Source organism: Mchenga conophoros, linkage group LG16, assembly GCF_057382185.1.
Source record: "Mchenga conophoros isolate Kocher_MC1m ecotype Shallow Benthic linkage group LG16, M_conophoros_male_GT1.1, whole genome shotgun sequence".
In the NCBI taxonomy this organism is placed as follows: Eukaryota; Metazoa; Chordata; class Actinopteri; order Cichliformes; family Cichlidae; genus Mchenga; species Mchenga conophoros.
In genome coordinates this window covers 35,419,057-35,682,449 of record NC_140541.1, presented here as the reverse complement: position 1 = coordinate 35,682,449, position 263,393 = coordinate 35,419,057, and the positions used below count along the sequence as shown (strand labels likewise).

General features: G+C 40.1%; 5 protein-coding genes and 2 long non-coding RNA genes across 16 annotated transcripts in view; 5 read left to right on the top strand and 2 right to left on the bottom strand.

The window, feature by feature from the left end:
• LOC146557227 (extended synaptotagmin-3-like) overlaps positions 1 to 4,028 on the top strand; it is a 15,087-nt gene extending 11,059 nt beyond the window's left edge. Inside the window, exons 17-23 of the mRNA XM_085249149.1 lie at positions 1 to 46; positions 171 to 526; positions 661 to 759; positions 854 to 985; positions 1,129 to 1,234; positions 2,461 to 2,510; positions 2,855 to 4,028. The exon at positions 1 to 46 is cut by the window's left edge and continues 104 nt beyond it. Coding sequence (XP_085105275.1) covers positions 1 to 46; positions 171 to 526; positions 661 to 759; positions 854 to 985; positions 1,129 to 1,234; positions 2,461 to 2,510; positions 2,855 to 2,888 — 823 coding nt within the window. The 3' untranslated portion in view covers positions 2,889 to 4,028. The remainder of the gene's footprint in view (positions 47 to 170; positions 527 to 660; positions 760 to 853; positions 986 to 1,128; positions 1,235 to 2,460; positions 2,511 to 2,854) is intronic.
• Positions 4,029 to 6,674: 2,646 nt separating this feature from the next.
• On the top strand, positions 6,675 to 15,720 carry LOC146557226 (extended synaptotagmin-3-like). The gene is made up of 21 exons (XM_085250550.1): positions 6,675 to 6,683; positions 7,295 to 7,429; positions 7,564 to 7,640; positions 8,050 to 8,119; positions 8,204 to 8,293; positions 8,348 to 8,418; positions 8,519 to 8,639; positions 8,831 to 9,007; positions 9,281 to 9,363; positions 10,254 to 10,302; positions 10,454 to 10,543; positions 10,681 to 10,747; positions 10,838 to 10,859; positions 12,955 to 13,063; positions 13,223 to 13,309; positions 13,598 to 13,747; positions 13,891 to 14,246; positions 14,398 to 14,496; positions 14,818 to 14,949; positions 15,074 to 15,199; positions 15,681 to 15,720. The coding sequence occupies exons 1-21, from the start codon at positions 6,675 to 6,677 to the stop codon at positions 15,718 to 15,720; spliced, it is 2,160 nt and encodes a 719-aa protein (XP_085106676.1).
• A 4,174-nt stretch (positions 15,721 to 19,894) lies between these two features.
• On the top strand, positions 19,895 to 36,371 carry LOC146557225 (extended synaptotagmin-3-like). Its single transcript, XM_085249150.1, has 24 exons — positions 19,895 to 20,069; positions 20,176 to 20,504; positions 20,790 to 20,831; positions 24,735 to 24,869; positions 26,051 to 26,127; positions 26,230 to 26,299; positions 26,384 to 26,473; positions 26,559 to 26,614; positions 26,707 to 26,827; positions 27,029 to 27,205; positions 27,410 to 27,492; positions 27,725 to 27,773; positions 28,832 to 28,921; positions 29,062 to 29,124; positions 29,206 to 29,250; positions 31,110 to 31,181; positions 31,813 to 31,899; positions 32,192 to 32,341; positions 32,471 to 32,817; positions 32,951 to 33,049; positions 33,154 to 33,285; positions 33,417 to 33,522; positions 34,086 to 34,135; positions 35,562 to 36,371. The coding sequence occupies exons 2-24, from the start codon at positions 20,199 to 20,201 to the stop codon at positions 35,599 to 35,601; spliced, it is 2,487 nt and encodes an 828-aa protein (XP_085105276.1). The 5' UTR covers positions 19,895 to 20,069; positions 20,176 to 20,198; the 3' UTR covers positions 35,602 to 36,371.
• A 595-nt stretch (positions 36,372 to 36,966) lies between these two features.
• Positions 36,967 to 122,106, top strand: dnah7 (dynein, axonemal, heavy chain 7). Of its 3 annotated transcripts, XM_085249784.1 has the most exons (66): positions 37,054 to 37,213; positions 38,105 to 38,201; positions 38,327 to 38,507; positions 39,270 to 39,342; positions 40,078 to 40,258; positions 40,536 to 40,608; positions 40,755 to 40,880; positions 41,186 to 41,305; positions 41,921 to 42,104; positions 42,211 to 42,390; positions 42,472 to 42,744; positions 43,020 to 43,147; positions 43,501 to 43,579; positions 43,867 to 44,091; positions 44,183 to 44,329; positions 44,537 to 44,716; positions 46,813 to 46,953; positions 47,047 to 47,414; positions 48,342 to 48,528; positions 53,697 to 53,890; positions 57,008 to 57,206; positions 57,480 to 57,620; positions 57,985 to 58,197; positions 58,295 to 58,404; positions 59,214 to 59,382; positions 60,108 to 60,210; positions 61,147 to 61,274; positions 61,497 to 61,709; positions 62,708 to 62,806; positions 64,677 to 64,925; positions 65,915 to 66,064; positions 68,905 to 69,087; positions 70,800 to 70,976; positions 71,235 to 71,366; positions 73,808 to 74,029; positions 74,721 to 74,918; positions 86,941 to 87,096; positions 87,279 to 87,447; positions 88,545 to 88,671; positions 89,198 to 89,417; positions 89,609 to 90,235; positions 90,337 to 90,582; positions 90,806 to 91,035; positions 91,209 to 91,539; positions 91,619 to 91,965; positions 92,620 to 92,800; positions 93,083 to 93,268; positions 93,972 to 94,135; positions 98,621 to 98,775; positions 101,089 to 101,279; positions 102,960 to 103,093; positions 103,227 to 103,562; positions 103,721 to 103,847; positions 104,144 to 104,338; positions 107,531 to 107,623; positions 107,707 to 107,883; positions 108,093 to 108,254; positions 108,342 to 108,542; positions 108,693 to 108,854; positions 109,872 to 110,057; positions 111,871 to 112,008; positions 113,847 to 114,077; positions 117,146 to 117,298; positions 119,073 to 119,250; positions 119,986 to 120,089; positions 121,829 to 122,106. In XM_085249784.1, exons 1-66 carry the CDS (start codon positions 37,145 to 37,147, stop codon positions 122,033 to 122,035), a joined length of 12,006 nt encoding a protein of 4,001 aa, XP_085105910.1. In that variant the 5' UTR covers positions 37,054 to 37,144; the 3' UTR covers positions 122,036 to 122,106. The 3 variants fall into 3 exon arrangements, 2 of the variants coding, with proteins under 2 accessions (XP_085105910.1, XP_085105911.1); XM_085249785.1 differs by lacking the exon at positions 74,721 to 74,918; XR_014888986.1 differs by lacking the exons at positions 107,707 to 107,883; positions 108,093 to 108,254; positions 108,342 to 108,542; ... (6 more) ...; positions 119,986 to 120,089; positions 121,829 to 122,106 and having other exon boundaries at positions 36,967 to 37,213; positions 104,119 to 104,338.
• Positions 75,229 to 83,616, bottom strand: LOC146557224 (uncharacterized). Its single transcript, XR_014888987.1, has 2 exons — positions 79,872 to 83,616; positions 75,229 to 79,570 (listed from the first exon to the last, which is right to left on the bottom strand). It is a non-coding gene; the product is annotated as an uncharacterized LOC146557224 (long non-coding RNA).
• A 1,353-nt stretch (positions 122,107 to 123,459) lies between the features above and the next one.
• Positions 123,460 to 159,224, bottom strand: slc39a10 (solute carrier family 39 member 10). Of its 8 annotated transcripts, none has more exons than XM_085248866.1 (11): positions 158,817 to 159,224; positions 145,850 to 145,928; positions 141,148 to 142,332; positions 140,074 to 140,251; positions 131,247 to 131,422; positions 130,183 to 130,347; positions 129,913 to 130,021; positions 129,534 to 129,827; positions 128,914 to 128,994; positions 126,550 to 126,740; positions 123,460 to 126,380 (listed from the first exon to the last, which is right to left on the bottom strand). In XM_085248866.1, the coding sequence occupies exons 1-11, from the start codon at positions 158,915 to 158,917 to the stop codon at positions 126,228 to 126,230; spliced, it is 2,712 nt and encodes a 903-aa protein (XP_085104992.1). In that variant the 5' UTR covers positions 158,918 to 159,224; the 3' UTR covers positions 123,460 to 126,227. The 8 variants fall into 8 exon arrangements, with proteins under 8 accessions (XP_085104992.1, XP_085104993.1, XP_085104994.1 ...); XM_085248867.1 differs by lacking the exon at positions 158,817 to 159,224 and adding an exon at positions 153,601 to 158,792; XM_085248868.1 differs by lacking the exon at positions 158,817 to 159,224 and adding an exon at positions 152,793 to 152,808.
• LOC146557222 (uncharacterized) lies at positions 147,001 to 147,787 on the top strand. The gene is made up of 2 exons (XR_014888902.1): positions 147,001 to 147,130; positions 147,625 to 147,787. It is a non-coding gene; the product is annotated as an uncharacterized LOC146557222 (long non-coding RNA).
• Positions 159,225 to 263,393: the final 104,169 nt, after the last annotated feature.

Below are 263,393 nucleotides of genomic sequence, written 5' to 3'. Positions count from 1 at the left end.
GCGCTCTGGAGCAACCAGCCAGATCAAACTGAAGGCCACTCTGAGGGTGGGCATGCAAACATACACCCAAAGCAAATTATCTCTGTTGGTTTCCCCATTGTGTTTTCCACCTCTCTCATAAGTGATGGTTTTAGCCACAGTAGCACTGCTCATGTCTTCAACTCACACAGATTCTTAAATTGGAAGAGCCTCCACCCAAGCCTATCGTCAATCCTCCTTCAGAAGTCAAACAGCAACAGACCAAACAAGCAGGGAATACCTCAGTCTCCAATCCCTCCAACGCTCCATCCTCTTCTAACGCAGTTTCCTCCAAAGAAATTCCTGTTGTCTCTACTCCGAAACAAGTGCCAACTTCACCAAATGAAGGTTATTTAGCTCAACGCCGTGGCTCCTTCCAGGCGCCTGAAAACAGGAAGGAATCATCGTCATCAGCAAACTTGCGTCGGTTCGACTCTCACAGCCTGCTATCGGAGAACTCTATTGCTTCATCACGATTCGACCTGTCAGATGGAGCCACCTATCCCGAGTGAGACTTTGTTCTCTGCATGTTCTGTTAATGTCGACATCTAACCTTTTTAGAAATATGGTGAACTGAGGCAGTTGCTGCATTTTTGAAAGAGTAGAAATAAAAGTGACCTTTGCATATTTGTTTCTCTTTAGGGCCATTAGGAATCATCAGGGTTCGTTTGGAGAGATTGAGCTGGTTATACGCTACGCAACCCTGAGACATAAGCTTGTTGTCGTTGTTAACAGTTGCAGGTATGTCCCAAAAATCTGTCTTCAATAGTATTTAAGGCAGTAAAAAATGTAATTAAATATTCAAAACTTAAATACCGTGGTCTGTACCACACAGGAACCTATTCCCCTGCAGCGAGAATGGCACAGACTCTTACGTCCGCCTGTATCTCCTCCCCGACCAAACCTGGAAGCATCGTAAGAAGACGCATGTCAAGAAGAGGACAACTAATCCTGTCTTCAATGAAAAGTACGCTTACCTGATTCATTAACCATCTTGTACTAATTTTTTCAAATAGGAAGAATTGATAATTTATAGTTTGCAGATTGTGTATCTTTAAAGCTCAGCCATTGACATGGTTTCCTTTTTGTCCCAACCTGCTTTCATCACAGGGTTGAGTTTGACGTCTTACTCGAGCAAGCACAAACTAGGAAGTTGGATGTATCTGTGAAAAATAACAAGATGTTGGTTTCCAGAGAGAGAAAGGACATTGGCTCGGTGGGTAATTATACTTATAGATCAGATGAGCTACTCATGTGGTAGTGATTCCCTGAAAATATAAATAATAAAATATGTAACTATGTACAATGGGGAGGAAAGCATTAGAGCCCCTGCTGAATTTGCAATTTTGCTAACTTAGAAAGAAATGAACACACTCTAATATTGATGCAGAAACACAGAATATGAACCGAAAGTCCAGAAAAGAAAGCATTACATCAAAGTGATAAATGATTTACATGTTGGTGGTATGTTTTAGGTCACTGTCATTTTGGAAGACCTATCCACGACCCACCTTCAGTGTTCTGTCTGAAGGAAGAAGGTTCTTTTATGGCCCTGTTCATCGACCCCTTAATGTGCTGAGATCGTCCTGTACCCTTGGCAAAAACAAGGGAAAAAAGTCTCAAAGTATTATGTTTCCAGCTCCGTCATACTCAGCATTTCCTTCCTTGTAAACATGGAGGAAACTGATCCTGTAGACAGGTGTGCTTTATAAATATAATGAATTGACATCAGTAGTATCTTGATTGATTAACTGTAATCACAGTAAATTTGTAGCAGCCAGAATAATGGCTTGGTTTTAGGCAAATACTTATTTCAGTCAATGACATGCAAATCAGTTTATAACTTTTATGATTTTTTTTCTGGATTTTTGATAAATATTATGTCTTTAAAATGAAACTACCATAAAAAAAATTCAGACTTTATTTCTTTGTGTGAAACTTACTTCCCTTTCTATATTTCTGTTCCTGACCTAAGCTTTAAAACTACTTGCAGCCGTCCAGTGCCACTCTTGGCCACCTAGTAGATGAACCTATGGTATAAATTTGAAATTCCTAGGTAACTTCCTTCTTGAGTTATCACATTAACAAGATTCTCAAAAAACTTGACTTTTGAAATGCACATTGAGGTTGAGGTCACTAAGATTCAAAATTCATACACGATTTTGAGGAGATGTAGTATCAACTTGAAATTCCTACATCGCCACTGGTGTCTGCCTGACGACAAGACCCCAGAAAGCCTTTTACAGCTGTGGGGTAAAAGGTTGTTAGTGAAACTGCTCGGTGCACTGCGATTTGTCGAACAAATATGCAACCTTTCATTTTCCAAACGGGCTCATAACAGTTTTCTTTTTTATTGATCCCTTTCATGTCAAACTGTCTTTGGCTGTCACTCTTTTGCAGCCTGTTCCAGATAATTAATGACACTTTTGCTTCTGTCCACAGATAATAATAGATCTATCAGAAATGGATCTAGTCAAAGGCATCACAGCGTGGTAAGGGGACACTTTTCTTTTTGCATGGTTTATGTGACACTAGCTACAAACAAAATGTTAGTAATTCCTGATGTGTCGCTCTGATTGCCCCTTTGCTGTGGGGCACTTTTTTCCTGTGTCTTTTTTTTATATAACTTCCTGGACTATTGCTGCCGTTATGGAAGTTTTATAGCAATGTAGCATAAACAGTTTTTGTACAAATTCCCAGATGAGTGTAATTGTGGAGGGCATAGAGCCTATCTGCCTGATGGCAGAAGGGAATTAAAACAATAGAAGATAACCTTTGCTAATTTTTATTTTATACTTATAATCACATAAACGTGTGATATTTCTTTTCTCTGAAGGTATGAGCTCACTCTACCCGGGCTGAAGAAGTGAGTGTAACATGTACAACTGAGAGAAACTTCAGCTTGAAAAGCTGCTGCTGCAACCGCTGCAGAGAAAATGACAGACGTTCATACTCCTTACTCATCCGAAACACAGCAAACCAAGATTTATTTGTGTGTGTGTGTGTGCTTTTTTTTTTTTTTTTTGTAACAAAAAGACCCTTAATAACAATGAAAAAAAGGTTTGTGCAAGCAAAGCAACGCCTATATTTTGGTTATTTCATCTGAACCAAAGTTCATCTTTAGTGTTATATTGTAAATAGATTTATTGACAGTTTTTATGTATATATATTGGGGCAAATCAGGTAAAAGCCAAATGTTTGTTACAGCAATGTAGATGAGTGAGTGCATGGTGAGGAAGGATTACAGACTTCGATAAACACTGAAATGCACGAAGTCCCACTAAGCAGATTTTACATCGAGGCAGCTGAGCTGTTCTGCAGCTCATTGGAAGTAAAACTGCATCCAAGAAGGGCACAAGCCAAGTTCTTTGGCCTCAGTTACTGACTCAATAGGATGTCATTCCTTTTAAAGCTAATCTTCTCAGACCATTCAAAATAACATCTCAGTACGCCGTCACTCTCTTTATGAGGGACTACAGTTCTGAGCTAAGTAGTTAATCAGAGGTTTGACATAAACACTTTAAAGAAAGATTATTTTTTTTTGTATTTATGTATTATTTAAAAAAAATCTCAATTGTAGTTGGTAAATTTGTTACAACAGGTGGCAGAATATTTTTAGTAGAACTGTCTTCAGACTACCAGAGATCTATAGTGGATGAAGACTTTGTCTTGGCTAATAGTTTGATGTTTTTCTGTTTTACATTAATTATTGAGCAGGGAAGCTGTTCCCAGTTGTTGTTTTTGAGCTGAAACTAAAAGGGACATTCATTTTCAATTCATATTCATGGCAAATAAATATCTTCAAACTAATACATGGTTGATTTGACATCATTTCAGTGTGAAAGTGTGATTGTGAAAAGAATAAATCTCTTCAGGCAGATTCCCAGATGACCAGCTGGGGGTATAGAGTCCCTATTCTCCCCACTGAACGCAGGGAGTATGTAATCAGTCACGTTTGTTAGTCTGTTTAGCGTCCAAAGCTTTCCAAGATATCCTTTTCAAATTTTGTGTGATGGTAGATAATATGCATATCCAAAAATAAAGATTGTAAGTGTCATGATCTTGGGTCTGGTGAATATTCTCTATTTTGTGGCTCTCGTGGCGTAGTCTTTTGTATTTGTAGCTCCCTAAGTTAGCTTTTGTATTTTGTCATTTCTAGGCTTTAGATTTTGTTACTGTGCCTCCCTGAATTCCTTGTGTTATGCCTGGTCGCCCTAGTTTCCATGTTCGTGAATTTCTTGTTTTACTTTGACAGTCCTGCGTTCGTCTATTCTGTTTCACTTTCTCCCTGTCTCATGTGTGTGATTAGTCCCAGCTGTGTTCCCTGTTCCTGTTTCCCTCGTTACCCTCTTGTGTATTTTGCCCTCTGTCTTCCTTTATCTGTTGTTGGTTTGTCTGATTGTGTCCCTCCATGTTTCCCGGTTCCAAGTATCATACAGTGTTTTGTAGTTAGTTTTTCCAGTAAAGAAAAAAAAACGTGCAAAATTGTGAACCGCGTTATAGCGAGGGACCACTGTATTGCTATTTTATTGCTTATTATATTCCTCGCACTGTTTGCAATTTCCACATGCTCTTATATGAGTGATAGAGTGCAGTACTACTTTTCAAGGCTGACTGTACTCTGGGAAAGAGTCGCTAGGGGGCAGTACCACCACATATACAGAGTCGGCTTGTTAATCTAAACAGGCGTTCCTGTTTAGGTGATTTGTGATCCTGTTTAGTTAAACATAACATAACACCGAAGAGGAAAAGCAGTTGAAGCGTACATGCGCGTGGGTCCTCTTGTTCACAGGCTTTAGGGCGAGTTAATTGGTTACCTAGCAACGGCGCTGAGTTTCTCTAAAGAGTTTATGATAACTATGAACCTTTACAGATAGTTTAACACATGTAAGTAAGTGTTAAACCAGGGTTAACACAGGTACGTTCAAAATACAACAGCTGTCTGTGTCTTCTGATACAGCATCATCGCTGTCAATTCACATATCAATTTATGTTGAACACTACCTGAACAATGACTCAGCAGGCCAAAACTGAGGGAAACTGAAGTGCCTTTAAAAACAATCCCTCCAACAGTATTGTACACAGCTCTTTCATATTATTCATGATATGCAAGCTTTGATATATAAGTGCTTGAAAAATTATTTGAAAGGACATTAAGGTTTGTATGCAGAGAAGTTGATCAGCGGTCCACTCCCCTCCCTGGACTTAATTGCCAGCTCAAGATGTCTCTCCAGAGCCAGGGCAAGTATACAGGACCACCTCCATCCTAACCACCACCTCTTCAACATCCCGCCCTCTGGAAAAAGGTTCAGATCCATCAGGTGCAAAAACAACAGACTAAAGAACACCTTCTTCCCGATGGCCGTCAGAACTCTTAATGCAAACTAAGAGTGAGTAAAGACTTGTCCAACACATCCACTCTGACACTGCTATTGATCATCCATGTGCAATATCTCAATCTTTCCATGTTCTGTGCAATATTTTTTGGGCTCATGTGCAGTATCTTTGGTATGTGCAATATTTTCCGGTCTTGTGCAGTACTTTGGTCTCAGTAGAATTACCATCTCCACCCTAAATGACCACAGCACCTCCACCCTTATTTATTTATTATATTTTATAATTGTCCTTGTATGCAGACCCACAATCAGAATCAGAATCAGAAACTTTATTGTCATTGTCACGAGAACAACGAAATGAAGAATGGTCCCCGATCATTGCAACATCCCTAGCAATATCAAAATATAAATAAAACAATAAAATTCAATAAATAAAATAGATAGAATACTTAAAATACTAATAAGATGTAACAGTAAAACATTCACATACATTCCCACACACATGCTTCAGGCCGTGCATAGATTAACACAAGAGTGGCGTGATGGACATTTTTTTTGTAGTATTCAGATGTGTTATTGCAGTTGGATAACAACTGTGTTTGAGTCTATTAGTCCTTGCTCTGATTGCCCTGTACCGTCTGCCTGAGGGCAACAGTTCGAACAGCGAGTGGCCAGGATGTGAGGTGTCTTTTATGATGTTTTGGGCCTTTTTAAAACAGTGGGCATTGTGTAGAACTTCCAGTGTGGGGAGAGGGCAGCCAGTGTTTCTTTTTCAATGTTTCTTCCTTGTCTTTATGTCAGTGGCTTCTATCTGCTCCTTTGGCCAGCTTATTATCCCAGCAGGATACCTGATCATGGGCAGGGCGTAGGTGTTCTTACCATTCAGCTGGCTCCTCAGGAATTGCCTGACCCTCTGCAGGTACTTGGTGGTTGCAGCTTTCCTAACGGCCTCTTCATGGTTCCCATTTGCCTGTGGGATCCCCAAGTACTTGTAACTGTCCCCAGTGTATGCAATGTTTCCTTCTGGTAGTTCGATCCCCTCAGTTCTGACTACTTTCCCTCTCTTTGTTGTTGTTGTTGTTATCATCCGACTACGTTTCTCCAGTCCGACTGACATTCCGATTTCATTGCTGTATATCCTGGTGGAATCGATGTTTCATTCACTCTTGGCATACAGCTTGATGTCATCAATGTACAGGAGGTGGCTGAAAACTGGCCCACTTTTCATCAGGGTGCCCTGGTTCCTCAACACCTGACGCGGACCTTGTTGATCTGGGTGACATCCGATCCGGCATCCCTTCATATTTATCTGTCTCGCTCATGTCTGCGGTAGGCTCACTTAGCATACAGTGGCTTGCAAAAGTATTCGGCCCCACATTTTGTCACATTTCAGCCACAAACATGAATCAATTTCATTGGAATTCCACGTGAAAGACCAATACAAAGTGGTGTACACGTGAGAAATGGAACGAAAATCATACATGATTCCAAACATTTTTTACAAATAAATAACTGCAAAGTGGGGTGTGCGTAATTATTCAGCCCCCTGAGTCAATACTTTGTAGAACCACCTTTTGCTGCAATTACAGCTGCCAGTCTTTTAGGGTCTGTCTCTACCAGCTTTGCACATCTAGAGACTGAAATCCTTGCCCATTCTTCTTTGCAAAACAGCTCCAGCTCAGTCAGATTAGATGGACAGCGTTTGTGAACAGCAGTTTTCAGATCTTGCCACAGATTCTCGAGAAATTTAAAGCAGGCTTAGGCTACAAAAATATTAAAATAAGTTGTCATTTTAAAAAGTTAAATAAGCCATTTGATACATTAAGCCTTTTTGTTTTCACCTCATATAAGAGAGCAAATAAAATTCTATGTACCATGTGATCTCATAGGTGCTGAATCAAGTTGTGCTAAAGTGGTGTGGTGTTTTTTTATGTGTTCAGGTGTTGGAGCAGGCGTGGCCATTCATTGGGATGTACATGGAGAAGCTACTTAGAGAAAAGATCCAGTCATCCATCAGGTCCTCCAATCCTGCACTCAAAGTGTTCACATTTACCAAGATTCATTTTGGATACAAAGTGTGTGGTTTTGATTTATGCACCATTTTTATTTGTTCTGCTTCAAAAATTCAGTAACATTCATCATTGGAAGTGCATCATAGGTGATGTATTGTGGCCGAGTGATTTTTTTTTTTTTTTTTTTTTTTTTTCAGCCTCTCAAGATCACTGGAATAAGAGCGTACACACATGAAGTGGAACATAGGGAAGTGATTCTAGACATGAATATAAGGTTGGTCAAACACATTTTTTCACCTTAGTTTACAAAGTAGTAATAATAATAATGGATTGGATTTATATAGCGCTTTTCAAGGCACACAAAGCGCTTTACAATACCACTATTCATTCACTCTCGCATTCACACACTGGTGGAGGCAGCTACGGTTGTAGCCACAGCTGCCCTGGGGCAGACTGACAGAAGCCAGGCTGCCATATCGCGCCATCGGCCCCTCTGGCCAACACCAGTAGGCAAGTAGGGTAAAGTGTCTTGCCCAGGGACACAACGACCAGGACAGAGAGCCCAGGGATCGAACCGGTGACCTTCCGGTTACAGATGCGATTCCCAACCCCCTGAGCCACACGGTAGTGTGATGTTTTCTCTTGTCATCATTTATGTCTGACCAGCTCAGTTTACTCTCCAGTTATGATGGTGATGTGGACATGAGCACTGATGTGAGCCTGGCAATCACAACTCGTGTGAAAGGACTTAAAGTGAGCATCTCATTTTTCTGTGTTCTCTCCATCGTCTATATCACATGCTTACTGTTCATGTAAAACTCGCTCTGAATCTTCCAGCTTCAGGGGATGCTGAGGGTCATTTTAGAGCCTCTTATTGGTCAAGTACCGCTGGTGGGAGGAGTGACTTTTTTCTTCCTTCGCCGCCCTGTAAGTGGCCAGAGACTTTCTCACAGCCTTATTATGACGAGTGGAGCCTTGTAGTTAGTAATGTTTAAAACTCTGCACATAAACTGGACTGGTACGCCAAACCTTTTGAGCATCCCTTCTTTAAGGTCTCAAATAATATTTTAAATATTTGAAATGAATGATTTTATTACTCGGTGTTTACTTGTTTGGTTGCTGTCCTCTCTCATCACATCTTTCACCTCACAGTTCACTGTCTGAGGAGACGATCTTGGATGCTATAGCTTCCATCATGGTGTTGCCCAACCGCATGTGCATTCCCCTCATAGACAAGGTCAAAGGGGACCAGATGAGGTTCCCACTTCCTCATGTTAAATATTTTTGGAGTTATTTTCATCTTATAACTTGCAGCTACAGTAAGCAGCAGTTCACATTAAAAAACAGAATCCTATCAAAATAAAAAAGTATAAAAATTTTGAATGTTGTTTTGACTATTGCTAGTTTTTTGCTCTTTCAGTTTACCTGACTGTTAATGTGAATACTTGTGCTTTTTCATCTCAGGGGGTGGTGAGGGTCCACTTGTTGGAGGCCAGAGATCTGGTGGCTAAGAACACACACGTGATGAATTTAATGAAAGCGAAATCAGACCGATATGCCACACTGAGAGTGGGCAGCACGCATTTCAAAAGCAAGACTGTCAAAGAGAATTTGTTCCCAAAATGGAATGAAGTGTATGAGGTACACAAACACACTGCACTTATCCACACTTTGATTCAGTAATCGATTACTGTTTGATTCTGACACTCTTTTTTCCCTTAACAAAAAAATGTGTCACTTAATTCTCATGGACAAACTTGAAAACACAATTACGTGGAGTTTGTTTGCATTTTTGCTCAGTATCTTATATCCACTTTTTCTTAATGTAACCCACTGAAATCCCATTCAGTGAAATTTAATCAAAATACTTGAAAGACAATTAAAACATTGTTGTTGTTGTTTTTGTGTGTGCAGTTTATTGTCCATGAGGCCCCGGGGCAGGAGCTAGAATTAGAGCTGTGCAATGAGGGCGCAGACAAAGATGATTGTCTTGGAAGGTAAATCGAATATTAAATGGATTTTGGCCAAATTCTTTAATGATAATAATAATGATGGATTGCATTTATATAGCGCTTTTCGGGGCCCTCAAAGCGCTTTACAATACCACTATTCATTCACTCTCACATTCACACACTGGTGGAGGCAGCTACAGGTGTAGCCACAGCTGCCCTGGGGCAGACTGACAGAAGCCAGGCTGCCATATCGCGCCATCGGCCCCTCTGGCCAACACCAGTAGGCGGTAGGTGAAGTGTCTTGCCCAAGGACACAACGGCCGGGGCTCGAACTGGCAACCTTCCGGTTACAAGACGAACTGCCAACTCTTTGAGCCACGATTGCCCCATCTTTAGGCAGCATCTGCCAATCAGTCATCAGTAGATTTCTCGTTGTAGTGCCTCCTGTAGTCACTGATGTCAACAGATCCAACTTAAAGACAGTTTTATCACTCAATATTCAACATATTTAATTTTTGTCCATAATATGTCATTTACTTGTATTTGTATAGCACTTTTCTGGTTTTACTGGCCATACATGACCAATCAAAGCTTTCACGCTTCTGGGTCGTTTGACCCAGCATTTTCTGTTTCTGGTGTTTTTGTATTATTCTGTATTATGATTTAGGTTCTGATTCCTTAGTTGTGCTGATTATTATTATTATTATTGTAATCTTCATGTTAGGGTAGGTTTAGTTCAGTGTCTTGTCTGTGCCTGCCGTGTTTCCTGTGTTAATTTGAAAGTCCGTGTCTCATGTCAGTGTGTGTAGTTTTACTTTCTTTTTAAATGTAGTGATATGATTATTGCTTTGGTATGCATTTCTGAGCCACGAAACTGATTAAAATAATGATCTGTCTGAGTTCTGATGTTATTCTACATTTCTTGTCTAATTTAGATATAACCTTGATTTTGGAGAAGTGAAGAGGGAGAAACAAATGGATCAGGTGAGCTTTTTTAACGCTAATAAACAACTAATAGCAGTATTTCTGTGCTAGAGGACATTGCAGGATTTATGTAGTGTTCAAGCTTCTGTTATAATTTCCTCTAGTTCTAGATTTGTATTTAATCCTTTTGAACATCCTTTTACTCATGCAGTGGTTTCCTGTGGACAGGGCACTGCATGGTGAAGTTCATCTTAAGCTCCAGTGGTTTTCCCTTCAGACTGACACCAGCCTGCTGAAGGAGGTACAGCAGCTTAGTGTTTCTTTGATGTCAATAACATCAGGATTTTATTATTCATCTTTTAACTGCCGCTGTAGGTAGCTCAGTGTCCAGCTGCTATGTAACTCATGTTCATTCTCTCTCCCAACTCTTCCTTCCAGTCCACGGACAATTTTGCCTGTGCTGTGCTTGCAGTGTACCTGCACAGTGCCGCAGATCTACCAGTAAGTATCTTCTAATAGGGAGTATTAGAAAATACTGACGTAAGTCAGTGATGCAAATGTGCTCAGCTGTATTTTTGTACTGCTCTACAAAAAGATGGCCGTGAGTCTCGAGAAAAGTAGTTTCACTTTATTATCTTCTAATTTTATAAGAATATTTGGCACCAAAGTACAGTATTAGAGCGCTTTATATTTAACTGAGTGTTGCGCCACTGAAAAACAGTAAAAGTGTGTTTATTTGAAATTAAAATTTGACATAGGTATATAAAAAATTCAAGCTTTGTTTTACTCATTAAAAATAACAGAGAGTGATATATTTTACTTCTCGGCAGCGAGCACATAAACATCTAACTTTCTGTGTGATTGCACATATTGTTGTTAAAACCAGCCCACTGGTCATAATGGAGATATTTTTTCATCTGATATCAGATAAAACTGGCGTCAGTTCTGAGAATGCATTTTGTAATTTAATTTCTGCTGCACTAAAAAAGAAAAATAAATCACATAAATTTGTCGTTAATGAAAAATTTAGATATTGGGGGGGGGGGTGTTAAATTTATTTTCTTTCTACTATAAAATTGTCCAAAAATGTAACTCTCTTGAACAATATTTCAACTTTGCTTTCGAGTTTGTGGCTCATAACAAAGGGCAGTCCTTATCTTTCATTGGTACTTAGCTTTTCTTTCATTTTTGTGTCCTAGAGTTGATGATGCTTTTGAATGTTGATGTCTCAGTTTGATCAGGAGCTTTGTGTTATCACTCCAAGTGCTCTTGTGTCTGTGAAAGCTGGCCTTTTTGTCTGGCAAATGCCTCTGATTTTACGTAGCTGTGTTACTGACAGCTGGTCTTCCTCCTGAGCAATGTTCAGGTTACGTTTGCTAGCATAAAGAAGAATGCAGAAAGTGAACATAGTCGGGAACTTTTGAGGAAATTAGAACTATTAAATCTTTTTTTAAATCAGACACACACTGACACATTACCAAGGTTGCTATACTCACAGATCTTTTTATAGTTACATGGTATTATGTGTGAATCCATTCATCTTGTTATTTAGGCACTGGCAGGCAAGGAGCATGTTTTCACAGAGACCAGCTAAACATTTCTCAGTTCTGTTGCCTTCAGAAGCATTGCCTCTGACTGCCCTCTGGTGGCCATAGTGTGACAACGCAATAACACAGTGAGGTGTGATGGAGCATTGTCCTGCATGAAAATCATGTTTTTCTTGAAGGATGCAGACTTCTTCCTGTACCACTGCTTGAAGAAGGTGTCTTCCAGAAACTGGCAGTAGGACTGGGAGTTGAGCTTGACTCCATCCTCAACCCAAAAAGGCCCCACAAGCTCATCGTTGATGATACCAGCCCAAACCAGTACTCCACCTCCACCTTGCTGGCGTCTGAGTCGGACTGGAGCTCTCTACCCTTTACCAATCCAGCCACGGGCCCATCCATCTGGCCCATCAAGACTCACTCTCATTTCATCAGTCCATAAAACCTTAGAAAAACCAGTCTTGAGATATTTCTTGGCCCAGTCTTGACGTTTCAGCTTGTGTGTCTTGTTCAGTGGTGGTCGTCTTTCAGCCTTTCTTACCTTGGCCATGTCTCTGAGTATTGCACACCTTGTGCTTTTGGGCACTCCAGTGATGTTGCAGCTCTGAAATATGGCCAAACTGGTGGCAAGTGGCATCTTGGCAGCTGCACGCTTGACTTTTCTCAGTTCATGGGCAGTTATTTTGCGCCTTGGTTTTTCCACACGCTTCTTGCGACCCTGTTGACTATTTTGAATGAAACGCTTGATTGGTCGATGATCACGCTTCAGAAGCTTTGCAATTTTGAGACTGCTGCATCCCTCTGCAAGATATCTCACTATTTTTGACTTTTCTGAGCCTGTCAAGTCCTTCTTTTGACCCATTTTGCCAAAGGAAAGGAAGTTGCCTAAAAATTATGCACACCTGATATAGGGTGTTGATGTCATTAGACCACACCCCTTCTCATTACAGAGATGCACATCACCTAATATGCTTAATTGGTAGTAGGCTTTCGAGCCTATACAGCTTGGAGTAAGACAACATGCATGAAGAGGATGATGTGGACAAAATACTCATTTGCCTAATAATTCTGCACTCCCTGTATGTGCAAGGGTTTATTTCTGGTTTAAATGTTGACAGTGGCTCACAGAAACACAGACTCAGCTAACAGTAGTTGTAAACTAGAACAGATGTTCTCACTGCCTCACTGGTTTGCTTTTATTTCAGCTCACAAAGAGAACCACCTGTCCCAACTCCTTTGTGGAAATGTCCATTGACGACGACGTTAAGAAAAGCGAGGTAGGTATTGCTAATACGCCATTTCCACCTTTAAGTGCATATGTCCTTTTTTCGATTATTTTTCTTCTGTAAAAATTTAAAACACTGGTCAGTTCATCTGCTTCAGAGATTGCAGTTACATCCACACATCACAGTGACCGTCTTGCTCTCTTTCCACAGGTTGCGTATGCATCTAAAGATCCAGTTTGGGAAAAGGGTTTCACCTTCTTTGTGCATAATGTCAGTGCACAGGAGCTCATTGTTCAGGTTTGTCATTTACTCCGTACTGTTTGTAAAATAATGTAAAATAAATAGTTTAAAACCTTTAATTTAATAACCTAATTAGAAAAGTGATAGCATGTTCTCACATTTTTTCCAGTTTTTAATCAGATATGTTCTTCATACAGTTTTTGTTTTGTATGCCTGTAAACCAATCATTCAAACCTTGATTTCTCCAGTGTGTTGCCAATGTTGTAACACCATATTCCATCTGATCTCTTCATAAGTTTAATCTAATCTTTGTTTTTTCATATTTTCTTTGTTCATGTGGTTCAGGTCAAAGAGCCTGAGAAGAAGAATCTAGTCGGTGTTCTCAGCTTGCCCCTCAGTCACCTGCTCAGAACCTCCAACCTGACTCTAGACCAGCGCTTCATGCTGGAGCGCTCTGGAGCAAACAGCCAGATCAAACTGAGGGCCACTCTCAGGGTGGGCATGCAAGGCTAAAGATCTCTTAGGTTTCCCTGTTTTATTTATTTTAGTTGTTGTTTTTGTTCCCCCCGCCCCCATTGTGTTATTCACTAGTACTGCCAATACAATTCCTCATCAGCTCTGATGTAAATCTCACACAGATTCTTAATTTGGAAGAGCCTCCATCCCAGACTATCTTCAGTCCTCCTCCACAAGGCAAACAACAACAGGCCAGAAAATCAGGGTACAGCTCAGTCTCCAATCCCTCCAATGCTCCACCCTCCTCTCACACAGCTTCCTCCAACAATATCCCTGCTGCCTCTACTCCGAACCTGGAGGGAGCATCACCAAGCAAAGGCTATTTGGCTCAAGGCTGTGGCTCCTCCCAGGCGCCTGAAAACAGGAAGCAATCATCTTCATCAATAAACTTGCGTCGGTTTGACTCCCACAGCCTGCTGTTAGAGAACGTCATCAATTCATCACGATTCGACCTGTCAGATGGAGCCTCCTATCCAGAGTGAGAATTGTTCTCTGTGTGTCCATTTCTGTCCTCTAACGCTGACTTTTAATATTTTTACAGATATAATGAACTAAGCGAGATGCTGCATTCTCAAAAGAACTGAAAGAAAGAAAAGGTGACATTCATATATTTATTTTTACCTCTAAAGGGCCATTAGGAATCATCTGGGTTCATTTGGAGAGATTGCGTTGTCTGTACAATATGCAGCCATGAGGAACAAACTCATGGTCTTTGTTAACAATTGCAGGTATGTCACAGCGATCAAGCAGCACCAGTTATGATTTGCATTTTTAGTGTGATGACATTAAACTCTTTTTCTAATAAGCACCATATGTTGAAATAATATATATATACACCTAGGTCCAGGATATTGAAAATATGTCATATAATATGTTTGCAGTAGCTGGTATAAGTCATAAACAGGCTTAATTTAAGAATATTAAGATATTCATTATTTTTGTTTTAAATTATCTGAACTCAACACATCAGATGAGAAAAAGGCAACAGTTAGAGATTGTAAATTGCACATATAATATACAGTTTTCTTTTAAAATCCTCTGTCACGCAGGAATTTATTCCCCTGCAGTGAGAACGGCACAGACTCTTACGTCCGCCTGTATCTCCTTCCTGTCCAAAGCTTGAAGCATCGCAAGAGGACCGGTGTCAAGAAGAGGGCGATCAATCCCATTTTCAAAGAAAAGTGAGCGTAATAAACTAATTCTACATATCCCGTTTGTTTTTTAAAAAACGAAGAGCTGGGAGTTTTAAAGTTTGTGCACAGTGTTACTTTCTTTTACTTTTCTGACAATCATCTTTTGTCACAGGTTTCAGTTCGATGTGACACTCAGGGAAGCACAAACTAGGAAGTTGTATGTGTCTGTGAAAAGTAACAAGATGTTGGTCTCCAGAGAGAAAAAGGGCATTGGCTTGGTATGTTATGCTACGTCAGGGTAAACGGCATTGATACCTTAAAAATAATAAAACTATACACTGAGGAATATTCCTATTTGTAAATAAACATTTTTATAGTAATTAGAGTGATATATGCTTCTGATAAAAATAATCTTAATTTTTAAAAACATATTAAGAAATAATCAGTATTGGTGTCATTAAAATTGAAACAAATATAATTACTATCTAATATAAACAACTCATTTTTTCTGATACAAGCTTTAAAAAGCAGTTTAATCTATTTGTTTTCTATCTATCTATACATACATATGAGTGTCAGTATGAAGCATCTTATAAGGGGCAATACTTGTTTCTGGGTTTTCACTAAAATAACCACTTTCAGCACCAAATACAAACTGGTGCTGGTTTCTTTGTTTCTTTGTTGATTGCAAGTCATGGACTCTAATGTAAAACCGTGTGTGGGTGATTATTTGTTTTTAGATATAGTCATGTGAATATTTCACACCTGTTTCTCTAAAGGTATGAGCTCACTCTGCTTGGGCTGAAGAAATCCATCTAGCAAGTGGATCTGAGAAAAGCTTTGCAACTTAAAAATCACCTCATCAGCCACTGCAGGGGAAACTGCCGACATGATGCTTGAAGAGTTTCATACTCCTTTATGGATTTTTTTTTCCGAAAGTAGCAGAAAAACTATCTTTGATCGTGTAAATAAGGAACACTCTGATCCCAGGCACAAAATTCATCTTCCAATCTAGTAACACTGGAGGTCTTACTTGAAACTGACACACTTAAACGTAAGATTAAAACAAGTTTGTGTCACTTTTTGTATGCAAGAAAAGACAATTTGTCAGAACTATAACTGATGAGATATACAAGCAAAAATCAGCTTGTTTTTCAATGCTAAATAATATTTTCACAGTTTCCATCAAACTGCAGTAAGTTGAGGACTTGACCATTAATGCTGATGGTTGATCAGACAGTACCACTAAGTTAATGAGTGTCATGTGCTCTTTGTTCAACATGTATCTGGTCCCACTATCCTCGCAAAAATGCAACTTGGACATAGCTTATGGTGTTAAGTTGGCAGTAAATGAAGTTGCTTTTGGTGACCATAAGTCACTCTTTTAATGTTCATTTTAACTAAGTATTAACAACGTGTTTGTATTAGGATCTGACATTCAATTGATGACTGTTATTTCAGAGATGAACGTTTGATCCTCTTCTTTATTTGAAAGATCCTCTCCACTATTATAATGAAGCAGTGAAAGGGACTGGATCTTTTTATTTCAGCCATCTCAATCTAATTGTGACAAGAATAATCCCAGGATGACTGTAATGTATTTCTCAATCATTTTGTAAATAAGGTGACCGAGTTACCATAAGATCCAAGTTCTCCTTATGTTCCTCAGCATGTGAAGATGGCTCTTAGTGAGCTGAGTCCTTTACGTCATTCTTTCCAGTTATTGTTAATGGCTTAGTTACAGTAATGGACTCGATAAAACCCTCTTCATACTTATTTGAGATTTTACCTCTTTCCTGTTTGGGACTTTTACAAGTATGGTTCTTCATTTCTAACTACCGTTAACAACTGTTTGAAGTAAGGTTGTGGCATTCCCCGTTTTAAGCATTCCGAGCCAGTTTTGTTACTTTAAAAAATGTAATCTTGATGCCAGTTCTGTTGGGAATTATCCATCTGTTTCAAAATTGCCATTTACTCTATCAGGAGATTATTAGAAACAGTTGTGGGGAGTCAATTGAGATCCTTTTTATACAAAAAACAGATTTCTGACCTGTTCCAGTTTGATTTTCCAAAGCAGCACTTCCTTGAGATTGAGAGTCTAAGATAAGATAAGATAACCTTTATTAGTCCCACACATGGGAAATTTGTTTTGTCACAGCAGGAAGTGGACAGTGCAAAAGTTATGACGCAAAAATTAGAATACAATAAGAATAAATACAGTACACAGCTGTACAGAATAGAATAAAATAATATACTATATACAGTAGAATAAAATAGAATAAAAATATACAATAAGATAAAAATAGAATACGAATGCTATATACAACTGAGTAAAAATACAACGATGCCAGAAAAGATTATTGCACTTAGTGTTATTGCACATGTGTGGATGTGTGTGTTTGTTCAGTTAAAGTCTTTGTTGTGGAGTCTGACAGCAGTGGGGAGGAAAGACCTGCGAAATCTCTCCGTCCCACACCGTGGGTGCCGCAGTCTCCCACTGAAGGAGCTGCTCAGTGCTGTCACAGTCTGCTGCATGGGGTGGGAGACGTTGTCCAACAGGGATGACAGCTTAGCCGCCGTTCTCCTGTCACTCACCACCTCCACTGGGTCCAGAGGGCATCCTAGAACAGAGCTGGCCCTATAATACGATTCTAATGGTATTTGATTCAGGAAATTGTTCTGTACTCATTTTAGTTGATCTCAATAGAGCCCTTCATACCATTGACTATGGTATGTTACTTAATAGGCTTGAGGTTTCGGCTGGTATCTCTGGCTTGGTGTTAGACTTGTTTTCCTCTGATTTTTCAGACAGGACTTTCTCTGTTTAGGGTAAACAACATTTCTTCTCTAACCTGTGAGGTTCCACAAGGTTCAGTCCCCGGTCTCTTACTACTATATCGCTACATCCTTCCTTTAGCTGCCATCGTTCAACCTTTCCATTTCTTATTTATTTATGCTGACATTCAGCTGTTTTTGTCTTTTAAGCCTTACCGGCTCGAGAGGCTATCCACCTAGTTCAATGTCTATCCCAGCAATTGATTTGTTTTGAATTTCAACAAGACTGAGGCCATGATTGTAGCTCCTCCTGAACTACACTGAAAAACCAGTCAAGTGATTGCTTCCTTTTGCTCGTCCAGCATTCATAATTTTGGTATAGTATTTGTTTCTTCTTTAGGCTTTAACTTTTATATAAAATCTATTTGACATTTCTGTTTCTTTCATTTAGGTGTATAGTCTCCTCGGCTGATTCATGCAAACCGTAAAGTCCTTTTTTACTGACTTAGTTAAATCATCTATTTTTCACATCCAAGATTTACAAAACGGTGCAGTCAGACTGCTGATGTGTTTTACGTGTTTTATGTGTGAAATTCACATTCTTGCACAGAGATCACTAAGTGAACAAGGTCTAGACTATTTATCTAAGCTTGTTTTTACTCCTTCGAGCCTTCGATCACAGACTCTGAATTTAATAACTGTTCCTTGTTAGCGACTGGGGGGGGGGGTATTGCTATTTATGTTAACTGATTTATTGCGACTTTTATTTTATTCTCTTTGAACTTGCTTTTGTATTATTGTTAACAGTGTTTTTTTAATCTTCTGATTTATTTTTATTGTAATTCTTCCTCATTTTCATTTATTTGAATGCACAGAACTTTGTGCCTATTTGTCTGTGAAAACAGGTGTATTAATAAACATTATTTAATCAAACAAAGCTCAGTTCCTTACTACTGAAGAAAGGTAATGAAATGTTAACAAGATGCTGTACAACTGGCTGGGTGAAAACCCTCACTCCCAGTCATTCCCATAACGGCATCCAGACCAGCTGTCTTTCCATTCTCCATCCTCTTCACAGCTGCCCTCACTTCCTCCTTACCAATCCTCTGCATTTCCTGATTCACTAACTGTCATCCCCTCTCTCTCCTTTTGTTCCTTAAAGTTCCTTTCATCTTATCAACACACTCGCACGCATATTAGTACATTACCATCTCTGCCCTTACACCATAACCTGCTGCACATCCTTTCCAGCTCAATCTTGATGTCTAGCTTAAGTGAAACTGGGACCGTTGTGGGGGGGCCACACAAACCACACGCAATTTGATTCTGCTCAATATATTTTCTCTTATAAACTGCTACTGGTAAGAGTAGATGTTTACAAGTGGGTAATAAAAATGTGAAACATGCATAGTGAAAATGCCAGAATTAATCAGCATTGCCAAAAACAACTATGAAGAAATTGTGCACTGACACGAACAAGAGACAAAGAATACATTGAAAAAGAGTAGAACACAAACAAACAAACAAACAAACAAACATTTGTACATATTTGTAGAGTTTGCATTCAATTAAAACTGGGTGTGAGTTTCATGTGGTTGAACCCAATGCGTGGATATGGGGATCTACATTATGTGGTTAGATGAGTCATCATTAAATAATAATAATATCAGTAATAATATTAAAAATATTGGTAATAATAACAATATAAGTAATAATACCACCGCCAGTACTATTTGTACCACTACTGATGGTAATGATAGTACTAAGAAAAAGACAACAAAAAAAAATCAAATGAAGCTAAATAAAGATATGAATGAAAACATGAATTGAAATAATGATAAAAGAAAGATGAGAATTGGTAACAAAAAATATATAAGTTTCCTTTTTGTTAATTACGTCATCTGCTATTTCTCCGTTCCTTTTTTCTTGTCCATGGAGAGAAATGCGGTCTGTTTGGGACTTAAACGAGCGCAATAAAGTCGGGTTCAGTAAGAGAGGATCTGTATCTGTATTTGTTAAACTTCATCACTGAGGAATTTTAAGATCCAAAGAGAACCGAGACCTTATAAGCACATCTCCGTGTGCGTGGAAAGTCCTGACTTGAAGCGCACTACTGACACAGTAGGTGCCAGTAAGGAATCAAAAGTGCAACAACGTGCGTGTGATTGTGCGCTCGTGCCCTGATGACGTTACTGTGTAGTTACAACATCAACAATATGGTTCGGGGTGTTTTGGCACTGACTTACACAGCACCTCCCGGTGCAGAATAGGCATACAGCGTGGAAATCTAAGTTCCAGGTCTGGATTTATTTCCGTCATTTTATCCTGCATATTTATTTTTGTTTAAAAAAAAAAAAAACACGGAGAAGGTGTAGGACTACTATGAGCGCGAGGTAAGTGGGGAGGACTGGTTTGTCTACTTTTCAAATGAAAATGAAATGAAATACACAGAAAGTTGTTCGCCCTCTGATCATACAATAAGTGCGTTTTCTGAACCAGGTCCTCAGACCGTGTCTGACCCGATGGCACAAAAACCGTCCGAAAGCATGCAGTGCACGGACAGGCTGAGCTCCTCGACTGTTAACCACGTAATAATAGAGTTCGTGATGTACTGCGGGAGAGCGGTGTTCATCTGCTACCCTGTGTATCTGTTAGGCTATCTGGGCATCAACATCAGCTGGGTATTGCTGTGCGTGTTTATGCTCACCTACTGGAAGAAAAATCGCCAATGGAAAGTCGCCCGGATCACATCAGCCATCGACTTAGTGGACAATGAAAAACGCGCGATCAAAACCGAGCTGAGAAGTGCCTTACCGATGGCATCCTGGGTATGTTCTGTTTTTCTGTTACAGCCTAAACTTCTGAGGGAGGTTTTTAATCACCACACCTCTTCGTCTTCCACCAACGCCGTCATGCAACTTTAATGTCCAAAAGTTGATTCTGTTCATCTGGACGAAGCGTTTTGTGGGAGAAACGTTTCACTTGGATGAGTGACGAAACGTTTCACCCACAAAACGCTTCGTCCAGATGAACAGAATCAACTTTTGGAGATTGACTTACCTGGATGATTGAGCATGCATCAAGATTTTAACTTTAATGCTTTTCCCCCAAAGGTGCAATTCTCTGATGTAGAGAAGGTTCACTGGCTTAACAAGGTACAGTATTCAAACATTTTTCACATGTTAAGAGTGATATTATCTATTAAGTCCTTTTTTTAAACAGGTTCTCTCGGTGAGATTGAAATCTCTTTTTCAAGAAAGATACCAAGACTAAAAACAGGTGCAAGAGTACGTTGCAGATGCACAAATACAACAATTTAAAATTTTCACATTATGCACTGTGATACACAGAATTTAATTCAAATTAATTCAATTCAATTTTATTTATACAGCGTCATATCACAACAACAGTCACCTCAAGGTGCTTTATATTGTTAATTAGACCCGACAATAATGCATACAGACAACATATGACTCACTGAGCAAGCACTTTGGAAACAGTGTGAAGGAAAAACTCCCATTAGAGACCTTAAGGTGGATATAGATGCACTCATAAAACAATAGCACCATAATCAAGTGGAGACAAAATTGTGGGTTGTGCAATGATCTTGCAGCTTATGAATGAGATTTAAAAAAAAAAAAAAAACTATATAAAAACCAGATCTTCATCTTTTTTCTTTTTTTTTTTTGTAGAAAAGTCTCTTTATCATCCAGCCAGAGTCTCAAGTATCTATAACAATCAACTGTTTCAGCTTTACAACCATAAAAGGTTTGAATATGGACTGTAGGGTGATTCAGTAAGAAGGACTAGATGCTACAATCCCTGATAATGCACTGCTTTAGATGGAGAGACTCTTCAGGGATGGCTGTTTTGAGGCAAGGCAGCCCAGAAACTTTGTCAGCAGCACGCATCGTTGTGTGACTTTTACCCAGGCTAATCTGACATTTTCCTTCCTTGGTTAGGTTTAAGGATTAGAGATCTGATCTAGCTTATGATTTTAAAATTTAGGACAAATTGGATTCATCGGGTATTTCGGCCATCATCACTAGACACCCTCATCCAAGGAGGCCCTGCCAGGGTTGATCAGGCCCTGGAGTGTGTCACTGGTTTATGTTAACTTGTTATTTCTCTTCTTCTTTCTTCTGTTTAGTTTCCCACAGTTTATTTTCTATCTATTCACTGCAACTGAGAAATAATACTTACCTCTTTAGCATTTATGGAGCCTAACTTCTTGAAAGGGATAGAAAAGGCGATAGAGAGAAGTAAGACAAAAACAGGGGGCGCCTGATCTGGCGTCCCACACCTCCCTGCCGGATCGGGCTGTACTGGATACCTTTAGGTGACCTCATTAAGATCAAGTAGAATCCCGCCCATGTTTGTAATGTTTCGTTCTTTTGATGCATTTTTAGGCTAATTTATGACAATTGTCATCTTTATTTTGACACAAACATTGGAAGAAAGATGGAAAATGTGGGAGAGAGAACATGTAGGCACACTGCAGCCATTCCAACAGTGGATCTGCTGCTTATGTCATATGGAACCTAACAACATGCACCAAATAATGATTTTTAACAGATTTAAAGAAAAATCTGTTAGTTTCATATAAATGCAAAATTATAGCATGTTAAAAATCAGTCAAAAAGAAAAAAAATGGAGTCATTGTTGATTAGTTTATTCAACAGTCTAGTTAGACCTAACCAGAACTTGGCACCACTTATTTTTAAAATGTACTGTGCTGCATGTAATGAGAGTCAGAACTACCTTACTTGTCCCATATTTGGGGGGTGTGAAGTGGTAGCACCATGACTCCTGGTTTGAACCTTTTGTCGTTCTATGTGGCGTTTACATGCTCACCCTGTTCCATGCATGTTCAGTTAATTGGTGATTTAATTGGCACTGAAAGTATGTCCAAATAAGCCCACATCAAATATCATAAAATCTGGTATCCAATACATCAGTTAGTCTGTAAATATTGAATCAGCTACACTTAGGTCCATTAAATCTTGGACAATGATAAGTTTTACTACTGTAACTTGCACTCTCCACTTTCTGCTGTGACACAACAAATTTCCTACGTATGGGACTAATAAAGGTTTCTCTTCTCTTCTTTTTTAAAAAATAATTTTTCGTCTGTATTTCGCAACAGTGGATTTGAAATCAAACAGTCAATATATGATAGAAGTGCTGACTTCCAGCTTTACTTTAAAGTATAGTATTTTCAGCTCACCTTGCAGATGAGTTTGTGCAGTGATGAGGTGTCTGTCATCTGTCCTTCCATCCACAATTCCCAGGAATCATTCCTACCAGATTACTGATCAGAGTTTATGGTCACCTAATGAACTTATGGGAGTTCCTAAAACATGCTGATGCATGTGAATAAGGACTTTATGAGACTAAAACAAAACAAAACAAAAACCTTTCAGAGAAAGAGAGAGACAGAAAGAGCAAAAACCTGCAGCCAAATTAACAATCTGGTATATTCTTACAAAGATTCAATGCCCTAGCCAGCTCAGCAACACCAAAAGCAAAGAAAGACCACAGAAGACAACTAAAGTGCATTATAACACAATTGTTTCCATGGTTAAGAAAAACTTCACTGCATCTAACCAGGCCAAGAACACTCTTAAAGAGGTAGATCTATCATTCACAGAGCAAAAAATCAAATGGACAATTACCCAAAGTATAGTGTAAGAGTTTCGCAGGGCAATAATGGATATTCTTCAATGGCCAAGTCAGTTACCTGTGCTCAACCCAACACAGCATTCTGAATGCAGTGACACAGACAAGCAGCAACTTGTTTTTTGGAATGTATGTGGTATTTGTTTTCAGGCAGAAACAAAACAAAAGTTCTCCTCATACAGGAAATGTTATAGATTTTAATTGTACCCAGGTCCCTATTCATGGACATAATTGACACAAAAAGAAAGAGTTCATAGAAAAAAATGATTTTCTTTGTACAACTCCTTTTTTACTTTGTTAAACAGAAAAAGCAAGCTCCTTATAGAAGAAAAAACAGGACAAAAATTGGAATGTGCTATTGAAGGAAAAGTAAAAAAAACTAACAGACAGACACATAACAAACCCAAGCCAACAACCATGGGGAGAATTACAGAATATTTTATGTAAGAACACAACCTAGAAATAACAATTTCAAAGAAAATAATAAATCAAGCAAATTCCTAGCAAATCAACTCCAGCGTAACAAAGGAAAGTCACTCACAGTCAGACATTCAGCTGGGCAATACACACAACAGGACATTAATAATACCTTTTATAGTCCAGCCATTCGCTTCCGCTTATCCTTTTCAGGGTTGCAGGCAGCACTGGAGCCTATCCCAGCTGTCATAGGGCGGGAGGCGTGGTACGCCCCTGGACAGGTCGTCAGTCTGTCGCAGGACTAACACACAGAGAGAGACAACCATTTGCATTCACACCTATGGGCAATATAGATTAATCAATTAACCTATCCCCACAAACTGCATGTCTTTGGACGATGGGAAGAAGCCAGAGTACCCGGAGGGAACCCACGCAAACATGGGGAGAACATGCCAACTCCACACAGAATGACCCCAGCCTGATGGAGGAACTGAACTCAGGACCTTCTTGCTGTGCGGCAACAGTGGTATCCACCCTGCCACCGTGCTGCCAGATAACTTTTATGCCTTTATATACCTTTTGTAGCTATTACTGTGATTTCTATTCTGCTGAAAATAAACACAATCCAGAAGATATTCGGTTATTCCTCTATAACACGAACTGGTTAAGGCCCTGCTGATCTAGAGTACACAAAACCTACACCTTGATGCAAAGCATGAGGACAGAAGGTCAAAGTCAGAGATAGATTAGCTGAAAGCAACACGGAGACTGCAGGAAGTGCAAACTATATTAAATAATTACTAACAAAAACATTTTACAACTAAGTTGTAATTTTAGAAAGCTAAACAAAGCATTTGATACATTAAGCCTTTTAGTGTTAATCTCAGTTAATGTTGTGAGTACATTTCAGTTTGCTATTCTGAATCAAGTGTTCACATGTTTTTTTGGTCATGTGTTGTCAGGTGTTGAAGCAGGCGTGGCCTTTTTTTGGGACGTACATGGAGAAGCTACTTAGAGAAAACATCCAGCAGTCCATCAGGTTCTCCAGTCCTTCACTGAAAACTTTTACTTTTACCAAAATCCACTTTGGGCGCATTGTGAGTGTCTTTGATTTGTGCAGTTCTGAAAACGAACTGGGTCTGTCATGGTCCTGTGGCTGCTACCCAGCATTTTGAGCTTTTTGCACTTTGAAGTTTTGTTTAGTTTAATTATTTATTTAATTCCTGGCTTATTTAGTGTTTACATTTACTTCATTCATTCTGTGTTCTGTGTGTTTTGTTTTGTTCCTAGTTCTCAGTTGCTTTAGAGTTTAGTTCTTCCCTCAATGTCACTTCCTGTTGCGTTGAGTCTCCTTCATTTTCATTTGTGTGTTTTCCCTGTTAAGGTTTGCTTTTCCTGCTTCATTTTGGGAGTTGGTTGCTTGTAGCGTGCTTCGTTCCACTGTGTGTGTATGTGTATATATATATATATATATATATATATATATATATATATATATAGTTTCTGTCTCCCCTTGTCAGCACTTCTGTTCACCTTTCTCAGTGTTCCATAGCCCTAGTATGTTTCCAAGTTTGTTGTTTTTCAGCAACTTTTCAGTTATACTGTGGTACCTTATTCTTTGCTTCTTTTCTGAAATCTGTCAACGATCTAATCAATGACTCGTGTTCAGTCTGCACTCGGGTCTTCATCTCCCTACACATTACAGGGTGACTGTAATGGAAATAAAAACAGAACGCAATGCAAATCTCATAAATCTGTATTTCATTCACAACAGAACACAAAATATGTCAAATATTTCAAGTGAGAAAATACATAATTTAAAGAAAAATGTTAGCTCATTTTGAATGTGATAGCAGCAACACGTCTCAGAAAAGTTGGGATGCAGTCACGTTTACCACTCTTCTTTCTGCTTCTGATGTTTTTAGTTGGTGAAAGTTCTTCTACTGCAGGCAATCCATGTTTTTGCAGTCCATCATTACTTCTTAGAAACTCTCTCTTTCTAAGATGCTCCAAACCTTTTTAAGACATGGAGTTCAAAATGAACTATGAGTATTTTTTTTCTTAAAATGGTCCATTTTCTCAGTTGTACTGTGAATAAATTATAGGTCTGTGGGATTTGCAAATTTTGCATTTTGCTTTTATTTACATTTTAAATCGAGTTTGTATTTGTTCTCCTGGAAATCCACCCTAATATCCAGTGACATTTATTCATTGGAAATGCGTTGGAGGTGATGTGTTGTGGCTGAATGGTTTTCTTTAAATGCTTCTTTATTTTCAGCCTCTCAAGATCACTGGAATAAGAGCATACACACATGAAGTGGAACATAGGGAAGTGATTCTGGACATGAACATAAGGTCGGTCAAATACATTTTTTTTTTTACTTTAAATTCTAAGTCGTGTGCAGGATGTTTTCTCTTGCCATCATTTATGTCTGACCAGCCCAGTTTACTCTGCAGTTATGACGGTGATGTGGACATTCGTGCTGACATGAACTCAGCAATGACAGCTGGTGTGAAAGGCGTTAAAGTGAGCATCTCATTTTCCTGTTTTCTCTCCATCATCTGTATCATATGTTTACTATTCTTGTAAAACTTTCACTGAATCTTCCAGCTCCAGGGGATGATGAGAGTTATTTTAGAGCCTCTTATTGGTCAAACACCGCTGGTGGGAGGAGTCACTTTTTTCTTCATTCGCCGCCCTGTAAGTGGCCACAGATTTTCTCAGTGTGGAGTTGTGAGAAGTGTAGTTGTGTGTTTAATATTATCGAAAGCGCTCTTTTTTTCAGACATTAAAAATAAACTGGACTGGCATGACAAACCTTTTGAGCAGCCCCGCCTTTAGGTCAGAGAATCTTTAAAAAAATAATCCTATTATTACCGATTCATCCAGAATTTTTGATGTTTGCTTGTCTCACTCCATCTTTCACTTTACAGTTCACTGTCAGAGGAGACCATCATGAACATCATTGCTTCTTTTATAGTGTTGCCCAACCGCATGTGTATTCCCCTCATAGACCAGGTCAAAATGGACCAAATGAGGTTTCCACTTCCTCGTGTAAGTACCATCACATTTCCAATTCACACATTTAGCTTCGCCTTATAACCAGCAGCTACTTGGATTTTTTTTATAAGCACAGTGAATTTTAAGATTAAAAAAATATGTTAACTATTTGCTCTTTAAACCTATTTTTACCTTTACTTGTTACCTATACAAAGACACTATCATTCATATGAATCTCGTGTTTTTTCCTCATAGGGGGTGGTGAGGGTCCACTTGCTGGAAGCCAGGGACCTGCTGGCTATGGACACATACGTGATGGGTTTAGTGAAAGGCAAATCAGACCCCTATGCCACACTCAGAGTGGGCAACATACACTTCAAAAGCAAGACTGTGAAAAAGAATCTACATCCAAGATGGAATGAAGTGTATGAGGTAGGCTAACACGAACTCCCCCACACAAAATTCAAACACATGACTGTATTTCATACCCTGTAATGCTGGGTGTGTCACTCATCTTCGGTTTTACTTGTTTCATTGTATTGTTGTACAGCATCAGTATCTAATATTCCATTTTCTGCATGTAACCTTGTCGTCTTAGTGCTTTTAAAAACTTCCTCGCTTTTTTTATCTGTGCAGTTTGTTGTCCACGAGGCTCCTGGCCAAGAGCTAGAAGTGGAGCTGTATGATGAAGATGTAGATAAAGATGATTTCCTTGGAAGGTATGTCGTACAGTTTTGAGTTATGATGATGTTTTTCTTGGCTTTTCCTTATCTCATCATGCAGGCTGCAGTCCTCGTGCAGAGTCAGTTATGCCTCAGTAAAATTCTAAGAAAAGCCCTTCTCAAAGTTCCTGGCATCAGTGGATTCTTACCTATGAAGAGCTTATAAAAAATCTAACTAATATTGACATTAACAATGTGATTTGTATTTTACATTGGCTGTCTGCTTTAGCTATAAGCTCGATTTGGGAGAAGTGAAGAGAGAGAAACAAATGGATCAGGTGAGATCTTTTACCCTGAAGAGCTGACAAATGAAAAATGTATCTAAAATCAGGGTTAATGGAATTGAAACTGAAAGAGTGTACGAAAATAAATTTCTTGGAGTGATAACTGATGATAAGCTTAGCTGGAAGTCTCATATAAACCACGTGAAAGCAAACATTTCAAAAACCATTGCTATTCTCTACAAAACAAAGCATGTCCTGAACAAGAAATCATTATACACACTTTATTGTTCTCTGTTGCTTCCATATGACTTATTGTCTTGAGACATGGGGTAATGCATATAAACAAATACTCTTCCTATTTCCGAGTTACAAAAAAGAGCTATAAGAATTATAAATCAATCAAACTATATAGAACTAACTAACATTTTGTTTATTAATCTGAATACCCTGAAATTTTATAATTTAGTTGAATATAAAATGGCACAGATAAAGCACAAAACAACTTGCTTTGCCACAGTACCCAGAAGCTGCTTAAAGTCAGAGAGAGTCAATATGACTTAAGGGGAACAGATTTCTTAAAAAAAACAAGATAAGGACGAACATAAAGCAGAGATGTGCTTCTGTTAGAGGAGTTAACCTGTGGAATAGTTATCACAGTGATTTAAAACGGTGGAGTTCATTTTCCTTGTTTAAAGACATGTTTAAAAATAGAGTATTAGAAAAATATATAAATCAAGAGTGAAAAGAGCAATAATAATAATACTGAAACTCTTGTTTTCTTTGTTTTGTTTTACTCTTTGCTTCGAGCCGTATGTACATGAGCTGCATGCTAAAAGATCTTCTGTTAAAAGGGTTGGCGTAATAAGCATGTGCTTCAGCCAATACCTTTTGATTAGCCTTGTCTCGTGCTTTCTTACTTTGTGGTAGATGTTTTTTCTGCATTCACTGAGATATTTGAATGCTAATCAATAAATCAATATTCAATAGATTAATCTTCATAACACAACATTTCTGTACCACAGTGCACTGTTTCATATAAAATGCATGTGCTACCATTTTTCCTGGTTTTCTATTTGCACTAAAGCCATTCAAACATCCTCTTACTCTTGCAGTGGTTTCCTTTGGAGGATGTGCCACACGGTGAAGTTCATCTTAAGCTCCAGTGGTTTTCCCTTCAGACTGACACCAGCCTACTGCAGGAGGTACAGCAGCCCACTATTTCTTCAAAATAACATTCGAATTTGTATATTTCACTTTGAACTAAAAGCAGCAGCTGTATGTGTGTCAGTGTCCAACTGCTGTGGAAATCACATTTCTTTCCTCTCACAACATTTTCTCCCAGTCCAATGACAACTTTGCCTGTGCCATACTTGCAGTGTATCTGGACAATGCCACAGATCTACCTGTAAGCACCTTCTGTTGATAAGTAGTATTGTTCTTGTTGTTGTCATGCAAATGTTCTCAGCTGTATTTTTGTCCTGCTCAGACCTCAGACCACCAGAGGCTCAGGAAGAACTCAAAAGAAGCGCAGGTAAGACGACAGCTTTTCTAGCATTAATGCATCAGGCTGTGTCCTTGTTTTTCTTGTTGCAATTTGTTTTAATGCCAAATTTATACAGATATTTGGATCAAATGTGCAATATTAGCTCTAATAATAGAGACAGCAAAGCAAGTCCTTCACTATCACTTGTTTTGATCACGTTGAGGACCCTTATGTCTTTCTGTCCTAAACATGTTTATAAAAATATCCGTGATTTTGGGGGTTATTGGGAGCCCAAAGCTTATTGAGTTTGCCAGTGAGAGTATGTTTTCTTTTACAATAATAGATGAGCATATTGAAACAAAAGCTTTGTTTTACTTTTATTTACTTCATTTCAATGTCCTGCAGCTGATGGTGCTTTTGTGTATTGATGCCAAAACACCATATCAGTCAGGTCATCTGCTTTCTGTAGCTGTTCTAGATGTGCCTGTGCGTGTTCAGAGGTGGTCTTTCCAGTTTGTCTGGCGCATGCCTGTAATTGTATATGCCTGTTATTGCCAGCTGCTCTTCATCTAACTCCTTGAACCGAGACATGTTCAGATTAAATTTCCCAGCCTTAAGAAACATGCAGGAAGGAAACTTAGAACATGGAGGAAACAAAAGGAAAAAAAAATTAAGGTTCTACTTTCACAGATTTCATAATTGATATGAATTCCATTCATCTGGTATTTTAGATAATTATAAACCAACTGGTAGAATTATTAAGGATTTTTTTTTTTTAAATAACAAAACTCTTTTACTCTTTTCTCAATTCAAGGTTTCCTAATTTCATTAGTACTGTCCTCTGCTGGTTATAATGTGAAAATGCAGGATAAAAATAAACTGAAAACTTAATTTCTTATCTTTATGCATCATTATTTGGAAGTGTAAAGACGGAGGTTGGCCATTAGTATTTTTTTTCTGCTTCAGTAATGATTGTCAGCATAAATGTTTTTCTTCTTCCTCGTCTTAGTTGGTGGTGTGGTTTATTACAGAGTTGAATAAAGAACGTTGCAGTTTATTGTTGGAAGACTCCCAATTTTGGTTTTGTACAAGCCAAATAATATTTTTATGAAAGGAGTGTCATAAGAATGCTACCAGAGAATCCAGGTGAAAAATGAAATAGTAAAGTAGTTGCAATTATATGTTTATATAATCCCACTCAAACTCATACATACATTTGATAAATGACATTTACAAATCCATAGAGACACCGTGAACCATTCTCCTAATGAGGACTTCATCCTGAGTGTTCGCAGGATTCCTCGGTCACTGTATTAATTAAACACTGCTTACAATTGGTTATGCAGCAATCACATTTACTATAATTATTCTTTGTTTCCTGTAAAAAAGCTGACTTGTTACCTCCCTTTTGTGCCTACCTTTAAGGATTTGTGGGTAAATATAATTACACAGTAATTTCAAATAAAATTCTGTGAAATTCCATTTAATTACATGGGACTTGGTCTTGGTCTTACCAAAAATTTGAACGTCGATTTCCTGCAGAATCAACTACATTTAAAATATGAGTATAAACAACCAGATAAACTAGTTCTTCAAAACACATTTAAAGTCAATATAAAAATCCAAAATATTCACCCGGTTATAGGAAAAAGGTCACGGAGATCTCACAAAGCACACAGAATTCATCACATAATTATGACAAAATTCACACAAAAAACAGGAAAAAAATATGGATCAGATGTAAACTGCTACCTAACCTGGTTTGCAGAGGTTTACAATTATAAGGCAGGTTATATGTTTTTTTATATTGACACTGACTGAAAGAAACAGATCCACTTGACCGTATTGGAATTGGAATAGAGCTCTACGGATGTTCTGACCAGGTCATTGTTTTGCTTTGTTTTCAGATCACAAAGAGAGCAGCCTTTCCCAACAGCTTTGTTGAATTTTCCATTGACAGCAATGTTCAGAAAAGCAAGGTATTGCTCTCACTTTACCATAAAAACACATAACTTTCCCCTATGATATCAAATATGATCATTAAAGCTGTTGTTATAGCTGTATGGGCACTTGCTTTAAATGGTAGTGCTTCACCTTTTTTCATTAAGTTACAATTTGTTATGAATGAAAAAGATCACTTTTATGATATTTACAGATTTTAGACCATTTCCGCTACCAGGAAGATCAAAACTGAGGTTAGAGTAGAGGTCTACAGATCAAATGGAGATATCAATTCATTTGAAATTTGATAAAAGCCTAAATTCAATAAAACTGAAGAATAGTTTGGGATGAGAACCCATCTGAAAATGAGCACCTACCTGCATTTTTGGCAAAATTCAAGTCTTAAATTCAATTTTTGTCATTTCTGGTTTCAAATAAGAACGTGTGTCACTTACCTACCAACAGTTTTAAGCAACATTTTTAGGTTTAGTGATCCAAAATAAATACATTTTGACTGCATTTTATCTGGAAGCATTTTGACTCTAGATCAGTGAAACTATTATAAAGTCCGTCGAAAAAAATACTGCAGTTACAAACGCAAAGCACAGTAACTGTGTCATCTTTTTGCAGTGAATAACTTGAATTACTACTGATGCACTGTTTCTCCAGGTTGTGTATGCTTCCAAAGACCCGGTGTGGGAGGAGGGCTTCACCTTCTTTGTGCGTGACGTCAACACGCAGCAGCTCTTTGTTCAGGTTTGTTTTTTAATCCAGAACAAATTGCTGTCAAAAACAACCATTTGGAAAGTATTGTTTTTAAAAACTTGACTATAATCACTGCTGCTAATAAAAAAAAAATATAGTGCTATATTTATCATGTTCCCATTTAATTGTCCAATTTTGACTCCGAATGAAACTTTTACTACAATTGACACAAATGATTCTGAAGCATATTCTGAACCCAGACCTCTTTCAGTCTATCTGATCTCTTCATGAGGTTAATGTAATTTGTGTTTTTTTAAATATTTTTTTTGTTCATGTGGTTCAGGTCAAAGAGCCTGAGAAGAAGAATCACCTCGGTGTTCTCAACCTGCCCCTTAGTCGCCTCCTCAACACCTCGGACCTGACTCTAGACCAGTACTTCCTGCTAGAGCACTCTGGCGCAAACAGCCAGATCAAACTCAAGGCCACGCTCAGGGTGGGCATGCACACACACACACACATCCATCTGTCTTCCTGTACAAAGCAAATGTTCTCTGTTGGTTTTCTCATTGTCTTATTCACCTCTGTCATAAGTAGCATTGCTCATGTCTTCTATCTCACACAGATTCTTAATTTGGAAGAGCCTCCACCCAAGACTTTCATCAATCCTTCTTCAGAAGTCAAACAGCAACAGGCCAGAAAAGCAGGGAATACCTCAGTCTCCAGTCCCTCCGATGCTCCATCTTCCCCTCACACAGTTTCCTCCAACAATACCCCTGGTCCCTCAACTCCGAACCAAGAGACAGCTTCACCAAATCAAGGTTATTTAGCTCAAGGCCGTGGCTCCTTCCAGGCATCTAAGAAAAGGAAATCATCTGCGATTGTGCGCCGGTTGACCTCTCACAGCCTGCTGTCACAGAACTCCATCACTTCATCCAGTTTTGACCCCTCGGATGAATTCTTATTTCCAGAGTGAGACTTTGTTCTCTGCATGTCCTTTAATGTCAACTTCTAACCTTTCCAAAGATATCCTGAACTGAGCTGGATGCTGCATTTTCAAAAAAGTATAAAAATGAAACTGACCTTTGCAATTTTTTCTCTTTAGAGCCATTAGGAATCATCAGGGTTCATTTGGAGAGATTGAGCTAAATGTACGCTATGCAACCCTGAAACATAAGCTTATAGTCTTTATAATCAGATGCAGGTATGTCACAAAAATCTGTCCTCATTACCATTTAAGTTATTAAAAGGCTTTAATTAAAATATACAGAAACAGTTCTCCTAAATACCGTGGCCTCTCCCACACAGGAACTTGTTGCCCTGCAGTGAGCACGGCACAGACTCTTATGTCCGCCTGTATCTCCTCCCCGACCAAACCTGGAAGCATCGTAAGAAGACGCATGTCAAGAAGAGGATGATCAATCCCGTCTTCAATGAAAAGTAAGTCTAATACGCTCATTCACCATTTGTTTGTTGTAAAGGAATAATTTATATTTTTATACTTTGTAGTTTGTGTGTCTTTAAAGCAGACACTGAGATGGTGTCACTTTCTTTACCTGCTTTCATCACAGGTTTGAGTTTGATGTGTTACTTCAAGAGGCACAAGCTAGGAAGTTGGATGTGTCTGTGAAAAACAACAGCATTTTGGTCACTCAAGAGAGAAAGGACATAGGTTCGGTATGTTAAGCTCATTTTGAAGCTGAACTACTCATTTGGTATTGATGTCTTAAAATATATAAAAAAAATATAAAACTATATATGGAACAATATTTATACATGTACATTTTTTTTCTTATACATATTTATGCTGAGATTTGCTTTTTATTAAAAAAATCCTAAACATATATTGCATGGTTTATGAAAATATAACTTGAAAACTATTTTTAAAATATTTTTAAATAACAAGTACTGCTATCATAACAATTGTAACAAAAATAAGCAATATTTTTTGTGCTAATAACACTCATGCTGCTCCTGGTAAATTCTGCATTTTTCTTCCTGTCACAAGCTTCAAAGCCTTAAAAGCTTAAATCTCTCTAACTCAGCTAAACTGCTTTATGTGTTTACTCATTCTTCAGACAAATATGCGACCTCTCATTTTCCTACTTTTCTTCATTGTGGTTTAAATATTTATTTTATTTTCTTCATATGTGGCATAAATTGAAATCCTAGCTGCTTTCACTATCACACTTTTGCAGCTTGTTCCAGACAACTGATGGCAGTTCTGCTTCTTTCTGCAGGTAATAATAGATTTATCAGAAATCGATCTAGTCAAAGGCGTCACAGCGTGGTAAGGGGGCCAGTTTTCTCTTATTACAATTAGATTTATGTGACACTGAATGTGAATGTGCTGACTTTAAGTATCAATACTTCCTTCTTTTATTGTCTTGCGGTCATCAGTTTGTAAAGAAAATCCTCCCTGACCAGCTTAATTAAAGGAACAGTTTGAGGAAAATTCACATATTGACTTTCTTGCTGAGAGTTAGATAAGATTGATGGTTCTCTATTCCTCTGTCTTATCTGGTGGTAAATGAAGCTCAAGCCTGCAGCTCATTGACTTAGCACAAATAATGGAAACAGCTACAGCGGCTTTGTCCAGCAGTAATAAAATCTGCCTGCACCTTTGTTGCTGGGCACTTTTTAACTGGTTTCCTTTTTTCTATATAACTTCCTGGAACTTCCTTGCTGCTTTTTTGGAAGTCTCACATTGTTTTTGTACCAATTACACAATTGTGAGGCATAAGAAGACAAATGTTTCTGTGTTTCTGTGTTTTAGTTCATTTAGCTGAAGTACAGATAAACTTGTGGTCAGATTACAGAGAACAATCACAATTCCAAAAATGTTAGGAAACTGTGTAAAACATAAATAAAAATTCAAAATGATTTGCAAATATATATAAACCCATAATAGAATATAGAATTTAAACATATGAAATGTTTAAACTGAGAAACCTTCAAGAAAGTATTACCTTATTTCAAATTTCATAGCTGTAACATGGTCCAGAAAAGTTGGGAGAGGGCAACAAAGGGATAGAAAAGTAAGTGAAACTGAAAAGAAACAATTTTTTTTGGCAAAGGTTATTAAAATATTCAAATATATAAAAAAAAAAAACAAGTAAAGACTTGCAATCTAAGGGCTTACACATCTGGAAAGTCACTGTCACTGCTTTAGAGGAACTTATGCTCTCGTCCAGGTGATGCCTTTTTCAAGGAAAGGCCTTGCATATTTCAGCAAAACAATAATAAACTACACCTGTTAAAACAGGATGATCTCTTCAAATGGCAAATGTTTGTGTGCTTTTAAAAGACGAGTGTTAAACATGATTTGGAAACAGTTATGCTATGGTTCTTACGTAATAATGGTTCCAACCTGAACTCCTGGTGAAGTTGCATATTTGTTATTTTATCTGCACTTCTCCATTTTGTCCATTTTCAAATTTCACAAGTCTGATTCCAGTGAAACAAGATCAATTTTTCATGACTGTGACTCTGCGAGCCTCCTTGACATCTCAGTGGAAATGAATTCTTATTACTTTGTGCAATAGAGCCACCCAGTAACAGGAAAACTCATTTAACTTGCAGCAACAAATACACGTTTTGTAAAGAACTGGTTGACCAAATCTGGTTGTAGGGCATGGACCCTAAAAAAGCAGAGTATGCATGCTTATTTGATGCTTAATGATCTTATGAACATTTCATGCTTCTTTTCTCTGAAGGTATGATCTCACTCTGCCTGGGCTGAGGAACTCCATGTAGGAAGTGGAACAGAGAAATACTTCTGTGTGCTGTGATCTGATATAAGAAGTCAGTCTGGTTTCCAGACAGTCCTACTGAAGATCTTACTCGGAATAGAATAAACCTGAGAGCATTCTGATTCTCTTGTTTCCACATGTTTTCTGGATAAAAACCAGTGGTTGTTAATAATATAATTTCTAGGCATTAGAAAATATTCGTTTCTCTACAGAAACAAGGCAGTGTCTGCATTTTTAATGTTTTATCCGAGCCAAAGCTACCTTTGTAATTTTGTGTAAATAGTTTTTACAGTTTTTATGCAATATACTGAGGGGAATAAAAGAAATGTGTAGATGAGTCAATACAGGGCAAAAAATGTTTACACACTTTGATAAACACTGAAATGCACAAACTCATACTTAAAATATTTTACATGTCAGTTACCGATATAGGGAGAAGTACAGTATGCATTTTAAACCTAAAGACCTCAGACCAGCTACATTAATCTATTTTAAAAACTCACTCATAGCCTTTATGAATAGCTTCAGTTGTCAGTTGAATAGTTCATAGCTCAGTTGGTATTTGGTAGATTGGTTTCAACATGCATCAGAATATCAGAGTGACTCTATTATTAGACTGTCAAACATTGATGGTGGGATGGTAAAGACGTTGTCTTGACTAAAAGTTTAATGTTTTGTATTAATTATTGAGCACAGAACCAGTTTCAGGTTGTTGTTTTTGAGTTGATGTTTAAAGTGACTTTTATTTTTACTAATATTTATGGCAAATAAACATCGTCCAGTAAACACATGGTGTATTTGAAATAATTTCAATAAGTGTATGATCATAACAGATTTCTTCATCTTGATCTATCTTTGTGTATCTTTATTTTATACAACATCATTCATTCTTTGAATGTATTGAGGAAATAAGAATAGGTATATGCAGGCACAGTGACTGTGCAGGAATGTTTTTTTTTTCTATATTCAGTTATTATAAGATAGAAATATCTCAAAGAATGCTGAAATGAAACCTATGAAGTATAATTACAAGGAGCGTAAGCTAAAAAAAAAGTTTATGGGAAAGTATACAGTATTATATAGAACATATGAAGTGCATCTTTATTAAACACGGTTTTGTTTTTATTGCTTTTCTTATTGCTCTTAGTTTCTCTGTTTTCCACTTCTCAGCGCTGTATCAGAAAGGGGGCAGTACCACCACGTGCCACACAATGAAAGGACTCGCTCACCTAAACATTGATGTTGCCAGGGGAGATTAAAGTCTAACAGACCCGCGAGGACTTTCACGACACAACGCGAAACACAGAAACAGTGTTCACGACAGACACAAAAACTCCAGAGAAAAACAAATAAAACGTCAATTATTTTAAATATGAAGCTTTAGATTTTTGTTGCTGTTCTACCCAAACGTCCACGCGCGCGGGTCTTCCTGTTGTCCACAGGTGTTTACGCGAGGTCACCGTTAATCACTTGGCAACTGCCCTAGCAACGGCACAGAGCTTCGGTAAAGAGTTTAGCGGTGGTTTTATGGTTGCTTTGGCACGATTATGAGTTCAGCGAAGAAAAGAAGAACTATCACAGGTAGTCGCTCACTTTTGCCACTGAGTCCAGCACAGGTAAGTTCAGAATACCTGAACTCGAATATCGTCTGTGTTTCTGTGCTGCTAACTGACCGCAACAAAAAAGTTAGGAAGCCGGTGTTAGCGCACTGCGGACGTGAAGTCCAGCCTATGTGTGTAAAGAAGACAAATGAAAGCTTAACCCTGGTTGTTATAGCAAATTATTAAAGTTAATTGTTTTATTTATTCACTTACTTATTTTCAGGTGTATGTGTATGCCTGCTTTCATTTAGGTTAGCTTAGTCTTATTTGTTTTCAGGGGAGGGCGGAGGGGGACTTACCTTGAACTCCTCTCTGTTGTACCATAATAGATTCCAGTATTCTGGAGTCAAATGTCAGAGGTCATTATTATTATTATTATTATTATTATTAACAGTTAAAGCTTGGCTGGTATTGGGTCTTACAACAGGACAGTGATCTGATGCACACCAGTAAACCTCTAACAGAGCGGCTGAAAAAAAAAGAATCCAGGCTCTGCAATGGCCCACTCAAAATTCAAACCTCAACCCACTGAAGTGCTTTTGTTGGATCTTTAAAAAGAGGTGTGCATAAATGACTGGTCTCAGACCTTGCTAAGCAGAACCAACTGTGAAAAGCTGAGTGGACCATAATTACTCCACAATGATGTGAGAGACTGAAAGCCATGCAGAAAACCCTTACTGTTACTTCACATTATTGCTGTTAAATGTGCTTCTGGGGTGTGCTTTTTTTTTTAAAGGGACTGCTTCGAGTCCTGAGGAGACTTTATTTCATATGGCTGTGTATTTAATTTTTTAGAGTTTGTTTTTATTTTTCTGAAGTCTTGTATTTCTGTTAACTCAGCAATTATCTCAATTTCTAATTTATTTTAGTTTTTGATAACTCCAATAACCTCTCTCCACTGCCCAGGTCCTCAGAAAGCAGCCCTGGATGGAAGCAAGACCGTCATTTTCGCTGTTTCCTCTAATCACACAGAAACCTGATGGGACTGAAACAGCTTCAAAACGTGGGTTCATTCCTCTAGGTTTTGAGTTGTTGCCTCTTTTTTTGGATGGTTTTATGCCAGCAGTTTTGTTTTTTTGTTTTTTGTAGCTTTACAGTTTACCTTCCTGAACTGTTTCTGTGCTGTAGGAGATGAGTTAAATGATGAGGCAGGCAGCAGGGCCTTTCAAAGCCATGGCAGACCTCAGAGTCAGTTTGAGGACAGAATGTGGATGCAGAGCCGTTGGACCGCCAAGCGTCGCAGCAGAATCCGCAAAAGCATCAATCGAAAAAACCTGAATCTCAGAAAAAACCTGGTTAAATTTATATGGTGAGTTCACTGTTTATTTCTGGTCCTTTATAAGTACTTATTTGTCTGTTATAGTACAGATATCAATCTGTTTAAAATATAAAGTAAAGCATGTTTATCTCCTCCCAGTGAATGGTGATTTCTTTCACAGTAATACACTAATTCAAACTAAAAAGCAGCTAAAATAAACATTAAATAAACTGCTAAATGGACGGATCTTTATGTCAGATTTCTTTTAACTTTTGCAGAAGCCTGAGAGCAGCCAGTCTGTCTCTTTCTAGCAGCAGTGAGGGTAGCCTGCAAGTGAAAGCACAGCTTTTACTCCACTGCATTATTTTAAAACCTTAGATGCTTTGTTTCTAATTGAAATATGATATCTAAATTATGCTAAGCTTCTAGCAGTATGTAAAGTAATTAAAGTTGCTTTTTTGTGGGCCTGAAAAAAAACATATTACTGGTTTGGTTGTCCAGCATGGAAAAAATGCTCTGCATGCTGACACCGGGCTTTGAGTTTGACATGTGCTGTATGCTTTGGCAGCATGGAAGGGATGTGACTAACCACTTCACCACACATTTATGGATGGTTTTTGCATTAATATTGAATATACATTTTATGTTCTTACTATAAAGTATAATCAGAAAACTTTTTCAAAGGCAATTTTTTACTACAAACCATAACTGAGATTAAAGTATTACGGCTTTAATGTGTTTAATATATGGAAATACTGTTTAATATGATAAAGTGGCATCTGTTTTTACTCTTATTTGCATTTTCTGACTTAGCCGGCAGGAAGAGGAAGAGGAGGAGGAGGAGGAGGAGGATGGCAAAACACCAGAAAGTAGAGACTGTGAAATGGTAAAATTGAACTGTGTGCTTCATGGTCGGTCACTTTTTTTTATTGTGTATATCCTCATTAACAAGATGTTGGACCTGAAGTGTAAAAATTCTGTAACAGAAACAAAAATCCCCATCCAAATGTTTGCAATATGGTGATGTAGTCCCAGCTTCCCCTACACTGACACCCATGCATAGATTTTAATGCACAGATAAAGGATTCAGGTTTAGAGATCATTTATGTAACAAGTTTACTGGAAACAAAATGGTAAACCAAATCCTACAGGGAATTTGTAAAGATGACTTTTTTCTTCAGTTTTTCTTGTTTACTTCGATATCATCTCGGTTGTAGTTTTGAGCAGTTCTTTTTGAAAATCTTTATATAATATAGTAATCATGTTTTCTCAGTTAAGTGCTTGCAGTTGGTAACTGCAGGATTTTTTATTTACTGTGAATGATTTCCTTTACTTAAACATGCATTTTGATTTGGTAGTATAGTAAATGCAAGAAGTAAAAACACATTAATTTGAACTTCCATAGTGGTGCACCTTAAATAAATGAAAACAAGTAATATACTAAGAATATATTGCAGGTCATTCAGAAAGCACGCACAAAGAAAAATGTGCGTGCCCAGTAAAAATGGGATATTCACATGTTGAATCATATCTTTGAGTTGCATATAGGTGCAGAGTGATTCACTGGATATAGATGGATAATTTTATCAACTATTTTTTGGCTTTTTTTTTGTCCTGTCAGAGATATAACTACTACATTGAGAATGGTATAGACCTGGACCATGTGTCACCTCTGGAGGAATCTTGGGTGGAGAGCATTATGAAAAGGGTCTCCCCAAACCTGAGGCGCCACAGCGCATCACTGGAACTGCTGGTTGATGAGATCAAGGAAGACTATTTGCACAGCATCAAGACAGCAATCTGTATTTATTCATATATACTTAATATATATATATACTTTTAATCCGCAAATCATTCTGAGAATTGTTTATGAAATCCAAAACTAATTTATAGTCTTTTTTTATTGGGTTAATATGTTGGGTTAACACAAAACCTGAAGAGTTTAGTAATAATAAGAATAAAGTGGTGTGTGTGTGTGTGTGTGTGTGTGTGTGTGTGTGTGTGTGTGTGTGTGTGTGTGTGTGTGTGTGTGTGTGTGTGTGTGTGTGTGTGTGTGTGTGTGTGTGTGTGTAATTGCAGTGAAATATACATTCAGAGAATCAAAGGAAAGTGACAAAGAGAAAGAAAAAGATCTGCCCCCTCACAGACTAGAGTAAGTCTGCAGGATATTTATTGCATTAAAAACCTCTGCTAATATTCATAAGCAGTAACTACAAGACTAAACAAAATGTTCTAATTGTGTAAAGGCTTGTGGAAAATAGTTTTTTTCCTTACTGGCCCTTTATTGTTTACTGTCAGAGTGGAAAAGGTGCCAAAACCATGGAACAAGTCTTTTGTCCATGCACGCAAGAGGATTGGTGAAAAGCTTTACTCTGTCAACCCCACTGTGCTGAAAATACTCTACCTTTGGCATTTCTCCTTCAAGTGAGTATGGTTGGAAACATGATAGCTTCAAATTAATTTGGTTAAAATGAAATATTTTCTAATTTAGAAACTTTTAAATTACAAATGAATATTTAATTTAGTCACAAGTCCAGTATGCTGAAAATAGACTGTTGTTACTGGTATTTGGAAGCTGTTATGTAATAATTGATGGTGTAAAATATAGATCTCTCTCTGCTTTTTGAAAATTTGTGGCATTGAAACATTGCACCATGTCACAAATGATCAAAAAACAAATGATCAATGTAGAAGAGTCTTGTTTGCCCTGCTTGGCTATCTGGTTACAGAAATCTCCGGCTGATAGATGTAGAGGAGTTCCACTGCAGAAACGAGTCCATAGAGCTTTCTGAGTTTCAGCAGATTGTCGCTCGACATGTTGACAGTGCCAGAGGAGTCCTCCTCCAAGAGTAAGTCTGCTTTGAAATTCCACTGTTTTCGGTTTGAAACGCATTTGGTTGTAAGATGTTTAATGACTTATTTCATGTACTGCCTGTTTCAAATCCACCCACCTCATTTCATTAGGATTTAAATCTGAGCTGACTCAGTATTTTAAAACCCTCCATTACTTATTTTTGAGTCATTTTTTGCAGACTTTATAAGTCACAGTTGAACCAATGGCTAGAAGGTTCCCCTCACAAAGGCCACAGCAGACTATCCCAAAAGTCCTTTGCCTATGCATTTAGGTATGGTGGTGGAGTCGTTGGCATGGTCACAGGAAAAGGTTTCCCTGTTCAAAGCTTGACTGAGGCCCGTCTGTGTGGAATTTTCATGTTCCCCCTATGGTCTGTAGGGGTCTTCACCTTCGTCTCACAGTCAGAAGACATACATGTTAGATTAACAGTTCATTCTAAATAGGCCAGGGTAGATAAAATGCTTAAAGTGAATAGAATAAAGTGCTGTATCAATGTGGCTTGTAGTTAAAGTGCTTTGAGTGGTCAGTTAGACTGTCGGGTATTGACATGTGTGGTTCTCATTAACGTAATGTAATCTTGAAGCTGATGTTGTGTTTCTTTTTGCCCTAGTTGGCTCCTTGAAGTACAGAACATTTACCACCAAGGGTGCAAGCGTGAACTGGTGCCTTTCAAAAGCAACATGACCAAACTAGAATCTTTTTTCAACTGTGTGGCTGCGCTGATGACTTCCCAACTGCAGAATCTTCTAACAGATTCAATCATCGACTATACACACTTAATTTCACAAGATCCGGTAAGAAGAAACTGAGTAAGCTAAAGGGATTTAAATATATTTTGCTTATATTTTATGAGAGGGTGAACACTTTTTTTTTTGGTATCATTTTAATTTGGACACCTAGCGTTCAGAACGAGCCAGTGAGCACTCAGGCTTTGTTCTGCATCTGATCTTGGAGGACAGGGAGATCAAGTTTGAGCCCAACCTCAAAATATATGAGGAGGCCTTCCTAAATGTGTACGAGTTCATGCTCAGATCTGTCAGTGTGATACCTCGTGTGGAAACCAAACTGTACTCTGACTGGGTAAGGAGACAACTCTATATATAGCCCTGTTTAATAGCACGCTTCCCCCTGATTTTTATACCTTACTTTGCTTTTCTCCAGCCAAGCTCACAGTTTGGAAGTACCCTGAAGCCCATCATCCTTCCAGAGGTCCTTCATGCCCACCAGGAGGAGGTAGGCAGGGTATTCTGGGCTGAGTGTGTCAGGCCCAAGGAGTACATCCACAAGTATGATAAATATGCCACACTGGTATCGAGGCAGGCGGAAAAAGATGTGGAGCAGGTCCTCCGTGACCAGCACTCTTTCCAGGAATTTATGGTGCAGGTGCTATACTACCAGAAGCTTATCGATGAGATCCGGTATATGCCTTCCAAGGTAAATGCATTAAAAAAAATCCTTAAACCAAGGTCCCATAACTTACTCTGTAACATTTCATGTTTCCTTCCAGTTATACTGATATATATTTTGCTGAAATAGTGTCAAATCAAAAAAACTAAACAGTGGGAAAGCTTAAAACTAATAATCTAATAATCTAATTCTTAAATCTGTGTTTCTTTGACTGGGCTTATTTAAAAGCTCTTGCATCATTTATCACTGGTCATTTCTTAAATTGTGTTAACTGTGTCACTTATTTATACCATGGATTTTAGGTGGTACGACTTGGCTTGTTTGAGGTCCAGTCCTATAAGCTCATCCAGTCTCTTGTCAAGCGTGCACGGGACATACAGCAGAAACTGGTTACACGGATGCTAGATGACCACCAGAAAGCCAACAAGAAGTTAGTTGGTTCTCTTTTTTTATACTCAGCAAGAGTGTTTTCTCTCTACATCAGCATAGTTCACCAATACATCTGAAGGAAGTTATCATTAAAAAAAAGCTGAGAGGGATTAAGCAGCTTCTGTTTGGCAGATACTACTGAAATATGCATAGGGAAGCTTAAGAGCTGGTCACTCTAAAAGAATACACTGTGTGAAAGTCATAAGGGATGTCGTTTAGTGCTCTTTGTGATTTTCGGCCCCATGTTAGCTGCTCTGTGGTGTTCTCTATTGCCAAGCGGTGCCATAATAAGATTGTAAATCTGTGAAATCCTCCGTATACAGCACTGAATTAATGCCATTCTTCCTCTCACAGGCTCTGTCATGAATTTGAGCAGATTTCAGAGATGGCACTGAGCACACCGCCAGATACTCAAAAGCTGATGGAACTTAAGGTGACTGCACCAAAAAATCACACATACCAGGCTTGTTGCATTATGCCATGCACAATTGTCCTTTACAGATTGTTCACAAAACAGTTATGGTGTGCACTTAACACCAGTCGGTAAGCTTTGTCTTTTATTTCTTTTCTTGTGGTTTTGAGTGTTTTTGGTAGTAGGCCCTCAGCTGAGGCTACAGAAAGCCTGGAAGGTCTTGCATTCCTTCACACTTATGAACTACCTTAGTATGGTTGCTGTACATTTTTTTTAAGATATAAATGACAATTTTTTTTCTTATCCAGGCTTATATTAAAAAGGTGGAGACCACAGAGATGCCTCTTTTGCAACAAAGACTAGCAGACTCTGCCACGCAGTTGTGTTTCCTGGTGGAGTTTGCCACCCTGTCAACACTGGATATGAAGCTCAATACAAAAACAATCCAGTGGTTTAAACGTATGCCATCCATCTTTGAGGAACACCAGCAGATAGTTAGCAAAATGACGGAACAATATCAGAGTGGGCTTAAGGTCTGTGTTTTTCTGTTTCAGTGTATTTTAATGTAGAGAAAACATACTGGTGGCTAAAATACAAGGACATCTTTCCTTACCCTCATTCCAGTTGTACCGTGAGCACTTGTTGCAAGAACTGGACAGCTACAGTAAACAAGTGGAGGAGTTTAAGGCCTTTCGTGAGACAGCCAATCTCAGCAAGTACCTGACAAAAGCTCAGGCCCTCAATACCAAACTGGAGTTAGCTGCTGAAAAGGTATATCACAACTTGTTACCTGTAAGCCTAGAGATATATATCTGTACATTAGTTCACAGGCATTATCTCAGGCTGTATTATGTGTTGATGTCTTATTTATAAATCAACTATGCATCTACTCATTATTTTATCTTTTCTTTCCATGTCTTTGTTTATTTCTGTATTTTACTTCTACTCTTACCTTTTGATCCTTACCTCTGTGGAAAGATTAATGATTTAAATCTAGACGAGGAGGCTTTCGGCTGGTCTGTTTCCCAATATCCAGAGCGGAAGAAGGCGCAGGAAAAGTTGACACTATTCCTGCGCCTCTATGAGACAGCTACTGATTTCATAAAACAGCGTGAGAAGTGGCTGCATGGACCTCTCACCAGTGTGAACCCAGACAAGGTAAAAGCAGTAGAAAAATTACTTTGTATTCAATGCAGGAGTGACTGGGGAGTTTAGGTGACAGATTGAGCTCAGTTCTAATTTTCTGATTTTCATTCATATAACAACGACATTCTCTGTCTTATTTACAGCCTCAGTGGTCCAACAGTAGTATAATAAGGGCATCCAGACCGTCATAAAGATTCAGATTTCTATTTTTTTGTTGAATGGTGCATTTTATCAAGTCCCTGGGAAAAAAAAACAAAAAAAAAACTGAACAAATATAAATGAATAAATAACACAGAGCTTATTTTGTAGTATTGTGAACATTCAAAACAGCTAACTTGGGTAGTTCAATAAGAAAGTGGTTGGTCAGAGTAAGAGTAGACCGAGTAAGAAAGCAATAAGATTAAATCATGAATATAATGTAAAAAAAAAAAATCAAATGAACTTAGTCAACTTTCTTTGTATAACTAAAGCCCTTGAAGGAGCTGATGGATTTTTTTGACTGCATTTTTATCTGTTTGTGCCTTCTTATTTACATAATGACATCACTGCATGTGGTACTTTTTATTATACTCTGATGGTATTAGTATTATTTGCACTGCCATTTCCCTTTTATATTACAGCCATTCTTCCACATACTATATATATATATATATATATGAAAGCAGCAAAGCACTCAGCATTTTTCACTTCACTGATGTTGAGCTCCACAGAGCAGAGCTCCACATGAAACAACGTTTTCTGCTTAAACTCCTTTCCTTTTTTCCTTTTAATGCTTATTTAAGTACTTCTTTCATTAACTACATTCTCAGCTATTATTACTATAAGTACCTCTGTAAGCATTGCTAACACTGCTGCTGCCTCTACTACAATCAATAATTGTACTATTAAAAACACATTGTTAAATCTAGCATTTAATACTTGCAAGCAAACACCCTAAATACTCATAGCAACCATCTACCTTTTCATCTTGTGTTGTGGAAGTTTTCCATTAAATAAAGCCTGCAGATGAGCGGTGAGCAGTAGCTAACATTCTTTAATCAAAACACAAAAGAACAGAAAACCCAAGCTTGTGGAGAGCCTGCATGATCGCGGGGCAGACGGTCAGCAGAGTCTCTTCTGAGTCTAACATGGCTCTCAGTTAAATACCTTCTCCAGGAACAAAAAGCAGTACACAGCTGTTTCACACTTTAAGGTTCACACTCCCTTGCTACCTCCCAGAGTCCTCGAAGAGACAAAAGACTCTTCCTGTGGAGTTGTCTGCTTCCCCCAACTTCCTTACTAGACCCCCACCATTTGTCTTACTGTATGAGTGTGAGACATGTTAGAATCCAGTGGCACCAAGGTATCATACAATGAAATGATGTGATTAGTACATAAGTAAAAGAAATTTCTATACATCTTGGCAACAACAACAGTACAAATCTTGGAATAACCTTTAGCTTTCTGCCTTTATGTCCGTTTGTTTAATGTCTGTGTTCTTTGATTTATAAAAAAATTAAAAAATACATTTTCTTTTTGTGTTATTATAAATCGTGCTGTAGAGTGGAGAGCTAAGTTATGATGTAATGCTAGCAAACATGATTCCTAAGGTCCACACACAGATAGCAAAATCCAAAACTGCAGTTCAGGCCTCCAAGATGGTCAGTCAGCTGACCACAGCTTCAGTCATTCATAATTTTAAACTATAATATGATTTTAAAGAGGGCGTCTATTTTTTAAACACCCTGTAACTGTAGTAATGGAGGAAACTCAAACCTTTTTTTTTTTTGGACTAGGTGGTACACATATGCATATTTCTATTATAAATTTGGGCATTTTAACAAGGGAGTCTAAAGAAATTGACCTTTGGAGCGAGGATGAGAAGACAACTTTATTATTCAGTTTAATGAGTCATTATGACGTAACTTAAGTAGAAAAAGTTATTTAAATTTTTGCTAAAAGTTATTTGAACTTTTGCTAGAAGTTATTATAGCTCTGATGAATAAACATTTGGTGGTACAAAAATATGACATAATAAATATTTTTATTGAATTACTTGATGTGAAATTTTTATAAATTCTATTTATGTCCTGTTGTTATGTAAAAAAATACCCCCATTCCCAAAATAGGTAGAAGGTGATGTTGGCAACTATTGGCGCGCTCTATACAAGCTGGAGAAATCCTTAAGTGAAGTACCCAATGCCCTTAATATAGCAAACACTATAAAGGCTATGGTGGAAGACTTCAAGGAGCACATTCCTATGGTGCAGGTGAGAAATCAAGAGTAAGATTTGGTATTTGACTTTAATACAATATCATTTGAAATTTTGGAAGTAATTTGGACTGGATGTACTTTTTCATAGGTACTGTGTAATCCCGGCCTGCGTAAACGTCACTGGGATGCCATGTCGGACTTGGCTGGCATCTACCTGGAGCCAGCTGATGATCAGGTGTCTGTGTCTAACTTCCTATCAATGCACCTGGAACAGCACTTGAGCAGCTTCGAAGGCATCAGTGAAGCAGCCAGCAAGGAGTACTCACTGGAGAAGGCCATGGAGAAAATGGCCAGTGAGTGGGATCACATGGAGTTTAATCTCCTTAGCTACCGAGAGACGGGCACCTCAATCCTGTCATCGGTGGAAGAAGTGCAGATGCTGTTAGATGATCACATTGTGAAGACACAAACCATGAAAGGCTCACCCTTCATTAAACCTTTTGAAGTGGAAATACGGTGAGAGTCAAGAGGAATTGCTTTTGAGTAATTTTACTTTGCTTGCTTGGAAAATACGTTTGGTGTAATGTTATTAAGGGGAAAATTCCATACACTCACTATTTAGCTGCAATCTGTTGGCAGTCTATGTATTGATTGCTGCAGGGCTCGGCTGAGATTGTGTGGCAAACAGACATCTGTGCCCCACCGCCCTTACTGCTAATGTGAACTTGTTGCATAATTTAGCTGCCAAAATTGACTGTTTCTGTGAGCATCTGTGCTGCCCAAAACACCAACAAAGAAGCCCAGAGATGTACGGCTTATTCATAGATGCTGTGGTGATAGTGAGCTAATGAGTTCTCTCCAGAAGGACTTCACATTTAAACAGATGCCACATGTGGATTAAAGTACCCACAACAATCCCTGCTGAGATCAGAAGAGCTTGAATCATTTTTTTAACCTCTACAGAGAGGTAAAAGGTCTGAAATGATGAACTGAAACAGTTTTATAGGGAAACATTGCATGTCATTGTACAAGTATAATAAGCAGCTATAGAAAATGTCTTATGGATGTTGTGTGAGTTTTCATCAAAGACATGGAAAGCACATGTGTGGTCTTAGTTTAGGCCTGGTCGTGTTTTTTTTTTCTTTTTTAAATAACTGTGATCAGGATGAAGATGACAAATATTATATGTAATCATTGAAAACAAAAACTTTAAAAATCAGTTGGAATTTTTTTTTTAAATGCACCAACCTTTTTTATTTTTGTGAACAATGAAATATTATATAGCAAAGATTGCAAAACAAAACAAAAAAGAATAATAGCATGTAAAGGAATCAGTTTGTCTTTTCCAAAGCTTGAATCTGACCCTCTGCATCTGAGTGCAACATTTTAACTGCAAAATGACTACACATCAGTAAGTAATGTTATTATAATTTTTATCATTAGGGAATGGGAGGGCAAGTTGCTGCTTCTCCAAGAAGTTCTGGACGAGTGGTTAAAGGTGCAGTCTACTTGGCTGTACCTGGAGCCCATATTCAGCTCCCCAGACATCATGGTTCAGATGCCTGAAGAGGGACGCCGATTCACAACTGTTGATAAAACATGGAGAGACATCATGAAACAGGTTTCACTGGTGAGTGTTTTTGATCTAACACTATTGCCTTTGAAAAGCAAAAAAAAAAAAAGACCTGTGTATTTGTACTTGTTCTGTGGTTTGAAATGCAAATATAGCTATAGCGCATCCAACTCAGGACATGTATTTATTACTAGACAGCATACACCTTAAAATTTCAAGTGTTCTACTGTAATCAGATTAAATTCAGCGCATTAACCTGAGCAGGTGGGTCAGCGTGCAGACACATAAACATAAACGCACACTGAGAGATTGTGAGAATATGTAGGAAAAGAACAATGTCAGCCAAATACACCGATACAGCCAAAGCAGAAGGGAGCATTCAGACAGAGGGAATGCGATAAGAGTGAATCAGTCCGAAGCGGATGGAGAACGAGGCAAAAACAACTGAGCGGGGATAGAAAGTGAGTGTTGCAAGAGCATCCTCAAAGAGTTTCCAAAGGGTAATTGGCGTCCTCAGTAGACCTGAAATGAGACACATCAATTTCAGGCAGTGTCCTCCGAAAGCCCAGCCTGACTGCACCATCAAATAAAAATTATGGATTTTGTCTGGAAGGGGCAGGGGTGTATGGAACCACAAAGAAAATGAGGTCACCGAGGGATGGGCAGCCTGCACACAAAGACGCTCATGTGTACACTCTAAGCTGCTTTGATATGTTACACTGTGTTATTGAGCATGCCAGCATAAATACTAAAGCAGTACAGTTTAAACTTAATTTTTTTCCTGTATAATGGAGCTCAGTTTCTAAAGGCTATATGTACTTTTTTCTTTTATTAAAGTAACATATGGCCAAAATGTTGTATCAATATAAGGATTAAAAATTTAATAGAAAATTCTGTAAATAGAAAGATTTGTTGGAGTGAGAGAAAAGGATAGATTATGAAGGCGTGATCAAAAAGTTTGGGGATTGGTTCATTAAAAATCAGAAATTTTACCTCAATAGATTTCAGTGTTTTTCTATTCAAGGTCATGTTTTCAAGACCATCCAGATTGCTTTCAGTGTGGTGGATATTTTTAGATATATTTAGAAATCCTGTTCTGACCACTTGGACTGTGTGTCTGGAATTTGGCTGTAGACCTTAAATTCGTCCAGAGAGCAGCCATCAACTTCAGTATCAAATTTAGCCAGATTTTATTTAAAGGATCATTAGAGCTGGGCCTCCAGCTTCCACCGAGCAGTTTTCAACAGCTTTCAGTTACCGAGCCTGAGTGCGGTGTATCAGATTCAGTTCTGCACCGCGAAATCATACTCCAAAGTAAACCTATGCTCTAAATTGACCTTTCTGCAGTGTCCTGAAGCGTTATGTTGGAAGGAGAGCGTTCATCGTTGCGTTGTATCATGCCACACATACACCACAGTAAAACAATCTGCGCTCAACAACTTGACTTCTTGCCAGATTTGGTTCATTGTAAGTTTGTCAAACAAAAATCAAACTATTTGGAAGCAGTGGAAGAGATGTATCGTCAATATATAGAGTATGAGGTTGGGGAAAAAAATTGGTATGGCATAGTATTATAATATTTTGCATGGGGGATATTGTATATATATTAGTGCATTGAACCAAAGAGAAAGTAGTTCAGCGTGGCACCAGAAAATGATCTTAAACAGATCCCTAAAATTAAATTATTTAAAAAAAAAAATTTTTTTGATAGGGTTTTGATAGGGAATTCCTCTAACTTTTTATAAATGTGAATGTATAGCGCTACCAGTAATGACAAAGGGAAAAAGTGATGAGTGATGAGCTCAAAATCTGTAACTGTCCTCTGCTGCTGTAATACAACCCCAAATCCAGGCAAGCTGCGATGCTGTGTGTAATGTAAATAAAAAAAAAATGCAATGATTCAATGCAAATCTCATAAACACACGTTTTTTTTTCACAGTGCAAGACTGAAAACATAACAAATTTTGTCAGTCTAAACATTTGATATGTTTCTATCTTCTCTTGTGTATAAAATACGTATTTATTTCGAGTCATTGCGTTCTCGTTTATAATTTAACAGTGTCCCAACTTCATTGTAACTGGGGTCATAAATCATTTCAAACAAGAGAGTTCCCCGACAAAATTGTAATTATGGCCATAAAAATTATGTTTTTCTGCTTTTTGTTCTCAAATTTTGTTCATTGCTTAAAGCTCATTTTAATTCACCACCACACGAGGGCCAGTTACAGAAAAATACCTCCTTGGCATGATCTTGTACTGCATCAAAATCTGACAAACAGTACATCCCTTCTCTTTGTCAATAAGACTGATCAGTGATGCATGAAATTAGAATCATCTCAACTACATGCTATGACACGAGTGTGAGCAAAGTCAGATCCTCTGTCCACATCAGGACGTCTTTGCCCAGGTTGTTGTCATCACATCAGCCACTGGGAGTTGCTCAAGATCCACTCATCTTCTAGCACCTTACAGCATCACCATCTTCACTTAATTTTCCTGGTCTTTTTTTATTTTTTTTATTTGCTGCTTGTATTAGTGTGTCACTTACTTTACTATTGCATGCTCAGTTGAAAGTACAAACAGGGTAAATCAATTTAAAAGATTTATTTCTATGAACCTGCTTCCTTTTAACTATGCAGCGCACCACACCCAAGTTCCTTTGAGTGAGTGAAGAAGGAGAGAAACAGCTTACCTATGAGCACAAAGAGAAGACGACTGGCATAGTGTTTATTAATATAACCACATATATAGATATACCTCTAATAAACCTGAGAATGAGCTAGTAAACTAGCCAAAGACTAGTTCACACTCATATTGTGTAATAAAGGACAACACAATTTTTGTCCTGGATGTGTGTTATTTTTTTAAGACCTGCTATATCAGCTGGGAACACTTCCCACCCTTTGTGGGTGCATAGGAATCTACATTACCTCACAGTACCTCCATAAAGCAATATTAGCATTTCAACATAAAATATAAAAATAGACCTGTTATTACAATGTACTCCTAAAGAATGGACCAAAATCACAAATGTGAAGATTCATAGTTCATCAATCAGGAACACTTTGTCAGAATAATTACATGCTGACAGAAATGCAATCAAATGTGCCTTGTCTTTGCAATTGAGCTTGAACGTCTGATTTAGGCTTTCATTTCTCGGTTACTGTATTTTAAAATTGTATCTTTTGGCCTGATTTAAGAAAGGAAAAAACACGATCTAGAACAGTTTAAACCTCTCATTGTTTAAATGTTACTTTCACTATATTTGTAGGAAACAAAACCTTGGGAAAACTGCCTATACTTAGCACATTTTACAAAGTCAAGAGCAACCACGTGTTAAGGATGACTAAATCATTGCAAATCAGCATAAGGTGATACCGTGTCTGCACCATTTTTACCTTCAAGGTATAATCAGTAATCGTTTTGGCTTTTTCTTTCTTCTACATCCAACATTTGTTTGGCTTCCAGACGTCTCTGTGTCAAACCTTTGATCAAGTTATCCAGCCAGTATATATACTAGATAGCCTTGATGCTTCCTTGTTTTACCTGATAGATTTTTCATGTGCATTACTGTATGGAGCCCCTTACCAGATTTGTTTTCTTTTGGTGCCTGTTTCTTCTTGTACATGACCAGCAATCGGGAGAAATGCCTTGTTCTTCTCTTACTCCATGTTTATGAAATTTTGCACAATTTTGAAAAATTCACAATCTAAGGAGACACAAACACGGGTCATCTGACCAGGAATCAGACCGCGGGCATTGTGATTATGTGTTGTAACCATTAGACCAAATGTTCATCCATGTTTTTTCATGTTGACTCCACACTGGCTCTGCTCCTTCCTGTCTGTTATTTCATTCCTAGAAGATGATATCAGACTTCATTTCAGAACTGCCAAAATCTTCATGTGAGCGGGTTAGAGGTTCACTGTCCAACCTTGGAAATTAGACAGACTTTTTATTTAGACGCTTCCTGGGGGTGACAGCTCCAGAGGATATTGAATTAGTGTACAGATGAGATGATACGAGAGCTGAAATATTTCAAAGGTGCTAGACATGCCTCAGGTGAAATCTCTATTGCTCTCTCCCACCATAGATTTTTCTCTAGACTCTGTGTGACAGGTGGACCTCAGTGTGGAGCATAAAGTGGATTTTGTTAAAGGAAGAAATTGCAGTGTTTTAGTGTCACCTTCAGAGCAGCATTGACAACACTTATGCAAAGCACAAACCTAAAAGGAATGTGAATTTCTCCTGAATGTTAATGTTTTATAAATAAATCAACTCACTCCGATCACTATTATTTAGTCATCGGAGTGGTCACTTTTGCATTTTTCTCACTTTTCCAACATGGTAACTTCATTCATTTGTAATTCTGGTATTTATGTTGTGCTTTAAGCTGTCCAGGGTGCACAGCCTGCCACTCAAAGCCAACTGGGCTAGACTTCAGGCTGTGTTTTACACTAATTTTCTGACATTTTTGGTTAATAGCTGTATACTCAACATTTCTGTTTCCAGGCTGACACACTGTTGAGCCAGTTGTAAAATAGCACATTGTTCCTCACCAAATGCTGCCGTGCATGTTATTTGTCTCATTATCCCTCAGAATTTTGCTCTTCTGATGGATTTGAATTTGCTCTCTCTGTCAGTGGGTCTCAGTGCTGTGTATTGATATGAGCTGAGTCCTGAATTTGCATCCAGGATGTTTTCAAACTCTTATGTATAATTGTCAGTGCAGCCTCACCAACTTGGATGCAGGAAAGATGTGAAAAAGAAACAAGTGCTGATTCATCCAGGACTAGTATTATCACAGGACTCTGTATGGTATTTCCTTTTAACTAGAGCTTTATCAGACATTTATCTGACTATGACTAAGACTAGTGCTACTTCTCATTGAACTAAGTCATGGTGCTGTACAAGATTGTGGCTATCTGGGAAGCTAATGTGATATAACGTTTGTATTCTAGTATTAATAGCTAACCCAGTGGAAAGCTTTATGTTACAAATAAGCCAACATAAAAAAAAACATTTTGGTAACACACCTGTGAAACTGAAGTGTGTAGTTGCCTGTTTACCACCCAAAAGAACATAAACTTAGAACTTAGAATAATCCATTTCAAACGTTTTGTACTAACTAGTTTTTTAAATGTGCTGAAGTGAGTTGACAATGAAGATCAAATTTCCCGCATTGACAGTGGACAAAGCATTAAAGGTGATTCTCTTCAATGCAGAACAAGCACGTGTTGGCTGTGATAGCCATCGACAAGATCCTGGAAAGACTGCAAATGTCCAATGAGTTTCTGGAAATGATCCTCAAAGGTCTTAATAACTACTTGGAGAAGAAACGTCTCTACTTTCCACGGTTCTTCTTCCTCTCAAACGAGGAGCTGCTGGAAATCCTCTCTGAGACCAAAGATCCTACAAGGTAAAGAACTATAAGTGTGCACACAGTTAGATTTATTTTTTATCATAACAACAGTAATAATAATTTTAATCAATTAGCTATGGATGTTATCGACAACCCTTAAAGAGAAAACCCCCCATCAAAACTAGCTTTGTACTAGAGATGGCACGATACCACTTTTTTATGTCCGATACCGATATCATAAATTTGGATATCTGCCGATACCGATATGAATCTGATATATAGTGTTTTTTAATCAATAAAACAGTTTTTTAAATATCTTGCTGCATTTTGTATAAGTTCATACTCAAGTTTAAATAAACAACACTAAAGCTATTCTGTTATACCTGTATGTAAAAAAAAACACAACTGCACCCAAAATATTTCATAGTTCAGCAACACTGATCAATCTAATAAACTTAGACCTACACCATCCTCCCTATTCTGGTATTTTAAAGAGTACTTAGGAGAAATATTAAGCAACCTAACTAATAGGGTTGCAAACTCCCAGCAAAAGAAAATAGGGAACCACCCCCCACCCTCCACCTCATGATGCTTAATCGATGTAATCAACTTTAATTTAATGCAGGGTGAAAAAAAAATGCACAGAAATAAATTATTTTTCAAGAATAATTAAATAGATTCAACATCTTTCTTCAACAGAATTGCAGACTGCACAGATGGTACCTTCCCAAAGGAAAAAGTACTATAGCTTACTAGGGTATATTAGACTTAATAGTTACTATATACAGTAATGGACTTCTATACATTTTACATGAGATTAAAACTTTGGGTGTAAGATTCAGATAATTATTAAATAATTAAAAGCTAGATATTTTAAATGAGAATAAGAAAGAAAAGTATGTCTTTGTGCCCCCTTTTCCCTGTTAATGCCCTATCGGTCCCCCTGGCTAAACTTTGCTAGATCCGCCCCTGCACAGTTACCAGCCGTCAGCTGCGTAGAAAAAGATCCTGGAGTAGAAAGTAATATTAAATAAATTCTAACAACAGCTTATCAAGCTTAAACGTGCTGCTGTTGTTCAGCCGCTGGTTTCCTCTTTCTGGTGCAAAGTGGGCCAAAAACAAAGAAGAGAGAAGGACTCGCGACAGAAAAGCCGATCAGCGGATCATTAAGCAGTTTCACGATTGAAGTAGCAGCAGGAGAGGGAGGGAGAGAGAAGAGGCAGTCGCTCCATATATCGGTTGTTAAGCTTAACATGGGAATTTTTTACAAACATTCAGAGATGAACTTACACACTTGCTTTACTTCTCTCTGGGATAACTTCCTCGGAGATGAAATGCTGGGAGGCTACAAATACACACAGCCGCTCTATCACGTGGTACATACTGCTCGGTTATAAGCAGAGTTACGCCATGTCGCAAGTTTTGTGAGGTGCTTTTTTGATATTTAATGGATCGATTACATTTTTTATTTCTCACCGATATCCGATCCAGTAATTTAGGTCCGTATCGGACCGATACCTATACGTAATATCGGATCGGTCCATCTCTACTTTGTACTACAATGTATAGTATATAAAAAGGTCTCAGAACATTTTCCAGTAAAAAGATTTGAAACTGAGATTAATGAAGTGAAAGAAGAAATGCAGAAAAGGAAATGGAAGACTATGATTGGGGGCTAGTTATAAATTAATCATAACAGCCCTTTGTTTTCTTGTGCTTACAGCAGCTACTTTACCTCCATAGTGGTTACCCAGAAATCCTCACTGATAACCAACACTTGTCTCATTTCACCCTGGGCGTTCAGTTAATAATAAATGTGATTTGAGGCAAGATGTTCAAGCCTCTTACTCTCCTCCTGTTATTTCTTTTTCTCATTTCATTTTCATTCTGCTCTCCCTCAATTCGCTCTCTGACTGCTGGGACTTAACAGTACATCTGTACAGATACACAGTCATCAGCTCTTCTGTAAAGAAGGGATTTCTGCAGCACTGATGTGGATGGTGGGTTTGTGTAGGCCACAGAGGGGTAATTAATGTTGGGGGAAATTTGCATTACTTGTCACTGAATGTAATGTCCTGAGAAAAATGCATACTTTAAATTCAGGGACTGTTTAGCAAATACCACAGACAAATGTGGCATTTACAACATAGCAAACCACAGGACATGAAGCGTTAAATTAGGATGCTTGACTGAGAGTTATCTCTTTGAGGTTTTATAGGTCCAAGTGTATGAAAATTCTCCAACTAACTAAATTCAGTGATTTAATACTCAAAGAAGTCATAATCATACACTTGTGTACCTTTGGAAAGTAACCTGATACTATTAAGACCTTAAAAAAAAATGCTTTTTTGCCTACCTATGGATAGAAAATCATGTAGCAGCTGGTGTCTTGTGGCAAACTGAAGAACACTGAAAGTATTGAGACTTGAGTGCATTTATCTTTTTTCATGTGTGCTCTCTTTTTCTTTTTAAGAATTTCCATTTTTAAACTCTTCTGTAATTGACAAATCCAAGTTTTATTATTCAGTACAACAAATGAGAGCTCAGCCAGTATAAATGCAGACCAATAAATCACCCTCATTGCTGGGGACATAAGCATCAAATAAAACCCCCTTTGTACAATTTTGTTTCAATATTCTTTGAAATGATTCTGTTTGCAAAAGTTTCTATTAGTAGAAAATTACACTGTTCAAATAATAATCCATTTTTTTGTTGCTTTGAATCAGTTTGCTCAATTTCCTCCGATGAAAGCGGGAGAGAAGATTTATTACGTATGTCTTTTTGAATACAGCAAAATCAGAAGTTTTCAAACTCTCCACATGGGGAATTTCGCACATAACGATATTGAAATTGTCTGGGTGATATTGATCCAGACACACAGACAATTTACTGCTTGTCTCACTGACAGTGCAGTAAAAGAGGGGCATCAGCAGCTCGCAGACAAAGCTGTAGTTTTGTCTAAAGTGGATTCATTTCAATCCAAATTAAGCTTCACAAAGCTAACAGGCTAACAGACAATTGTATATATGGCTGTGTGCAAGCTTGATACTGTGTGTTAAAGTGAGGGACAGTGTAAGTTTGCATATATTTTGGCCATTTGATCAGATTTACAGGCCTGTGGAACTTGAACTGTAACTTTGAGTGATTCGCTTTTCTTGCATTCCTTTCCACAAGGGTGCAGCCCCATCTGAAGAAGTGCTTTGAAGGCATTGCTAGTGTGTTGTTCACTGATGTGCTGGATATCACCCACATGAAGAGCAGTGAGGGTGAAATGGTGCAGCTCCTGGATGTTATTTCCACCTCCAAAGCCAGGGGACAGGTGGAGAAATGGCTTTTAGAACTGGAGAGTGGCATGACTGCCTCCCTGCATAAGGTGTTGTGTGGATTTTTATTGAACTATTTTTAAAGATTAATTCATTTATAGCATAGAGAAACGTTTGAAAACAACATATTTCATACCTCAGATGCTGTTTTTAGATTGCTTTATAAAAGTAGTAGGATTGAGAATTTGCTCTTATGTGTTATTTCTGTTTCCAGCCACAGTTGACCGCGTATGTTCCAGGTTGCACCAAAGCCTAAGGGTGCAGCCAAACCATCATGATACACAGTTGTTTGAGTGATTTGCTGCTATTGTGGTCAATTGCAGGTAATAGGGGAGGCTATCGAGGCATACCCCAATGAGCTGAGGATAAACTGGGTGCGTGCTTGGCCAGGCCAGACTGTATTGTGTGTTTCACAAGTCTACTGGACGAAGCATATCCACAAAGCTATCAAAACAGGACAGAAGGTAATCAGCTCAATATATATCTATTTTTATATATATATGTCATATACAGTATATCCTGAATATGGGCTAAAAAGTTGATTGCTAACAATATCACCAGATTGCTGTTGTAACCAGCTGCTGGATGGAAACATCTCACAGAATAAATATTTTTTTTAATATCCGTCAGAAATTCTTTACAATTTATTTCACAGGATTAAGGACATAGCCAGCCAATTAGAGCACTAAGAAAAATGCAATCTCTTGATTGTGGACTTTTTTTTTTTTTTTATTAGTAATTTCAAAGATTGAACTTGATGCTGTTATCTTTCTGTCGTGATGAACTCTGTCTTCCTCTTCTTTCTGTTTAATGACGTTTCTCCCTTAGGCTCTTGATGCTTACCTGGAGCAAAACAACAAACAGATTGATGACATTGTGGGTCTTGTGCGTGGAAAACTGTCCAAGCAGAACCGGGTCACCCTCGGAGCCCTTGTCGTGCTGGATGTCCACGCCAGGGATGTGTTAGCCACACTGGTGCAAAAGGGGATAAGTGATGAGAACGACTTTGAGTGGCTTAGCCAACTGCGCTATTACTGGGTGGTATGTGAAAGGAGTGATTGGGGATACTGGGCATTCATGGCAACTCATAATACCATTGCAGTCATTTACTTCAGACTCTGCATCACACGCTTTGCAGGAAAACCATCTCCAAACCAAGATGATCAATGCTGGTTTGCCATATGGCTACGAATACCTGGGCAACACTCCACGTCTGGTCATTACACCACTCACAGACCGCTGCTACCGGTAAAGCTACTGCAGTAACATACTCAACAGTTAACTACACTGTTAGTTAGTCTCCTGTCTTATTACTTTTAACACAAAGATACATTTTTTAGACTTTTCCTATCATCTTAAGGTGATATAATGTTACAGGTATAACAAGAACCAAACAAGGCTTTCACTTTCACTTTCAGTTTTTGTTACCCTTCAGCTATGCAGAGAAGGGTGAGGGAAATTCAGTGTAGAGGCTACATAGTGTAAACATTTGCATCTGGAAAGCCAAGAGCGAGTTGTCTGTCTAGGATACGCTACACATAGCTCAATGCTTACTAGTAAAAGAAAAAGTACTTTAAACAGGAAAGGGTCCAAGAGGACCAAGAAGTTGCTGCAGTTTAATTTTTTTGTAGTGAAGTTTCTTGCAAATTATTACAGCCTTATTCTCCCTGACAGGAAGAACGTTAAAGAGTATTTGACATTAATGTTAAAGGTTCTGTGCTGTAAGTCCACAGGTGAAGCAACGTTTTTCAGAAAGCTTGTTGCTGTCGTCTGTGGCAGTGTCCAAAACAGTTGGAAAAAGAGTTCATATTGTTGCAGTAATGTTAAAATACCATAAAAGCTGTGCACACTCCTTCAAAACATAAATGGTGATCAATCAATGATTTTGGAAAATAAATATACATACACATATAGAAAGTGTGATGTACCTCACTGAAACTTTAATCTCTAGATTTCAGATTAAAAAGCTTGTAAGCCATCAAACATTCAAAGTTATATTTTCATTTACCTGAGAACAATAAATTCATTTTACTTACTGGTCATTTTTCCTTTTTCAGCACGCTGTTTGGAGCACTCCACCTTCATCTGGGAGGTGCTCCTGAAGGCCCAGCTGGCACAGGAAAAACAGAGACAACCAAAGACTTGGCCAAAGCTGTGGCCAAGCAATGTGTGGTCTTCAACTGCTCTGATGGTCTGGACTACATTGCTTTGGGCAAATTCTTCAAAGTGAGTAAATTGTGTTAATGTGAGTCAGTCCCAGCAGACATAGGCTACAGAGTTTTAGACGTAAGTGAAACGTGGCACTCGAAAAGATGTTTTACTTCACATAGCTCATCAAAGGAACATATTCATACATGCTGTTTCCGTCTTCTTTGGATGGAAGTGCGGCAGAACACACACATCTACCTTGGAATGTCCCACTGGTGTAACTATTAGCACTTCAAAGATGTAGATAATAGAAGAAGACACAGGGGTAAGGTTTCATTCTTACAGTGTTTCCCCTTCCCCACATGGCACACAGCCCTTTAAATGTCAGCCTCTTCACAGCCTGTTCTGAAAAATAAAATGTGGCACAGTGGTGCATTTGTTTGTGGTATACAAATATATGAAGACTGCGCCCGCCATAATTTTCTGATGTAAATATTGTGAATATTTATCCTTATAACAATAGCACCACACTAATAGGCCAGCAAGGCCGCCTCAGTGACCCACAGCGCCTCTGCGGCGGATCAGTGTCATGTAATTAGAAATGATCAGAATAATATAACTCCTTACACACATTTTTTTCCACGCTGATCCAAAAAATAGTTTGGATAAGAAGTAATGCTTATTTATTTAAGTGTGTGTGTGTGTGTGTGTGTGTGTGTGTGTGTGTGTGTGTGTGTGTGTGTGTGTGTGTGTGTGTGTGTGTGTGTGTGTGTGTGTGTGTGTGCGCGCGCGCGCGCGATCAGGGCCTCTTGTCCTGTGGAGCTTGGGCCTGCTTTGATGAGTTTAACCGCATTGACTTGGAGGTGCTCTCTGTGGTGGCGCAACAGATTCTCACAATACAGAGAGGTTTGTGTTTGTGCCTTTCTCTCCCTTTGATCTTTAAGAAAGTTGGTAGCACACCTGAAACAAATTTGACATAATCTCAGCAGTGAAAAAGCAGGCTTTTCTACAAAGCACACTAACACTGGCGATGCCCAGAATTTCTCCCAGAAAAAAATTAAATGTTAGTAGGTTTTGGTTAATTAACAGATGTTAAGATGCTTGTTTTAACAGTCGTACATAAACATAGAGCTTTTCGTTGTTTCCTATTATGTCAGATTTTGGACCAAATAAAATTCCCTTGAACTTGTCTGGCCTACGCAGGATTTGTTTTAAACCATGGGAGTATTTTTTATTTTTTTATTTTTTTTACACAGATGCTATAACTTTAAGTTGGATAATCTGTAATGTTATTAGCCTGCTGTTGCCATTAACCATTTCACACACATAAAACCAGCTAAACAAACCTAAAATTCTAAAGAACCAAATTATAACTTTTACCTGTTTTACCTTTTACCATTTATTTATTACACATTAGAGTATACAGCATAGTCTATCTAAATAAACTGGTTTCTCTCTCTTTTTTGTCAACTACTGTACGTGCAGAGATGCAACTAAGGCCAACAGAGCTGTGCTGTTCTGTTCGTGCCTAAAAGCTACTGTTATAGCATACTGCTATCCCTATCTGTTTCCAAGTTGTCCTCCCCCGTCGCCCCCACTGGCACCTTAGTGCCAGTCGAAGTCAGTATTGTTAACTTTTATTACTGGAATCGTGCTAAGTTGACAGATTATTGAGTTTCTTAGCCTGCTGCCGCAAATGTTAGTACCGGTATATCAATTCATGTTTATATGTGCCACTTATGGAAATGTGCTGTTAGGAAATTCCCTAAATCAGCAGTTGGATTGAATCAAAAATCCATTTGTAGCTGACTATATTGTTTCTAACTGCACTCGTGCCCCCAGGAATTGCTGCCCACACCGAGATGTTGATGTTTGAAGGGACTGAGCTTAAACTGGATCCCTCTTGCGCTGTGTTCATCACTATGAATCCTGGCTATGCTGGACGGTCTGAGCTACCAGACAACCTTAAGGTACAGTATCAGGTCTTGTCACTGTTCCTGTTTTAATTGTTCAAAATCTGATTCTTTTTTTTCTGGTAATTTAGGAAATGGTGCTGTCTTCTAAAATTAGCTCAAATTAGATTCGATTGTTTTATGTTTCTCTCTTCTACTACTTCAGCTCAGAATCTTTTGAGCCTTAAATCATGTTTTCATTTAGTACATCTTTAACTAATTTTTTTGGTTTCATACCAGGCTCTGTTCAGGACTGTCGCCATGATGGTACCAGACTACGCAATGATTGCAGAGATTGTCCTCTACTCATGTGGTTTTGTTAGTGCGCGACCCTTGTCAGTGAAAATAGTGGCTACTTATCGACTCTGCTCTGAGCAGCTCTCCTCACAGCACCACTATGACTATGGTATGAGAGCTGTCAAGTCTGTGCTAACTGCTGCTGGAAACCTTAAGGTACGTGAAAACAGATTCACGCTCATATGAAGGGAGACTGTGTTCTTAATTAGAGGGGCAGGGGAGGGATCACCGATCCGGGACGAGCTTCGAGCAGCAGAGAGCAAAATGGTTTGAATGTAAGCAGGCAACGTTAGCTCTGTTCCTCAAGCTCACTTCTGTGTGCTTTTTATTAGGAGCAGCACACATGTTCAGTGTGTGTATCCTCAAAACTGCCCTATTCTCAAGGCAACAGTGTTTAGGGGACATCTGTTAATTGAGCTCCAAAAAATAACCAGATTTCACTGTCAGCTGTTAAACTGCTAGACTGCAGTGGTTGAACTAAAGGACCCAAAAGTAAGGAAAGCATAATTGGGGTGTGCAACATTTCTCAGCTCTTGCTCAGTCTTTCCTGATAAAAGTGGTGCTGAGCAACTTAAAAGGCAACCACTCACATAGCTGAGTGTAAGGAATTGCTTCACCCTAAAAGAGATTTACTTACATTTTTAATGCACCAGAAGTAAGTTTTAAGTCAGGTTGGGTTATAAGTTGGTGTTTCTGGGGTATTATTTTTTAATCTATTTTTCCCCAGGAGCAATCTTTTAAACACAAGAGTCTGAGGACTGGCTCATATCGGTGCATTTCAGAAAAACAACATGACAAACTGTTTTGCAGAGTACTGTAATTTGTGAAAGAGAGGGATGTGAGTCATAGTGACCTTATGCATACTGAGAATTTTATCATCGGGTTCTGTACAAGCATAGCAGAAAAATTAAGCCTGTCTTTTAAAATTTAGGTTTTTTTGTTTTGTTTTTTCATATGGAAATGTGTTTTGTGAGTTCCCTAGCAACAGCTGCTGATTTCTATTTTTGGCAAATATGGCAAATATTGTTTTTCTATGCATTACATATCTTCATCCTTTTCCACTGTTGTGGTGTTTAGCTCTTTACATTTATGCTCAGAATGGTGCCTTGTCTGATTCTCTTCTCTTCACCTCAGAGTTGTTTGTTTTACCACAGCTCACCTTTCCAGAGGAGAATGAAGACACCCTGTTGCTGAGATCCATTATTGATGTCAATCTGCCCAAATTCCTGGACCACGATCTGCAGCTATTTGAGGTGTGTGGAGCTCTGCTCGACTTGATAAATGGAGTCGTTCACATCAACTGATGTCAGCTCAAGTTAATTCCAGTCAGTTCATTTGAACCCATGATGCACAAGGACAATTTAAGCACCAGTCAGAACATCTGACTGGGTTATACGTGTGTTTGCATGAGTGAACGAATATTTATGTGTCTATCATTTGTCCTCAGTCCAAACATCAAAGTCAATGTGTGTTGCCGTTGTATGTTGTGGTTAGTATGTAAGGATCTGTACAGGGAGTGCAGAATTATTAGGCAAATTGTATTTTTGAGGAATAATTTTATTATTGAACAACAACCATGTTCTCAATGAACCCAAAAAACTCATTAATATCAAAGCTGAATGTTTTTGGAAGTAGTTTTTAGTTTGTTTTTAGTTTTAGCTATTTTAGGGGGATATCTGTGTGTGCAGCTGACTATTACTGTGCATAATTATTAGGCAACTTAACAAAAAACAAATATATACCCATTTCAATTATTTATTTTTACCAGTAACATCTCCACATTCACAAATATACATTTCTGACATTCAAAAACAAAACAAAAACAAATCAGCGACCAATATAGCCACCTTTCTTTGCAAGGACACTCAAAAGCCTGCCATCCATGGATTCTGTCAGTGTTTTGATCTGTTCACCATCAACATTGCGTGCAGCAGCAACCACAGCCTCCCAGACACTGTTCAGAGAGGTGTACTGTTTTCCCTCCTTGTAAATCTCACATTTGATGATGGACCACAGGTTCTCAATGGGGTTCAGATCAGGTGAACAAGGTGGCCATGTCATTTTTTCTTCTTTTATACCCTTTCTTGCCAGCCACGCTGTGGAGTACTTGGACGCGTGTGATGGAGCATTGTCCTGCATGAAAATCACGTTTTTCTTGAAGGATGCAGACTTCTTCCTGTACCACTGATTGAAGAAGGTGTCTTCCAGAAACTGGCAGTAGGACTGGGAGTTGAGCTTGACTCCATCCTCAACCCGAAAAGGCCCCACAAGCTCATCTTTGATGATACCAGCCCAAACCAGTACTCCACCTCCACCTTGCTGGCGTCTGAGTCGGACTGGAGCTCTCTGCCCTTTACCAATCCAGCCACGGGCCCATCCATCTGGCCCATCAAGACTCACTCTCATTTCATCAGTCCATAAAACCTTAGAAAAACCAGTCTTGAGATATTTCTTGGCCCAGTCTTGACGTTTCAGCTTGTGTGTCTTGTTCAGTGGTGGTCGTCTTTCAGCCTTTCTTACCTTGGCCATGTCTCTGAGTATTGCACACCTTGTGCTTTTGGGCACTCCAGTGATGTTGCAGCTCTGAAATATGGCCAAACTGGTGGCAAGTGGCATCTTGGCAGCTGCACGCTTGACTTTTCTCAGTTCATAGGCAGTTATTTTGCGCCTTGGTTTTTCCACACGCTTCTTGCGACCCTGTTGACTATTTTGAATGAAACGCTTGATTGGTCGATGATCACGCTTCAGAAGCTTTGCTATTTTGAGACTGCTGCATCCCTCTGCAAGATATCTCACTATTTTTGACTTTTCTGAGCCTGTCAAGTCCTTCTTTTGACCCATTTTGCCAAAGGAAAGGAAGTTGCCTAATAATTATGCACACCTGATATAGGGTGTTGATGTCATTAGACCACACCCCTTCTCATTACAGAGATGCACATCACCTAATATGCTTAATTGGTAGTAGGCTTTCGAGCCTATACAGCTTGGAGTAAGACAACATGCATGAAGAGGATGATGTGGACAAAATACTCATTTGCCTAATAATTCTGCACTCCCTGTATATACAGTATGTTCCATCATTCCACTCCAGTATTCTCTACCAATTCTCATTTTTCATATCAGGGTATCACCTCTGACCTCTTTCCGGGAGTCAAACTCCCAAAACGTGACTACAATGTTCTACTGGAGGCCATTGAGGATAACTGCCGGCAAATGAACCTTCAAGTCACAGAATTCTTTGCTGAGAAAATCCTGCAAATCTTTGAGATGATGATAGTGAGACATGGCTTCATGTTAGTGGGTGAACCGTTTGGTGGAAAGACCAGTGCTTACCGTGTGCTGGCAGCTGCCCTTCATGACGTTTTTAAGAAGGTGAGATGTTGTTTTAAATCTAAAAATCTAACCAGTGGATTGTAAAATAGAAAGTCCCAGCTCTATTTGCACTCTATTGACACTTGGACTTAACGGGGTGGTTTGAGTGGTTGAATAAGAGTCATGATAATGGCAACAACAGCATAAGTGGTTAAAAGTGGCACTTGGCCTTAGGTTGAATGGCATTTAATATGTTCACATATCATGTTCTGAAAGAAACGGAAAACAAAGCTTATTTTTAAGTGGCTGACAAAGCAGAGTTAGTAGTTTTTAATAGTGCTACCTGAGTCCTTAATACATAAATTTAATCTGTGAAAGAAAAAAACAAAACCTAGCCCTTTGTGTCAAGTAAAAATATGTCTTACATGCAATATTCAAGGCTTATCTGAGCTACATGATTGTCCCAAGTAAACACATCCATCCACTTTGTCAGAGCTGTAGTCTTTGTTTAGTAGTTATCGATCTCCCAGAAAGGACCAGAACTGGCTTGTTGTATTTACATGGCTGAGAGGGCTGAGAGGCATCCCACCAAGGAGACAGATGAAGGCTTGCTGATGGAGCGCCTGGGAATGCCACATTTATCATCGTCATCCTTGTCGCTGCACATCCACTGATCATGTCCAGCCTCCCTCCCCTCACGCTCCATTTTTGTTTTTTGTTTTTTTCCTCCAGCAGTTTTTAACTCAAACTGACATCCTATCTGAAGTGCCATTTGAAGCAGGTTTTGCTTCTCTTCTTCAGTTAGCACGAATCCTGTCATACTGGCAGTAATTTTGTAAGCAATTTATGTGTCAAGGCAAAGACAGGTTGGTCAAATGAGTGTCATAGAAACACATTTAGTCTGTTTTTGCCTCAACTACGGAGTGCAGTCATCTTATGTATAATCATGTGGCTCACGTTTGTCTGATTTGTATTTGTCTGGACACCTTTTGTTTTTCCCAGTAAGAATATCTCTTTGCACACATGGCTTTTTTGTGTTGTTATATCAGGGTCTGATGGATGAGAACCAGGTACAGATCACAGTAATCAATCCCAAATCCATTACCATGGGCCAGCTGTACGGCCAGTTTGACCCTGTCTCTCACGAGTGGTCTGATGGCATCCTTGCTGTCAGCTACAGATCCTTCGCTGCCTCCCAGGTAAGACTGCTGCCTATGAATGGTTTGCAAAAGCCTGCAGAGTACTAGCAGGAGATCATCAGAAATTTCAGGTCAGAAACAGTCAATGAGTCAAAAAGTTAAAGCAACTCTACTAGTACTTACTACTACTGCTATTACTACAGGTATCTGAGCACCAAAACATCAAAATCAGCTGACCCTTTGCTATGCTAACTGTGCTCTAAACAGGGTTATAGTGAATCCTTTTTTCTATTTTGCATCATATTTTTCCTCTCCCAGTGGTGGATGCTTGTTTCAGATATGAGATAAATAAGAATTATTTTTAACAGTTAGTCATGCACAGCTATTATATCAGGGTCCAACTATAAAAGTATGAAAATGGAACTGGGCAGAACAAGTGTACACTAAATCCTTTTTTTCTGTTGCTTTTCTTTTTGGACAAAATGCTTTTCTGTTGAGAATATAATTAGCAGTTTTATGCATGTGATTTTAGTGCTTGCAGTTTAAATATATTCTGCAGATAGTGCAGAACTGTGATTAAACTGTTAAAGGTCGAGTAAGCTTTTTGAAATTCATGAACTACTGGACTAGCTGTCTCTTTCTCGTCCCTGGATCCAAGCAACATCATCCTGCAAGGATGTTTTCTTTGTGGAGTAGAAATTGACTATACTTTATTGCCGCATAATTTTAGCATTTCTGTAACATTATTGCACTTATCTGTCAGCTCATAAAAATGTTTTTGGAACAACTTTGTATCAGTTAAAAGTAAAAAAAAAAAAAAAAAAATTATTTATTATTTGTTTGTCTTCGTGCAGATAAATAAAAATTTTGAATGGGAATGTTTGCCAGTGTAGATTATTCTGACTTTATTGCGAGGCAGGCGGCAATACAGCATATGCTTTGTTCGTAATGAGTAATTCAGAACTGAATCAGGAAAGCAGGAAACTGCTGTTGCACTCCCCCTGCAAGGTAAAACTTTAAAGCACATGGTAATTGTGGTACAGTTGGACCAAATGTCCTATGTGCATCCACCTACTGTTGGTAGCTGTGCAGGAATAAGATGAGATCGAGATACATTATTGTCTGCTCACCCTCAGTTAATGAGTTTTGACGGATCTTTATACAATAGGCATGACATTCCAATTAATTGCAAGCTAGTAGAAAGAAAGGCTTCAGTGGCAGGTAAACAAGAGAAACATTCGGCTGTCTTGTTAAAATTAGGTCTTTAATAACTCTCTTTCATTGTGACACACACACACACACACACACTAGACACACACAGGCAGACAATTTACAGGCTGCACTAGAGGCATGTCCTAATGGAAAATCATTTCTTCCCTTTATTCTCAGTGTTTCCAAATTAAGTTGTCATTTAAAAAAAGTGTTAGTATATAAAGCTGTCATATTACCAATTGTAAGGAGTAACATTATATACTGATGCAAACAAAACAGAAAACAAATCTAGCTTTTTTAAAGTCATTTTCTTCTGCAGACAGTGGTCTTCCGTTGTTTTTGCTCTCTTTTCCTGCAACACATTTTACTAAACTCATTTCATGTGCACTAATCTGGAGTAAACTGCGTTGTAGTGTATTAAATTTCTGCATACAAAATGCTTTTTTTTTTTCTTTTTTCCCCCCAGATCATTAAATTACTGCATGTTCACTTCCCTCACAAGCACCAGATGGCCCAGGCCCAGGCATCTCCATTTGTTTATATTATAACAAATCAATTTAAAGTACAGCTCTTGCCAGCCCATTTAACTGGAGAATTGACACTTGTTGTCAGCCCCCATTATGACAATGTGGGTGTTAATTTCATTTATTTAGCAGACATTCTTCACTTACATTGTAATTCACAGGAGTTCAGTTGTGACCTTGGACGTATGCACAATGATTTCAGTGTGCAGTATGTGGGCAATACTGGCACATAAAGTTGTAAGACATGCACTCTTTTCACAAACCTTTAAACACATTTTTTCTAACCCTGAACATCATAATTATCAACACTCGTGTTTTTCCTGGTTTCTCTGATATTTTCAGACCACGCCCACCTTCTTTGCATTTTCTTCTGGGAAAATTCCTTAATGTGCATGATCCTCAAACTTTATTTTGAATATTTGTTTTGTTGTTAAATTTGTTGATTACCAAAGTTTCCAGATCGCCATGCTTCATGCACGGCATACACGACATACAGGTAAAGCCCACACAACCTGTTGGTGCAACTGGGCAACATGCATTCGGACTGAAGGTGTATATGTGCTTGCTAATCTGTGCACAGGCAGGACAGACCGAATTACCTCGCTATCTTAGCTGTTATTTTGATACTTCAACTCTTCTCACAGACTAAAATAAATAACTGCAGGTTGAGTACATCTGCGACTCTTTGGATGCTGAGAGCTGTTGACTTTTTTTTTTCCAGCAACAGAGTGAGTAACAGCTATTTTCAAAATGAGCTGGACATTTCATACTGATCTCTGACTGTAGCTGGCTGTGAGATGAGTGTGCAGGGATCATCTATAAACTGCAAAAATGAAGATACTACAAAAATATAAAACTTACAGAGTCACCAGAATGATTTTACACATCACTAAACTTCTGTTGGTTGTACTAAACAGTCATTTTTAAAGGCTTTATATTTCACTGTACAACACTGCATAACTTCAGTGTTATACAGAGTCACTGCACTCATAAATGGTCTTCTGATGACTATATCAACATACTGCTGGCAAGCAAGCAGCTCATGATTGTGGTTAATAATCGTAACCTTACTTTATGTTTTGACCTCACAGCTTAACAATTTAGCTTCAGTTGTGTTGAAATGATTTCTTATGGTATGAATTTCATATTCCTTGTGTGTCTCAGAGCCCTGACAGAAAATGGCTCATCTTTGATGGTCCAGTGGATGCTGTGTGGATCGAGAACATGAACACAGTACTTGATGACAACAAGAAGTTGTGTCTGATGAGCGGTGAGATCATTCAAATGTCACCACAAATGAGCCTCATCTTTGAACCCATGGACCTGGAGGTGGCATCTCCAGCCACGGTGAGAGATTCCTTTAATTTAATCTGGCTATCAGGCAGGTTCTACTTGTGGCTCTGTATGATGTCAATGAGTGCAGATACCTCTATCATGGCACACAGCTGTGCCTTCAATCTGAAGAAAGCCTTGACGGTAAGGTGGTCTTAAGCTAAAACAGCTTATTTCAGGCAGAAGATGAACCGAGGTCCTGAACCAAAGCCAAGCACAAGATAAATAACGACAGAACTATAAATAGTGAGGCCACCTTGAAGTTCAGTCATTCATGAATACTCTGGTCAAAAGCCTGTTTTAGAGGACTCGACCTCTGCGGTCTCTGGGTTTGTTTATTGGGAATTTTTTTTTTTGTTCTATTGAAATTCTCTTTTTTTTAATGTTTCAATAATTAGAATGACAGATGTTTCTGTTTTGTTGTGGGACTGTGAAGAATTTTATTCTTGGGAATTCAGCCCCCTTTTCTGCCTTTTTCTGCCATTTTGAAATGTCATATTAACAACATCAGTGGGGGTTATTTGACTGGTTGATCTTCTCTGTTTGCAGAATTACTGAAAATCTGAACAGATATATGTATTCACCCATTCCATGTCCTGGTGAATACATTTATACAAATAAAAACGGTTCTCAGACGTAATTTTCAAGATAGACAAACACACTCTAAACGAGGTTCAGGCTCTCGGTTCATGCATGCTGTGGTATTTTGAGCCTTTGCAGAGGTATTCAGTCTTCGAATGCTACTTTTCTGTTTGCACTGTTGTTATTTATACGGCCACCTCTGCTATTGGCTTTGGGAGACTCTAGACAGCCATGCGCTAACATAAGCCACATTTCTTTACGAAGCCACAGTGACATTTATCAGGAGGGCATAACACTTGAGATAGCATCCTCCCCAACCTCCTCCTCACCGTTTCCACCCTCCACTGTGTAATTTCAAAGGTGCTAAAGGAAATGTGTGCTATAGGGTGCGTAATCTGTCAATCGTCAAAACAAGAGATCACAGGGGTGACACACCTCTCTCTTCCATTTGAAATAACCTGCAGTCCTTGTGTACCTGTAGTTTTCTTGCAGTATATATTCTTTGGTTATTTGTTGTGAGGCATAAACAAAGGATGTGCTTCAAATGCATAGATGTCTTGAGAGAATAGCTTCTGCCTCTGCTTTTTTTATTAAACAGACTTCTATTTTTGATTCTCTGTAGCCTGGCATCTGTTCCTTTCATTACGCTGAATGAAGAGGCATCAAACATTTTGTGATCACAGTGAACTCTTCCCAATTTGTGCATTTCCAACACTTTTGTGCACTATTGATCCCTCAGTTTTTATTTCTCTGTTTAAGAGTATGTTTATTAAAACCTTAACTTATTTACTGTTTTTGATAATATCTTCTAGCTTTATTAGTACTTCTTTGCCAAGCTATTAATGGGATGTTACAGAGAACTTCTGTCTTAAGGCAGCAACTCTTTCATTAGATAATAATTACAAATGATGTGATGAATGCACTGTGCATTAATTTGCACTATCAGTACATGTTTTTTGCTCCACTGCCATTTTTATATCACATCTACTTTCAGCATTGTATAGCTTTGTCTTCTGATAAGGAGTCTATCATAATTCTGCCTGACGGTTTATAGTTAATGTTATTTACGAACAATATTCTTGTGAGTGATGAAGGATAACTGTTTACATGTTTATTTTCTAATGTGATATAAATGATTGTGGCAGGTGTCTCGCTGTGGTATGATCTACATGGAGCCACATATGCTTGGCTGGCGGCCTCTCATGCTGTCCTGGCTCAGTACCCTGCCTCCTACAGTCAGTGCTACGCACAAAGACCTCATCACTGCCCTCTTTGACCGCCTACTGCCAGCCTGCCTACAGCTCATTCGAAAGGCCACCAAGGTGCTTTTTTTAAAACACTTTCAAGTTGCCAGTACTTCGATTTTAGAGCAGCAAGTGGTCCAGTCAGCCAGGAATTGAACAGAAACTGCCTGGGGCATTTGCATGATTTCTTTTGCAAATGAATTTTGTGTAATTTTAGTTTTATGCTTCTGTTACTTTCAGATGTTTATAGTTGCCTTCTATACTAACAAATTAATTTTTTCTGAGGCTGGTTGACTTTTTTTTAAAACATCATTCTTATTCCAAATTTGATTTTAGGAGCTGTCTTCAACGTCTGACACCAACCTAGTGAAGTCCCTCATGAATCTGATGGACTGTATGATGGATGAATTTCAGGATGAAGCAAAGATTAAGAATGTGGATGAAAAAAATATTTGCTCCTGGCTGGAGGTTTGTTTCCACACTACTGCTGCTAATGCTGCTACTTTCTATTGAAGTAATATAAAACATAGTAACATATGAAATAAGTAAAGGTCTTTATACCTTTTTAGCATTTTAGCCCAACCCTAAAAGATGGCTTTACAGAGCAGTCCACAATATACAGTTTTCACTTCCTACAGTCATTGCAGCTCTGTACCTCTTTGATATGCATAATTCGGCATACAGCATTTTGGCTAATTAGTTGATATGACACAGTACAAACAGAAAAAGTCAAACTCGCAAGAGCTTAGAATTACTGAACCAACATCCAAGACTCCCCATTGTGTCCGTTCTCATTTGATCACATTAAAAAATATGCGGTGTACTGCAAATCTGAGTCCTGTTATATGCACAGAATACAAATTGAGAATATGTCTCATAAAAAATTGGCACTGTCAGGTTCTGTTTTGTGTTGACGCTGTAAGTCTGGGATGTTGCTCTTGGAAGTGTAAGGAAATGCTTACATGAACGTAAATGAGAAAAAAAATACTGCTGTTACTTTGATACAAAAAAACCCCAGTTTGTTTCTAAAATCATACTTGAGTAATACAAATTAATACTGTAGTTTAAAGTATTAAAGTGTGGAAGCATTTATTTTCTGTAATCTGTAGCTCAGTGTTAACAATACAGATATAACACAGAAAAGAAAATATTCCTTTTGTCTTTCTAAATTTACTGCATTAATAGGGTCTGCCCCGACAAAAAACGGAAAAATTTTAGCAGATGAGCCCTTTCATCCCCCCCCCCCGTTCCAATTGATTTTTTGCCTCTGAATCATGTCTTTTGAAAGCACTGCTATTATCCCCCTGTGGCATACTGCACTGATGAATGCCTTTCAACCCTCGCTCCTATGTTTCTCAGCTAGTCATTATCAAAGTGTTGAATTAATCAGCTTTTTAACAGCAGGAGCTATCATGAGGCTGCTAAGCTTCATTTCCAATTCCTACAGTATCCCCTGCTGGGTTTTTGTTCTAACAAAGGTCCTCTCTTTTTGGATTTTGTTTTTTGTCTCATTTAATAACCTGGACAGTACTTGGAGCTGGGCTGGTGTGCCTGAATGCTTTAAATTAGTATAATAAACACAACCTATGACTCTTTAGTAAAATGTTTTAGAACAGATCCTATATGTCCATGGGATTTTTATTTTTATGCTAGACTGGTGGTATCTGTTTACCTTCTCACGCCCACCAGAATATGTAGTCTATTTAGTCGTCTAAGACTGCTCATTGGGTAAATATACTACGGTGTAGAAGTCTTTCACCAGGACATTCCAGGAGACAGGCGGGCCCTAAAACATGTCCTCCAGCAGGCGATTGGTGTGAATTTCACCTAACCAACCATCAAAAACATACTTCATGAAGGTGGCCTCAGAGCCTGACATCCTCTAGTGGGCCCTGTGCTCACTGCATGGAGCTCAATTGGCATTTGCCATAGAAGTGGCAGGTCCACCACTGGAATCCTGTGCTTTTCACAGATTAGAGCAGATTCATCATGAGCACATGTGACAGGCAGGATCTGGAGAAGGCATGTTCAGTTTGACCAGTTTGGTAGTGGGTCAGTGACAGTCTGCGGAGGCATATCCATGGTATTTGAATGAAATCCTTGGACCCATCGTCAGATGCTGTTGCAGAGGGGTCCTGGGCTTCTCCTGGCCTCAGGTAGTGAGATGATTCCTCGAGGATTAAGGAATTAATACTACTCAGTGGCTCCGCACAGTTTTTCTCATCAGACATTTTTAAATGTCTTGGAAAGTTGTCTTTTCAATGTATTTTAATGTTGTTTGTGGTGAGTGGGATGTGATTAGCTCATAAACAACCCCAGTTTCCTGAGTAGAGGAGTAATTATTATTTTTTGAACTTTGAGCTTTCGCCATTGATTTCATCAATCATATCCACAACATATATCCATACTGTAGGCGCCAGATGTCTGCTTTAGAATTTTATTTACATTTGAGTTCGTATTTGTTTTATAATTCATAGATTCATTACATAAGTCATCTTTTCAGGATTAATAAATATGAAAATATATGTTGTGTTTACATAAAGTAATGTTTGGGATTGGAATCTAAAAGGGGGTACCTCTTACTTTAAGTATGTAAGTGCAATAGTAGCATGAAACCCTGTGTGAGGGGGAAGGGGAGGAGCATGGACAGAGCGGTTAGGAGTCTCACGGTTTTCTGACCGTGTGCACAGGTAGTTCTGGATAACCTTTTTTTTTTTTTTAAACTTTCATGCTTATTTAGGAAGGAGTTCATTGTTACATCTTCAGTTTGTGATAAATAAACAGTCTTCAAATGATAATGGAAGCATTTCTTTTGGAAACCAGGACTTGGTTTATTGGCAATTACCCTACACATACTGATATGCTTGAGCAGTCAAAACCAGTAATGATGTTCCTTTTCTTTTACAAAGGGCATGTTTACGTTCTGCCTGATCTGGTCAGTGGGTGCTAGCTGTGACGATTTGGGCCGAGTAAAGTTTGATGCTCTGGTAAGAGAGGTGATGAATGGCCCCTTAAGTAAGGAGACAGCAGCCCGCCATGGCATTCTGGTCACTGTGGAGGCTCCACCGAATCAGCTGACACTCCCCTTACCCACTAAGGGAACCCTCTACGAGTACTGCTTCGTTAAAGAGGTAAGAGTGCAAGAGGTAAGATACTTTTGTGCATGATATTTATAAGATGCTGGTATATAAATTTCAAGTGTTTTAGGATTAGAATAAATCCTAACCCTGAATAAAATAGAATAAAAACAAGAAAACTGAAGATAGCAGTGATTTTGTTTTTGCCATAATCACAATATGTACAAAAAAGAACTTAACTCTGAGTTTTGTTATCTAGATGGAGTGACATACCAATAAATCTTTCCTCCCCTGAGATTGTTGGGGAAAAGGGACAGTAATTTATTGTCTGTCTGTGACCTTTATGGTTGCATACTGCAGTCTCTTTCACATCCCGCCATCTGGCTTTAATGTGCTGTAAATTTTAGTAATTTTTTATTTTTCATTCAAGGATTGTTTTCTTAGAAAAAGGTTAGTTCCATACCAGATGATGAAACAAACAAACACACACACACACACACACACACACACACACACACACACACACACAGGTTGTGATCCTTGTACCCTCTTATTCCTCGTGCTTGTGATCTGAGGAGAGCAATTCCTTCCTGCTTTAAGCAGCAGTTTAACTGTTGACAAGCCCGGTGGCCATTTCATCAAATAGTATTATCTGTGATTAGTAGTCTGGTACTGTATGTGTCCAGCACTCACTGAGCTTTATATCGTAAATGAAAGTTTCGTCTTTTCATTATTTCCATGTCAGGGCCCGGGCAGGTGGGAGCTTTGGACAGATAAGTTAAAGGCTGCTCCCCCCATAGGCAAAGACATGCAGTTCAATGAGATCATTGTTCCCACTGAGAACACAGTACGCTACATGGCACTGATGGAGCTACTCGTCACTCACCAGAAACCCACTATTTTCATCGGTCCCACTGGCACTGGCAAGAGTGTCTACATTACAGTGAGTCATGCAATACATCTACTTTACAGATCGAACCTTTCGAAAGCACTACAGTATTTTGTGTTAACGCAAACTGATTTGAGGTAATATACACAGTATAGCAAACTCTATGAAGCTCAAAGCTGTTAGTTCAAATGATGTCAGACAAGAACAGTCTTTTTACATTGCTGTAATAGAAGGATGTAATCATTACTTAGTGCCTAATTTGTAGTTACATTTAGAATAAAACCACTTTTGAATGTTGTTAAGATTCAATATTGAGGAAGGGTACAAGAGGTGATCGAAGAATAACCACACTGGTCCGGCCGGGTGAAGTCAAACGATGATTTTAATGAATACACGCGTGGGAAGACACTCTGTACGCAGACAGCCAGTAGTCCTCGACTTAATCAAAGCATGAACAGATATTTTATAGCATCAGGGTTTGTTTACTGACGCCCCTTCATACGTCACAGACACATTTTATACATAGATCAAATCAAAACCACAACGACTTTTGACACAGTTTAAAAGAACAATTGTCTCCTATCTTCACAACAGGTGCTTCCTGTCACTGCCGGATGCTCGCAGCAGTTCTGCGACAAACTGCTCTTTGCAACATCAGCAAAACATGATTAAACTTTCACCTATAAATGATTCTCTAACTGAGTGTGTGTGTGTGTGCGCGTCTGTGTGCTAACCACAATTGCACCCTGTTTCACCTCGCGACTAGCTCCTGACCCCTCACCAGACAGAGAGACAGAAACCACTCTCGTATATGTAATAATCGAACTGAAACTATGGATATGACTTTTACTAAATAAATGTTTTAATCAAGAACCTCTACTAAACATAATAACTGTGTGCATAAGCATCTTAAGGCCTTCTTAAAGCTATCTGTTACATTGTTAAAGCAATGATCATACTGTTGCTTAAAATAACTTCCTGCTTGTGCAAACTCTCTGCAAGCCTGTTTCCTGTCAGCCTGTGACTTTTAGCCTTTCTGAAAGACACACTGTTCAACCCCTGAATGCAATATCCATGCTGCAAATTATATTATTAATGCAACGACAATTATTTACCAATAGCAGTAAAATAATTTCCCTCCTCGACACTCCCCCTTTTGACCTCTGGAAAACCAGAGGTCACAATACATTGTGTCCTCACGCAGACCCTTCTCTGGTGGTCTCGAACCTCGAGATCTCCAGGATCCTCGCCCCTCCTGTGGTCGCCGAGATCTTCTGCAAAGGAAACAAAACACCTTTTCCTGCATCTCCCTAACTTATCCTATTTGGGACTCTTTAATCAAAAGCCTGATCCTAATTATCTTCTTAACTTATTGACTTGTATTTATGTATACTCTTCAACGTTACTCATCACTTTAAAATTCTTTTAAGCCCTGCTTTCACGTCCGGTTGCTCGCTCTATTTTCCCTTATCTGATCATCAACATCCTGTGCACAAATTGTCGCTGCTGCAAGTTCCTCTACTCTAAAAGAAAACAACCACTTTAATCAATTAAGTTTAAGCATATAAGCAATTACTCCTGTATACATTTCATCATAGGTAAATGCTGCCTTGAAACAACTCCTATGTGTTAACTTCATTTTAACCTCACATTTCCTATGTTATAACCCATTTTGGTATAGCCTTTTTATTTCATTTTGCTCCTTTTAATGTAACAATACCTTCTAATTCTAATTTATCAGACTTAACCAAAATATATGCTTTCCTTCCTCTTTGGTCCTTCTTTAAGTTCAGTTAAAAGCTAAATGAATTTAAGGCCTTTTGCCTGGAATCAATACTGTCATGTGTGTTTCTTAACTCTGTGTCTGTAAGCGTGTGCAATCCTTCATGAACTCATATTATCCTCACAGTAGATTGGCTAATCATAGCGCTAGCCAAAGGCTCGTGACCCTCCAGAGACAAATTTGAGCCACAACTCCTTTAAAAGCACAAAATGCAATATGTATAAAAATCATTTCTATTTATAAGCTCCCCCTTTTATCCTAAAAATACCTCCTATATAATATCTGTATGTGTAAGCCTACATTATAACCACTACTTCTAGAAATCAAAAAGAAATCAAAGCTGTTCTACTCCTTCAACCCTCACTAGTTTTCCCTTTAAGAATTATTCACAGCTTTGAAAAACCGGCATTGTATCTTCTAAACAGGATTCAGTTCTGTCATAGTCCTGGGCCATGTTGGCCCAGTATTCTTGGTTCCTTGTATTTTCGTTCCTTATTTAGGCCAGGTTTTCTCAGGTGTCCTATTGTGGTGTTCCCTAAGTGTTTTTTCCCTTTGTGACTCTTACCCCCTTGTGCCCCTCTGTCTATTTATGAGCTCTCGTCTCTCTTTGTGTTTATTCCATGTTTCCCCCAGCCTGTTATGTCTGTGTTCTCCCCGTACTTTCTCTCCTCCTGTCTGAACCTCTGTGTACTTCCTGTTTTACTTTGACAGTCTCTCGTCAGTATGCGTAATGTTGTGTTCACTCCTGCCCTATCTCGTTATGTTTATCAGTATCCCCTGTGTTCTCTGGGTGTATTTAAGTTGTGTCTTCTATTATGGTAATTGCTGGTTCGTCTGTGTTGTTTCCCCTCGGTCTCCCTGCGTCTCGTTTCTGGTTTGTGTTATTAGCTTACCCAGTTTAGGTTTCCGGTTTCTTGTTTTTCCACCAGTGCTGTTTTGTGCCCACCGTTGTAAATAAATATTCACCTGCACCAGAGCTGCCGCCTTTTGGGTCCTTTTCTACAACTCCACACGGCTTGCCTCGCAAACCGTGACAAGTTCACTTTTAATCCTTTAACCTTAACTTAAAATAACAGTTTCAGTTTTACCATATCCAAATGATCAAAAACCCAAAAGGTCCTAAAATGATCCTAAATTATTAAACAATTAAATTATTAAACCCTAAACCCCCCTTTATCTTGACACATTTCATGTGTCAAGATACTATACAAAACTTAAAACGCTCAGTTTTCCCCACTCATGATCCAATCTATGTCATAAAAATAAACTTAAAACAGAACAGTTATCAGTCATGTGTTTCTACAATTAATGGTGACTGAGTTACATCAAAAATATTTCCCCTTTAGCATTTGGCCTTCTCCCAACAATATACTATAATCCCATAATCTAACCCCAGTCAACAAAACAAAAATTTTTCTGGTAAAAGCAAATTGTTTATCCACATTAATTCATCCTTACTCACATACAGTCTCACATTCACTCACATGCAGTCACACCATATATTTGCTGATAGTGGAGCTTCCCGCACGATCAGATACTCCACCCTCAGCAAAATGAGCTCAGTCATTTTTTATTTTCCATAGGAAAATATTTCTTTATGCTTTTGGACTGGATTGACTCGCATAAAATCCTTTTTACAGGGACTTACGACCTTGATCAGTCCCCAGGTAGCTTTCTCCTCAGCCAATTGTAATCTGGGAAGCCCCCTTATATTTGCTCCTCCCGAGAATTTTCAGCGCCGTTATTCACTGTTGCAGGCCTGCTTAAAACAGAAATGAAAAATAGAGCTGATTGTTAGCTCATAAGAACAAAACAAAATCACCTGACAGGTTGTCTTTAAGTGCACTGTTACAAAATAATGGGCCCAATTTTAGACATGTCCATGTTTCCTAAAACTCCCTCTATTTAAAACAAAAACACCAACAACAACCTACCTGACAGAATCAACCCATCACCACAACAACCTTAAACACACAAATCTTGCCACCACATAATTTCACCTCCTCAATACACCAAAAGTCTCATTAAAACCACACAATTTGCAAACAAAAATCACCCCCTTATGCTCTATAACATACTTCAATTCAGCATAAAACCCCCTTACAACAACATATCACTAAACTATAAATTTCCTACCCCAATCTGCACTTCTCGTCTCTGCTATGCTTCCTCTTCCTGAAAGTCACAGTCACACACACACTCAGCAAGTTCTTTCGTCACCACACACTCCAACTAATTTGCATACTGAATCATCTCTCAAGAAGCTGTAACAACAGAAACATATGTTTAAACATTCCCAACTCATTAAATCATTTTATTTCTTCCAACAGTGATCACTAGTGTTGATCACTCAGTACGAGAGCACTCCTAAGTCACTCTTTTTTTTTTAAAACTACTTTAATCCCTTTTTCGTTTTCATAACTCCCTTTGTCATATGGCTTCTTCTATTCCTCAATTACAAACTCAAATGTATTTTATTAAACATTCACACCATTGTATCATTCATACAAAATAGCAAGCTGTTCTTCATTGCATATGTTTGTGTTCTTAGCCAGGTTTAATCTCTATCTCTGCATTAAACTCCATGAGCTTGTCTTGTCTTTATAAGGTTAATGCATTTTCTGTTTGTGTATGTGAATTTGCATATGGTGCTTTTGCAGTGTGTCAGACTCCTGCACAATTCTCCACTTAAGCCGTCAGTTTCTTTCCCAAATTTGCTAACCCAAATTTTAAGTTCCCACCTTATTCCTGCTCCTCAGCCACAAGCTAGGGCCCACTTGTCAGGTTTATGGAGACATGGCGCTGTAAACAATTCAACCAGAAACTTGCCTTGGCATGTCCAGTCAAGTTAACCTACAGGTCTCTTCCGACCGCTGCACGTGGAAAATTGATCCAGATCTGTTTCGCCCCTATAGAAACACAACTGAGACATTTTCATTATTATCATATGTACTTAAACTACCCTTTTCCCTCTCTCTGGTCAGAGGTCCCAACTTATGTTATGTATATACGTGTAAGCAGGTCTTCATTGCTTTTCCTATGTATTTTGTTAATGTTCAGTAAGTGTAAGCTGCTTTCTTCATTGCCTCTATATGTTATAGTCAAGTTTAATTCATGCATCTTTTCTCTGATTTCTTAATTCAAAACTATCTCACTTCTGATCCTTTCCAGAAATAATTTCACATGTAACACTTTGTCTATGTGTGTTTTCCATTCTTGTTTACCTCTTTGTTTGTGACGGTGGACATCTCTAAACCATCATGAGTTCAAGCTTCACTTTCAGTCCAATTACACCCTGTATTCTCACAGTCGAACTCGTCCTGCTTCACCTCTCACTGGTCACTGTCCTCTTCTCTCAGTGTCCTTTTGTTGTCTTGAATTCCAGCAAACACAGTCTGTTTCTTCTCTGTTTCTCTTCAGTATTTTCCTTTTGGATCAAGTCCCAGCCTGGCAAAATACCACATTCAGTGCCTTTAAACAGTCATGTCACACTGTTCTTACCAGCCTGCTGTCCACCGTGCATGTTTCATCACGTGGTTTCTTCTTGTCTGATGATCCTTTCACTCGTCCCTTTCAAGATTACTCCAAGCATGGCAAATCTGACAATCAGTGTCCAGTGCTTTACCACCGTTCATTATCCCACTGTTCAACTGCCCAGCCTGTAATTTACAGTACATGTTTCCACCTCGTGGTTCCTGTCATGCTGCTGCTGGTGTCGTCAGTGTGGTTTCAGTTGCACTGTCTTTTGGCTGCTGTCAATTCTTGAAGTCCACGATGTTCTGTCGGTCTTCATCAGGAGATTAACTGTCCTTTGAGCTTCTTCTCAGGATGGGGACAAGTGCGAGGTCAAGCTGTAAAATTTTAAGCCAAAATCTGGCCTGTTTTCTCCCAATTATGCTACTCTAGTAGTTTTGGCGCCGTACTCAAAATTCCAGGTTGAGAGAAGTCCACCTTCATTTATCTGTAATCTGTGTTGACACACTAAAACATACAATTAATATCCTTTTCATTTCTTTTCTCAAAACCTCCATTCGCTTTATCTGCCTAGAGTTTAACTCATCTGTTTCTCTCTCTGGGTGCTCACTCGTCACCTTATATGGGCATGCAAACTTCCTGTCACCCACACCATTTCCTGTTACACACACACAGCACGCAGCTGCTCAGAGCAGCTCAAGCTGCTTTGCTGTTTCTCCAGGCTAATCAAACTTATTTTGTATTTACAATCTACAAACCCTCTGTAATTCTACTAACTTTTGACCTAAAATGTAGCATCATTCACACAATGATTTCATAATCCTCTCACACACACCTTTTAAATAAACTAAACTCTTATAACATCACTCATGCATCTCTTAAATTAAAAACACTTTCAAACTTTAAAACATCCTACTTTACATCACCAAAGAAATACCTCTCACACCTTTATTCATCATTCAAAACCTTCTAGTCACCGCATTCACACTTAAACTGTGACTAGAGTTAAGGAATATAACTCAACACACTTTCCTAAGAGTATTTTAGACATGCTTGTCATAATCAAAAAGAGCAAGTAAAAAACAAACAAACAAAAATTGAAACCTCTATTAATTCTCACCGCACACACAAGAGATTGAAAAAATAAAACACACCAGCAACTAATGCTGGAGAAAAGTTACTACTGAAAGTCATGTGTTAGTCTTAAGTATATACAGTGCACTCAATATATTTATATATCTACATCCAAACTCAGTCAGTTACTATGCATCCACTACGGCAACTCAAAACTTTATTTATAGTCCTCTAATAAACATAAATGGCATTTTAAACACACACTCAACAATGTTTGCAGCAGTATTTGTAAAACCAACTGTGGCTTAAACAGTTCACTGCTTACTCATTTGCATTTTCACTCACACACACCGACCGTCTAAAAATAGCTCCAGCATTGCCTCAGACTCCTTTCACACAGAGATCTCTTATTACAAAGACGTCTTATATTTACAACTACTGTCAGATCTGTCAGCTTTAGCGCCTAACCAATTTAGACAAATTTAAAATAACCGCCCAGCGGATAAACTCCCTGAGTTTTTTGCGACCAATTAACCAGTATCAAGACTTTAACTGTTTCTGGCCTCATTTCTAAAATCCCTAACTCAATTTAAAAGCGTCAACCAACCCAAACTTTGCCTGAAGCTCTATTTTTGGCATTTCACAGCCAAGGCTTACCCCGAAGTGTTAAGTTAAAGTTACACGCCCGAAGACCAACTTCTCCTGTCCAAAAAAGCGCAGGTACCGTTGCAAACGGTAAGGAGACTCTAACTCCTAGCTTAATTCCGGGATGCCCTGTACCCCACAGCTAAGCCACACTGAACTAACCCTCTTCGCCGAGAGGTCAATGTCGCGCGTCCACGACAAGGAGGGAGCGTAACCTCCGGGCTCTGCGCTTCCTAGCAGACTCGAACTGCCGTTCTAGAATAATTTATAATACTTTGAAACAACAATCAACACCCAAAACAAGTGTATAACTGAAGTAGGTGCAACCTAGTGGTCAAATGGAGACTCCAACTCACAAAATGACCGCTCAGGTCCACTCTTATGACCAAATTTGGACTCTAACCAACACAATAACCAATTCCCTACCAAACTACTTGAGACTCTAACTCAATTTCTTTGGGACTTCAACCCAGTATTTAAACTTTTCCTGGCAGACTCTAACTGCTTTAGCAGACTTTACTGCTTTAGCAGACTTTACTGCTTTCATTTCTTCATTCTTCTTAGCAGAACTCTAACTGCTTCAACTCATGAGATTTTTCATCAAAATCAAAACAGACATCCACCAGTAACTTCAGTGAGTAGACTTAAATTTTGTCATGTCCAATTTGGCACACTTTGGAAATAATTCAACAGGTAGTGCCTTACCTTTTGGATAAGCCGGCTTATGTCCACTCACTTAGACCACTGGAAGTCATGTCTGCCCGTCAGACCACCCAAGACCACCAAATTTCTCCATCTAAACCTCCAATTCTCCCTCCTCAATAACCGGACGAAGCCCCCAAATGTTAAGATTCAATATTGAGGAAGGGTACAAGAGGTGATCGAAGAATAACCACACTGGTCCGGCCGGGTGAAGTCAAACGATGATTTTAATGAATACACGCGTGGGAAGACACTCTGTACGCAGACAGCCAGTAGTCCTCGACTTAATCAAAGCATGAACAGATATTTTATAGCATCAGGGTTTGTTTACTGACGCCCCTTCATACGTCACAGACACATTTTATACATAGATCAAATCAAAACCACAACGACTTTTGACACAGTTTAAAAGAACAATTGTCTCCTATCTTCACAACAGGTGCTTCCTGTCACTGCCGGATGCTCGCAGCAGTTCTGCGACAAACTGCTCTTTGCAACATCAGCAAAACATGATTAAACTTTCACCTATAAATGATTCTCTAACTGAGTGTGTGTGTGTGTGCGCGTCTGTGTGCTAACCACAATTGCACCCTGTTTCACCTCGCGACTAGCTCCTGACCCCTCACCAGACAGAGAGACAGAAACCACTCTCGTATATGTAATAATCGAACTGAAACTATGGATATGACTTTTACTAAATAAATGTTTTAATCAAGAACCTCTACTAAACATAATAACTGTGTGCATAAGCATCTTAAGGCCTTCTTAAAGCTATCTGTTACATTGTTAAAGCAATGATCATACTGTTGCTTAAAATAACTTCCTGCTTGTGCAAACTCTCTGCAAGCCTGTTTCCTGTCAGCCTGTGACTTTTAGCCTTTCTGAAAGACACACTGTTCAACCCCTGAATGCAATATCCATGCTGCAAATTATATTATTAATGCAACGACAATTATTTACCAATAGCAGTAAAATAATTTCCCTCCTCGACAATGTGAAATTGATCTAAGATGTTAATAGTCCACATTATTATAATAGCTGTCATTTAATACAACCTTTGTTAAGTCGTGCCTACCTACCCTGTCTCCCATCATGGTTGACGTGATCAGCAACTCTGTAGAACTCATATGGTAACAGCTGCTTTTTGCCTCTTTCTCTAAAAAACAAACAACAACAAAAACAACTGTGTCACCATATGGCGACCTTCCACTGATGCTCTATTGTATCTCAACTACAAGTTGTCCAATTAGCTCCCTCCTCTGGTTTTGTCGGTTGGTTGAATGACATCAGAATTTCAACCAGCTTTTTCAAAATAAAGTACAATAAAAATTAACTATTGGTTGTGGCTTTCAAAACTTTGCCCGCAAAAGTGGCTCATCTTCATCTTAATGTGGGTGGATGTTCCATTTCACACACATTTCTAGAAGTCTGCGAACTGGGTGTCAACCTGGACTCTGCTCTCTTGTTCCCATCACATGTCAAATCCATCTTTAAATCTGCCCTTTACCACCCAAAGAACTTCTCCAGACAATGGCCTTCATTCTCAGACTGAAACCCACACTCATATCTTCATCACCTCCCTCCTAGACTACTGCAACAGTGTACTGTTTGCCTAACAAAGCCCTTGGACAGTATATTCAGAACTTACTGTAGCTGCCAGTCTCTTACCCACACTAAGACCTGGCTCTGTTCAAGTTCTTCTCCTCACCTGCAAATACATACATGTCCTTGCTCTTACATGTCATCCTGAACTCTAATTTTTAAAATGAATGCCTTGATTATACTTTATTGCAAACACTGATACAGACAGCTGGCAACCTGATGGTCCAGTAGTCTTTCCTGATATACTTTAGGGCAGCTGATTTAAAATTGTCTAGTTTTCTTTTGTGAATGATCAGAAAACCAATCAAAGATCCAGGATTGCAATAATAGTGTTTCCTACTTTACTACAGTTCTGTGAAAAGCTATTTAATTTGCAATTGAAGGTGGTTAGTTGTGACATTTGGAGTGTAAATAAAATTAATTTGGTTGCATTTTTTTACATAGCTTAAATATTTCTTTCAGAACTCTAATGTTGCATTTTTCTATTTCCTGTACTTAAGAAGCTATGAATGCTCAGAAGACATTAACTTAGTGATGCAGTAGGTCACATGTCCACAAACAATGATGATAATATCCAGTCAGAACCACATCTTACATAGTACAAACAGTTAAATAAGTCATCTACGAGTAATACATATTGCTTTGGCAAAATGGCAATATGTATGTATTTTGATGGCCTGTAACTTTTAAAAATTGCATTGTAAAAAGGTAAAGATTATTCAAATTTTGATTAAATTCACTGAAAATCAGCTCACTCTGATGTGGTCTGTTAGGACATTTTTCACTTTGAGACAAAACTGGGACATTGCCCTGTTCTGCTATTATTATCTTGTCCACTTTAAAGCTGTTTTTTATTTACATAAATTGTTATCAGATACAGACAAACATTGCCTGTGCCACTGATAGCATCACTGACTCAGATGATTAAACTTATGTGTAGGACTTGCAGTCCCAGGCTAGAGTAAGTGCTGCGAGCACACCAATCATTTGGAGGCAGCTACAGAAGCCAGGTGTGAAATGACCACCTTGGAAGAATACAGAGTATCTCTCAGCAGTGCTTTGACTATTTATATCAAGGACTAATCCGTCCTCCGTTCCTTTGCTTCATTAGTTCATCCATTAGCAAGTTCAAACTTCAGACTCTGGGGTGAGTGGAGATCATCTCACTGGGGAGTCTGCCTTGTACTCCACTGTCTGTCTGTCTGCCTGCCTGCTGAAGTGGCTCTGTCCCATGTCATAACCAGCAGACCGTGGCAGAATCCCAAATCTGGCACAAGTGATAAACGCTCAGACTATGTGAATATGTATGGCACCGTGCCCGCACTTGTATCCTCGACCGACTACTTAAAGCAAATTCACCTGCACCACACTAATCTGGGGTGAGACTCAGACGAGTGGTGCTGCTGGTTTATAATTTAGGGAAGAGGGTGATGCACTTTGTCTGCATCTTGTGATCATTCACATCACACGCTCCCTTTGATTAAGCAGCTCATTATTCAAATAGTTTGACAACCTCCATATGACCGCTTAATATATGCTTATGCAGAAAGCAAGCTAAGGATGTGCTCTGAACCTAAAGATAAAATCCTAATAAAATGCATCAGCTCTCTATGTATGCTATGTTCCCTGTTCATATAAACACAGAAGGAGATTTGTTCAGTGGGTGCCCGTTATTTTGAGCTTTTAGTAAAATGTCCTTTCTGTAAACTCATGCAGTTTGAAAAAGTCACTGATTTTACCGTTTTAGCCTGTGCACCATTACTTTAGAGCTTCTCCTCAGGGAGACACCTCTTTTCACAATTTATTTTGGAGTCATTTTCAGGGATTAACTGAGAATTTTTTCTAATGAAATACATACTGACAGCCACTTTTAATTTTAATTAGATTAAAAAGCTTATCATAATCATTTGTCCAGATAAAATTGAAAATGATCCTTTTAAGGTGTATTTGTAACAGGTACTTTTGGTGTGTTAATTTAAAATGGGGTGAAAATGAGCACAGTGTTTTTTGTTTGTTTGTTTGTTTTTTCTGTGTGCGGCAATCAACAAGGTTATTAATTTTCTAGAAGTATTACTACTACTGACATACCTAGTTCTTTATAAATCACTTGTAGGATTTGAATAAACCAGAAAGAAAGCCTTTATGAGTATAAACCCTCCACTGAGTGCAAGAGCAAGATTTCTGTTTGTCTCATGTCTTGGAGTGTGATACCTTGTTGTCGAGGTCAAAAATATTAAGCCAATTTGATGTAAATATCCAGAGGAACTTTTACTTGGTGCCTCTGATATCGACTTTTTAGGTTAACAGAAGGTTTCAGTTAAGGCTGTGATATATACCTGGTTATAACATAGAGAAGATCAGCAGGAAAGGAGAGGAAGGTGATTTATTTTATATATAAGTTACACTAAAAGTAAATAAACTGAATAGCTGGAATACGTTGGTGTGACCATCACCCTTTCTACTAACGGAACACCAGATCTCTGATCAGTAACACATTTCTGTGTGATGTGTTATTAGTGTTTGTTCTTGCTTTATATCTGTGTATCTTTTTTATTACAAAGTATTATGTGACCTGCCCTGAAACTACAGATGTAAACTAGCAGGTTTGCTGTAATCTGCCATGTTTACAGTTTATATTTTTGATACACTGATGTCCATTAAGATGCATTACTCCTGGTAAATAAACAAATAATAAATAATGAACAAAGAAAGAAATGTAATATACTGTTTACCGTATGCTCCCATACCTTGAGATCTGATGATAACTTGTGTTCATATTTCAAATCTCTTGCCTAGGACTTCCTGTTGAATAAGATACAGAAGGATGTGTACACCCCATTGTTTATCAACTTCTCAGCCCAGACTACAGCTGCCCAGACACAAAACATTATTATTTCCAAGCTAGATAAGCGGCGCAAAGGAGTGTTTGGCCCTCCAGTGGGGAAAAAAATGGTAGCGCCTCTTTATCACCTACATTTTATTATTTTTGAACATCTTGTTTCTTTGCTGGTGTGCACTCGATCTATTGAGCATTAAACAGTGTGGCAGCGTACAGTTTTAAATACACCAGATAATTTGTTTTTCTCTAGTATATGCAGTTTAAGTTTAAGAATACTAATGTTACATTCTATTAGGTGGTATTTGTGGATGATGTAAACATGCCAGCGAGAGAGGTTTATGGTGCACAACCTCCTGTGGAGCTGCTTCGCCAGTGGCTTGATCACTGGAACTGGTATGACTTGAAGGACTGCGCCATGATTAATCTGACGGATATCCTGATCATATGTGCGATGGGACCACCTGGTAAGTAGCCGCACTGATACTTAAAGGTTAATTAGAAATGCCGTCAGCCAATGACAGAAATGTCAGTGCTTGATTAAAATGTTTGTAGAGTGAGTATTCTTGTTTTTCTGTTGCTCGAGCGACTGTTGAGTCAGTGTCACAAACCATTTCCTGCCGTTTTGTGAGCTTCTCATTGCCTTAAGGTTTTTACAAATGGAAAAAATGCTTACCACATCTGTCTCCAATACAACAACCAGTGTAAACATGAAGGCAGCCTCCTCCACTGAAGCAGCTGGCAGTGACAGCTGCAAAAGGAAGGGGATGGGAGCCACTCTCAGGTGGCCACAGTTTTGGTGATGCGTGAGCTGACAGTTTTTTAGTTTTTCTGAGGTCTGCGTATCTGGCAGCCACAGAAACTAAATGCTGTCCCAAGTGTTTACCAGCTGCCACGGTGATAGCTGGTCAAGATGACTCATCTCAAGAATTCAAATAAAAACAAAAAAATTTCACATGTTTAATTAAACCAATAGATTTTATTAATGTATAATTTTTATGTTAAGTTTAGATTTTTTCTTGCCATTGTTTGTCCCAATCGAAGAAGGTTGGAGGGATTGTCAATCTCAGGTAAAGGAGAGAGGAGAGGTACTGTGGCCTCAGTTGAGTTTTTCATTGATTTGACTGCTAGGTGCCCACCTTCTACACTTTGTTTCCCTGCATTAAACTATGACAGCAGGCCTCTTGTTCCTCTGGAAGCTGCTTGGTAGTCTGCCAAAACCACACTGGTTTTGCTGAGCTTCAGGTGATCGCAGTAACACCATGTGATCATGGCTTCTATTGATCTTCTGTACTCAACCGTAAAAACTGTCTCAAAGGGAAGCCAGTATGTTTCTCACTGGAATCATGCCCTTCATTATATTGATAAAATGTCAATATATTAATAAGTTGCATTTTGCAACAAAATGCGCTCAAAACCTTTGAACAAATTCCTTAAATTTTTACTACATATACTATACTGTGTAAGTATTTTACAGACAAGGATGTAAAATACTTGCTTTATCAGGCTTCAAACTGTGAGTTAGTAATTCCAGTTTGTATTTTTGTTGTCTGCTTTTTTTTAGGTGGGGGGCGTAACCCTGTCACTCCTCGGTTCCTGCGTCACTTCAACATGATCACCATTAATGACTTTGATGAGAAGACCATGTATACAATCTTCTCCAGGATCACAAATTGGCATTTTACCATATGGTAACACTAACAATTAGGATGTTGAGACAGTAATTTTATTCAAATTTACCAAATGTACCTGTGTAAATAACCATGCCTTGCATATACAGGATAATCATTTACTCAATACTGCAGAAGATCTTTTTGAGCAAAATATAGTAAATACCAGCTAGGATCCAATTATTCTGTACATCAGTGTCTGTGTCAGTCATTTGAGGATTAAAGGTGGTACTTTTGCTCCCCCCTTTTTGCTCTGCCACATTGTTTACTTCAGAGACTATAAGACCAAAAGCAATCAGATCTTTTGGACAGATTTCAGATCTCCACTAGCACTCATCCAGGCACATATGGCAGCTGCATTTTAAAAATATATATGTTTTAAAGATGTTTTTGCATTTTGAAAACAGTTATATTTGTTTGAAGATAGATTCTTGATAATACCATATATTTATGAGTTCAGTGTTTAGTTAAAACAACAATTACAGATTAATTTTTCTGACTAAACTCCAGGAACAGGATCTCACCAATGAATTCATTTGATTTGCAGCTTTTTATTCCCCAAGGCATTTGCTACTCTGACCTCTCAGATCGTCCATAGCACTTTGTCAGTTTACCAAGAGGCCACCAAGAACCTGCTACCAACCCCCACAAAGTCCCATTACTTGTTCAATTTACGTGATGTCTCCCGGGTTATCCAGGGCATCTGCCTGTCACGGCCAGAGACTGCAGAGGAACAGTCTGTCATCAAACGGCTCTGGGTCCATGAGGTAATGTCGTACATTACAAACAGTATGAGGTACATGAAAGCAGCATTACTAAAGTAACCTAACGTATTGCTGTGGAAAGTGGAAATCCATTATATAATAGCTTCAGTCAAGCCAACAAGATTTGGTGTTGAGATCTGTCCATATCTGTCTCTGCACATGTCTGTTTCTTTCCTTTTCTTGTTAATCCACAGGTCCTGAGGGTGTACTACGATCGACTGGTCCACGACACCGATCGATCCTGGCTTGTAAGTCATCTACAGGTTGTGTGTCAGACTCACATGAAGGAGAACTTCCATCAGCTTTTCCAGCATCTGGACCAGGACCAAGATGGAAAGGTGACTGAAGATGACCTGCGCAGCCTCATGTTTTGTGACTTCCATGACCCCAAAGGTGAGGACCGCAGCTACCGCGAAGTTCATGACTTAGATCGGCTACGACAGGTTGTGGAATCACACTTGGAGGAGTTCAACAACACCAGCAAAGCACCAATGAATCTGGTGCTCTTCCGTTTTGCCATCGAGCATGTGTGCCGGATTTCCCGCATCCTCAAGCAACCCAGTGGCCATGCCCTGCTGGTAGGGGTTGGTGGGAGTGGGCGTCAGTCTCTCACCCGTCTGGCTGCCTACATGGCAGAGGCAGAGCTTTTCCAGGTGGAAATATCCAAGACCTATGGAACCACTGAATGGCATGATGACCTGAAACAAATCCTGAGGAAGGCTACGGAAGGAGAGGCTCATGGAGTTTTCCTGTTTACAGACGCTCAGATCAAAATGGAGTCATTCTTGGAGGACATTGGCAACTTGCTCAACACTGGTGAGGTAAAGTGGATGGAAGAGAGAGACTGACTACTTCATTCAGGTGAACAGATGGTGACACATGGATAAAAGGTGCGAAATTGTAAATATTTTCTTATTTCCAGGTGCCTAACCTGTTTGCGGTGGATGAGAAGCAGGAAATTTGTGAGCGAATGCGTGTGCTGGACAGGCAGCGTGATAGAGAAAAACAAACAGATGGCAGTCCCTTGTCGCTTTTCAACATGTTCTTAGAGCGCTGTCGCACACAGCTGCATGTGGTGCTGGCCATGAGTCCCATTGGAGATGCTTTCAGGGACCGTTTGAGACGTTTCCCCGCACTCATTAACTGCTGTACTATTGACTGGTTTCAGGTGAGTGTATGTATGTTACATACATGTTTTGCTGTGTTTTTTGTCCCATCAGAGGTTTGCACTAATAGTTGACCAGTAAACACAGAGCATGTAGTGTATTTCATGCTCCATGCTTCATTAGTAACTGATAACATTACCAGTACCACATAGCAGAGGGTAAATAGAAATGTCTGGAAGCACACCTGTTAAAAACAGGAAAACAACCTATTTCCTTCCTTGTTAGACTTGGCCTGAAGATGCCCTGCAGGCAGTGGCCTGCCGCTTCCTGGAGGATGTTGAGATGACGGAAGAGGCCCGAGAAGGCTGCATCACTATGTGCAAGAGCTTCCACACCTCAACCGTTAATTTGTCTCACCGCTTTTTGACTGAGTTGCAGCGTCACAATTATGTCACTCCAACCTCATATCTGGAGCTCATTTCCACCTTCAAAGCTTTGCTGAAGACAAGAAGAGCGTAAGATCAAGATATATTTTATGTATCTCTATTCCTTTGTAACGTTTTTCATTCAAGTGCTGCTTTTAGGTTTTAGTTTAAATTGACTTCATCAGTTGATGTGAATCAAGCGGCACAAAAATCTAGTTTGCAGGTGTAAGCGTTTCCCTTTAATCCCTCTGTCCTTTGCTCAGTGAGGTGATGAAGATGAAAAGTCGCTATGAGGTCGGTCTGGAAAAGCTGGAATCAGCTGCAGAACAAGTGGCTACCATGCAAGTTGAGCTAGAGGCTCTACAGCCACAGCTGCTTGTAGCTAGCAAAGAGGTTGATGAGATGATGGTGGTGATTGAACATGAATCTGTGGAGGTGGCTGAGACAGAGAAGGTGGTGAAAATAGATGAAGCAGTGGCCAACGAACAAGCCATGGCTGCCAAAGCTATCAAGGATGAATGTGATGCTGACCTGGCTGAAGCTATGCCCATCCTGGAGTCGGCCCTGGCTGCGTTGAATACTCTGACCCCTCAGGTAAAAGCTGAATATTTTAATATGGCTCAAAGGCTAAATGTAGTGTACAGCAAATAGTGATTAATGATTCTGGCAACAGGATATCACAGTGGTGAAGTCCATGAAAAGCCCACCCACAGCAGTCAAGCTGGTTATGGAGGCAATTTGCATTCTTAAAGGCATCAAACCAGATCGTGTGCCGGACCCCTCAGGCTCTGGTAAAAAAGTGGAAGACTTTTGGGGCCCAGCCAAAAAGCTTCTGGGAGACCTAAGGTTTCTCCAGAGCCTCCATGAGTATGACAAAGATAACATTCCTCCAAATCTTATGGCCATCATCCGCACCAAGTACATTACCAACCCAGACTTTGTGCCAGAAAAGATTAGAACTGCATCCACTGCAGCTGAGGGTATGTGTAAGTGGGTTTGTGCCATGGACAAGTATGACAAGTAAGTAATATTCTCATCTTCTGTTCTTAGTTCTGAAAACTAATGTATATGCACCAAGCCTGGGAAAGCTTTTCATCCGTCTTAGTGATTAACATGAGGCTTAGTTAGCTTCAAAGTTTCTGGCTGTATACCATGAATATGCCAGGTCCCAAGTGATTCATCTGCAAGGCCAATTCCAAGATATGACTCATTGAAAAGGAAATGTTAGCATCATTATTGTTGTGACATTTTTAAATGCTACTTTTATTTATTGATGCAAAGTTTGTCATAAAATTAAATTTTCCTGTCTGCAGTGAAGTTCTTAATATTTCTCAACAACAGTATCCAGTTTCATTATAAGGATGGCATCGGGTGACACTTTCCATACACAGTAAAAGCCTTAATTTAAAAACAATAAGATGAGATATTATTTCATTCATATTTTCATGCTGCCACGTAGTATGAAGTATTTCATCTTTTATGTTCTGAAAGCAGTCAAGAAGTTGCAGAACTTTGATATCTGTTAATTTATATTTATGCAGTGTAGATGAGTAATTTTGTAAAAATAAACTAACTCATAATGGTTTGTTTCACCTGTACTTCACACATATCTAGTAAATTACTCTTATGTATTGCACATTTAGATTTATGAAGATAAGATTATATGTTTTTCAGAGTTGCTAAGGTGGTGGCTCCAAAGAAAGAGAAGCTGGCACAGGCTGAAGGGAAGCTAAAGGTGGCCATGGAGGGCTTGAGGAAAAAGCAGGCTGCTCTAAAAGAAGTCCAAGATAAACTTGCAAAGCTTCAGAAGACTTTGGATGCCAATAAAAACAAGAAAGCTGACCTAGAGAGTCAGGTTTGCTATCTCTGATGGAGAATCCAATTGATTTTAATAATTGCCATATTTGAAATTTTAAACAGATCTGATCACTGGAAATGATCATATCTATTACGTGTTCTGTAAATGTTAATGTTAATGTTATAACAGTCAGCAGTTTCTCCACTGAATGTAAACAAATGTATGCAGTTATTCATCAACACCAAAAAAACAACAAAGAAAAGAATATGACACAGACAGGAATCAAGTACACTGTTTTTGAACTGTTGTTCAGTTTCCTTTTGTAATGATATCTTCCAGGTCGATCTTTGCAGTAAGAAGCTGGAGCGAGCAGAGCAGCTCATTGGAGGTTTGGGTGGGGAGAAGACTCGCTGGAGTGAAATGGCCTTACAACTTGGAAACCTCTACAATAACCTGATTGGGGACATCCTCATCTCAGCAGGCATAGTAGCTTACCTGGGAGCATTCACGTCAAGCTACAGACAGGTACAGACCATAGATTGTATTGAAAATAGCTTAATGACTTTTTTTATGGCTCTGCCATAAAAAGCTGATGTTGTTGTCACTGTAGCTGGAAGGTGGCGAGAACACCTACATTTGTGAACGAAAATGTTTCAAGTTTTCTGAAAATCTTATGAATGTGATAACTTGAAAACGCGGTGAACACTCTGTATTATTGTAGGGTCTATACCTCAGAATGTAAAGTGCCTTGAGGCCACTTTTGTTGTGATTTGGTGCTATATAAATAAAACAGAAACTTTGTACCATAAGTGCATCTACTAAAAATCTCAGATGAGTTCAAATCTCAGTGATTTCCACTTCTCTGGGTAGAGTAAGTTTTCTGAAAAGCCTGTGAATGTGATAACTTAAGAACAAGACGATGTAGGATTTTGAAATTGATACTATAGGTGTATCTGCCTGGAGACTGAAGGGTAGCACTGGCAGTCACCAGTATTTTTATTGTTTGCTATTGAAAGTGAAATGCAAATTAGCATTTTAACCCAAAAGATGAATTTCAGCAGTGCTAACACACTAGCTAAACTAAGCTATCAGAAATTTAAAAAGAACACTGGGTACACCAGTGTCTTCAGGTAAAATGGGCAGGTGATGTATTTGGTAGCAGGTTAGTGTGTTTGTCTGCATCTAGGAAAATGAAGAAAGTCGTTACTAGTAATCTGCTGCTTTCCAGGATCAGACACAGGAGTGGATGAATCTTTGTAAGAGCAGAGAGATCCCATGCTCCCACAACATGTCTCTAATGAAATCGCTGGGTGATGCAGTAAAAATTCGCACGTGGACCATCGCTGGCTTGCCATCGGACAGCTTCTCCATAGATAACGCAATCATAATCTCGTAAGTACTGAAGTCCAACTTTCAAAGGCCCAAATATTACCGTAATGTTTAACATTGTATTCACTGTGACTTAAATGGACTTGACTTAAATGATCTTGTATGTGAATTCTTTACAGAAAACTGAATTAAATTGAAAGGAGAAAGACAGGATTTTGAGAATCTCTCAAAGGCAAAAATAGAAGGAGAAAAGAGAACTTGAAATAGACTTTTCACCAAAGCACTTTAGAGGTGCACTGCACCTTTGGATTGTTGCTGTAATAGAGACAAGGGTATTTTATTACTCTGCAGGAATGTGTTTAGATGCTGTGTTTGAGGTCACTGTACATGTGGATTAACAAAGAACCAGGATAAAATAGGTCAGTTTGTCTAAAATGAATGGTAAAAAAATAACACTGTTTGTGTAAACCAGGGGTAGGCAACCTTTCTGATGATGTGTGCTAGTCAATGTGCCATATAATTGCATTAGCAATAAATGTAATAATGCTCTATATTAACAGTTACACACTATATAGAACAACTTTATAGAATTATATTTATTCCCAGATGTTGGCAGCTATCAGCGAATAGTTATCAGCTATTTTGAAACAAAAAAAGACACTTTTGATCCATAACAGCAAATGAACTGTACAACAGAAAATGCAAATGCTATTTATGGCCTCCTCACAACAATGATAAGAAAAATAAACTGAGCGATATGGCATGTTTGTTAATACAGGGATACACATGTTAATCTGATCTCTGGTCTCCCACTCAGAGACACAGGTCTCCGAGTGTCCAGCGTTCAGACGGCTACCTGAGAGAAAATCTGCTCACACAGATATGTAGAGCCAAATATTGTCAATGATGCCTCTGCAATATTCTGAAAACAGTTAAACTTGACAGGTAGTGATGTCCAGCAGCTGAAAATGCAAGCTCCATGAATACACACAGCTATGGATTCCAGCTGCCTTCGTAGTTCTGCAAACTTTGACCCCCACATAGTCAAGCTTTTCAGTTCAATCAGCTGCATTTCGATGTCCTCTGTGTCCAGCCAGTTAATGCGAGACAAACCCAGCTGCTCATTAAACCTTTCTGGTTTGATCAGAAAAGAAAACATTGGTCCATACACCTGAAAGTCCTGAAAACACATAGTGAATTCTATCTCGAGTCTACGGATATATCCGTGTATTTCCGTGGGGCTGATGCTGCACTGAGTGGACAGCTCCTGAAGCATTTGAAGTGTCGGAATTTAGCCAATTACAAGTTGAATCTGGTAGTTGGGGGTGTTAGCTAAGATACCGTCATTAAGAAGCGGCACAACTAATGTGTCTATGCGAGCTAATTTGCGATGTGCACCGCGGGCCCGGCCATTTATTTTTTTAATGCACCTTCTCAGATTAAGTCACTGTCGTGCCCAGGGCTGGACTGGGACAAAAAACCGGCCCAGGCATTTTGACTAGAGACCGGCCCACCAGGTATTAAAGCCATAAAGCCTTTGAATAAAAATGAACATTGTTGTGACAGTGATGTACAGTCTTGTTGGTTTATGTATGATTTCTATACATTTTACATCAGATAAAAACTTTAGTTGTAAGATTCAGATAATTGTTTATTAAAAGCGAGACATTTTAAATGAGAATAAGAAAGAAAAGTATTTCTTTGTGCCCCCCTTTCCCTGTTAATGCCCTGCCTGGCCCCCTGACAAAACTTTGCTAGACCCGCCCCTGCACCGTTACCAGCTGTCAGCTACATAGAAAAGGATCCTGGTGTTAGTTGTCTCTCAGAAACAGTTCATGACTTCCCATCAACTCATTCATGTCACCTAAAAGGTAAACCTGTTTCTCCATCACCAGTTCAGCTCTGATGATTCAGTAAGGACTAGAGATGGACCGATCTGATATTACGTATCGGTATCGGTCCGATACTGACCTAAATTACTGGATCGGATATCGGAGAAAAATAAAAAATGTAATCCGATCCATTAAATATCACGAAAGCACCTCACAAAACTTGCAACACGCCGTAACTCACCTCAGAACGTTAGCACGTCGGAGCAGTATGCATCACGTGATAGAGCGGCTGTGGCATGCGGGACCTGTCGGTGGTCTGGATAGCATGTGGAGCTTCGCTAGCAACTCGGCATTTCATCTCCGACAAAGTTATCCCCGAGAGAAGTAAAGCAAGTGTGTAAGTCCATCTCTGAATGTTTGTAAAGCATTCCTGCGTTAAGCTTAACGAGCGACTGCCTCTCGCTCTCCGGCTGCTACTTCAATCATGAAACTGCTTAATGATCAGCTGATCGGCTTTTCTGTCGGGAGTCCGTCTCTCTTGTTTGTTTTTGGCCCACTTTGCACCAGAAAGAGGAAACCAGCGGCTGAACAACAGCAGAACGTTTAAGCTTGATAAGCTGTTGTTAGAATTTATTTAATATTACTTTCTACACCAGGATCCTTTTCTACGTAGCTGACGTGCAGGGGCGGATCTTGCAAAGTTTAGCCAGGGGGGCCGATAGGGCATGAACAGGGAAAAGGGGGCACAAAGACATACTTTTCTTTCTTATTCTCATTTAAAATGTCTAGCTTTTAATAAATAATTATCTGACACCCAAAGTTTTAATTTGATGTAAAATGAATAGAAGTCAATTACTGTATATAGTGACTATTAAGTCTAATATATATACCCTAGTAAGCTATAGTACTCTTTACTTTGGGAAGGTACCATCTGTGCAGTCTGCAATTTTGTTGAAGAAAGATGTTGAATCTATTTAATATTTCTTGAAAAATAATTGATTTCTGTGCATTTTTTTTCGCACTGCATCAAATTAAGGTTGATTACGTCGATTAAGCATCATGAGGTGGAGCGTGAGGGGTGGTTCCCTATTTTTTATTTATTTATTTTTGTTGTTGCTGGGAGTTGGAACCCTATTAGTTAGGTTGCTTAATATTTACGCTAAGTACTCTTTAAAATACCAGAATAGGGAGGATGGTGTAGGTTTAAGTTTATTAGATTGATCAGTATTGCTGAACTATGAAATATTTTTTTTGTATACAGGTATAACAGAATAGCTTTAGTGTAGTTGTTGTTTTAAACTTGAGTATGAACTTGCAGACTTGCAAAATGCAGCAAGATATTTTAAAAAACAGTTTTGTTGGTTAAAAAACACTATATCGGATTCATATCGGTATCGGCAGATATCCAAATTTATGATATCGGTATCGGTATCGGACATAAAAAAGTGGTATCGTGCCATCTCTAGTAAGGACATCTCCTGGTTTCATCTTCATGTTTCCCTCTCACCAGATAACCAAACTGACATCATGACCAGCAGCTTTACAGCTGTGGCTCCAGCAAACATCAGCTGATACTAGAAATTAATATTAAATAAATTCTAACAACAGCTGATCAAGCTTAAACGTTCTGCTGTTGTTTAATGCGACATCCGCTGGTTTCCTCTTTCTGGTGCAAAGTGGGCGATAAACAAACAAGAGAGAAAAGCCGATCAGCTGATCATTGAAATAGCAAAAAGAGAGGGAGTGGGAGAGAATGAGAGAAGAAGAGGCAGCTGACAGCATAACGACAGAATAACTCCAGCTTTGTGTCTTTTCCATTCTAGCTGAAGTCCGGGACAAACTGTGTTCCTTTTCAGCTCAATGCGAAACGCGTAATATTTTCTCTGAATGCGAGACGATTCAGTTTTTTACGGGATGGTTGGCAACTCTACTAAGTAATCTTATGAATAAAATAAAGTTTACTATCAGCAACATCAAAGCACCCACCCAGCTGTATAGAAACTCCGTCATGCTAGCTAGTACGCAGTACGAGTTATTGTAACTGACTGTAAAAAGTCAGCACAACGAAAATAAACTACTATTTGGTTCATATCTGACCCAGATAGACTGCAGGTCATAACTTCTTACCTGAAGTTCAGTTCATTGACAGTCAGACCGGTGGCCGCCTCGGGTCTCTCCTCCTCCTGCCTCCCCTTTCCCTCATCCACCTGCTGGCCTCATTGGAAGCTCCTCCATTGCCACCACCAAACAACTGAGTTATTTTTACACATCTGCCAGCATCTGGCCAATCCACCATCTTTCATTGTTTATACCGTAAAAAAACAACAACATAAAAACGAAAAATCACTATTGGGCATACCGCGCATGGCCAGTCCAGCTATGGTGGTGCCATCAGTTAACCCCTTGTGTGCCAGCTGTGGCATGCATGCCCAGGGTTGCCGACCCCTGGTGTAAACGAAGAACAAAATTGTGCTGTAGTCACAGTACTATTGCCACTGGGGTTCTATCCAGCTGTGAGCTGTCTAACTGCGTTTTCACCTCTCAGCTGCTCTCTGCATCGCAGTTGTTGTTCTTCAGCATTCCCCCCAACCCCGTATGTCTCACAGTTAAAAAGATCTTTCTCACTGACAAGGTGGCCTCATTTGATCACACACTGCTGTGTGTGTGTGTGTGTGTGTGTGTGTGTGTGTGTGTGTGTGTGTGTGTGTGTGTGTAGTAATGCCAGGCGGTGGCCATTGATGATCGATCCTCAAGGCCAGGCCAACAAGTGGGTGAAAAATATGGAGAAGGCCAATAACCTGCATGTTATTAAACTGAGCGATGCTGACTTTGTACGCACTCTGGAGAATTGTATCCAGTTTGGCACACCAGGTAAGTATAATAATTCTTCTAGTTCAATGCGACTGCCATGGCTGCCTCAACCACACTGTTGCACTCCCTGTTACTGCCTGCTGAGGTCTCTCTTTACCACAGAAACTAATTACTGCTGCCCCAAGACTGCAGCTCTCTTTTGTTCTCTGTTGTTCTGTAGTGGCAAAATTGAAATTAGCGATGTTTCTGAGTGAGACATTTCTGAGTGAGCCTTTATTCGCCCTAATGTACTGTTTATATGTCAGACTACTATAGATCACATAAAAGCTCAGGAGAAATCAATTATATGTTCTGCATTTATTTTTTTCTCCTGCCCGGTGTTAGGCTCAAGCTGCGATGTGTAGGCAGATGTGACGATGTTTTTGGACCGATTTTATGTGTCCAAGTGTGGTTGAGGCAGCCATGTGTCTGATTTTATTAATCTCTGTAGCCCCGAAGTGGAAAAGCATTCAATCCCCAGTGCTGCTGTGTAGATGTGACCTTTTGGTCCTCAAACTGGTTTCAGAAAAGAGCCCACCATGTCTCATAGAAAAGTATACAACGTTTTTTTAAAAGTTGTGGTATAATATTGTAGATAATTGCTTCTCATATTATTTTGAAGGGGCCACGGGGGGCAACTTCAAGAAGGAATTAAGACTCAGAAACACAGAAAGCTGCACCACCATTACAGATACATCTAAATAATGAGCTGACCCAGCCAGCCGCTAGGTCTTTGCTTACTGCAAGGCTAACAGCTCAGAGAGTAACTTGTCCTTTTACGGCGCAAAAGAGTCCCCTAAGGGTACAGTTTCATCCTTCACAGCCTGTTTTCTTATTTCACAGTTTTACAGTTTCTTGCTGTTTGTATTACCACTTATAATCCTGATGATGCACTACTATTCTTTCTTTTAGCACGGTTGGGCTGGTGCTTTCATGGCAAATCTCCTAGGATATGCATGTGTTTATTAAATTTAAAAACATGCTTTTTAATCTGGTAACATATATTAAATATTTATGCCTATAAAGGGTTGACCTGCTTTGGTAACTAACTTGTAAGAGAAAGTTCATCAGCTATCACTCCATCTGAAAACTGAAGAAAAAGTTAGTTACCACCTAAAGGCAAAATGTCAATTATAGATGGGCTGATGTTGGTAACATGAGAAGAGCATTATCATACTTAATGTGAAATCGTATTAATAATGATGTCATGGGAGTAAGGCGATTGCATTTTCATGTGCTTCACTGATTTCTTGATATTACTCATGTATGCAACTGCAGTGGAAGTTCACGGTTGAGTACTAATCACAGAAAGCTGAAAGACAGTTTGAGTTTAACTTTAATTCATCACACAACTTATAAAATATAGTTTATGCGAGCCAGGAATGCATCAGCACAACTATTACAAGTCTCTGTATGGAGTATAAACTTTCGTTGTTGGGAAGGGTCTCCCACTGCTCCTTAATATGATTTTAAAGATTTTTAAATTGAAAGAACATTTTCAAGCAAGATGCAGAGTACTTTCCAGAGGCAGGAACATGGCCACAATGACATGAAGTGAGAGTCCTGCATGAAATAAATGCACCATGAAATAAGTAAAATGACAAGCCGTGACACAATGCAGTACAGCGCATTTAAATCAAAACAACTGAATAAAACTAATATTAGAGAGAGATGTAAAATGAAACATGACAACAGTGAAATGATAATGGTGAAAAAAAGTTGTATTAGATAGTTAAATTGGGTAAAGAATTAAATATCAAAAGGAAAAGACCAGATTAAAGACCATTTATAGTGTATTTTTAACCAGAAAGTGAAACATTTGGCATGAAGAGTCTCTTTTTCACAGGTAGAGCAGGCGACCGTATGCAGGGTTTGAATGCGCGTTTCTCCCAGTTCTGCCAAAATGGCTAACTGGTGATCTATAAAATACTGGTAAAGGTGTTGTAGGTAAAATGCTTTGTCTTGGCTGAAGAGTTTGGAAATATTTGAAGCTTTGAAGCAGCTCAGCTGTTGAGGTAGTAGTACAACGCATCCACTTAACACACTGTTTGCTGCTACAGCTACACATGTTTCTTTTCCAACTATTTATTTATAAGTGACTTATGTATGTATGTATGTATATATATATATGTATATATTGTACTATTCTTAGTTAGCGTATTGTCTGTCTTGTCTTAATGTTGGTTTAAAATGGAGCACTGTAACAAAAAATAATTTCCCCCAGGGATCAATAAAGTATTCTGATTCTGATTCAACAGTTTGACAGCTTTTTATATTTATAAAGACGTCTCTCTCCTGATTAGAAAAAACATTGATTTGAACATTTTCTGTCAGTGCTGCTGGAGAATGTCGGTGAGGAGCTGGATCCCATACTGGAGCCTCTGCTGCTTCGACAGACCTTTAAACAGGGCGGTGCAATGTGCATCCGTCTGGGAGACTCTACCATTGAATATGTTCCTGACTTTCGCTTCTACATCACTACCAAGCTACGCAACCCTCACTACCTGCCTGAGACTTCTGTCAAGGTACTGTAGGGATACTGCTGTCACCACTGTTCTGTTTTTCTTCTCCCTACTATAGGATAATGTGCAGTAATTATAACTATGAAACCTTTTTTCATGTACTGAAGTCCATTTGGAAGGTGCAGTAGGATGCAGGACTGGTAGTGCAGGTTTGCAGCAGTTTCATTATAATGGCTTGCTGGGAGTTTCACTGGCCAGCTTGTTGGATCAAGTATCTGAGCATCCAGAAAGAACTTGAATGGATAAAATTCCCGGTGATTAGTTTTAATGTTTTAATTCTACGTTGTGGAGACACGCAGAGAAACCTTCTATTCAACATATTCCATCACTGAGACGTAAATCTGATACCACCTTTCGTTAAAGCAGAGGATAGCATTCATAGTCACCACACATAACAGTGCTGTTTACAGCAAGTTTCAGTGTTGCTGTAACGAGCCGTATGCAGTCCTCCATGCATTCTGTACTAACCTCTTCCACACAGATGGAGCTACAACCCTTTAATTGTGTCACAGCTAAGGATAGATGTATCTACCACAACAGAGCCAACAAAGAAGGGAATAATAAAACACAAGCACACACATAAACCAACAGAGTCATCTGCAGGCTTCTGCCCTAAAATATCAATAATAATAGTGATAAATAGCATCATTTAGAACTGAGGTTTGATTTTCGTTTTGTTTTTTTATTTAAAGTTTTCATTTGATATCAGATGAGATCTACTTTTCTTCTTTGGCTCTTAGTTATTGATACCACCCAAATGACATTTTTACCTCAATAACACAGTGAATCATTGTTCAGTGATATCACCTATATCACCTTCCCAATGGAACACAGCCCCCATCCACTCTGAAAAAAGGATTCCAAGAAAAGGAGCATTAAAGGAAAATTGCATTACTGAGAGGCAAGGGGTTGGAAAGCATTACAGAAGATCACATTTCAAGCATCTATTTGCAGGGGCTCTCCTCTTTATGGGCAGCCATTAGATTGATTCAACTCATTTTTCACAGCTGGCTCAATTCTTCCCTTTTTTTCCCCTCATTTTGCTTAAATCTTTTTTTTTTGTCTTCTCTACAGTACACTATGAGTTTCCATTATTCCCATTAAACCCTATTTGAAACGCAATAGCTCCAAATACAAGAGGGTAAGCATCTAGAAAAAAAGCCCTTAGGAGCGCAAGGGACGAGGCGAGGCAAAGAAGGAGGGTGTATGTGTGAAAAGGACAAACTGGAGATTTATACAGGCTCTGAGTCTTTACCACCAGCTGAGTGGGTCTCACGGCATCAATAGAAATGGAATTAAGCCCCGAAGAAGTGCACTCGTTTATTAGGGCAGAGAGTAGATAGCATATATAGGCTTTTAACCTCCGGGTAAGTGCAGCGCATGATGACTACGCCTGTGGTAAAAGACACTCCTTCAACTCCTGCAACACCTTTCCACAGAAAAGGAGAAAAAAGTAAATGCATCCTACCTGTACTTTGCCAAGGCTGAAGCAGTTACTGGAATTTATTGGGTAGGAGGTTTGGCCAGGAGAACAGCTCTAAAGCCGAGACGATCAACACTTCGCTTTAATGGCTGAGAAAAAGGGCGGACACCTTCCTCTGAAACATGCACACGTACATCACTTATTCTTCAACAATTATGTCTCCATAGTTGTACGTGAAGTGGATATTCTGTGTGATGTAGGTGACACTGCTAAACTTCATGATCACTCCAGAGGGCATTCAAGACCAGCTACTGGGCATTGTGGTAGCCCGGGAGAGGCCTGACCTGGAAGAAGAGAAACAGGCTCTCATTCTGCAGGGAGCAGAGAACAAAAGGTACAGAGGCATATGTTAGACCAAGGTCAAATCCATTCAACTAATTCAATAAAATCTCTACTTCCCCGAGTGAAAAATACTGTAGACTATTAATTCAGAGTTTCTTCCCTTTTTTTTTTTTTCTTTTTTTCAGACAACTGAAGGAGATCGAGGACAAAATCTTAGAGGTCCTGTCCTCCTCTCAGGGCAACATCCTGGAGGATGAGACTGCCGTCGAGATCCTCTCTGCTTCCAAGGTGCTTGCCAACGAAATCTCAGAGAAGCAGGCCGTGGCCGAGGTGACAGAGAAGAAGATTGATGAGACCCGCATGGGTTACACACCTATTGCCGTGCATTCGGCAATCTTGTTCTTCTCTATTGCTGACCTGGCTAACATTGAACCCATGTACCAATACTCCCTCACCTGGTTTATTAACCTCTTCATCAGCTCCATTGAGAGCTCAGACAAGAGTGATGACTTGGAGCAGAGGTAGGCAGGCCTGACTAATGTACTAGCAAAATACTAGTTCCTGCTGGTCACCAAAACAGTGTTTTAAAGGTCTCTGTTAAAAAATTAAATGCAATGCTGGTGATGGTGCATTAATGTGATTAAAGATTATTAAATGATGGCATGCGTCTCTTTTTCAGACTGCAGATCCTGAGAGACCACTTTACCTATACACTGTATGTGAATGTGTGTCGCTCTCTGTTTGAGAAGGATAAGCTACTTTTTTCCCTCTGCCTCACTGTCAGCCTGCTTATGCATAGCAAGCTGGTAGGAATTTACACACGCACAGACACACATTTGATAATGGAGAACACACACATATTGTTTGGGTTTTGTTTTTTTTAAATAAGTGATTAGATAATCAAACAAGCTCCTTAGTGTCAGTTTTCAGCTCTGGTCTTCTCGAGGATTGTTTTAGATTATCTGTTTCTTCTATTTCAAATTTGCATAAACTACTTATCCAAAGATAATCCCCCAAATTGTCAAGCATTAATCCACTTAATTACAAATTCTGGTCATTCTGCTGCTGTGTTAACAGGACATGTCACTAATTAATGTTTTAGCTGGAAGAGGGGGAGTGGCGCTTCCTTCTAACGGGCGGTGTGGGCCTGGACAACCCCTACTCCAATCCCTGCACCTGGCTGCCTAAAAAGTCTTGGGATGAGATATGCCGCTTGGATGCGATGGAACATTTCAAAGGCCTGCGTCAGGACCTGACAGGCTGCAGAAATGAGTGGAAACAGGTCTATGACAGCCCAGTAAGTCGCCTCTCGCTGGGTTTGTTGAATATAGTAAAAAAGTATGATGACATTTTTCATTTATTTTTCTAGTTTAAACTCAGAAAAATAAACTTTGATGTAGTCTGTATTAAGTCACTTGAAATGAAATATTCAAGTCGGTTTATGTTTTAAATTTGATGATTATGGTTTATAGCATATGAAAATCAGAATTTCAGTGTGCTATTGGTACCATTGCATTGGCAATATTAACAATTATAGGGAAGACTGCTGATTCAAGAAGTAGAATCTGCCTCCATGCACAGGAATGGAGCTACACTGTCTGAGCCAGAGACCACATCAGAATATTTTACCTAGACTTTTGCTCAGTGGTTCAAAGTCTTCTTTTCAGATGAAAGTACATTTTGCTTTTTATTCGGAAATCAAAGCATCCTACCGTCTGGAGGAAGAGTGGAGAGAATCAAAAGGTGTTTCAAATCCAGTGAAGTTGGCCAGTGTTGGGTGCTATGTTATCTGCTTATGTTGGTGGTGGTTGGCCCACTGTGTTTTATCGAGTCAGCCATCTACCAGAGCACTTCATGTTTCCATCTACAGAACGCTTTATGTGGATGCCGATTTTCTTTTCTCCACCAGAAGTTTGCTTCTGCCCACAATCCCAAAACTGCTACCAAATGGTGTTTTGACCATGTTGTTAGTGTCCTTTATTGGCCAGCTAGCTGAAAGAGACTATATGGGGTATTGTCAAGAGGAAGATGAGAAAGATCCAACCCAAAAATACAGATCAGCTGCTATCATAGGGGCAGTAAATCATCCTAAAATGTAAAGTTAATCAATATTAAACATTAATTTAGCTTCTGTGACTTGTGTCATATTTTAGGAAGTGTGTTAACTTCTAGGTGGAAGGGAGTTTGGTTACAGTTTACATCAAACTGGTCCTCTTTTGGTGTCAACAGAGTATTGAAATTAAAACATCTGTCTGCAGTCTGTTGGTTTGATAGATCAGAGTGGATCCACTGACCCAAAGTTTACTTTGGAAAATTAATATGTACATCAAAAGATTTAACAATTATTATTTTTTGTTTGTTTCTATGTTTTTCATCTCGCCCTCTTACCCAAACCTTATAGATTAATTACTTGACGTACAGCGGACAAAATATTATAATTATTTTTCGGTGTGGGTGTTATCTGTGTCCTGCGGGTGGCATGGTGGTGGTTTCCTGGTTTAAACGACCACCAGCTGTTTGAGGCCTTTCTGTGTGGAGGTTGCATGTTCTCAGCGGGGTCTCTATGAGTATTCTGGCTTCCTCCCACAGTCCAAAGACATGCATGTTAACCGGTGATTCTAAATTGTCTGTAGGTATGAATGGTTGTGTCTCTGTGTCACCTTGTTACAAGCTTGTGAGCCTGTCCAGTGTGCACCCTGACTCTTTCCCTGTGGCAGCTGGGATAGACTCCAGCCCCAGAATTGGATGTGTAAGTGGAAGAAGATTGATGGATGCAATGAGTGTTTTGGAAGTGCTTGTCTTGTAGACACAGACTAGAGTAAAAGTTGCTGCTTTGCTGGTGAAAGCACAACAAGAAACAGAGTCTTAATTTCTTCTTAATATGAGTAAAAGTGTTTGATTGGCTGTGCAGATGCAAAACAATCAAACCTTGGGAAAACAGTGAATGAGATAAAATAGCAGCATTAAACACAAGGCCAGCTTCGCCCAACTTTAAGCTTAGCAGGGTGGCTCTGTGGAATCTCACAACTGGGGTGCAGCGGCGCTCCCCCCTTCCCTGCCTGGGAACAATGTGGATGCAGAGTACTTCAGTTTATATATTCAGTGTAGCATGTATGCTTTGACTATTTTACCACCTTTTGTCTCGGCTAGATTTCTTTATTAATCATAACATGTGTTCTCACTTTGATTCCACACACATGCCATAATTTGATTCGTTACATTGTTATCTTTTTTCTTTTTAGTTTTGTCAATACAACATCACTTCAAATATTGTATTTTTTTAAATTAATGATAGATATGCCAAACAAATCATAGGATTAGTTGTTTTCTCATACTGTACCCTCCTATAGTACAAGAAAATGTCTGATTCAAAAATATTGGCCCTGTTCAAATTAGCTTTTTTATTAATTTTTAAAGCCACTGGTTGATCTGATTTATCTGACACATTGAAGCTTTAACTTTGTACTTTGTTTTAAGAGTCTTTTTTTCAGTTATTATACATGTAGTGAATATAAAGGGCATACAGAACAAAGGAGGTTGAAGAGGGAAACATTTTCCTGTCAGATTATGATGCACACAGAGACACTGTCCATCTTTGAAACACAGAGAATCACAAACTGAGGTTTCATCTAATCTAATCAAATCTATTCAGCTCCTGTTGTGCTCCTCATATCTATGCAATCTAAATGCAAGAACAGCTGCTTAATCAATGTGTGGCGCATTCAAACATGCGTGCGGCGTACAGGCTTGTGTCTTTGCCGTCGCACATACGTACACACAAACCATCTTTGATTTATAATCAACAAAATCAGCCACAACACTTCTGTCTAATTAAATCGAGTTTGTTCCAGTTGTAGAATTCACATTTATTCAATTTTGATGTAAGAACAGCTGTTCAATCAAGCACACGGGCACTCACACACGCTAACACGCCCTGTTCACACAGTGAATCCCCAGGAGATCCTAAATAGGTGTATCCATCTCAAAGCACCTGCCAACACACATAGCCAGAAGTCTCTCGACAAACAGCCTAGGGGAAATAATTCCAAAAGTTCCCTCTACCATTGCTCACTTCCTCCGGTGCACTTGTTCCACTAATTAATCAAACATATTGCTGTGACCTAAAACCCATTTCCCATTTTTTTTTCTTCTCTTCCCCATTTCTGTCTGCTTCCATTTGTTGCCTTTCTTCATGCTTTTCATTTGCATGTCTAGTTATGTACAATATTTCTCTATTTTTTTTGCACGATTGCACTGATTAACCTTGCCTGTCACCGAAAACTTGACATAATTATTCCTCAGCTGGTATTTGATTAGGATCATTTTGATCAACAGATTTAAAATATCTAGTGCTTTTCTACAGCTTAAAATATATATTTATGACATATGACAGGATTAATATTTGGAAAGTTATGCAGTGTGAAACTAAAAGTACTTCCCATGCATACTTAGTCTGAATCAAAACTGACTCTGCTTTGTCTATTTGCAGGAGCCCCATCAGACTCAGTTTCCTAATGAGTGGCAGGAGAAGCTGAGCCAGTTTCAGAAGATGCTGGTGATTCGCTGTCTCAGGCCAGACAAAGTCAGTCCACATGGGGAATGATCTCTTTTTATAACCTTTTTTTCACATAAAACCTCTAAAACATTCCTTTAACTTGTCCTCAGATTGTTCCCGTGGTTCAGGAGTTTGTTTCAGACAAGTTGGGCCATCACTTCATTGAAGCACCACCCTTTAACTTAAGTAACACCTTTACAGATAGCCACTGTTGTGCCCCCCTTATCTTCATCCTTTCCCCTGGCTCCGACCCCATGGCGGCTTTGCTCAAGTTTGGAGATGAAAAGGTACAGAGACATTACAACTATAGCTGTCATCCTGCTGTGTGCATCAAACTGTAAATGAAACCAAAATTGCCTCTAACAATGAAAGAAATTCAATCTCAATATTTACTGGGTCTAAAAAAAAAAGAGAGAGAGAGAGAGAGAGAGAGAGAGAGAGACCTCAGTCAAAAAGCAGCTAAAAAATGAAGTGCACCACTCTTCTTATCTCTCAGGGCTTTACTGGTAACAAGCTGACGTCCCTCTCTTTGGGCCAAGGCCAAGGTCCTATTGCTATGCGCATGATTCAGACAGGCATTAACGAAGGCACCTGGGTGGTTCTGCAAAACTGCCACTTGGCCACTTCATGGATGTCAACACTGGAGAGAGTTTGTGAGGTGAGGACATGCGTTTTTTCAGTACACAGCAAGTTATATTGTTCCAATATATGCATGTATTTACTTGCTTTTTGCCTCTGTGAGCAGGGGCTGAACCCAGATACCACCCACCCAGACTTCAGGCTGTGGCTTACTAGCTACCCATCTCCCACATTCCCTGTGGCGGTGCTCCAGAATGGTGTTAAGATGACCAACGAGGCTCCAAAAGGTCTCCGCTCCAACATTGCACGTTCCTTCTTAATGGATCCCATCTCTGACCCAGAGTTTTTTGGCAGCTGCAGCAAGCCGGTCAGTATGCAAACATGTCTTGGTGGCTTGCTGTGCATGTCTACCATGGCTCCATCAGCGGGTGGATTTCAGGGTGTGTGTGTTTTAGCAGTGGGATACGAGCACCACTATTTATCTTAGATCACATCTTTCATCTGTTCCACCTCCCAGGCTGTGTTCAAGAAGCTATTGTATGGCTTGTGTTTCTTCCACGCCCTGACCCAAGAGAGGAGAAAGTTTGGACCTTTAGGCTGGAACATTCCATACGAGTTCAATGAGACTGACCTCCGGATCTCTGTACAGCAACTACACATGTTCCTGGAACAGTACCAGGTAGATGTTCTTGAATTGTTTCCATTCACGGGCAATTTTTTTGCTTACTGTGTTTTTCTCTCCAAAAAACATTGTATTTCATCGAGTGAACGCAAGCGTTTAACCAGTTACAAATTCCATGCGGTCTGGGATGTAGTGCTTTCATATAAACTTTACATAGAGCTGTATGAAGTGAGTTTATCTCACATGCAGACCCACATCCACGATGTACTCCTATATAGCTGTCAGCATCTAAGCTCATATTAAAAATTCTGGCTTTTACAACTACCGTCTGCTTTGCTCAAGTATTCCTTTTCATAAGCCATATTCAAAACCCCTCTTGACATTTTTCCACATACAGATAGCACTCCAATCCTCCACCATCCCCTCTTCCTGTGGAAAAAGCAGTAGGCATAAACTACTGAGGATCTTTTTGGAACGCAGTGACATTTTCAGCTTGTGGCTGAGTGTTGCTCAGTGCATTTTTAAGTGAAGTCCTCCTCAAGAAAATGCCAAACTGGCCACAACTTCACCCTTCTGCATCCTCACACGCTTTTTTGTGTGCGAATGCTGATTCTAAAGTGACAGGTGTGTCAGGTCACAGCATTATAACCCCCTGACAAATACTGTGTATGTCCCCTCAGTGCTTCGAAATACTTCTAACCTGTTGTGGTTTTGAATGGGATAGTTTGGATGTTTTATGGTTTCTGGCAGTGGGCTGTAGTTGGATCCTCGGGTTCTGTGGATTGTGGGGTGGGGTCTTTGTTCATCCGGCTTGTTTTACAGCTGTTAAGGAATTTTTGCATTGTGACAGAGCAAATTGCTCTGCTGAAGAAGCTTCTACCATGAGGTAGAAGTCAAAGTAATGTCTGCATGAATGCCATAAGTTTCCCATCGTTTTGTTTCATTTTGCAACGAAAAAAAACGATCACTTCACCTGTCAGAGCTGGCAGATCTGTGTACATTGAAAATCAACTACCTCTCACTTACCTGCTGTTATGTTCTCTTATGAAATGAATGATTTATTGTGTTGTACAGGAAGTGCCGTTTGATGCCCTCTGTTACATGACCGGTGAGTGTAACTACGGCGGGCGAGTGACTGACGACTGGGACAGACGAACCCTGCGCACGATCCTCTCGATCTTTTACACCCCAAAGATCATCCAGGACCCTGGCTACACATTTGACCCCAGTGGGCTGTACTATGCACCAGCTGAGGGAGATGTAAGATATACAGAGTCTCAGATAAGATTTTTTTTTAAACGAATCACCTCTTTGGTTAAAGTCTGGCTGTAGGCAACAAAATAAGCACAGGATTTATGGTAATATGTCAATACCAGGGAAATGTTTTTGCAGTATTCATGATGCAGTCTCACTGATCTGAGTTGTAACTCTCTCCTTTAGTCACATTTAGTAACTTCTCGTTACTTTTATTATCTTCAAAATGTGTGTTTGGTGCCACAACAAAAACTCCATCTAACTCCTGTTTATGGACCAAATATAATATGTTTTTTATCAGGCACACTCCATTTCCAGGGACAATAACTGACTGCAAACCTCATGATCATATGCTCAGTTCAGACTTATGGTAGATGCACTACCGGTCAAAAGTTTGGACACACCTTCTCATTTAATGTTTTATTCTTTCTTTTTTTTAACTTTTTATATTGTAGATTCATACTGAAGATAGCTTCATGATGTGGTCTCCTAAAATGGTTTCACTTCACAGGTGTGCTGTGTCAGGGTTCATTTGTGGAATTTCTTGCTGCTTTGCTGGCGACACTGTTGGGGATTTAGTGAAATTTGAAGGCACACTGAACCAACATGGCTACCACAGCATCCTGCAGTGACGTGCCATCCTATCTGGTTTGTGTTTGGTTGGACTGTCATTTATTTTTCAACAGGTCACTGACCCCAAACTCAGCTCCAGGCTGTGTAAGGGCTATGTGACCAAGAAGGAGAGTGATGGAGTGCTGTGCCAGATGGCCTGGCCTCCACACTCACCTGACCTATCCCACCTAGGGTGAGATGGACCACAGAGTGAAGGCAAAAATGGCCAACAAGTGCTCAGCATCTGGGAGCTCCTTCAAGATTGTTGGAAAACCATTTCAGATGACTGCCTCATAAAGCTCAATGAGAAAATGCCAAGAGTGTGTGCAAAGCAGTAATTATAGAAAAATATAAAATGTGTTTTGAGCTATTTCACACTTTTTGTGTTCACTACATAATTCCATATGTGTTCATTCATAGTTTTGCAGATTCTCACTGAAGCAACAATGTAAATAGTCATGAAAATAAAGAAAAACCACGCAATGAAAAGGTTTGTCCAAACCTTTGACGAAATAATACAGTTCTTCTGTATTGTAAGAAGAACTGTAAGTGTATCTGTACCTGTAAGTGTTCCTTCAGCTTTAACCTCTTCACATGTTCTACTCCTCAGTATTTGCCTTGTTGTCACAATATGTCAACCAGGTTTAATTGCAGTCTGCTAAACTAGCAGATGCTGAGTTTGTTCATGCTGTTGAATTTTTGATATATAGTACAGCATAGGTATGTTATTCACTCGTGTTTTCATTCATATTCAAATATCAGTTACACAAAGCTGCTGGCAGTATCATTGCCTTAAAATTCAATAAAAGTAAACCTGGCAGTTTTTCAAGGAAGCATATTGCAGGACTCCTTTGCATTGTTGTTGAGCTACCTTTAAAAAGGCATTAACAGATAAAATGTGTGTAACAAGGCACAGCAGGAAGCCACCATCAGTGAGGGCTGATATATTTGTTAACACTAGTACAATCTATGGTGCACACCATTTTATTTGGCATTTAGTTCTCCAGCACTGCACCCCCCTCCAACCACATCTTTTATTCATGAAGACACATTTACATAGTCATTAAAATAAATGTCAGCAATCTAAGGAGCTGACTTGTTTTTCAGCGAGTGTTATTACTCGAGATGTTTCCTGATATTGCGTTAAAAAATCGTCCTCTTACTTCACTCGTCCCCTCTCCCTCTGTTTTCTGCATCTCTGTCGCAGTACGACAACTACATCGAATATACCAAGTCGCTGCCACTCAATCCGTCACCAGAAATTTTTGGCATGAACGCTAACGCAGATATCACCAAGGACCAGGCTGAGACTCAACTTCTGTTTGACAGCATCTTGCTTACACAGGTAACGCTACCTTGACCCTTGATAAGTCTGTATTGTATTGATCAGCTGTCACAGGAAGTTCAGACACACATGAGTAATCTTTTAGGAAAAATAAACGGGCATATCCAGGAGTACTTTGTAGAGACCTTTTTTTACTACCACAGAAATGGAAAAAAACACAGCACTGAGGCCAGACCTCGGCACAAATTTAAAAAAAGAAAGAGCCAGCAGTCTTTGGTTGCTTCCCAGGCCAAAGCGCCCCCTCTTGGCCAACATCCCAGATGCTCAGCTGGAATGACCCCACCCACTCTGACCCCGCAAATACATAACACACAAACAAACACAAAATAAACAGACCGGAATACATGCATGGGAACACATTTACCTAGGCACCAAAGTTATTTCTCCCATAAACACACACAGCATCGGTATGCCTCCTGTGGATCTGTTCTAAATATTTTATCGGCCTGCATTAAAATGCACCGTGCAGCATTAATTAAAAACAAAAAAAAAATCGAAATAAATATTGCAGTTGCTTTTAGAGAGACTTCTCAAAGAGCAACATTGTGCTTTGAGGCTGCAGAGACACAGTCACAGTGGCTTTGGTGGAGCTGTGTGATCCAGCATCATTATAGCTCAGCTTTGTTAGACGAGGTTAGCTTGTTCAGGATTATATATCTTACCGCTTCCCCGCTCCAGTCGATGTTTGATGGAAATCAAATGTGAGGGATTTTGCATCAAGGCCTACTCGAACATAAAAGAAGTGTGGCTTCTACTGCAAAGTGGAAAGGGGTTTTTATTTATCTGTGTATCCATTTATTTAAAGAACCACCACAGTGTCTTTGACTTCTGAAAAAATATTTCTCTATGCTAGAAGTTTTAAAGTGGATCGACACACAACACTAGAGAAGAATTCCACATTCAGCTCAGCATATATAGTGAAAGTGTATTTTTATAGCATCAGACCTGCGTTGCTACAAAGACAGAATTATCTCCACATGCATCGTGACTTCTAGATCTCAAGTTAAAATTAGAGCTCCGTGCAGTCTGGCATTTATTCGTATAAATTCCATTCAACAAGATTAATAATGGCTCCAGTCATGTGTGGACTTCATTAGCATCTAATACGATCTCATCAGTCTCAATGACCGATAAACAGGGAGACACTTCAAATGGAATGAAGCAGCTATTTATCATTCTCCTACTGTAACCCTGTTGCCATCAGCCAATGATTATCCATTACCGCTGGCTAGTGACTAAGCATCATATAGGTAAATGGTGCAAGTTGCACTAAGAAGAAAAGCGTAAGAATCACAGATTAGAGTGAATAATTATCACCATGAATGATCATTATAATTGTTGATAAGAGTGTGTCAAATTACTGCGTGGGAGAAATCGGGGGTAAAATGCAGTGAAGCCTTTCATCTCGCGCTGTATGATGAAATCCTGAGATTATACTTGCAGTGATTCCTCTGTGGACAGTGTTGCAGCTATAACCTGAGAAATGTGTACAAATTAAGAAAGAGAAGGTAAAATAAAATATAAAAACGTTGATATTCTGTGTCATTCCGTGTTCTTTTAGATGCATAAAATGTGAATCACTCAGGCACAAAGATGATGAAATATAAGCAAAGTCGAGTCAGAAGTCAGGCCCTCTTAGCATCAGGGTCTTTTCAGGATCAGAATAGCACTAGTGCAAATGAGTCTTTAAAAGAGAATACATAATTTGACAAGTCAAAGACAGCAAATGGTAATTTTCCCTAAAAAATATGAACTGTCAATCGATTGAGAACCCCACATCCTGCCTTCCCTTCTCATCAGCCCTCTGTCACTCTGTTGTGCTCTATGTCTCTGATCAGTCCCGCTCTTCAGGCGCAGATGCCAAATCCTCAGATGACATGGTCTTTGAAGTGGCAGCTGACATCCTCAGTAAGCTGCCTGAAGACTTTGACTTGGAGGCAGCAATGAGCCGCTTTCCTACCAGCTACAACCAGAGCATGAACACAGTGCTGGTGCAGGAGATGGGTCGCTTCAACAACCTGCTCGGCACGATCCGAGACTCTTGCATCAACATTCAGAAGGCCATAAAGGTACGTGGAGAAAGGGCTGGAATGTATCTGCAGTAAATTTGAAGAGTGTCTTTTTTTTTAAATCACTTTTCACAAGAGAAATATGAAAATATCAAGAATTAAGTGTCGTCACTTAGCAGCCATCTGAGCAAAAGCCTCTAACTAAATAACTGAAAGGAGAACCATAAGTCTTATTTCAGTGGTCATGGGATATAAAAACACTATTATGAATTACTTATAACTCACTTCAAAAAAGCAACACGATCAAAGTGTGTGGCTCACCCCACCAGAGCGCACAGAAAATGTGCTGGTTTACATTAAGGAGACTGTAAGATGAGAAAAAGTACTCCTGGCTAGAACTTTAGCATGATAACAGATATATCAGCAGCCGCACACTTGAAACTGTCATGAACTTCAACTGTGTACTTGCAAATGTACAAGATGACTGGATCATATGTTTCCCAGTTGGGCTCTGTGGTGGCTCTCTGGGAGACAGGTGAGACACTTGGCATTCAGGAGTTTTCCCATCACTTTCTATTGATCGTTTTGAGAGTGCCACGCCTCTCCTTTATACCGCCTCTGGGTAATACCTGACCTACCAGAGAGGGGAGTAAGCATTAAGTGTTTAAGTCTGGTCCAGGTCTCAGGAATCATTGTTGTCTGGATATTGTCCAAATGCCAAACGCTGTGTAATTGCAGTAAATTTGTTTAAGAAAAACAGTTACGCCAAATGATGAATCATCATTGATTTTACATTTCTGTTCAGTGAAAGTAATAATTCATGTGTGGACGCACATCTCTGCTGAATGATTATAGAGGAAACACTGGTAATGCATCCTCAGAAATCAGATACTATAAACATTCAGCAGAATACAGTTGGGTGCAACAACCTAATATACATCCTCTCTTTGTTAAACCAGGGAAAGTGTTGACATTATCCTGCATATAATTTTTGTCTACGTAAAAGTCTGTGTGTTACTGTTATTCATACAAGCAGTGTTGCTACAGTGGGGCAAAAAAGTATTTAGTCAGCCACCGATTGTGCAAGTTCCCCCACTTAAAATGATGACAGAGGTCAGTAATTTGCACCAAAGGTACACTTCAACTGTGAGAGACAGAATGTGAAAAAAAAATCCATGAATCCACATGGTAGGATTTGTAAAGAATTTATTCGTAAATTAGGGTGGAAAATAAGTATTTGGTCACCTCAAACAAGGAAAATCTCTGGCTCTCACAGACCTGTAACGTCTTCTGTAAGACGCTTTTCTGTCCCCCACTCGTTACCTGTATGAATGGCACCTGTTTGAACTCATCATCTGTATAAAAGACACCTGTCCACAGCCTCAAACAGTCAGACTCCAAACTCCGCCATGGCCAAGACCAAAGAGCTTTCGAAGGACACCAGGAAAAGTATTGTAGACCTGCACCAGACTGGGAAGAGTGAATCTACAATAGGCAAGCAGCTTGGTGTGAAAAAATCAACTGTGGAAGCAATCATCAGAAAATGGAAGACATACAAGACCACTGATAATCTCCCACGATCTGGGGCTCCACGCAAGATCTCATCCCGTGGGGTCAAAATGATCATGAGAACGGTGAGCAAAGATCCCAGAACCACACGGGGGGACCTGGTGAATGACCTGCAGAGAGCTGGGACCAAAGTAACAAAGGTCACCATCAGTAACACACTACAACGGCAGGGAATCAAATCCCGCAGTGCCAGACGTGTTCCGCTGCTGAAGCCAGTGCATGTCCAGGCCCGTCTGAAGTTTGCCAGAGAGCACATGGATGATACAGCAGAGGATTGGGAGAATGTCATGTGGTCAGATGAAACCAAAGTAGAACTTTTTGGTATAAACTCAACTCGTCGTGTTTGGAGGAAGAAGAATACTGAGTTGCATCCCAAGAACACCATACCTACTGTGAAGCATGGGGGTGGAAACATCATGCTATGGGGCTGTTTTTCTGCCAAGGGGACAGGACGACTGATCCGTGTTAAGGACAGAATGAATGGGGCCATGTATCGTGAGATTTTGAGCCAAAACCTCCTTCCATCAGTGAGATCTTTGAAGATGAAACGAGGCTGGGTCTTCCAACATGACAATGATCCAAAACACACCGCCCGGGCAACAAAGGAGTGGCTCCGTAAGAAGCATTTGAAAGTCCTGGAGTGGCCTAGCCAGTCTCCAGACCTCAACCCCATAGAAAATCTGTGGCGGGAGTTGAAAGTCCGTGTTGCTCGGCGACAGCCCCAAAACATCACTGCTCTCGAGAAGATCTGCATGGAGGAATGGGCCAAAATACCAGCTACTGTGTGTGCAAACCTGGTAAAGACCTATAGTAAACGTTTGACCTCTGTTATTGCCAACAAAGGTTATGTTACAAAGTATTGAGTTGTATTTTTGTTATTGACCAAATACTTATTTTCCACCCTGATTTACGAATAAATTCTTTACAAATCCTACCATGTGGATTCATGGATTTTTTTTTCCACATTCTGTCTCTCACAGTTGAAGTGTACCTCTGGTGCAAATTACTGACCTCTGTCATCATTTTAAGTGGGGGAACTTGCACAATCGGTGGCTGACTAAATACTTTTTTGCCCCACTGTAAATTATACAAGTATTACAGGAGTCTGAGCAGTTGCACTCCCAAATAAATTCTAACACCTTCATATAATTTTGATTAGTTATTTTATTCTTTTCTTAAATTGCGACAAACACACTTGGAAACTTGGAAACAGCATTCGATGATTGACTGTAATTAGACTAAATGAAATTAATAAAGCAAAGTTCCTCTGCATATAACTGCAGTCCTGTTGTTCAAAGGTTAGAAAAATAAGCCTAGACACTTGCGTGCTTGTCTTTGTAAGTTTAATGAACACATCTCTTTCTGAGATGTTCCATCGTCACCAGACTGAAGAGAAAGCCCAAGACTCACAAGGGGAACAAAGCACATCATAGTTCATTGTGGTATCAAAGGCCCCCCACAGAACAGTAAGAGTTCCCCATTACGCACCTGTCTGTCTCCTGCTAGCTTCAAAGAAAGTTAATCACATGTGTGTGATGTGTGGGTGTGTTTGTGTGCAGGGTCTCGTGGTGATGTCTGCAGAGCTGGAGGAGGTGGTCAGCAGCATCCTGAAGGGTCGCATCCCAGCCATGTGGATGAAGAAGTCCTACCCCAGCCTCAAATCATTAGGAAGCTACGTCAACGACTTCCTAGAGCGACTGACGTTCTTGCAGGTGACTAAAACAAGAGAACTGCATCAAATAAATTGGATTCTGGTCTGTTGACTGGAGTTTAGTTATAAGGATCTGACCATTTTGCTTTTTTTTTTTTGAGCCAAAAGTGAGCATACTTGGATGAGATGGTGGCTAGTGAGTTTGTTTAGGAAGCTGCATTTGAAAAGTGCACAGGTGTAACAGAGAAAGTAACATTTTACTTCCAGCCCATCTAAGTCCTTTACTGTGAATTAAGCTCATGAACTTACCAGATCAATGCATTAAAATTTTCCTACATGCAGCACAAGGCGATAAACATCACCAACAGGTTCAGATCAGCTCTTCAAGTTACAGGAGCGAGGCCTCGCAGACCGTGTTGTTCAGCCCTAATGTCGATCACTCACCAGGTTAAACTGGAAAAAATCTATGCCTACAGTTTTAATGGATGAAGGTCTAAAACTTTCGGAGAGCATCTTGGGGTTAGTATCTTGCCCAAGGATATTTGGCATGACTGGAGCAGACAGGGATTGAACCACCAGCCTTCCAATTAGTGGAGAACATGAGCTAAAGTCGTGCCTAAGTCAGGTATTATCACAGCACAAAATAAAAATAGTAAAGCTGATTAAAAATTAAATAACAACATAAAAATGTTTTAATAAGGTATTAACCGCATTTTTTACACATAAGTGTTATGGATGAAAAACTTAAGTCATTGCATACTTTTGCTGTATAACGATCTGCCTTAAGCTGTGCCACACTTGGCACACTTACACAAGAGTGCTTTATTCCACAGTGGCTTATCAACATGGAGGAGGCAGGGAGATCTGCTGTATTATGCATTTTAATCATGAGCAGAGTTGGCACTGGAAACACTTGCAGCCACATGACCTACCATGTGAGTCTGCAAAGTGAAGCGCTTCATCGAACAGTGCTGTCAGTTCCCACGGCAGAAATATCCTCCTCCTGTTAGTACCCACTCAAATGAAAAGAATACTGTGTGTGTGTGCATCCACTCGCAACTCCCTAAAAGTGAGCTGGAAAGTGCTGTGTTTCTTAACTGTGACTGCATGTTTGTTTAGGAGATGTTGGTAAAAATAATAACCCCTGTTAACATTTATGAATACAGAAATCAGTAAAAAAAAGGAGGAAAAATTTAACTTTTGACCCTACAGTGCAGGGATTTGGTGCTTTGTTGTTCTGTGAGAGGATTTTGCTGGTGTGGGTTGGGTCCACCTGCAAACCAGTACAAAGTTGCTCTAAAGATCATATTTATCATCTTTTCCAGGAGGACAATGCCCCCATCCCGACGGACGTGAGGGGTCTGTGATTGGATGAAATTGTGATCACTTTTGTTTCGGGGCTGGGGGTCGAAGGCTACAAGTGTTTTCTTATTCCTGTAGTGATTTCCTGAATTGGCAGGTTACATTTATTGTAATGCCACAGCACTAGCATGTGGCATGCTAGTGCATGCTAGTGCTGTGCCTCAGTGTGTGTCGCTTGATTTGTGGTCCAGACTGAAACATCTCAGGGATCAAGTGAAGAATTCAGTTTTAACATTACAATCTGTCATTTAAATAACATATGTGCTGTAATTCCTTTTGTTTGTATAAATCAGGAATTATCACAGGTTAAATTAGCAGCTCAACATAATATTAAACATATTGTACTTTAGTTACCTGCAGTGTGTAATGTTGACATGGACTTTCTTGTTCTTCTGTGCATTTATTTTTTGACTTGCTTTTCCTCACTGACTGTTTTGACTCTAAATGTCTTCTTTTCCTCTGTGTGTGTTCAGGAATGGTACGACAAGGGCGTGCCTGCTGTATTTTGGATATCAGGATTCTTCTTCACCCAAGCCTTTCTCACAGGCAGCCAGCAGAACTACGCCAGGAAGCACACCATCCCTATCGATTTGCTGGGCTTTGACTTCGAGGTCCTGGATGACAGACAGTACAATCAGCCTCCAGCGGATGGTAGGATGCTGCTAGGAGAAAGAAAACAGCAGATAGGATGAGGGAGCGTGGCCTTGGGTTAATAGTGTAAGCAGGGTATTAGGACAGGTTTTCTAAAGGCCCCTCTCATTAAATGAGGGTAAATAAAAGATACGGGGAAGATGGAGAGCACTTTTAGTAGGAAGGAATCTGAGAGATGAAAGAGGGGAATTCAAAATGAGGTTTCAAAGCAGAGAGCGAAATGAGAGGAACACAAGTGGTGGGTGTAGGAGAAGAAACAAACAGATGAAAGTGACACAAGGCTGACTGAATACGAGAGAAGCAAAGTATAAAGTGAAAAAGTAAGTTAAAGTAAAGCATCCCTGCCTCTCTCTTACATGCGGGCCTGCATCAGCCCCTTGCTGTGCCTCCAGCTCCGCTGTGAGATTCTCAGTCAAAGTCTCACATAAAGTCTCATCCTCAATCAGCTCCCTGCTGGGCCCCCACCAAGCTAACACAAGCTATACTGCCAAGCTACAAATCTGACAGTGTGTTTGTGCATTTGGGTGTGTCATACTGTAGGGGTGCCAACATCTAGTTATCTCTAAGTCATGCCCCCTTTTCCAGCCTATTAGAGGAAGAGCCTGCTGCACTCTGCAAACAAGCAGAGGTCAGTTCAGCTTAATTCATGTAGAAATGTGTTTGTCCAAATCTGCAGTTTGTAGAAGGTAAGGTTTTAATATCACAGTAAGAATGAATTGTGTGTGTTTGTGTCAGGTGTGTACATCAGAGGTCTGTTCCTTGATGGGGCGCGCTGGGACAGAAAGACCAAACGTCTTGCTGAGTCCTATCCCAAAGTGCTGCACGACTCCATGCCTGTGGTGAGCAATCGGCATTGCGTTCATGTTGGTCCTCACCTTTTATTTCTAATAATTTTGTGCTTTTTATTGAATTTTTTGCAGCTGTTGTGAGCCCTCACAAATAAAGCGCATCCTTATGGAGTTTTTCAGGGCTGATAAACAGATTAAGCTCTGTTTAAAAACTGTTTTCTGATGTCACAGCCTAAAGGCATCATTTAGTTTTCACTCAGCACTATTTTCTATTCCAGATTTAAGCACCAGTGTCAAGGCAAAAAATCATGATGTGTATGGCAGAATAAGAGGAAAAAGGCATTATTTGTAACCAGCTGATAATTCAGTAGAAAAAAAGCCCACAAAACTTTGAAATGACTGGATTTGAAAGGCCTCGGTTGGAAGGTAAACGCTGCAGCGCGTGTGTGAAACTGGCTTATGAATGCCTTCCTGGTGAGGCCCCATGCAGAAACACGTAGAGAGAAGCGTGTTGGTTTATACTTTATATTACAGCTTGTGGATTTGAAAGCTCATTGTGGGCACTGTTAAATGAATTTGTGGAGCTGATAGCAAAACACTGCAGGCACCTGGTCCAAAAAGGCCCCAAAAAGCCGTGTTGCATAACAAATTCTTACATAAAGTTTGCAGGGAGGAGGTTTATTGATTGTGCTTGTGTGAATCCCTCTGGCCATCAGAAAGAAAAAGTTTTTAATTGTTGCGTTGCTCGTAAACCCCAGTGCGACAGCTCTTACTTAAGAAGGGACAAATACTGCAAAGGAAGCGAGCAGCAGCCGCTGCGGGTGTAGCTGCTGCTTCACCCAGGAGGATGTTCTCTGGACTCGGCTGCAGCCTCAGCACTATTTTACATTCTGCCTGCAGGACACTTGTCTCCTTCCCATCCTTTTATTAATTAGCAGGGCATGCTGTGGCATATGAAAGCAGAGTGATGGAAGTAAGAGCCGGTGGCTCAGAGCAGCCACTGATCAAGTTTTCCTTACGGTTTGAATCTTTTCCATTCTCTCTTCTTCACAATGCAGTCAGCGCCTATGAATTATGCACGAGACTGACTTTTTTTTAATATTCAGACAGTTCAGGGCAAGTTATTAACAGAATCAGTTCTTGACAAGAGCGGAACTTAATTAAAAATGTGTTTATTATTTGTGGGGAGAGAAAAAAGCAGCACAACAGAGGCTGCCGCGCCTGCCTTTGAAATGCAAATCTTCGCTGAGGCGCCCGTTATGGAACCAGATGAGCAGTTTTTCAGGCTGCAAGTCTACAAACAGTTTTTGTTTTTTGGGTTTTTAAAGATGTTTTTTGGAGTGGCCCAGTTTATCCCTTTTGCATAACCAAGACTTCTTAATAGCCCAAGGGAGCTCTTGCTCGTTAATGCTATTGTTTTATAAGTTTGTCCCCAAAGTTCCAATTTGTAAGTTAATGTTTGGATAACAAATCGAGAGCCAGGTTAGTTTCCACTGCAGCGAATGCTTATCGCTCCATCCTGACCTCTGAACCCCTTTGAAGACACCCACGCCCATCACAGTGCATTTATCCTGCAATCAGGGCTGTTTCCTTTTGTGTGTCATCAGCGGAGGCGAAGCAAACCCCCAAAGCCAGCTGAATTATTCCACCAGTCAAATCTTATGAAAGGAAAACAACCTCTACACAACCACGGCTGCTTTCCAAACTCTAAACAGATCACACCCCAACACTTTGAGGTGCGACCACCCCATCCCGTCCCCTCTGTAACACTCTGTGCTTCTCTCTGTCAGATGTGGTTGAAGCCCATGAAGCGAGGCGACATTCCTGAGAGGATGTGTTATCTGGCGCCCGTCTACAAGACGAGCGAGCGACGTGGCACCCTGTCCACCACTGGACACTCCACCAATTATGTCATCGCCATGACACTCAACTCCAACGTTCCTGCGGAGCACTGGATCAGAAGAGGGGTCGCTCTACTCTGCCAGCTCAGCTCGTAGTCTCAGCTTTGGCTTACGTCTGGATTTGTTTTACACTCTGACGTGTAATTAAAAAAAATCGGGAACAGAAACCGACGCAGGCTCTCTGGGCTTTTTTTCAGAATGTTACAAACCTGCAACGCCAAAAAATGACACCAATAATCATCCACAAAACACACAAGAGCACGTGTCGTACACAACGTCAGTGCCACGATGCATCAGCTGGACGACATCAGTGAGGCTGGTCGAGCTCCTGTAAAGGACCTCTTCACGCTGCACTGGATAATAACACAAACCACAATCTTCTCCTAAACGTAACCAAGCTTATTATAGTTAAATAAAACTACAACCAGATATCAAAAATAAACATTAGTTAACTGTTGTGAATTTGGAAAACTAAAATGACTTAAAATATGGAGGTAATACATTTGGTTTTAGTACCAGTTAAAACATTAAAACTTGCTGATGAGGGGCTGATGGACACATTTCTTCAGGCTTTGAGTGTCTACAAGACCAAGAAGACATATGCCCTCCACACAATATCATAATCATTACAAAGTCTGACAGTGATCTAACAGAATAAAAACTAAACTCAGCATGGTTCTGCCGGAGGTTTCTTACTGTTAAAAGGAAGTTCTTCCCACAGTCGCCAAAGTTCTTGCTCATAATGAGTGATACTGTTGGGTTTTCTCTGCAAGTATTATTCTAGGGTTTACTTTACAATATGAAGTGTCTTGAGGCGACCGTTGTGATTTGCCGCTGTGAAACTAAAATTGAATTGAAAATTGAAAACTGTAATAACACTGAACGTCAAAAAGTCGTTTCTTAACACCGAAACTTGACCAGTGAAAACCAGCAAATCCACCATAGAGACAAAAGCTGCACTCATACTTGTTTAACCTTAATTTACTTCACTGTCACCCCTCAAACCTCCTGATCTCAACTCCTTATGGGATTCTTAGCCCCAATAGTCCTGATCCAGATACCTGACACTGTGCAATAGCAGCATCGGACAGATACATGCGAACCCTGGAATAAAATCACAGCTTTTCTAATGAACAGGGCATTGACTCAGCTGCACAGTCTGTTTGGTTTCTTCACAGATCCATCTTCTGGGTCACTCATTTACAAACCAGCTTCAGCAGATAAAGTGAGGGGAGGATTGGCAGGAGTGCTGCCAACAGGGTTTCTCAGCTCTCTTCCGCCAATTTGTGCCGGTGTGGATAAATGTGAGAGCCAGAGCGCAGTTTGACGGGTTTAACAAGCAATTATTACGCATTAGCTCGAGCAGATGTTCAGGTGATATATGTAAGAAGGAAACTGTGGTGGACAGAAGGTCTGTGGACTACATCTGCCAATCACCGGTGAATTTGTTGTGGTAAATATAAGAGACAGGCACCGAGGGGCAAGATTATGGCAGAACCATCAAAGATCAGGAGTCCACGAAGTGTCCAGAGTTTATTTTCCTTCTGTAGGGGAGAATGTACAGACAGGCAAAAAGCAAGGATATCACATTTTGCATTTTATATCCAGGTCACTAAACAAATATACACAGAGCAAAGCAAATATGATCATGGTCTTTCTGCCTGAGAAACAGTGAGGAAACTTTGGGCGATGTGTCACAAAGTCTTACTGAGCACTCGACAGGGCGGTAAATGTTTAAATTATTTAAAAAAAGAAAACAGTCTCTATTGGAGGAAAACAATCAAATAGATGTAAACTTATATTTTAAAAAGGGGGAAATAATAAGCTTCATTTGATTCTGAATTAAAATACATTCAGGTCCCATTGCACTAAAATTCCATGTGAACATAAGATGAAATAATAAAACACTTGTACAAAGAATAACCGTGCAGATAATAAGACGACTGTGGTCACGACATAATCTGCTTCAAAATAATAATAAAAAAAAAAAAAAAAAAAAAAAAAAGGCTTGTAACACCGTCACAATACACCCTGGACAACCTCCCATGATCTTCACACAGTTCATTTAAAAAGGAACAAAAGTTTTCACCGTTTTTACTCTTGCAGTACAAAGAATAAAAACACCCAACACGTCTGTACCGCTTCACTCATGATTCAGTCAGATCGGTGAGACTCATGACGATTTACAGCCAGTTAAGACAGACGATGGATGTCACACAGTGACAGGATAACTGAAGTCTGCGTGCTCCAGCAGCTGAAGCCAGGATTGGTAGCTTTAGCATGTGAGCCACAGAGCAGCCAATGGAATGTCGGGGTGGGCGGGATGATGGGTGGCATCAAGCACCAGCCGCTGAAAATCCACACTGTGGCAGGTTTGGGCACAGCCAGCACAGTGACTACACATGGTTGGAAAAATACTCCCATTAAATAACCTTTGTGCTGTGGATCGATAACCTGGTTAATCGATTACTAGAAGTGCTGGGATGTTTAGAAGCACTGGAGTGTACTGCTCTTTGCGTCATCTGTCACAGATTGTCAGGAATTCATTCTTCAAACAACACTTTTAGCAGGAAGAATTTTTAGCTTCAACTTTTAGCTGCACAACAAGTGACGCTAGACAGACCTCATGTATTTACAGATGTATGTCTCATCAGTGAAGATGAGACAACTGAACCTCCTACCATAACTACAGACCAGTTTGGTCCAATGGGACAAAGCACCTTTCATGAACTCAAAGAGGCACCCTAAATAAAAATCGAGTAAACTACAACACTTGTTATGAAGATAAAAATAAGTTTAATTCACATTTTGAAGTCGGTGACTCTCAAAGAGGCCTAAGTAAGAAGCGTTCTCATTTAGCTGGAGATAGTTAGACCCTTACAGAACAAAGTTGGCTGGACGTTTGCAGCATTTGGTTCCCAAAGTAGACAAAAGGAAAACACTGATTACTGTAAATGCTAGTGTGTAAAGGCTTTGGCAGCTGTTAGCAGCAGCTGTCAGTAACCCTTTTCAGACACGCTTTAAAAAAAAAAAAAACAACAACAACTTTCATTTACAGGATCTGAATGTTCCCAATTTAGTTTTTAGATGCACTCCATACAGACATATTTTGATGACTTTAGTCACATTGGCTTTGCGTGTATTTGCATCTACTCCCACTAAGAAACATTTGGGTTGGCGGTCTGATGCTTGCTGGTGGGAAACGGCCACGTTGTGACGGTGGCGTCATGTTACATCCCACCAGCAGCAGTAAAAACATTAAAAATCTCTAAAAACAGTTTTTGTCTCAATTATAACATAACTATTCAAAGCACTGAAGAAGAAGAAACCTATGTTTGAATTACAGAATACTCTCACTTGTTACCTATCCCATGTCTGAAAAGGGCTACTACAAACTACAAAGGTTTAGTAGTCTTAAAAAAAAATTAGGCGGTAAAACATAATTCTAAGGGCAAAACTAAAGTTAATGGCAGCAAAAATAAAATAAAAACTGAGTAATTAAGACAATCTCCTACACACAAACAGCTGAATTCTTTTCTGTTTTGATACTGCAGCTTAAAACTGTCAGCGTGTTTTGCAGGTGAAGCAACACCAGCTAAAATAGTTTATTCCACATGTAGCAGCCAGGTGGGGCCGGGCCGGGCGTCGCTTTTAGGGCACTGTGCGATGCAGCTGTGGAGCTGCTCCAGTGGCCGGGGCTTGGCACGACGGCGTTTGATACACGACGTGATCACATAAGACAGCGACGATGGATGGCAGGTGAAACACACACCACAGATGTACGCAGCACAGCTGACAGGACACAGCACAGAGGGGATGAGAGACGAGGACACGGGGAGGTGTACGACGACAACACACTAACAACAGGTGATGATGGATAGGCGGCGAGCTGCTGAGCCGTGACAGCTGCCTCTCTGTATGAACACACGCCCTGCACCACCTCACTATCTACATTATTTTATTCTTTTAAACGTTCAGAACAGAGGAGGTGTATCCTGGTTGGGGCATAGCTTTGCTCCTCCGTCACTCTGCCTCTTTATGTTTCACGGGGAGCAGACAGATTGGAACTGATGGAGGAGAAGTGATGGAGGAGCAGAGTATAAACACCACTACCAGAGTCATGAGATATGCATAAGCTACCGCAGCATGTTTGGAATGGAGGCACAGGCCATGAACGAGACACGTTGCATGCAAGACCGGGCCGTTACATTGCAAACAGAGCAAGTGAAGGCCAAGAACAACACTGATACATCCAGCTCTCCCCTCCTTCTGCTTCCTCTGTCCTCCACTAGAAGCCAAAATCGAAAACAATGCGGTCTTCGAAGATGGCGATGAGCAGCATGATGCCGAACCCAGTCAGCATGCCCAGGTTCTGCAGGATAAAGTGTCCCAGCTGGCACCGCTTGTGGTCCTCACTGTCCCCGTGAAGCATTTCTGGCAGCTATAAAAGAGACAAAGTAACCAGTTGGGATAAGACTCAGACTTTCTGGGATTAGCATTGCAGATCAGGAGGCAACGAGAATACGAGCGACTGCCCGTGTGTGGGAGAGGAGACGGAGTCGGGGGACAATTATCACTCTGGGGCTGTGGAGCACGCTCAGCCAACTCACCATATCCACCAGAGCCACATAAAGGAACATGCCAGCTGTGATGGCGAAGATCCAGTTGGTGACACTGTGCGTGTACTGGCCCACCGCGGTGCCAATCAGCATGCCAACGTAGGCCATGAGGGCGGACAGCAGATTGTAGACAATAGCCTGCTTCACCGACATCCCGGCTTTCAGCAGCACCGCAAAGTCACCTGTTGGCCAGAAGACACACTGGTTTAAACAACACACACAGTGTGTGTGTGTGTGTGTGTGTGTGTGTGTGTGTGTGTGTGTGTGTTTATATATATGTGTGGTAAAAGCAGAATGACAGCTGTATGTCTGACTTCTGTTTACCGTCTGAAGAGTGACATGCTCTTTGTGGAGTACGAACTCCTCGGTGAGCAGCGAGGCTCACTTCATGTAGTTTTATTTATTTTTCCGGTTTATTCCATGACTCACTTTGCCTTCAGTGATGAGGTGAGCTTGTTCTAAACAAACCTTCCCACACGCATCCAACCACCACCACTTTCTGTCTTCACATAGGTGGAGGAAAAAAAACCCAGAGCCGCACTTCATATACTTATGATTACATATGCATGCAGTAGCCTCTCTACCCTCTTCAATCATCGCCGGGGCCAAATGCGAGAAGAGGCCCGAGTCTCAGCGGAAACGCCCTGGATTTGGAGAGAGAGATGAATACTGAGAAGGGGGGTGGCCTACATTTCCTGCGCCGTGTAACAAGCGGCCTCTTTTCCTCGCTAATTACCACAATGAATATATTACCACTCTGCTCTCATCCATCAATCAACCCCGGAGAAAAGAGGAGAGAACTTAACAGAGACGGTCCACGCACACCTCGCTTCACTGGCATTTTTTTTGTCAGCCCCCCTCTTCAACTTTTCCTACTTCCCCCTCCTGTTCCAAACCGTCAGACACTCAGACACGCCTGCTGCCGCCTCATCTACCGCAATTAACACACCCATCACTGCCAATTAGTTTCACTCTGGGTGGTTAAAGAACCCTTATAATCATCATCTTTTCCATCCAGCTGCCAGTCGGGGGACAGTCTTTGTGTTGAGGAGGAGCTGAGAGGTGCACTTGTCAAACTGCTGCGTTTGTCTGACAAGCTGCCCGACGGGAGTGAAGGCACGACAGCGAGCGCTGCTGAAGAAACGGGCACCGAATCAACAGGAAATGTGAAATTACGCGGGGACAAAGGGACCGAGCTCGCATATCTCCACATACCGCTCGAGACGGTGCTGCAGCAGTTAGCCATCTGGAAACTTAAAATAGAGAAAGGATTTTTAAAAATGTGTTCTTTCTTTCTTTATTTATTTTTATATATATATATATATATATATATATATATATATATATATATATATATATATATATATATATATATAGAAAGAGATCTATCTAGACATCTATATAGAGATATAGATAGATCTATCTCTCTAGATATAGATATGGAGATGGATATATATGCTGATTTTTTTATTTTTGCAGACGGTCATTAACTGGTACTTTCTGCTAAGCGCTTTAATATTACAGACTCAAAAGCCTGTTTCTTCTCCTTTACTCATTTCCCCTCTAAAACACAACAATAAGAGAACAGGGTGCTCTTGATCAACACAAGGGGAGGGGGCAGCCAGACAAACCTAGGTTATTATTCACCAGTTCACACGCAGCGGTAATTGACACTAGTCTATTCATCAAGAACACAAACGAGGCAATGACGCTGCAGCACAATGAGACACATCATCAGTACTGATCTGCTGTGGACGGGCCCATTGTCTGTCTTCTTTGCCCCATCCTCTTCCTCTCTCTATAAACAAACCGGCAGAGGAGAGCACTGCGGCGTTATTTACAAAAAAACAAGCATGCCTGAACAAAGCTGTTCACTGCTGCTGAATCACACGGCTCCTCAGAGGAGGATAGCTGAATGCAAACGAGAGCACCGGCAGCTGTATTGAACAGCGTGTGCCAGGCTCAGTATATCATCTGCTCTGACAGATATTGGCGAATCATCTCAGTGCCGTCGTGTGAAAGCCATTAATTTACAAAAAACCCAGCATTTTTCTGGAGTGAAGAGCACAGCGCTGATTATTGACGCCACTGGTTTTTTAACAAGTTTCAAGGGACGGAGGGTCGCGAGACTCGCTCTGATTCAAGTTTCAGTTCAAGTAAGACGAGAGCTTTTCAGCACGAGGCGGTGATTTAGACGCTGATTATCATTACGGGAACCAAAGCCTCCACAAAACAGCTTTGTTCCAGTTGTTGAATAAATGAAGCGTGCAGTGTCTTGTGTGTAATGAGTAAATGAGTTGCTTTTGACAGTTTTATTTATCTTATCCCCCCTTCACAGTGTCTTAGTGCACGTACCGAGTTCATGAGGTAATTCGTGGCAGAAAACAGCCACTGATGTGCTGATGCCACCTGTCAGGTTTGCACTGAACGCAGCGCCTGTAGAGTTCAAAGTGTCAGAGAAAAGAGAAAGAAACAGACCATTAGAGGAAACTACAGACTGCTGGGCATCTACCAGTTAAATATTAATCTTCTGCCAAAAGACTGCTGGTTCAAGCTTCAAGCTTGGTATAGAAAAAAAAAAACAAAACCAAAAACTGTTTTGCGGGAGACCAACAGCACCGTGTTTCCAGACTTCAGACTTAACATAGACCCATTAGGCCTTATTTTCTGTCAGACATGTGCCGTTACATGACTGGATGTTAATATTAAATGACTAAAGTGAAGAATTTCATCTATTTAAAAGTGATCTCAGATCTAAAAGCTCAAGCTTTTATAAACTCTAAAACTAAAAGCTCGAGAGACAGATATGGGAGCTGGGAGTGATGTCATGCCCAACCGGACTGCATTCCAGCATAGTCCTCACTGCTTTCCTCATCTAATGGGCATCATTTGGAAAACTGCTGGTATTTCAGTCTCTGCTTTCAGTGCCACTGGATTTAAATCCTGTATACTGGTGAGTTACAAAATCGTGGTACCTATGGCGAGGCCATCGCTGAAATTGTGCATGCCGTCTCCCATGATGACCATCCAGGCAATGCTGGCTATCCCAGCGTCCTTCATCTCCTGATCCGAGTGGCAGTTTCCTCCATGAGAGTGACCGTGTCCGTGCGAGTGCTTCTTGGTTTTACGTCCATTCTCCTTGGTGGGGGACTGACTGAGGTTTGCGGGTGCCAGCGGCGTCTTGTTGGTGGGAGAGTCGGGCGTCTGGAGCTCGGTGAGCTGCGTGTCGTTGTGGCTGTTGTCGCAGGAGACAGCTGTGCTGTCAGGGTCTGGCAGAGGGAGGAAATGTTAACGGGAGGACCAAAGGAGCTAAAGCTCGTAACCTGCTGTAAAGATTCACGAACAAACACTAACCTTCATTGAGCGGCTTAAGGTGGAGCCACTCTGCATCCGAGCGCCGATTTAACTTATGATCTGACAACTTCCTGCCAATCTTGCCCTCCTCATTCACCTTCTTCATGCCCTGTGAGCAACAATGCTCATTATATATATATTTATACACATTTCTTACACTGTGTTGCTTCAAAAGAGTTTGAACAAAAGACAAAACCTAAGGCAGAAACAGAGGTTTAGCGTCTGATAACGGCCCACTCCATCACCTGCAGCTGGATCAAGGTAACTCACCCTCTGGTCTTTGTAGTGCTTAAACATGCCAATACAGTGTTCAATGATGAAGAGGAGGTAGATGCCGGCCAAGGCTGTAAGCCCCTTCCACACTCCATCAAAAGCTGTTACCATATCTTCTTCCTGGTCGGCACCATGTTTGCTGTGATCGTGCTGCCCTTGTGACTGAAGACAGGAAGAGGAGCAACAGTTGACTGAGCGACACATGACATTCACACATTCATCAGAGCAGCGTAACCTGGACTCACTAAGAGGAAACAGTTACAAAACTGTTCAGTGGAACTGACGTTTTCATGTCATCAACATAAACAAATAAACACAAATGTGACACTGTTGTACAAAAACAGATGCTATAATTCTCCACAGTATACAAGTTACACATTTAACACAGAGTTAACAGTTGCTGATTTCCTTTTCTACATAGATGTTAAGGCTGTCAAGTCTCGTGTCAGGTCAGAGGTGACATAACATTTGCAATAAATTCTCAAGATAATTTTGATTTTACTCAAAGGGTTTTTAATTCTATTCTAATAACGTTTAATATAAAGAATTTCTCTTTTCTTTGACTTCATTAAATGTCTGTTACCATTTCACAGCGATAACATCAACGTGTTAAAATTAACTCAACGAAGCCCGAACCATGAACAAACTATATCAGTATTTTTTATATGGAGCAAGCAATTTAGTTTTTTGGGGGACCAAAAAAAACAAAACAAAAACACACTGATGATCTGGAGGTGTCACAACTCACAAAAACTCAGGTATCAAATATCACAATGGATGTGAATGGAAGTCGTTTGTGGTTCAGTATTTAAAAACGAAGAAACATGAAGCCACCGTTCTTCTGATTAACCCACAGAATCCACACGTTCTGGTTCGATTCATTTCCACTGACGGAGCAAGTTGTGCTTGTAGTTTTAGGCTCTTTGTCACAAAAAGGTCATTTCTGTTACCACTTTACCCACTTCCATCGATTGCACAGGGGACTTAATGAAGTCGCCGCTAAGGCACCACAAAGACATTATTCCTGTGTTTAGAAGCTGCCGTCTGTCTTTTGTACTTACGTGAGGCAGCAGGTGAAGGAGAGCGTCACCACTGAGCGTGCCCACTGCCAACGCTACCAGAAAGGTGAGCAGGAACTTGAAGCACGATTGCTTGAGGATGGGCACGAGTACGACCCCCAGCAGAGACAGCAGGCTGATGATGGTGATGGACACAAATCCCCAAATCCAGACCCACACTGGAGGAGGAAAAATAAACACAATAAATTAAATGATAAAATATGAGTATTATTTATCGGACAGCTTATTTTTTTCCCCCATTTGTTTGGTAAGGACTTTTTGTTTTAGAAAAGGTACAAAATAAACGCTTTTTTCATTTCCAGTCAAACAACGAGAGACGACACCATCAGCTGCAGCTTTATCATCACATGGCTCATGGCTGCAGGTGTTTTCCCCCACATTGTTCACACATGAAGGAAAGCATCCTCCAGAGGTTTTAAATCCATGTGTCCTTGTGATGACACACGATGCCTAAAGCAAAAAACACGAGGTGACATTTCAGCAGAATTCTTCTCGCCTCATTTTTCATTCAAGGCCAGAGTCAAGAGACGTGAAGCGCCAGAGAAAAAGTGAGAAAGGTACACTATTATTTAAACTGTCAGTCGAGCTGTCAGCCCAGGACGGTCTCAGAAGCGAGAAAAAGTTTTGTCGTCAAACACGACAAAGTGTTTAATGTGGTATGAAATTCCATGTCGCACCAAAGCTGGTCCGTGCTCTCTAAAGCGATGCTGGTCCTTCACTGCTGACATTCACCTATTGACTGAAACACTTAGTGCATGTAATGCACATATTACAGACAATTGACTTCAGGGAGGCTATTTGAGAACCATGACACGAAACACAAACAACACTCACCAACACATTTCAGAGACTTTTTTGTTAACTATAGTTCGATGTAGCAGCTGTTTGTGAGGCCAAACAAGTTTTCCATATGACAAACTCTAGGTTTTGGTGGAGCTTCAGTCATGCATACAGCCGTATCACAGGTGACACAGAGCCAGCAGGAAAACCCGACAGGCAGACCTTCTCTCCTCTTCTATTCGGCCCCAGTTGGCGGAGCTTTTGAAGACATGATCTGAAACATGTCTTACACCTGACGGAGTGGTCTTTAAAGAGGCTGAATCAAGCTGTTACTGTACCATTACACAGCTGTGGGATTAAAAAAAAAAAAAAAAAAAAAAAAAAACACTACCAAAGACATCTCTCCCCAAGCGCCAGGCTCACTACTCAGAAACAGGAGGCTGGAGATCCTCCTGGGGAAAGTATTGTGTACAAGTGGTGTGTCTGATGCTTGTAATTAGCTTTTGGGAAGCTACTCTTTTCCTCTGAAGCCATGAAAAAAGTCAGTATTTGACTGAGGATCTGTGTGCGATGGATTTACTTGCTGACGCCCCTTTGACAGTGGAGTGAATTCAGAGCACAGGCCGAAGCTGAGCACTGAGACTCTTTGAGCCATTTGGATTCAGGCTGTAACGTGCACGACATTGTGCTGATGTTTTTTTATTCCCTCATTAATTAGACCGACTTGGGCTAAAATCCTCATAAACCTCCCAACATTACTCTCTGCAGTTTATACCCCGTAATGACGGGCATGTTGGATACAGTTCACCAACATCAATTAAAAGGTTCTCCTCTCGCTGGCTCCTTCCCTCGGCTCTCCCTGTTCACTGTGTTCCCATACAGTACTTTGTGTAACACCACGCAGCATCATCTTTTAGTTTGTTCAATTAACTCGTGCCCGCAGGACTTCAGACTACTGGAAAATGCTTCGTTTTGACATTTTATTAAAGTCTTCACAGATATATTCATCTTGGCCACAAGGCTCTGGGTGTGAACTGAAAGCCCGCCCACCTTCCATTTAAATCTTCTGTTTGTACAAGGCAGCCAATTGGATGAAAGCTGGCTTAAAAAAAAGAGAGAGAAAGAAAAAAAAGCCTTGTTTGAGATACAGACTAAACTAAAGAGCTGAACAAAGACCCAGTTTAAGATAAATAAAGATGATTTTGTTTGTGGATGGTGATCATGTAAAGCTACTCAAGCTACTAAAGGTCCCCTTTAAAAACTTTGACTCCAACGTGTTCAGAAAAGTGAACAGAAATAACTAAATCTTGCCTTTAATTCAAAATAATCCTGACATCAAAATATTTCCTCTCAAACTGGCAAAAGGGCGTGAATGACGAAGGCTTCTAACACGCCCACTTATAACATATGATCGCTCCTGGGCTCGCCATGTTTCCTCACACTGCAGGCCGTGAGTCAGCACACAAAAATACCACAAAATGCATCTGGCGCACCCAAAGGATACCAGCCAGGGAGCATCTGACTGATCTGCACTGCCGAGATTCACCAAGGCCTCAGTGGTTTATTCATGAATCATAACATGTATATATGCATATGAATATATAAAAAAAAAAAATTATGTTTTCTACCATTCTTTTCTACTTTGTTGTTCAAGGATATTTTCTTTTGGGGAGGAAGCAAAGTCAAAAATGTTTAATTCATAGCTTTAAAGGTTCTCTTGGACCAAAGCAAAGTGTTTGCGTCCTAGTATGAGTCACTACATATGTATTTTTAATCCTACTTTATGGTAAGAATGATGGGAAAGCCTGTTTTTAAGCAACTATCAGTGATTAGAGTACAACAAAGAAGTTATTTCTCCTTCGTATGTTAAACTTCAACCTCAGTCCTGTGCAGATCGCTGCTGCAAAGAAGCAGTGAAGCATCAAGCCAGTAGCGGGCTTAGTAAAACAGGAAGGAAACGCTAATTTCAGGTAATCATACAAACAAGTTTTAAGAGTCACGTGACTTGTTGTAGGTCGGTGTTGTGTCAGCACAGCTCATATTTGTTGTGTATCCCTTCCAGCGTCTTCATGGATCTATTAGAGCTTCTTCGTTCAGTTAAAGAGAAAAGGATGCGCTGCGTTTCTGCAGAACATTTTACGCACTCTACTCCCACGAGAACCTTTGAAAAGTCAGCACTCTTTGCTCTGTCGTCTGCAGCTCACTCAAACAGTATGCTGAACCCGGCAGCGAGCGCAGCACAAGCCACGTCCTGCGTGAAAGCCCCTTGAGGCAGAAGCTGCTCAGCGATTTGACAGAAAACCAGAGAGCGACGCTGAATATCAAGACACCTCCGAACCCTCTGGAGTTTTCTGAAGGTGGAGGACTTTTCCCTGCTGAAGTGGACTTTAGTTTGATGAAGGCAGTCACAAACAGAATCGAGTCGAGCTCGTCGTCCCCCTCCTTCCTTCTCTCTTAATATCACAGGACGATCGTGCCATCTGCACCTGTGCCAAGCCATACGTAGGAGTGAAAAGAAAGAATGCTTCTATTTAAAAATGGGCACAGCTTTGCAGAAGCCCACTAAATAAAATAATTTAAATAATTTTCTTTAAAATATAAATTCATCTCATTCCTGCCCCGAGGATGCTTCAAACATCAGCTTGTATTTTCAACCCCTGAAATGCTGTTTTATTTTATTTATTTTTTTATGTAAATGTTATATACCTATGTGGTATGTGACTTTTGTTGCTATGATGCCAGGTCTCTCTTGGAAATGAGATTTTTAATCTCATTGAGATGCTAGCCAAAAGTGAACCTTTGGGATTTAAGAATCAGTCTGTGCATCATCCTGGTATTTTGGGGCATTTTAGGTATTAGTAACTGTATAATTGTTACAAACAAGAAACCCTCTATTAGTCTCTGTAAAGCACTTTGAATCACCTTGTTGTTGAATTGTGCTATACAAATAAACTTGCCTTGCCTTTATAATCACAACGGTGAGATTGATGGCCAAACCCTGATTGTTTGTTGCCAGCAGTTTTAGAAGCGTGACAGTAGAATTATACGAGTTATTCACAGCTCAGACAACATGTTTATAAGAGCGCTCTACCTCTTGAAGCAGCAGACTACAGCTATTAGTCTCTTCAGAGCCGCTTTACTGATTCCACACATTACAAAGAGCGGCTCATCGTGAGACAAAACAGTCAATCTGTATTCAAATCTCTTCGCTAACACTCACCTTATTGTTTTTATTATAACCACCATTTTCAATGTACATTATATAAGTGAAGTTTTACAGATGAATGCTTTTCTATTTGTTGCTATCATGCGGAACAACGTGTAACCCTGAGAGGCAACTGTACATCAGCCAGACAGTCCATCGCCACATCACCGCAGGTCCTTCACACTCACGCAGCTCATCTCCCTCTCTATCTCATTACCTTTATGCAGCTGTGGTTGTGTGGGCGGGTGTATGTATGTGTGTGTGCTTAGGCGTAGACATGGAGGTGGGCAGGGGGTTGCAGCAGGGCAATTTAAAGGCGGTGATAAGGGAACAGAGGAGAGAACGAAAGAGACCAACTTCTCTCCAATTACGCATCTCCTGTGAGCCACGGCTCAGAAAAATGGCCCCCGGTGTCGCTTAGGCTCTCCTAATTGGCACGGCGCAAAAAAAAGAGGGGAGTGGGGACCAGAAAGAAGTGAACTGCAAATTTTCCGAGCTCCCCCGCGGATGCCGGCAGGAGGTAAATGAGAGGCAGCTCTGCAGCTTGTGGTGACGTCTATGGTTGAATCTTGGTGCACCATTTCTGAAAATCTAGCGCCTCTAGTTTTGCACTAATGAGGAGCCGTTGCTGCCCTTTTGACTTGTTTGTGCAGTCCTCCTCGTCATCGTTACGGTTTTAAAAAATTATTATTATTATTATTATTATTAATGTTTTCAGGGGCGGCACACTTTGGCCTGAAGCCCGTATGGCACAGGTTTCTCCAGGAGGAAGTGTGTGCTTAACAATTAAGGCACTTTGGGAATTTCTCCAACCTCACAGCTGAACTTCAGTCCCTTTTGTCTAATTCTGTCCCCGCTGTAAACCTATCAAGTGTAAATCTGTCTTCAGTCACAAAAGCCACTCCTCTAATTAAAAGTAAATCTTATGACCCAAAGTCACTGTGATGTCTAATTTGCAGCATGTACACAAAAACAAACACACTTACACAGCAGGGGGGGGGGGTCACACAAAACATGAGAACTCACAAACTGAGACAGAACTCATTATGCTTTTCCCTAATTTTCTGTCATACACAAACCATTATAATGCTGGATGTTCATATTAGACTTGGCCAAAGTTTCACATAATGAGGTCAGTCTATAGACTAATCCCACCAAGCCAAAAGACTCCGGCTGCTCAATTACAGCAGAAATCATAACTACAGTTATTTTCCACAAATAATAACTATCTTCAACTGTTTAATTTAACACCATGCAGCAGTAGCTACGCTTGACCGAGATGAACACCATGTCTTAAGAGACCAACACGGAGACAGACAGAGTTAATAATCCTTCCACAGGTTCACCAATGGTAATTCTGGAGTTGCACTAAACAGCAAGTAAGTCTGAGCTTTCAGGACGCCGCTGTAAAGGAAGAAGGTGGGTGTGATTTCTATAGAAACGCTGAGCTTTGCTGTGAAAATTCATGGGAAAAAGTCTCATTGTCCCCTGGTTTGACTCACAGCTAGCTGCACACAGTGTTCCTGTTGTTAGCCAAAGTCTGAGGACAACTAGTTTTATTAAGACTGAGCTTGTAGTTCATAGTTTGACTTAATACCACAACTACAAAGAGATGCTGCTGCTGCTGATGTTTCTCAGGAGTTTCTGATCCTTGGAGGTTAAAGTTCTGAATTTTTTTCCAGCCTAACCTTGAAAAGTGGCGTGATATCAGTCCTTGACTAAATCGAATACCTACATTTTTTTTCCTTATGTTTTTCTTGTAAATTTAGTGTTTTAATCTAGAGATTTTTTTCTCATTATTATCCCCCTTCACACCTTCTCTTTGCACGGGACAGACACTCTGAAATAACTTAAAGGGAGGCTGGAGATGAACTCACACTGAACTTACAGAGGATGAGCTACACCGAGGCCCATTATAAGTTAAAGAAAGATTATTTTTAAACATGAATCATGCAAAGCTACTCTAGCAGAAACTAAGAAAACAAATACAGAGCTGGAAACGAGCATAAGGTCCCCTTTAACTGCCACAACGTGATTAGACTGATTATTACACAAGTTTACAAAATACTGTAATTCCAGATGGCTTTGTGCAATCTATTCTGAGATTTACATGCTGAGCCCACCAATATAAACACATTAATGTACCGTAAAGCGTAAATTCAAAGAAACCCAAAGATGTGCAGTCTGTCTTGTATTTTTGGTTTGCAGTAGCTGAGATTACTGCTCCTCCTTTGATTTGTAAGAAAGGTTTTATAGCTTCGAGTTTTATTTCACGACCTGTAACTCATTAACTTTTAAACGCTATGATTTTATAATTTGCATTCCCATAAACCTGGAAACATTGTAAGGTCTCAGAGCAGGACTTAATACTGACCTTCTGACTTTATAGCTCCGCTTTTGTCCTCTTTCGGTTTTCAGATTTTCTTTTTTTGAATATTATTGATTGGAGGATGTGATCAGAATACAAACAGAGAAGAAAGCTCACTGAAAGAAAGAAGTAGTTGGGCACTCAAAGGGACACAAACGGTCCTTCTTTGCTCTATTTAGAAAAGACAAAAAAGGACCACTTGTTCACTGCCATGGCAACTGAAATAATTTAATAAGGAGAAGAGACAGATGGAAAGCTCCAAACACAGACTGTGAGTGCTGCAGTTAGGTGTGTGAATAGCCCAGAAATGTCCTGTATTAAGATGACTGCAAGAAGGCCAACTGTAGCACATTAATGGGGTGATTCCACTATGACCTCCATCCTAATCAGCTCCTGATGCTCACGGTGAATTATGGTAGCCTTTTCATATAGACAAAACTGTAAACTTGCTTATAAAGTTTTGTGTTTCACATATTTTTCTTTTTTCTGTTTAAAACAAAATCACTACTTTTAAGTCAGTTTAGTTTCACTTTGTTTACAATTTCAGTTTTTAGCGCTCAAAGTCACAGATTTCCTAGTCTCAGTAAACACACCAAAGCTGCCACCCTCTGTGTGTTGAAGACTTAAACTAAAGACGTCCACAGATACATGTTTACATGGAGTCTATGCTTGATCTATAGTTCAGTTAACTCAAACATTTCCCAAACGTTTTGCTTTTTCTTTAGTTAACTATATAAAAAAAAAGCCCTGAACCACAGATGAGATTCACAGTGGTTCCACAAACTACACACTGAGCAGAAGCTCATGAGGTCAGGGTCATGCCTACAGCAGCAGACGCCATAAAAAACGTCTTGAGTGGTTTTAGAGGAACATTTCCGTCTTGAACAAAGGTTAGTGTGAGACAACCTTGCAGCAGGTTTGATATAAAGAACAAAGTACATGTTTAGCAGTAAGCAGGAAAAAGCCTCCTGGACAATGACGACATCGCTCACTGCTTTAAGTGACTCGAGTCTCAAATTTCTCCAAGTCTACATTATTAGCGAGAACTGATGTTACGCCTTCCTTCAGCTGTAAATAAAACTCATGTTGTGTAAATACATGAAGCAATTTGAGCATAAGAAGCACTCTTCAACGACTGCTCTGGCTTCCAATACTCAGTTCTTCTTTTTTGTTAATGTCGCTGCTCAAACTGCTCTCCTGTGTCTCCTCTGCAGCTCTGCACAGCAGAAGGATGCCGCAGAGGTATGGTTACACAAAAATCACATTTTCATTTCCAAAACCTCAATCTTGGAGTCACGTTTGAGCGCACAAACACAAAACTGTTTTATTTATTTATTTGAATTAAAACTTTTCAAATTGTCAAAGTTGCCAAAATGAAATGAATGACTGTAAAGAAGGCAAGACGTCACCAGTTTAATGTTAAGTATATTATAAATTAAATGTGATCAACTCTACTCCAGATTAGTCTTAATATTGATTAAGAAAAACGCTATATACACCCACCGGCTGCTTCATTTGTCCCACCTTGTCAATGTGACAGGAGTGGCATCTCATACGGTCTTCTGCCGCTGCTGTCACCTTTCTGCTTCACAGTTTGCCGTGTTGTGAGTCAAACCAGAGCAGAGACGCTCTTCTGCATTGCAACAAGTGGTTGTTTGTATTGCTGTTGCATTCAAATCAGCTCAAAGCAGTTTAGCTAGAAGTAAAAACGTTCTTTTCCTTTTTTAAAGTATTTTATATATTATACTAAATATTTTAACATTTATATTTAATGTTTCTTATATTTTTTTTAACATTTTTATTTATAACTCTCTGTTTTGGGTCCAGTTTGGCACACATTGCCCTGTCCCCTTGCTATCAGGCTCTGAAAATTAAAATAAAATAAAATCAGTAAAAGATAGCGGCAGTACCAGGAAATAGAAGTCTCAATATAAAATACGGCTTAACCATTTTAAAGAAACATTATATATTTTGCAGATCTTCCACTCTTCCCTAAGAGAGGAGCTCCAGGTTACGTAAAGACAGCATTACATTAATGTTTTATGATGGGAGTCCCTGTGGTTTTACACTTATGAAGAAAGCAGTTTCCTATGGCCGATGGCATCAGACAAAAACCCTGACTTACAGTGTGCTTTGTTAACCACATTTTTTAATGTTTCACTGTGACTTTTTCCTCCATTCCAATTTCTTACCATCATATTCAGTGTCTCAACAATTTCATAATAGTAGATGCTTTTTAGTCCACCTTCCGTGACTACTTAGCTTGCTGGTCTCACACCAAGTATCCAAAACAAGGATAAAACACTGGCTTCAGCTGCATTTTGTCATCCAAAAGAATGAAATGAAAATAAAATGAGCACCGTGGACTGAACTAAGCAGCTGACACTCATTGAAATTAATATTTCTCCTTGCTATGTGGTTTTTTTTTCCGAGCAGATCAATGAGTTTGCTCTTACCAGAACTGGCAGGCTCAAAGGCTTCCTGCTCCACATCCATCTGCTCGTAATGGAGGATGCAGACCCGCCTGTCTATTTGGTAGAGCAAGGCGGGACACAGATACGCAAACTGGCGGGGGGAGATGAGCGAGTCGGGATTGAGGCCGTAGTAGGTGAGGAGCTGAGTGAGGTTCAAACACTGGAGTGAGAAGGTGAGAACATGAAAATATAAATAAACGCAGGGAACCACTGAAAAACATTACAAATAACAGAATCACTTCTTGTAAAGTCAAATTTCACTCAAACACAATGTGAGCTGCAGCAAAAGACAGATTTTATGTTAAGGGAATTTCACTTTGGCAGTACTGACTGATCCAAACATCCACGAGGAAAGCCAACCATTCATTTAAAAATGCTGAGAGAGATTCCACACACAGAAAACCAACACGATATAATAACTTAGTCGAGTGTTTGTTGTTGCACTACTGCTTAAGCACTGATAACTTATTAGAACAATAGCATTTAAATAAAAATCTGGTTTCTTGTGTCTGTTTATTTAATCCTTCTTGTTTTTTGTCCTTTTGTGAAAAAATACACATTTATTACAAACAAGTGGACTGTTTTCAAGGCTTTCAGATTTCCCAACACTATATTTAACTTCATCAGGGGGTTTATGTAATAGTTTTAGTTTGTCAGTCTGTTTTTTTTAAACAGGATTGCTTAAAACTTTATGGACAGTGTCACATGTAAATTTGACCAGTTAATTGTTTTGATGTTCCCAAGAAGATCAAAATCTAGTCCAGATTCAAATATCCTGCTGGATCCATGGGCTCAATTAATGTATGACTTTGATGTTATTTTTAGAGTTTGCAGGAGTAACAGATCAATAAAATAAAATTAAAAAAAATGGCACAGGCTACCAATCAGAAAATAGTGGGTTAAAGATGGGGGAAAGGAAGCTTCAACTACTTGTTTGACACAGCGGAGGAGCTCAGAATGACGCAAAACTATCACAAAAGTTAAAAAAGCAAATTGGAAACCACAACAGGTGCATTTAATAAAAAAAAGAAAAAAACAAATAAAAAATAATCTTACCTCCTCATGCTGATGGGTTAATCCACCTGGATGACCAGCTGGCATGGAGACTGGCAGAGTGGGCACAGGAAGTGCCCCCGGTGCCTCTCTCTTATCTTTATGAGAGTGGCTGTGACCATGTGTGTGGTTATGGTCATGAGTGTTGTCATGGTCGTGGTCATCAGATGCAGGTGTGTGAGAAGATGTGGTTTTGTCTCGCCCTCGCTGTCCTCTGACTCTTCCCGGTTTCCAGGGTTTCTTGGGTCGGTTTTCTGTCGGGGTGGGCTGCAGCCTCTGGGGCACCTGAGATGGCTCCAGCTTTTCCTGGTCGAGGTGAGTGCCGCCTATGTCTGTGTGCACTTCATGAATATGATTGTAGTCATGTTCATGATCACTGTGGTTGCTGTGGTCGTGATCAGGGTGAGGCTGAGAAGACAGGTCCCTGTGGTTGACCTGCTGGTGTTTGTGCTCTTCATCATGTGTGTGATTGTTGTGGTCGCCAAAGTGGTGTGTGTCATGTTGATGGTCATTCTCCTCTACCTTAGTGTGATTGTGATCTTGTTCATGGTCATGTTCGTGATCTTGTTCATGGTCATGTTCGTGATCATGTTCGTGATCTGTCGGTCCAGCAGTGGTTTGGCTGCACCGAGTGGGAGCTCCTTCTGTGTGTGGATGCTGAGAGTCTTGTTTTTGGTGTGGACGCATCTGTGTGGTGTGACTGTGCCGGTGGCCCTGGCCGTGGCTGTGGCCAGCGTTAGTGGATGAATGTCCGTGCAGCATATCCAACACCTCGAGGTGGGCTACATGGTCATGGCCCAGATCCTCATGATCCAAACCTACAACCTTCACTTCTCCCAATCCCAAGCTAAACAACAGACTCTGAAAGCCCTTGAAATCTAGCCGGTCTTCCTGGCCATAGCGCCTGAAAAGCTGCTGGATGTAGAAGCGCTGTTCCTCCTCAAGAGCATCCCCAGCGTGCCCACTCTTGGACCCTGGGGACTCTGTGACCCCTCTCACGTATGGAGCCTCAGAAATCTGCAGGTCGCTGTGAGCGCTGTCATGATCATTGTGGTGATGCCCATCGTGCTGATGGTGGTGTCCTCCTTCATGGCAGTGGCTGCACTGATGAAAGAGGAACGTGAGCACACACAGGAAACAGAACTTGGTGTGCATGTGGACTCTCATTGTCCCCTCAATTCTCGTCACCTGCAATAAATAAATAAATGGATAAATAAGTAAAAGAATAAGACCGTGACAAAAGCACTGAACTGATCTAAAGCCTGGATTCCTGTTGTACTTGCCTGTTACAGCGTCAGGCTCCCATGGAGCTAATGCATACTTCTATGGTACACTGTAATGTAAATTCTCCATAGATGGGTCTGCGTGGTCTCACAAACTAAGCAGACATGTGGACATCAACTCATGGACACAAGGGGAAGTGTAATCTAGCCTTTTTAGTCCCAAGTAAAACTTCACAATTAATCTTTTCTTTTAAGATAATCAGCACCATTGAGACTATGCTGATTAGTGCATCAGCAAATCAATCTACGAGAACAAATAAAGGCCTTTTATTTAGCTTGTAAAAGTGTAATGTATTTTGCATCTGTTTGTTTTCCTTTGTTCTTTGAAACGTATGATAAGTTTGTAGTGCAGTAAAAATCATTTTAAAAATAATGTTGTTATTTCACTTCTTGAAACCCATTTTAATATACTTGATATAATTTTGAGTCTAATGAGTTTTAATTTGTATTAATTTATGTGGTTACACAACATGTTTGATCATAAGTTAAAAAAAAAAAAAATCATACTTATTCATTTGGAATATTATTTTTTGCAGTGAGGATATATTTCCTCATTGTCACCAAATCACAGTGAGGATCCGAATCTTGATTTATTCATCTTTTACAAAATATGTATTTATATGCAAACAAAACTTATTTAGTTAGTTTCCTGTTACTGTTTCCCTTGATTTGTTTCTTTGGATAGCAGCTTTGATTAAACAGTCAACGATGATTAAATCACCTCAATGAGACTGGTTACAGTCAACAAACAACACACATTAATTATGGTCTGTCCTTAGGTAAGAACAAATAAAAACGGACACAGTTACAGTTTCACAGTGAAACTATACTTTCTTGCAATCTTTTTCAAAATGTGGCAATGCAATAAGGAATAATAAAATCTTCCAGAATAAAAGCAAACAACCAAATGTTATTGGTCTATGTTACATACGGGAACACCATATAAAATAAGTAAATAAATAATACAAACACGAGCCACTAGTATCAGATTACACAATCCTGAGATCATTAAAATCTGTGATCGATATCAGGCCTACTAACACAATAACACACTGACATCCTCCAGTTTAAAGGTTCACATACAATGTTAGACACACACAAAAAGATGCGAGATAAAAAGCTGGCACACCACAGATAAAAAGACGATTCAAAGCTGCTACCTCCAGCTTAGAATAACAGATCTAATGACTAAATCACAAAGCCTTCTGGAGCATAAATTTGTGTAACAAATTGCTTGTTTTCCCCCTACTTTAAAATGCCTGAAGCAGCAGTATCATTCCAGTCAAATGATCCTCATAAGGTCTCTCGTGAAGCCCGTGGGTGGGTGATGCGAGAGAGGAGGGGTGGAGAGAAATAAAGAGAGGTCATATGAGGAATACTGCTGGATAATGGTGCGATGGCACACAGAAGAGACCAGACAAATGTGTGTAATCACTCCTCCACACACTTCAGCTTGTTAGTAAAGTTTATAGAGGATTTACAGCATGCACATCATGAGGGAATAGATCTGTGTTGTGCAGACCACAAATACTGTTGTAGACAAAGAAGATGATAGATCCTTCTCACAGCTGTCAAGGCTACTAACAACAGACTGCACACCGTAGGCATGTGTGAGAACCACAAACAAAGAACATCACAATTTAACCGCATTGATTTCTTTCTGGATATCCACAAAACAGCAAGAAATATCAAAATAGAAACTCAAAGGAAAGGAAACAGATCTGTGCACAAAAACTTTCCTTGGTTAAGAGTATAAGGAGAATCTATCCAATGACAATATTTTATCTTAGGATGATGCATAGTTTTCCTTCCTATAAGATAAAAATATCTCCTTACATGCGTAACACAGGAGTCATACCCACAACAAAAAAAGCCTTTTAAATCTATGCACCCAACCAGTGACGCCTTCTGATACAAATATATTTCCACTCAAATTTATAACAAAAGGAAAATTCTAGAAGAAGCCAATCAACATAAAATCAAAGCCCTATTCATTCATCAGTGCCTTGATCACTGTCCAGACAGCATCAGTAGCTTATCAGCCAAAGACTATTAGCTCATAATGGAGTTTAGAATCAGTGTGTTACAGACTTTTGCAATATAATGCCATTTTTTGTTTTAAATGAACACCATAATTGTTGCTCTCTGCACCAATTACAGTAAACACACCCAAACCTCTACAAACACATTTAAACCGCATTCAAGCAAACACCTTCAAAAGGTGGTTAAACATTTCAAAACCACAAAAAAAAATTCAGTTACTTAATCCCAGCTTCACTCTGAAACTAAAATCAAGCCAACTTACCACAGTGTGCTCTTGAATGAATGGTGTGTGAAATTTGAATGAGGGCGTTCTGACTCAAGGTTGCAGTAGTTAAGTGTGGTTAGAAGCATACTTCGCCGCTGCCGGCAAGACGGTGTTTATAAACATGAGACAGCAGTGACCTATGAACCTAACAGCAGATAGGTTGGGGCAAAGCAAGACCTATTTTTAAGAGCACACCCTCTCAGCAGCAACAGAGCCTGCAATGTCTCCTGACTGGAGTCTTTGTTGTGCTTGGCCTTTATTGGAAACAACAGAATCTCTATCGAGTGCTACAGTTTAATTGTGTGTTACAAAAGCTAATGTAAAACGTAAGCAAGACAAATCAATTTTAAGGGATATTTTTTCCTCTCTGGAATTTTTATGTTCACATATACATGAATTTAATATAAAATTGATTTCACTGAGCGGTCAGAGAACTGTTTAATCGCAGTTGTTTCAGTACATGTTAAGAAAATAATCCTATTATCACCAGTGTTTCCCACACACACACTTTACTTCGGTGGGCTGCTGAGGTGTATAAACAGGTGCCTATGTACCTTGTTTGGCAACTCATATTAGAAATCTATCTATTCCTGTCTGAGAGAACAGAACCAATCAGACAATCCTCTAAATTTGTGTTTAAAGCCCCAGCTGTCATGTTGTCCCTACAGGCTGTCTTGCTAGCCAAGCTACTGTTGTGGGAATCCTTGATATCATTCAGCTGCTTTCCCAGAGAGGACATTGTCCCACGCTGGGATGAACTCCAACACTGTCTTGTACTGCAGCTGGTCGGTAGATCCACTATGAGCTAGATCCACTAACAGAATCTGAAGCAACCGACACCAGTTTAAGCTCAAACACAGAAAGTATGTTGTATGAATGATTTGCAGAGGGGAAAATAAAAACAGACTTGTTACCCACCAAACAGATCTCTGCCTTTCAGCACAGGTAAGTCACTCTTTGCCTTAAACTAAATGTAGACTACGTGTTCACAAGGCAATTTTGAGCCAAGAAAAACCCTGACACATTTCCCCACATCCCCAACACAGTCACACACAGAACCTGAATCTGTGGGAAATCTGATTACACAGCACACTGCAGTAAGTTTTTCACTCACCAAACACTTCTTTGCCTGCTTGGCCCCCAGTCTTGGTGTAATTAAATGGGGGTGTAACAACTCTTCTGAAACTTGCACCCTGAAAAAAAAAAAAAAAAAAAAAGGGAGGCAGAGAAGTGAGAATCAGTCTTTCGCATAGAGAAAAGGTGATGAAGCATTATGGCAGTAACAAGCTCAACAACATCTAGGCGTAGCTACATGGTGGAGGGTCTCCACTTTGATGACCTAAGGATTTCCTGGTCCTGCTGGCTTCATCAGCTGTTGACCTTCAGCTTGCACTGAAATGGTTCATGGCCCAGTGTGAAGCAGCGGTAATGAAAATCAGCACGACCATATCTCTACTATGTTTCTTAGGTGGAAAAGAGTGGAGTGTCCAATCATAGTCTGGGACAAGTCAATGCCCCAAGTATCTCAGGGTCTAGTTCATGAGTAAGACAGAATGGAGTGTGAGAGTGACAGACTAATAGGTGCAGCTATATTGATATGTTGCGGTGGAGAAAAAGCTGAGTGTAAAACCTTTTGATTTACCGGTAAATCTGGGTTTGTACCCTCACCCATGATCATGAACTCTGGGAGAATGAGGTTCCAGATACAAGCTGCAGAATTAGTTTCCTTCTAAGGTTTGCTGGTCAGGGTTGCTAGATCTGCTGATCCTCCACCTGAAAAGGAGCCAGTGGAGTTTGTCCACCTCTTCCAGACGGCCCACCATCTAGGCAGATGGGCAAGAAGAGGTGGCCAGGATGAGGGAAGTCTAGGCTTCTCTGCTTGGACTGCTGTTGCAAATTGCCTCTATCATTCAGATAAGTGGTAAACAATGGAAGGATGGGTGGAAAAAATCAGACTTCATGGACATATCTTCTGGGTCTGAAAAGGAAAGTGTAGCCCAGTGGCAAACAGATGGAATTAGAGACTGTTTATTGTAATTATTATTAAAGGTGTTTTATTCTGTTCAGTTAAAAACACTCATGATTGGAGAGAGACTCTAAAGAAAAAATCCAAATTATTTTGTATGGAATTGCATTATTTGTTTATTTTTGTTTCTCAAAGGTTATTTGTTGACCTGGATACAAATGCAGTCCAACCAATGGGATTGTATGTCCCGCCTTGTTTTTTTCATGTTTGGTTGCGCTGCTAAGGCTGTTTAGACCACACGCGCCATAGCTGTACCTGTGGGGAAAACGTGGTAGCTGTTGAAACAGCGAAGCTGTTGGTGTCTGCTTGATTAGCCGCCAGATTTGGATAGCCGAAGCTAGTTTTATGAATACGAAGTGCTTTGCACTGGTGAGTAACGAAACTGTTATAGCCGCTGATCGGCATCCTGAAATGTTAATGTTGTTCGCTTCAAAAAACAAACGCTAATGGTGACGGTACTATGCAAGTAGCTAGCAAGTGTGCTAGTAGCTAGCGAGTGTGCTAAACGCTCACTCCCGTTGTTAAGCGTTAGTTGAGAACTTATTAGCTGTTGTTAGGTTAAGGAAAAAAACAGTATGTCTATCTGTTGTATTGAAATGTTTTGTGTTACTTTTTATTCATGACTGTTGTTACTTGACCGTGAGCAGAGTATATTGAGTTTGCTGCTTTTAATGAGCAGTGTGAATTGCTTTAATGATTGGCGATAGCTACATTGCCATGTAATGAAAACGTTTAGAATTTGATTAGTTGTACAACATTAGAAATTGAAACACATTTTGTTCATGCTTTATACTTTAAAACAGAAGTGTTGTTAGTTAAGTGTGAACAATGTTCATTTGAAGTAATTCTGACCTCACTCTTAGGTCAGGTTTTTTGAGTTGGAGAAAGGAGCCGAGACTCCCCGGAGAACTTTGGATTACAGACTTTGTGGAAATCCGCAGAAGAGGAATAATTTTCCATTGCAATGGATGGCGAGCCACAGCCCATTTGGAATTGAATCTTGAAGTCTGGTTGCCTGAACTGTGGTAGGACAAAACAGTGCAAACCATACATCGATCGTGGACTGAACTCACACCAATAACTCACCAGATCACCAAACAGGCCTGATCTGGATCCTATTGACACTTTAAAAGACCCGGGTCTAACGTTCTTTTCTTTTTTTATTTTGGGTATCTGTGCGCGCACACACAATTTTGGTTGTTATTGTAAATGCAATACAGTGCACAAATTTCAAATACAGTTGAACTATTGCTTCATCATTTGCAGTTGTGTTTTCATTGTGGTTACCCATCCTCTGGGCTCCTGTCATTCCTGAAATCTTCTGATTTGCCCATTGTTTATATATTTTGTTACATACTGGTTACAAAAGCCCAGCTGAAAATGGCTTAAACCCAAATACCTGCAGGGAGTGACTTTCCTTGCCAAACGACGTACTAGAAATGTGTTTACTGAGATCATAGAATAAGGTAACTGGAGATTAGTTATATATAAGCTTCAAAAGAACAGCTCATGGACTCGATGGGGGGGGAGCTTTCAAATTTCAGTGATATTCATAGACAAATTCATTTTGTAGACTTTGGTCTTCAGAAGGAGACACAAAGCCAGCCTGCAGTGTGAGCCTGTAGTCTCACAGTTTCAGTGCTCATAACATCTGGTTTCAGAAAGAAAACATGACAATGGCAAAAACACTCAGCTTTTACAAACCAATGGATAACATCACAGTGATGGCCATCTTTTATATACAGTCTAATGTAACCTGCAACATCTCAGTACCTTCTGCAGGTGACCCAGACCGTTGTACTACTGCATAATCTGTACTTGATCTTGTTTCTTTAGATATTTATACTTTAGATATTAAGAATTTGGGAAAGAAATTACCTTGTCAATGTAAACCTCTAGTGGATAACCAGCACAACCTCTGGCCAATTTGCCCAAGGAACTACAACCATTATAGTGAGACAATAAGTCCAAAAATAGAGCAAGGCCACATCGAGGCAACAGAATTAGATCTTGAGTGATACATATTCCCCGAGGACGATGGTGACCAAATTTAATCTTTACACCTGAGGACAAATGGATAAATCTCACAACTAAAACAGCACACACAAAGACAGAAATGTGCATTTGCATTCTTGTTCTCAGATGGTGTGTGCGTGCATGGTGCAAGAAAGAGTGGATGCACTGTTAACTTCTTTTATTTAATAGTTTTTAGTTAACATTGCTGTTTGCACCTTCTTGTGATTGCCAGACACAGCAATAAAAAGAATAAGAAAGAAGTGTAGTTTCACCGAATGTGAATCTGAGACATTTACCAGAGAAGCGGCGAAAAGGAAATGGGTTTTTTATGTTCTCAGCTCTGGGATCACAAACAGAAGCAAAACGACCGAAAGGGAAAGGCTATCAACTCTAAGGTGACAGAAATTTAGCTTAGCCAAGGGAAGAAAATTAAATCATTACGCATCAGCGCAGTAATTTATAGTACCCATAATCACCAATTAAAACTTAGCCACTGAAAGCCATTTAGTGTTTACTAACTGCACATATTAGCACCACCTGTATTAATTACCCGTTTTGACTACACTGTACAATATTAGGCTTGACCTGACCAAGAAAATGGTCTGAAATCTGACTCCGTTTATATGGTGGAAATGTATTTTTGTTTTTCTATAAATGTTAATAAATCTGACATCAGAACATGCCAAGAACACCACCATGTGCCCTGACCTTTAGAAAAAAAAACAAAACAAAAAAAAAAAAACATGGCTGCATCTAGGGCTGTGCGATATGAAAAAAAAATCTCATATCCCGATATTAAGACATCTATCGTCCCGATAACGATATAAATCACAAGAATGTAATATTTTCTGTAAATTCTGTGACTCTCGGGCAGCTCGACTTAGTGAAGTGTTTCCAGCTGGGCGGCGTACCTGGAGTCGAGTGTTTTAACCGATGCATGAAACGATACATTTTTAGACGTAAGTTGTAACGCCCGCCGTTTTCTTTGTGAGTATTTATTACACAATGTGCTGCGGGGAAAAGCCTGTTCTAACGTTTGAATCTAAGGTTTATTTTTTAGCACCTGACGGCTCTTTTTTGCTTCTCATCCGTAAACGCTCTGCATACCCTTTCATGTGATTCAGTTTATTTTGAAAAGTCTCAACAGGATCTTGAACTTTATTGTGAAAGGTTAATGTGGAAACTAAACCAGCGGACACGCGATGGTTTTGCCGTCGTTGTTGCTAACGACAATGCATAAAAACAGGCGCTTGTCCATCTGTAGTGTGGTTATATTAAAAATAAGACAAAGAGAGAACTTTAGGAAATTAATATAGCCACTACAGTGACCATCAAAACCATGAAAAAAATATTGCCCTAAACAGTTTATTTTACAACACCACGAAACAAACGATAGCGTAAAATGAAACTATAGACGTTTTTATATCGTTATCCGATACATATCGTTATATCGAACAGCCCTAGCTGCATCTGGATATTTGTAGCTTAATCACCAGGCTGGGTGGCTTTTCTTTATCACCTTCTGAGATAAAAGTGGTAAATGCCCAATGTGCTTACATGACCAGTATAAGGCAATACACCAAATGAAAACTGTTGAATATTAAGGCTGTTCTTCCTTCCCTGAGGACTTCAGGAACACTGAATTGTGCCATTTATGCGCCCCCAAGGAGGGGAAAGCTACAACCCAACTGTGCATCTGCAACATAAACCAGTTGCTCCCATCCCCATTTTAAAAGCTTTTGACCACTGGCAGCTTTAAAGTCTCACCCTGACTTTAAAGTGTATCTAGAAATCTCTCAAAGAGATGAACAGATGAAGAAAACTAAAAAAAAAAAAACAAAACACCACAGCTGAATTCACTGTTAGGTTCTTACGCATGTTTGTTTCATAAGAGGAGCAAACCTCTTATTCTGGTCCACCAACAGCACTCAAACCCTGAAGGGTTTTACTTAAGCACACTTCGGTTCAGAAGTCAGCTGTGTGTAATATTAGTTTAGGTGAGACTCCAAACGACAATGGTGCTATATTATATTAAAAAAGAGACACTCTGAGCATAACTACTATTGTTCTACAACACACAAAATTAGAGAACATCTATAAGGTCTAATAATAGTTTATCTGACTGACTCCTGATTCATTCTGCAAACTGGAGCTACCATATGAGTAGGAATGTGTTATCTCATTGCCAAATGACTAAGCCGTACAGCTGAAAAAGCTAGCATTATAATACTTATAAATTAATCTTTAAAAACATGTCCTCATTTCTCCTCAAAGTTGCTGATAACTAAAGGAATGCTGTTATTTCTCTGCAGGAAAAAAAAAAGAAAAACCAACTTTGACCCGTAAGCTGGTTCATATGATTCTCACACGACCATACACATACCTCTCATCTCGGCATGAGGTCGGTGTCTGCAGGGAAACAGGAATGAAGCAAAACATAAATTCTGGTACCAAAGACATGTAAGTGAAACCTCTTGTGCTCACTGTTACAAAACAAGTATATTGGTTTGTGCCAACAAGACCAATAAAAGAAAAAATTTAATAAGAGATTTGTGAGGCTGGGAGATATATGCACATGGGTACTTTGTCACACTGCGTATTTGACTACAACTCCTTAGAAATGTAATTCTACTTAAAAAGCAATAAATGTACACATGGTTTCTCAAGTATTGCAATATTTTGAGCCCTTGAAATGTGATAAATCCCCCCAAAAGTCAGGCAGTTTTACAGACCTGTGATGGTTACATCAGAGCGGATTAAGCCTCCACTTTTTGATCCACACCAATAAGCCGGGAAGCTACATAACTAAAACCTTGAGCCAAGTGGGGAATGGGAACAACTTTTTTCTTGAGACAGGAAAAAAACAACATGTCAGAGAAGAGGGTTTTCTTAGTAAGGCCTCAGGCCCACATAAGAGGGCAGATGTCAGCTGCCACATGGACAAAACTGCCAGCAGATGGTCTGAGGAAAAAAGGAAGGACCACAGTCACAGTCTGGCGTGGCAGGAGAGGAAACATATGACACACCTGAGTTTAGGTCATGCATCTCTGCAGACAATCACCAAAAACAGCAGGGAACATAATAGGTTGTGAATTGTTTTTTTATCTCACACATAACTGCTGTCCTAAGCAGTCATTCAACAGTGGTGAGACATTACAGCACTGACACACAACAGCAAACTGTTACAGCCTAGCTTAACTGCCTCATAAAGCACAAGCAAGCCTACACTTTGCGGTTACAGAGGGACTACTTTCGTCAAACCGTGGACAAGCATTTACCAATGTTATTGGTAACAACAATGATAAAGGTAGTCATCTCAACAGGTGAAACCAGCAATCCTCTTATCAGAAGTAGCTATTCTGTATATGCATCATAAGAACCATCTCACCATGAGCTGCAGTGCAGGTTTCATTGCAGCAGACTCAGCACAGGTGGTAGGTGAAGACTACTACAAACTGATCCCAAGGTACTTTGTCAGCAACTGAAAAACATGGTAAATGAATGACCAAGAAATCCTTCCAAAAGCCCTTAAATGTCCATGTAAAACAAATCTGAGAAAACAAGGTTGGCACATGCCATATGGTTAAACCCCAGTATCCCACTGGGATTTGAAAATAGGTTGTCGGCTTCTGTGACACCTTCAGGTTCACATGTAAACAGACCGCAACTCCCCTTAAACTTCTTGCAGTCAGAGAGCGTGACAATGCTGTACAAGCATAAACATCTTTTCTGCACGATGCCACTGACTCACGCGTACACTGATGCTGAATTTGCTGTTTACAGCCATGGATTCTGCAGGAAAATTCAAGAAGCAGCTAAATGACACGAGGTTGCTGTGGTGAGACGCAGGTGCATGGCTGATGCTCTGTGGCCTGGAAGCGTGCTCATCACAGTGCAAAAACAGATTCAGACTGCAGTGCTGGATAGTGTACATACAAGTGAACTCAACTATCAGCAAAGGAATACACAATGCAAAAAAGACAACAAAATAAAAGAAATATAGAGTGATCCTTACCTCTGATTTAAAAGTATGCCCAAAACATTTGAACAAAGGCACAAATTCACGCCGGACAAATGCAGAATGTGGACCGCAGCACTAACATAAGTAACAGGTTGACTGTTTTGAGGCTTTTGAGTCCAGTGATTTAACTAATTTGTGCAGAGAGGCGGGGAGGCACAGAGGGGGAATGTGCGTGTCTGCGTGTCTGAGCAGTCAGGGATCGACCACCTGACCAACTACTTGGTCATAGATGTGTGAATGTGTGCATAGATGTGTAATACCAGGACATTCTGCCCATTTTATTATTTGACTTTTGATGTAAATTAGTTACTTGCAAACCTGAAATGAACCAAATGCCCCCTAACAGTGTTGTCTCATATCTGTTCATGAAAAATTAAAAAAAAAAAACATAAAAGAATTTAAACTCCTGTACCTCCTGATGTCTGCACCACTGACCCAAGTCATGTCTACTCAAGTTTTTCTTACACAAGACTGAGATTAGATTAGTTATATTTATTATCATTTCACACATCTTTGTATCTGGGGCAACTGGAAGACATTAGAAACATTCAACAACAACAGGCTCCAAAACAGTAACTTTACTTTAGCACAACAACGCACATGTAACACACCTATCACCTTCCAAAGCACACAGGACCCACAGCACTGTGTTTTTCTCAGCACAATTTTCTTGGACACTTAAAATCTTACTGAGTCTGCAATAAAGCAGAAGGTTCAAATACTTTCTTAACAACTGCTAGTTTTAAGTCACCTAGTCAGCTAACCACAAAAGACACTTAGCTTAATTTTTTGAACATACTACCTTGTGATACTCAAGAACACACTAATCCTCGTCACTGGGCTGATGGTGAAACGAACAAATACCAGGACCTCTGTGTGGACGCTCTTCAGTTACAACATGGCAGCAGTGATACTCTGTGCGGAAGCCTTTGCAGTACTGACTTTACCACAATAAAGTATCTAAACTTTGCCCTCAGCACAGGTGTTGTTTAACTAAAGGTAGTTCAACTCCAGACAGTGAAAGTTAAAGCCACTGGAAAGACTTTATCACCCAAATCAGATTCCAAGGGTATTGTTACCTGAAGCTAAACTAGAAACTGAAATCAGGTGTTTAAAAAAAAAAACGTAAATGGATAAGGAAGAAAAAAACTAAAGCAGAATTTTGCACTTACAAACCAACTGCACTGAAACATACACTTAGCCACTCTATTGCACCGCACCATGTTCTGCATAATTTCCTGATTTAATTACAGTTAACAGGGAAGTAATGTAAGTAATTAGTAAGACTAATTTTGTGGTCAAAGTAGAAAAAAAAAATCAAGTGACAACGTTAGATTTAAATCAGTGGCTTATGGTGAAACAAGAGAACATTATGGCCAAATGCCATTTTAGTAATTACACTGCAGGACAAGCCTTACAGAAAAAAAATAGTTATAAACAACAAAAACAAACAAAAAAAAAAAAAAAAACACACAGGCTACAAATAATGTACAAGCATTTATTAGAGAAAAATCACTAAAAGGAATTGTAGGGTTAGTCCCGGGCTTGTTAATCACATTAGTGTTTCCCCAGTTAGACAGTGTTGGCCTCCCTTTGGCAATTATTGCCCAGCTCTGGCACTCCAATTGTGTCAGCCAGACTTGATCCAGCCTTGGTTTTTGGTAAGTGGTGAGCAGGTCAGATGTGGCCCAAATGTCCTAGTTCATATAATACACACTCAGGACAGAAAATTTACTTTGTGATGTGACCAGTTCTTTTTTTTTTTTTTTTTTTTGGCGCTTGCCATCTCTGTATCCCAGTGTAATCCATAAATAAGCAACAAAACCATCTTCAAACACTTTCACATACATACCTGTTTTTTCTCCACACAGTAAGCAAACTTTAGAAGTTTAGCAAGCAAAACTGACACCAAAACACAATTTAAGCTACAGCATTCAAGCTAGTGTGCATTTGATGTGAGAGATAAATTTGGTCCCACACTCATAATGGATGAACTAAGAGGGTTCCCATCTGTACTTGCTGGAGCCAGATGGTTTTTGGTTTTTTTGTTTTGTTTTTTGGATTTTTTTTTTTTTTGGGGGGGGGGGGGGGGGGGGGTTCCAGCACTGTTTCAATCATACATCTGCCTCTTAAAATTCTTCAGAACTTTTAGTGGTTCTTTAATGCATTACAAAGCAGCACTTTTTCATTCAGCCCATTGAGCATTTAAAATGTACAATGATTCTTCTGTTTCTTATCTCAGTATCAGACAAACTTTGATTGTCAGCTGATCGTCTGACATTTGACTCTAGAGCACGCAAGTGAACAGCCCAGGGTCTTTGACTTTGTCATATGACCAAAAGACGTTTTGTGGCTTGTTCAGATGCAATTTTCCAAACCTTTGCATTGCTGTCTGCTTATTCAAAAAGAAGAGGCCTTCTCCTGAGAGCCTCTTTCCAACAAGTCATACTTGTTTTTTCTCATTGTAATGTCATGAACTTTAATGTTCAACATGCTAAGTGGGGCTTATAGAAGCTAAAATGCATGTTGCTTGCTTGTTTTTTCCCCTAGTTTTTCTGACCACTGACCTTGGGGTAAATTGGCTGGTATGTTGACTTCTGGGAAGATGGACAACTTGAATGTTTTCCAGTTGTGAATAACTTTTTTCCATGTGGAATGGTAGACTTCAAATTGTTTGGAAATGACCTTAAAACCCTTTTCGCATTGAAGGGCAGCATCAACTGCTTCTCTAAGCTCAAAACTGATGTCTTTCCTCCTCAGCAGCGTGTTAACACACCTGAACGATCCAGACCACAAAACTGCCAAAACTTCTTTTAACAAAGAATCACATTTGTATTTGCTTGGTGGCACCTGCCTGCTACTTACCCTCTTAACCCCCACAAAAGAATTTCTACTTAGTTTTCCCACATACAGCTTCTAAACCTCGGCTTATTTTGTTAAATAAATAATGGCATAGTATAAAATGTTGTTTTATTCACATGAGGTTTCTTATCTAACGAGACTTTTTGTTTTGCTGTAAAAACCTTAAAATCAAAGGCCACACTGTATTCACATGACTGCATATGGCAAAAAAAGGTTTAGTACCTAAGCTTAACAATTACAGGATAAACAGACCTGTATTGTAGAGTAATCTCAGCCTTGGTTTAAGACTGCTGGTTTACAACAACCCTTGTATTATAAACTCAAGCCCTTAAGTTTGAAAATCAGTGGTATTTGCAAACTAGAGAAAGTCTAACATAAGAAACAATTGCATTATGGGAATTACAGGATCCAACATAAGCTACTCTTATTAAGGTGTCTACACACTCTGATTTCAGCAATCTTATAAGTTCATCACAAGTTACACTGAGCAACACGAATCTAATAAACATGGACATCAACTTTGATGCAAGTACACTGTATGATGATAGCGCCCGTTATTGAATCAGGGCCAAGAACCACGGCTGTTATTTCTTTTCTATTTTCTACATCCTCTTTAGTTGGAGAACAAATTATACACACGTTTCTTCTTCGTCAGAATCAGTTTTCCTTTTTCACATTTTTTATTTCATTTCATACAGTTTCCTGTTGGTTACTAGCAGACCGGTCACGCATTATCCAAATTTCCTGGATGTCTTTGTAGGCAATGGAGCATAATCAAGAGTCCAATGAAATGTAGATAAACAGACATGATTCCACTATTTAGTCTATGAATAATGATCAGTATTGGCTAAAATAACTACGTATATAATTTCTGGGATTATAAAGGGCCACCAATGTGGTGCCACAACATTTGGGACTGCCCAAGACTCATCTAGTATTTACCTGACTTTAGGGATTAAAAGTCAGTATATCCCAGGAGCCTTTCTTTATTCTGATCCTTCTAGTTCTCCTCACTCAAAGAGTATATCTGAACAAGGAACCACACTAAAAAGAGTTATTTAATTTAATTACCTAACGAAGCAGAACGCATATGTACAGAAGTGTGGACATCTAGATGCTAACAGGTGCTGCACTTGTGAGATCTTTAACCTACTCCCTTAATTGTGGTTGGTTTGGATATGGCATGTAATGCAGTGGAACCACATTGGGGTGGGGATGTAATAAGCCAACCTTTCCAGCTTTAGCAATTCAGCCAACGGCCTTAAGTCAGACCAAAGCACACCTAAATAAATGAGTGTGTATCCTGCAGTAGCTGTTTCATCAATTTTCCACCCAAATGTTACACATATATTTTAAGCAGAGAGTAAATATGATTCAGTACATAACTACATACTTCAATGTGACTCATTGTGTTACATACACCAAATAAGGCACTGTGCTAGGAAGTATTTTTAGCCTTTCTGGTTACATAGAGATGTGAAACTCAGAGTTGCATTAAACTTCATGACATCACTTTCATAGTGCCCACATTACAACATTACATAATATTTTTAGAAGTGTTAGACTAGAAGCTATTTTGCCACAAGGACCATGACCAAGGTGAAAATCTAATAAATTTGTTGAATTTGTCTGCCTCAAACTTATTACGTTTATTCGTTTTTCTTCCCCCTTAATTTTTTTAATTTTCTATAAAGGTTAGTTTCAATTATTTTATTTAATTACTATATCATAGATGGCATTTGTCAAGTGCAAGATTTAGGGATTTCAGATTAGGTATTACAACCTTCCAAACACCACCAGCCACACACTCGGATCCTTGCCAGGTAGAACTCGCTGTGTTAAAAATAAATAAATAAATGAATTAATTAATTAAATAATTAATTGATTCCCAGTAATGAACATTTTTCCCCTTTCAGGATTCCTTATAGGCAGAAATGAAATGCCAAAGTATTATTTTACCAACTTAGTACACTTTAAAACTGCAACTTAATATTGAATGAACTAGGTTACAGCACTGCCGCTGGACCGAATGTAGAGGAAACACACGCACGCAATATTTTACTCAAGCTGGCTGTTAATCAAGACGGTCAAACATGGCAGTTGCAATTGCAATAAAATCAGCACTGCAAGAAAAGTAAAGGGGGGGGGGGGGGGGGCGTTTACTCCACTGCATCCATTTTAAGCTTTAGCTATTAGTTACTTTGAACATTTAGTTTTTTAAAACAAATATCCAATCGTTATAGTAGTACAGATTAACTTAAATTAGTTTTACGCGGGTCAGTAAACTCTGCTGGCAACAGGAAGAAAATAAATGTTGGACGCTGAAAAGGGGATCACTGATTCAACGAGACAGACGATGAGAAAATGAACAAATGCGCGGACATTTCACCCGGATCACTTTGACGATGCTGATTTCAATTAAGAGCTTATAAAAAGACTTTGTGGTGATGCTCAGAAATTTAGTACAATAGAGTGAATATTTATAGAGAGGGAGGGTACTGTTTGAATGCCATATTTGCATATCACCAAATGCAGTCGCTCCACAATGGCAGCTCCCCACGCATGCAGTGTTCAGCAAGGTGGGTGAAAGCCGTGTAATGTCTACAAGTTCAATAAAAATCAGAAACAGACCAGTCACACAAGTTAGACTAGGGAGAACCGTCTGCTGTTGAGGAATCGCAGTAAAATCGCCAATCACTCATCAATAAACTGATCAGAGGGAGGGCTGAAATCCGCACGTGGTTCGAATATCAGACTAAGCGTGCTACACTTCCGCGTCCTTGAGACGTGATTTCAACACGACAGCGTTAAAAGGCACAAAAATGAACACTTGAAGTAGTCGCTTATGTTCAAAACACCGGAATACCTCACAGAGGTACTATTTCAAAGCCCCTCACTTCACAGTCAGCCCGTTCTCGGAAGGCTAACGCTAGCCTGGAAAGGAAGACAACAATCCAACCAGCTAACATAAGCTAGCAGACGACCCACAGGAAATTAGCTCACAGTCTAGAAAGACCAACGATATAAAGAACGGTGTTATGTTTCGTTACAAATGTTCGCAACAGCGGCGAACAAAATCCACGAGCCGTGGATAACGCTGCCCGGGTCCATGTTGTGGGAGTGAATGATAACAAATGGGTTTTTTTATATAGTTACCTCACTCGAGTGCCGTGTGCATCTCCTCTCCGCTCGTTACCAAAAAAAAAAAAAAAAAAAAGTCGTCCAGCTTTACGTGAACGCACGAGAGACCAGCTCATTCACCAACGCCTGCTGAGAACTTTACGTGGAGTTCGTGGGGGTGGTCCTTAAGTCTACGTAAAGTGCGCAGTACACCAATGAAAGCGCTGACGTTTCTTTCCGCCAAATGGTGTCTGGTCTGTCATATGACTGTCTGAGGAGTTCACGTTCTTTTTTCCCTCAAGCTGTTTGTAAACAAGAACACGGCAAATAATTAAATATTACAATTATTAACGTTACACTTAAGGGAGACGAGGCGCAAATTATAAATAGTTATCATTATCTTACTTCATAAGAAATATATGCGCAGTAAGTAACAGCACAATTTCAATAATAATAATAAATATTAAATAGCAAAAAGAGTTTAAAAGCAATCAAGTTAAATTAAACCACTGTATCTTAAATAAAGTCAAGTCAAAATTATATGGTTATAATCAGTTCATTGATTTTACCTCTGCTCTAACTTTATAAAACAAGTTTGTGGAGCATTTCACCCTCTTTGTTATATTTTCTTGGTCTAGTCAAATGACTTTCAATCACCAATAGAGCCAAAGTGACCATTAAAGGAACCACCAAATTGTGACTGGGTGACTGGACTGTCATATGACTGTCTGAGAGAGATCATGCTCCTTCTTCTTCTTCTTCTTCTTCTTCTTCTTCTTCTTCTTCTTCTTCTTCTTCTTCTTCTTTTCCAGGCTGTTTTTAAACAAGAAAACCATAAAGGAATTATAATTCGCAATTAGGAGAAACCAATGGCAATTTCATACTTAATAATTTATTTGTTTATAAGTTACAATAAGCAACAATACGACTTAAATTTACAAATACAAGTCTTAAATAAACTGCATATCGCAATGTTTCTGTTACTTATTTGTGTAAGAATATAATGAAACAGTTTGGCCTTTGTTTGAAAGTCATGAAATATGTGTGTCTGGCAGTTCATCTTCTTCTCTGACATTTAGATGAACTTTGCATTGGCTGTTTCTTTCTGCCAAACTGTGTCTGGGCTGCCACATGACTCTAGAATAATCTTCTTGATTATTTTTTACTCATTTTGAAAAAGAATACTTTACATTCCTTAATAACTTATATATACTTATATAGGCTACAACAGATAATTAGCAAAGTGAAAGTGTCTTGGTGAATATAATTTAAAAAAAAAAACCCATAATTGAGCAGTATGTATATTGTTTTTAATAGATCTATAACCGAAAAAGTTAATTCCTTTTATAAGAGGTTTCAGAAGAAGAGATGGGAACTGAGAGAACTGTACAGCCAGCAACAACCTGAGAAAGTGAACAAAGCCTTCATCAGATGAATACACCCTCTAATTTTAACTCACATCCTCATTACTCGCGATCACTGGCTGTGTCACATTAAGGTCAACACCTTTGCTCTGACAACAAACATGCCATGATTACAGGGCGTTAACAGTGTATGACAAAGTGTTCAACTGGAGTTTCTAGTTTTGTGTCAGTCATCCTTTTCTATGAAGTGAAAACTACGTCTTAACATTCTGTCCATTTTACTTTAGTCTTCACTTGCTACACAAACATCTCAGTGGCCCACACCAAACATTCAAAGCAGTCACACAGAAGCACAAACAAGGGGGTCTATTAGAAATCTCATTTTATATATCACACAAAATAACCATCAGTCTGAACTAAACGTGACAAAGTGGGAGCAGCTCTGCACTCCATCAGACAGGGAATGTACAGAGGCTGAATAAGCAGCTTAAATAAGCTGAATCTTCCTTTTTTTAATGTGCAGGTTCTTTATTCACTTTAAACAAAGACACAGCTTGTACTCCAGCAACAGAGTATTATAAAAGTACAGGAAGCATACAATAATAATAACAATAACAACACAAAAACGAGAGTGAAGCTTGCTAAGAACATAACTAAACAATTTTTGTCTTACAATAAACAACTTGAGCAGGGTTTTTTTTTTTAATCAAAAGTCTGTGTGTGGATTACCACTGGGACATGAAGCCACATGACCATCAGAGGATCATAGCTACCGCTGAAGGCACAGAGGTCATGTCCTCAGCACTGTCTCTGGGAATCAGGGATTTTAATCACCTAGACAAGGGTTTATATTTATATTACATTAGAAAATGTGTCTCCTGATGTGCGCCTCAAAAAAGGAGAAAGAGATCTTTGAAGACTTACCTTCAAGACTAAGCTCAGCTGATTTAGCCAAAAGAGGATCTTGACCTTGGATATCACGCAGCAGCATTTATCTAAAAAAACAGAACTACTTCTGGGTCTGGACAAACAGCAATCACTGAGGGAGTCGTTAATTTCCATCTTCACCAAGATATCTTGCAGAATACTTTCAGTGTGGCTGCCTGCCAGCTGTAGCTCAGCAGAAAGCTTAGTGATGCAGTAAAAAATGATCCCAAAAATAAAGTTACTCAAACCATTGGAGTTAAACTATAAAGCCAAAGGTATTTGCTCGTCTGCCTACTCAAATATATATGTACTTGAGTGACATCCCATTCTTAATCCATACGGCTTAATGTTGGTTCACTCTTTGCAGTTGTAAAAGCTTTAGCTCTTCTCGGAAGACAAAGTTTGAGGAAGTTTGGAGGTCTGTAACGACTGACAATGCAGAAAGTCGGTAACCACAGCCTGCTCTGCGATTTTACATGGTCTACCACTTTGTAAGTGACTTCCTGTCATTTCCAGTCGATTCTACTTTGTTATAAGACCACTAACATTGACTATGAGGTATTTTTACAGCTGGATTTTATGCGCAGAGGTGGCATCCTATCAAGGCAGCACACTGGAATTGATTGAGCAGCCTGCATGCCTAGGTGCTTGATTTTATGATTTTGTTCAGTAAGACTGCACAGATTGGAACACCTGAACTGAATGATTTGGATGCTTGAGTGAATCCTTTTGGAAATATAGTGTAATTGTCTGTAAACGCTCCCTTGAGCGTGATCCAGTTATAACATACTAAGTTGTTGAAAAAGCCCATTAAAGTGAGTTATTAGAATAATCGTTATTTTTTGTCATGTAATCTTAAATTTGTCTTATTAAAACAACTGTATGACAAAATTAGGGGTAAAAATAGTATATTTATGGCATGAACACTAACTACCTTAGAGGCTTTGTGCTAGTTTCACCTCTGACCTCTCAGTTTGGTCGCTGATGTATTTACTCTGGACTTTTTATACAGTATATTGAGGCAATGAGATTTAAAACATAGCACTCCAAGGAATCCATCAAGGTGAAATGCACTGAGCTTTCCTGTCTGGTCGTATTATGTGGTACGGTACAGAAGAGGCTGAGCACAGCTGACCTTCACTGCCTTTGTGTAGGTGGCTCTGAGTTTGTGTGCATGTGCAGGTGAGCGTGAGGCATTTGAACGCTCTGATGGGAGCACACAGCTAATTTCTGTTGGCCACGCACCAGCTGGGTCCACGTCCCGCTCCTCCCCACCCCAGGTTTGCCTCCTCCCCTCCCACCGCATGTCGGCTGTCTCTCGTGATCATAGGGAGATTAATATCAAGTGATTGGCAGCCATGTTCTCGCTTAGCACTCCAGTCATGGTGCCCCGGGGTCTCTGCCAGTCGTAAAGCAATGGCAGAAGTGCCACTGTGGCTTTCACTGTCATTTAGCCAGTACCCTGCCCCAGCAGACAGAGGATGAAAAGTGCCAATGACTGCATTGAATTATGAGCTCAACTCAGCCCCGAACATATATACAACCCAGCACAGGGAGCCATTTCCTGCTGAAATGCCTCCTGCTGCAGATTACTGAGGTAATATTTCCTGGACTGCAACTAGAGCGGTTATGGTCTGCAGGCAATCTACCTGACGCAGCTTTTGCCCACAGAGGTGCGACCGGTATGAAAGACGAGGCATTGACTTGTGGTGAAATTGCCCTTTTTATCACACAGTGGTTAAAAAGGTGAGGTGATTTTTAATGAGGACAACTATTATAACGTTTCACACCAAACTGAGGCCATAAGAGGTTGAACAGCTACTATGCACAGTTACAGACACAAGTGAAATAGTTCATTCCAGTTATACAGCATACCCTATTATAAACCTATATTACCAGAGTCAAATTAAGGTCGTACATCTTGAATGTGTCCTTCCATTTGATGGAAATAGGCACTGGGGATATGTAGCCTGGATCCAGTGTGTGTGTGCATGTTCCTGGCTGACATTTTGCTGATACAGAGCAATACTGGCACCCCTGCAGACCTGCTGGAGCTCTGTCCTGGAGGGCAGCCAAAGACAGGAAAAAAAAGAGAGAAAACTGGAGCGAAAGGGAGAGACACGACAAGTGACAAGTTTTAAATATCAGTTCATTAGCAACCTGTAAACCTATCTAATGAGCACTCTTGGATTTTTCATTCCCTTTAATCGGGTGGAGGTTGAAGAAAGGTGAGAGCGCTTGCTTGTTTTCCCCTCGGGTTTGTTGTACTTGCCAAAGCTATAATGCACACACATACCACTGCAATAGCCAACGAACAGCTCCCCACCCAACAAGCTCACACGCTGTCGATCGATGCGAGCAGGGGAAGAGCGTCCAACAAGCTCCATTAGGCTGCATTTGGTCCATATGAATATCCACTGATGAAGCAGATTGACTTCTTGACCGTACTAGTCTTCAGAGACCTGTCTCATGATTGGGATCCATCAAAGACACCCAGTGTGTTCTTTGGAAAATACAATTTTAGCATTTTTTTTTTAAACCAGCTGATCTTAAAGGTCCAAAGGTGTTCACATGCCCAGTAACAAGGTAAATTGCAATTGTAAATGACTTATTTATTTCTAAGATCATGGCGACTACTCATTTAATCTTTTGATCAAACTTCTTTCTTTGTCAGGTAAGAAGACAAATGAATCCCACAACTACACACAGTCCCCACACACACCTCCTTTTATCGACATATTGACTTGCGTGGGTATTTGAGCAAGTGAATGACATTCTTGGTTACATTCAATCCAGTGACTTCAAGCTGAACAGTTCTTCTTGTTATCTGATGCAGTAAAATTGTTAAAAGAACCACAGTCAGACTCTTTAAAGAAACAAGTTAAAAATGAGACATACAGCATACTGTATGTCTCACACTGCGAATGACTTATACATCACTTTAGGAGATCCTTTGAAGTCATTTTTAAATGGGTCAGAACAGCCCAGCCTATTTTTTAAATAATCTTTTTCAGGTGCAGAGAGTTTCAAATAAGACTCGAGGCCATTGTTTTCAGCAGGTTTCTTTTCTTTTTGTTCAGCTTTACATCTTAATCTCTTCTTGGAATCAGTCTGCTTGCTTGTCATGGTCTATTTGCTGCGTACAGTTTTCTGATCCAACTAAATTGGTGGATGGAGACCTTTTGCTTTAGGTGAAATGGCTCAAAATGCATGTTGTTTTCATAAAGATGTGGTGCCACAGCCAGTTTTTGCTCATTTTTATAAATGAGTATCTATTTTAAAGCATACTGTATGTGTTACATCCATCATTCCTTGCAAGCATGTTTTCCCACTGTCCTCCAGCAGGTTGTTTCAGAACTATTTACATAAAATTTCCATGATTCATGACCACCTACTCTTCCTGTGGGCTTGAGAGGACCCTGGGGCCACACCTTCAGCCAATGAGAATACTGTCTAATGAATAATGCAAGATTCCTAACATTGCATCTTTTCTGCAAGTAACAGCTGCAGGTGAAGGCTTCAGAATCTCTTCAAGGGTGCGGACATCTTGATTTGGTCATCATCTTAACAGGTCACAATAGAAATTCTGACATAGAAGTCACACAGGTACTCAGTGGAGGTAGGGGCTCATGAAAAAGGTACCCATGTGTTTGGATTTTCTAGTGTAAGTTTTTAATTTTGTAATTTTTTTCTCCATATTCTCCACAAAGTTTAACATGGATCCTTTTTTTTGTTTGTTTTTATATTTCTGCGGTTCACATTATAATCACATTAACACTCATGTAACAAAAATCTGTAACTGTTTATACCTTTGATTTTGTCTGTGTCAGCTCCTGAGGGATGTGTAGTTGTTAGAAATTAGTTATGAGTTATTAGCTTGATTAGAGCTGATGAGAACATAAAAAACAATGGTAGTGATTTAAGCTACAAAAGTATAAAACTGGGTCAACATAGTCAACATAGTTTCTTTTTTTGCTTAGTATGAGACAGTAGTTCATTGTTGATCGTGGTATGAAGGCTTTGTAAAGTTACATTTTGTTGTCTTTGTGTTCGCCATGACTTGCAGGTTTCATTTGTGAGAAAAATTGTTGCTTTTGTTGGTTAAGAATTAAAGTGGTGCCTGCTTTAACATTCATTTCCAATAAGGGAAACTTCTACGTACATAGATCTGTTTCTTTTATGGCAAAGACAACACGGGAGACACAGGTGTTCAAGTTCCCACAGGGGTAAAATACTGTACGTGAAGTGTTATTCTAGGCTCCTTTGCAAGAGCTGATTTCTGTGCAAGATCAAGTGTTCACAGTGACACAACACAATTCTTTCAAGTCAGTTTCATCTTTTCCCCTGCACAGAGGCTTGCGTTTGATTCCTGACAGCCCTGACATTTTCTCAAATTCAGCCGCAGCACCTCCTGTCAATAACAGCTGTTGTGATATTTCATCTTCTTGAGATCTTAAAGGAAAGGATTGGGCATGTTCAAAGGCTCCCTGCAGAGAAACATCATTTTACAGGCATTTAAAATCTCATGTCTACATACCAGAACCAATCCAAGAACATTTTTATTTTTCATTTTAAAAAAAATTCTCTTAATGACACGACAAAGATAAAGGGAAGTATCTGACAACACGGTGCCATCTGCAAAGAGAGAGCTCTGCTTATGCCATTCGTACTTGTACTTCTGTAGAATGCACACATTACATGGTTGTTAAAATGATGTAATAAGTAAGTGGAACGTTCTGATGGTCTGCTGCAGTGTAGTCATTAATTGCAGTGCTCCTAATGTTTTTATTTTTACCCCACACTCATCTTCTCACTCCATTCTAGCATCATTTATTAGCCAAGAGGTAAATCTAAATTAGAGCTGATGAAATTGCCAACCTTATGAGGTTTTGACAAGCAGTGGTAAATGACAGGGAACTGCTCAGATAATCCGTTTACGTACTAGAATTAAATGAGTCAGCCAGATGCCAGGTGGCTCCAAATCTCAAACACGCCGACCAGCCGAAACACTAAAACCTTTAAAAGGTGAATTATGTACTGGTGATCATTTATCCTGACATTTGGGATGCTACTCTAACACGTACCACCCACCAACCCAGTATCACGGCAAAATGTCCACGTGTCCATTTCACACTTTGCCTCATGCTTTGCCTCTCCAAAATGTTCTCTCCCCCTGCATTACCGGGGGGCGCGTTATATTATTAAAGCCACAAAGTCAGGAGCAAGCAAAAAACCTATGAAGTACAATTTACGGTCCTTAATTGCCAGAAACAATTAGGCGGCTAATATGTATATACGTGTAAATGTGTTAATAATGTCTATTTAAACGCTTTCATGTGATTATTTTCATGTTGATTGGAAATAAAATATCTTCCTCTGCTGTTACTGCAGCTTACTGGAACTTTGGAGAGGCAAAACGTATTCCAATAATTTGCAGACTGCGGTTGTGTGGTGTCAGAAGGAAGGAGTTTGGGTACACTGTGGACAGCTTGTCAGTCTATGGGAGGCAGCCTTGCTGGGAGGCAACAACGGTAACCACTGCACCAATGTGACATCAAGAAAATTATTGTATGTAATAAAAGAAACAGACCAGTAACTGCAATTACCTGGTCTTTGCATGAGCAGCAACATGAGGCATTCTGAGGATTTCTTTGCTTGATTCAATTAATATATCTTCTTTGACATTTATTGCTTGCATGATATTTACAGCTTCAAGGGAAATCATTTTAATAAGGGCACGGGTGTGATACACTGCAATCCATGCAACTACAGTGAAACATGTAATATTACTACATTGTGCTTGTACACGTCTTCAGTTTTAATTAGTTAAACCCCTGGCACATTTTTATTTAAAGTCCAGCACAATCACTTCACCCTTTTCATCTCCAGCTCCTACATTTTGACACCTGTGAAAACCCGGATTCTTAGGAGAACACAAAAACAAACTTATGAGACCTGTCACTCCCATGAAACATTTATTCTGGGTGTAATTCCCACACATCTGTCTTTTATTCCTTCTTCTTTGATTGCGTCATTTTCCTTTTCTGTCTTCGGCAACTTGTCTACAGACCAAAAAAGAAGACAAAAATCCACTTATAATCACCGCAAATAACACTTTAATAATAATAATGTTGCCACCAGTAACACACAAATAACTCAGTAAAAATGTTTGCTTTAAGTAAGACAGCTTTTCATATTTACCAGGTATGCCAGGCATCTCAAGGAGGATTAATCACAGCTTATATACCATAATAAAAAAAATGGCTGACATTTAGATTTCATTTGCATGGGAATTTTTTATCTTTTGTTCTTAAAAAAAAAAAGAAGTTTGCTACTAATGCCCAATTTTTGCAGTGTTTTATAGTTACAGATAGCCCAAAGCACTGCAAAGCAATTCAAAAGGTGATTTGATATATACAGATTTTATTACACTACCCAATCATTACCATAATTTTACGAGTTTTCCGTCACATTTGTTATGGAAACTGTTCTTCTGATGGCTGTGCCGTGCCTCTACCCTGACATCCCAAATCCGTTTTCCAATGTGCTGTCACAATCCATCAGTTTAATTTGAAAGATCACAAGCGTGCTTAGCCACGAGCGTCAATGCTGTTATTCAATAAGACGACCATGCTTAATTCTTCACGTCTTAAGGAAACCGCAAGAAAAGTGCAAGAGGAATGTGTCTTTCTCTTTTATCTGGAGCAATGTGATCAAGTAAATGGCAATACTTTTCTCAGTGTCACAGGTCACTTCATGAGACACAACATTCTATTCTAACACGTAAAAGAATAGGGTAAAGAATGGAATATGGGATGAAAAGGGACTTACAGTAACTGCATGGAAACGTCAGGAAATATAAAAAAAAGAGAAAAAACACAGATTGAATCAGATTCCAAACTAAGACAAGTGACATCGTGTTGTCAGCCAGTAAATTAGTCTATCTATGATAATGACTTAATTCTGAAAAAAACATTTGCCAGTAGCAAATCCAAACTTTTTTTCCCAGAGTCTAGACAGCAGCAGAGAAAAAAAGACCTTGGCTGAATTTTCCTTTTAAAAACTGTTTCAATTAAAACGGCTGAGCTGCCTGATTTTGTTAGTGAGCACTTGTCTCGGCACAGAAACTCACTGGTCTTTGTGGAGCAAATAAACCGTTTATTTACATCTACAGACAGTATTCATCTAAACCTTGATGGCATTCATTTCAATCTTTTCACCAAATTTCCCTTTGATTAAATCTTCATTTTTGTCCTGATTGGTGTTCTAATCTCATTCAAGAAACCAGTAAAGTTTATGCAATATTTCACTAAACTCTGTACTAATTTAAAATGATTCAAATTTTTAATAATCTGGCTTTCAAGGGCACTTTTTTTTTTTTTTTTTTTTTTACCACAAGGCCTAATCCCTGCTTCAGAAACTCGATCCAAAATGAGCAGAACAAGCCAAAGAGGGTTCACATTGTAATTTGCATGCTAGCCCTTAGCAGGAGCTTAGTTGGCGTATGCCTGAGGCAGACTGTGCCACTGTATCCTCCAAAGAAAAGTCTGCCTCATCACTACTAGGGAAGACCAAAAAAAAGGAAAAAGAAAACAAAAACTTGTTTTAAAAGTCATCAAGCGTGGAATAGTTTCCCTAGTGTTTCATGATGTCCGATGACATTTAGATAGGAGGCAAAGGGCTCTCTGTTTGAGTTCATTAATAAAAGTTTAAAACACAAAGTGAAGGCAGATAACTTGGAGTTATTTCCTCTAAAGGTCAAGTGAATCTCATGCAATTACTGAGTGACCGGCCAACTCTAGATTGTGCCAGAAATAATTGAAAAAGGGAGTGAAGAAAAGAAGTACTTATACATGAGTTACTTGTACAGTATAAAGTGACTTTTCCTGGAGCGTCTTGCGTCATATAACACTAAGCTATACAGAGCCAAGTAATAACAGAATGTTGCAAACACACAGTCAACACATTCTCATCCAGAGACATCAAATACCACACTGTAGGTTTATAAAACAGAGCCATAGTACCCTACTGCAGCAGGTCCATCAATGCAGCAACAGCAAAACTCAGCAAAGTAACAGGTCTATTAGACAGGAGGCCTTTTGTTTGCATATTTACTGAGACACACCCAGAATTTACTCTGGATCCTTAAGCTCGTTAAGTCAGTAGGTGATTCTAAAATGTCTGTAGGTGGGGATGCAAGGTAAATCAGGTGCTTAATTTGCATAGAATAAAGTGCTGTACATCTTTGTTAGTAAATGTGTCTGGATGGCCCTCTTCTAAAATAAATTAAAGTAGCAGGATGGAAAAATGCATGTGGAATAGACTAATGATTACTTCATAGTGTTGCTGTCAGAGGTTGTTGTAATTTTGGTGATAATATCAGTGGTTTCAATATTATTGTGCCACTCTGATGCCTGATTTTTGAAACAGCACCAGCCTTTTTTTGGCTGGTATGTGTGAAAATGATTCTAAACTGTGTACTGGCAGTGCATTACTGGAAAAGGTATCTCTGTGTTTGGCAGTTCTGCATAAAAGGAGGATTAAAGTCTGGAAAAGAAAAACATATCAAAGGTGTCCCTACAATGCTTCGACTCTTACTGCTACTAGAAGACAAGTTTAATGTTGTAAAGGACTTAATGAGGATTTTATAATGTGTATTCAGCATAGCTTTAAATTGTTAAAGATCTGTTTTCTATTACTGATATAAAAAGGAGAAGAAAAACAAAAATTTGGATTAAAATGCCACATAAAAGTAGTCAATTTCTAACATTATTACCAGTTATTGTACACCTCTTATATAATTCAGGCAGCTTTGCTATTAAGCTTAAGCTGTACAGTATCTGCAGTCGCCTGATATTGTACAGACGAGCATGCAGTCAAGCTGCCAGACACACACACACACACACACACACACACACACACACACACACACACACACACACACACACACACACACACACACACACACACTTGCTATTTCTTGGCCAATTATACTTCATCAATACAACTTGCCATTTAAACATTCAATATAAAGGAAAGTAGCTGACACGTTTTATTTGTGCTTGGTGTGCCCACTGATTTCTTCGTGATCTCTCTGCTTTATCTTCTGCAGACATGGCCAAGTGTGTTATGCAACCTGTTTGATCGTTCTGTAGAGCTGCTTTGCAAGAAAAGGGAGGAGATGATGATGTGAAGGATTTTATTATGAAGGTGTCCCTGGGTCAGATGTCTATTTATGAGGAATGTGTTTTGTAATTTGTTACTTTTATCTTGGAGAGTACAATAAATGTCTGGATCTCATATTTAAGATCGTCTGGGTCTCTGTACGGCTGTCTGTATCTCTCTTATTACTATCTGAACACTCTGGCAGGAGAATGCAGAGAACTTTTTCTAGCTAGAAAGTGAAATTTTGACACCTCCAGTGCAGATGTGACAGCCATAAGCATGTCAATGGTCCTACCATAAAAGAACAACTGTTACAGAATTATTGTGCTATTGTTTAATGGGAAACAGTTCTCTGTGACCTTCTTGGAAGTAGTTCTGAATGATTAAGAAAAGAATAGAGCTCATACAGCACAAGGCATTTATTCAAGCAATAAAACTGAGCTCATGCATGCCTGAATTTACAATTTTTTTTTTAGCGCTCTTGCTGTCTGTCTGTCTTGGATTTCTTCTTCTATGCATGAAACACACACCTGTTCCTGTGAACATTTGATCAAAAGCAACTCTTGACTGTGTAAAAAGTGATGGATGCAAACAAGCACCTATCACTGTGTATACTTTCTGTTAGCAGGAAGGTAATGTTGGAAATAAAGCCAGACCGCAGTTAAGAACAAAAAAAAAAAGCTATAAAGCCATCCAACCTAACGTTAGATAATTAGTGTGGCAATCTGCTTACTGAGAGTGCAACAGCTGCATTGCTTTTTGTTTTTTTATTTTTTTCATTTTCATCTGCCAAGAGAATTTTGGCATTGAATGCTGTGGATAAAAAATAACAGTCATATGCAAGTAATTTGCATTTACAAATATATTTTTGGACAAAATGTGTGGGGGATGCGTATCAAGAATACAAAGAATCCTTAATGTTAAAGCCTGTGTTGCTGCAAAATACTTGTAGCAATAATATCTGCCAAATATTTATCGACACATCTGAGGTTTTTATTCATTCCTTATATCTGGGAACTACAGAGGGGTCAACAGGTATAAATGTCTTAATCTTTTTGTTTTATGTTGCTGTGTTTTCCTTTTTTAACTCTCGTTTGGGATTAGCTCAAAATGTAAAAACTATATATAACCCCCTTTAGAATAGCTATAATGTTTATCATTTAATTGACTGACATTTGTTAACGGTGCATGGAGCAAAATACAACTGAGACCGATGGGAGTTTCATTTGTTTTGGGGTTTTAATCCATCCATCCTTCCATCCATCAATCCATCCAGGATTACAGTTGGGCTGGAACCTGTCCCAGCTGACATGTGGGAAGAGGTGGGGTATCCTGGACAGGGTCCCAATTTATCACAGGGTTAACTGAGAGAAAGAGGAAAAATGCTCACATTTACATCTACAGTTAATTTAGAATAACCTAACATGTGTCTTTGAACTATGAGTGCTCAGAGAGTACCCATATAGCCAACATGCTAGCTCCACACAGAAAGGCCTCAGCCAGCCAGTGGACTCAACCCCAGGACCTAGCATGGCTAAAAATAAAATAGGATTGTGGGTAGAGAAGTTCTGAAAAGTCTTCTTCTTCTGACTTCTTCTGCCAATTGATACTTGAAGTTCTGCACCACTTTTTCAGTGACTTATGACTAATTGATTAAGTTTTTAACTACGTTATCCAGTGCATATACTGTAGGTTCCATAATCATCCCACTTCCCTCATTTATGTGGCAGAACATGAAACAAGTGGCTCCAGCTTGATAAATGCAAATTTCTCACAGAGATATTCTCTATTTATTATGTATAAATGTAGTTTGGCAAAGAATAGCTCCAGTGGGTCTCTGGTGAATAGAGCAAGGCAGAAAGAGAAGCCTTCTCTAACCCACAATATGTTTTGGCCCATTGGGAGGTAACTTTCCTCTGTGCATATTATATTGTAAGTCATGAATAAGTAATGGGACACAGAGTAAAGCAAGAACAAGTAGGTTGAATATTTCATCCCTCCAGTCCTATGCTGTGACCTAAAATTTGGACTCCTACAATAGACTAGTGGCAATTCAAAAATATCATGCAAATAAATGAAATTGTTCCCACTAGATTGAAAATGGTTCCAACTTTAATAGTTTGAGGGTTAGAGGAAGATTTTGACTGCAGCAGACATTAATAGGTCTGACTCTTTAATATGAGTTATAAAGGCTCAAAAGGAGAGTGATTTGTAATTGCTTCATTGAACTTGGCAGCAGGTGTTGAGGTTTCCATAAAAGGGGGATGGTTTCTGAACAATACAGAAATTTTCAGTGGATGCAATGAATTTTGATCTGCTTGAGTCTTTTGGACTTTTATAGCCACACCGATTCCTTTCTTATTTCCCCAGTGTTAACATCAGATTTGTCAAGAAAATAAAGTACCTTATTGTACTTTCAGTTTTATAGCAGCCAGTCTTAAACTTTTAGCAAGAATTTTGTACTTTAATGTAAAAATGTAAAGAATCCAGGACCATTTTTAATCGTTGATAGACTTGGAAATAGGCGGTTAGTGCTTTTCTACTCTTACTGCCCACTCAGACCTTATTTATATCACAACTGTGACTATGAGCAGTTTAGAATCAAACATTACAATCAAATATTTAGAATCCCATTCATAACTAAGGCAGTTGTGGCATCATTAATTAACCTAACAAGCATGTTTTTGGACTGTGGGAGAAAGCTGGAGTACCCTGAGAGACCTCACACAGACACATGAAGCAAGTATCTACAAAATCCACACATAAAGGCTACAGCCACCCATTAAAGTTCAATGTTTGTTTTTTTTACTTTAAGTAAAAAGTAAAAGCAGGGTAAGCGGGATATTCCCGATGTCCTTTCCCCTAGGGACTCTTTCCAGTTCCTCCCTGAGAATCCCAAAATGTTCCCAGGCCAGACGAGATACGAAGGGTTCTAGGTCTACTCCTGGGTCTCCTTCCAGTTTGGCATGCCCAGGAAGCATCCTAACCAGATGCCCAAACTACGTCTACTGGCTCCTTTTGACAGGCAGGAGAAGCAGCTGAGCCACCTCTGAGAGGTATATTTGACTAATTTCTCTTTATTTGTTTCTCCTGATACTGAAACTTAAATTCAGAAAAAAAACAAAACAGTTCCAATGTGTATATTTCACTGCTTGGATCTACTGAGCTTTCAAAAAAAGGGGAACATAGTTAAATTGAGGGTCAACAATTAGCCCTGTTGGATAAATCTGTTTAGATTGTAGCTTTGTTGATTTTTTAACAAATTCCCTTTAGACATTTTACTCTGAGGATTTGCATTTTGCTCCCCCACACAGTTTCTTGTAGTTCCAGTGTGCCTTCGTGTCCTCTTTGATGGTTGTAAAACCAACATGAGTCAGAGTTTTCTGACAGGCATGGCACCTGTTCACTGTAACATCTGTCTGTCAGAGCCTGTGATAGAAAGTAATAGAGTTTGGGAATTTTTCTTGTTAAGGGACAGAAAATCATTATGTTTGTAAAATATGCCAGTATGATGAAGTTTAATATGAACTGATTGATATACTTTGCAAGTACTGCCACTGATTGATAGATTTAAAGCTGCATTATTGAGATTCTGAAGGGCAATTATGATGAGGAAATGAATGACGAGAAATAACAACAAATATGAGAGAGACTGCTGAGCAGACTCAAGCCGAGTCTGTGCTGTAGGAATAATAAATTATGTTGCTATGCAACTACCACTCATCTGTCAAAAAGACAATGCTGGCTTCAAATATGATTAAAAACGAAAGAGGACGAGCGCCAGTTGTCACATCTCTGTGCGGGGACTGAGACATGTTTCATGTGCAGGGCAGAGGACAAAACATGTCCCACGACACACAAACAGCTTCTTCAAATCAGAAAATGATGAAAGGAGAGCAGCTTTGAATATTTTGAATCAGTTTAAGTAAGTGGGTGAAGTCTTGTTATTATTGAAGCATGGGGCAGACTATTAGCAGGCATTGACTGTTGGATCTGTCCTTTGCTTTTTCTAAATATAAACAGGAGAAAAAGATAGCACTCTAAGCCCACTGAATGAGAGTGAAAACGAGAAAGAAATGTTCTTAGCTTTTATAATGTAACAATAAGACCACAACCACCGCATATAAAATAGAGGAAGCAGGATGAGAGAGACAGAGAGGAAGAGGAGACAAAGATGCACTGAAGTCACATAAACATAAACCTATTTTATTCTGGTGTCCTTTCTCTGGATCCAGAGCCGGGAAGCCAAACCAAGCTGTAGGAAGAGATTGAGGGGTTTCACGTTTGATCAGTGTACAAGCTTTGTAGGAGTGCAGGAGCAACTGTATGTTTAAAGAAACTGATTTTGGTCGCTAACCAAAGTGGTTTCCAAAGTGGGAACCTCGAGTTAGAATGTGGGGCTCTAAATAAATTGTACACAGTGTTCTGAACTCTAGCAACGAATAGGAAAATCTATAAAAAAAAAGGGCTTTTAGTTTAACCTAAAGATGATGATGATGAGCCTAAACTGAACACAACAAGCTCCAAAGCAAAGACTGAGACATCTGTGCTTTGACTTCATCAAATGCCGGATTCTCTCAACTGTTACAGGGCAAGAGGTGGAGCACATCCTGAACCACTCGCCAAAAAACACTTCTGTTGTGTTTTGTGTGCTTTTGCAGCTTTTTCTATTTGCTGTTTTTTTCTTAAGTTGCAAGTGTGTTTGACCTGTCAGGGCCATTCATTTAAAGGAAAAAAAAAAAAGCCAGCTCATTGACAGTGGCAGTGGACCGCTCTCAACAAATGCCCTTATTTCTGTCCACAAGGACAATCAGCAAGATTATGCGACAAGCTAGATATGTGGAATATGTATCACTTTCTTTAAATATGCAAAGCAGGGCACTGGATGTGCTCTCTGAGTACTCTTGTTGATTGAATCTGTTACACAGGGTTCTAGCATTACAATGACCTGCCTGCTAAACAAGTACAAACTGGCCCTGTTTAAGCTGTAGTGCAATGCAAAGTTAAAGCATGCTTTCTGTTGTTTTTATTAGATTTTTTCTATAGTTAGCCTTATGTTTGCTCTTATTTGTACTTTGCATTATTTAATTTATTATTGTTAACTACAGAACTGTTTCAGCTCTGAGCGAACATTAAGGTTGAGATTTTTGTATTGATTTTTAGTGCCATTTGTTTACTTTGGGTTTGAGTTTGAAAGTTTAATTTTGGATTTAACATCATTCATCACCTGCCTCTGTCAATGTACAGTTACCTAATGTGTTTTTACAATTATGGATAATTTTATCATTAACTCCTCAGTCTTAAGTGGAAAAGGTTATTTATACAAGTCAGTTTGTTAAATGGTCTTTATTACTTTGATTGCCAGGAAAAACAACAGAAATAATGTGCAACAGTGACTTTGGAGCTTTTCTTTTCAGCTACGTCGACCACATTGATGGTTATTCATGCCTCCTCCAGAGGGACTGTTGTGTGCAGGTCGGCTCTGACGGGCAAATACGAGATGCCTGGAATAAGGGCAGTGCAGAGGGGGAGGGCTTGATTCACAACCCTCATTAATAGTCGCAAGCAGTGGCACCATCTAATTATGAAGCTCATCCATCAACTGTAACAAGAACCGTCATCGATATTTAGTTGGGCATAAAAGCCGGCACACTCTGCTTTATATGCTAAGCAAGACGCCACAAAGAATTTGCAAGTTTCCAATCTTGACACTAATGGCTTTCCATAATTTAATGAATGATGCATTAAACTGAGTTGGGAACCTTGGAGAACTGAAGGAATGAGCTGGGAGATACAAACAAGTCACAGCCTGTAATTTACTTGAGAAACTCTTGACCCATGTGAGCAAAGCAAGGTAGGAAGGAGGTGATGCACTGCACACATTGCCACTGCTGGTTCAACAGAGCAGGGACTTGGTTGGGTGTTAATGTGTGATTTCTTTTAAGTGCTGTCACAGGAATGCAAAGGTCAAATCTGTCTCATGCTAATTAACACCTCTTAATTATAATGAACTGAGTGATGGGCCGTGCATATTAGAAGGAGGAGAGATGAAGATGGATAACGGTTGAAGTTGTCAATCGTTGCTCTTTGAACCGCAGCACACAACAGTCACACAGCTGCATGTGTAATGAGCAATGTGAGTAAATACCCTGACACAATTGTCTCTGCAGATAAACTTAATAATACCCAATAATTATGATTATGACTTCTATGCACAACAAAAGGATGTATCATTCCAAATGAATCGCTGAACAGAATATGGATTATGACTTGAAACAGCTTCTGTTTAACGCTGTTTTCGGTTACTTGCTCATTTATGTTTTGTTATTAACAGAAACGAAGATTTGTGTTTGTTACTGTGAGCTTCCTTCTCTTGGGTTGTGAGATAATTTGCATTGCCGACACATGCGCGTTGAAATTCTTCCTTTCAGGGCTGCAATTTTTTCCTCTAATGAAGCCATTATTTTGCCTGTATCAAATTTAGTAGTGTGAGGTTAATGGCTTCATTAGGCAACAAATCGCCACCCAGGGCCTGTGTAACGCACTTTGCCTTCCTGTCTTGGCTATATTTCATCGTTTGCCATCTATGAAAGTATGAAATTACAAGGGAAACAGATTAGACCAGACTAACAACATGGAATGCTTTTATTGCACACTGCGATTCAGAGCAACTATTCATAATAACAACTGGCTCTGAGGTGGTGATTTAGCACAGACATCAGTCTGAAACCAGAGATGGAGATATACATAATTAAAAGAAAGGTGTCTTCCAGTTTGGTATTTCTGAACTTTTGTAAGCAGTGAAATATGTGGACAAGAAAACTTTTCTTCAGGAAACTGGAAGCAGATCATTAAATCTGAAATTTTCCCTGAAGAAATCCTGCAACACAACGAACTCTGACACACCCTCCTAACACTATGGAAAGTGCTGATCTGTTTCACAGTGTGTTTACGGCAATAACAAAAGTCTAAAGAAAAAGGCTCCAAAACCTCTTCATTAAACCAATGAGAAACAGCATGAAGACGTATTATACAGCTTCATAGAGAACAGCAAGAATGATTTCCTGAAGCATTTTTAACGACAGCGAGGTTGAATCAGTCTGAGAGAGAAGGAGCTCTGCTGCCTCAGAAGTGTGGTGTGGAGTGGATGTGATGGGTTGTTCATGATGCAGAGCAGTTTGTTCATTGACCTCCTCGTAGACTCAAATGCCTTCACTGGCCTTTTCTGACCAGTGATCCTTCCAACCTTACTAGTTTGTTGATCCTGCTGGCATCTGTGGCACTGATGCTGACCCCCCAGAAGTCAACAGCAAAATATATGCTCTCACTGCCACAGACTGGTAGAAGATCTCCAACATCTTACTGCACACATCAAAGGATCTGAGCTCTCTTAGAAAGTACAGTCTACTCATCCTCTTCTTGTACATAGCATCACTGTTGGTCCTCAAGTCCAGTCAGTCATTAAGATGAACCCCCGAGTACCTGTATTTGTCACCTGTTCCCACCTCCTGACCCATGATGTTGGTGGGCATAGTCACAGTCTTTTTCATCTGGAAGTCAACCACCATCTCTTTTGTCTTACACCACCACCATAAAGTTCCTCACCAGTTCCTTGTACTCCAACTGCTCCAGCGTCCGTTGCAGAAAATCTGAGGTATATAAGGTAAACAGATTATGTAGCAGTGGATTAAAAAGAAAATGAGTGTGCAGAATGTCCCATTTGATAATTTCCAAACAGAAAATAGTTTTGAAAAGTAGCAGAAAGATTATTTGTAAACTCAAATAATCCAGAATATCGACATTAAATTTTAGATAACTACTGAGAATGTGCTTATTCACCTTCTGCCAGAGTCAGAGTTTGTATGTAAAAACAAGACAAAGTCTCTGTACATTTTTCATGAAGCCCGAAGTATCAGGTGAGTTAAGTGTACAGTCATTTCACCATCATTTTAAAAACAATAGCAATGCACTCCTTGAAATCCATTCAGTTATGCACTGAAAATACATGGTTTTTAGCAGGCGCCATCTCATAGCTAACTCTGTGTGCAGCTGTAATGTTTAATTCATGCCCATGTGTGTCCCCATTCCAGGTAAGACTGTGACACTCACTGTCACTCTAATGGAGTTGGAGGGGGGGTTCTGTGGCAATAAAAATGATAATCAACTGACAAACAGAGCCCACTTTGAGCAAATATCTATAAGGCTGCTGGGATGAGTCAAGTGCCAAACCGCAGTCTCGAGAGTGGAGCTTTCCCGAAGTTGTGCTCTTATCTTAAATGAAAGGATGTTATAAAATTGGAAAGAGAAAAACCTATTTGGTTAAAACCTTAAAATCTCGTATCAGGCCTGGCCATGCTTTCTTGTAATCACAGCAGGTCTGGGCAGTGCTAGTAGCCTTTCTTTGTCATCGTAATCTGTTAGATCTGTTAGTCGCCATCGTTATCAAGCAGCAGAATCACACACACCACTGTTTTCTATGTATGTGTTGCTGCTGGGTGGCCGTATCTGTCTTTCTGAGACTTTCCCATTTGTTGGGTTTTTAAAATAAATTTCTTCTTTGGCTAGTTCATGTTATCTGTATACATACATGTGTAAAAATGAATCCAGTATGGATCTCAATATATTTTACAAATGTTTTTCTCCACAGATAAAACAGAATTGGGTTAAAAAAAAGCAGCTTTTTTGTTGTCCCCATTTCCTGGAATAATTTGCAGGACAACCTGAAACTGCCACAGATGGATACTATGGGGGAATTTAAGCTGTTTCTACAGTTATTTTAAAAGAAGACATAAAACACTTGGTCATTGTAATTGTTGTCATGATCTTTTATTAGTGTTCACTTGTTTGCAGTGTGTGATGGGCAAATTTGTGTTCTTACGTTCAGCATCGTTGCAGCTGTCTTGACCAGGTGACTCTTAAAAGTGTCCTGAGACGTTTACCTGGATAAATATAAACCATTATTAAACCAAAGCCACTACAGCACTTTAATACATGATATGTATTTTTTCATATCATGTGTAGTTAATAGATTAACAGATCTGTTAAGAACAAGTTGTGTTTTGTCACTGACCTTGACAGACTGGCTGTGGCAATATTAGCCACACAGTTCTGTGTGAAGGACCAACAAATACAATAGATGGTTAGTGGCACAAGTCACAGAAACACTGTTGCATTCTTGTCAAGCACTTGACCATTCAATAGCCGGTTTAATCACTTATCATTTTATTTGGACAGCAGATTTAAAAACAGAGTTTATAGAGTTGGAAGTGACAAACTCATGTCACTAGTGCCCAGTATGTGATGCCCTGACTCCAAAAGACACCTTGTGTTTAAATCTGACACATTTTTATACACAACTCTGCATTGAGTTATTATTCAAGTCTGGCCTTTTTTTTGTCCCATCTTCCTCTCCTCACCCTCAACCGGTTGCAGCAGCCAGACCTGGTCCTGGGTCAGAGGTTTCTTCCTGTTATAAGGGAGTTTTTCCTTCCCACTGTCACAAGTGTTTGTTATAGGGGTCATCAGATTATTGGAATGTTCTCTGTATTATTTAAGGGTCTTTACCTTACAAGGAAAAGACAGAGCTAGTTGATACCCTATGAAGGAGAAGCTCTGCCTAGCAATCCTCTGACTTTCACCCAATATTACAAAGTGGAATAGTGGTCTCCTTTGGTTGCTTGATAAAGGTACTTTACAAATAAGGGGTGTGCTCTAAATTAAGGGGATCACACTCCTCAGTCTGCATAGGAAGGTGTAGGTCAAGATACTGGAAAGGAGCAGACACTGTTGTACCAGTTTATCGTAGTGAAAAGAGAGCTGAGTACAAAAGTGACCTACATTCCCGTCATAATCTATTGCCACGATCTGTGAGCAGTAGTGACTGAAAGAATGAGACTGGGGATAAAAGCCAAACGGCAACTTCCTCGTGGTGACGTCGGCATTACAGAGGAATGTATACAGTAAATCTGTGCTAAATTCAGCACAGCGCAGCAACATATCGCTGACGTGGGCTATATGGTCTGTGTGGGTGGTGGTAGTCCCTACGTAGCGGAGATGTGTGTTTGCTCTTTGAGAAGTAGTTGTTTCTATGTCACTTAGCGCTGCTTTGCCTACTTTCACTGCTCTCTGTGGAACCCTGACAGAGAGGGATTCGGTAGTGTTAATGTAGCTTTGGGGTTGACCTTGCTTACCTCTTCACTGATGCTTTTTCTTTTTCTGTGCGACTCTGCCCAGGAAGCATAGAGTAGCTACCTTGATGTAGTGTAGCTGGATAGTGTAGTGGCAACGCTACTGTTTTGGAAAAATCAGACAATGCCTCGACATCTTGCCAAAGAGAAAGCTACATTAACTGTACCAAACCCCTTAAGGTGTGTGGATTGCACAGAGAGCGTTAGAATGTAGGCAAAGCAATGTAGAAAAGACTTCTTCTCAATAACCAAACACATGTCTCAGCTATGTACAGGCTAACACCACCCACACAACACATATAGGTTAAAAATACATCTCTGTGCTGTACATTAAGGAATGGAAGATAGGTTCCTCCAAAGGGTGTCTGGGCTCTCGGCTAGAGATTCGGTGAGTCATTCTGGAGGCGCTCGGAGCAGAGGTGGTTTGGGCATCAGATTAGGAGGCCTCCGGGATGCATCCGACATGATCTGCTTCAGGCATGTTCCACAGGGCGCAGGCCCCAGGCAGACCAAAGACGCACTGATGAGATCATGTTTCTTGGCTTGAGAACCCTGCCTCGATTTGTGCTGAGGCCACTTTTTAGACTGGATGATCTGATATCGTCATGTTGGTGTTGTTCCTGGGACAACATAGTAAATGTTGTTCCAGGATCAACATTGCAAGTGACCATTCACATTGTTGTGAAGTTATTCTTTGGCGCGCCAAGCCATTCGTGCATTTATGAAATTCCAATGTTGCAAGGACAAGACTCCCCACCTGTGATGTGGACCTGGATAAGCAGCAGAGAAATAGACTGATGGATAGAATGAAAACAGGCTGGTGCAAGTGGTCTGCACTAACAAGGAGGAGACCTAGAATCAAAAGGTAATTTTTTAATGTTTCTGAAAGCATTTTAGTCTGACAAGTAAAAATCACAATTGTTTGTTTTTTAATTTAACTATTAGTCCCTGAGTGATTTTAGTGCATTAGTAAGAATGTGCTGGTTTTTTACAGAAGAGGGATTTAAATTGATTTTGGAAGACAAAACAGAGCTTTCACCCCCCCACCGCCACCTCTCCACCACCACACACTTCCTCTGAACTCATTCACAAAACACAGCTACAAAAAGACAATATTTTTCTCTGCTTAATGGAAATGCAAAATTAAAAGCAGGCATAATTTCCTCTTTTTTCAAACCACAATCACAGCGTAAGTGCACTACTAATTTCTAACCATTTTTATTTATCTAGAAGTGTCTGAAGAAAAGTTTTTTTAGAGGAAGATTTTTCCATAACTGGAACCAAAACATTGACAGATGTGAAGCTAATATAAAACCCAAAGTGCCCGAATATCCCGATCAAGCAGGAGTAGAGAGGAAACTCCTCTGCCTACATTAATTGGTTTTCTTCACACAGATTCTCCTTACCTTTCGGGTAATGCTCCACCTAAAATTAAATTAATCTTCAGAGTATCAGATGGATAATTTCCTTACATGCAATTAGAGATTTGAGACACCCAGACTCAGATGTCGTCTAAATGAATGTAAATGACTGTATTAAAACAAACAGATGATGCAGGAACAGCTCAGGATCATGTATATTAAATGTGAACACGCATTGTTCCAAATCAGTCCTTACCTAGCTGGTAAGCATTAGTCTGCTACATAAGTAGCACATATAAATTGTGAAAACATTTACAAATACATATAGTTTGGTCAGTAGTTTACATACACTCATCATTAACATAAATGTCATGTTGATTTCTTTAAACTGTTCTTTTTCCAAGATTGAATGACTGTACAGCACACATGTTTAATTACTTTAAGCACTCACAGTAATATTTGACTAATTTTCTGTTAGCACGTTGCATCTTGACCTCCTTTAGTAGCCATCAACAAGCTTCTGGCAAAATTCTGTTGGAATATTCACTCTCCTTAGCAGAATTTGTAGTTCCTTAAAGATAGTTAGCTTTTTGGTACAGAAAGATAAGATAAGCATAGTCTGCAAATTTTCAGTAGAGCTAAAGTTGTATGCTGTCAAATATTGTGATGGTAGCATCGTATATGATACGTACATATGATAGTGTTTATATGAAAAATTCCGTCTGCATCCTTTTGTTACTATTCCTCGAAGGGTCATGTGATGGACCGAGCAGTGAAAGAAAGTCGGGCACAAGTTAAAGTCCCCCGCAAAGTTTTTTTTCTTTTCTTTTTTTTAATTTAACCCCAAAACATAGTTGGTTAAATCATACAAAAAAAATAAAAAAAATCTAAAGCGTGGGCCCATAAAAGAAAATAACAGAACTCTACTCAAAGTTAACAACAAACAATTATGGTAACTCAAACAAACTGACCTAACTAAACAAGACAAAGGGGAAACTTAAATAGTGGCTGATCAGCCCAAAAAACACAAAAAGGGGTAAAACACACAAAACTTAACTGAAACTAACATAACAAACTCCAACTCCTCCCCATGATCCCAAGTTATGGAATGTGTCAATTTGCAGCTTGCTCCGCCCCTTTTCCACCTCTTGGCTCCTCAATCAAAGGACTGGAGCAGCTGTAACTACGGTAACTCCGAAAACAAAGAGATTAAATCATACATAACAGTGTAAACTAAAATGTGCGCACTTATTTTAGAATACAGTGTCAGGTGAGTAGGCTATGTGAATTAATTCTAAACCAAAACCAGTTTTTTAGTGTCCTGTGAATTAATTCCTTATTTAAAGACAAATGTGAATGCAGTGCTATGTATAAGCCTCTACACTGTATGGCTGTAACTGCAGCCATCATAGGTCACCAGAGACCTGGTAGATGTTAAGACGTTAAATATCAGAGCAGTGTAAACATGTTGTGTACAGTGCTTTAATGATGTCTCTGATCTCTGCGTGGGTTTAATTTGGGTTTCAGACTAATAATTGCCTTCTTCACTGGAATCGACATCTCTTTGGACTTCATGTTGAGTTCAAGTGAAAAGATGTCAAATGGAAGTTCCAACACTTAACAGTCAAATGTCCTGTTATTTTTGATTCTCTGAGTATATGGGACTACATACGATGACAGTAATTCCTAAAAATGTAATACAATCCTTTGCTAAAGCCCTTGAACTGAAGCTGAAAGTTGGCACTTTAATCATATCTCGATTGTGCATTTTAAAATCCTGCCTGTGGCGTACAGAGGCAAAACTACAACAATTCTGTCATTGTCCAAAACCTTATGGACCTAACTGTAGGAGGTAACTGATTGGTGAGAGCTCCATCCTTGTCACATTCACTCTCTCCTGAGGTTGTCATACTATACTCTTAGCATTCCTCTCACTGGCTTACAGCAATGATCTCCTTTGAGGACATGATGGAACTGGAGATGAAAGATTATGGAGAAAAAGCACAAATCAATGGATAATGAACACCAATCAATCACTAGAAGGGAAAGTAGGCATATGTGGCAACAAACAGAGCTCTCCTGGTCTCTGGCATGCCTTTGATTAATGCCTTGTCTCGCCATGTGTGGCTGGGGCCCCCATAATGCATTGCAGACAACTGTCTAGAGACTTAATTTTCTTCAACCTCAATCCTCAGAAACCCTCTCTCCATCCTCTTTCAGCTTTACGTGTTGATGCCTCCCAGGTGGCGACAGCAATAATATGACCATTAATAGGGTTGCCATAGTGATTAATCATGAATCCAGATGGAGTCAAAGCTCATTGTTCTATCTGAACTAGTAGATTTTTGGGTGGGCATATTTGTGCCCTTGGATTGACTCACAATTAATGCATATCATCTATGGAAAGCCTTAACATAATAACCCATAAAAACAATCCTTATTTCAGAACATATGAAGCAAACAGACTCCTTTTTAGAGGAGCCAAAAAGTCCAGCTGTAGTCTTTACTTGTTGCAAATTGCAGCATTGCTCTGTAGAGGTGACACATGGGTTTAACGAATGTGATGAAGTGTGAAATGACAGATAAGATGAAACCTAATTTAAGCCCTGTGGGGATTTAGATCACTGCAGAAGCAGCAGTAATAGGATTCAGCAGGAGAGGGACAAAGATAATGAAAACGCAAAGCTGAATGTAAATAAATGAAATATATGCAATTGTCTGGCTCTGGCTCTAACAATATATGCTTGATTAAAAATAACAGGGACGTAGATGTAGGGAAGAAAAAAGAATGTGATATATGATTCACAACTAGTAGATACTAGCCACTGTGCTTTTTATTAAAAAATTTTGTGATATTATTACAAAGCAAATCATTACCTGATGGTTATCCACCATCTTCAAAACTATAATTAATTTCAGTCAAAGCTGTACTAAGCTGGCTTCTCTGCTTGGGCCACTGAACAGTTTCAGGCATTTGTGGTGTTGTTGTCTTTTTGAAATGCTTTTAATGCTGTTGTCTAGCAAATAACATGGTATGCCTGTACTAACAATTAATCTAATAAACACCAGTTTTGGTTAGTAAAATTAGATTGTTTTTTATTTGTATGTTAATTGGCTTTTAGTAGGAAGTATCTGTGTCCGTGCTAAGTACCCAGACAGTCTTATGAAGCTAGTGTGCTAATCCAGCTTCCTAGCATTACCCAATAAATTAGGGCTTGAGCCTCCAATGCAAACATGGTCAGTTCTAGTTTAATGAAGCAACACGGCCACTATAAAAATGGGGCTGCATAACAGGGCTTCAGAAAGTAATGGGAAGTTATGGCAGCTTAAGTGTTTTGTATACAGTCTATGAGCTCTACAGATAGCACTGATCACTGATATCTCAAAAAATGTGCCTATAATGCAGGTTTAGAAATCTCTTTGGATTCTTTTTGACAGTAGAACAATTTTAGCAACATAGTTAAGTACAACAGCCTGAATAAGAGCTTAGCTAAAGGGCTGAGTACCAACACGTTCTCAGCAAGGTGACAAATTTCACCATAACCTGTTGTTGACTAAACAATTCAGACTATGAGACGCACTTTGAAACAACACTTACTAACTTCCTGATTAGAACAAGTTTGTTGTTGAGTTTGTTGGGCTGTATTTGTATTTCTGACTAAGAAGCAGCTCTGCAAGTGTTTCCTAATGACTTTTACAAACACAATCACAGTTTTCCCTAAGAAAAAGTTTATATTGCAAAGATTCTGGCATTTGTCTTAGTGACAACATAAAGCAAATATCTGTACCTGGTAGAACCTACATTTAAAACTTTGGGATTACATAACCTCTGGTTTAGTTTTAGTCAGATCAGAGGAAGAGATTTTTTTAAAAACTACCAGCCTTTATACTTCAATCTAGACAAGAATAATCAATAATGGCAGCACTTACTGTCAGAAGAACCTCCCAGACTAATTTGGGGGCTCAAGGGAAATTTGTTTAAAGTATCTTTTCAGAAAAATTAAGTTTTAGCCTCGAGCACTTAGAATGGACGAATATAAAATAATTGAAATTGTGAGCATACATCTTTGCGAGTGGTCTTTATTGCCTTCCCTCTCTACTCTTCAGAGGCCACAACAAGTGCACACAAGCAAAGCCTGGATTAGCGGGTAATGGCTGACATCAATATGACTGTAATGTCATTTGAAGATGCATCCTGATCGTTACTGGCTAGCAAAGAGTGGTCCCCAGCTTGCTGTAATGACTGGGATGTCAGGAAAACAAATGTTATTACGCAGCGGTATTAAATATAGCTGTTATTTCTGTGACAGCAGTGCAGAAGACAGCAGTCAGCTGATTTTCAAATGTGTTTCTTTACATCAGATGAACGCACATTGCTTACTGTGTTTACTCATCACTACAAAACACACTGCATTTTTTTTAAGTTTGATTTTTTTGGACTTTATTGAAACAAATTGATTCATTTGTTTTTAGTTGCACAAAGAATATGTATATGCAGTGACTGAAAATAATTTTTATTTCGCAATATTGTCTGAAATGTAAGTCCGCTAGGAAAAACAGACAGGGCATTACTACCTACAGCTCTGGGACTTGTTCCTGTGTTAGGAGAATAAAGTAGAAATGAGCTGGGTTTGGAGTAAATAGAGGATCTCACTGAGTGCATGCACTCACTACTCTGATTCTCTTCTGCTGCAATAATTAAAACTACTCCAGTCATTCTTGTTTTTCAGCTTCAGACATAATTTATATTAATTAGTCATTGGAGTGTAATTTTTTATAATGGTGCTTTAACTTAAAACGAGTCTCTTTATGGCAGTTCATTTTCCTTTCTTTTATTAAAAGCCTGTAATCAAAAAAGTTGTGATGCTGTATAACATGTACATTAAAAAAATAATGCAATGATTGGCAAATCAATAAAGCCTATATTTAATTAAATAGCACAAAACAACCCATTACATTTTTAATTACATGCCAGCAACACACTAAAAGAAAAAAAAAAGGTTGGGACAGAGGTAACAAAAGACAGAAATAAAAGTGCACTGGCTTGATACAACATTAGAATAATTTAAAAACAGCACCTGTTTCATTTTAGCACAGAAGGTACATAACACCTGAGCCCAAATCATCATTGCATGGCCTCAGAAACACTTCTTAAATCCACAGAAGTAAACCAGTTTTTCAGTAAATTAACAAATGCTATTATAACTTTTCCGTACAAAGAAACCCCCCCCCACAAGTTCTAGAAATGTAGAAACTGTTGACAGACCATCCGGCTTTTTGTCAATGCTGAATTCAAAGGGCAACTTATGAAACTCGTACATCTGTATATAATTCATACATGTTTTAGAGCAGCGGTCCCCAAACCCCAGGAGTCTTTTGGTTTTCAGGGTTTTTATTGGTTTTTAGTGTTATTTTTTTTAATAGTTTTTATCATTAACTCGGTTTCCTGGGTCTTTTCCCGTGTGTTATGAATAAATCTTCTTTTTTTGGTACTACTACTGGTTTTATTTTGTTGTATTTATCCGCGACACCTTAAAGGCTGCGGGAATATTGTCGGACATACAGTGGGGCAAAAAAGTATTTAGTCAGCCACCGATTGTGCAAGTTCCCCCACCTAAAATGATGACAGAGGTCAGTAATTTGCACCAGAGGTACACTTCAACTGTGAGAGACAGAATGTGAAAAAAAAATCCATGAATCCACATGGTAGGATTTGTAAAGAATTTATTCGTAAATCAGGGTGGAAAATAAGTATTTGGTCAATAACAAAAATACCACTCAATACTTTGTAACATAACCTTTGTTGGCAATAACAGAGGTCAAACGTTTACTATAGGTCTTTACCAGGTTTGCACACACAGTAGCTGGTATTTTGGCCCATTCCTCCATGCAGATCTTCTCAAGAGCAGTGATGTTTTGGGGCTGTCGCCGAGCAACACGGACTTTCAACTCCCGCCACAGATTTTCTATGGGGTTGAGGTCTGGAGACTGGCTAGGCCACTCCAGGACTTTCAAATGCTTCTTACGGAGCCACTCCTTTGTTGCCCGGGCGGTGTGTTTTGGATCATTGTCATGTTGGAAGACCCAGCCTCGTTTCATCTTCAAAGTTCTCACTGATGGAAGGAGGTTTTGGCTCAAAATCTCACAATACATGGCCCCATTCATTCTGTCCTTAACACGGATCAGTCGTCCTGTCCCCTTGGCAGAAAAACAGCCCCATAGCATGATGTTTCCACCCCCATGCTTCACAGTAGGTATGGTGTTCTTGGGATGCGACTCAGTATTCTTCTTCCTCCAAACACGACGAGTTGAGTTTATACCAAAAAGTTCTACTTTGGTTTCATCTGACCACATGACATTCTCCCAATCCTCTGCTGTATCATCCATGTGCTCTCTGGCAAACTTCAGACGGGCCTGGACATGCACTGGCTTCAGCAAGGAACACGTCTGGCACTGCGGGATTTGATTCCCTGCCGTTGTAGTGTGTTACTGATGGTGACCTTTGTTACTTTGGTCCCAGCTCTCTGCAGGTCATTCATCAGGTCCCCCCGTGTGGTTCTGGGATCTTTGCTCACCGTTCTCATGATCATTTTGACCCCACGGGATGAGATCTTGCGTGGAGCCCCAGATCGAGGGAGATTATCAGTGGTCTTGTATGTCTTCCATTTTCTGATGATTGCTCCCACAGTTGATTTTTTCACACCAAGCTGCTTGCCTATTGTAGATTCACTCTTCCCAGTCTGGTGCAGGTCTACAATACTTTTCCTGGTGTCCTTCGAAAGCTCTTTGGTCTTGGCCATGGCGGAGTTTGGAGTCTGACTGTTTGAGGCTGTGGACAGGTGTCTTTTATACAGATGATGAGTTCAAACAGGTGCCATTCATACAGGTAACGAGTGGGGGACAGAAAAGCTTCTTACAGAAGACGTTACAGGTCTGTGAGAGCCAGAGATTTTCCTTGTTTGAGGTGACCAAATACTTATTTTCCACCCTAATTTACGAATAAATTCTTTACAAATCCTACCATGTGAATTCATGGATTTTTTTTTCACATTCTGTCTCTCACAGTTGAAGTGTACCTCTGGTGCAAATTACTGACCTCTGTCATCATTTTAAGTGGGGGAACTTGCACAATCGGTGGCTGACTAAATACTTTTTTGCCCCACTGTAAACCGGTCCATGGCGCAAAAAAGGTTGGGGGCCGCTGTTTTAGAGTAATGGTAAGACAATGCAGTTTCTAGTGAAGGTCTTGCTTATTTCAGCAAGATGACACCAACATTACAGCTTGTTAAAAAGGGACCAGTTGCTTAGGTGGCACCATTGAAAACGTTCAGAGCATTTTGAAACAACGCATATAACAGAGAATTGTCCAAAGTATTGAGAAGCTGAAATTTTACATGAAGCCAGAAAACACTACGTCAAGTGGTCTCCTCCATTCTCAAAGACTTGCAGGGCCCCCTAATGGCTCAGTCACCTTAGAGAAAAAAATATGACAGCATCTTGTTTGTGACTGGGAAAAATCTGGTTCACTGCACTGAATCTTTTTTTGCAGTTGGAGGCTGATTACAAAAACGAGCTGGGTGCGATTGTTTTGATCCTAAGACAGTTTGGACAGGTCACCTGCCTCCGACCGTTACAGGTATGACAGGGAGTGATTGCAATCACTCTTAGACAGGCTGGTGAAGGCGTGAAAATAATTTCTAATTTATAAAACAGACTGTTGGGTCTGTGTTTCCACAAGCCCCGCTAATTCTAGAGACTTATTCATCATGAAGAAAACAAGACAGTCGATCGATCGATTATTTGCGCAAGGGAGGCCTCGTCTGTGTCCACCACGAAAATGACCCCCAGATCTGACCTCCTCCTGCTACCTTTTATTGAGAGACAGATCACACAAAACACGTCAGAACAAAGCCACGCCCCCTTGGTTCTAAGACAAAGCATTTTATGTATATGTGTGAACTTCTGTAAGAGAGTGTGTGTGTGTGTGTGTGTGTGTGTGTGTGTCAGACCTCCTGCTGACCAAAGGGTCGTAAACCCAGGAAGTTTACATCAAAAGAAACAGATCTTTCAGATAGGATGTATCTACCTCCCCCAGCACAGAGTGGTTGGAGAGGTGGTCAGGATCAAAGAATGGCTTTGGTCCTACTGCTTGAACTAAGACTGTACAAATTTAAGAAACACAATGGCAACATTCAACAATTAGACTTAACACAGACAAATTGCCAACACATTCCAGTGAGTCTGAGCCAGTCTGCGCCAATGACTGCAACTTATCTGTGATGGATCTCAAGTGGCTATCAGCTGTTTGTATTCTGGTTAAATTCTTATATGAAAGTGAGGTTACTGAGCAGTTTTGTCATTTTGCAGCTAAATTGCTGTCCTGCAGCAACTACATTGCCATGTATGGAGGAATTTCTTATTTTGCCTTTAAATTCTGTGAGGTTCTGGCTGCACTCTCACTGTAAGCAGTTAATGTGAACTGATAGATTCATGATTTTCCCAATTTCATTGCAGTTTATTGCTGTGTCATCACAAAAAGATAGATATATAGACTTTCATTCAGAAAATGGCACCAAATTGACCTTATTGTTGTTTTTTGCTTGATGTCTGAAGTTTCTGTGACTCTGAAGCAATAATTTCAAAGGCAACAAGACTGCAAGTTCATTGCACGCGGTTGCAATCATTTTGGCTGTGCTGTGGTCTCCAACCACTGTTTGGAAGCTTATCATGATGCAACACAGTAGTAAACATGTCACTGTCACAGCTTTAATGAAACATGCTCCAGGCATCAAATTCAAAATGAACATTTATATTTTCAAAAAACTGTAAAATTTCTTAGTTTCAGCATCTGATATTTGAGAGTCTGTCAGCGTGTACAGCACATTGTGTGCAGGCTGTTACATCCTATTACTTACATATTACACAGCATGCCATCTTTTTTGGAAAAACTGATTGTAGAATAGCAACAAAAATTGTATTTTAAAGCTTAGAAAAGAAGAAAAGAAGAAAATTGTAATTGTAATATCTTGTAAAATGAATTCAAAATGAAACAAAAAGCTGAAACAAGAACTGAATATGAACACCCAGCATTATAAAATTGTTCAGTTTAATTGTTTTGATCTTAGGAAGAAAAAATTCCATTTTGCATATAAGTAAAAGTAAATGGGTGGATGCAAATTAGTGGAAGACATGTTTTGACACAGTTTCACAGTGAGCGGTGACACGCATACGGCACTGCAGGAAAACAGAGGAACACCTAATGAGAATGAAGAAGAAGAAGGAAAAAAGAAGCTGCAACCAAAGAAAATAATGAGATAGCTAGGGATTGTTAAGTGAAGTCGGCAGACCAGTGTGGTCTGTATCTCAGCATCGTTTCATCATCTGCAGAACAGACTCTGGTGTACTTTTACTGTTGTACAATTCCCTATGCTATACATTCAGATTTAAATACATCTCAACTAGCAGAGTAGTTAGCAGGCACATATGTATCGTGTCACTTTATTAAAACAACAACAATAACAATAACAACAACAACAACAGCAAAAGACAAGTTGGTAAAAATGAGGTTAAATAAGACACGTTTGCATATTTCTATTATCTTCAGCGTTTCTTTGGTTTGTTTTGCTAAAATCATGCTTTCATCTGTCCCTGTTTATACTCAGTCCTTGCAGTACTTGCAAGCCTTCAGAAAGTCGGGCTACACCATCATTCATTATATGTTGTGCTTTAAAGTCTTTTAAAAATTGTCTCACGACTTGTTATTAAAATGGACATCATCTCTCTGAGAGTACTGGAGGATTTTGTGTAATGAGGGAAATTGGCCGGCAATGTCCTCCAGCTCAACTCATCCTTAATCAGTGCTGCTGGAGATGTCTGCCTGTCCGTGTAATGATAAATTTAGCAGTGGAGCAAGAACAGCAACTCAGTCTGCCCTTGTCTGCACTGTACATGATATCAACATCACTTTTGACACCGGCGGAGGAACAAGCAGTTCTCCTATGTGTTGAAAATGTATTTATGCTACAGTCAAGACATATAAAATATGACAGAGACACGATAGGTTTAATTAAAAAGGGCAAACAAGTGGATTAATAAAAATATTATTTAACACCACTGCACTGTACTGCACTACTTATGAGGATCTTTTTAGTACTGTATGGAATAGAAGACCAGAAGAAATATAAACCCATAAGCTAATTTTTTTTTCAGTATAGCTGAGAGTACTAGCTAATTTAATACTACTAATACTACTAACAACACTAGCTTTGTGGATATAGCTGAAGAGGTGGGAGAAACTGCTAAGAGGTGTTGGATGTACCTTCTGGATGGAAAACAAAGGAACATCAGACTGGGTGGTGGAATCAGGAAGTACAGTAAAGTGTTCAAAGGAAGAGGTTAGCAAAGAAAACGAGAGATAGGGTGATGAAGAAAGTAGATGGGCTACTGGGAAGCTAGGTGTACAGCAAAGAGAAAGGTGATGAAGGCAATGGAAAATGGTTGTAGTGGGTGTAATGTGAGGCTGGACACTAAGGAAGGAGCGAAGGACTTGTATCAATTCAGTAGACAGAGAGACTGAGCTGAAAAAAATTTGCAGCCGGTTAGAGCGATTAAGAAAATAAATTTACTAAAAGTGAAGAGAGTGTGTTTAGATGATGGAAGGAGTACTGAATGAAGAAATAGAGGGAGAGAGGGAAGGACAGATGAGGAAAATTAGTGAATCAGGAAGTTCAGAGGATTCATAAGGAAGAAGTGAAAACAGCAGAAAAGCAAGTTGGTCTAGATGACATACCTGTGGATGTTTGGAGATCTAGAAGAGAGGGCAGCAGACTTTAACTAGATTGGTTACCACAATCCTGGAGTGTAAGAAGATGCTTGAGGAATGTTGAAGAATTGTGCTGGTACAGATTTTCAAGAGTAAGGGTGATGTGCAGAACTGTAGTGACTAGAGAGAGATAAAGCTGGTGAGCCTGACCATGAGGATATAGGAGAGAGTTGCTAAATCAAGCAAGAAAAGGGAGATTATGGCCTGTATTTGTATAGCGCTTTTACTAGTCCCTAAGGACCCCAAAGTGCTTTACACGTCCAGTCATCCACCCATTCACACAGACATTCACACACTGGTGATGGCAAGCTACATTGTAGCCACAGCTGCCCTGGGGCGCACTGACAGAGGCGAGGCTGCTGGATACTGGCGCCACCGGGCCCTCTGACCACCACCAGTAGGCAACGGGTGAAGTGTCTTGCCCAAGGACACAACAACCAAGACTGTCCAAGCCGGTGCTCGAACCGGCAACCTTCCGATTACATTATTATCAGTGAGCAGCAGTATGGCTTCATGCTGAGAAAGAGCTCTATAAATGTGATGTTTGCTTTGAGAGTTTTGATGGAGAAGTATAGAGAAAGTCAGAAGAAGCTGCAGTCTCTTTGTGGATATATAAAACAGGTCATTTGGCTGCCAAGAGAGGAAGTCTGGAGTGGCAGAGAAGTATGTGGGGGTGGTGAAGGACCTGCATGAAAACAGTGAGGTAATAGTTAGGTTTGTGGTAGAAGTTACAGATGGGTTTAATATGAGGTTGAGATTACATTGGGGCTGTGAGCTACTTCTTGCTTGAAGAGTTAATGGACAGGTGGACCAATGAGGTCAGGCAGACCAGAACAGACTGGATCAGAAATGAGTATATTGGAAGGAAGCCTCGGGTTGAGTGGTTTGGGCACAAAGTCAGAAAAGGCAAAGCTGAGTTCGTTTGGAGATGTTGAAGATTTAGCTGCCAGGCAGAAGATAAAGAGGATGATTGGAAAGAAGGTGAGTAAGAGATGCAGAGGGTTGGTGTGATGGGAGAAGAAGAAGAGATCAGTGACAAACTGAGATGGAGGTACAGTGGGGCAAAAAAGTATTTAGTCAGCCACCGATTGTGCAAGTTCCCCCACCTAAAATGATGACAGAGGTCAGTAATTTGCACCAGAGGTACACTTCAACTGTGAGAGACAGAATGTGAAAAAAAAATCCATGAATCCACATGGTAGGATTTGTAAAGAATTTATTCGTAAATTAGGGTGGAAAATAAGTATTTGGTCACCTCAAACAAGGAAAATCTCTGGCTCTCACAGACCTGTAACGTCTTCTGTAAGAAGCTTTTCTGTCCCCCACTCGTTACCTGTATGAATGGCACCTGTTTGAACTCATCATCTGTATAAAAGACACCTGTCCACAGCCTCAAACAGTCAGACTCCAAACTCCGCCATGGCCAAGACCAAAGAGCTTTCGAAGGACACCAGGAAAAGTATTGTAGACCTGCACCAGACTGGGAAGAGTGAATCTACAATAGGCAAGCAGCTTGGTGTGAAAAAATCAACTGTGGGAGCAATCATCAGAAAATGGAAGACATACAAGACCACTGATAATCTCCCTCGATCTGGGGCTCCACGCAAGATCTCATCCCGTGTGGTCAAAATTATCATGAGAACGGTGAGCAAAGATCCCAGAACCACACGGGGGGACCTGGTGAATGACCTGCAGAGAGCTGGGACCAAAGTAACAAAGGTCACCATCAGTAACACACTACAACGGCAGGGAATCAAATCCCGCAGTGCCAGACGTGTTCCGCTGCTGAAGCCAGTGCATGTCCAGGCCCGTCTGAAGTTTGCCAGAGAGCACATGGATGATACAGCAGAGGATTGGGAGAATGTCATGTGGTCAGATGAAACCAAAGTAGAACTTTTTGGTATAAACTCAACTCATCGTGTTTGGAGGAAGAAGAATACTGAGATGCATCCCAAGAACACCATACCTACTGTGAAGCATGGGGGTGGAAACATCATGCTATGGGGCTGTTTTTCTGCCAAGGGGACAGGACGACTGATCCGTGTTAAGGACAGAATGAATGGGGCCATGTATTGTGAGATTTTGAGCGAAAACCTCCTTCCATCAGTGAGAACTTTGAAGATGAAACGAGGCTGGGTCTTCCAACATGACAATGATCCAAAACACACCGCCCGGGCAACAAAGGAGTGGCTCCGTAAGAAGCATTTGAAAGTCCTGGAGTGGCCTAGCCAGTCTCCAGACCTCAACCCCATAGAAAATCTGTGGCGGGAGTTGAAAGTCTGTGTTGCTCGGCGACAGCCCCAAAACATCACTGCTCTCGAGAAGATCTGCATGGAGGAATGGGCCAAAATACCAGCTACTGTGTGTGCAAACCTGGTAAAGACCTATAGTAAACGTTTGACCTCTGTTATTGCCAACAAAGGTTATGTTACAAAGTATTGAGTTGTATTTTTGTTATTGACCAAATACTTATTTTCCACCCTGATTTACGAATAAATTCTTTACAAATCCTACCATGTGGATTCATGGATTTTTTTTTCACATTCTGTCTCTCACAGTTGAAGTGTACCTCTGGTGCAAATTACTGACCTCTGTCATCATTTTAGGTGGGGGAACTTGCACAATCGGTGGCTGACTAAATACTTTTTTGCCCCACTGTAGATCAGCGGTCCCCAACCTTTTTTGCACCACAGTCTCGTTTAATGTCAGACAATATCTTCACGGACCGGCCTTTAAGGTGTCACAGATAAATACAACAAAATAAAAATGTTATGACTTTGACAAAAACTGTGGTATTTTGTAAATATAATAATAAACGCCAAAACACTGTGTAATTGTGTGACTTTATTAGCAGCGTCCTCCTGAAATGCACCAACAACATTGGGAGTAACATCCTCCTCTCTGCCCCTCTGGTCGCTATGGTAACGCGTAAATATTTCTTTCAAAATAAGACACACAGCTACAGCACGGGAAAAGACCCAGGGAAACCGAGTTAACGATAAAAAACCCGGAAAACCATAAATTTCACATCCGAGCAACTGTCACACCAAACGACCCGGTCCGTGGCCATGGGGTTGGGGACCGCTGAGGTAGATGATCCATTGTGGCGACTCCTAAACGAGCAGCCGGACAAAGAGAAGGAGGATTGTGGATCCGGTTGGATGAATTATGCCAAGTTTAACAAAATATGCTCTTTAATCCAAAGGACATACCATATAAGGAAATTTTAATATTTAGGAAAGTCATCAGCATCAGAAAAATATGACATTCTAACATTCCAACTTTAGAGATGCTATGCTAGCTGTTTCCTCTGTTTGAAGCCTTTAAGTTAAAACAAATTAATCATCTGCTGGCTGTAGCTTCATTTTTAAAAGGCTGAGCCGATAAGCTAACTCTGTTCAAGAAAGTGAATAAGCCTATTTTGAAAAAAGCCAAAGCATTCTAGGACAGAGCTGATTCTGCATGCATAAGTATTTTAATTCAGCCAGAAACGTCTGGGAGGATTATAGTCATCTACAGTGTAATAGCACCGGGGTGTCCATAAGTGCTCACATACAGGCTCGGTTATTTAAAAACAGTCTGAGACATGTTTGGTTATTTCTATTATGCAGCAAAATGTACAACTTTATGTATATTGCTAAACACTGTTTAACAGCTGGGTGTGATTTAGAGTTCATAATGTGAGGGCAGTTGTAGTTGATTAACCTCGCGTCAGAGGAGCCTTACTTTCCTTTCTTTTACATGAGTCTCTGTTCTGCAGTTTCCTCATTATCAAACACTTTCCGGTGGCAACACTAACTACATCATTCCTCAAGCACCAGGCTGTAACTGGGTTAACTCAAATCACCAAGATGAAAACCCACATTTCCTTTACCAAACCCCACTCGCCTTATTAATGTCCTTGCCATTTACATAGGGATCATTGCTCATTCATCACAAATATTCCCAACAGTTTCATATCTCTCCAAAGCAATTCATCCTCACTTGTTTTCTCCCACTTAATAAAGAAACTAGGCGTCCACCAGCAGGGAGTGTTCAGCACGTTGACATTTTGAAAAACTGAGCTTATAGTATCCAGAAATCTTCGAGGATGACCTTTTCCTTACCTTTCAAACCTTTAACTGTACAATGCAAAAAGCATTGCTATAAGCATAAAGACATCAAAAAACCAAAAGAGATGCCTCATTAGCATTTCCTTATTCTGTCCTTGCTTCTAATTACATACATTAAGAAACCTCTGAGGAGGAAGAGGTGTTGCTAAAACCTCGGTGGTCGTTTTTCCTCTCTCCCTCTTTGTTGATGATGTGGATAATGAGCCACCTGTCTTACCGGAGTCCTGCAATATTTCACCCAGTATTTCATCTGCCAGAGCGATGGGAATAAAATCCTCAGTGTGGTATGAGAGAACAAAAAGGAGTGGCAGATTCTTGGCTCACTTGCTTAACCTGCAAACTGCACAGTTTTATCTCTTTTTGTTTTTGAGCAAATTGTCTGTGCCCCATTTTTCTAATCTCCAGACACTCTCTGGGAGCAGTGAAGTCGAAGCCTGCTATGTTTTTCAATAATATGTCATTATTATATTCACCCGTGTGCTAGAATTGTATCCCTAATGGTGGAAAAATACAAGGATGAATGAATTTCCATTCTTGATGACTCTGTCCTTGCTCTGAAATTTAAAAGGTGATCAGGGGTTTCAGGGAAGATCTATTTCGTTTCCAACATTCTTCATCATGTTAACAATGAGCTCAGTCACATTTTGTTGTTGCAGAGAAGCATATGTAAGTGAAACATAATGTGTTTTAATTTAATGTTCTTACCAAACAGCTCATTTATTTGGTGCACACTTTTCCCCTCCGACTCTCAGAAGAGCAGTGGGAATTGGGAAAGGAAAGTGGCCCCTGCCATACAAAATGCAAATGTGAACTTTGCAGAGAGACCAACTTTGATGCCCAGGTCTCCTTGGTTAGCGGAGACAGAACAAAAAGGCCAGTTGATGTGCCTCCATGTCTGACGAGGTTCCCATTTGCAGTTTCAGAGGATGATTAACAGGAAGGCTGTGAAGACTCTACCTGCCGATAACACAAAGATGGTCATCTGAAGTTTGTGGCTCAGTCCAAATCATTTTGGATTTTTATTACACTTACAAGCCAAAGAATCACATGGTCATGGTATCACCGCTCAGCTGATCAGTCATACTCACTGAGCAAAGAGCATAAGAGTGGATAAAGCTGTCTCCATATTGGAAGCAATTTTCCCATCATGCATTGCTTCAAAACTGGCGGCTGGTTTCTTGAAGACATTCCAGGCCCTGGTTGCCTGGGTAACACTCTTATGTATTTACTAAAAGGTCATATGTCAGTCAATAGTATCTTCATGGTAGTTGCTTCAATTGCTTGCCGGTGGAGAAGAAATGGAGAACAGTTTATTTTGGGTCCTACCCACTTCACATCGATAGTGATGATCTCACCCGTTGTCCCTTGAAGTTGGTGAATTTGCTCCACTTGCTCCACCGGGATCTTAGGTCCACAGATGGTCTCCTTGTGATCGGAAAACTAAGGTGGATTGTGTATCCGAACTGTAGCATAAACCGTAAACTTTTAACTAAACTTTAAAAAGTGAATTATTAAATAATGTTAAAGTTCATGCCACAGCATTATTTATTGTTTTGTTGGATGTTGTCCATCTCCACCTCCCCATTTGCCCTTTGGTATTTGTGCCTTAATGCCAAAACAGGTCTATTATTTAACCACTGTAGGTCTAGGCACTAAAAACTTCTTGGCTAGGAAAAGACTGACGTTCGGGATCAAATACACTTCTTCTTCACAAGGTGGAAATAAAGTAGAGTGTGACAGACCTGCCTCACTGATGTCATAGCCCGTTGCATCAAACTGCAGAACTAAAAGCACCTTGTACCCACACCAGCTTTCACAAAAAGGAATTAACTGATGCCCCCAGGGAAACCAGAGAATGGTGGGAAAAATACTGTGAAAGGGGTCGTTCACTCACCATTTACTCATCTGATCAACAGCTTACTAGCTTATCTCTCACTGGTTTCAGCTGAATTCTCAGAAAAATTAAAACATTGGAACAATCTGTTCTTAATAAAATAGAATACAACAGAATACCACTTTATAGTTTTGTATAATAAAATTGCGGGTGCTCCTCACCAACTGTGCGGGAATAAAATATAAATATTAAGACAGCAGGAATAAATTACAGACAGGAGGAATATATACAAATCAAGAGAAAAGCGCATAGTAACACCAAATGACAAAGACAAAAAAGAAGTCACTGTATGATTTGGATTTACTGGATGGAAATGCCACTAGAAATGATAAACAAGTTCACATCAGTCATTTGTTCAAAATCTGTGTCTGCTGCAGCCAAATGGCCAGACAACAGTACTGATGCAGTGAAGTATGACCTTTTCTAAAACTGAGGGAAGAAGCTTTGGTGCCTAAAACTCACCAAACACCAAAAAACAACAACAGAAACCCTCCTACACAGCCCACATCCTAGTTTATGCCACAGCTATTCCTTCTGACACAGCCTTTGTGCTCTTGGTGTCTCATATTGCCACGACTGTTGTATCAAGGCCACCGTATGCAAATCGCTGAGATGCTAGAGGCATAGACAAAACACCAAAATGACACTTTGAGAACAAAAACATGCTGTAATTGTCTTTTCCACTGTCATTTGATATTTGATCATATTGAGGATCTAAATACAGATCTCAGTTTTAATGAAAGCTAATACTTACCTAGAAATAAAACAGTAGAAGCAAAGCAGAAGAAAACACGAATGACAACTACAGAGACCACATGGTGACACACAGACTGACTGACAAGAAGAAGAACAACAAACAGGACTTTAAATACACAGAAAATAAACTGGGGATAGGTGGAACCAAAGAGAGTGGGGAGTAACGAGGGACAATAAACAAATGTAGGAAGTAACAACACAAGACAGCTGAGGAACCCGACCTTCAAAATAAAATAGGAATTAAATAAAACAAATAATAGTTCACATATAAAATACATAATGAGAGAGACTGAAGGAGACGGAGGGCAGGAAGAATAGAACTGAAAATGTTTCCGGGTCATTTTTCTTCTCATGCACCAGACATCTGTTCAAATTATCCAGATGTGCTGTTGTGTTATATTTTATAAACTTACATTTGCAATTATTTTATAAGGCCATCAGTTCCAACATGTTTCCAGCTTCAGCCCATATAGTACCAGGACATGTGGAGACTCATTAAACCCATTCTGTCATGGTCCCTGTGCCTCACCAGCTGATCCTGTATTAGGCAACATGTTTTTTCTCTCTTTCTCTCTCTCTCTCATTATGCTCATTATGGGCTCCCGCCCCTGGCCCACGCACCTGCTGCCTATCGGGATGATCACAAGGCCGATTTAAGACAGCAGCACTGTGTCACTTGTCGCTGGATCGTTGACCTATCAGCGTCAGTCGCTCAGTAGTTTGAGAATCAGAATCTGTGAGTTCTTTCCGTCTGTTCGCCTCTAACTAAAGTTTCTGTGTACAGATCTTTCCCGGACCTTTCCCTGCCTGCCTGTCATCCCGTGGACGAGTGAGTGGATTTGTGTTTCCCCAGTGTGGGGAGTGAAGAGAGAGAGCCTTTGGAGTGCGTCTGATTCCCGTCTTTCCCCTCACATACCCCGGAACCCTGGACCCCCCTCCCCTCCCTCCAGCACGTTGTAAATAGCATCACCTGGTGTCGTTGTGTGAATAAACTGATTGTTAACTCTGTAAAGATTCCCGGTCTGCGCCTGAGTCCGTTAACCAAAACGTGACACATTCTTGTTCAGTACATTTTCTTACTTTACTCAGCGTTGTGGAGACTGATTTGTCAAAGAAGTTTTTCTAGCTGTTGTTGTTGTTAATAATAATAATAATAATAATAATATCCTGGAGGTTTAATGGGTGGCCATTTCATAATACACATTCTTTTTTAGTCTTATTAAGTTATTTCATTTTGAATATCAAATTGATGTGTTTGCAAAGCGGATTCATTAAAAAAGTCCAGAATCTTTTGACTATCACAGCTGTGTGAATGATGGGTCAGTAGCTACCAATGCATGCTGTTATCTTTATTTCCTTATTTACAGTTCAGGTTTGTCTTTTGAGAAAAGGCTCTATTGTGACTTTATTTTTTAAAGAAAGGGGATGACTGAAGGCCTTGCCTTATCTTTTCCTCCAATCATGAGTAGCATAACATACATGTTATGCCCGGGACAAAGAGTGCAATACATTCAATGCAGTTTTGTCATTTTTCTTTCTAGCCTTGTTAATCCAGATTGTTTCCACATTATATAACAGTTCAAGTAAATTCTTATTTGTAATGCTGGCTTTGAACACTTCTACTATTGAAAACAGTTTAAAGATTATCAGTGTTACAAACACCTGCAAAGGTGTTGTCTGCTGTCTTTATGACTTGCAGGTAGCAGATTTGCAAATCCAGACTTCAGAGATCAACTCTTTAAACAGAAAATAAACTAGACAGTAATCGGCCACAGTAGGGAGGACAACAGGAACACAGCATGACTCAACAAAGAACCGATGCAAACTGAAACTTTTAATAGACATAGGAGCTAATCAGAGAGACCAGAAACACCAGGTTAACAGGGCAAAGCTGAAACTTATCAAGACATTAACAAAGGAAGTAAGACAAGGCACAAGAGACAGAGGACCAAAAAATACAACAGGACAAAGTCAAACTGGGAATCATGCAACAGAAACGAAGACTTTACGACAAGTACAAGGACAAAATACAGAGGCGAGACGACTGGCCGAGACTTTTACACTGCCAAAACTTCCCACTCCTGCCTCTGAAATGTCAGTCCTACTACTAACTACCAGTGTTGGGTAAGTTACTTTAAAATAGTAACTTAGTTACATTACTAGTTACTTCTCTCAAAAGTAACTCAGTTACTTCAAGTTACTCGTTACTTTCAAAGTAACTAGTTACTAGGGAAAGTAACTTTGGTTTTACTCAGAATTCTCTTGTTAATGTGTTTCTTCCATAACTTTGCCAGTCTTCTAGCTTGCTTACTTGCCACAAGTGCACTGTGCCACCTACCAATAGAAAGGAAAAGATAATGTGCACATTTCCACAAGAGAAATCCCACGCCTGGACCGTCATTGACTGCTGCCATGGTTCTAGCCTACGTCACAGCGTCATGTGCGCCTTTTACATCCAACACAAAAACTGCAGTCGTGGTGCTTTTGATTGTACTCAGAACTCGGAAATTCTGCCTTCTGAATAGGAAGATGTAGGTAACACCAGACTGCAGATGAGCTGCATACAGGGCTGGACTGGGACAAAAAATCGGCCCGGGCATTTTGACTAGAGACCGGCCGCCATTATAGGAAAAATCATAAAGTCTTTGAATGCAAACAAACGCTGTTGTGACAGTGATGTACACTGTTCTGATGGTATATATGCATCAATCTATCAATCGTTTGTTGTAAGATTCAGATAATTATTTTTTTAAAGCGAGACATTTTAAATGAGAATAAGAAAGAAAAGTATTTCTTTGTGCCCCCCTCTCCCTGTTGATGCCCTACCTGCCCCCCTGGCAACACTTTGCTAGACCCGCCCCTGCACAGTTACCAGCTGTCAGCTACCTAAAAAAGGATCCTGGGGTTATTTGTCTCTCAGAAACAGTTCGTAACTTCCCTTCAACTCATTCATGTCACCTAAAAGGTAAACCTGTTTCTCCATCACCTGCTCAGCTCTGATGATTCAGTAAGGACATCTCCTGGTTTCATCTTCATGTTTCCCTCTCACCAGATAACCAAACCGATATCATGACCAGCAGCTTTACAGCTGTGGCTCCAGCAAACATCAGCTGATACTAGAAATTAATATTAAATCAATTCTAACAATAGCTGATCAAGCTTAAACGTGCTGCTGTTGTTTAGCGCTACATCGGCTGGTTTCCTCTTTCGGCGCAAAGTGAGCGATAAACAAACAAGAGAGCCGATCAGCTGATCATTGATCAGTTTTCATGATTGAAGTAGAAACGGGAGAGGGAGGGGGGAGAATGAGAGAAGAAGAGGCAGCTGTGCAGCATAAACACAGAATAAATCCAGCTTTGTGCCTTTTTCATTGTTGCTGAATTACGGGACAAACTGTTCCTTTTCACCTCAATAAGAAACGCGTAATATTTTCTCTGAATACCAGACGGGACGGTTGGCAACTCTAATAACTTATGAACAAAATAAAGTTCAACATCATTAACTTCATAGCACCACCCAGCTGTATAGAAACTAGAGATGGCACGATACCACTTTTTTATGTCCGATACTGATATCATAAATTTGGATATCTGCCGATACCGATATGAATCCGATATAGTGTTTTTTAATCAACAAAACTGTTTTTTTAAAAATATCTTGCTGCATTTTGTATAAGTTCATACTCAAGTTTAAAACAACAACTACACTAAAGCTATTCTGTTATACCTATATGCAAAAAAAAAAAAATTTCATAGTTCAGCAATACTGATCAATCTAATAAACTTAGACCTACACCATCCTCCCTATTCTGGTATTTTAAAGAGTACTTAGCGTAAATATTAAGCAACCTAACTAATAGGGTTCCAACTCCCAGCAACAACAAAAATAAATAAATAAAAAATAGGGAACCACCCCTCACGCTCCACCTCATGATGCTTAATCAACGTAATCAACCTTAATTTGATGCAGTGTGAAAAAAAATGCACAGAAATCAATTATTTTTCAAGAAATATTAAATAGATTCAACATCTTTCTTCAACAAAATTGCAGACTGCACAGATGGTACCTTCTCAAAGGAAAAAGTACTATAGCTTACTAGGGTATATATATTAGACTTAATAGTCACTATATACAGTAATTGACTTCTATTCATTTTACATCAAATTAAAACTTTGGGTGTAAGATTCGGATAATTATTTATTAAAAGCTCGACATTTTAAATGAGAATAAGAAAGAAAAGTATGTCTTTGTGCCCCCTTTTCCCTGTTAATGCCCTATCGGCCCCCCTGGCTAAACCAGAGACACGGACTCGCGACAGAAAAGCCGATCAGCTGATCATTAAGCAGTTTCATGATTGAAGTAGCAGCAAGAAGAGGCAGTCGCTTGTTAAGCTTAACGCAGGAATGCTTTACAAACATTCAGAGATGGACTTACACACTTGCTTTACTTCTCTCGGGGATAACTTTGTCGGAGATGAAATGCCGAGTTGCTAGCGAAGCTCCACATGCTATCCAGACCACCGACAGGTCCCGCATGCCACAGCCGCTCTATCACGTGATGCATACTGCTCCGACGTGCTAACGTTCTGAGGTGAGTTACGGCGTGTTGCAAGTTTTGTGAGGTGCTTTCGTGATATTTAATGGATCGGATTACATTTTTTTTTTATTTTTCTCCGATATCCGATCCAGTAATTTAGGTCAGTATCGGACCAATATCGGATCGGTCCATCTCTAATAGAAACTCCGTCATGCTAGCTAGCACGCAGTACGGAAAAAGTCAGAATAACGAAAATAAACTTCACCTAAACTTGGTTCATATCTGACCCAGAGAGACTGCAGGTCATAACTTCTTACCTGAGGTTCAGTTCACACTTGGACCGGCGGCCGCCTCGGGTCTCTTTTCCTTCTGCGTCCCTTTTCCTTCATCCACCTGCTGGCCTCCACCACTTGCTAATGTTACTGAATCTGTGGAAGCTCCGCGATAGCCACCACACGAAGTAACGAGTAACGACCCTATCTAAATCCCAGTAACGACTAACGCGTTCCTGATTTTGGCATAATAACTAGTTACCGTGCTCGTTACCACAATAATAACGTAGTTACTGTAACGCGTTACTTAATAACGCGTTAGTCCCAACACTGCTAACTACCTACTGCTTCAACCACCCATTGGGTGTGTACTAATCACTCCCTATTTCTACATGTCATGCCCACAGAACATGAACTGCAATTTCCATCTTTAATGTCTAATGATGGATTTTCATGTGAACAAAAAAAAATAATCTTGAGTGTGCAGTATGTTATTTACAATATTTTACAAATCAGATTTCAGCTACAAAAAAGCCTAAATTTGTGGCCTTACAGTATAAAAAAGAGGAGTCAAGTAGGATTCATGCAGATCGTGGCTCAAGAGTTGGCAGTTTGTCTTGTAATCGGAAGGTTGCTGGTTTGAGCCCCGGCTCGGACAGTCTTGGTCGTTGTGTCCTTGGGCAAGACACTTCACCTACCGCCTACTGGTGTTGGCCAGAGGGGCCGATGGCGTGAAATGGCAGCCTCGCTTCTGTCAGTCTGCCCCAGGGCAGCTGTGGCTACAACTGTAGCTGCCTCCACCAGTGAGTGAATGAATAGTGGAATTGTAAAGCGCTTTGAGGGTCTAGAAAAGTGCTATATAAATGCAATCCACTATTATTATATGATCTGTCCCTGGGTCCACTCTGGACCAAAGTTTAGTATAACAAGTTTATTTTACTATTTTTATTAAGACTAAATATTAATGACTTTCACATTTTTCCTGATTGACACAACTCTCCTTTAATGCATTTAAAATTATGCAGCCGCAACTTTAGAAAGTGGCAGCCAGCCTCACTGGTCAAAAATAATAATAACAGCTTTGAACAAGTGTAAAGGAACTCCCAAAGCAATGTGCGGATTATTGTCTGGTGTGTTTACCGTGTAATTCAGGGAGTTATTTTGCGGTATGGAAATAGATACAGCCTTTGTTCACATCACTTGAAATGTCTGTCAAAGTCACAGATTTTTTAAAAGCTGTCTTGCTGAGTTACTTAGATAGCTACACCTTTATGAGTGATCAAAGAGCTTCTAAATCTCCCAGTTCCCCGAGCTGCCTCAGTCACTCTTTTACTGGAGCCATTCTTTTTTGTTTTTCTTTGAGCTTTTGTCATTGCCACTTCTGGCTCCCCAAGGTTACAGCCTTTTCAGTCTCACTGTAACCCCCACTGGCATGCTGTATAAAAATACAAACAAAAGAAAGCAACGGCATTGAAAGCATTCAAACGTATTTCTGTTTCACACGTTTAACTTTGACGTGTTTGTTATGAGTATAAAGCTGACTTTATCTCCTACTGAGAGCATGATGCAAATAATGGTTATTAGTGCCAGACGAATGTGTAGGTTTTCACCCAGCAAACACGTGTATGTGGGCCCCACATGGGTTTTATTTGGGCTATGGGGGTTCCAAGTGACCATGGGCTTACAATGGACATCCAATCTGCGACCCACTTGGGTTAGCCATCACATCTCATGCCATGAGTTTCTGGAGTTGCTGTTTTGTTTCTCCCATGTAGAAACATCTCACTGCACAGCATTCACTGTGTTGTTAGGGTTGTGTTTGGGAGTTTTGCCCCTGTGATGAACTAGATTTTGTCAAAGGGTGTTGCTGGGTCTGAAGTGCACTGGGAATGTCTTGCTTGATTTTCTCTGACAAACCTGCAACATAAGATTCCAATATTCTTTCCCGTAGTTCTTCAGTGATTTGGTGAAGGGACAACTGAGATAACAAAATGTTTTAAGAGATTTTTTTATGTGTGTGCTCCTTTTTCTTTCTCTTCTTCCTTAGAGGGAACGTTTTTCTGTTTGGTGTTGTATAAGAGCAGAGTGGTGAGAGTAAGTACTAGTAGTAGTCTCTGTTTGTGGGTTTTCATCTTAAGACAGTGTAAGTTTCAGACCTTATTGGGGAAGTCAGTGGATTTTCCACTCTGCCATCGAATATTTCAGTTGTATGGAATGCACATCCACTGTTGTAGAAAGTATTATTTAAAGGAACTGAGACGTCATTAATGCTGCCAGAGTGGGTTCTAATACTGGAAAGTTTGTTCTACTAGCTGACGCTTCACTATGGAGAAGAGCCAGCAGAGAGGAGCAACCACAGGTGCTTAGTGAGTGCATTTGTTGCATTAAAGTTTGACTATAGATTATAGTTAGGGAGAAATAACCCTGGATTGCAGCATCAAATGTGAACATCAAGAGGAAGATGTTGCTGCAAATCAAGTTTAAACAGAGCGTGACACTGAGAAACGGGTTGCTGGGATGTTGGCACTGATGTTTTGTATTGTTGTCAGATTGTTGCGTTAAAGGGGGCTGTGCTGGAATTTAAGCAGTCCATGAATCGCAACAAAGACAATCTACATACAAGCTGCTGCTCTCACTATTTAAAGTGGGATTGATTTCGAGCTCAGAGATCTCGAATGTGCACGGCTGGTTGAGGCAGACAGGGCCTTGCACATTCATCTGGGAGGTGAATCCTGCCTAAGCCCAAAGCATTCCTCACCTTGGAGGTTAATATAAAGTCATACAAGTTTTGGGTAGTAAAGACATAGTTTTGAGCTTCCTTCATGCAGTTTACCACCTGAGATCAAATTTCAATACTTTTGTCCTATCAGATGCTATTTGCTTACTAAAAGAGGCTCGTTTCTCCAGTGATATTGGTGTTGTTGTCAGTATCCTTTGTGAGCTCAATAAAAGAGCACAGCTTCTTTTACAAGTGTGTAACTTTGCTGTTTTGTCGCAGTGGCTCATTTGTACAAAAGCTGTATTTTTGATGGTTACATCATAGATGAGAATGCTCTGTCACCCCTAAGTCAGTCTTTTATAATGTGCAGAGTTAATATTATGAATGTTTCTTTGCACATTGTTTTTAAACCTAACCAAATAGTTTTCAGTACAGAAACCTAACCAGTGAGTAAAACTCATGTGTGAATGAAACCAAAACAAATCAGCAAATAGAAAAAAAGTGAAATGGATAAATGCCCCTCTGCCACCACTCCAAACTCCTAATGTTGACTTTGTGGGTTTCAAAATGGGGCAGTTATCTATGGGGGTGAAGAGGACATCATATACATATCTGCAGCGGGTGGCACCTGACAAGATGACATAAAATTGTGCAAGAGAAAATAAGAAAAAAACAGTTATGTGCTGTTCCCCCAATTGGAGGGAAATTAGACTTTTAAACCACATCATTGAGATTTATGAAAGGTAAAAGCAGAAGTCTTTGATTACTGAGGCTTTCTAATAATCCATTTATATTCCATCTCACCTACGAGAATTTTGAGTTTCTGAAGAACCTGACCTGACAATATTGGGAACAGCACACAGAGGACTTCCAGGTAGATACTGGGTAAACATGCAAACCCTCCAGAATGACACAGCTTGATTAAAGCCTGTGCCTTCTTTACAAAAGACATTTTAAATTCAACAGTGTCAGTGTGTCAGACCCCTCAGTATGTAGACTGCTTAGTTTCATACAAATTGCAGAAATTTTAACATTCTGGTCTTGAAATGTGTTACCACAGAAAAGCATGAATGCCTTCATTCCTTAGTCTTTTTTAATTAATTTGTAGCTCATAAGATAGATTCTGAAATTTCTTTTGATGAATGCTTTTTTTTAAACTCAAGTTTCTTTTTGAATGTGTGAGATTATGCAAAGATCATAGTTCCCTTTCAATTGGCAGCTACAATATATTGTTTTGAAAGGTAAGAGTAGGAGTCCTGGAGCCACTGGTAATATGCTAGTTTGGTTATAAACCTGCATCCTATTTGTAAAAGTATGGATAATAACTGTTGATAACCTGGATTCAAATATCCTGCTGCCATTACTGAGAAATGCAAATAACGGCTTTTGGCATCTTTGCTTATGATATTAGAAGTTGAGTGATTCTTTTAACGTGTGGTAAAGCTCTCTTTAGGCAGCTGGGAAGTTGTTGGTAGAAAAAGTCAAGTCTTTACTAACTGCTTAGTTTAGTTTAGGAAAACAGAAGGTTAAAATATGACCCTTCAAAACATTTAAAATGATGTTTGCCCAGTGCATTCACATGGGAAACTTATTCGTCTTCTTATAGCTTTTAAAGCTATTTGAAGAATCATGAAACTGAATGCTGCACAGTATGAAGCCGCTGAACTAATTAAGTAAACGAATTCACTAATCTGTATCAGTCAAAAGACGTTTTAAGACTGGTTAAAAGTTGGACTGATTAGAAGAGAAAAAGATTTCCCCCCTTTCCCTCCTTTTATTCTTCTCTTATCTCCTCTTCTCTATTAGTCAGCACTGTATGGGGCAGTGTCTCACTAGGAGGAAAAATCATTACCTCTCACTTTGAATCTCCCACTCCCCTCTTTGTGCCGCACACATACGGTTTAGTGCTGCCTTACTGAGCCCTGGATGCTATTCTAGTCCATGTACTGTAAGCAAAAGCTCCCCGCGGTGCATTCAATCTCTCATTCATCGTGCTTAGCTCAAACAATACCCTTTCATACTTTTTCATGGAAGAAGTTCCTGCAAAGCCAGAGCTGGGTTGCAAATGATGGGCATGTAAGAGAGACACAGAGAAGGAGAGGTAAAGAGAGATGATTGATTGCACGAGTATTACAGAGTATGTGTAGAATGCCACCCTCTGTGATTTTGATCTGCTCCAAGTTGGAAGTGAATCCTACGTGCCTCCTGGAGTTAACAGGCATATTTGCCTTTGTTGCACCAATGAAAAAGTGACGCAATGATGGGAGAGACTAGCATAAGTCTGACAAAGGAACACATAGTACTTTTAGAGTAACAAGTCTTTTTAAATCACTGAAGTTTTTAGATTTTCAGTCGACAGCAGGATTTTGAAAATGTGTCAAAGAGGTTCCAAATGTCAGCATGTGCCGGCATTTAAGTGTGTATCGCTTTATGCAATAAAAGGCGCTTTCTGTGCTTGTAACTAGGCATTTTTGTCTTCACTGTGCAGCGTATTTATCTTAATAACAACTGGAGCACAGTACTATCACACTGTAACACAGAGTGTGGCTCTTACGACATTAGGATAATCAGCAAATCTTTCATTGTGTAATACAACAGTAACAAAGAATGCCTGTAGATGACCAGGTTTCTAACAGGAGCACGATGGCAGGTTAAGTATCAGTTTAAAGGCATTATGCACATGCAGACCTTTTTCTGTTGTCTTACATGATCAAATTATTGTTTTAGCTTTTATTATCTTTAATGCCAGGATAAACACATTTTTACAGCACAAGCTAACAGGAGGTTGAAATGAATCCTCTCCTCTTGTCTCCTGCAGGGGGTGCCGTGGCTCTGCTCTTTTTGCCATCGTCTCTTCTGTCAATTGCACACACATTGTACTGTAGCTCAGTGAATTGCTATGCACTGCTGTGACTCAAATGATGCAACAAATTTTTGTTACATAAAAGCAGTTTTTCAAGCTTCTGAAAAACAATATTCTTAGGAAAATCTGAATTGGGGGGGGCGCACATACCGCCTAGCAGGTTGTTTGGGCACTTTTCACTTAAACTATACAATGTACTAAAATGTCAAAATGGTGTTTGTAAATAGGTGTTAGATAATAATATGCTACAGAAATAGAAAATCTGTTCTTTGAAGTCTTGTAGGGAAGCTGTTGAATTGCTTCCACATTTGATATTTAAGGGGATTCCAGCATTTCTGTGCACAAAGCTCCTATTTCACTGAGCTGTATGCTGCATTTTAACACTGCTTCGGTGTTTCTGTGGAGAGAAGCGATGTTTGGAATAAGTGTAGTTTTGTTATCTCTAGCAATAGACAACTAGGAAGCAAATTGAGTGATAAGAACCTGCCACAAGTGAGACATGAGCTTTTTTCCCTGTATAGTTTTGTTCCATTCATATTTACCAAAATCAATAGCAGCTATAGCCCCTTCGGCACTAATGAAGGATAGATGTAGGTGGGCAGATTTATCACAGCTTCTATTATAGATGTCCTATTTGTAAAGAGAGAAGAATCCAGCTCTGTGATAGCTATTCAGATATTCCTTTTCTGTGTACGCCTCAGATATGACATTTGATTGTGTATTCAAAGGTTAACCCTGATACTGTGAAGGAAACAAAAACAGAATACATGATTGCATGTGTTTATAGTCTGGCATAGTTTCAATATGATACAAGTCAAGCTCTTGATAACACAGTCACTCTGATCTCAGTGTCAGAAATACTCCATAAAGAATTTAACAAGGTGTGAACTTGGAAGGCTCCTGGGCTGATGCAGGGACAACTGCGCTGTGCAAGTGCACTGCAAGTGCAATCAGAAGATTGCATGTAGATGTACAAAAAGATATATCCACATGTACTAAAACAAGAGTATGCAGAACATGAATCCTCACAGCTCTGCAGAAGAGCACAGAACACAAGACGTCACAAGATGAGCAAATGTCCAAATGTCATTTATTTCTTCGGGTTCTGTATTCCAAAAAATGTTTCTGGGAATCAAATAGAGGCAGCGTATTTGTATTCTTAGACTGACGAGGCCGACAAGTATCAAGCCAGGACTTCACCGCTGCCCCAAACACACGCACACCTTTTTACTAATGCATATCCATTTGTCTGCGTAAACGCAAGGTGAGCAGTGCAACTGGAACTCAAAGTGCTTTGTTGTGCTGAGGGACTCTTAGTATCCACCCAGCAGGACATCCATATTTCCCTTTAAGGGCCCCAACTGAATTAGTCTTTCATTCTATTTCTATGCCCTCTTCCAGTATGTTCCCTTTTTCCCCTTTGAGAATTCAAGACTAAACAAAGTGCTCTGTGGCAGACCAACCAAAGGGCAATGTGCAATACTGTGTTGTAAACCCTGACATTAGTCGAACCGTGACACCAAAGTATCGAACCGAACCGAACCGTGAATTTTGTGTATCGTTGCACCCCTAATATATATATATATATATATATATATATATATATATATATATATATATATATATATATATATATATTAGTTTTGTTTTAAAGGCTTAAAGTTGTGCCCCCCACTGCTCATCTGTGAACAATTTAGAATCACTAATTAACTGAACTCTACTAACTGCATGTCTTTGGACTGTGTGAGGAAGCAAACATCCACACACAGGTCCTGGCCAGCTGGTGCAGCTGGTGGATTCAAACCCAGCCACTATTACATTATATTAAAAAAATAATAGGGTACAAATAGCCACCCTTACATGAGATGCTGAAACAAAGTATGGAAAGGGAAGTACTGAATCGAATAACATTAACCTCCTTGGTATATGGCTGGTTGATTTCCTACAAAGGCAGCTGAGCCCAGCTGGTCCTCAGAGAGCTTTCCCATTTCCACAAAGAAAGGAGCAGCTCATCTTAAGTGAGAGGAAGCTGGCTTTGCAGGCCACACTGCAAGAGCACCCCCAACCAGAAATGTAAAACCTATTGTCTGTTAAGAACAAGCTGTCCGAGAAAGCAATGCTTGGATGAGGCAAACTCGACTGTGCAACAAGCGTTTTTCTTTAAAGACCAGGGACTTGGTGTCCCTTATCAGGAGAACTTATATATCTGAGATTTGTGTAGTGACAGTAGCGATAATCTGAGGCAGATGCAGAGAAAATTTAAAAATTATTTAAAATTATTAAAAGTTTAATGTTCTTTCTCTGTGAACATAAACTGAAACTCTTTAGTTACATGCATGTATCACTTGGTTTCCTGTATGTCTCTGCATTAGTAGTGCTTGGTGGGTTTGTTTTTAGGTTTTCATGTGATGAACAAATGAGTGTGCTTAGAAGAAAGCTGATTGAGCTGAACTAGAGTTCAAATATCAGCTTTCTCAGCAGTACAAACATTCTGCACTGACTGGCCAAATGGACCACAGTTAATTTTCAGTGAACCAAACAGCTACCTGACTGGTATTGTCTTCATTAGGGCTGAAAGATTTATTGAAAGTTTTCAGAGAAAGCCATTGCTGTACTTCGACAGCCTTCAGAACTTCCCCACTATCTTAAAGTGTGGCCCGTGGGCAGATACTGAATAATGATTACTAGATAAAGCAGCACAGTGTGAAACTGTGGGAGCACTTCTATTCAGTTTTAACTCATTTAGTCATTATGTAACACTTAACCATAATCCTAACTTTGACCAGTACAAATGCAGTGGCTGTTTGTTAAGCCCACGTCCTCTGAACAGACCTAGAGATATCGGGGGTAATTTCTTGTATGTATTAAACTACAGTATGACCTTCAGAAACACAGTAACTTCCTTCCAAAACACAAATTTGGAAATCACACATACTCCCTCTATATCTCTTTTACTAATGTTCTTTCAACAGCTGCAGCTTCTTTTCAGCAGACTCATCTTTTCATACATCCTTGCTCTTTCCTTGGGCATATGAAGGTCAGGTGAAGGTAATGCCAGGGATTATGGGAGCTCAGTCACAAGTCCCTCTGTCTGCCATGAAAGGGTGAAGTTAATGGCTCAAATAGGAGTGGGAGGTCTCCAATCTCTCTGCCGCAGGCTGTGAAAACGGATGCCTTTTATTGCAGATTGACCCTCACAAGCTGTAGCTGAGGCCTCTCACCTGATATCCAGGGGCTGGGGGTGGCTTTGCATGGATTTAAAGTTAATGTACCGGTGTTAATGAAGCTACCATGGTCCACTGGCCTCCTTGGCCATGCCATGTCGGAGTGTCCATCCCCCTGTTGATCACTGCAGGTCTGCTGTGGGTCATAAGTGCCAATAAAATTGTGGCCTCCACTTTCCTGGATGACTTTGGGTCTGATGGGCAATGGTGGATGAAAGGGTAAAGAGGAGGGGGAGCTGCCTCCCCTTTACACTTTGCAACCATCTCTACAGCTAGTGAAAGTGCAAAGCTATTTATTCATGCAGTGGTAGTAGTATAGCAGGGATGTACAGCAGTTGTAGCAGTAAGAGAAGACAAATCACAGGACAGCAGAAGTAGCAGAGGAAGCAGTAGTTGTAGTCATAAAGGTAGTAGCAGTTGATGCAGTTACAGGAGTCCAACACCACAAGGACTCCCACTGAGTCACCCTCACCTCCCCTGTAGCTCTTCGACTACTGCTGGGCTCAATGTCATCCAAAGTATGGGGACTGACAGAGGTGCGAAGGGCTTGGCAGACCCCTCACTGACTCTAATGGAGATGAATGTGTGTGTGTGGAGGGGCTCTGAAATAAACTGACTTCAGGGTCAGAGACGAATGAATAACACACATTAAGTTACATGTACTCCCATTCGAATTAGTAGCTTTCTAAAGACTGTGTTTGTAAAATAATCAGATTTTAAAAGCTTTACTTTATTTAATGTACACAGATCAGGGGTTGGACACAGACCAGAGGCATTTATTTATTTATTTTTTCACAATTTATGTTTATTGAAAAGGTTCCAACCCTGGCAGCTATTTTGTTATTGCCATGTACAATTTCATAATCAGGTTTATGGCAGCATAACAAGATGAAGGCTGGATTTATAGAAGGGAACATTGCCATTTACAAAGCAGAGGAGGAGGTCAGGTTAAAAAAATCACCTGTGATAAATGATGCCATATATTAAAAATAACGTTGCATATGGCAGTGGCACCAGGCCAGAACCGCAAAGACTGCACATCTCAGCTGGTGGTTGTCACAGACCTTTGCATCTCCTTCAAGGCGACTATCACGAGTAGTTTAAGCTCGATACTGTCACTTGAGTTTTTAACATACAGTATCGTAGTTATTCGATGCTCTTGTCTTATACCATTATCATAGTAATTTCTCATTAGCTTCAAACTGTTATGTAAGCCATACCTGGGACAAGTCATGAGCCTGTCACAGGGCTAATAAACATCACACTTATGACCTATGTAATAAACAATGAAGATAATTATTCACTGACACTGACGAGACACTGAAGAGGAACAGCTGAGATCGAGGTGGGTTGCCAAGCTGCTTGCAGATGCAACTGTAGGCAGGCTAATGTAGCATAAAAAGGTGAACCTGTGTGAGATCTGCAAATCAGATTTGAAAAGCTATATTTTTATATAAAGAATATATGAAGATAAAACTCTTTTTGTTGCGGTTTACTGACATGAAAAAGAACATATGTCTGAGAATGTGGGACAAACTCTGAGATGAAGTTAGATGCAGGAGGGTTTGTGAATGAGTTATTTACATGTGACTGTCACTGGACTCTCTTCTGTAGAACTTCAGGGTATTCTTTGCATTTAGCAGACCAGGATTTGTTTTCCCTGAATGCTATAATATTTCATATAATAAACTATTATGTAAAGGCATGACAACAAACCGCAGGCTGCTGCTGTACAGTGGCGACCTTTCTCATGTACGGTGGTGACCTTTGGAGAAGTGTTTGCTGCAGGCAGTTGTTGTTGACACTGTGGTCTTACTGAAATCCTGACCACAAGCACAGAGTATCATACTGTGGCTGATGTCAATATGCTATCCCCAGCCATGAGTCACAATACAAATATGCTCGGTGAAGGAAATCTGCACTGAAGGCCATTTGTTTTGTTTTGTTTTCTTCATTAAGCATCATTTAAAAACACTGACTGTGTCACAGATGTGCCCGTCGGCAACACCTACAGTGACTCACTGAAACAGCATTCTGTATTTTGCTTCTTCATTATTTAAAAAAATAACATTTTTTTTTGTGGATGAGTTATTCATTATTATGTAACATCAGGCTTCTGATGCACTGTGGTAATATGTGGATGGACATGGTCAACTCTGATAGGCTGTGGTGACATTCGGTGTGGTTTTCTGCTGCTGTCACTGACCTGTTCAAGGTTTGATGCTTTGCACGATCAGAGATGCTCTTCTGCAGACCCTGATTGTTAGCCTACTCTTTTCTGACCTCTGGCATCAATGAGGCATATTTGACCACAGAACTGCTGCTCACTGAATATTTTTTCTTTTCCAGATCATTCTCTGCAAACCTCAGAGATAGTTGTGTGGAAATACTCAGACTTGACCAACAACCATGCCGTGTACCAAATCACTTAAACCATCTTCCCTTCCTATTTGGTTTGTGCCTAGATTTGTTGATTTGCTACCATTTGACTGGCTGATTGAATATTTGTATTAAACAGGTGGGCTAATAAAATGCCTGGTGAGTGCATATTTTATTTCTGCAGTCCTACCGCAGAAATAAAAAGAGAAAATTATAAATGGTGGCTCATAGCAGAAGTATTTGGTTGCATGAGAACATAAAATCCTTGTTTATATGAAATATTCTTATTTGTGATTTACAGGCATTGCCTCCCCACTGAGACAAATCCTTTGAGGAAACAATGGTGCGTAAATACAACCTGAACTGCGAGAACTGGGAGATACTGAGCTCAATTATGAAATGATTGGAAACACAATTTTAAGCATAAATTACCTTTGATTTGTTAGGTTTTGATTTACGTAGGAAGAGGATAGGAAGAGCTCGATAGAAGACACACAGTTCTCAATCTTTTCAGGTCTCAGAGGACTTTACCAACAAGCACCGGGGTGTAAGACAGTATAGACAGGCTGCCACTGTATTATCAGGGTCACAGATGTTGTCAGACAAAAACATTTACTCTTTCCACCTTAATGAGATACAAGACAATGCACACTGCATTATTAGAACCTTCACACAGTGATTGGATGATTGATTAAAACATCAATATTCCCCGACTTTACCAGCCTCAGCTGCAGCATGGTAAACAGAGTGAGACCTGCGAAATGATGAGGCCACATTATTGCTTGCTTCGAAAAAGTGATTGTGCTTTAATGCGGTGGGAGGTTTGGGGGAAGGGGGATTCCAAGTATCCCAGCACCATTATTTAGCACTACATTACCTCCCATCCCATTCCTATTAGCAGGTACAGATGGCGCTTCTTGTGCCACTTCGAGGTGCTCACAGCTGGCAAATCTGAACTGCGTCTGGACTTTGGCCATTCACATCACAGACCAGATGGGAAAAGGTGAGTCTTCTAGTGTAACAGCGTGTACAGGCAACTGCATTCACACACCGATCTGGCTGTATACACATGTTGTCGTCAGCGCAGAAATGCCATACAATCACAGTAAGGTTGAATTTTGGTATTTGGAGTTACAGCAGTTTTTTTCCACCTTTGGTGGTCAGACTGTGGTCATTTCATTGATTGCATGCTATGCTAATGGATTATGTATTTGACCCTTGCGGTTTGTGAGATATGTAAACTGTCATAGCTGCCTAGTTACTGTTTAGCCAGCTAGCAGTGGAGGTCAGGGAGGTCAGTATTAAAGCTTTCTATTTCCAAAAGCAAATACTCAAAGAACCTCTGAACCTAAAACGTCATGGCAGCCACTTATTGTCATCACTGATGAAAATTACTTTTTCAGTTTTCTTGATAAGCTCTCGTCACTCAGGCTGAAAGTAATACAAGGACTTTCATTGATTGATTTGCTCTATCTGTTAAATAAGCCCTACCTGTTTTTTCCTAGCAGTTGTCTTTAAGATGACACAAATTGACCTGCCTGAAATTTTTTACAAATTGTCATGTCTGAAATATTTACCATTAAAATGTGTATTTGTTTAAGACTTCTCCTGATGCCTAAATATCCTCTTTTCCCCATCTAATTATCCTCTGGATCAGGCTTCTTTTTTCCCTCCAGCTGTAAAACTGCTCACATTACCCCTACTTTTTAAATCTGAGGAGCCGACTGTTGTTTCAGACAGCAGTGTAATAACCTTTCTCATAGTAATTTCAACATTTCAGAAAGAAAAGCCTCACTAACCAACTAAATAATCTGCTCTCCCTGTCATCTTTGTTATTCATAGGTGATATTCTGAAGCCATTTTAATGTTTTTTTTTTTTGTTTTTTTTTTTTAATCCTTTGATGCTTTAAACTACCACACTGGTCAGCATGGCAACTTACTTTCTGTGATATTGGTATTTCTCCAATAGGTCCTCTTCTTATAACACCCCACCTGCTGTGGCATGTGAGTTCCACAGGGTAGTAAACTGGGTCCTTTTCTTTCTGTTTAAAATTATTTTCCCAACATGTTCCCAACACCTCTGTGATGGTAAAACTATAATTCTGCTACTTGATAATATTCTGTCACACTGCACTTAATAAGAACATGTTCACAATGATGAAGAAGCTCAAAGAGACTTATATATAATATCATCAGAGCATATCTCAACCATGCAGTTTTGTCCACATATTCAGTTGACTTCATTATTCCACGAATGTCTTGCTGTGCCGATCTGATTCCTCACCACAAAGGAAACCACTGAATTAATAGCAATGACTGTAAAATAGAGCATCCCAGATTCATGGCGACTTTTCCAGCACAAATAACCTGGGAATACTACCCACGGAAAATTCACTTCAAACCACTGCCAACAACCAAAAAGGCATTCAGGTGCATTACAATTAGTAGCCACAGGTGTTTACAAGTTAGTTTACTGATGATAATAAAAGAATGAGTAAAAGGGGGGCTTTTATCTATTCATATGTAAATATCGACTCAGTGCTGAGTTTACTTGTGGCCAGATGGGCTATGAGAGACGGGAGATGATCCATAGTGGTAAAAAGGGTCCCCTTCCAGTGTTGTTAAAACATTTACAATAACATTTGCAAGAATACGTTTTTAAAAAATCACCTGACTAACTAACTTTTAAGTGTCTGCAATATTTCATTAGACAAACACACGTTTTACTCTAAGCAGCAAACTGTTTAATGCTTTGAAATTGTAATCAAATTGGCAAAACCTTTGATGTCGCGCGCACATGCATACCACTGACATTTTGTCTAAATAGGCCTGAAGAACAGATAAACTGGCCTAAATTCAATAAAATGTTCCAAGGTAACCACTTAAAATGAAGACAGGAGAGCGAGAGAGTAAGGGAGACACTAAGACAGCGGCTAGAAACTGTTTATAATAAGAAGACGGGAGGTGATTGGCTGCTGATCAAGCAATAAAAGCAAGACAACACTCAGTGCAAAACAAAAACTAAATATTCATTCTGTTACATACAGAAAACAAGCCCTCTACAGTCTTTAATGATCTACTTCCAGGATACAATACAAAAGCAAGAGCGCATTACTCAGTCAGTTTGTTCTAACTGCAGTGCAGAGTGACAAAATGTAACTAGATTTTTAGAAAGAAGTAATATCAGCAAACTCTAATATACTATGTTAGCACCAGAGGACCACTACTACACACTAGTGGCATCTTAGATACACAACAAAGTAAACAATGCTGCACATGTAGTTCATTTAGAGTTCATATCATATCAAATAATATAGAAGGACAGAATGAGATCAAAGAAGCATCTGTCTTCACTTTTAGCCTTCACAGCAGATTAAACTGTCCTGGTGTCAGAAACATAAACCACCATCCTCTACACAGATACATTACAAACACAAAAACATCTGCTGATTCCCTGTATTAGCATTTAATGATCAAAACACAGAGAGTCCTCTTAGAACAATAAGACTTATCACATATTTAAAGTGTAAAACAGATACATAAACACTATGATGGACGAGCACACTTACAGCGACACATTCAAATCATATACCATCTTAATCACTACACTTAAGTTGACTGCCCTGTAGTATCTCTGCAGCTGTTTATTTCTTTGCCGTCTTAATGGCTGAAGAAAAGTACAGTAAAATGCCTTGATACACTGGCTTCAAGCTCCAATCATCACCACTGCTTTAAAAGACTCATCCTCTCTCTCCACTAACACTGTCATCACTGCTGACCTTGACCTGCAACAGTTTGTTTCAAAGAAACGGATCAACAGAAGACACAGTTCTCCACACATCTCTTACTCACCTGGACCAGAACCCCCCTCCCCCCCCTCCCATGTACGAATACTCTTTGTGGATTTCAGCTCAGCTTTTTATACAGTTGGACCACAGGATGTCAGGATGAAAGTCATCCACTCTAAACCTAAACTCTGGCATACCACTGGGGTGTGTTTGCAGCCCCTTCCTCTACTTCCCACTTTCCCTCAATGTCTGCTCCTTCATTCACACTACCAACAACACTGTCAAATTTGCTGGCTGTACCACAGTAGTAGGAGTGATATAAGACAATGATGAAACAGCCCACAGAGATGAGGTCAGGCATCTCACAGACTGGGGTTATCACAACAACCTGGACTTGAACTCTACAGAAACCAAGAAATTTATAGTGGTCAGTGTGACCACTCTGACTTTTGTGTACATGGACAGGAGGTAGAGAGGATAGAGGGCTGTTAGGGTTACTTGGTACTCACATCTCAGCTGACCTCATCTGGACCACATACATCTCTGATCAGGTGGGGAAGGGAAAACAAAAGCCTTTACTTCCTGAGGAAGTTAAAACACGCTCACCTTCCTCATCATCTGCTTACTGGCTTCTACTGATCAACAGTAGAGAAGCTACTGATTTGATGGTTCACCAGCTGCACAGGAGAGAACAGAAAGGACCTGTAGTGTGTAGTGAGTTCAGAAGAACATGTCATCAGTGCAACTCTACCTCTACCATGGTGATATCTGCACTAGCTGACTCCAAAGGAAACCACAGAAAAGCCAATAAAGGATCACACCCATCCAGAACATCACCCATCCCCCCCACTCTGGGAAGAGATTCAGAATAAGCCCCAAACCAACAGATTGAAACACAGTTTCTTCCCACTGGGAGTAAGAGTGTGTAACTGTTCCCTCAGACTGTGGTCTAAGAACTGAAAGTACAGTTTGTGCCACAATGCATTTCGCACTTTTATTCTGTGTACGACCTTGGTGTGTTTGCCTCTATCTCCAGTTATTTTCCATTTATGCTGCAGCCCATTTTGAGTTTTGGTCTCAGTGTTGTAGGATTTGGTACCACCAGCAGGTTGAGATGTATCTTGCCATTGAGTGAATAACTGTGGAAGGTAACCATCTGGCAGACCAGGCACTTTCCTGCTGTGTAGATGTGCCTGCCTTTTGGGAACAATTGTGTTTTAATTTTTTTTTTTACACAAGGCTTAGAAAACGGATAGATCAAAACAATGTTTATTTATTTATTTTGTTCATGATTATTTTAATTGACACTTGCCCATTGGGTGCAATGCATGTATTAAAAGCTAGAGTGCAAAAACGTAGGCACAGATAATACAAAACAGGCACAGAGAAATTGCAGGCAGATGCTTCCTAATGTGGGCAAAAACTATAATAATAAAAAAAAATAATTTAAAAACATGTCACTGACATGTTTTTTTTTTTTGCAGGATTTTGCTTTCAGCACCAGTGGGCAATGATGGCATTGTTGGGCACAGTCTGGAGGATAAAAGTAGGGTGAACATAGAAGGTGAGAAGCATCAGTAGAGTATAGCAACGTAATGTACTGTACCTGCTGCTTTGCTACACAGGCTGCAACCCCTTAAGCCATTTCGTTGCAAAGAAAGGATGTAGTTATAGATTCAGGAGTGGAGTGAACATCAGCTACTTCCTGTACATGGATGACGAGCTGTACGCCAGGGGTGAGCGAGACATCAACTCACTGATCCATCAAACCAGGATCTTCTGTGAAGACTTTGGGATGTGATTCATGAAAGATAAAAATGAAAGATTCATTAAAGAACTAAATTTCACTCCAGTCCAAATCAGTGAATGCTATTGTAGAATATTGTAGAGGTTCAAGCTGTGTTTGCATCATAGTCCACTGGAGCTTCTGTTTCTCTCTACAATGGCTGTCTCCCTGCATGATATGGTTTAATTCTGAGGGAATGGTAATAGAATTAATAAGAGCCGAGCTGGAAATACATTATTACAATGTCAAATCATCTGTACCGAGGCAAAAATGAGAAAAGCAATATAAAACAAAAAGTGCATGGAAATGTGGCATAAATTAGACTTATTTAAATGGTCCTTTATTGTTTTACATTCCTGTTGAGGATGTGGATTAGGACAGAGATATTCCAGGCTCTCTGAAGGGCTGTTTTTAGCCTCACTGAGTACCTTTTTCCACTGAAATCCTGCATCAGCCCGCTGTCTGTCCTTTCTCCTTGCAAAAAATCTTGTCCGTTGGCTCAATGTCTGTTGTGTGCCTGCTGACAAATAAATGCACACATGATAAATGCGAAGCGCTGCAGGAATCCTTTTCTTGTTAAGAAATAATTTCACGATACATTGCAATCGCCGACCTCTCCTCAGTCACGCCACCTGGGCACCGGGTCTGGCCTGTCCCTTGTCTGCCTGAGGTGCAGCTGGCCCTCCCTGTCAAGCCTGCCAAGACACTGTCTCCAGGCAACAGGCTCAGAGGCCACCTGTCATTGTGGATCAATGGACACACCTGCACACCCACCTGTCCACAGTCTTGTCACAACGGGGAGACGCGAGACAAAAAAAAAAAAGACAGACAGAGAGGGACTCATCGTGGGTGGTTGATGACCTGATTCTGAATGAATGGATGAGCCCGTATAGCCTGATTTAGCTACACGAGATTGAGTTTGACAGACCTGAGAGAGGCTCAAGTGCGGCGGTGAATGTTTCGGCAGTAATGACTGCTTGTATTTGACACCACGCAGTGAGATGATTGTTTGCAAACTTTCTTATGTAACAACTCATTGCAATAATCCTCTGCTTTACTTGGCTTTCTTTCACCTTTGGAGGCTCGGAAACTTTTCTGATTAAGTGCTTGGCTGGACACAATGTCTGGACAGAAGCGCTCAGTGTCATAACCATTAGTTCTATTTGGATTCATCCACTGAATGACAGACGACTCACACCTCAGGCTCTTCGTAACTTACCAGAAACACTTAATTTCTCCAGATACTGGCAGTTAATAGGCATATCAGTGCAGGAATCTTCATATTCATATGCGCCAATGACCTTTGTGTAGACTAATTATGCGTTGTGCAGTGTGTAGACTCTACTGTGTAAAGTTACAAAAATGTGATAAAGGGACTAGAAGAGAATATTACTGACATATGAAAAAATTCTCTCTATGGACTGGGAACCATTTAGTGTAATTTTTAAAGGAGGATTAACATAAAACAAAGTATATTTAAATCCAAACCATTACTACTTTTCCTTAAATATTGGTCCCCAAAGTTAACAAGGCTGGGAGTGAAAGCAAAGCAAAGCAAACTACACACATATAAATCTTCCACTCAGGACATGGACTGCAGTATTCTGGCTGACAGCCTCGTGCCGTTCACATGAACCAGGGAGTGTACTATAGATTTGATTGTGATGCAAACGCTTCAAAGAGTGGACGTTTTGCAACTGAAAGCTGGGATCTGAGGAGGTCTTTCCAACTCAATATCTCCTTGAAGTTCAAGTATATAATCCTAGTAACAGTGGCCGCTGGTGGACAAACATGTTTCAGTAATCCAACATTAAACTTAGACTGTGCCCTGCGGTGAGCATGGCTGGCAAGGATATTTCTGCTGTATGGACTGGATTGTGATCAAGTTTACCTCAGCTTTCAATGTCAGATGAGAAGCGACAACCTTTATTGACTCTAGAAGAAGCTGTAAAACTTTCTGAAATGAGTTTGATACGAGTCAGTGAGTCAAAGAAGTTCACTTCTGACCGATGACAGTGAAACTCGGGCCTAAGTTAGCCTAAGTTAGTCGCTGTTAGCTGGAGTTAGTGTAACTGTTTTTGAAGAAGATGTAACTTTGTTACGTCGTCTCTTTCCTTTCTCTTTTCGTTTCTTTAGTGAAGGGGATCCTTTCTTTGATGATAAAATGTAGGTATGATGCTTCATAGCTTGAGTCTGAAGATGCAGGCATGAATTTAAATGTCCCTGCATGGCATGAGTTCTCTTCTTCATGAGTAAGCGGTCTCTAGCCACATACTTAATACACGGTTAGTCAGGAGGAAGACGTCCTTCCTGGTCACTATATTCAAATATGGTAGGGGTACTGGGAGGCATCTACAAATCACATACCTTCTCCTATCTGTTTTGAAGAGATGAATTATGAGTTAATGAAAATTCATCAGTTTGTTGGAAAACATAATTGTACATTAATCTGTGTATATTTATGATCACATTATCTGTTTTACTATTAAATAATCTAAAAAAAATTAAAAACTGTATCTTTAAGTTCAGTGATGACATCATAAAAATGAAATAAAATAAACACAGAATCACCAAATTTCATTAAAAACACTTTCTTTCTATTTCACATAGTTATCAATAATTGTCAAGTCATTTGTTGTTTCAGCTGCTATGTGCTGACCTCTCCTCTGTCACTCCTTGCATTTGTTGCAGCAGGATTGCAGTCCACCTGATCCATGAAGCACACTGCTTGTCCATTACCATCCACCTCACAGTTTCACTACTTAATCTACAAGCACTCATATAATCTAGTAGTAATTTTGCATCATGTTTCAACTACATTTGAAATCATGTGGCTCCTCAGCTTGCAGCCAGGGGACAGTATATACGTGTGCAGCATTCACACATGTACCTAAAGGTTTCCATCACTTCAGCAGACATTACAATGACTTACTTTTATAACATAGTTACCTAAGCCTTATCCTAATCTGAACTGGGACTTGTTATACAAATTCTCAGCTCCATATTTGTAGTCAAGGACTCCAGAGAGTTGCTTTGCATACATCACAGTTAAAAAAAAACAACAAAAAAAAAAAACAAAACGCACAAAAATGATCTTATACTCTCCAGTTCACTCTCCTGTCTGAATCAAACATTTAAGGTCATCTCCCTTTAAGCATGCTTTTTTTTTGATTGGCTGCCCTTTACCAAGTGAAAGTGGGTGGGGCCTCTGTGGGTTAGGAGTATCCACTGTTGCAGGGAAATATTCCTACTATTGGTACTTTCTGCCAGAGCATTTCGAGCTGTCTGAAGCCTTGGAACTAACTGAGATCCGAGCTTTACTGTAACCAGAAACCTACATTTAAAAAAAAAATTATTATTACAGTTGAAACACCTGAGGACTTATGGGGACCAGCCCCCAAGATATTTATCATCTTGGGGTGACCTTAGCTGACCACAACTTGGATTGAAATTTCTGTGAAGTAAAAGCCAAATCACTGCAAGCTCCAGGTCCGGGGTGTGGAAATATTTCCAGCACCTTTGGAACAAAGAGTGAAATAACTGATTTCAGCCTCAGTGAGGCCTCTGAGACATGGCATTACTGTTTTCTTCTTAAAGAGCTTGAAATTTTAAGTCAGAGCTTATTTTTTCTTGTAACTGAGACACAGTATGTGACAGGTTTGGATGTCCAAGTATGTGAAAATACTTACCGTCCTTTGTATAAGCTTCCTTAACTCCAAAATGGGTGCCATTTGTCACAATAACACAGAATGTCAGGAAGCTTAGTAAAGTGGCTTAGAGAAGGAAAGTGTGGTTCTCACTGTTCTGTGAATGACAGCTATTTATTTTATATGAATGGCACTCATACTGTAGTTGTCTGCTGCTGGTGAAAAATGTTAATTTAAGTCATGATAATTTACTCCTTATTTAATCTTTCATCAAATGTGATTAATAAATGTTGTTTTCTCACTATGTAACTTAGCTGTTACCAACAGAGACGCCTGTACCCTGTGTAAGGTCCCAGAGGTCAATGTTAAAATCAGAAAACCTGCTCTGAGAAAGTCTCATTGTATAATGTGGTTGCCCTGAACTGATTTGAGTTAATTCAGCCCCAGGATTGTATTGAGGACCTGTTGCCCATACCATATTTGTAGCTACAAGCTGTTACTAGGGGCCATGTTGATGTAGCTCTATGCTCATGGTTCAATATTCATGTTAGTTATGCAAACTTTCTCAGATTAAATGTTTTTTCTCTCTGTCCAGATATAATACCAAGGATGAGAGTCACAGAGGGAAAGGAAATAAAGGGTAGCATATTTCCAGGTCAGGATTCTCTCTTTTAAATCCATCCATCCATCCATCCATCCAGGGGTGATTTTAGCCCATTTTTGGGGGTGCCCCAAAATGAAACAAAGCACCCCCAAAGATTTCTTACTTTTTTTTGACAATATTTGCTGTTTGTGTGACACACTACTAAAAATATAAAAAGCATACAGAACTTGGTTGAGACGTAACATTTTAACAACAAAAGTATCGATACCCCCCCTCTCCCAAAATGGTTTGTTCCTGCTTGCCTTTCCCCTACTCTGGCTCTAGCACCCTTTCTGCCAGAGCGATGGTGGCTGAGATGCAGCAGAGCGGAGTTGTTAGTGCCTGGCTTAAAACAGGACATGTTGGCTGCATTTAACCTTCAGTTACTCTTTATATAGTTAGGTAGGAGTCAGACCATGTTTCTTTTTAGCTGAAAAACATTACACCCAGGTAACCTGCTGTGTTGAAAACATGTTTTCCGACGATGTTTGCTACCCTACAATCCGTCCTGCTCTGTAGTAAAACTGCCACAGTACGTACATCACATTTGCACACTATGAGAAACTGCCAAACAGCCCTGGTGGAGTGAGGAGCTGTAAAGAGAAGCAGAGTGCTCTGTTTATATTCTAAAAATGTTTTAAGCTAGCTTGTTTCAAAGATTGTGTACTGCAGCTTTAAATGTTTTCCAAAACCACACATACACTTATGAGTGTTTCTCAAACTTGTTACAGTGTGCACCACCTGATAAAAATGTCAAACTCTCCCAAGGACCACTATGAAAGCTTGAAACTCATAAATCTTACAACACAAAATTAGTATCTGCAGTAAAGAGTTTTTCATGCATTGTATACATTCTACCACAGGCAAAGTTGCCTCCATTTTTATATTCTTTTTTTAATATTTTGTAATAATTTATTTGTAATAATTTATTCTGTTTTGGGAGTGTTTTGTATGTATCTGTATTATATTATACATACACATTAAAAGTGAATCTCTGTCCAAAAAATGCACTCAGTTTACTTTTTACTCACTATGAGCATCATTTATTATTCTCCCCCAGTAATTAAGGTTAGGAGATGTATTTTTTTTTAAATTCCAATCCATTCTTCTTTTGCAGCATTTAAATAACCTTTATCAGATTTGATGGTTTGGTTACAGACTTTTCAAAAAAGTGCTTTTCTTTCACAAATGTGGGATTAAATTGTTAAAATGTACAAAACAGTCATGTCATGTTTTGTGACGAGGACCCAGGCACAGAGAGACTTGATGAATTTAAGAATCTTATGACTTAATAAAGAAATTTGCAGACTTGCACAGAGATGGTAAAATTATGATGACTGATAAAGGAGACGAAGACAACAGACGATGAGGACAGGGAGGATGCAGGGACCGAAAGAGACAGGGAAGAAGTCTCATTGTGACGAGTAAAGTGTATCTTGGCTGGCTGGGTAGCTCTCTGGGTGCTCAGCATCCCCAAAGCTCTGATCCTAGAATCGCCCCTGCATCCATCCATCCATCCATTCGCGTCCGCTTATCCTTTTCAGGGTCGCGGGGGGCGCTGGAGCCTATCCCAGCTGTCATAGGGTGAGAGGCGGGGTACACCCTGGACAGGTCGCCAGTCTGTCACAGGGCCAACACACAGACAGACAACCATTCGCACTCTCATTCACACCTATGGGCAATTTGGATTAACCAATTAACCTATCCCCTCTTCTAAATCCAATACTGAAATCCAAATATGCTTCGAGTGCAAGATGTCAGCCTGGTTCAACTTGTTTCCTACTCCCTGTCACAGTGGAAATCTGTACAAAATCAGCTGCTGAGGAAAACACTTAATTACCTTACTTTGTCAGTGTTGAAGCTGCCCTTATTGTGAATTCAAGACAATGTGAGTGGGCAGCAGAGAACATATTGATTTTGTGGCTCACAAAGAATGCGTATGTGTGACTGTTTTGTGAATTGCTGTTGCAATTTCCACCCCAGCCCTGCATACCAGCACCATCGTAATTTAGGTCTGATTATGTCTTCATTCTTCTGTAATTTAAATGTTTACCGGGCACCCAGTCAACATCCACAATCCTCCACCCTTCATTTGCATACTGATGCTGAGGCCAATAGGCCAGAGAGTTTTGGAATAAATACAGTGTGTCATCAGCATTTGCTCACTCAGAGCTTAAATTAGCGTGGACCTTTTGCCAACGGTTCATGCAGCAGAAGTGCCTCTTTTAAATTGGCTGTGAGGGTTCATGATACCCCTGGGAAGACAGAATAGACTCATGTTCTGAATGAACAATTGTGTAAAATCCTTCCAGAATCGAGTCAAGCGGCGAAAGAGAGGCATTTTTTTTTATTTTTCTCCAAGTGTCAGTGTCAGAGATGTGCTTGTAATGTGAAACAAAAACAAGAGTTCATTTAAATGCATTAAAAAGGAGACTAGCAAATGCAATCTGGAACATACAGAGTGGTAGCTTTTTAGATTTATTTTCATTTTTGGTGATTGTTTTGGTTTTACGGCCAAGAGTTGACCTTTATCTGCCTGTCACAATGCAATAAAGGCAAGGTATTATGTGGTAAACTAATAAAGGAGGAAGAACCTAAAGGGATAATATTCTGTTATAGATATTGCTAACATTGCTCTGCAAACACCCGAATGTAATGCTTTGGATGGCAGTCCTACCTGCAAGTGAGTACAGAAATCAGTTCTGGCAGCTTTGGATTTATCTTGAGGTATGCATGTTTCTGCTTTTGCAACACTAGCATATTCATGAACTGAAGTTAAAAGTCTGCATTACCAGCACTGCAAAATCGGACCGTTACAATAAAAGCCAGAAGGGTGGGGAGCTAATTACTGCCAACTTGCATTTTATTCTACATCTCTCCGTTGTCAAACTTACCCTCAAAATCAATTTCAATATCATGATCAAAGTTCATTCCAAGTCCACTCAATCTTTTGTCAGTCATTGTTCCTTTCAAAAAGGCTGAAGGAGCACTCAGTACTGGGAGCAGATATGGGCATCATTAGTATAATGGTAGATATCACTAATGGCAGCGTCCACATTTCTAGCAGCACTGTCAGAAATTCTTTCCAGCTCAGAATTGTTTTGCTTCTGTTTTTAAAAGCTTAAAAATCTCAAGTTGTTGTCATTTCCTTATTACTTGCTGACACACAAGATAAGCAAATTCCAACCGTTCCAAAGTGGCTGTTAAGCAGCAGAAATGTTGACCGTGCAATACCCAGTATCTGTATATAACAGGAGATGCAGCCAAAAATGCAAGTGCATTAATCATTTAATAACCCAAACATATTTATTGTTGTTAACGCTGCATTTTCAAAATGTTATACAGTAAAATGAATAATAAATAAATAAAAACATTTGGTACCTTATCCATTAATTATATGTAATTGGTTTCTGTTAATTTCTGCAACAATGTGAAACTCTATTAGCAGACTCTCGAAGCTTGTTTGAGTTACAGTGTGTAATCATTAAAGTGAACATCTGTCTGCATAAATTATTTGTTAGACATATTATAATATTATACATGACTGAATTCTACTATATTGCTGACTGCGTTATCATGCAACAATAGTCTGATAACTGTCACTAAATAAATTTGATTATCAAATAAATAATGCAATGCTTTGATAAGCATACACAATTGTAAACAGAGCATACTTTCCAAAATGATTGGCTGTGATTTAATGTGAATTAGTTTGAAGTAAACTAAGAGCTGCGGCAGCGATATCACGGGGAACTGTGGCATCATTTCCAGCAGTTTTTTGATCCCATTCATGCCACATTGCAAGTATCCATGTTAATGCAAACAATCTATAATCCTCATTGGCATTTGTTCAATCTCTTAGTAGCCAGATAGAGTCATGTGACAAGGTTTTGAAAAACTAAGTACATCGTTACAGGATCAAGAGGGCAATTAGCAGTCAGGTGCTACTAATCAGGGGACTTAAATGAGCATTAGAAATCTGTTGTTTAAAAGTATTCAAGTATGTTTGTATATTAACACCATGCCACAATCTTCCCAGCAGTGGATGACTCAGCCGTGCACTGCTCAGAGAAACTGCAAAAAATCAAAAAACAATCTGAGAATACATCTGAGACTCTATAGAAATCAGTTAGCATGTTTAATGTTAAAGTTCATGACAGTACCAAACAATGAACAAGTATGGAGGGAGTCTCACATCTTTAACAAGAACATAGCAGCACAGTGTAGGTTTGCAAAGTTGAATAAACCTCAACATTTCTACAATGTCCTTCGGACGCACAGGACCAAAATGGAGATGTATGGCCGTGATGCACAGTGCCACCTTTGGCTTGCTCCCACAGGACCTGGACACCGTGCGGTCAGTCGGTTGACCATAAGCTGCGTACCAAAGTATTCTAGAGTCAGATGTAAAGCAGTTAAAGCTTTGGAAAGAAGGAAACTTGATTCCAAGCACAGCAGAAAATCTTCAACAGAATGGCTTTAAAAGAAAAGAGTCAAGTTTTTGGCAGTGCCTAGTCTAAATCTAGACCTCTGCCTGATTGAAATGCTGTGGTGAGACCTTTGGTACATAAATAAGTGCGAGTACACCTCAATGATTAGAAACAATGCTGTGAAGAAGAGGAGGCCAAAATCTGAATATATCTATATACATTTTAAAGTGACTGTAGATGCATTATCACTCCTTCCACATTATCTCTATTTTCACTGGATAGTAAACTTACAACCCAACTGCAAGCCTGAGATGAACAAACTTTGCCAATCTTTAAATATTAAGGATTACAACAGCTTTTCCATTGCAGGACCTGTTAATTAATTATTCGGTGTTAATAACTTCATATGGCTGTAGCTCAGGTGGCAGAGCAGGTCAGCCACTAATCAGAAGGTCGGTGGTTCGATCCCAGGCTGCCTCCTGGCTGCATGCCAAATATCCTTGGGCAAGATACTAACCCCATGTTTGCCTACTGGTGGTGGTCAGAGGGCCCGGTGGCGCCAGTGTCCGGCAGCCTCGCCTCTGTCAGTGCGCCCCAGGGCAGCTGTGGCTACAATGTAGCTTGCCATCGCCAGTGTGTGAATGGGTGAATGACTGAATGTAGTGTGAAGCGCTTTGGGGTCCTTAGGGACTAGAAAAGCGCTATACAAATGCAGGCCATTTACCATTTATCTTTCATCTGCTCCAGTAATGAAGATCAGTGTTTATTAATGCTTCAAACATACTGAGGCTGCTTTTGACTCAATCCTGGGATCTCACAAAATAAAGTCAAACTAAAGATGAAGCTGCTGTTTACCAATATTAAATACACGAGCTGACACAATCAATCTTTGTGAGAGGATTAAATACTTAGAATGGACAATTATAAAAACAAACAATGACATAATGAAAATTCGGTTAGGAATGGGTCAGATTACATCACTGACGGATTCCTGTTGATAAATAATGCGGTCTGCAGGATTTCTAGTGCAGTAAGGCAGCTAGCAAGCCAACTAAGCTGCATGGATTACTTTTAGGCACTGACATAAACATTCTGCTGCATTTTCCTGGGTGCCTCCAGTCCCCTTTGAGCTTGATGCAAAGAGACAGTGACACTCTAAGGATGCCAGTGGGAACCCTGACAGAGCTTTGAATAAATGTACACTGTTAGGGCTGCATGAGGAGTGTCAATCCACCGAACAGTGGGTGTTTACACTTCGTAACTATACAGAGCAATGATACTTGATCCCTAACGCTACCCAAATTTCTTTGCTCCCTGTTATCATTAAATGCAAAATTATAAACAGGCAGTGATTAAAGAGGCGAGATAAATTACGCACAGAAGGATATCTCAGTATCTACAGTACGTTAAAGCAGGAATGTCTGAGGTGAAACTGCTACAGTGATGCAGAGAACTGCTCTTATCACCAAGCTTGTTTTTTAATGGCTTGGCAAATCCCACAGTGCATTATCTTGGCCAAACTAAAATATATACAGTAGATAGTCATCTTACTAAATAGACCTGATAAAATTGAAACCTATGTAAACATACTGGCTGGGTCTAATGTGTCTTTGCTTGCACAACTCCATTTTAAGAACTGGGGAGAAAATTAACAGATCTTGTTTTCTTGCCAGTGCATCCTCGAAGTTCAGCCAATTTGAGACTTCAGCAGAATTTTGTCTGCTCTTTTCACACTGTGATAAATCTCTGTAGTGAGCAATAAACTGACATTTAATGAAGATAAAGAACTGAAATCTGGGGTGTGAGGTGAATGAGAAGAGAAAAAGGAGCACAGCAAGACCAAAGAAACAGGACAGACTGCACGAGATGAGACAAAAGTTAATGATGTGTGTAACGCGGTTGAAGGACCAGGGCGCCTGACTGCAGCCTCATAGACAATGAGCTATCAGAATAAGATCCGACTATGGAGCCTGAGGGTGTGAATAAAACACAGGAAACAAAAGTAGAGCTCAAATATATATATATTATGTTTGTTATGAGAAGTGTATAGACGGATGTACAAAAGAAATAAAAACATATGCATATATATCACAAACAAAAATAATGTTGACAATACAAAACAGCTTAGTAGGTTCCAAAAGGAGGTGGGATGAGGTGTAGTCCAGTATGTGATTTAGTTTAGTTCCATGGACCTGTGATAGGTCATGTGTCAACAATTTGTGATTCAGTCCATAGGTTCACAATTCCTTTTTTTTTTTTTTTTTTGTTTTTGTTTTTTCCTTGCGCCTGTCCCGTTTGGCTCTTTTGCCATCAGAATTGTTGTCTAAAGGCCAAGAAAGATGCCCAACGGATTTACTTTACCAAACTGACCATCCCAGCCTTGCCGTAATGGTCCATTTGATTCACCTTTTATTGTTTATTTTATTTTCACTTACTGAATACGGGACAGACTTGACTGGGGGAAAGAAGGGGAGAAAGAAAGAGGGAAAGAGAAACAGCTGAGAAGAGGGACGGGGGAGAAGGGCAAAAGACAAAAACCAGCAGAACGGGCAGAGAAAAAAAATGCATATATCAATCACCTGGATCACCTGCTGAGAAAGAAAAAAGAAAGCAAGCAGAAAAGAACAAGAGTAATAGAATAAACAACATCACAATGATATATGGGAATATGACAGTAAATACTAAATGTTAAACATTATTGTGCAGCACATAAGATCAACAGAACACAGTGTGCTTTGAGGTAGGAGCCAAAAAGGGTGTAGTTTGTGGGTGTGATCACCCGTGTGTACACCTGTGAGCATGGACGCGCTTGTTTTTTGTTTTTTCAAAAGGTTCCTTCATGTAATGATCTGCTAGAGGGTGTGGGGGGGGCCACAGCCCCGTCCTCCAGGGCATGAAGCAGGTATGGAGGAGATCAAAACTCCAGACATCCAGAGGCCCCCAGAACACAAGAGACCAAGGAAGACCAACAGAGGGGCAGCCGCGCCACTGTCCCAGAAAGCGCTGAGGAGAGTCCCAGATGAGGGCTCACTCAGCAGCCGCGGAGCAGAAGCCAGGGGGAGTTGCAGTGACGCGCCCGTGAGCTCCGCCGGCAGCCAGCCGTGCCTGAGTGACCGAGCCCCAGGCCGAGAGGCCGGGGGCACCCCACCTCCGAAGTGGCCCGAGCGAGCCCCAGGCTCCAGGCCCCGATAAGCGGCCGCCAAGGAGTGTACCTGGACGCCCATCCCCGGACACAAAGAACCACCAACGCACCGATGTCTGAGGGGGTCCGCCACTGGCAGGGGAAGTGGTGGTAGGGGGAGATAGGCCTCCAAACCTTGGAGGGCCTGAGATGTCCCCAGAGAGGTGGCGCCTGACACCCAACCTGACATATAGACACAGACATACAGGCCCTTTTCCCTGCGGTGGGGGGAGGCAGACCGCCCCGACTCCGCAGCAGCAGGAAGGCTCCACACTGCAGACCGCAGTCGGACGGCCAACTCCTCCTCCTAGCCCCCCCGCTCCAGCAGGTCGCAGAGAACGGGGGTGAGAGAAGACTCCAAACCTCCCTCCACCCGCTCATTGTAATGTTGATGCATGTGTGTTCTAAGGTGCATTTAAAACCCAGGAGGGCATGGAGCTACCTGCCAGATGTCAGGGTTTCTGGGTCTTTGACCCAGTATTCTTAGTTCATGTTCACTGTTTATATTCTGTCTGCTTCACCTCCTGTTTTATTGTGTTAGCCTTGGTCCATGTGCATTATGTTCCGTCCTCTTCCCATTATCATTAGTTCATTATGTTCAGCTGTGTACTCACCGGTCTCTCATTATCATCATTATCACCAGTCTGTGTATTTAAGCCCTCTGTTCTACCCATTCAATGTCGGGTCATTAATGATGTATGTCTGATGTCAATGTCGTCTGTATGTCCGGTCAGTCAGTCCTTTGTTCATTCAGTCAGCCAGCCATTTCCTCCCTCTGTACTGTTTGCTCACTCCTTCGGCAATAAACATCCACCTTCACCTACCTGCCTGTGAGTCCAGCATTTGGGTCCTCCTTCTCTCATCCACGACACTACCCTTGACAGAATGACCCGACCCCGCGTTGTGGACCCAGCGGACCCTGAACTTTTCGAGCGGCAGGAGGCAGCGCTCCTTCGCTGGACGGAGGGGCTTCGGGGAAAACAGCGGCTCTTCGCGGAGAGAGAGCACGTCTTCGAGGGGACTCGCCTGGCTCTGGGCGGGCCTCGGAGACGCCACGTTCCCCCACCTGCTGCCTCAGCTGCACCGGAGCATTCGCCGCGGAGAGTGGGCGTCACAGCCCAAGCTTCGGCCGCTCGCTCTCCCGCCGCTTCGCTCCTCGCTCGCCCGCCAGCCTTTTCACTCTCCAGCCTTTCCGCCTCGCCACGGCACAGCGGCTACACCTCCCATCTCGGCTCAGCGGAGGCTACCGCGCCAGAGGCTCAGCCGTTTACCCGGCCCGCTTCCTCTTCCCGGGGAAAGCGGCACACACGCCGCCATAAAACGGACTCTGTTCAGCAACTCCCGGTGGTGAGTTCCAGTGACTGTTTTCCACACCCCTCATCTGATTATCCACTTAAAACACACAACAGACTCTTTTCTGATTCATGGGGAGTTTCCCTCCTTGAGGATGATGTGGACTGGGAAGATTTTTTCTGCTCTGGCTCCCCAAAGACTGTTCAGTCAAAAACTGTAAATAGTGGTGGCAGAAAGACCAGAATACAACCCGATAGACCTGTCAGTGTCACTCACCCAGTCGTTATTTCCACTCCTATCAGTCAGCCTACACCCACTCCAGTGCCAGCTCCCAGGAGGAGGGCAGCTGCGACCCAGTCTACCTCCACACCCGCTCCTGTTTCTCGGGTGGGGGTGACTGGTGTCCAGCCACCTTCTGTGCCTGTCCCAGCGCCCAGGCTGAGGGCAGCCAGAACCCAGCCTGACCTCCCTGGAGGCTTGGAAGAGCTAACCGGTCCACCTACTACTTCACCCTTTCATCCACCTCCTGATCCAGCTTTTCACGCCCTCGCAGTATCACTGGTTAGACTAGCTGAGGTGTCCCCTGCTCATGCACCAGCTTTATTAGCCCAGGCCGTAGCTTTATCTCCCTGTCTAGCCCAGTCTGTAGCTCAGCCGTCAGCCACACCAACCTCAGCTCCTGTCAAGGGTTGACAATTTGTTCAAACACAGTAAGAGAGAAATGAGACACTGGCAGACCGACTCAGAGTTTCAAAGACGTGCGCACGGGTGAGAGTCTCTGAGCAGACTAACACACCGAGCACCGTTTACTCGCTTTATTTATAAGGCAAAATGGGTTACATAATACTTCCTCTTTCAACTGAAGAGGGGAGAGCTCAGGCATTGTCTTAGCTATCTAACTTCTGCACACAAACTGAAAAACAACGACACAGCAGTATTCATGCTTATCTGACATCGCAGACACTGAAGTAAAGAATGCATGTATATATCCTGTCTTTGTCAAACATCTCACACACTTAAGCAAGGAATACATTGTGTTCTTTTCAACAGTAAGCTTTACCGTGTGAAAATATATAAACACTTGATTATAAGGCATACTTGTTTCTACTTGATTATACTTTAATGATTTAACTAAAATAAAAATTCTCTTAACAGCTCCGTTGTCAGCCACGCCTGCCTCGGTTCCTCCCTTAGCATCTCCACTCCAGTCAGCTCCCTCACCTGCTGTTCAGCTTTCCCTCCAGTCAGTTCCCTCACCTGCTGTTCAGCTTTCCCTCCAGTCAGTTCACTCTCCTGCTGTCCAGTCTCCTGCTGTCCTCCGGTCACCTCCTGTAGCTCAGTCTCCTCCTGTCCTCCGGTCACCTCCTGTAGCTCAGTCTCCTCCTGTCCTCCAGTCACCTCCTGTAGCTCAGTCCCCTGTCCAGTCTGCTCCTGTTTCCCAGTCCCCTGTCCAGTCGCCTCCTGTTTCCCAGTCGCCCGTACACCATCCTGTTCGGTTCCCGGACCTGCAGCCACAGCACCCAGAGCCAGCTGTGAGCTCTCCCGCTCCTCAGCCAGGGGTTTCCGCACCCGCTGGCCCGGCCGCTCCTCAGCCAGGGGTTTCCGCACCCGCTGGCCCGGCCTGTCTCCAGCCAGAGGCTTCAACTTCGACTGGTCAGGCCTCAGCCTCGGCTTCAGCTACGCCCGGCCCGGCCTCAGCTGCACCCACGCCCGGCCCGGCCTCAGCTGCACCCACGCCCGGCCCGGCCTCAGAGCCTTCGTCCTCGTCTGGCCCAGCCTCAGAGCCTTCGTCTGCTGCAGCCTCAGAGCCTTCGTCTGCTGCAGCCTCAGCCTGTGCTTCGCCTGGTCCCGCCTTGACTGGTCCCGCCTCGACTGGTCCTGTGCCCACCGGGCCTCGGCCAGTACGCCTGACACTGGAGAGCCGCCGCCGCTGCCTTCCGCGCGGCCGGCCCCCGGACCGTCATCGCCTGAGTGGCCGCCGCTGCCTTCCGCGCGGCCGGCCCCCGGACCGCCTTCGCCTGAGTGGCCGCCGCTGCCTTCCGCACGGCCGGCCCCCGGACCGCCTTCGCCTGAGTGGCCGCCGTCGCCTTCCGCACGGCCGGCCCCCCGAACTGCGTCCACGTCGCCGCCGTCGCCTTCCGCACGGTCGGCCCCCGGACCAACGCTGTCATCGTCGCCGTCGCCTTCCGCACGGTCGGCCCCCGGACCAGCGCTGTCATCGTCGCCGTTGCCGTCCGCACGGTCGGCCCCCTGAACTGTCTCTGTGTGGACTCCGTCCCTCCGTCCTGGGCCCCCTCCGCCCGCCCTGTCCTGGTTTTTCGTTCTTTTGGCCGTCGGGTGCCGGCCTTTGCGGGGGGGGGGGGGGGTACTGTCAGGGTTTCTGGGTCTTTGACCCAGTATTCTTAGTTCATGTTCACTGTTTATATTCTGTCTGCTTCACCTCCTGTTTTATTGTGTTAGCCTTGGTCCATGTGCATTATGTTCCGTCCTCTTCCCATTATCATTAGTTCATTATGTTCAGCTGTGTACTCACTGGTCTCTCATTATCATCATTATCACCAGTCTGTGTATTTAAGCCCTCTGTTCTACCCATTCAATGTCGGGTCATTAATGATGTATGTCTGATGTCAATGTCGTCTGTATGTCCGGTCAGTCAGTCCTTTGTTCATTCAGTCAGCCAGCCATTTCCTCCCTCTGTACTGTTTGCTCACTCCTTCGGCAATAAACATCCACCTTCACCTACCTGCCTGTGAGTCCAGCATTTGGGTCCTCCTTCTCTCATCCACGACACTACCCTTGACACCAGAGAGCAGCAGGTAAGCGCATGGTCCCTCCTGCTAGCCCTCAATGTCTACGTGTATTTAAAATTGAGAGGTGGGCAACGATGCCAGGGGTGGGGTGTACACCCTGATGGTACTTTGGACTCCGTGTATCGTGCCCACCCCCAAGATCCTATATGTATGTGTAATGAGAGTGTGAGTAATGTGAATGTCTAAGTTGTGGGATAAAATTGAGGCAGAGGCAGCCAGAAGGGGACAGAGGGGGGGTAGCCTCCTCTGCACCCTGGTGACATACCCCTACTCCAAGGCCCTGCATGTGTGGGTGGTTGTGGTGGAGCGGGAAGAGGGAGGCAGCTGGAGATGGGGAGGGAAGGAAGGGAGGGGCAAGTGACCCCTCCCTGGGGCCAGCTCCCCCGCTGACCCCAGTAGGCACCCCCATACTCCGCGACCCGCCAGGGAAAGGGGGCCCAGGCCCATCCAGACCGGGCCCAGTGCAGCAGCGCCGCCTGGCCCCACAGAGCCCGGGACAGTCCACCCAACCCCACCACAGAGAAAACTGCACCCACCCCACCATCCACTCATCTTCCAGACTACATAAGACAATAAACACCCAGGCTGAGATCTTCCTCCACCTCTCCTGTATCTCCCCCTCCTGCAGAGAGAGCTCCTGAGGAGAGGAAAGCTCCTGCAAGATGTGACAATCTCCCCCACCAGTTGAAGAGCCCCCCAGGTGGCTCGACGCACCGGCGGCACCCTGCTCCAGGGTTGGGCCCCCATGCACCCACCCGCCCACAACCCCGGCAACACACCAACCAGGACCCAAGCCCCCGAGGCCCAGTCCGGGTCCCAGCCCAGAGACGGAGCGCCCCCAGAACCTCACGCCCATCCCGGACCCACCCAGGGCCAGCCAGGCTACCAGGTCAGTAACCCACGTCCGTCAGCACAGACCCTCCCCTAGCCCCGCTGCACGCAGCCGCGAGGAAACAGTCACCGGAGAGCCAACAGAGCCCCTAACCGGACAACACAGGAAACAAAAGTAGAGCTCAAATATATATATATATTATGTTTGTTATGAGAAGTGTATAGACGGATGTACAAAAGAAATAAAAACATATGCATATATATCACAAACAAAAATAATGTTGACAATACAAAACAGCTTAGTAGGTTCCAAAAGGAGGTGGGATGAGGTGTAGTCCAGTATGTGATTTAGTTTAGTTCCATGGACCTGTGATAGGTCATGTGTCAACAATTTGTGATTCAGTCCATAGGTTCACAATTCCTACCGCAACGTAGCGGTGGTCGGGTGGCTCGCCATCTCGCGCTGATCAGGGCTGATCGCGGGAGAACAAAAAAAACCTGACCGTTGAGTCGAGTGTGAGGTAGTGTAAAGATGAATGAATCGGCCGGGTTATTGCACGCTGTCAACTGGCCTGTAGTGCAAAATTTGTCGATATCTGACAAGTACGCCAACCACAGGGACAACAGCAGCCAGAGGAGCAGGGACATGCAGCTGATTGACCCGGAACTTATACAGGATTCATTCCCGCCACAATAAAGGGACTGGCGGAAGTGGGGTCAGAAGTTACCGTGGTTACACGTGCAGCAAAACAAGAGCGGTAAATGGAGAAGTGCACCAGCAGTCTGAGCCCATTGCAGCATAATTAAAAGATGACTCAGCATCACCCGATCCAGCACTAACTGTAAGCTTTATCAAAAAGCAACGTTCGAAGCCTAATCTTAAAAATTGAGAGGATGCACGTCTCCTGAAGCCAAACTGGGAGCTGCTTCCACAGGAGAGGGAACTGATAGGCGAAGGCTCTGCGTCCCATTCTACTTTTAGAAACTCTATGGGCATAATATAGCATATGTGCCCTCCAAGGGCCTAATCTTAAGGATTTTGAAATTCATTTCTGAATTCAACAGGGTGAATAAAGAGAAGCTACTTGAGGTGTACTGTAATGAAACACTGATTAGAGTCATTTTTGGGTCACTTGTGGGGTCAAAATGGATCAATCCCAATAGGTTATAATTTTTAAAACCTGGAAGAAGAAACAGTTTTGACCTTAAGCAAATATCACTTGATAATTTATATTTATATAAAATGATTTACCCTTTCTGTTAGTGGACGGGTGTTATAGGCAGCTGTAGCCCATCGCTTTTTGCTAGGATTCACCTCAAATTCCACAAAGTGCTGGACTTTTTTTCATGAATTTTGTGGTCTTGGTGCCTTTTGGCTTGCTGTGTGGAAACTTGAAGAAGTTTGTGTTACAGTTTTGTTGAATGAAATTCCACCATATATTAGTTTAATGGCTCCTCCCATAGATTATGTGTAGTCTTTGTTATTGTTTAAAACACATGCATTTAGTGATTAGTTGTTTGCTTTATATCAAAGCAGTGGTAAACGCTAAATGTGACAGATATTGAAATGCACAGACATTAATGCATCTTCTAGGCTGTAACATGCTATATAAGCACAAGCCTCTCCCTAGATAAATAGGAGAGGTAATCTTTCATGTGTTGTTCTTATGTTTCTCGTGCACTTTAACAAGAATGGTGAAAGATGGTTCAGCCACGACTACTGTGCGTTTTTGTTGCCCTGAAATACAATTACAATGGATAAGTATTGTGTTTTTCATGCCTTTTATTTGGTGCGGTTTTGTGAACTTGTAGTGCTTTCATGAATGGATAAAGAGTCTAGGTATAGATTGAGCAAAAAGTGGTTGTAAGCACCTATAATTGAGGCAGAATTTCTGAAGTGTAAAATTGCTATAAAATTGCATGAGCACGGGTTTGCTCATTTATTGACAGGATCAGATTGTAATGCTCTGAAATTCTGAAACTTACAGTAAATACTGTAGTAGCTGTGAAATTTAATGTGTTCTGTTCTCGTTTTAATTTCAGTTTAATTTCAAAACTATCTGATGCAAATAAATGACTTTAATTAAAAATAAAGAAATGCATATTCTATTTTCATAACTGTAATAATAAGGGAGGTGTGCACAAAGTTTTCTGGGTGTGCAAGCCCGGGGAGAGTAAGCTTCAAAGGGGTTGACACTGTTAGTAAATAACTCATGAACACACCAAATGGGTCGAAGATAGAAGAGTCACAATGGCAGTGTCCTTTATGAAAAATCCAAAAGCTGCAACTGTGTGATTTTGATGCTGGAGGGAAAGACCTGAGAGGTTAGAGAATGAACTCCTCATGTCACACTTCACTAGCTGAGAACTGTTTTTGCTCAGGGAAATCTCATCTGAGCTCAGTCATGTCGTTCAGCTGCATCCGACTATGAATGGAGTGGGAAAGTGGTATCAGTGTACCTACTTGTTTTTAAATGAAAGCAGGATCTTAGCAGTTTCCGTGTCTGCATTACACACAAGAGTGTGTGTGTTTCGGGTGTTGGTGGGGGGATTCATTTTAATGAATCACAAATGATTCATTAAACTGAATCATTTGTGAATCTTCTGACTTTTTTTTCTTTTATCAGAGAGATAAAATGATTTGACTCACTTTCAAAGACATCTGTGTTCCTCAAAGGCTGAAGTACAGCAACTTTTCTGCTGTCAGACCAAAGTTTTGTTTTATAGCCAAATTCCTGCAGAAGTAATGACTTCCCCAACAACCTCGGCTCAGCTTTAGTGCTAATAAGCAAATGTTGGTAGGCTATGATGGCAAATGAAGTGGATAGATGAAGCTACATGCTATACAGTATTTGTTACAATGTGTATGTTAGCATGATAAACAATATTTATTGTACATACTGTAAATAGTATATTTTCTCCCTGCAATAAAAAAATATTTTACTGTTTTTTTGCAGATGCCTGCAAACCGTGGTCCCAGATGGCTAAAACTAAACTGTCATCACAACACAGGAGGTGTGATGACAACAAACAATAAAAGGGAAATGGGAACTGTTACTATGCTTAAAGTAGAACAACTGTTGCTCTCACTTTAAGTAACACTAGTTGGAATATATAGGACTGCACTAGCTCTGTCTTTTTAAATTGAGCAATATTTAAAACTATAACCATGCACACTGCCACATATGGCAAATTTAAGTGACAGGGAGGCCACTCTATAAATGGAAAGAGGCAGTATGTGCTGGAGAGCTTGTCACATTGGAATCCCTAGTATGCCAATCAAGTCCTCTTCTGCAAGTACAATCCACTTATTCCAATTACACCGCTGCCATCAGATGCGATCTGTTGTTTTTGCCACAGGAGATGAGACAGCATGTCTGCAAAGCTCCCAGAAAACAAGGAAAATGACTTTCATCTTTTTTTCCCCAAGTACACAAAATGCATCTAATAAAAATTATATCAGGTCAGATGAATTCTCTGACAGTCTGCATCATTTTGCAGGCATGTGCTTCAGCCGCACAGGCGATCCGCCACGTCTGTGCTGTCATTTTGGCTGCCCACATATTGTTTACTGACATCTTTATTTATTTATTGATGTTTAGCATGCAATCATGGTTCGCACAAAACTCCATGATGTAAATTATAGAGAGTCAATATTTCTCTGCCAGCTTTGCTGCTATAGAGACTTGGATTTGAGCCAGGCATGTTACCCACACCCCATATTGACAGGAGAGGCAACAGACACCACGCACATAGAATACTAACAACAAGATACAGTGTAAAACAGTAGCTCCTTATGTGTTCTGAAGTTGTGGTGATGCACAGCATTCTTGGCCATTGACTACAGGTGACAATTTGAGATGAAGGTTACTTTTAATACAACAGTATCTTTTTTAGCTGTAGACTTACTTTTGTAATTATTGTACAAAAGCCATGATCCTGGCTGTCAGTAGCTTTCATAGACTGTAAATAAAAGGTGGCCACTGCACCATAGTCCCTTGATTTGTGGACTACCACTTTCAAGCTTCCACATTTTGCTGATTGCTTTAGGATGAGCCTAATATGCAAGCCACAAGTTACCATCTCATTCTTCTGTTTCTTGCGTGTGACTTCTGGTTTTAAAACACCAACGCTTCAAAACGTGTCTTCTCTAAGCAATCAGTGACATTGCAGTGGCTGCTTTAGTCAATGGAAATGACACACTTTCTGATTGAGTTGAGTCAAATTGGCAATATGGTGATTAGCCCTTTATAGCCGGTCGGATTGGGCACGCTCTGTTTTGCGTAACTATTTTTAAAGCCCAGTAGAATTGCAACCACATAAGCTAGCGCAATAATATTTTTTGCATATGTTTTTGCAAATGAAACCGGAGGAATTGTACTTGCATCTTATGCATTCAGCTTGTCCTAGGTCACGGTTTTCTTCCACATATGGCTTTGCAAAAATAGCGTAAAAGTATTTGCAGCAACAAAAACATAATATTCCAGAAACAGGCTTTGCTGATCTGATCAGCTGTTCATAGCACTTCCTAAGTTGGAATTAATAAATATATTTCCTCTGGTTGAAAACTATTTTGTGCAACTTTTTTGCATTTTGAAATTTCTCTAACTAGAAATATGTGTAAAAAACAACAACAATGATTTTCATTTTTTTGTAGTTTATGGCACTTTTCTTTTGCAATTTATGTAGTTACTATGGTCTTAAGGCATACATATAATTAAAATTTAGGATTTAATGGTTGTACTGATGTATTGCAACTTGAAATACTCCCAAAAATGGCACTACAGCATGTGAAAATATAAAGATAAGCTCTTGGTTCTATGGTAGGTCTTAACGGGTTAACTGATAAATTGGTGAAAACCTGTTTCCATCTGTTGCAAATCTGTTACATCTACATACACAGAAATTGTAAAACCAGCTACAACTTCCTCCATAAATAGTGATATAATTGGTGGATAGTGATATCGCTGCAGAATGGGCGCTCGTCAACCTTGCTTTTATGTAGGAATATAAGCAGAAAACAACCAGTTAGCAACCTAATAAGTTGAGTTGTTGGCAGTAGTTGGCATTGCAATCTATCAGCATTTCTAAATTAGATGGGAACTATTCGCAAACCTTTGCCAATCTGTCTGAGGGTCCAAGTCAGATCGAATGTTGATTGTTTGGATTGTTTGGACACGTTGCATCCCACCAGGTCACTTGTGCATTTGTTCTTCAATTGAAACTAGTCTGCAAAGGCTGAGGGTTTTATATGTTCAGCCTCTGAGCAACCAGTTTGCTCCTGCAACTACTTGTAATTGGTTGCCAATTTGCTTTATTTTATGTTTTATTCTAGTGCGACTGAGCCATTGTAGAGTTTGTTTTATTTTTAACTCTGAAGGTTGTAGTTTGGACACAGGTTTTCCTACTGCTCCGAAAACATGTATCTTGTCTAATTAAACGTTGTGATCTTTTAGCAGTGTTGGGAAGGTTACTTTTAAAATGTATTCCACTTCAGATTACAGAATACATGCCCCAAAGTGTATTTTGTAACGTATTCCGTTACGTTACTCAATCAGAGTAATGTATTCCGAAAACACGTAAATCTTTCCATGTGTCCAGTATCTTAGAGAACCATGACAACAGCTCTCTATTCATAACCTCTGGACTTTGGCTACAACAATTGCTCAGTTTGCACATCTGTTATTTTTACAAGCCAACCCAATATAGGAGGCTGAAAGTGGCCCTGAGATGATGTGAAAACATTCCCTCAGTGCTCGTCTCTGTTCCTGGGAGACTTAAGTTGTAAAGCAGTAGTTAAAAACAGAATGTGATGTACTATTGTGTCTCACTCGTGTGTTGTGAATCAGTACTTTTACGACCAGTGGTGTCTGACCCAATCTCAGTCATCATTAAAATTGATCTGAACTCTGTCTTCCAAAAAGACTATAAGCACTAGGATCAATAGACTTGAAGGCACACCAGTATATAATGCTAGGAATTGCAGTTTTTTTTTTTAAAGGTCCATTCTTTGCTCCACTCTCCACATATGTTTTATATAAAAAGGATGTAGATAGAATAAGTTATCCTTATCTGTTGCCCTGCATTAAACTGTCTACACTGAGAGAGGCACAGAGATTTGCTTTCATATGCAGATCTGTCTAACATTCCAGCCCAATACCTTAAAACAACATCTATATTGGATGCTCACAAATTATGCCCAGTGGCAAAATTCATTGCCAGTTCAGGAAGTCCTCTAAGTTGCAAGATAGAAAGCAAAAGTCAAGGGACAGATCAAAATGACACGTCTTAAAATAACAACTGTCCCCTAACTGTAGCCAGGTTTATTATTTGACTGTCATTCTGAACAATAAAACACCTTCTTGGACCTTAACAACTCCTTTGATGTTTTCATCAAAGGCTTGTAACCACGCCACAGTTCTGTGACTGCTCTTGAAAGCCTGGTACTTCAACACAGACGGCCTTGGTATTATTAGACCCAGTATGGTCAAACAAAATAGGCTATAAAGCTTATGCGTATTATTTTTGAAGGTCAGGGATTACTGTGTCTTGGTTGCTAATTGAGGTTCCTCTCGCTCTATTGTCAGCCCTCTTCACTCCAGCACCTACTGTACATGCACTTTTGATCTTAGATTACAGAAAATATTCCTTTACCAGCTCAGCCTCATCAGGAAAGATAAAACATTCAGAAAACAGCAATCGTTTTGTCCATGTTCATGGGCACAAACATTTTCTTGTGACAGTAAGCACAGCTTTGAAAGTATTATATTTCAATAGGGAGCATATTTAATGTCTGCAGCATGTGTTTTCTCCAGACAAAGGAGGGATATGTGAATATGGCAACCAAGGAAACATAGAAGTAGCAAACATTTATTTAAAACCATAATATACATATATTTAATATCCTATCCCTACCATGTCATTTTGGAAGATAATTAATAATGTATTTCAAAATAATAAGTTGGCCATAACCTGTTACATTTTGGATGTTTACTTGGGCGGCCTGAGCCACAAAATGATTTGTTCCGCCAATTGCAGCTCCTCCAGTCTGTATATGTGGATTTTGCCGTGTCTTAGATGTATAAAATAGTTATTTTGTGAACACAAATCAATACATATTGGACCCAAAAGTAAACTGCTCAGAAATAAAAATCAGCAGATCAGAAGTCATGGCTGTTGTGTTGGTAAGTGTAGCTGCCGTCATAGGCAACTCTCGCATTTAAGTTCATTTTATTAGATATGTAAGGTTGAAACAATTAGTAGTTGAAATATTAAGAAATAAATCAATAGTAATTCATGTTTTGTTCATTGGATTTATATGTTTAAATGTGTTATTTTTACTAATTGTGCAATTAGATAGGAACCTTTTCTATAGTTCCGTCTGTTGTTGCTAAGAGGGTATTTTTGGCTGGCACACTCAGCAAGCTAATTGAGACGAGCCACGAGGTTTGCACGTCCACAGTAAGATAGTAAATAGTAAGATAAATAAAAGAGTGCCTTTTTTGGACCTCCCCACGATGTAAGGATTAAAGTTTTATTCCCTTTGAGTGAGGCCAATGAGGTAAATGTTTTCTTTTGTTTATTTTCGTTGTATGTAAATATGCTAGTGTTGCGTGATATTCTAGTGCAATTACCGCAGTGTGAGGTGTAATGTGTATTTTATTGATTGTTTTGTTGGAATGTTTCGCCATATATAATGCTTAGGGGCTTTATTAAGAATATTCATTTAAGTTTGTATTTCTTTTTAGTTCTGACGGCATTGTATCGGCTGTGGTTGGACATCATTACATGTTAAGGCATGTCGAAGAATCCTCCTGTCCGAAATAAATGTCAGTTAAAACACAAGGAACAAGTTGAGCTTTATTACGACTCGAGGGGAGTAACAGTCAGAACTCAGCCTGCTTCGTGCTGGAGGAGAGAGAAGGAGAAAGAGGTCTGCCGCAGCGGAGCCGAGCGGGAGCGGAGCTGAGCCGAGTGGGAGCGGAGCGGAGCCGACAGCGCGCCGGGTCACGTGATTAAGCTCGCGTCTCTCTCACGCATCAAAGACGCTCAAACACACACACAGACATCTCATAAAGCAACCAGAGTCCAGCGGTGCAGCTTGGTTAAGCTACAAAGAAGTAACACGTTTATACAAGTTAAATGTGGAGAGTAGATTTCTTTAGCTCATCTTAAAGGGACTCTGTCAAGCAATGAAAGTGGAAGTGTGGTGGTTTGGAGTAAAAGTTTAAGCTCATGTTATTGTTGTTTATGCTAAGTAACTGTAATTAAGGTACGTTTAAGTTGATTATAAGGGTTTGCTTATTTTAAGACTGCATTAGATATTTAAAGGTCACATTATAGTATTTTGTTTGACATTGAAGGTTATTTTCTGTTTTACTACAAGTGAAGAGCAATTTACTATTTTGGTTTAAGAGTTTGTGACATATGTTTAAGTTGACTCTTTAAAGTAAAGCAATTTAAGGTCCTAGGTGCTTCATAAGGTGACTATTCACGTATTTAAGTTGACCTAGGTGACTTGAGTGTAGTACAATACCTTTGACTGTCTGTGACATGGAGCAAGAAGGCTGTGACACTGAAGCTGTGGAGCAGCAAGAAGCTTTTGAAGAGCAAGAAAGTTTGCCAGAACCATGCACAAGTAAAGCTACTAAAGAAGGAAGTTTGAGGAAAAGTCAAAGAGTTAAGAAGTTCACTGAAAGGGGCCAAGCACTACATGATGAAAAGGTGAACAAGCTTCAAGCTCGCTTCAAAGTCAGTTATGAAATGTGGAAAGTTGTTGCAAAACAAGGCAAAAAGGCACTTGAAGAACCTGTTAGTGCAAAACTTAAAGAGCTTATCGGCCGAGTTGAACATACCTCGGCAGAAGTGAAACAAGTTTATGATGAACTGCGCAATCATGAAACTCCTGATGCAGACACTCGCCGCAGAGTGGACACCTGTGATGCGGTTTCTCAAAAGATGATAAAGCTAGCTCAAGAAAAATTAGCAGCAGAAGAAGACGAAGAACTTTCTGAGAGATTGGTTCACTGGAGTGATATAGGATCAGCATTCAATTCTGCCGCCTCTCAAAGATCCAAAGGTTCGAATAGCAGGCAATCAAGAAGCTCAAGTAAGTTGTCTGTAAAGAGGCAAGAAGCAGCTGCAGAGCTTGCGGCTACTGAAGCAACTCTGAAGATTATGGAGGAATTGGAAAGTGAAAGAAAGGCACTTGAAATCCTTGAAGCAGAGAATGCTGAGAAACAGAAGGCCTTAGAGCAAAAGCGAAGAGAGCTTGAAAGGCTAGAAACAGTAAAGAGAATGAATGCTGCTAAAGCACGTTTGAAAGTGTACAATGACGAAGGAAGCTCAGATGAAGAAATATCAGACCTTCTGCACGAAAGGAGCAAACGGAGAAATGTCACAGCTAAACCGATGAATCAGTTTGCACATTCGCAACTTAATGCAAATGCAGAGCCGTTTGATATGCCACAAGCCAACTTAAGGTCACAACCAAGAGAAAGCAAACAGGAAGATAGTACCACAACATTGGCCCAAGCTCTAGCTGAGTCCATTCACATAAGTCGCCTACCAGTACCAGAACCTACAGTCTTCAACGGAGATCCTCTCAAGTACAAGGATTGGAAAATGTCGTTTCAAATGCTGATAGACAGAAAGAACATCCCAGTGAATGAAAAGATTTACTATCTTCACAAGTATGTTGGAGGACCGGCGAGAAAGGCTGTTGAGAGTTATTTTCTGTTGGGAACAGAGCGTGCTTATTACTCAGCATGGAACATTTTGGAGGAAAGATATGGAAGTTCATTTGTAATCACCAAAGCTTTCAGAGATAAGTTGACATCATGGCCAAGGATTGGGAACAAGGATAGCGTTGAACTTCGAGAATTTTCAGATTTTCTCAGAGGATGTGAAGCGGCCATGCTTCAGGTTAAAGGTCTTGAAGTTTTGAATAACTGCAATGAGAATCAGAGAATGCTAAGCAAGCTACCTGATTGGTTGTCAGCAAGATGGAATCGAAAGGTCATTGAAATTGAAGAACAAGATGGTTCTTTTCCAACATTTAGCCACTTTGTTGACTTCATTGCGAGAGAAGCCAAGATTGCGTGCAATCCAGTAACATCACTTCATGCACTCAAAGCAGGTGACTCAGAGAAAATGAAATCTTTCAAGACAAGAAGTGTTGGAGCAAAGGTGCTAGTGAGTGCTCATTGGTTACAATTGTTCACAAGTGTTGGTACCCAGAGAAGTTGTGGCGGGAAAAGATAATGAACCTTTTGCCCAAAGAACAGACCTTGGCTGGACAATAGTTGGAGGAGCTAATCCATGTGTTGACTATGGGGATGCCATAGGATGTAGCCACAAGATCATTGTCAAGGAAGTGACACCCAATCAGTCAGCTGAGCAGTTGGTCAAAGAAGTGCAATACGTCTGTCGCACACAAGTCAAAGAGGTGGTCACATCTGCAGATGTAATTAAAGTGCTCGAGTCCGACTTCAATGAAAGAAAGGTGGAAGATTCACACTTCTCACAAGAAGATTTAAGGTTCATCTCCATAATGGAAGAAGGAGTGAAGATGAAAGCAGATGGACACTGTGAGTTACCTTTGCCATTTAAGGAAGACAGACCAAGTCTGGCAAACAACCGGAGCTGTGCAGAACACAGACTCAAAAATTTGAAGAGAAGATTTGAGAAGGACAAGCAATACCACAAAGACTACACAGAGTTCATGAGAGAGACTATAGAGCGTGGTGATGCAGAAAGAGTTCCCTCTGTAGACCTGGACAAAGGCCCTGCCTGGTACATTCCACACCATGGAGTGTATCATCCTCAAAAGCTTGGCAAAATAAGAGTGGTGTTTGATTGTTCAGCAAAGTACGGAGGGGTGTCCTTGAACGACTACCTGCTTACAGGGCCAGAGTTAACCAACTCTCTAGTGGGGGTCCTGTGCCGATTTCGGAAAGGTCCAGTTGCAGTGATGTGCGACATTGAGCGCATGTTTCATCAATTCAGAGTCAGAGAAGAAGATCAAAATTACTTTCGCTTCTTGTGGTGGGACAATGGAGACTTCAGCTCTACTCCATCTGTCTATCGCATGCGCGTACACTTGTTTGGAGCTGCTTCTTCCCCTGCCTGTGCGAACTTTGGTCTCAAGTATATTGCTGCACAAGGTCAAGGCAAGTTCAGTGAAGCTACCATAAGATTCATTGAGCGAAATTTTTATGTGGACGATGGTCTTATCAGTTTCCACTCAGAAGAAGAGGCAATTCGTTTGGTGAAGGAAGCAAAGGAACTTTGCAGCACAGGAGGCTTGCGACTTCACAAGTTTGTTTCAAACAGTAAGCAAGTGCTTAATTCGCTACCGGAAGAAGATTGTGCAGAAACAGTAAGAAAGGACTTGTCACTGGGCGAGCAACAAATTGAAAGAGCCCTAGGTGTCAAATGGTGCATCGACTCGGATTATTTCCAGTTTCGAGTAGTTGTGAACGAGCAGCCACTTTCCAGAAGAGGAGTGTTGTCCACAGTAGCCTCTATTTACGATCCACTTGGCTTTGTGGCACCTTTTGTTCTACTTGGGAAGCAGATACTACAGCAAATGTGTCGAGAGAAAGCAGATTGGGACGAACCACTCACAAGCGATCTGAAGTCACGGTGGGAGTCCTGGTTGTTGGATCTAAAAAATCTAGCAGATGTCAAAATTGACAGATGTTACGTGCCAAAAGATTTTCAAACAGTTCAGAAGTACGAGCTTCACCATTTCTCAGACGCAAGTGTTTCAGGGTATGGTGTTTGTACGTACCTGAGAGCTGTCAGTGAAGCAGGACAAGTCCACTGCGCTCTTGTCTTTGCCAAGTCCAGAGTAGCACCCACGAAGGTTACTACGGTGCCACGATTGGAGCTGTCTGCAGCAGTTGTAGCAGTGCGGATTAGTGACATGCTCAAAGCAGAGTTGGAGCTAGAAGATGCTCAAGAATTCTTCTGGACAGATTCTCAAGTTGTCTTGGGATATATCAACAACGATGCGAGACGTTTCCATGTTTTCGTTGCAAATCGCATTCAGCGTATTAAGGAAAGCACTCAACCGATGCAATGGAAGTTTGTGGTATCAGATCTCAATCCAGCAGACCATGCCTCGCGCGGACTGAAGGCCAAAGACCTCATTACCTCCAACTGGTTTAGTGGTCCAAGTTTTCTTTGGCAAGAGAAACTTCCCCACGAAGAAGTCACGGTGGGGAAACTTGATGCAGAGGATCCAGAAGTACGCAAAGTTGTTGTACTCCATACAACTACAGAAACAAATTCTTTGGCAGAACGTTTTCTGAAATTCTCCAGTTGGTCAAGGTTGGTCAAAGCTATGGCAAGACTTCTCAGATTTGTGAAAGAGTTTAAGGGCTTGGAAAGGAGAAGCAATAAAGCCACTAACCTTGAAGAAAGGACAGAAGCCGAGCTTAAAGTCATATCCATTGTACAAAGATCAATCTTCTGCAAGGAAATCAAGGCACTTCAAACGCGAAAGGATCTACCCAAGGACAGAACAAATAGACTCTATCGACTCGATCCCTTCCTGGATGAGAAGGGTGTTCTTAGAGTGGGAGGTAGATTAGAGCGTTCTACATTGCAGCCACACGTCAAGCACCCGGTCATCTTACCAAAGACTTGCCATATCGCAAAGTTACTGATTGATCACTATCATCAGCGGGTGAAACATCAAGGACGGGGCATGACGATAAATGAGCTGAGATCGAACGGAATATGGATACTAGGATGCAGTCAAGCAGTATCATCCTTTATCTACAACTGTATTAAGTGCAGGAAATTCAGACGTCGAGAAGAAGATCAAAAGATGGCAAACCTACCAAGTGAGAGAATGGAGACCACCCCTCCCTTCACGTATTGTGGGATGGATTGTTTCGGCCCATTCTACATTAAAGAAGGAAGAAAAGAACTGAAGCGTTACGGGCTTCTGTTTACCTGTCTATGCTCTCGTGCGGTGCACATAGAGCTACTTGATGATATGTCAACCGACGCTTTTCTAAACTCACTGCGTTCTTTCATCGCTTTGCGTGGGAATGTACGTCAGTTGCAATCAGATCAAGGCACCAATTTTGTTGGAGCCAGACGTGAGTTTCTGGAAGCAGTAAAGGAAATGGATCAGGAAAGTTTGAAACAGCTAGGCTGTGAGTTTGTGATGAATCCTCCCTCTGCCAGTCATATGGGTGGAGCCTGGGAAAGGCAAATTCGTACGATCCGAAGTGTATTGACAACCATTCTGGATCAGTCATCCAGATCATTGGACAGTTCATCTCTAAGAACCTATCTTTATGAAGTGATGGCGATAGTTAACAGCAGACCTATCACCCCACATTTACTCAACGATCCTACTGGACCTCAGCCACTTACACCTAATCTTCTGTTGACCATGAAGTCATCAGTAATACTGCCACCACCAGGAGACTTTGTAAAGGAGGATTTGTATCTTCGCAAAAGATGGCGTAGAGTCCAGTACTTGGCCAATGAATTTTGGCACAGATGGAAGAAAGAGTACTTATTGAGCCTACAACAAAGACAAAAGTGGCACAAAACAAACAGAAATGCAAAGATCAATGACATAGTGATCGTACAAGATGACCAAGCATCAAGAAACGACTGGAAGTTGGCCAAAGTTGTTGCCATACACCCGAGTGAAGATGGATGTATACGCAAAGTACAACTGTTAATGAGTGACTCATTGTTAGATGACCATGGAAAGAGACTGAGTAAACCAGTTCTACTTGACAGACCTATACACAAGACTGTGACACTATTAGAAGCAGATTAGTTTACATTTCATAAGTTCATAGGTGGAAATCACAAGTGATTTGGTGGGAGTGTAGCTGCCGTCATAGGCAACTCTCGCATTTAAGTTCATTTTATTAGATATGTAAGGTTGAAACAATTAGTAGTTGAAATATTAAGAAATAAATCAATAGTAATTCATGTTTTGTTCATTGGATTTATATGTTTAAATGTGTTATTTTTACTAATTGTGCAATTAGATAGGAACCTTTTCTATAGTTCCGTCTGTTGTTGCTAAGAGGGTATTTTTGGCTGGCACACTCAGCAAGCTAATTGAGACGAGCCACGAGGTTTGCACGTCCACAGTAAGATAGTAAATAGTAAGATAAATAAAAGAGTGCCTTTTTTGGACCTCCCCACGATGTAAGGATTAAAGTTTTATTCCCTTTGAGTGAGGCCAATGAGGTAAATGTTTTCTTTTGTTTATTTTCGTTGTATGTAAATATGCTAGTGTTGCGTGATATTCTAGTGCAATTACCGCAGTGTGAGGTGTAATGTGTATTTTATTGATTGTTTTGTTGGAATGTTTCGCCATATATAATGCTTAGGGGCTTTATTAAGAATATTCATTTAAGTTTGTATTTCTTTTTAGTTCTGACGGCATTGTATCGGCTGTGGTTGGACATCATTACATGTTAAGGCATGTCGAAGAATCCTCCTGTCCGAAATAAATGTCAGTTAAAACACAAGGAAAAAGTTGAGCTTTATTACGACTCGAGGGGAGTAACAGTAAGTATCATGTGAAGAAGTCACCAAATTTAATTTGATTGATTTTTAAACCATCTCTTATTTCTAATTTTGTTGGTGGATATTGCTGATATTGGGGATGTTTTAGCAACTTCCCGTGTTGATGTTTTTGTCCTGTCTTGGCTGAATTGTTACTCTAGTCGAAGAATTCAGCTTAAAAAAAATCAAATAACATCCACTTCCCTCTCCTGACATCTTCTAGCAAAATTCCTATACTTTGTCTCTTTTAGATCATTCCCTCCCCTACCATTTCCTGTCTCTGTGCACCCGTTAAGAGCTGAAGTTTTATAAACCGCCTCATACCCAGAAAACTTTGTTCCTGAGACTCAGCAGGAAGCGGACAGAAAAATGCATCCTTCAAAAACCTGCGGGGAGACTTGAGCCAGACCAAAATTGTACTCCATTTTGGCTGAAATCGTTCATCCACTTCATTACAGGGGATTGAAAGCAACCTGCCACCTTCCCAGGGTGTTTAAACTAAATTTAACAAACTTTCAAGCTGAGACGAACAAGCAGAGCGGGGTCTTTATTGTTCGTGTGCCCTTTTCCCTTTCAAAGCTGCATGGGCTGCCTTTATCACACAAATTGCAGTGGTGCGGTGGGACTGTGATGTCAAACCACATTGTAAAAATGACACTCATGTTGCATGTTTGGCAGAAACCCAACTACCCAGGGCTTTGCTCGTGTCAGTCTGCTGATAAGAGAGACTTGTTGGCATGTTGCAAAACTGTTGAGTCTACAGTGACTGGCACTGGCAAGTTTTTTTTTTCCTCTTCAGTGTGTTAACAGTGGTGCAAGACGAGTAAGGAAGAAAACTGCAACACAGAAACATCAAGTAATCCACATCACCGTAAACCTCGATCAGACAAGATCCTCTTTTGTTGTATTAAAATATACAACTTATAAATGAGTTTTAAGTTAGAATCTTATTAACAGTTGGCATACTTACATAAACATTAAAAACTGTCCTAATGGTTGACAAATTATGAAACACCCATTGCCAATTAGGTGTGACCAGTTACCTTCAGAAAGGCTGTTAAATAAACTCATGTACATTCTGCAGCTACAGGCATGACAATATATATATATATTTTTTTTAATCTCATTTTCTTGTTAACTTGATTCATGGGTAAAGTGGCAAAAAAAATTATAAATTTAAAAAGTGAGTATCACGACTTTTAGCACTCTGGCAGCCTAATATCAATTCAATTCAGTTCAGTGTTATTTAAATAGAGACAAATAAAACAACAGTTGCCTCAAGGCACTTCACATCATAGGGCAAAGAACCTGCAATAATAGAGTGAAAACAGAGGAGCCCCAACAATCAGATTTATTAATCTTCCTCCTCTTTGGAAATCAAATTTGAAGACCTACCTATTTTCACAGGCTGTTGAGTCACTTTGAAACTGGCTATGGGTCTGTGTGTGTGTGTTTCTTTTTTTAACTACACGATCCTTCTGCTGAGCACTTTGTCAGACACTTGTACTGTTTTAAATGTGCTCTACAAATAAAGCTGACTTGATTTGACTGGACCCTCTATTTGGCAACAATGGGAAGGAAAAACTCCTTTTTATCAGGAAGAAACCTCCCGCAGAACCGGGCACAGGAAAAGGCAGCTATCTGCTGTGACTGTGGTAAAGGGAGGGAGACAGGACAGGACAAGCTGTCATTATTATTAACTCATAAATTAGTCACATTATACAGTAAAAACCACTTTGAAAGATTTTATCATCAAAAATGAGGAAAAAATGAACTTTATATAAGATTAATTTAAAAACAATCTGTGTTCCGGTTTGGAAAACAGAACACAAATAATTTATTTTACTTGCTCACAAAGGTAAATAAGTCATGTAGTTTAACAATATGAGACTGGCTATGCTCCCTGTTCTCTGTCTTGTACATATAACAAAAATTGACAATTAAAACTCAGAAGCACACAGCAGAGTACAGCTATGTGAAGCAGCTATCACCTGCTGTGGTGACAGAGTGGAGACACCTAGTTTTATGGATTGGTGGAGCTTGGTGCAGTCAGTAAAACAGCATTTGGAGACTGAAGGAGCTCAAACCGCAGCATTGGAGTCAGTTGGAGTAGTCTGCATGTCTGATTCAGATGCATATAGTTATGACGTTTATTGTTTGTTTTCAGTTTATGCCTTTCACATTGTATTGTGTTAATGTGTTAACAAACAAAACAAACAATACAAATATAGATGGATATCAATGCCGTTTATAAGAAAAACTAAAAAATGTCATAAAGAATTTTTATAAAACCCAATTTTTAGGAATAATTTAAAAATTTTCTTAAATGTTTTTTTTAGATTAAATTTCAATTAATTTATTTAAACTCTATTAAAATAATACACAGTGCATTATTTTACTACTACTGTATTTTATTCATTTGAATTTAAAGCCAGGAACACATTTCCATCATGTTTACAACTCCACTCTATCAGTTTTTAAAACCAACAACATCAATACAAGCAGCATAGTGTTGTGGCCATTAGCACTATTGTTCCATAGCAAGAAGGTCCTGGGTTTGAATCCACCTGAAATTTAAAATCTAAACAATATGAATAGTAATGCCAGTGATGACATCATTTTATGTTAAGTATTTAAATATGTTTAATTTTGTATGCTAACATAGCTGTAAGGTATATATGACAGAAGTTTTGGAAACAGATGCATTGTGCATTTTCTTTCACATAAATAAATAAAGAAACTTTTCTTCCCCGTATTCCAAGCATAAATGGTTTCAACTTTACATTATATTTTCAAAGAGGGATATGACCTTTGCAGAAAATGTTGACACAACATTAACTAAGACCGATCAAACATCATCTGCTTACTGAGAGGACAACAACACCTGCCGCTTCCCAGCAAATGTAGCGAGTAATTCTGTATCAGTTGCATCACAAGCTAATGTCTCATGAGGCGCAGACGTTCCTGCCAAAATCTGAGGGTAACAGATAGGTGGAAGAGTGTGAAGTCTGTGTGTGTGTGTGTCTATGCATATACCATAGCACGTGTGCAATGACTATTTAGGTAGATACCCCTGTGGAGGTGATGTATGTCTTTACAAACACCTGATTATTTTTAGCTCTTTGATTTCTTTTGTTATGTTATTAACAAAACTTGTTACATAGACAATTAGTCTCGTAAATCCAGTTTGTAAAAACCTCGTATAATCATCAGTCTCTCTATTCACTGTTCACTGTTGTGTGTCACCTTTTTATGCAGTAGAGAGATTTGTTTGAAAAGAATTGAAATGAAGCTCCTTCACCGTTGATTGAATGAAAAATCACACATAAATGTAACAAATTAAAAGAATATAAGTTTTATCCTTTGAGTTTTGAATATCACCCCATTTATACATCCACACAAACAGATTATGCACCACCCTTTGTAATGCTGCAAACACATTAGGAATGTGAAGTAACACTTCATACATATTCATAACACCTATCATTAAAGCAAAAGTTGGAAAAGTTCATTAGCTAACCAACCCTTGAGGGTCTTGGTACTATTTTGTACAGCACAAACAACAAGCATGCAGAAGAAGTGAAATAAATGCCACTCACTAAACTGAATAATGAGACAAGAAGTGACGAGTTTGCAATACAAAGGTGAGAACAAAGCTTTTTAAAACTTTTAAAACTTTTTCAGTGTAAGTATTTTTATTTGTATTTGCTTTCAATGCTAAATCACACTATATAATAAAGATATGGTAAATAAATGGTAAATGGCCTGCATTTCTATAGCGCTTTTCTAGTCCCTAAGGACCCCAAAGCGCTTCACACTACATTCAGTCATTCACCCATTCACACACACATTCACAGATATCAGTTATAGTGTGTTTAAAAATCATATATTGTCATTTATTGTCACTTTAATGCTTGTTAAATTAAAAATTAAACTTGGGGAACCCTAGAAATACATTCAGTAGAGAGACATTAAAATCAAAGAAGTGCAATTGAAATGCTGTAGATTCTATTTGTGATTCTATTTTGGATAATTTAAAGAACAGTATATTTTTGGATCGTTCATAAAAAATAAATAACATGCAAATTAAGAAAAAAAAAACCCCTGTTGCTCAATGCGTCACCTTGTGTAGAAAAAGCCAAATGGCGATCCGTGGGGGTTTAAGTGTTAACACTTAAACCCCCACGGATCGCCATTTGGCTTTTTCTACCTTTAAAACCCGGAGAGCAGCCAAATGGCTTTTAGCTAGGCTTTAGCTTCAGCCAAGTGGAAGCTAAATTGGCTAGTCATTCATATGTAAATTGGGTCGTTATCTGGGAATTCTGGAGGGAGGGGAGTGGGGGTGTGTGATTGAGGGCGTGGGGGAGCTGCTAAAAGCTGTGCACTTCCTTTTGTGTTTCATCTTGATGCATTCTCAATCATCCAGGGAAATAAATCTCCAAAAGTCACCAACTTGGAGTGTTTCAGTTTGCCATCTTAGGGAGAAATCAACACACATGGGTGTATGTCCTTTGTTGCTGAGATTTATTGATAAAAACAGTACAAAAAACCAACCATTTGTACACATATTTACAAATGGCCTGCTGAGTGGTGCATGGAGCATGTTCATTGGTTCATGGACCTCCCTGAACTAATGGCATTTATTGCAATTGTCATCTTGCGGGGGATTAACAGGGTTCCATCTCTAAATGACTGCTGGTGGGCAAACCTGGGAAACCCACAGATAATTGGAACTATGGCACGAAACCGCTTCCAAGACATCATGCAACACCTACGCTTTGATGACAAGTCCACCCGCAGTGATCGAGCAAAGACTGATAAGTTCGCTGCAATTTCCAGTGTGTGGGGATCATTTGTCACCAACTGCATCACGTGCTACAACCCTGGTCTACATATCACCGTTGATGAACAGCTTTTCCCATCAAAGACTCGGTGCTGTTTCCTGCAGTATATTGCAAGTAAACCTGACAAGTTTGGGATCAAGTTTTGGGTGGCTTGCGACCTAAAATCCAAGTACATTTGCAATGTCTTCCCATATCTTGGCAAGGACCCCAATCGTCCCACTGGGGAGAGACTTTCTGAAAATGTAGTAATGAGGCTGATGGAACCATTCCTAGACAAGGGCAGAAATGTTACCACGGACAATTTTTTCACATCGCTTTCACTTGCACAAAAACTTCTTAGACGGAAAACCACCATCCTCAGCACAGTCAACAGGATTCGCAGGGAAATTCCTCAATCCACTAGACAGACAGATCGCAATGAATTCACCACTCAGGTATGTTACAGGTCTTTTGTGGTTCTATGTTTATGTGTTTCATTGTGTGTAAAAGGGCTATGGAAATAACAATTTATCTTATTTCTTAGGTGTTTTCAACCTCTGCTGCCACGCTGACGGCGTATGCGGCCAAACGGAAGAAGACAGTCTATATTCTTAGCAGCATGCACAGCGTGGTTCAGACTGATAACACCACCAAAAGGAAGCCAAACACTGTCTCCCTTTACAACAAAACAAAGTGTGGCGTGGATGTGATGGACCAGATGGTTCGGGAGTACACTGTCCGCAGAGGAACACGGCGCTGGCCAGTCGCCGTGTTTTATAACATGATTCGTGCCATAGTTCCAATTATCTGTGGGTTTCCCAGGTTTGCCCACCAGCAGTCATTTAGAGATGGAACCCTGTTAATCCCCCGCAAGATGACAATTGCAATAAATGCCATTAGTTCAGGGAGGTCCATGAACCAATGAACATGCTCCATGCACCACTCAGCAGGCCATTTGTAAATATGTGTACAAATGGTTGGTTTTTTGTACTGTTTTTATCAATAAATCTCAGCAACAAAGGACATACACCCATGTGTGTTGATTTCTCCCTAAGATGGCAAACTGAAACACTCCAAGTTGGTGACTTTTGGAGATTTATTTCCCTGGATGATTGAGAATGCATCAAGATGAAACACAAAAGGAAGTGCACAGCTTTTAGCAGCTCCCCCACCCCCTCAATCACACACCCCCACTCCCCTCCCTCCAGAATTCCCAGGTAACAACCTAATATACATATGAATGACTAGCCAATTTAGCTTCCACTTGGCTGAAGCTAAAGCTTAGCTAAAAGCCATTTGGCTGCTCTCGGGTTTTATAGGTAGAAAGGTAGAAGCCTGGGGATGCTAGCCAGCATGACACACATGTTTTACAGTGTTTAATCCATGACAGTTGGTAGTAACACCTGGTCGAGTCTGACTAAAAACCACATTTCAAGCGACTCACAGAAGCTGCACAGAGCCCTCCTGGCTCTCATTATGAAGGCTTAAAGCACCTATCTCCACCTCGAGGCAGTTCAAAGCTTGAAAAAAATTTGTCCAAATGGGTCAAATAAAAATATAAGCCTTCTCTGCCTGTTTTGATGTTTTGGCATTTTTTTAAATGGCGAAATATTACAGATAAAGAGGAGCAGCTTAAACCAATTATCATCTGGAGTGAAAGAAGAAGCGAATGAGAATAAAATTTGTCACAGTCGGCCTCAGCATATGACCACGCTACTATAATTAGCATGGTCTTTTTTAATCTTCTTTGATAAGCTACTGAAAAGTATTTCAATAAATTGAGAATATGATTTTGATTCATATTTTTATCTGCTCGGTAATGACACAATGTAACTACTCAGTGTGGTACATCAGTTTTCCTTACACACCAGCTTACACATCAAGGCATTAGCAAACAATATGCATTAATTGGTATGATTTAATGATAATAGATTTATACTTATTCCAATTTATTCCAATCAAATTGTTTGACAGGAAAAAAAACCCTGTATGCCTTAGATATTAAAATAGATATTTAACAGCTTACATATATTAATCTAGACGCTAGCAATAATACCAGAATGAAAAAAATACAGTAAGTAAGTTTGGCATGATGGAGATATTCGGTTTACCATTTTATTTGACAGGCATTTATTAACCCATCAAAGTACTTTACATCAGAGGGCACATTTAAAATCCATGCATTTACCCTTCATACAGCTCTTTCCTCTACACACCGGACTTTCATGGCTAATTCAGAATCACCATTTAACCTGTGTGGGAGTCAGAGGGAACCTGCATATGCAATACAAAAGTGAACATACAAGCTCACTCACAGAAAGGCTGACTGGGTGATATAAACCTGGAGCCTCCTTTCTGCAGTAAATTATGTTTGGCAGTAAATAATGTCCACGATTTCAGACATGTGACAGTGCAGGGTCGAGATAATAAGATGCCATTCACAAAAGCCTAGAGACCGGTCTGTAATAACTTAGCAACCACCAGTCATGAGTGAGAGTGTGTTTTCCCCAACCTGTACACGGTTGCCCAGAAGTTGATGCAGTCAATGTGAAAGTGAAGTCCCAGTCACAAAAGCCGTTTACTGGAAGAATTTCTATTCTTCCCCAGCAACATCCACAATCCTACAATAAATTGCTGAAAACTGCAGTGTGATTATTATAAAATTGCCATGGTTTTCCACAGTTTGCATGTGGCATGCCGATTTGTCTGCAAACACTCTGCAAGTGGTAGCAAAACTTCAAAAAGTATGGTTGCATGGCTGAGGCACAGTTTTTACTTTGATGGTAAACCACTTCCAGTTTGCGTCACACTTTTTTGAATTTTACTAGCACTCAGCTAGCAGTCGTAGAGTGTGTGCAGAGAAGTTTGTCTTCTATGCAAATCTGCAAGCATCCAGAAAAACATGTTTGTGTTCTCCTTCTGTCTCAAATCACCCTGGACACTTGCCTCCACCTCGTCCACCCTGACTACCCTCTCTTGACCCAAGGTATTTAAACTCGTTCACCTTCACTTGCATCTTCACTGTAGCACCCGGCTGGCTCCAATTTACACATATTAACAGTCATACACTCATCATGGACATGAATGTCATGGTAATTTGTGGCTTTTAATAATTCCCTTGATGGACACTCTATTTCCAGGGTGGAAGGACTGTGCAGCATACAAATTTAATGACTTTTAAAAAACAAGAACTTTGGTTTTACTTTGCACTTTTATTTCATTATATGTAGGTTAGGACTTTTTCTAGATTGTGGCCTGATGTGTTGCTTTTCTAGCTCACTTAACTTTGTCAGACATGCTCTCTTCAAAGGATTTCTTGATTCTGGCCTGGGTGTGGCTAGTGAAACTGAACTGTGGTTGATCACAGTTAACTCATGATTACTTAAAATTTGTTTGATGATCTGAAACATTTAATTGTGACAATTATGCAAAAACGGGCATTAGCACTGTAGATACAGAAAAAAAAAACAACCTAGACGATTCAGATGAATGACAACCCAAAGTTCCCAGTAGAGAGCAAACTGAAGTGATACGACACTCGTTGCCTATTGCAACAAATGTGACACAGGTGGGAATATGTGGATTATCTTCTATCAAACTGAATGTGAGATGGCTTCATGCACACAGTAAATATGAAACTAAGTAACTAAAATAATTTACTGGGCATAGTTCAGGCCAACAAACACATGACAAGGTTCATTTTAGCTTCATTGCACAGTATTACCCATTACAATTCACACCCAAAGCTTGCTGAAACCAAAACACCCACACGCCAATCACAGGTTTGCTGTAAGAGAGCAGGGACAGACAGGAATTAGAGATGGTGCTGAGGGGATGGTGAGGGAAAGAGAGGTCTTGATTAAACAGTTACTGCCACGTAGCCTCACTCCAGGCAATTTGCTAAGACTAACACATTTTCGAAATGCCTCGGCTTGCTGCCAATCAGTTGCTCTGCATAGAAATGTGGCCAGAAGGTTTTGGATTTTGTAGTAGGAAGGATGTCATTGGAGAGAAGTGCCGCTGGCATCCAACACCTACTCTCCTGGAAATATGCTTCAGAAATGTCACATGCAGGTGCTACATTTCTGCCTGTCATAGATTTGAAATGACAGCGTGTACATGCAGGAGACAGGTTCTGAAATAATAGATTTAATGCAGCATTCTGTCCTGTCATATATTATAGCTGTGCTGTATGTGCGCATGTAAGATGTTAATATTCATTTCAATTTGGCTGAAATTCAGAATTAACATAGTTGATTTGAATGTTTGAAGCTACAAAGAAACTTGCCAAAGGCGGTGTGAAGGAGGATATTCACATGCAGTAGCACTCACACATTTGCAAATGCGCACACACAGATATTTTCTCGGTGTCAAAGCAACTGTAACCCATCATGCCCCCACTGGTGGAGGTGCCAGCCACTGGCTCCCTCAAGGATGACAGGCAGATGACAGCGCACACAGTGTGGCAGCTGCAAAAGATCGTCTGCAAAAGCTGGAAAATTCCTGTCTGCTTACGACAAACACTAACTGTGGTTTCACAAAATATTCAGCTCTCATAGACACTATTTTGACTCCCATTTTTGCCCAGCTATCTACACTCAATGAACTCAACAATTGCTGGAAAGCTGAGAAGAGCAATGTTGTTTGTTTTTCGGTGGAGCATTATTTTGATGCGCAAAATATCTGAAACACTCAGCTATACCTAAGTGGAAGCCTATTAATAATCATTTAAGTCGGTTAACTGGTGAAGACATGTCCATCTTGATTCTCATGTGTTTGACTAGTGTGCCAGTACAAAGTTTTCTACAATAGTGACACATTTTAAATATGTGCTTGCAAATGTATTAAAAATCACAAACTAATATCAGTTATTTACAAAAGTGTTCAAAGCATCAGCAGAGACAGTAACATGCTTTTCTTTTTTACTTATCTGTTTGCATAAAACAGAGGAAGCAGAGATGGAAGAGTCTCCTAGATGGCTGTCTCAGCATCAATCTGCCTTTTTTTGGCAGCCCGTGTGGAGTTTGCCAAATGTAAAAACTCAAAGACCATGTGGCAGAAAATATTCTCTGATCTAACGAAAGAAAAAGTGAAATCTTTGAGGAAAACTTTAAGCCCTTTGTTGAACACCAGGCACTGCTCATCGCCTGCTAATGCCATCTCTACTGTGAAACATTAAGGTGCCAACATGATGTTGTGGGTGTGCTCTGAGTGGCAGGGAGCGGGAAGTGGTCACAAGGATGAATGGAGCAAAATGCAGAAAGGTCCTTGAAAAAAATAACTTGTTTCAGAGTGCAGCAACTTGAGACTGAGTGACAGTTCACCTTTCAGCACCTCAATTACCTGAAGCAAACCGCCAAGACATTGCTGAAGCTGCTTTAAGACCGTGCTGACTGTTCCTGAGTGGCTCACCCAAAGGCCAAGCCCCCAAAGGATGTGGAGTGACCTGAAGTTCACATACGTTTTCCACCCAGTGTGATCAAGCTACAGAGGAAAAGGAAAAATGGTATGAACTGCTTACAAAGGTATTTTAGGCACTTATTTACAACACTTTTGTTAGAACTTTCCCTAGTGCGCACAGCGTAAACCACCATGAACCTCTTATTATTTCCTCACAAAATGCTGCTCGTAACTGATGTCAGAGCAGTGAAAGCAGAGCCAGCAGCAGCTTGCCTCACACGCCGGTCTCCCATCAGTCTCCTGTCAAAGACTGGAGGTTTATCCACAATTCACATGCACAAACAACCAGAAAAAAGCTGCTTACTTCTGAACTTGACAAGCTCCATCCATTGCTAACAGATAATGGAAGAGAAATACACACATGAAATAGAGACATGCTACAGTTTCCAATGAGAACCAAGACAAGCAGAGTTTCCAGTGACAATAGCCTAGTATGGCCATAAGAGGTCAGCACTGTAAAGAATGCATGGAAACAGGTGAGACTTGACTAGCCAAGAATCTGACAACAGAGAGACAGACAAGCATTCGCATTCGATTTAGACACAGGGAGAACATGGATGCGCCACACAGAAAGACCCCAACCAGGTGGTGGAATCAAACTCAGGACCTTCATGTTGTGAGACAACAGTGCTACACACCACGGCACCATGCTGCTGGTAGCTACGATAGGCTCCAGATGGCCCACAATCCTGATAAGGATAAGTGGAAGAGAATGGATGGACCAAATTAAGCAACATTTCATGGCTTGAAAAATCCATGAAAAAATCTAAAAATTGTTCCTAAA

Coding starts and splice junctions, on each gene's coding strand:
- LOC146557225 (XM_085249150.1), top strand. CDS start 20,199: ATGGCACAAAAACCGTCCGAAAGCATGCAGTGCACGGACAGGCTGAGC. Junction 27,206..27,409: donor GATGGAATGAAGTGTATGAG/GTAGGCTAACAC, acceptor TTATCTGTGCAG/TTTGTTGTCCACGAGGCTCC. Junction 32,818..32,950: donor GATGAATTCTTATTTCCAGA/GTGAGACTTTGT, acceptor TTTTCTCTTTAG/AGCCATTAGGAATCATCAGG.
- LOC146557226 (XM_085250550.1), top strand. Junction 8,120..8,203: donor CTCGTGTGAAAGGACTTAAA/GTGAGCATCTCA, acceptor TGAATCTTCCAG/CTTCAGGGGATGCTGAGGGT. Junction 14,497..14,817: donor GTCTTTGTTAACAATTGCAG/GTATGTCACAGC, acceptor TCTGTCACGCAG/GAATTTATTCCCCTGCAGTG.
- slc39a10 (XM_085248866.1), bottom strand. CDS start 158,917: ATGAGCTGGTCTCTCGTGCGTTCACGTAAAGCTGGACGACTTTTTTTT. Junction 130,348..131,246: donor TCCTTCACCTGCTGCCTCAC/GTAAGTACAAAA, acceptor TCCTGTCTTCAG/TCACAAGGGCAGCACGATCA. Junction 128,995..129,533: donor CAGCGATGGCCTCGCCATAG/GTACCACGATTT, acceptor TGAACTCTACAG/GCGCTGCGTTCAGTGCAAAC.
- dnah7 (XM_085249784.1), top strand. CDS start 37,145: ATGAGTTCAGCGAAGAAAAGAAGAACTATCACAGGTAGTCGCTCACTT. Junction 91,540..91,618: donor TGAATACTCTGACCCCTCAG/GTAAAAGCTGAA, acceptor TTCTGGCAACAG/GATATCACAGTGGTGAAGTC. Junction 117,299..119,072: donor AGCGACTGACGTTCTTGCAG/GTGACTAAAACA, acceptor GTGTGTGTTCAG/GAATGGTACGACAAGGGCGT.